Source organism: Megascapheus bottae, chromosome 16 (assembly GCF_031878675.1).
Source record: "Megascapheus bottae isolate mThoBot1 chromosome 16, mThoBot2.hap1, whole genome shotgun sequence".
Lineage (NCBI taxonomy): Eukaryota > Metazoa > Chordata > Mammalia > Rodentia > Geomyidae > Megascapheus > Megascapheus bottae.
In genome coordinates, this window is record NC_143524.1 from 40,218,949 (window position 1) to 40,507,306 (window position 288,358).

General features: G+C 39.3%; 2 protein-coding genes, 1 long non-coding RNA gene and 1 pseudogene across 3 annotated transcripts; all 4 read right to left on the reverse strand.

Annotated features, from left to right (window-relative positions):
* Positions 1 to 2,974: 2,974 nt before the first annotated feature.
* On the reverse strand, positions 2,975 to 166,713 carry Syt9 (synaptotagmin 9). Its single transcript, XM_090348253.1, has 7 exons — positions 166,569 to 166,713; positions 110,562 to 110,910; positions 102,017 to 102,563; positions 46,220 to 46,340; positions 44,194 to 44,365; positions 42,330 to 42,459; positions 2,975 to 3,741 (listed from the first exon to the last, which is right to left on the reverse strand). The coding sequence occupies exons 1-7, from the start codon at positions 166,711 to 166,713 to the stop codon at positions 3,733 to 3,735; spliced, it is 1,473 nt and encodes a 490-aa protein (XP_090204379.1). The 3' UTR covers positions 2,975 to 3,732.
* A 24,168-nt stretch (positions 166,714 to 190,881) lies between these two features.
* LOC150053261 (uncharacterized) lies at positions 190,882 to 281,327 on the reverse strand. Its single transcript, XR_016538083.1, has 4 exons — positions 279,610 to 281,327; positions 229,448 to 229,657; positions 215,616 to 215,762; positions 190,882 to 191,183 (listed from the first exon to the last, which is right to left on the reverse strand). It is a non-coding gene; the product is annotated as an uncharacterized LOC150053261 (long non-coding RNA).
* Positions 260,582 to 261,581, reverse strand: LOC150053262 (pseudouridylate synthase TRUB2, mitochondrial pseudogene; annotated as a pseudogene).
* A 681-nt stretch (positions 281,328 to 282,008) lies between the features above and the next one.
* On the reverse strand, positions 282,009 to 283,629 carry Rbmxl2 (RBMX like 2). Its single transcript, XM_090348254.1, has one exon. It carries the CDS (start codon positions 283,508 to 283,510, stop codon positions 282,302 to 282,304), a length of 1,209 nt encoding a protein of 402 aa, XP_090204380.1. The 5' UTR covers positions 283,511 to 283,629; the 3' UTR covers positions 282,009 to 282,301.
* Between the last annotated feature and the right edge of the window lie 4,729 nt (positions 283,630 to 288,358).

Genomic DNA, 288,358 nt, shown 5'->3' on the forward strand with positions numbered 1-288,358 from the left:
GGCACAACTAGGCCAGGTACATTCAATAGCCCTAGATGGGTATTAGTGAGAATTCTCAAGATCCACATATAGTTATAGACTATAGACATTATTTTTGGTGATATGCACATGAATAGTTGTGTCCTTTTCCCTGTTCATGAAATCACTTTGCATACTTTGTTTTTCACTTTGCATACTTTTGTTGTGGAAGTTCTGGCCCCAAGAAAGGGAAGAGCAGAGATTGGACACTAAATGGGGGGCGGGGGGAGGCGCAGACTGAAGGAGGCTCCGTAGTAGCACGAGTCATGTAGAGGCCTCATGCAAGGGGAAGATAGATGGCAGAGGCAGGGGTTCTAACTAGATATGGTAACATTCCTCTGTCTTAGCTGCAACAATTCTCTGTGAAGTCTTTGTATAGACCAAGAAAGACAAGTTCTAGCTAGTATTTTTTTTTTAAACAGTAAGGATAGGCCTAAGCACGGGGAGGTCCTGGCTTTAAATGAGGGGAAGAAGCATCTAAGTCATGCTTTTGCAATATTATTTGTATGGTAACATTAATTATGCTTTCCTACACAGAGATCAAAGATGTCTATCTTACTGTATTAGTCAAAATGAGTTGCTTTTCTTTATTGTATGCTCTAGCTCTGTATTTCTTTAGCATATGCTCTATCTCTGTATTGACAGCCCTTCCCCCTCTGTACAGTCCCCATTCTCCATACATATTATTACGTATTATCACTTACGTGACAGTTATCTACAATGTCATTCCACTCAGTATCCTCCTCGTCTCTCCTCTCATCCTCAGTATCTCTAAAGGTGGTCCTGATGAGCTACCCTCCCCTTTGATCATTCCCTTCCCTTTGATCGGGATTGGCCCTATGACCTGCTTTGACTGTGTTACTTAGAAGTTCTTCCTAAGATTATGGGCCTTTTGTCTAATGGGACTTCTGGGGAAAGCCAGCTGCTTTGTAATCAGATTATTTCATGATCTCCATGTTGTGAGGAAGCCCAACCTTACCGTGGTGAGAGAGACACAACCATTCTCCAGCTGTTCCAGTCATCCCAGAGCAGAGCCAGACATGACATCCAGTCCTGTCAGTCATTCAGATGGGATCAGCCTCAGCTGCCATCTGACCGCAACTTGAAACTCCCAGAGAGCAACCACCTAAGCCCAATTAACATACATAATCAGGTGAGGCAAATCTCTACGTATAGTACCACAGCTGGACATTCTGTTACACTTATGAGGCAAAGGCAGGAGGATATGAGGTGAAGGCCAAGCTGGGCTACACAGTGATACTCTGTCTCAGACAAAGAAATGAAGAAACAAATACTGGTGCTTTACTTTGCAGCAACAGCTACTTGGAACATGGAAGGACAGAATAACATGACAATAGCAAGCCATTTTCCATTTCTATAGTTTGTCTTTAGTGTGGGAGCATGACTTTCTTCTCTTCATATGAAATTAGGCTCATTGAGAGCCATGAGAACGAAACTATCACATTTGGAATCATGGTTGCTAGAAACATTGAAAATGCCCTCATAGTAGAAAATATTTCTGTACCCCAAGTTCAATGAGACAGAGTCTGAATTTCTCAAAAGGAGCATTTACTAGGAAACTAAAGGGCAACTAAACAGAATGGAAGAGAACAGAGGCAGAGTTACAAATGGACTGAAGGGAGTTCAAATTTATGAGCAGCCTCTAGCCACAGCTGCACTGGCTAGGCAAAGCTTTCCAGACACAAAGCCACCTGCCTGCCACTTGGCCAGTACTCTTTGCTTAATTACTCCTACAAAGTTGTCTTTGTTTCATACCAAGGTGCTACTAGCATATTTGTTCATATCCTCAGGCTGCTAGCTCTGGGCAGGAGGATCCTGAGGTGGTAACAATAGTCACAACTGCCCCAGGGTCTCCAGCTCAGGCTCTCAGAGCCAAGGGCATGTCAAAGCTTAATGAGATGGTTGCCTGCTATCTATTGGAGCCATACTGGTTTCTTTGAGACCATTCTTCTGGGCTCATCTGCTTGTTTCTAGTGACAGCATTCCCGCTCCCTATTCTGCTGGCATTTTCTGCTTTGATTCTAAACACTGATGTGGTAAAGAAAGTTTTCACAGGGAGGGATAGGCAGGGGAGGTCCTGGGGCAAAGAAAGTTGATAGAGAGGCAGAAATGAGACTTCCATGACTGACAGTCAATGAGAGATAGATGTGGGGAATGCATGAAGCTTGAGTGAAATATCAGTGCCTCACACAAGCAAAGGCCCCCACCCTTTCGATGGGTGGGGGGTTTGAACTAGGCAGCAGTGGCAATGAGGCTTTTCTGACAATACATATGATCTCTCTTCCACCCAGGGAGTCCCATGTGGATAATAATGAGCTCCCTTTTTTTTGTTGTTGTTTATCCAGCTCTGAATTCTGCTGCAGAAATGGTAGGAAAGGGAAATGTTAGGAAAGGGAAATAGTGCAGATGTAGGGGAGGGGAGAAGTGCCTTGCACTCCTAATGAGAGACAGAAGAACACCAGGTTACAGCCCTCTGTTCCTCTGGGTGTGCTGAAAGCCTTTGGTTTCATTTCTTTGGAGGCAGAAGCAATGAGGATGAGGCATATAGCTGGCAGTAGACTGGCAAGAAAGAAGGAGTGCTGAAGGCCAGTAGGGGAAGAGCCCTTGACCTTCCCTCTTACAGATATTTCTATTCCCCAAATGCTATGCAAGTGAAATGGGTCTGAAGGGAAAGAGAAACCATTGTCTGTGGCTGCCCAAGTCTAAATTCTGGCTGTTGTATATGGGAATACCCCAGAGGGCATAAAGGCCAAGGAGGCCCCGGAGGCCTTCCACTCTTTGGGGACCACTATGCCATCTCTTGGCAATCTCTTCTCACACAGTGCTACACATCTGTTTCCTAAAGGGTTCCCTGGGTGCAAAAGGGAAAAAATACTCTAGAATGCAAATGTCACTGAGACATATAGTTCTCTAATAAGTTCATTCTAATACCACCTGAAAAGAAGTGGCTGCTGGCTACCCAAAAAATTATATTCTAGAATCTCGGAACTAAGATTCTGATTTTAGTGGAAAGGGGGATTGTGGTGAACTGGGTCTCTGCCATGTGCATGGGAGGGGGCAGTGAATTTGTTGTGAACTAACCCTCCTTGCACTAGATTTTCCCTGGAGGAATGGCCAACCTGTCCTATTATTCTCTAGGTGGGGGTGAGGTGGGGTGGGAAGGCAGTTCTCTGTAAAGCTCAATCACTTCTTGGGGTGAAATTATCCTCTGAAGACAGTCATTAGTGGAGTTTGAACTGAAGTTTGCTGCCTATTTAGCACCTGGATGTATGTTAAAATATTCTGTCCTTCCAGGGCATTCATACAAATAACATCATGTTAGAGTGACCACTGCCAATGCAGATGTGAAGTCCCCATTACCAAGGGCCTTATATTAATCACCGAGAGTCCTGATACTCTGGGGACTCTCCCTATGTTAACTTGCTCCCTTCTATACACCAATCTGGGTTCTGGACAAAGAGAGATGACCTTCTTCTATAGTATATCACCTTGGGCCACCTGAAAGTAGGTAGCTAGACCATTAGGGTTTACCAAACCCGATTTACAAGGAGGGCCAGTAACTGCTGTAGTTACAGCTGAGTATTTGGTCACTGGAGTTGTCCAGGTGTTTCTTAGATGGGTAAAGTTACTTAAGATCTTTGTTAGATGGTTGTTCTACTATGTCCTTGGCACAAGCAGTCCTCTTATCTGTAGTCATCGTTTCTGTAAAGAGAAACAAAAAAAGTTACTTGGTCCTTAATTCTACATTTTAAGATACTTACCTTGCTTTCAAGATGCCCCAGGTGGGAAGGGGAATGGAAGAGGTATGTATAATGTGCTATAGAGCCCTCATGAGAACTAAGTAGGTTCTTCTGGGAGGATTCTGAAGAGTAAGTCTTGAACTGTGCCATTTAGAACAAAGAGAAGTTCATGAGTGGGGAAGGAGGAAAGGCCATTTTGGCAGAGTAGTAATCTCATGGAGTCACAAAGGCAGGTGCTGTGGTACAGTGGAAAATCATTAGGATTGAGGATTAATGAGCTGTGATATCAGAAAGGTATGCTAGAAAGTGGGGTGCAAGCAGTGAAATATTGCAGCATCCATATTTCTCTCCTCAGATGTGAAAAGTGGGCTTGTCTCACAAAGCCTCACACTTGGGTTAGCAGGCTCTCTTGTGTTGCACACTCAACCTAGCCTTCACCTAAAATCCAACTCAGGACATCTTCTAAGGCCTAGTGCTGCATTCACTTTTTTTTTGTCAGTCCTGGGGCTTGAACTCAGGGCCTGAGTATTGTCCTTGGGCTTTCTCACTTGAGCCACAGCACCACTTCTGGCTTTTTTTCTATGTAGGTGGTACCAAGGAATTGAACCCGGTCTTCTGGTATGTGAGGCAAGCCCTCTACCACTAGACCAGACTCCTGGCCCCTGCATTCATTTTTATAGATATGGTGATAACAAGAAAATTACATGTAAATAGGAGCCAGCAACAAACATTTTCCAACTACTTTACAGAGATGAAGAGTTTTCACATGGAGCTATGATGAAAGTGATAAATGCCACAGCATACACTGTTTTGGAAAGAGCCACATCTGACTATGATCCTTGCAGTTAGCACCTGAGTATCTGCACAACTAAGAGTTTTTAAGGAAAGGGTAAATGTATATTTGTGTTAACATTATCAATCAAACTCTATTTCCCAGACAAAATACTAGTCTCTAGAGTGCGCTGTAAAGGCACTAGTTTTCAGCCCAACTCCATGTTAGGCTCTGGCCCATATTTTCCTGCTTGAATAGGAATCTATCTTTAAAGACCCTGTTTGTTAGCACCTGAGTCCTTCCTTATCAGGGAAGGCAAGCTATCGACATGCTCCGCCCACTGATGAATATGGTCTGAGCTGTTAGCCAAACAGGCTGTGTACCACATTCTCTCATGTGTGAGTAACCCACCATGTGCCAGGCACTAGGATATGGACTTTACAAATTCTTTTTTTAACTTAATTTAATTTTATTGTAAAGATTATGCACAGAGGGTTTACAGTTACGTAAGTAAGGTAATGAGCACATTTCTTGTCAAACTTGTTACCCTCTCTCCCCCCTCCCTCCCCCCCCCCGGACTCTCCCCAGGAAGTAAAGTTCATTTCTAACACAGTGTCCTGTGAGAATCTTGGTTGCATTGGTTCACTCTTGGTCCTTTGTCTGACCATTTTGTTATTCCCTTTCCCTTTCCCAAATCAGATAAATGTATACACAAGACACAGGGTACCAAAATCATAAACAATGACAACAGGTAAAAAACCGAAGAGAAAAACTAAATAAATAAATAAATAAATAAATAAATAAATAAATAAAGGCACAGTACATTAAAAACAACAAAAACTTCTTGTTTCCTTATCTTGGAGTTCATTTTGATTGGCATGGTTTTATTCAGTCATTTGTACATAGCTACTGAGCTACTAGACTTTACAAATTATTAAAGAATCCCATGTGCTTCTTTATTTGGAGCATACAGGGCTGCAGAGAGATTAAATTCCACTAAACCACCTTGCTGCTGTCAGGGCTGAGGTGAAACCAAGACTTTTAATTTCAAAATCCCAACTCTGGTAATTACATCCTTCCAAATGCACATTGTAGGCCCACGCTATGCATCTGATATCTTTAAAACTGTTGTATCTGCCTTGGCATTCACAAATTCTAACCCTGGCTAAGTAAGCTGCCTTGACGATACTCTAGACTATGACAGCAGCCTGTGGTTAGTGTTATATCCAACTAATGATTTCCTAGTTTTTTTTACTTAGTTTCTATGGATTATCCTGTGTAGTGGCCTGCATGTGTAATGATTTTAACCTATACCCCAATTGTGTACAATGTCATTGTTTGTTATGACTTTTGTCTCCCTTTGCCATTTGAATGAATCTAACTGCTTTGGGTATGACTCTGTCAAAGTACCCAGCCTTAGGGACCATTTCTGTACCTGGTTTGTTTTAATCTGGGCTGTGACCTGAGCCAAATGTTTTCCAGTCTCTATAGTCAACAATAGCACTAGTGGAGATCATGTTGGCAATGGCTAAGTTATACTGCAGCTCCCATCTGACGTTTATATCTGGACTTGCTAATTTGATGGGTTTCTATGAATGTGCAGTTACCAGAACCAAACAATCAAGCACAGCTGCTGGGCATGCTATAGAGTGGCATGCTGGTTTCTCTCCTTCAAGTGAAGCCCTTTAGCTGGGTGAGTTTTCTAGGCCTACTTCTATGTGAGTACAAGATCCTGTTTTCTTCCTTTGGAAAAGGTCACTGAAGCACCAGAATGTTTAGCCAGGGATGGAAGCCACAAACCTGAGAGCATAAAGGAGTTGCGATGGAACTAAAGGAGTGGCAGCTCAACTCTACAAATGGTCTCCCAAGGGAAGCTTCTGGGAAATAAATGTAGTCCAGGGAAAGTCAGACAAGTGTGAAAATCCTAGTTCAGTTGTCTAGAAGGGCAACGGTGAGCAGGGAATAGTTGGGTTAACTAAATGCCTGTCTTTGAAGATGAAAAAGGCTGAAAAATACAATCAAACAACACAGAGAAAATATACTACAATTTGTATCACCCAATGAGTTGTTTCTCATCCGAGATTTTCCTAGAGCAAGGTGTGAAGAAAGGGTTGTCTGTAGTGCAGATCAGCATTGACCCAGTTTGATGTAGGGAATGAGTCAATCCCACTGACTCCACTGACAAGAGCAATGGTGGTGTGATCACTGGTCTTTATATTGCTGGCCTTACTGGTTCCAGTCCTAGCACAGGCCCATTTCACTACACAGAGCACAACACAGTGTCCCAGTACCACCCCTTATCAGATGCAGTAGCTTCATAGGCAGCCCTGTATCTTTGGAAAGTACCAGGAACTGCAGCAACGTTGACGGGAAGTACTGTTGACTATCCGCTCTGAAACTGAGAGGATTTTAAATGGATTCAATTGTCCGGAGACATACGGATTTGATTTGAACTAAATTGAATTGAAACCAAAGATGAGAAATGTCCCAATAAAACTATAATGTGCAGTGACATTTCACTCAGAAAAATGACAGCTGATGTGAGACAGGTCATTGGAACTCACCCCAAATTAAGAACACGAGAAGATGGAGTGGAACATTAGATAAAAATCTCACTCTGGATTTGAAAATGGGGTTTGATTACAGGAAGTATCTTGGGCCTTTGAAATAAGAAGCTTGTCAATTGAAGTGGTTCTTATTATTACATCAGCCAATCATGTATGTATTTAATATTGTCATGCTGTCTTAAAATATTTGATTTGAAACAGCAAATTCGAAAGATCTTGTTCGCTAGTTATTTGTAGCTTTACAAATATGTATGTGAAGAAATATGACATTGTTCCCACTTAGATTCATTTCTCCCCTTTTCCAAAGTGGATATCCTTAAAAAATTTTTGTTTTGTTTTTTTCAAAGGAGTTTCAGTTTAACATGTTAATTTATGCTTACAGTGCATCTTGATCAGAATCACCCCTTCCCTCATTCTCCCCACTGAATCTATCATTACTCAATCGCCTCAAGTTTTGTGATTCAGTTCTCAGATACATATATATATGAATATTATATATATGGACTATATGGATATTCATAAACACACATTGTTATGGTTGTATTCACCCAGCATTCCTCTGCTCCTCCACTTTTTCATGAGAAGTCCTTGAGACTCTTATCTCCACTTAACCACAGAAAAAGCCAGAATTGATGCAGACACATGAGGACACATGAGAGAATGTCCCATTTATCTGCTCCTCCACTTTTTAATTCCAACCTCTGTTAATCAAGACATGTTTCAGGACATGTGAAAGGGTATCAATGTATGTGAATTAATGCACCTACCATCTGGCAAATATCATGTAACCCTTTTATTAATTACAATAAAAATATTAAAAAAAGACATGTTTCAGCTTTCTGATATTCATGTTATTGAACTGCCTAATAACTGTTCAAAGCATTACACCATGGAATCTTACTCATGTATGTATTCTCCCCTAGTCAGTTTGATCCTATATATATATACGTATATATATATATACACACACACATATATATATGTATATGGCTCATATATGGGTTCAAATACATTCATATTCTAGGTCTAACTTCCACATATGAGAGAAAATATGTGCTCTTTGTCTCTCTGTGCCTGGCTGACTTCATTCAATCTGAGTTCCTTTAGGTCCATCCATTTCCCTATAAATGACATATTTAAGAATCTGTATGTTAAAGAAATAAAGCAGCGCGAATATAATGACACCACCAGCCAGGAGCTTCTGACAACATCATGGAAAATAAGGACTATTTTTGAATACTTACCTCCACCTTCTGTAGTGGACATTACATTTTTTACAGATGAGGTATCTAAGTCTGAAAATGGCCAAATAATGAAAGCAGCAAATGACAGAGCCAGAATCTACACCATGCTTTTATGGATCCAAATGTATGCTTTTAAATAGCAAGCTTGAGATGGCACATTACTGTGCTTTCCATGCCAACTCTAATGTAGTACCTGTCTACAAGTAAGTCTCAGTCTAGAAAAATTCTGAACAGTTGAGGCTTCATGGGGAAGTGTGTTAAGATTTACTGGTAAGTAGGCTTTGAGATATGTGCTTTGTTATATGCTCTTTCCAGAGGAAGGGGCAAGCAAGGGCATCAAGATAAAGTACAAATAACTCTACCTGATGAGCCACGTGGAAGACATTTGGAGTTTGCCACTTCAGATTTATACTTATCACATTTATTCATTTGTCAGACATTCATTTTCAGGCACTAGGTATCTGTGATACACATTGAAAATACAAAGATGATCAATGTATAAAGAGTAAGCTCTTGAAGAAGAGCTCTTGAAGAAGGGCTCACAGTGGTCAGTGGATGATCACGGAATCTAAAAGGATTAGCGAGAAGTAAAACAAATTCTGAGGAGGAAGCTCTTGTGTGTGTGTGTGTGTGTGTGTGTGTGTGCGTGTTTAAAAAAATCTGGGTAAGGATGGAAATTGAATGGTTCTTGGGGCATATGGTGCTCAGGATTGTGAGATTAAATTCCATTTAAGATGGCTGAGGTTTTCTTCCAGTGACAGAAAGCAAGCAGAAGCCAACCTGAAGCGACTTGCTTTGTTAATTCCTAGCTCTGATAAAATTCTCCTGGAAAGCAACTCATGCCTTATTCCATGTATTTTTCCACTGCTGTTGATGATGATTGGAACTAATTCTGTTCCTGTTACTTAGAAATGTCATTTTGCAGCACCAGAATGATAAAAATAAGCAAGATTTATAAATGATAGAGCAATAATGGTTTTGTGCAAATTATATTTATTCAAATGTAATGCACACTGTTTTTCTGATTCTACTTATTTTATGGTTTCATTTTTTGTGGGGGGAGACAGGGTTTGGCTATGTCACCAGTGTGGAGTTGAATTCGTGATTTTTGTCTGTCTCCTGAGTAACTGCAATTATAGACTTTTATGTTTCTTAAGCTAAATGTTTCATCATATGATGTACTAGAATTTATGATGCACTAAATTCATGATTTTAATAGATATATTAGAGGGAACTTAATGAGTGAAATTCAGTTACTATTGAAATGCTTAGAAAATTTTATTATACTATAGTTATAAAATTGATTTTAAGGTTTTGAAATATTCACGATAATTTAACCTAAAGGCAAGCTTTTACTTTTTGACATTATTAGCATTGTTAAGTACTTGAGAATGATTTTAATACCCAGTATGGTTGAACATACTAGGCAACAGGATGATACAGTATGATTGGGTTTGAAGTATTCAATATAATGACATTTCTATATTTGTGATTTTAGTTTGCAATGTTCAAGGAATTTAGCTAATCAATTAATTGCAGTGCCTACATACGTTGGAGAGTTTTATTTGCTGTATTTATGAAGTTTTTCTTTATGTAAAGATGTTTATGAGAAGTTGATTAAGTAAGAAATTGGTGTTTAAAAGTTTAGGAAAATTTAATCTATTAGATTAATGAGTTAATTGAGAAACAAAGAACAAGGTAAAATGAATATTTTGATATAAAAGTAAAATGACTAGGTCTTTAAGCATTATTATAGTTAACATTGCATAACATTTAGTATGCACTAGTCTAGTCTATTGTTCATCACAAGTTTCTGCTATCCTTCTATAGATAAGAGAAACTGAGGCATAGTTCTGTTAAATGATAGTTTTATCCATGGTTATGTAGGCCTGCAATAGCAAATTACCACTGACTAGACAGCTTAGAACAATAGAACCTTATTCTCTTTCTTACTTTATTCTTCTTCTTCTTTCTTTTTTTTGAGGGCCATTCATGGGGCTTGAACTCAGCCTGGATGCTGTCCCTGAGCTCTTCAGCTCAAGGCTACCACCCTACTCTTGGACCTGGGCACTGTACCTGAGCTCTTCAGCTCAAGGCTACCACCCTACCCTTGAGCCCAGCCCTGCTTCCCATTTTCCAGAGGTTAATTGGAGACAAGAGTGTCAGGTCCTTTAGTGCCCAGGCTGGCTTTGAACCTTGATCCTCAGAGCTCAGCCTCCTGAATAGCTAAGATTACAGCCGTGAGCCACCACATCCAGCTTTTCTTACTTTATTCTTAAGGCTCTAAAGAAAAATTCTTCCATGCCCTTTTCTGCTTTCTAAAAGCTGCCAATGATCTTTGGCTTGAGGCAGCAACATCATGGTAAATTCCTTCGTGCAACAGCGTGGGAAATTCTCTTATGTATCCTCATGTGTCTGGCTTTTTCTGTGATTATGTGGAGATAAGAGTCTTATGGACTTTTCTGTCCAGGTTGGCTTTGAACCATGATCCTCAGATCTCAGCCTCCAGAGTAGCTGTGATTATTGGCATGAGCCATTGGAACCCAGCCTTACTTCTTTTCTATTTTTTATGTTTTATCTTTTAGGATTTGTTTTTGAGACATCATCCTATTATATGACTCTAACTTGGCATTCATATCCTAGTCCTTCCCACTTCTACAGTGCTTGGATTATAGGCATGTACCAACATGTCTGGCTATGGTCTCTTCTTAACATGGCAGCAAAGGTATCAGTTACAAACTTAGGTCATGTTACACCTCCCTCCCTCCCTCCCTCCCTCCCTCCCTCCCTCCCTCCCTCCCTCCCTCCCTCCCTCCCTCCCTCTCTCTCTCTCTCTCTCTCTCTCTCTCTCTCTCTCTCTCTCTCTCTACCTATCTTTCCATCTCTTCTTTGCTGGGGGAGGGGGTGGAAGAGGCAATAATAGGGCCTTGTGCTTGTAACAGCTGTTCTATCATGTAGGCTCCAGCTCCTTTTTTGCATGATTATTTCCAAAATAGGACCTCAATTTATAAGGCTAGCTGGGGCCGTAATTCTCTTACTGTGCCAAGCTACTGTCCTCTCCCAACTCCCTAGCACACATATCCGGGATAATGGTATGTGTTATTAGTTGAGATGGAGTCTCATGAACTTCTTCCTGGAAGGGCTTGCCTCTTAAGTAGCTAATTCATAAGTGTAAGCCACTATGCCTAGCTTTACCCCTCTCTTGAAAGTTCTGAACTAGTCTTTTATCTCAAAGAATCAGCCATAGTACTTACAACGACCTACCTCTTTTTTTTTTTTTTTTTTTGGCCAGTTCTGGGCTTGAGCTCAAGGCCTGAGCACTGTCCTTGGGATTTCTCAAGGCTAGCGCTTTACCACTTGAGCCTCAGCTTTTTTCTATGTAGGTGGTACCGAGGAATTGAACCCGGATCTTCGTGCATGCTAGGCAAGCACTCTACCACTAGGCCAAACTCCCGGCCCTACCTCATTCTTTTTTTTTTCTTCTTTTTTCTTTCTTTCTTTTTCTTTTCTTTTTTTTTTTTTTTTTATCGATTGTGGGGCTTGAACTCTGGGGTTGGGTGCTGTCTCTGAGCTCTTTAGCTTAAGGCTAGCACTCTACCACTTGAGCCACAGCGCCACTTCTGGTTTTCTTGTGGTTAATTGGAGACAAAAAGCTGCATGGACTTTGATGCCCGGGCTGGCTTTGAACTGAGATTCTCAGTCTCCTGAGTAGCTAGGATTACAGGTGTGAGCCTTAGCACATTTTTTTACAACCTAAGCTCTGCCTATCCAGTACCTTGCTGATCTCATGTAGCACTTCTCCCTGCCCCACCTCTTGCCCCGTCTCTGAATCTCCCATTGTGTTTCTTGTATGAGATTCCGTAAGGATGAAAGTCCACATGGCCATAGGCTCACTACTGATTTCCTTCTGTGTTTGCTCAATGATTTGACTTCTCTGTACTAAATAAACAAGTCATGCCCCACTGCTGATCCTCTGATTTACTCTGTTTGTTTTCATAGTCATTAGTGTTACATAGTATGCTCATTTACAACGTCTATTTTCTGTTTCTTCCATGACCCAAAGGGATTTTTATCTACTTTTCTTTCACAAATGCATCACTGTAGGTAGGTACTGAATCAATATTTTTTGAACAAATACATACTTACTTGAATCTAGCATTTCCCACTGTAAAGTGATTTTTATTTTTGGCCAGTCCTGGGGCTTGAACTCAGGGCCTGAATACTGTCCTTGTACTTTCTCAAGACCAGAGCTCCATCACTTGAAACACAGTACCACTTGCAGCTTTTTCTAAATATGTGGTACTGAGGAATCAAACCTAGGTCTTTGTGTATGCTAGGCAAGCACTCTACCATTAGGCTAAATTCCCAGCCCCTAAACTGATTGTTTTTAAAGGAAGTCTGATTGATCTTTGCTTGGACAGAATGTTCAATACAGCAAATGATGTAATGCAAAGATGTGTCTTGAAAGATTGCTGAGCTAGGCCCACAGCATGCCAGTGACTCTAAACATGCAGGAATTCTGTCGTCTGAAGTTATTGGGCTTCTCCCAGCCTTTCTCCTAAAATACAACAAATCTTTTGTATTAATAAGAAGTTTCTCTGTCTTTGTGATGCTGCAAATCGCATCTAAGTTCGGTGACCTTGACCTTGACCGCCACTGTCTAAACTGCTGTGGACAGTGCCGAGGGCTTGGAGGAGTGGCGTGAAGAAGGACGGGCTTAGTCCCCATGTGAATGGGATTTCTTTGATTTTCAAAGTTAGTACTTAGTTACTTTTATACTTTCATATAGAGAACCACCCTACACTAGCAGATGTGGAAAATTGACATGCACAGTCTGTCTAGGAAACCAGTAATCACTTTACAAATGATAAGACAGAAGAAATTGGAATTCTATCCAACAAGAATTTATTCAGTGCCGCCTCTGTGCCAGGCATTTTGCCAGGTACTGGTTATACAATGATGAGTATCAGCCTCCACCCTCAAGCAGCAGCTGGATGTTCTGGGGACGACATGAACACGGATAACATCAAGTGGCATCGAGTGCTATGTGAGGAGTGGGTACAGGATGCTAAGAAAAGACAGCACAGACAGGACACATTTAGCCTACATTAGAGGTTTGTCAGAACACTTCCTACAGATGACAACTGATCAGATTTTTAAAAGATGAGCCAGACAACGATGGCATAAAGGACAGCCCAAGACATCAGAACCAGGTGCTGGTGGCTCACGTTTGTAATCCTAGCTACTGAAGGAGGCAGAGTCCTGAGGATGGCAATTGGAAACCAGCCCAAGAAGGCACGTTTGTGAGACTCTTATCTCCAATTAACTAGCAAAAAGCTGGAAGAAGAGCTCTGGTTCAAGCCATATAGTGCTAGCCCTGAACAAAAAAAAAAAAAAAAATCTCAGGGACAGCACCCAGGCTCTGAGTTTAAAACTCCAGTGATCTCACACACACACACACACACACACACACACACACACACACACACACACACACACAAATGTTATAGTAGGAGCAAGGGCATACTGGTAAATAACAAGTAGTGTGTGACTCAAATGCAGTTAGGCAACCCCTTAATCTAAAGTGTTAGGAGGATGTAAAGGAAGATCCTGGCCATGAGGACAGCCTCGTCCTTGATCTTGTTCAGGAAGTTATTGAAGGATTTTCAGTAAGGAAAGAACATGATTGGGTTTGTGTTTTAGGACTACGACCTTGGAAATAATGTAGAGACCGGACTGAAGAGCCCACAGGAGATGAAGAAAATCAGAGCTATTTGAACACAAAGGGAGAGTTGAAGCAGTCATCTTTCTGTGGTGAGTGAAGATGGAAAAAAGGTAGTTGGCTTTTGCACTTTCAGGTTCAACTTTACTGATTCCAAAAAAAGGACCAAACGAGCTTTGAGAACCATAACAGAGACATAAATATGAATATTGAGGCAATCATAACGAAGTCATATATTAGCCTCCCACTTCCCAACTTACCCTAAACTTCAGTGCATAATCAAGTGGACATTAAATCTGGTTACCTGTAAGCCAGGCACCAGTGGCTCACACCTGTAATCCTAGCTACTCAGGAGGCTGAGATCTGAGTTCAAAGTCATACTAAGCACAAAAGTCCATGAGACTCTTATCTTCAGTTAACCACCAGGAAACAGGAAATGGTGTTGTGACTCAAGTAGTAGAGTGTTTTTAAGCTGAAGAGCTCAAGGACAGTGCCCAGGCCCTGAGCTCAAGACTCAAGACCAAAAATAAATAAATAAACAAATAAATCTGGTCACCTGTGAATCTGCCTTCAGAATAACATCATTACCACTTAAGAAAAGTGAGCATTTTTTTTTTTTTGGCTGAAGGACAAGACCTCAAATTCTTCTAGCTGCCGTTTGCCACATGAGGGGACACTGTAGAGAGCCTGATATGTGTGTGGGAGTGTCTTTGTTTCTTTCTCCTGGTGTGTCACCTACTGTGAGGATGTTTGTGAAGACTGGTTTGTTTTAATCCTCCCTTGGGCACTCTCACACCCACCAGCCTCATCCTACTTGTTCCTTACCCTATACTAGAAACATCTCCATCCACCATAAAGCAAAGGAACAATCAACTTCTTTAGTAAAGGCCATGGGAGAGGCTAAATCAAATATACAGGCTAAATCAAGTACATAGATTGGGTACATGTTGTCAGACTATCTCACTTTCACCAAGGTGAGAAAATATTATCCCTGACCCCTAAGGTTCACAGCGAAGAGGAAAGATAGATGCACCTAGTTACGAAACAAAAACCAGAGCTGGTAACTGATCAGTGTGAATGAAAATCAAAGTATTATTAGAGTTCTTTGTTCTAAAAGAGGTGTGGTTCATTAGATACCACCTAGAGAAAGCCGTACTCAAGCAGAATCCTGAGGATTATATAGAATTTTATAGAGTGAGACAGTAAAAGAACGATATTATAGGGTAGGATCAAGAGGACAGGCACATGAAAAGTGAACTGGCTAGGAAAACGAAGCCTCTGATTTCTTATTATAGGTGTGTTGTTTCCAGAAAAGGTTGTGTTTTAAATCTGGAATGCTGTCAGTTAGTTCTTTTTATTTAGGGATTCCTCATTACTCACTTGTAGTTTAAAATTAACATCTGTGTATTTTGTACATTTTCCTTCTGTTTTTTTGTGTGTAAGTAGAACCATTTTGAGCTATCCCTCTTAGAGTTAAAATTTTGACCAGCAGGTTTGTGAAAAGTTATTACTCATGGGTCTATACTTCCTTGCAAGAGCATTTTAGGCACAGCTGGCTGTAGAAAGGACCCCTTGCTTTCCTTACCTCTTTTCTCTTTTCTCTGTTTGTTCACATTCTGGGATTGGATTCTACTGTTTTGCTATCAAAATACCAGCTAGCAACTTCATATTATTTTATCTTCACAGCTCCAAATTCAGTGAACGGATATGGCACTCTTCTGATAGTTCCAACAAAACTCTTGGGCCTAAACTGAGTCACATATTTATCCTGAATGTGTTCACTAGATTGGATAGGAGCCTCTGTGAATAGAGAAACACTGTTGGGGCTGAAAATACGGTTACCTTCACCAAACCGCACACACAGTTAGGAGTGGACAAAGCTCTCAAGTAAAATGGGATCTTACTTTTAACAAAAAGAGGACAGAAAGAATGCTGCAGAATCAAAATGAGATATTTCCACTCCAGGGCTTACTAATATACCTTGGGAAAATTATGTTTTGCTCTAGAGGAATCAAATCTTTGCAACTGCAAAGTTTGAGTTTTATCAGGATAGAGCATTAAAAAATATTTGTGGAAAATTACTCCAGAGCATAACTACAGAGCTTCTAAAATGTTGAGGGCGAGGGAGAGGGGTGGAGAAGAATATTGCATTCGCTTTTAGATTTTTAAAGACAACAGGGTTTTGGTTACTGATTTTACCGCATATTTTTCATGCATTAAGATATGGGGCTTGGAAATTATAGTTATATTGAAGTAGATAGTTAGGCGGGGGTGGGGAAAATGACAGAAGCAAAACAACTGAAAGTAAATTAGCAAAATAACTTACATCATGAATCGTTTGGGAATATGAAGTCATAAGGGATTCATGAATTGGTGCCAGCAGGATAGAAACAAAAGATTTTTTTGAATGTTCTTTGGCACTGTTTGGCTTCATAGCATTCAGGGAGTTGAATAGCACAATAGCACAGAAGGGAGATATCTTTTAGAAACAGCAGAGCTGTGTGGTTCCTAGACTGATTCTGGAGGTTGAGTGCCGATTAATACAGATGTGTCTTCTAAGCTACTAAGCAGCTGAGTTGTAGATCTGTAAGCTTTGCTACAATGCGTAGGAACACTCAAGACCTTTCCAAGGAAAAGGTGGTGGAAAGCACAAGTTGAACCTCTCTCTCCAGTGTGAGATTTCATCTCAGTGATAAAGTAGAGAAGACAGAGAGCCTTTCCTGGATCACACCAGAAGCACTGGGGTAGAGGGCCACTGAATCTAAAAGCCCATCATATTGTCTCTGATCTCTCCTTCTACCTATATGCAGCTCTGTATCTCTGCTCCTTAGAACCAGTGTCTTCTTTAGGTACCAGTCAGCAGTTCCCCCACTATCTGCCCACCCCTTACATCCTAATCCTATACTACAGCTTTCCTTCTACTTCTTCACTGAACCCCATCCTGGCTCCCTCAAGTCACCGCTCTTGCTCTCTTCAAAGCCCCTTTGGAAGGCCATTGAATCCCTCACACTGTTCATCTTGGAGTAGGTTGTGTCATTTTTTTTCTTCAATGTCTTTGCATCTCTACCTTCTTGTAACCCTTCCTGATCAGCCTTCAACTTATCTCCTTGGCTGCTGTGAATAGCCCCTTGGCTACCATATCCATGCCATGGAGCCCAAAGTCTCTGTTACCCCTGGATTTTCTTTCTACCCCAAGTCAAGTCCAACCACTGTATTACACTAGTAAACCATGCTTAGTGGGTGTCTCATCCTGTGAAAAACCCATCATGTATTATAGTTGGTTGTCTGAGAAAGCTGGAGAGACCTGGCCTCTAACTCACTGTGCCTGCTGAAGAATTATGTCTGAGGCCCTATTAAAAAAAAGAAAGGTGACTTATTTTGAGAAATTTCTTTGTGTCCTGGAGCTGAGGAGGTTTTGCTACTTTATCCAACTATTTCAGTGAAGTCAGAATAGAAACATGTGAGACATAATGCTAGAGACACCGTGGTACTGCTGCCATTTTTGGTACAGTTCAAGAGGCATCATCGCAGCATGAAATTGTAAATAAAACCCGGTGCTTTATTGAAGCCTGCACCCCTTTGGCTGACACTTTCTTCTTGGGGGCCGGCAGTGTGTGCTGTTTGTTACCCTGTTCTTCTACCTTGTAGCGGGATGCAGCAGGGATGTGTAGCCCTGAGCAGAGAAGATAAAGTCCACTTGCAGAGTCTATACACATACACACAACTTGCTGAAGCTATCAAAGGCAGCAGTGTTTCTCTGGCAACAAGCCAGGTCCTATCTGTGATTTGGCCCTCTTTTAAGACAAGCTGCCTTCAGAAATGGTCTGCCATAACAGGAGATGGCTCTGAAGCTTTCTGAAGGTCAAGCTTTCTCTCTACTTCTGATCTCCCACCCTCCTGCTTTCTCCATATATTTCACCTACACAAAATCATTAAATTCTAAGTGTGAGGCCCAAGGGTCCTAAATATCCAGTAGTATTTGTCTCCTTGTGTATTATGAGGACTTTTCGTAAAGCCTTTCCAGAGGGGGTGATCTCATCCTGAAAGGCAAAGCATCAGATAGTGAGATTCTTCCATATATCTTTTTGAATGTACAAGTTTAAGCATGCAATCTTCTGAACGCAAGCAGCAATGGCCACTGAAGGGCCCACATCTGCAAGATATAAAAGAGGTTGGCATCTCTCATGCCAAGCACAAGGGAAGTTGGGCTGGTCTACCCTTCATTCCTCAGTCAGCCAACACTGAGCACCCACAGTTGGGATGGAAAGGTCTAAGCACAGAAATGCATCCAATATAACACTGTTTCCAGAGATTGCACAATCTGCTCAAAAACATACATGCGAAATAACATTATAGAAGTCTCTGCAATGGTCTGTATACTCAGAGGTTGTACTTGGGCATTGTACTAGCCTGTTTTCCATTATAATACTTAAGGCAAGCTGATTTTAAAAAGTGGGGATGTTTATCTAGATCACAGGTTTGGAGGTGCAAGAGCACAGGTTTGGTACAGGCTCAGTTCTAATGAGAAGCCACCTTGGCTGCATTATAAATGTCCAGAAAACATGTGTGATGAAGTGGCCACACCTCCAGTTCTGCAGTGCTTTCTGAAGCTGAGTCCCCAATAGCTTAAACACCCTTCGGGGACACATTTAACCTATATTAAAACCACAGCAGGTAGACTCCTAAAAAAAAATAAGTTCACAAAACAGCTCTCAGAAGATATCCTAAGCAAAGGGATAAAAGTAGCCTGGCTGGCGCGAATGCAGGTTAAGAGCAAGTGGTAGGCTGTATCCCTAGCAAGGAAGTGGCCAGGGAGAGCTCTGTGTACATGCTGAGCATTTTGGGTTCTAACCAGTCAAAGGAAAGCAGGGAGAGCCAGGAGAAAAGTGTTGGAGGTGCCAAGGTGAGTCAGGAAGTGGAAGGCAGCATCTTGATATTTCCCCTGGCACAGGAGATCTGTCTGCCTCCTGCTCAGAGGAGCTCTGATCCAGGGTGGGAGAATGTTCATGGATGAGCCACAGTGTTCCAGAATACAGGGGAATCTTGACCAGAGTGACCTAAAGTGCTCAGCAGGTCCCCATACTTTCCATTCTGCTAGACTGTCTCTGATGAAGCAAGTGGGCCTGTACCCTGGGATGGACATGCTAGGTGGGGTAGTGTACACCCAGGTTTCCTTCTAAGCTTCTGTCAAGGGTCGAGTCCTCACTGCTCACTTTCTGGTGCAAGTCTAAGAGACAGACCTATAGCACAGTGGGATGACTTTGATAGACAATTGGAGGTAGCCAAGGCAAAATATTTGAGAGATCTCATCTTAACTAATAAAAAAAAGAGACACAGTGGGTGTTCCTTCATCCCTGCTACTGGGGAAGCATAAATAGGAGGATAGCAGTCTAGGCCTAAAGCAACACCCTACTTGGAAAATAACAATCAGGGTGCCAGTGGCTCATTTGTCACTCGGGTGGCCAAGACACGGAGGATGGTGGTTTGAAGTCAGCTAGGGCAGAAAAGTCAGGGAGACACCCATTTCCAAAACCATAATAAAATGCAGGGTGGGCATACGGCTCAAGTAGCAGAGTGCAAGAAAAAGCAGGAAATCTGGTGGAGAGCAGGAAGCCCTGAGTTCAGCACTGGCACACGCGCGCGTGCACGAGCACACACACACACACACACACACACACACACACACACACACACACATGACAAAATAAAAAAAAAAAGGGCTGGGATGTGGCTCATGTGTTAGTGGACCTGCCTAATCAGTAGAAAATCTTGAGCTCAAACTCTACTACTAAAATATACATAACAAAGATGATCTCTGTGGGGCCAGAAGGTGGAAAGCAGTTAAATCCTTATAGGTCATTAGTCAGCCTTCTGTCCTGAAAAGATGGTCAGTGTAGGACAGACAAAACAAGAAACAAACAAAAAAAATGACTTAGGACAGAAATATGGAGGCATAATTAAGGTTAAGCATCAGTCCAGGGAAGTCCAGAGAGACAACAAAGATCATCAAAGATGAAAGCAGACATGGTAGGCTTGTGTGGGAAGCATCTCCTGGGGAGGCAAGAAGCAGGGGTGAAGGGAGAGCAGGACCAGGGAGAAGGGAGTGCAGGGTGGTAATATAGTCAGCCACTCCTGGGTGGGTCACCTCTAGAGACAGACACTAGAAGCCAGTGACTGTGAATCCAAGGATAGGCCTGAGGCAAGGTTAGCCCAGGGGCAGCACCAGCTCACATTTCCACATTCCTCCCCACAGGTACTCTTAGAAACACATTATTATTGTTATTATTATTATTATTAATTAATTTAGTAGTTGTAGAAAGAGGTTTTAATTCAACATATCAATTAATGAGTATAATGCATCTTGATCAATGTCACCTCCTGGAAACACATTTTTGGATGTCTCAATTCCTCCTTGGCTACTCATTCTTGCACTCCTACTTGTTAAACGACACTGATTAATAAAATTTACCTGACATCCATGAAGTGTCCAGACACTGTGCTAGACTCATTACCTTCATTTTTTCATTTAAGCTCTATGAGGTAGGATCTGATATTGTGTGTTTAGAGTTGAATAAAAAAGCAGAATTATCAGGTTTCAGAAACGAAGACAACTAAGGCAATCAAGGTACCGTGGGCACAATTTTAAGGGTTACCCATCCTTCTAGGTATCAATCAGTCCCTTCCCCCCAAGTAATTGAATGAGGCATGAATACATTTAGAAACAAAGACTCACAACTCTCAGAAGTGGTGGTGACAAAAGGTTAACTGGGTGGGGGGGCAGAGGAGCTGTGGACTCACAATGTGCCAAGATCCCATCGTCTCTTTCAGTCAGTGGCTGGTAGCTCAGGGCCCTAGCCAAATCCCAGCAGAGGAGGGCTTTCCTGGAAACTTCTTTGTTGAACAGACTTCCCATCTGTTCCCAGCTAAATCCTGGTACTTAGTTTCCTACTTTGGGAAATTGTGAACTCCAAGAGTGATCAAAGGCAAAATCCAGCCTTCTACCTTGCCTGTCCAACCCTGCTTGGTTCTTGATGTGGGTACAGGCCACCACAGAGGCAGTAACCACAAAGCAGAAGACATTCCTAGCAATGCCTTCCCAGGGAACGCACATACACGTGGGCCTCCACTGGCCACGGAAATTGGACAATTTTTCATTTAAAACCATTTGAAAACAAACTTCGAAATTATATATTCACAGAGCATCCCTACACTCTGGACTAGGATTAGATGGTAATGATTTAATTGATGGTTAAGTGTGTAGATAAAATGAATGTGCTGAATCCTTTCTGTAATTATCTCTCCGAGGAGTTCTGGCAGCTGTAATTACGGTCTGAGGCCAAAATGACAAACCAGCTGTAGTTTTAAGCAAAATGTGCTACCGCCCCTGCTGGATCTTTCAGGAAAAGTCCATCGCCACCCACAGGAGCCCTTCCCATTTATCAAAGAAGAGACAGGTCTTAAGGATGTTTGTTTTCCAGACCGGAAGTAATAGGTTTTCATGAAGTTGTTCTGCATCTCTGGCTCTCTTGGGCAATGCCATGCTGCTCTGCTCTTTCCCTGGCTGTTAAAATCTCTTCCTCCTGTTTTTTTTTTTTTAATCCCCCCCCCCCCCCTTCCCCGAAGACAATCTCTCTGAGCAGGCAGTCTGTCCTGATCTCTTAACGAGGCTAACAAAAATGTGTGTTTGGATCAATTCAGGCAGGATATGGGAGTCCCTTTGCAGGTCTGAAGGCAAGCTGGTGACATCACTATGATTCCTAGTGTATACTTTGTCCATGTCTCATAGGCTACATTAGACCATACATCTATTTCTGTCTGAAATTAACAACAATACTTACCCCCAATGATTTCAGGCATGATCAAATTCTTTGCAGAAGCTAAGCTCCTTGCCTGGATAGTTATGTAAAATTCATGCATTCATTCACCACCCACTACAGATTTATGGTACTGTACAGTGTTGAATGGAGCTGACTGGGGGTGGGGGGGTGCCTCGTGAATTATCCTTAGTTTGCAACCTCTCAACAATCCTCTGTTAGACATTAGGAGCTGAAGGTGAGTAGGTGGGTGGAAGAGCAGCTTCAGGATGAAGTCATGCTACAGGTGAGGATTGCAGCTGAATTTGCTGAAAATTCTGGCCTGGGTTCTGGGGCCCTCTCAGCCCTGCAGCTTCCCTCAGGCATTTAACAGTACTCATAAGCTGAGCTTCTTTGTGACTCTTTCCCAAATATATGGGGAGCATGCTGTCCTTGAAGTATAGTCTCATCCTCCCCCAGCTATGAATAACACTGCCAGTGAGTGCCACAACTGTTATTCAATGAACTATGCCTCCTGAGCTGTGAAGATGAAACCGGCATTTTCTCCCCTTCTCTTTTTGAACAGGTGCCTGGAAGACTACTTGGTACTTGCTGAGAAACATTTAATAAATAGTGAGGCCAAAAGGAGATATAACTAGTATAATCGCTGACCAGAGGGAGGTCAAAGATCTTCAACTCCAACCTCACAGGGGAAAAAAAAGAGGTACTCAATTTTTATAAGTGAAGATGTTAGGCAATAGGCTGGTGAGAATCTGCAGAATGGTGGGAATTCATTCCACATTTCATTCCCTCTCCTCTTCTCCTGGTTCTTTCCTCTTTCCATTCCTCCTTCTATTTCCTCCTCACCCTTTCTCCTTTGTCTGTCTCCTCTGTTTCTCCTTCCTTTCTCTCCTTCCACTCCCCCTTACCACGCTCCCAGCTGTGTTCTTTTGGAAGTTAGGCACTATGTATTTGTTTCTCAGTGTCTGAACATCATACATGGTTGTTGAATTAATGCATCCTTGAACCCACCAAAGCTCTGAAGGGTGAGCTACAGAGATGTTAATAACCAGGAGAGGGCAGCAAAGGGTAGCAGACAAATGGCAAGAGGGCTCAGAAAAGGGCTGTTCTTTGGGAGATTAACGCTTTGCCATTGGGACAAATGTTCTTCCACTCGTGTCACACTGAGAACACCAACACCAAAATTGTTAACTGAAGTTCAGTGAGGTTCAGCCTTATAAAGAAGAGAGACTAATGGAGTGAAAGCTGGAGAAGCTGGTGGCTAGAGAAATTCTGGGGTGGAGGTGTTTTGAGAGTTGCTGAAACCCAGGATTTCATATGAGGAAGGCTAGAGTCACAAGTCCTGTGCTAAGTAAGTACTTTGGCTCCTACTGTGACAAGTATCCTGAAAGATGAACTTGACATTTCATTCATTCTGGATTAGGCTTAGAAACAGTGAGAGGCAAGGACCAAGACTTGCTCAGAAATGTGTGGTGGAGGAGACGTGGTCAGATTTCCTCTTCAGTTCCTCAGGTGTGGGAACTGGGCCATCTGCAACTTCCGTGCAAGTACAGTGCTGACCGAGTGTGCAATGGTGTGATAGATAGCTGTGGGGTGGAGGCCTGCAGACATCAGCCAGGATCCTCTCTGAATGAGTATCTCTGCCAGGGTCAAATCTTATCTGAAAAGGTTCAAGGAGAGCTGTTGATCAAGTAAATGCTAGGATCCAGACTTGATTTGCTGCTCTGTGGTACCTGTGCTGCCTTGAACCATGAGGAAATGCTTTCACACAAGAAGGGAGGATGTTGGGTAGACAGAGGGACACTTGCTTGGAAAGAGGGGGGTGGGATTTTCATGACGTCTCAGAAGAGGGAATCGATCTCCAGGTTTGGACTGCATCAACTCACATTGTTCCTCAAATAGGCAAACTTCTCACCGTGAAGGTAAGTAACAGATGGTGGCAGAGATGGGGCCAAATCCCTATTGTTGATAGGGATGTAAACATGTTCAACCACTCTGGAAAGCAGTATGGAGGTTCCTCAAAAGACTATACATAGAGCTTCTCTATGACCCAGCAATTCTACTCCTGGGCATACACAATAGACCACAAACAATACTACACTAAATCTACCTGCACAACCATGTTCTTTGTAGCATTGTTTACCATAGCCAAGATATGCAATCAACCCAGATGCCCATCAGATGAATGGAGCAAGAAAGTCTGATACACACACACACACACACACACACACACACACACACACACACACACACACACATACGTAGTACAATTCTGTTTCCATCAGAATGAATAACTTGGAAATGGAAAGACTTGGAAAAAATATGTTATGAGAAGCAAGCCAGACCCAAAGAAATACAGGTTGCATGGTTTTAGAATGTGCCTATAAAAATGTGCAAATAAACAAAACGGATGGTATAAGGCAAAAACTTACACTTGGACATGATAAATTAAATAGGATTAAATGTTTATGCAGACCAAATGAGAATATTCTGAGGAAAGGATCACAAGGGCTAACTAGCTATGTGCATATGATTATATAAAAAAGATGTTTACAAAATTAACTTCAGGAAATAGAAACAGAAGGGTTTTTTGTTATTTTGCTTTTTGTTTTTGTTTGGATTTTTTGGTATGTTTTGTTTTCTCCTTTGTTTCTGTTTTTTATTTCTGTACCTTTTATCTTGTGTGTAAGTTGATCAATTTGGGGGAGGGTAAAGGAGAGCACAGAAATTGTGGGAGAAAGGCTGAACTAATTCAGCAGTGATACTCACTAGACATTACATTGGAAATGAACTATGCAACTTGTAGGGGTGGGAAGCCTGGCAGGGAAAAAAAAAACTAAGATTAAATCAGGGAAGAGGTGACACTGTTCAAAAAGAAATGTACTCATAACCTAACTTATGTAACAGTAATCCCTCTGTACATCACCTTTACAATATAATTAATTAAGTAGTTAATTAATTAATTAAGAAAGACTAGGGCTTAAGTGAGTTTTTCCTTGCTCTTAATTGTGGGTGACAGCACATATATTCCTCTAGAGACTTTGTCTATCTGGACCCAATGCTTAGAACTGCATTCACGTTGTTGCTGATGTGAGAAGATACATCGAAAGGAAGCATGTCCAACAGCCCAAGAAGAACTAGTCTTCTTGTCATCATCATTAAACAGTGAATCACAATCCCTTTACTTTCATGCTACCTTAGACCCTCTGGCCAGATGATACATTTTCCCATTGCTTAATCTAGTTAGTGTCAGAAGAACTGCACTTTATCTTGCGAATGTTCCAGTATCTTCTATCAACACAACTCAAGAATTCATCAGATATTCCATCTAATAAAAGCAGACTTCTAAGAAGTCTTCTCCCTCACAGCTAGATTGATATCTCTGCACCTAGTGTTTGGGGTCCTATTTGTTACATGATTTCAAGTTTCAGCCTCAAATGCACAGCTTCCCAGCAAGGGCCAGCACATTCATCTATGCATCTGTAAGTGGTCTGCTGACATACTTAGGTATCATTGATGTCTACAAGGCTGTAACATTGTCCTGAGTATTATATCTGTTCTCCTTGGGACACCTAAAACCATACACATCTCGTATAGCTGGCTTTCCATCTTACCTTCTTCAACTCACTGAATACCTCAATTCTGACTCTCTTTTATAATTAAAGATTGTATAATTTCTTTCAGTCTCTCCTGAAACTTTGTCCTCCTTGGTCATTTGGTATATTAGGAACATTTTTTTTTAGACTGTTTCATCCTTTGAGTATCTTGGGAGTTGTGAGGGTTTGCTTTCTGAGTGGTGAGAGGTGGCCTCTTGAATCAACATTGGACCCTATAGAACTTCAGAATGAATACTCAAAGACTACCTGCAGCTGCAGGTGCTGGAAGTGAATGGAGAGGTAGGCTGTGAACTGTACCTGGGAGGAGACAACTTAACAGGAAGAAGCTTCTGTATCAAGAGCTAATGTTGAAATTAGAGGTAAAGGCTGAACAGAAATGTGATATCTAAAAGTCAGGGGAGGGACATGGGAGGTGTATAGAATGGGGTGTGTGTGTAATAGCACAGTTTTAGCTGTACAAAGGTTGAACAAGGCCTAGGTAGAGAAGGACGTCCTTCCTATTCTGAGTCAGGAGAGAAAAAGGCAAGGCAGAGCTGCTTCCTGGCACTGAGTATGTAGAGAAAGCCTGGGTACCAAGAGCTCTGTGAGAGAGAAGGCAGGCCACTGGCTGAGACTCAGTTCTTATAGCTGGGAAAATTGGTAGGAGGAGACATTTCTCAAGTGTTGGGTTCCATGCTCTTATTCTGAGAGCTGCACAAGGTACCTTTTAACTTGGAGCATGGTATAACACCCATCCCATGCCACAGAAGCTAGATGTCACTATTTTGGGATCTATTAGGGGACAGGAAGAGCTAGACCTTGTGTCTCTAGGTCAAGCCTATCAAACATTAACTATCCTTTTTCACTGGAACCTTCAACATTTTCTTTCCTAACATTTCTAAGTTCTGAAAATAAAGCAAGAAATCCCTTTCCAGTGAGCACACTTTTCTAACTATTGTTGACTTCTCTTTTCAGCCAAGAAACTCGAAGGCGCTGTCTATACTCACGAACTTGAAGCCTTCACTTTCCAATTCCTCCCATTTTGTCCCTCCAGTCAAAATGCCACCGGATAATCATATCGTTTCACTGAAATGGTGCTCTGTGAGGGGAGGCAGGCAGGCCAAAACACCTCGGGAGGAGTCAGCGCAACCAATCTGTGCACACAGACCAGCAAACAGGGATGGTGCACAGAACTGCACAGATATAAAAAGAAAACAACTCAGCTGAATTCGAAATTTATTTGAAGGAACTTCGCTGCCCCTCTGCCATGCTGTGGTCTGCTTTGTCTACCAAGGTGGCATACCCTGGTTTTTCCTCTCTCCTTGAGCCTCTCTGTAGTTCTTGCTCCCTCTGCATTCTTTGTTAAGGAGGTCAGCCTTATCCTGGAGGTCCTTTGCTGATGCTGTTCTAGAGTGATCTTTTGTTTTCAGTCTTCAGTCTAGGCCTCAGTAGATAGAGGCTGCAAAGATGCAGAATCTCCTAGAGCCACAACCCCACTTTCCCTTTTCTAGTGATTAATTAGAGATAAGAGTCTCATGGACTTTAGTTCCCCGGGCTGGCTTTGAACTTCGATCCTCAGATCTCAGCCTTCTGAGTAGCTAGGATTATAGGCATGAGACACCACGCCCGGCTCAGAAAAAGTTTTCTCAGTATGGTCTTGAGCTCTCTGATGTGCTCTTCCTCAAGGGATCTGAATAGCCTTTTAGCAGCAATTTATGGGAAGAAGCAATCTCATGGAAAAAGTCAGTGAACCAACCTGCCATTGAACAGTGTGTGTGTGTGTGTGTGTGTGTGTGACTAAAGAAAATTCAGTTTTAGAAGGTAATAAATGAATGGTATGTCTTACCAAATTCCATTGCACAGGGAAACTCATGGAAACTCTTTCATCTCTCCTTGTCAGCCTTCCCCTCTTACAACCTTTACTCCAAGCCCCCAGTCTCTCTGCCATTCTGTAGAGCTCAGTAAACAGCAGGACCATCCATCTGGTCAACAGAGGGGACTGGCTACCATCCCAAACACCTCCCTTTTCCTGACCTCTCATTCAATTTTAGTCCATAACCTTCTGTAAGTCCACTCTTCCCCATTCCAGCCCTAACACAGCACATTTGAACCACTGCAGCTGTTTCTGCCTCCAGCTCAGCCCCTCCTGCCCACCTTCTCCCAATGGGCAGTGTGATCCTTTGAAAAAGTCAGTTTGAGCTAGCTATGACACTTCTTAAAAATCATTCCAAAGCAATCCTCATTGTCCCAGTAGAAAGGCAATCTCCCTCCCCACTCCCTTTCTGGCCTCATTTCTACCCACCCAGGTGCTCAGTTTTAATCATTTGAATGCCTTCGTTCTCAGACACCAGCCCTTCCCTTTCTCCGTTGTGCCTTTGAATGCATTGATCTTCCTTTTCTTCTTGGCTCAACAGGGGGTCGGGTTTTCTTTTTCTCAGTTTTTAAAAGCCTGCTTAAGTGAGGTCTTCCATGCTTCCATTGCCACACTCTCCCCCTGTAGGAGGTTGGGCATGCTCTCATTTATATTCCCACACAAATTGTGCAAGCACCTATTACATAATTTATGTACTACACTGGAACAATGTACTGTCACTGTCCCCTCACTGCCCCTTTGAAGGTAGATGCTTGGTCTTCATCCTTGTGTCCCCCGTGTAAAGCCTGGCCCTTAGCAGGACTAAAGGAGTCATATGGAGCCCTTCACTTAGGGGGGGTTCTTCATAGCAGGGACAGTCCCCTGCAATGAGAACTAACTCTTCCCCCTTCTGTGGCTTTATACAGCATGTTCTTCTAAGATAAACACACAATTGGTGTCTGGACACCACTTAGCACCCACAAGGCTAAGCTCCAGAGACCAGGCTAAAATAATTTACTTGCGCTCATGCAGATGTGATCACAAAAACCCAAGCACACAGCATCCTATGGCGAGAAGCTAAAGCTGAGGGATGATTTGATTCGTGATGAATTTATGTAATGAAAAACCTAGAATTCTAGTCTTTCAGAGAAAACACCCGAATAGATGATCTTAAGAATGTGTGTAGGGCGGGGAGTGTGGCCTAGTGGTAGAGTGCTTGCCTAGCATGCACAAAGACTGGGGTTCAATTCCTTGATACCACATACATAGAAAAGTAGTGCTGTGGCTTAAGTGGTAGAGTGCTTGCCTTGAAGAAAGCCCAAGGACAGTGGTTAGGCCTTGAGTTCAGTCCCCAGGACTGGCAAAAAATAATAAAAAAGAATGTGTGCAGTTAACCATGGCTCTCTCTCTCTCTGTGTCTGTCTGTCTGTCTCTCTCTCTCTCTGTGTGTGTGTGTGTCTGTCTGTCTGTCTGTCTGTCTCTCTCTCTCTCTCTCTCTCTCTCTCTGTCTCTCTGTGTGTGTGTGTGTCTCTCTCTCTGCCAGTCCTGGGGCTTGAACTCAGGGTCTGAATTCTCTCCTTGGGCTTTCTCAAGGCTAGAGCTCTACCACTTGAGACACAGCATACTTCTAGCTTCTTTTCTATGTATGTGGTTCCGAGGAATCAAACCCACGTTTTGATGCATGCTAGGTAAGCACTCTATCACTAGGCCAAACTCCTGGCTCCTCTTTTCTCTTTTATTTGCTACTACTAGGATTAGAGCTCATGGCCATGAGCTGAGCTACTCTGCTTGCTTGCTTGTTTGTGGTGGGAATTATAGCACTTCAGCCATATCTCCAGATCAAGGTTTGGGTTGTTACTTTGGGGATGGACTTTGGATGGCTTTTCTGCCCAGGTTAGCTTTGAATCACAGTTTTCTGGAACTCAGCCTCCTGAGTAGCTACAATTTCAGGATAAGTCACCAACATCCAGCTGCATTGCCTTCTAAATAACTACACAGCGTACCAAAATTACCCTGGCTTCTCTGAAAGTATGTAATCCCTTTACTGTTTTTCATATTGATAACTGTGCCTTATTAGAGTTGTATAATTAGTTTCATGGTTTTGACCAATATTTTTTTTCCATTATGTTATGAAACTTGTTTAACTTTTCCACCTGCTCATGTATATTTCTACTGTGAATCCTTGGCAAGAACATTGGAAGTACACTGCTTATTGCACATAGAATTGGGATGTGTTGAGATACATTGCTACAGCTTACATTCTTCACACCAGTCTCTATGAAGCATTGGAAATTTCAGAAGCCAAGAAATGAAAAAACTTGGACTATTCCCAGTAATTTATCCTTATTTGAACATTAAAATTGCGCTGCTGAAAATCAGATGTTGAAAAGCCTGGTAGAGTTATATTTTCCCAAGATTTTAATTGGCTGAAAAAACCCAAATAAATACTTACTGAGCATCTTTCACTGCCAGATTCTTTTTTTTTTTTTTTTTTTGCCAGTCCTGGTCTTGAGCTCAGGGCCTGAGCACTGTCCTCGGACTTTCTCAAGGCTAGAGCTCTACCACTTGAGCCTCAGCACCACTTCTGGCTTTTTTCTATGTATGTGATACTGAGGAATTGAACCCAGGTCTTCATGCATGCTTGGCAAGCACTCTACCACTAGGCCAAACTCCCAGCCCTCACTGCCAGATTCCATGCAGTGATGCTATAGCATCTAATCATTGCAACAGGTACTTAAAATATTCATTTGTGAAGGAGAGAGATCAGGAAAATTGCTCAAGCTCCACATCTCTGAGTGCCAGAGCTGACCTGAGATTTCCCTTCCCGATAAGACACTATTGACACAGTAACAGCTAGAGTAGCCCTCCAGGAACTCAAATAGAGCCAGGAAGTTCCACTGCTTTTCTGATTCAATGAATTTGCTCTCCTCCATTCCTAGCTGTTCTGATCACAGTAGCTCTGACATTTACATATTTCATACATTCAGTTTACAAATTAAATTTGCATTGTGGAACACATTCGTCAAAGAGCAAAAACCTAAAACAGTTAATTAATATTGAGTTTGCCAAGAGCTTAACTTTGAACAAATGCATGCATATAAACAGATTGTGAATAATCTAGACTCATGCAAGAAAATTCTGAACTCTGCAGTCTGGACCTGACTCAGCAAGTTGTCATCCTACAATCAACACACAAATCCACGTCAATCACAATGAAGGCATTGCTTCCAATACCTTTCCCTTCCCTCAATAACAATAAAATCCAATTGTCATCATCACCTGCTGCTCTGATAGTTCTCTTCCAGACATACTTTCTTCAGCTTCTTCAATAACATAGAAGGAATCTTACATAACAACTTCTCATCACACTCCACTTAATAGCTGTTCAGCACTATGTCCTGTCCTCAGAGCAGAGCCTTGGAAACCAGAGACTGCCTATTGTTCTCTGAAAATGGAAGCAGTGGTGCTGGTAGAAGGGGCTCAGCACTTCACTTCTCATCCTTTCTAGGTTGAGAAGGAGTGGAGCCCTAATCTGGTTCTGAGCTATTTCTTTGGGTAGTCTGCTTCTCCATTATTCTATCTCAAGGAGTCCTTTGTTTGCTAGGCTGTGGAGATGAATTTTCTAAGTCTCATCCACAACTGCTCAAGGACTTTCTTTTTAACTTGCTGGGATCATTCCCTTCCACTTCCGTGTGGTGGGGGGGGGGGGGAGGAGAGGAGCTCAACATTGTGTTTCTGGGGTTATTATTGATTTGGTTCCCAGTTTTTCAGCAGCAGGAACTGGGGACAGCAGGATACCAGTGAATCCAAGCACAATCCACAAAGATGGGGAAGATAGTTACATCTGCACTCTGGGGCTTGAGAGAATGATTGGCCTGAAATAGTACGAGGAACATCTTCTACAGTGAGTAGTTTTTGAAGACTCCCATGTGACTCCAAAGTCCTTTGCCTTCTAGCATTTCCTCTGGCAACAGCAAGTAGAAGGAAAAGTGATTTCCCCCCCCCCCCCCCCCGCCCTGCAACAAAGGGCAGCTTTCTCAAGGCCTTTGTTATTAACTCTTTTGTGCCCAATGCAACATGGGTGAAGCAGAGGAGCTGGAGCTAGTGCTCCAGGTGCATTGTGGATGAGGGTATAGATGCCACCCTGACTCAAGCAGTGGTAGCTGCTGGCTGTCCTTGGATTCCCACTGTTGTCATGAGAATATAGTGTTATGTCTGCTGTATTTCTTTCTCTGTAAGTTGCCCTGAAGCCTCATTTGTTGTTTAAGAGTTGTTTCTAGACAACTCCATATTCACATATGTTATTTTCACACTTGAAAAGCAATGGAATTCCTGCAGTCTTTGTAAGGAGTAGCATAAGAGCCATTAGTTCTAATCGTGAAACTAAGCATTCTGGATTAGTTAGGCTAGGAACACAAGATTAAAAAGGCAGCTGAAAGACTAAATTCTGTCACCTACCAATATCGTGTTGGTGTCACCCTGCAGGCCCAAGGTGGAGATGCAGATTTTCTTTCCTGTGGCTATCCTCCATGTTTTGGGGTCCCATGACACAGTTTTCAACAGTCAAGAGCCCTTCGTTATCAACTCATTCCTGAACTTGTGTATCTAAGTGAGCAGAACTTGCACATCATTCACCTCTGCCACAGTTGGTTCCAGCCCACCAGGCCAGAATCCTTCCAAGCGAGGGTGCTTACGTCAGTTCTTAAAGTCTGCAATCAGTTGTCACTCTCTTCTAAACCAGAAGCCTATCTTAATAACTTTCTGGCTTTTGGTTCCTTCCTTGGAGAACATAAATGCCTTTAGAGGTTCTACTCAATATCTCTGCAGAGAAGCTTCCAGAACTAGAATGAGGACATCAGAGGCATAGTCTTGTTATTGTCTTTATAGATTCAGTGAGTGCCTCTGTAGTCAGGATGGAATTTTCTCTAATGATATATTGTTTCTTGGTATAACTCAGCCTTGTTTTATTGGAACTAAGGAGTATACTTTCTTTGTTTTAGATGACTATCACAAAATACCCTTTTTTTTTTGGTGGGTCTTGGGGCTTGAACCCAGTCTGGGCGCTGTCTCTGAGCTCTCCAGCTCAAGGCTACCACCCTACCCCTGGGCCTGGGTGCTGTCCCTGAGATCTTTAGCTCAAGGCTACTGCCCTACCCTTGAGCCAAGCCCCACTTCCCATTTTCCAGAGGTTAATTGGAGATAAGAGTCTCAGGTCCTTTTGTGCCCTGGCTGGCTTTGAACCTTGATCCTTAGATCTCAGCCCCCTTAGTAGCTAGGATTACAGGCATGAGCCACAGCGTCCTGCTTATAACAAAATATCTTGGCCAGAGTGAATCATAAACAACAGCAATGTTTTGCTCACCAGTTGTGGAGATGGGAAGTCTAGGATGAAGGCATCAGTAGATTGGGTGTCTGTAGAGGCTAACTCTGATACTTCATAGCTCATACTGTCCTGCTCATTCTCACATGGCTGGCTTCTTTCAGAAGGTACTAATCACATTCTGGAAGGAATAGCCCTTTCTACCTAATCATTTTCTTCATAGCACCACACTGGTGATAGAGTTTCAACATAGGAAATGTGAAGGGTGGCAGACATTGAGTCCCTAAGTAGAGATAGAATGAAGATAAGGCCCAGTGGAAAGTGCAAACAGATGAGGCTTTCCTGGGATATAAATCTCCTTGTCTGCCTCAGAGACTTCATTAAGCATTAATAACAGGAAGGAAAATCTAGGATGTTTACATTTTAAAATTTGTAGTCACTCTTAATCCCTTTGGTTTGTATTTACTCTCTTGGTGGGTTTTATGACCTTTCTCTAATAAAGTCTGAGTTGGAACACTTACCAATAAATACGTAGTGTCCTTAGTGAAGAAGTGAAAACACCTTCATGTTTTCCTACCTCATTCATAAATGCTTCTTCTTCGGGGTATAACTCACTATAGTATAGTATATACCTGGAATGTGAGCATGCATTAAGCAATTGCTCAGTGGCTTGGAAACTTCCTTCTACTTCTTTATCTCACATCTTTATCTTAAGCACTTTGATTATTCATGTCATCACATTTCATGACCTGAATTTTATTTGAAATGAGAGAAAAATACATATTTCTATCACTACAGACTGCTTTACTTAAAAATAAAAGGAATAAAGGATAAACCTACTAAAACAGTGTTGCTAAATAAGTGCAGATTTTTCTGTCTCTCTTAAACAAATGAAGTACATGATGGGAGATGGTGATGGAAAGGGACGGTGACTTGCGACAATGTACACTGTTCAGGAGCTGTGCCCTTTCAACCCCAGGGGACAATCATAAATGCAGACTACCCACAGGCTCTTCAATTCCATGCATGGTTTGAATATCCCCCTCCCCTGAAAAGTCACATAAATATGAAAGGAAAACAAAGGGTTTTGCTTTTTGTAAACTGTGAACAGTTATTCATGTATGATGTCTTTTAGCCAAGAGTGTTTCAAAATGCAGGTTCATTAACAGAAAAATCAATAAATGACTTCATTAGGAATGTTTGTTGATGGCATACCAGGTGCCACAGGCTTTCTTTAGTACGAGGCACATCACAGCGAACAAGACCTAAAAGATACATGTCATAGCAGCCAAGTAGCTCTTTTTATAATTTTTGCCAGTCCCAGGGCTTAAACTCAGGGTCTGAACACTGTCCTGGGGCTTTCTCAAGGCTAGAGCTCTACCACTTGAGCCACAGCACCACTTCTGGCTTTTTTATGTATGTGGTACCGAGGAATCAAACTTGGGTCTTTGTGCATGCTGGGCAAGCACTCTACCACCAGGCCAAACTCCAGACCCCAAGTACCCCTATTCTTTAATCCCCTTCATTCACCTTCACTCAGACTTGGTGGGGGGGGGGAAGAATCGGTCCACCTCAGGAGGTGTTGCTTTCACCTCCTGAAGCTATTCCTGGAGATGAGAACTGAAGTCCATTGTCGTCCACCTTTCTATTTAATAACTATTCAAGTGTGACCCTTCTGGGCACAGACAGCTGCATCAAGGTCACTTGTGAATGAGAGGAGAGTCAAGATGCAGTTGACTTCCTGCTCCTGCAGAAATGTTGTTTTCAATCACACCACTGTTATCTTTTATACTTCTAGTGTTTAACCTCCATCTTTCCCATGTTTTGTACGTTCTCATTATCTTTACAGGCTTTGGAGAAAGTCACCCATTTCGTATGCTATCTGAAGGTGAGAAAACACAACATCTTTCTTTTTGTATTGATCATTCAATATAGAAAATAAGACTTGCTTGGGAAAGTCTGAATATTCTTGGCTTTGTATGCTGAGCACACTCCACTCAAGACCCCATCAATACCAACTGGGCCTGCTTGTTCACATTGTATCCTGACCATTTATACCAGCTGACACAGACTGACACAGATTCTAACAGGTTTGTTCATGTTTTCAGATCCCCAATGTGCAGTACCTTGTTATGGCCTCTGAAATCAGTTTTGCTTCAGTAGCTTTACAAGTGGGAATGGACATTGGCCTGCTAAATCCCACCATTAAAAACTGGTTAGTTTTTTGGTTTAAAAAAAAAATCTTAGGGGGTATGGGGGGGAGGGAAATAGGTACCAAGACATGTGAAAGGGTATCAATGTACGTGAATTAATGCATCTTCTATCTGGCAAATATCACGTAACCCTTTTACTAATTACAATAAAAAATGCAAAAAAAAATCTTAAACCTCCAGGATATCGAAACAAAAGCCATACAACGAATGATTATTGTCCTTAATGTACTATGTTGTCTCTCATCTCCTTTGCTGTCCCTTGGTTATCTCATATTGTTATAGTACCTCACTTTGTTATCTGATATAGTGAATTTATTTGTATTTGGTTATTTGAAATTTGATAGGGAAGGGGGGAAAACCAAGATGGGTGAGGGGTGTGGGGGGGGAGGGAAATGGGTACCAAGACATGGGAAAGGGTATCAATGTACGTGAATTAATGCACCTTCTATCTGGCAAATATCATGTAACCCTTTTACTAATTACAATAAAAAAAATCTTAAAAGTAAATCCTTCCTATTAATTTTTTTAAATTCTCCTTTTTAAGCCAGGAGTTTGGCCTAGTGGTAAAGTGTTTGCCTAGTATGCAGAAAGACCCAGGTTCGATTCCTTGGTACCACATACATAGAAAAGCCAGAAGTAGTGCTGTGGCTCAAGTGGTAAAGCACTTGAGGAAAGCCCAAGGACATCATTCAGGTCCTGAGTTCAGCCTAAGGACTGGGTAAAAAAAAAAAAAATCCCCTTTTTATTATAAAGGTGATGTACAGAGGCATTATAGTTATATAAGTAAGGTAATGAGTACCATTCTTTTCTTCCCCTTCCCTTTATTTATTTATTTTTTTACCTATCTTTACAGATGGGTGTAGCAAGTCATTACTGCTGTAAGGGTTCCCCAGTGAACAGAAGTCAACTTGGGAGCTAATGGTCCTTGTCACCTCCTGACCCACTCTCACTCAGAGTCAGTCTGCTCTTCACCTCAAGGGGCGCTATACTTCCTCTCACAGGCAAAAGGATGAAAGGAGATACTGGGATGATGTTAGGACCTGGTTACCTATGTCAGCTCAGGGGTGTTGGGCGGGGGTGGCTTTTGTGCTTTCCTAAGAGCCCTCTTGTTTTATTTTTCAATTGTACTCAAAATTCAAGGCCACCTATCATCATGGGAACCAAGAGAGGAAATGACCTCCGCTCATGTTTTCTCCGAAATGGAAATCTCATGGAAGTCTGAGGCTTAATTTGAACAGTCTGCTGTAAATACATTTACTATACCTTTTAGACCTTACCTGGAATTGACTTGGACTACTAAATGGGGATTCCATTGAATGAGGAATTCTGGAGCTTCAGTATCTCTAAAGGAACCTGGTTGTTTCATTATATAACTCATTATTTTTTCATTTATTCATTAAAAACTAATTTAATATTTAAATAATAAGTATTTTCCCCTTCTCTCCTTTCTTTTCCTTCTTCTGTTTTTTTTCTTTTCTCTCTTTTTTCTTTTGAGACATATTATATTGTTATACATTTCAGAGTGCCTAGATCAGTCAACCTGAATTCATGATTCGCCTTCTCAACATCCCTAGTGCTACAATTACAGCCATATAATACGACTGGCAAGCATGTTGTCTTTATTTCCTATAAACCATATTGTCTTATGTGTTTAATCAATGCCATATTGACAAAGTCAACAATCAGCTAATGTTAGCATGAAACAAAAATAGTAAAGTCAGGCCTTGCTGAGAAAAAAGAGCTCCAAACATTTCCTTTACATGTTGAGAGAAAACTTTGCAGTCTTGAAGATGTCATACTTGAGGAGAATCACACAGTGCCAAAAATAAATTTTTCTACCAAACAGGGAGGGGAAATAGTCTTTGGTAGAAGAGATTGGAAGAGTGGAAGAAGAGAAATTCTAGTTTCACGTTAAGCTTAAAATCTTCAACGTAGATGGATTGAGGAAGAAGCCAAAAGCAAATGTGGCTTCTGGAATAATGTCAGCTACAGGAACAAGATAGAGACAACCATGTACATTCACACAAATATGATGGCTCCTGCAGCTTTACCCCAACCCTGCCTGAGTCTGGAGTGTTTAAATATCTCACTCTTCCATTTCAGAATCTTCTAGGAAGCAGTTGTATTCATTCTAGTGATTTATTTTCCTGTCCTGCCTGGACTACTCCCCAAACTCCTACTAGAATGGGTGCCTTTAACAATTCCATGACCCAACCTGGAAAATCAGATGCTCTATACTGGGTGTCAGTGATCCTCAAAGACCCAGAAAAGGCTGTGCAGAGTTCTTGATAGGAAATAGCTACAGACAGTTTAAAGGGGCTGCTAATGTAGTTTCAGGACAAGTTTGGATCACTGACATTTGCTTTAGGACTATAGCTTGAAAGTACACACACCTACTGAGGCTGCTGCAGATGAACAAGTCTGCTTGTTTATGTGTGGGTATCTTAAACCCATGGCTTTGCTGGAATTGTACAGTCCTGAGTAGAGAGCGTAGTTCTAGAGGGCAGGCTGGTATAGATTCGTTCTAGTCTGATGCACCTACACATACAAAGACTGGGCTCAGAGACAGCATGATGACATTTTAGTACCCTAGAGTAAGACTTCAGGGGTTAGAACTCCATATCTCCATCAAATAAAGAATGTTACTGATTCTTTATTTTCCTGGCCCTGAGGATTGAACTTAGGACATTGTGCTTGCTGGAAAAATGCTGGATGCTAGCCTTATCCCTAGCTCAATATAGATTCATATTGGTTTGTTGTTCTTTCTCCCTTTAAACTAAAATTTCATATAACCGAATAGTACCTGTAAGCCAAATTCACTACTCATTAACACAGAAGTTATATAGCTGCTCTCAGAGGAGTGATGCAAACCTGGAACTATTTCCTGTTAGTTTCCCCAAAGATCATAACATAGGTCAGAGTGACATTCAGAAGAATGAAAAAGGTGGGGCCACACATTGCTGGGCCAATACCATCTTAGGTAGGATGTATAGACATTACTGTAATGGTATGAGGGCCCCTAGCTCTCTGCCATCTCTGGTGGTCTTGTGAAGAGGATGCTTCTATCTCAGAGTTCCAGGTGGCATGTTCTGGGGGTGTTTACTCCGCTTTCTAGGCTGTTGACATGGTAGAGAATAAAAGGAGTGGTATTGGCTGACCTTTGAGTGTGCAGTGAAGCTATCCAGAATCCCTGAGAGAGAAACGGATTTTTAAACTCATTGGCTTTGAAGACTCCATCTGCCACCTGCCCTGCCAAGGTCAGAACATGTTGGATGCAGCTCTGAGCAGGCTGCCAGATCTCAGCAGGTTTCAGGGTTCCATTCTAACCTGGTTCGTTGGTTCCTGGGCAAGAGAGGCTTCTGCAGACCAGTCTCCCTTCACACTAAATTCCAGCTTCCCCCTATTTCTTCTGTCCCTTTTCTCATACAGTGATAATGAGTGTGTGTGTGTTTGCATGTGTATATGTGCATGTTTACACACAATGTGGGCATGTGCACACAACACACTCACATCACACACATTTGTCAACAGACATGGGATTTAGCAATGTTTTTGTCTTTAAGTAGAATTTGAAAAGACATAAAAGCAACTTATATATTTACAGCTCAATATGCACAGTATGCATGTGTGCCCAGCTTTGTGCTGAGTGAGCTGCTCCTCTAGTTTGAGTTGATACTGGGGTGCAGGCATGGGGCTTCCCTTTCTTTCTCTTTTTCTCCACAACAAACATTATGGGCGAAATTTCCTTCTGTGACACAATCTCAGGAGGAAACACAGCAAGCTATGAGATACAAGGGCCATACATAACCATCATGGGAGAAAACATTACAGAGCAGTTGTATGCTCTGTCCCAGCTTCACCCCATCAAAGCCATTGAGAGACAGGTACTGCTATGGCCACATTACAGACAAGAAACCAAAAGAGAAGAATCACTGCATGTAGCAGTGCAGCAGTGTGAATCTAAGTCCCCTCAAGTTCATTGTGTCCACATCTCAGTGCCGTCTATGGTCTCTTCTACCCATACAGCATCCAACAAAGCACAGCCATCCTCCCACCTGCTTTCATCTCATCCAGTACCATTGCTCTAATTCTGCCACTTCCATGTTTATTTTTACAGAAAGGGGGAAGGCACCACTGTCCCTCTCAGGATGGATCTGGAGTCCCAAGCATTACTTAAAAGAGGCAGGAAGCAACAAGGAAGGGACACAAGCCTTTCTTAGCTTGCATTTCATACTTGGGGGTGTGGGTGGGGGGAGGAGGAGTGCAAGCATTTCATTTTCTAAGTTCTGCTGCAACCGTTCAGAAATAACCATTGTCTTAGCTGAAGTAATTCTAGCTGCTGTGGCAATGACTCCCAAGTTGCAGTACTTTAACCCTGAAGACATTTATTTCTCACTTACATAACTGTTGAACACAGATTTGCAAAAAGCTTAGTACTCAGAGCTGAAGAAGCATCTCCTAAGTGAGAACATCGGTAAGCACTTTCCCTCTGCAGTGGAAGAAAGTTCCAAGGCCCTTTTTTCCCCCAAGGCTCCTTTCCACCTGCTGCTTTGTGGGACACAACGCTATTCGGAGTTATTGCTCAGAACCAGGTATGCTGCCCCACAATAAGGTACTGTGTTTCAAGTACCCTCAGTCTGAGGAAGAAGTGCCTGTTTAGCAGCCCCTCTGTAATCTCTAGGTGTTACTCTTGTCCCATTTTCTGTCACAGAGCTTTGACACTCCTGACAACAAGTAAGAATTAAAGCTAGTCCTTGGGGTTCAGGAAGTATATTAATAGCTGCTGTTATTATATATATATACGTGTATGTATATATATATTATTGCCACTTCTGGTAGCAACCCTGGACAATTTAATGAGCCCACAGATGGACTCCTCAGAGATTTCAGGAAGTGAAGAAGTGAGATATGGTTCAGTCAGTGTCAGTCCTAAGGCTATTTCTCAAGCAGCTCATAGGTCCTTTGGAGCCTCCCTGAGGGATTAATTTTGAGACCAGGGGAGAGAGTCTTAGCTTCCATGGCCTATGGCACAGATATCTTTAGAGATCTGCAAATGAGAGGACCCTAGATTCTCCTTGAATATAGCCAGGGGCCCTGGCTATCCCTTCTGCATAGATCCTCACATCTGGTTGGGGCCCCTCAGACTCTTCAAAGCTGTTTTCATACTTACTTTAATCAGAGTCATCTGGTTGAAGGATGTGAGCTACGGATGCTCTGACGAGGACAGAGTTGCCACATTGAGAGAGGCTGTCTAGCTTTGAGAATAGACATGAAGGGAACACGACTGTACTGGGAGAACACTGAGAGACATTCTCTAGCTGCAGCCCACATGCCCTTGATAAATAATCTTACTTGGTTTTTGTTGTTCTCATTACCAGGGGCTCCACTCTTTTGACATACTAAGAGCAGGAAAGAGAGACGCTTAATGGACAATCTCTTGAAAGCTCAACAAACACCTCTTTTCTCCATAGCAACTTCAATGGATGGCAATGTAATAGTTGATTCTTTTCTTTTGGGGGGTATCCAAGACTGAAACTCAAACTTGGTACCTGATGCTTTTGCTCATTGACTAGCATTCTATCAACTGCATCACACTTCTAAATCTAAGCTGTACACGTTAAAGATTAACTTATGCTCCATCTTCTGTCTCACCCTTTATTCACAAGTTTTATAAGAGAAAAGATGGTTTCTCAAGCACAGGTGTATTTTTTTATATCTACATGGCATTCTACACTCAGAAATGGTATTTACTAAGGACAAATTACCTTTCTTGTGCATGGGCGCTAGGATACAAACTCTGGGCCTGAATACAGTCCTTTAGCCTTTTCACTTTGGGCTAGTGCTCTACCACATGAACCATAGCTCCCATTATGGCTTTTTGCTGGCTCATTGGAGATGAGAGTCTTATGGACTTTCTTGCTCAAGCTGGCTTCAAACCATGATCCTCAGATCTCAGCCTCCTGAATAGTTAGGATTATAGGCATGCGTCACCAGTGCCTGTGAAGGATTGACCAATCAGGAAAAACCCAAGATATGCATGGAAGTGCTTGGTGCAAACAGGGCAATCTGACCTAAGCCTGGTCATAGCACCATTCCATTGTTGGCCTAACTAAAAGTCCCTACCTCCTTGAGCCCTAATAGCCTTTTCGATTACCTCTGTCTCCTTGCTCAGGCCCCATAAAAGCCTGACTCCAAGCCTACCTCCTTCATCCTGTAGGAGCAGAAAGGTTGCAAATTACTTTTGAGGAAATGAATTAGCAAATATAAGATGAGTGGGAGAACAGCGAATGAGAAGAGAGAGAAAAATAAACAGAGGAAGGTGGGTATAGCAGAATTTTGGGTGATTGACTTCACATACTCATTTCCTTCCCCCTTCTCTTATAAAGAAATGCATATCATGTTGACTTTTCCCCTTTACCATTTACTTTTGACCAACAGACATGAGATGGTTAGGGCATAACAGCCACACTGTGCAATGAGGTAAACACAAGGGAAATTAAAACATGTTAGCTATGTGCATAGGAAACATATAAAATGATGCTTATCAAAATGAACTCCAAGAAATGAAAAAAAAAAGGTTTTCAGATTTTACTTTTGGTGTTTTTCTTCTGTTTTTCCCCTTGTGTGGTTTGTTTTTATGTCTGTACCTCTTGTCTTGTACTTAAGTTTATCTGATCCCGGAAGGGTAAGTGGAAGCACATTATGGGACAATGGGTGAACCAATTCAGTCTTGACTGTCACTAGACAGCTCGTGGGGGAGGGGAGGAGAGGGGCTAAGAGGGGTACAAAACTGAGAAAGCAAGGGAAGAGGTGACACTGTTCAAAAAGAAATGTACTCATTACCTGGCGTATGTATCTGCAACCTCTCTGTATATTACCTTTACAATAATAATTTAAAAAATTAAAATACAACAAGACAGAAAAGCAGAAAGACAGAAGTTAAGGTATCTGTTGATCATGGCATCTGTCACTATGGTTCATCAGTATGAAATCCTAGAATGACTTCCTCTAGATATTATTTCTATAGAAAAAGAAATTTTCATTTCATGTATTTATTATTATTAAATGTAGCTGAACTGAACACTATTCAAATGACTCCAGATCAAGTAAGTGCCAGAGTCAGTCTGAGAATTCAAGATTTCTGTCCCAGGCTGGATTCCTTTAAGAAGTCAGGCTCCAGACAGCATTTAACACAGAACCAAGTCCACATTCACTCAGACTTTATATTAAGTCAGCAGTTCCAGATCTTTGGAAGGGACATTACAAGTGAGAGATGGTCTCTGATACAATGTCCAAAAATCTCAAATCACCTATAAATCCCAGTGGCTCCCTAAAATGCCACTAGGGAAACCCATTTCAGAGCCTCGTGCTCTCACGCTGTCAGGGGCCTTCGCAGTTCCACAAGGCACTTACTGATCTGTGATGTAAAGCATATAGGGGTAATTCGTACCTCTACTAGGGAGTGCCAGTGTGCAATAGGCTTCCGCGGATATGACAGCATCTCACTCCAGTGTTCTCTGCCCAGCCTCTCCGCCTCGTTGCCTACTTGACACACGCCGATGATCTCATTGTGACCTACACTGTGAAAATGGCCCACAATAGTTTTTTCTTAAAATTTTGGTTTAGAAGAACAAAAATCATGTAAGAGAAAACCAAGGAATGGCAAGAGGCAAGCTCTGAGTTGGGCACCCCACAGTGGGGCAGAGTGCAGAAGATGCCTGGGTCTTTTTGCTTTCCCTTTCATTAAAGAATACTGGTATCATGCGAGCTCTGCTCTCCTTACATCTAAGTTTAGCATTGATTCTTTGATTCAATTTGATTGATCAACTATACAAAGATACTTAGCTCCTTGAACCGTAGGGCCAATATTCTGGTGGGTTTCTGACTTTTCTTTAAAAATAATCAATCATTTATTCTTATTGATTTTATTGTGGTTGCTAAGTCCTTTGCAGAACTGGCAAAGTATGGTGTGCTCTTTAACTCTTTGGGATCCAAACTCACAGACTTTCTTTCTCTTTGCTTCAGCGATAAGAAATTTTTGCTCTTCCTGCGTGGAGGTGGTAAAGGCAATCCAAGAGTAGGGAGACAGCATGTAGGATAATCAAGTCTATGCTCATTAAAATCAGATGCACGCAGGAGCCCCTGGATTCTGCCATGGATTTTTTCCAAGCCAGATTCATGAGTTTACTGATAATTGCATTAAGGCAGAGATCACATAATCAGATTTATTGATGCAGGAAACTTGGCAATAGTTTTGAGAATGTTGGCTTAGCTTTCTACAGCGGGTGGGCAGCAATCCTTCCTACCCCCAGCAGGGACTGACATACACTGTAGGATTGCCCAGGAGAGATGGGACCAGGCTACTGCCCTGCAGGGCTATCAGACCCACAGGAAGCCACGCTGGAAAACAGTCATGCTTTGCCCAGGCATCTGCTGGGAAAGTGTGCGGGTCACTGGAGCTGCCTTGCTGACATTTTGGAGGTATGTGCGAAATGTTTCAGCAACCAATAAGATTTGTAAGATTATATTAGAAGTCAGAATTTTTTTTCCTTTATAACTGTGCCCAGACCACGTGGGAGGTTTCTAATTAAAAAGAGACTTTGCATTTCAGTCTAATGACTGGTTTAACATGTATAATTCCCTGTTGGTACTTCCTTTGCATATTAAAATGATTGGTGTTTTTTTTTTCAAATCTGTCCTTTAAATACACAATTGGCTACAATGCAGGCTATAAATATCTCTTCTGTGCTGTATTAATTAAAAAGTCTAGCATCTTATACATTTTAATGTACCCTGTCATCCATACTGATTCTAGCATTTTCAAGAGAACATTTCTGTGTTTGCTTTCAGACTTAAATGGATGGAAATGATCTTTATTAAACACACTGCCAGAAGGGAAAAAAAAAGAAGATTGGAGTTATGCATTTGGAAATGTTGATAGTCTAGTGTTTAGGGTGGAATCTCTCCCTGAAGGTAATCTGGATTGTTTGACAGAACCCAAGATTCCTGGGGCTAGAGTTCATGAGCTATTGGTGTGCAGAGACGGAGAGGGGAAGAAGTAGAATGTAAAGGGGACCCTAAAGAATGGGAAGGAAGAGAAAAGAGGAGAGAAAAATGGAGAAGCTGAGAGGCCCTGTGGCAGTCTGATTTTGCCCCACGGTTTGGACAGTGGTGATTCCTGACCAACCTGCACTCCTCCTTTCTCTCCCTCCCTGTGGCCTGGGACCCCACCGAGCCTTTTATCTGTTCCTGCTCTGTATTCCCTTCCTAGGGTGCAGTGGGCTTCCATAGACAAGGAGCTGCAGGCCTCTCACCGGTCATAGTCCATGACAGCAATGGATAAATGAATTTGATCAATATTCTCAGGAGGGACATCAAAGACTATGGCTTCGTTGTAAACAGGATTCAGCGTGTTCCTCTTGGTGGATGTTTTTCTCTTCTTCAGTCTCCTGCCATCACACATCAGGGAGACTTTCACGTAGGGATCTGAGGAGGTCACGAGAAGCAGGGATACAGTGAGGAAACATAGGAACTATGGGCTTGCATAGAACTCCTTTACCTATGTGTGGGCTGCAGTTTGGGGATGTTAATTAATGTGATATGCAGGCAGAGGCGACTTAGCATAATTAAGTCATTCATTCAAGAAAAAAGATAGGACAGTGTTCTTCAGAATGTGTGAAATCTAAAAATAGTGTGAAAACATCTGTTGCCAAAGGAGAAGATATCTTCAATTTCTCTGTCATTGGAAGGAAAATGCACAAATGTTTCTAAGGAGAAGGAATCAGGCCTCTGGCCTTCAATTCTGAGCTACTGCATGGAATTTTTCTAAAATTAGATTTCTTTTTATAACAGTGCTGTGGATTGAATCCAGGGCCTCCTGCATGCTAAGCTAGCACCCCGTCACTTGAGTCACACCTGTGACCCCAACCCAAGATTAGGTCTTTAGGAAAAGGAATTCCTACTATTTGGGAAGCAGAGATAAGAAGGATCACAGTTCAAGACCAGCCTAGGGGTGGGGGAGTCAGGGAAGTTAGGGAGTTTCTATCTTAACAAAGAAGCTGAACATAGTGGCATCCAACCTTAATCTTAGCTACAAGGAGGCCGAGGAGGATTGTGGTCCAAGGCCAGCTCAGGCAAAATATACAAGACCTTATCTGAAAAATAGCTACATGTGGGCCGAGATTTTGGCCTAGTGGTACAGTGCTTGCCTAGCATGCACCAAGACCTGGATTCCTCAGTGCCACATATATACAAAAAGCTGGAAGTGGTACTGTGGCTCAAGTGGTAGAGCTCTAGACTTGAGAAAGTCCAAGGACAGTGCTCAGGCCCTGAGCTCAAGCCTCAGGACTAGCAAAAACAAAAAAATAGCTACATTGAAAAAGAGCTGGGTGCATAGCAGAAGAGGTATCATCTCTGAGTTCAAACTCCAGTAATGAAAAAAAGGGGGGAGGGTTGGGAATTCCTTGCATCTTAGGGTGTCTGAATTGCTCAAGGATGGGAATATTCTGGGGGTGGATGTCTATAGGCACAGGAAGTCCACAGAACTACCTGTAGCCAATTAACAAAGAGAGAAGCAATTTGTCCATCAGGGAGCAAAAGGACCTAGACTTGCTACTAGAGCCTCTCTGTGAGGGGATGACATGACTAGTGCCTGCTCTGCTTACAACTCTTCTGCTCCTACCAGTGTTTCTTTCTCTCCTTCTTCAGTAGTGAGCTCTCCATCCTGCCTTTACACACACACACACACACACACACACACACACACACACACACACACACACACCCTACCTGATTTCTTATCCCTTCCAGGAGAAGCTTATAAACCAGCAGCCATATCTTTTTTCCCCCCACTGCAGTGGTATAGTGTATACTTCTCCCTGTATCTCATGCTCCTTGATTCAATGTTTGTGACCATGTTTGGAGGGTTCTGCTTAGAAATTTGTATAGCAGAAATTGCACATGGAGATTGGTGATATCTGAGAAGAAGACCTAACTAGATAAGCTCTATCAGTTAGTTCACATGAATGCTAAGAGAGAATAACTAAGGCTATGTAGAATTTAGTATGTACCAGACACTATTTTATTGCTTCATATGTATTAATCCACTTAATGTTGCAACAACATAATAAGCCAGAATCTGTGATCATGCCCATTTAATATGCTGGAAACGGAAGCCCAGAGAGGATAAGGGACTTACTTGCTCAAGGTCATATAGCTCTTAGGTGGCAGAAATGAGATTAAGCTTAGGCCCAGACTCAGTATACTTTATCACTATGTTCAAAACTGCCTAGGTGCTACATTAGATTCTGATAAAGAAGTCTGAATTTAAGGGTGGCCCACCTGATGCCCCTGTTATGTCCATTGCCTTTAAATTCCTTGCTTTTATAATGGTGATGGTCAGCCTGCCAGCCGTGGGAAGGTAACAGAGGGAAAACATCAGCTCTCCAAGATCCACATTGTCCTGTTGAGAAAGCACAAACCTAAGTGTTAGCAGGTCTTCTTTCTCACACTAAGGAACTCCACTGCAGGGCAGTGTGGGGAGGGGTGGCAGAGCTTCTTTAGCTCACCTTCTGATGCCTCTTCTGCTCACATCAGTCACATGGAGAGTACATCCCTGCCTTCCTTGAGTGTGTCTCTGTCCTCCCCCCTCCCCCTCCCAGGAAGAACAAGCTGTATTTAGATGGCAAAGAAGAGGCCATCTAAGGCTTCAGCCACTACCTATGCCTGCAGCCTGCACAGCTTCTAACGGGCCCCCACAACCCAGAAACACAGCTCGATCGCAGCAGCTCCCCAGTCTTACTAATCCTTCATGGACCCTCCCTGGGTGGTTCTGCTTATCTCCCTGCCTTGCATTCCACACAGAGCCCCCACACAAAGTGATGCAGACAGAAGCTCCAGAGGGTGGAGCAGCCCTACTCCAGGCCAGGCTCACCTTGCCCAAGCATCACCGGGAAATCACAGTCTTTCAAACAGGGCTGCACCCCACTCCATCAAACCCCCTACATAGTAACTGCAAATTAGTACACAATCCACCTACAATTCTGTATCTAACCTCCCACCCCAGTCCCTACCTTCAGAACACCACAGAGGACCTCTGCAGGTCAGCATATAACCTTGCCAGACTCTGCAATCTTCTAACTCCTCATAGAGCTCACAAGAAAGGACAGTATATAAGCCTCAGAGAGAATCCATGACACTCAATCACGCACCCATACACCTGCCAACACACCACTTGGGCACACCTGCACACTTGTCTATTCCTGCCATCTCTATGCAGGGAAAGAATAGTAGAGCCCTGACCCCCAGAAGGCTCTGCTGTCTGCCCCTGATACTTATCCCCAGCTCTTCTCTTCCTGGGTGTGTCTCTAAGAAGCCCCTATTTCCTTCCCAAGAGAAACCATCTCCTTAGGCAGATTGCATTCCTTCAAATAGGTCAGAAGGCATGAATCTCCCTCCCTTTTTAGCCCAAGGGGAGTAACAAGGGAGAGAGAGAAAAAAATAGTTCATTTAGTTTCAATTTCTGAAAGCCACCTGAGGTTATGGAGCTGGGTGCCTGTGTCTAATTAATCCAGTCTCGTAGTGACAATGCTCTGGGGAGTCAGGTTCTTGCCCTCAACACCATAGCCTCCCCTCCCCTCTCATCCTGGATTCTCTGAAGATGCTTCTATTTTTAGAAGCACAGATTCAGCTTTGGAAGGTCACCTCACCCAACCTCCCGCTCTCATTGCTTCCACAGGAGGAGGCGGCAAAGGGATCTATTTGGCCACTAAGGCAGATGGATGTCTTGTGTCTCAGTACAGCAGCTCCTGCCTCATGTAAATAAATCATCTCCCTTTAACAGGCAAGGCCTCCCTGGTTCCTGGAGCTCCAGTCTCAAGGGACTCAGGTGGCTGGGCTATGTATGAGGAGAGGTTGGAAGCTGGGACTAAATGTGCAGGTGGGGAACAGCAATCACTGTCTCAAGAGGAGACTTGAACTTGGTGTGCTGTGGAACAAGGAGATCATTGGCACTTGATGACTATTCTGTTCTGTTTTGTTACACTTTTTCTATCTGTTCATGCAGGCCTGGCACATAGAACCTGTAGATCCCGATGTTCATAAACATTCCCGTAAGCCAGTAGTCCTTGTTCAGGAGTGATAGTGCTCATTTATGGCATATCTGACACTATCTGAGATTATTGTTTTGTACCAGGGTTTAGACTCAGGGCCTCACTCTATCACTGAGCCACACCTCCATCCCTCTTTTTTTTTTTTTGCTGGTTATTCTTGAAATGGGGAAGGCGGGGGGGGGGGGTCTGGTCTTACTTATGGTCCAGGTGCATGTCTGGACTGTGGACTGTATTCCATCTATTTTTTTTAGTTTCAAATCTTAGCTTGGATGACAGATGCATGGCATCACACCTTCTGTTGGGAGAGCATCTTATGGACTTTTCTGGCTTGGCATTGCTCTCTTCCCTACCTCAGCCCTCCACAAAACGAGGATGACAGGTGACAGCACTGTATCTAGATATTGTTTGAAGTCTTATAACCTTTCCTGCTTGAGTTGGCCTTGAATATTGGTCTTCTTCAAGTCAGTCTCTCAAGCATGGAGATTTCTTTTGTTCTTTTTTTCACAATTATTTTTGAGAGTTTGTTACTGACATCTGGTAGGCTGAGCCCAGGAAGGCTGTAAAATACCCTATATTGATTGCACAACGAAGCACAGTTATCTAGTCTCAAGTGTGAATGGTGCCAAGGCTGAGAAATTCTATTTTACACAAAAGAGTTTAGATTCTTAGTAAAAATGTTTCAGAAATTCTGGTAAGAATCAAACCTAAAGGAGTCATAGTATCTGGCTTCTTTTTGAACTTGACAGGAATAAGATATACAGAAGTGCCACTGGTGGCTGAGTGTCTGTCCCGGAGGACACAGGAAAATGCTATGTGAAGAAATGTTCCATTTGTTTCTGTATTAGGTGACTATGAATAATAATGCAAGCTAGATATAATGAAAATTTATGTAAGCATGTGTACACTCTCCACCTGCCAAACTTTCTGTTGCCTATAGTAGCCAAAATTTTTGGCTAAATAGTCTGCTTGTGTACTCTTCCATTCTTTTGGTGAATTCCTTCCCAAATCCTTGAAATTCTGGAAGGGATGCTGCAGAATTTCAAGCAGATAAAAATATCATGTCTCTGTACTTTACTGGGACAAAAGATGAGTATATTACCTAAGTAGGACTAGGATTGAACAAATTCAATATTGAGAAAGAGAAATTCTCAGCTGACTGAGAATATACATTGGAAAATGTGAGACTAAAATTGTAAGATCAAAATGGCAAATGTAAGATACAAATGGAAAAAATGGAAAAAAAAGAGACAGTTTTGAACTCCAGGATATGGAAACAAGAGGTTTATCTTTGTGAGTGTTGTTCATAATGTACTATGTGAAATTATTTTTCTCTTTTTTTTCTCTTTATGGTTTTATCTCATGTTGTTACTGAGTTTGTTATCTGGTATATTATATATACATTTATTTGTTTATTTGAAATATGAAAAGGAAGGAGAAAACAAGATGATTGGAAAGATGGGGGCTCAACATGGGGGGGAGGAAAGTGGGAGAAAAACATGAGGAGGGGTATCATTGTTCAAAAAATAATGTATGTATTATCTGATGAATGTAACTGTAACCCCTCTATACATTACTCCAACAATAAAGTACAATTTTCAAAAACAGAAAAAAAGAAAGCAAAATAAAAAAGTGACCCAGAAAAAAAATGGCAAAAACCTTGTGTAGCCAAAGATCTGTACTATACCCAAAAGAAATAATTGAAATAATACAATAGAAAGTTATAACTAATAAGCCTACAAAGCACATAATAAATGGCTGCTTAAGCTATTTAATTAATTCCAGAGAAGGCAGGAAGTAGGGGAAGGGGAAGGATAAGATCAGAAGTGAAAATCTGGTAGAAATAGAAAACCAGGGGCTGGGAATGTAGCCTAATGGTAGAGTCCTTGCCTACCATGCACAAAGCCCTGGCTTCAATTCCTTGGTTCCATATACACAGAAAAAGCCGAAGTGGGGCTGTGGCTCAAGTGGCAAAGTGCTAGCTTTGACCAAAAAGTGTCCATGGACAGTAATCAGGCCCTGAGTTCAAGCCCCAGGACTGGCAATAAACAAAAAAATAGAACCAAACCAAAGAAATAGAAAACCAATTATACAATGGTAAATTTAGACAAAAGTATTCCACAGCTGGGCATGGTGGCTCACACTTGTAATCCTAGCTACTCGGGAGGCTGAGATCTGAGGATCAAGGTTCAAAGCCAGCCAGGGAACAAAAGGACCTGAGACTCTTATCTCCAGTTAACCTCTAGAAAATAGGAAGTGGGGCTTGGCTCAATGGTAGGGCAGTAGCCTTGAGCTGAAGAGCTCAGGGACAGTGCCCAGGTCAAGTTCAAGCCCCATGACCCACCAAAAAAAACCCCCAAGTATTCCACAATTCCAGGCCCAGGTTGCCCATACATATAATCCTAGCTACTCAGGAGTCTGAGATTTAGAAAATTATGGTTTGAAGCAGGCCTTGGCATAAAAGTCTGTAACTTTGTCTCTGAAATAATCATCCAAATGCTGGGCTGGCAGTGTGGTTCAACAGGCAGAGCACCAGCTGAGCCACTGTGGGGCACTGAACTCAAACTCTGGTTCCAAAGAGTACTCCATCATTACATTAAACATGAATGGCCTCAATGTTTGTATTAAAAGCTTTTGAAGTGGGACATCCAAAAGCAATTGATCAAAGAATGGTTCAAGTCTTGAATCTTCAATAATTTCCAGAAACTTAGGTAATTCTGTAATAAGTTGTTTTTTGTTTGTTTGTTTGTTTTTTTGCCAGTCCTGGGCTTAAGCTCAGGGCCTGAGGACTGTCCTTGGATTTTTCTCAAGGTTAGAACTCTACCACTTGAGCTTCAGCACCATTTCTGGCTTTTTCTAAGTATGTGGTACCAAGGAATTGAACCCAGGTCTTCGTGCATGCTAGGCAAGCACTCTACCACTAGGCCAAACTCCCAGCCCATCAGGTTTTTTTTTTCTTTAGTTTTCTGTTTTTATTTCTTCATTTAGAATGCATATCCTTAGCAAAGGACTGATTTTATTTTGCCAGTCCTGGTGCTTGCACTCAGGGTCTGGGCATTGTCCTTGAGCTTTCGCAAGTCTGGAGCTCTACCACTTGAGCCACAGCACCACTTCTGGCTTTTTCTATGCATGTGGCACCAAGGAATTGAATCCAGGTCTTTGTGCATTCTAGGCAAGCACTCTACCACTAGGCCAAACTCCTGGCTCCAAGGACTGATTTTTGAAAAGGGTAAATGAGAAAAATCATTTACACAGTAAATATTATATTCAGATATTGTATATGCTGTTGGATTGATTATATTTTTTTAATTCCATAAAAGCCCAGAAAATGGTACCATAAAGAACACTGGCATGCTGAATACTTATAAGGAAAGACATTGGAAGGGCATTGTCATGTCTTTTCCCCACTACTTCCCTTTCTCATGTAAGGAAGGTGAAATAAACTACAATTTCTCAAGTTGGGGGTCTTGAAATTGACCCTTTCCCTTCCAAAGCCAGACACAAAACCCACAAACCTTGACCTTTACTCATCTTTCTGTCTTGTAGTTGGCCATGAAAAACATTCTTCTAGTGCCTATTCTGAAAGTAGACCATTAGACTCTTATTCCAGAAGAGAGCTTGTTTTCTACATGGTAGCAGGAAGACCAAACACAGAGACCAACAAGACCAAGAACAGCTTGGAGATCCAGCCCCCTCCCTATCTTTCACCATTGTGCCATATCCTTTTGCCCAATCACATTTCTACACACTGTTCGTTCTTTATGAAAGATACTCTTTCCTCAAGTCATTTCTAAAGGCTCTTATTACCCCCATAAAACTTTGATTAAATACATTTATTTTGCTTTGTTTTTATTACTCTGTCTTTGCCAGGTTCTATTTCACATCTAGCCAGGAACCCTAAAGGGATAAAGAAATGTTTCCTGCTCTTGTGCTTGTCTTCATGGGAAAGGCCTACTCAAAGCTTTTAGCAAGGGCTAAGGTAAATAAGCCAATAATCTTTGTATTAATGAAATGAGGCACTAAGAAAGGAGAGATATAAAGGCCCTTGCAGATATATTGCACCCTCAGTAGCTGCTTGGGGTTCCTTTAGATCATATTCCACTGACTCATCAGGCTAAGGGGCATCTGGTCTCACCTCCCTCCCTACCCGAGTCTCACCCACCCCTAGCATCTTATTCCCAGAGTTGTTGACTCCCCAAGAAATCCTGTTCTTACAGAGCCTCTTTCAGAAAGATTTATCAGCAAAAATAACTCATTTAGCAAGTGAAATCCTAGTTACAATATTTCTCTCAAATGTCCTTTATCTTCACCTGTAAATAATCACATGGATAACCCAAATGTATCCTACCTGTAACAAGGAAGCTGTTAAAAATTTGATCATCCTATTTTTTTTGTCAGAAACTCCAATTATATGCACAATATGTCTCCCAGACATGGTAAAACTAGCCAGATAAAGTCCTTTTTTCAGTGACAATCCTACAAATAATTAGCATGCACTGTTAAAGTAACTGTTGATTGCACTTTATTTATAGGTATTAACATGATTAATTGCATTGGAAGTGTGCCTGGAGGATGACACTTTCTAAGCGGTGCTGGGCCACAAGTGAACCTACAGCCCTACAGCCCTCAGAGCAGAGACTAGCTCACAGTTCCTCTCACCCCCCACCTTCAGCTGACCAGCTCCTGAAAATAATTATGGGTCTAATTCTGTAAGACTAGTCCCCTTCACAAAGGAATTTTTTCTTTTAATTGTCAGGGTAGTCAATAGGGGGTTACAGCTGCATTCGTCAGGTAGTAGGTGCATTACTTCTTATACATTGATACTCCTCATGTTTTTGTCCCAATTTCCTCTTCCCACCCCCTCCCAAGAAAGGATTTTCTTTGACCTAGGACATGTTCAGCTAGGAATGGCAAGAGAACAACTTGATCTATTAAAAATTCACAGCATTATCTTATCTAGTTGTAGCCAGTTTCCTGACTTACTATAGTATGTATAGATGGTTGGCTCTAATACTTGTATCTCTAGCCTATCCTGTTCCTTGTGTGACATACAATCTAATGTCCCCTCTTCATCTCAATCTCAATATTTCAAAATGGAACAGATTTCCTTGTCTGCCCGAATCTTCTCTGTTTCAGGATGGTAAAAACTTCCTCTCAGGGACTGAAACTAAAAATCTGCTATCCATTATATCTATCACCCTCCTCCTCTCTCAGCTCCTACGCACACAAGTCATGTCACTTCTTCCATCAAAAATATTGAGAATCTGACTGATTTTCTACCCCATTTCCAGATGCCATCATATCACTCACATGTTCTGTGGAGCCACAGCCAAAGCAAAGGGATGCAAGGAGTAAAGGCCTAGGACAGAACATTTGCACTGACATGCTCACATCATGGACTCTGGCTATGATAGGTTCTCAGCTGCTCAAGACAGAAGGAAGCCTCAGAAGCTAGTCTCCATATCTTGGTGCATGCACTACAATACAACTGAGTCTGGGATTCTCACCCTGGACACATATACTGGTGTGGATTCAGACAGGGTCCAGGAAAGAGGAGGTGAGGAAATGTTATGATTCCTGGTGTCCCCATATAATTAGGGGTTTCCCTTTAAAGGCTTCCAGAGTAAGACCCTGGGGCTGGAAAATTCCTTTCACATCTGCATACACAGGAAGCTGAAAAATCATGGCAGGTGAGATGGGCAATAGCATATAAAGAGAAATATACTGATAACAAGACTACCTGTTCTGTGTGAGTGACCTTGTAGACTTTCCTATTTACAAAGGAAGAGGAAGAGGAGGAGGAGGAAGAAGAAGAGAAAGAGGAGGAGGAGGAGAAGGAGGAAGAAAAGAAACAGGAGGAGGAGAAGTCGGTAGTGGCTGGGCACCAGCGGCTCAGGTCTGTAATCTTTTTTTTCCATATATTCTTATTGTAATTAATAGAAGGATTACATTATATTCACCAGAAAGTGCATTACTTCTCAAACATTAATACCCTTTGTCATCTTGATCCCCCCTTAGGGGGAAAATATATCAGAAAAAATATATCAGATAACAAGGTAAAATATTGGAACAATATGAGATAACCAAAGGAAAGCAAAAGAGATGAGAGATAACACAGTACATTAAGGACAACAATCACTCATTATATGGCTTTTGTTTCTATATCCTGGAGGTCCTTTCATTTAGCGTCATACTACATAGCCTATGTATCTAGCTTGTGTTCTATTGTAAATCTCTGCTAGGAGAGCCCAAGTTTCTACTGATTATGACAAATGAGGGAAACCATTGAGCCTATGTTCCTTTGAGTCTGGCTTACTTCACTTAATATGATTTTTTTCTAAGTCTTTCTATTTCCTTACAAATGGGGAAATATCATTTTTTTCTGACAGCAGCATAGTATTCCATTGTGTACAAATACCACATCTTGTTGATCCACTCATCAACTGAGGGGCATCCGGGTTGGTTCAATATCTTTGCTATGGTAAATAGTGCTGAAATGAACATCATTGTCCTAGTGGATTTAGTATGTCCTTGTTTCTGGACAATTGGGTAAATGCCAAGTAGTGGAATTGCTGGGTCATAGGGGAGCTCTATGTTTAGTCTTTTGAGGAACTGCCATACTGCTTTCCATAGTGGTTGAACGAGTTTTCACTCCCACCAACAGTGCAGTAGTGATCCCTCCTGGCCACATCCCCTCCAGCATCTGTTGTTAGTAGATTTCTTGATCCTGGCCATTCTAACTGGAGTGAGGTGGAATCTTAGAGTTGTTTTGATTTGCGTTTCTTTTATGGCCAGAGATGTCGAGCATTTCTTCATGTGTCTATGGGCCATTTTTATTTCTTCTTCAGAGAAGACTCTCTTTAAGTCTTTGGCCCATCTTTTAATGGGATGGTTGTTTCTTTGGAGATTAGTTTTGGAGTGATTCAGTTTTTGAGCTGTTGATATATTTTAGATATGAGGCCTTTGTAAGTTATATGGCTAGTGAAGATCTTCTCCCAGTCTGTAGGCTTTCTAGTTAATTTGCTATGTCCTTTGCCAAACAGAAGCTCTGCAGTTTAATGCAGCCCAGGTCTATAATCTTAACTACTCAGGAGGCTGAGATCTGAAAAGCATGATTTGAAATCAGCTCAAGTAGGAAAGTCTGTGAAACCTTTTTTTGCCAGTCCCTATGCTTGAACTTGGGGCCTGAGCATTGTCCTTGGGCTTTCTCAAGGCTAGAGCTCTACCATTTGAGCCAACCCTAGCTGTAACCCTAACCCCAACCCTAATGCTAACCCTAACCCAGCATCATTTCCAGCTTTTTTTTTTTCTATGTATGTGGTATCAAGGAATGGAGCCCAGATCACGCGTGCTAGGCAAGCACTCTTTCACTAGGACAACTCCTGGCTCCCTGTGAGATGCTTATCTCCAATTACCTACCAGAAAAACAAGCCAGAAATAAAGCTGTGACTTAAGTGGTAAAGTGCTAGCCTTGAGCAACAAAGACCAGGGACAGTGCCCAGACTGTGAGTTCAAGCCCCAGGACCAGTAAAATGAAAAAAAAAAGTGGCTGGCTATGACTTATTTGGAATCACAAGATGCTGATTTTTCTCTCCTAGGACCTGATTCTTTCACATTTCAATAACACATCTCAAACAAGAAAGATGTGGATCCTCTTTTCTGTGATATACTTAGCAGTATTTCACTGAGACCTTACTATGTGGATAGTTTGTCTCAGCCCTAGAGACAACTGATTGCTGCCCCAGGACCCAATTATCTGACAGTTTTATCACAGGATAGGGGTCTGGGGTCCTACCAGCAGAAGGAAACTATATACCCCAGGGTAAAGAGCTGAGCTATTTCCCAAGCAAAGTAAGCTTGGTGTTCATCCTAAGAATTTTATAAGGACCTATAATGTAAAGGTATGGCTTCAGAATCACTCAAAATTTACTGAAGCCTAATGGGTTAATTAAAAACAGGTGCTGCAAGACTGACATTATTTTCACTGGTGCTATTAAATTCATAGTTTAGGGAGCTTCTGCTGTACTGCTGATGTGACCTCAGGACATCTTGGAAGCTCTCTCCTGATATTCTTCTAGATGACCTCAATACACTAGCCCAGGTGACAGCAAAGGTAAATTCATATTTGGCTTGACAATCATACCTAAAGGATGCCAATCCATGATTCAACACCCTGGGTATACCTAGTTCTGTAATTTATTCAATACTTAAAGAGATGAAACAATATGAGGACATAACATGCATAATAAGAATGCTGGAGTCCAGAATCCAGATCCACAAAAATCTAGATAGATAAGTAAGATACATACAACCTAACAATGTTAGTGTATTAAGACAGTTTATTTTAGGATCAGAAAAGTCAGTATTACAACCTTTGAAGTGAATGCACCCCAGTGTGTGTAAAAATGAAAGAAAGGCTTATGGTTTTATCTTATATTGGGCCAAAATGTGAAATAGCTCCCAGAAACTAATTTTTGCTTTAGGCTGTGTCAATAGAGATATATCTTGAGAACAACAGGTGTGCACCAACCAAAAGACACCTAAAACATTATTAATTCTGTTCTCATGCCTGGATTCTAAATACAGAAAACATTAAGAAAATGGTGAGAAGAACATCATTTGATTATAAGAGAAACTATTACATCTTCAGGAAAACATCCACAAAGCTCAGAATCCTTGTAGGCATTAATTTGCATTGGTATCGCACAGAGGAGAAAATAAACATGCCAGTAATCATACTAGAATCAGTATCAGTACATGGAAGCCAGTGGAAGATATAGAATATTCTCTATCACAGTTAAAAACCACATGTTGCCTGACTTGGAAGGCAGTGAGTTTAGCATCTGTTCAGCAAATTTCCCTACAGTAGAGAAGATCTAGTGCCAAGGAGGTGGCGGAATAAATGTAAATCCTTTCTCTTTTTTCAGTTCTGGTAAGTTATGATTCCCTTACCTCAGACATTAGTTGATTGACAGGGGAGATGAAAGATTTCTGAAACAGGACAGCTACTAAATTGGTAACTAAAGAGATGGGGTTTGGTGGAATATGCAAGCATATTTAAGGGTAAGAATAAGAGACAAGGGGGGAAGATACTTTAAAGATTGGTGGAAACCTCTGAAGAGTTTGTGGGAAAGAGGAGGTAAATTCGATCCTTCGGAAATCTCACTTAGGAGACTGTCATTTGAGCTTACATATTAATAGTTGCTTTACTAGTCAGGTATGATGTTTTCCCTTTAATTCCTGTTTTCCCAGGGATAATGTCTAGTGAAAGAGAGTCCTTGACTAAAACAAAGACAGCCATTTTCAAAAATTAAAAGGCTTCAGTATTTAATTGGGATGTTCAACAATCATTTTTTGGAAAAGATTTTTTTTTTCTTTTTACTGATCTACCAATTCCCAATCGGAACAAAAAAACCAAAGTAATTAAAGATGAAAATTCATTATTTTGTGTGTGAAGGTTGTGGGGATATCAGAGCATCCTTAGAACTGTGCATTGTGTGCTGGCTCTGACGGATGCAGTGTGTTTCCTTGGCTTTTGAAATGCACATTAAGATGACTTGGAAATACTTTAGAATTCAGCCTGCATCCTCAGTATCCTTGTCATCCTGGAAATTTCCATCAAAACTAAGAATTCATGGGGTTTTTGAGAGAAGGGAAGATGAGATTCTCCAGTAAAGATGCCCTCTAAAGATAAGCCCAGTAGCAGTTCTGTGGTTTGAACAATCATACAGAGAAACAGTATTTTCTATTTTACTATTGATAAAGATTTGACCCAAGGATAATCATGGGCATAGAAGTGTTTCCACCTTCCCCCTCCCCACCCCCCCGAGGCCCCTTCCCCCTCCCGATCTCTATCATTGGAAGGCTTGTGCCAGATGCTATTTTACTCAGGAGGCTGAGATCTCAGAGACTGTACTTCAAAACCACCCCAGGAAGAAAACTCTATGAGACTGTCTAAAATAACCATAAAAACTGGGTTGGCTGCAAGCATGGCTCAAGTAGTAGAATGTCAGCCAAACAAACATAAGGCCCTGAGTTTAAATCTTGGTACAACTCCTCCACCCCCGCCCCCCCAAAAATCTTTCATTAGGAATAAGCACTGAGCATCTCCCCTTTCCCTTAGGACTCTGTCAACTTTTCCTCCTTTCCTATTATGCATCCTCCAGAGTCTAGTACTCGAGTTTCCAGGTCATGTTCATTTAACCTATAAAAGGTGTTTTGATTACAATTCCTCCTTTCCAATCTTTTTGCTTCCATCTCTGAAAGACTACTTGAAAGTGACTTCCTACTTTCAATCTATCCTCTGTGTGAAAACAGATCTGATCACTTCATTCTTCCTTTAAATCCTCCAATAAATCCTGGGTGTTCTTAGGATAAAATCAGAACTTTGTGGTATATTCTATAAAGGCCAGCTTCTCAGTGTTGTATTACTTGTAACACACTGAATTCTCCAGTCTGAACTCTTCTTCTACCCCTTTCCATGTCACTTCCTATGTACTGCCCTTCTTCTTACATGACCCTGGCTCTGTATACTGGCTCTAGGAACACAAGTTCCTGCAAGTTATCTCTGTGCAATCTGCAGGGAGGGGGAGGAAAAGGAGAGAGGATGGGAAAGGAGGGGAGGAAAGGACTAGTTTGACAGCTGGGTGGTGAAAACATTTTCTCTTCAGCATAAAAGGGTCTGCCTTTCCTCCAAATGCCGGCATCAGACTACTTCCCTCTGTGTCCAACAGAATTCTCTACCATTCTTGAGACACACAGAAGACTTTATTCAACACAGGGCAGTGTGATGTAAGCAGGGTCATTTGGGTATGCTTCTAATAGAGACAATCATACTCTACACCCCACACCATCCAAGTACATGTAAGGCAGTTAGGAGTTAGCACAATGTGCACTCATTATTGTGTTGCTTTCTATCTTCTAAAGCAAGGCCTGGCACAAAATGGGTGCAAAATTAGTAAGGTTAGCACACCAGTGAATGAATAATAGTAGTTTCTACAGGAAGAGAGAGATTGACTCATTCTTTCCCCACATTCACATTGGCCTGTGAGCTACAGGCATTGTCATCAGACAGGTGAACTGCTTGCCCACGATCATAGTTTACCAACTGTCAATAATGGATCTGGCAAAATACTTTCCATCCCATGTCCCATGGTAATTTTAGAATATATCAATAACCATAGTAACATTTGGAAACAAACCTGCCACAGTGGGTTGGCAGTTTTCTCTACCCAGGACCCCATTAGCGTCAAAGGATGCTTGAGGGAGAGTAAGCCTGCTGCATAAGGTGTACACTTCCTGGTAGCAGCTCAAGGCTGTACCAGGTGTGGGTATGGAACTGAACACCTCAGTTGCCGTGATAACTTGGAGAGTTCTCGAGTTGTTACTCCCAGGGTAACAACTAGTTGATAGTGCACAGGACTTGGTTCTCTCCACAGAAATGTAGATCAAGAATCACCCAGGACAAGAGCCAAAACAATTACATGGAGGCAGAGGGGAATCTAAATGTGCAGGCAAGAAAAAGAGGGATGGTGGAAGGAAGGGAGGAAGGAAGCAAGCAAGGAAGGAAACGAGAGGGAGAAAGGAAGGAAGCAAGCAAGTAAAGGAGGAAGGAAGAGAGGGAGCAAGAGAGGGAGGGAAGAAAGGAAGAGGGAAGGAAGGAAGGAGGAAGGAAAGAAGAAGGAAGGAAGGAAAGAAGGAAGGAAAGAAGGAAGGAAGGAAGGAAGGAAGGAAGGAAAGAAGGAAGGAAAGAAGGAAGGAAGGAAGGAAAGAAGGAAGGAAGGAAGGAAGGAAGGAAGGAAGGAAGGAAGGAAGGAAGGAAGGAAGAAAACTCTTTCTGTCATCACTGCAGCTATCTCCCTCTAGGCACTCCAACAGACAGGAAGCAAAGATTTTCTCAGCTTCCATGCTTCCCTGCACGTGGGAGGAAAGAGTCTAAACATGACACTGATACTACAGTTTCCATTTTTGTAGGTCAATAGGAAAATAACAATCTCATAAAATTCACGTAATTATGTGGCTCAAGGTGAGGACCATACTGCTATCCTAGATGTTTTTATTAAATGTCCTCTATTTTGTTAAATGCTTCATTCATAAGAAATTATTCCAAAATAAAATGAGAACTTGAACAATTTATGGTATCCAAGGGTGCAATGGAGCCTATAATTGGAGAAGGAGGTACAAGGGCAGAGAAAGCTGGGGCCTTGGAAAGCTCAGGAACTCAGCAGTGGCCAGTGACATGGAAGAGATGAGAGGTAGAGAATACCACATAAAAGCAAAACAGACTGTGAACAATGAGGTCAATAGCATGTGTAGCTCATTTATTTAAAACCATTGCTGAACAAGAAACAGTAATGCTTTAGCCCTTCTGATCAATTCCAGTATCAGGCAAAGATGGACCATCCAGAAAGTACCTACACTAAGATAATTTACAAAATAGTAAACAAACAACACAAAGGGCCAAGGCTTACAAGGTTGAAATGGTTGAAAAATCCTATTTATTAACACATAAAGTAGTTATTAATAATACATCTTGACCAAGTAGGGTTTATTCCCAGATGCATCGATGTTTCAAAATTATCAAGTAGGAATGGAATAGTCATATTGAGGGGTTGGAAGGAGAAAACTGTGTAAACATATCAGTAGAGAAGAAATTAGATAAAGCCAAGTGTAGTGGTAATCTTAGCTACTTGTGATATAGAGATTGGTGGAGCCATGATTAGAGGTAAAAAAAAAAATTCACTTCAACCAATAGCTTGGTGCAGTGGTTCACACCTGCCATCCCAGCAACATGGAGAAACAAAATTTGAAGGACTGCAGTCCAGGTTAACCTGGGCACAAGTATGATTCTGTCCCCAAAACAACCAACCTCAAAAAACTTGATCATGAGCCTGGAAATTTGGCCTAGTGGTAGAGTGCTTGCCTAGCATGGGTTTGATTCCTTGGTACCACATACATAGGAAAACCTGGAAATGGTACTGTGGGTCAAGTGGTAGAGCTCTAGCCTTCAGAAAGCCCAAGGACAAAGCTCAGGCCCTGAGTTCAAGTGGCAGGACTGGCAGAAACTAAAAAGACTTGATAATGGCTCAAGAAGTAGAGAACCAGTATACCAAATGCAAGTGCTTGAATTCTAACCTTAGTACCACCAACAGAAAAGGAAATAAAAGGATATGACAAGATTCATTGAATTACAAGATTCATTCTTAATAAAATTGATACAAGCTTAAGATTGTATAACAAAGGACATCATCCTCAGGTTCAAGACTAGACAAGAATTGTAAGCATCATTTCTGTTATTCACCAGTCTGGAAAATTCTAGCCAATGTAAGAAAATAAATAAGGGCCAAAATGATTATAAAATGTAGTATAAAAATAGTTAACATATTATAGTTATTCAAAAACCTACAATTTGGGGAGCTGGAAGTTTGGCCTAGTGATTGAGTGTTTGCCCAGCATGTACAAAGACCTGGATTCAATTCTTCGGTACCACATACATAGAAAAAGCTGGAAGGGGTGCTGTGGCTCAAGTGTTAGCCTTGAGAAAGCCCAAGGACAGTGCTCAGGCTCTGAGTTCAAGTCCCAGGACTGGTAAAAAAAAACTATGATTGTTTTTTCATTTCAAATTCAAGATAACCAAGTGAAAATCTACTGAAACTAATGAGACAGGTGAATAATTACAAGTATACAAAAATAAACAACTCCTACAAGTCACAAATCATAAACAACCCAATGAAAAACGAACAGAAGACTGCACAAAAATTTAATAGGAGAATGTATACAAAAAGATGGCCCAAATCATGAGTCATCTAAAGAAGAAAAAAAAAATCCAGGGAAATACCATTACTCTAATAGTTAAAATACACAAAGATGACAAGAGCAAACATTGGCAAGAATGTAAAGCAATTATTTCTATTAATTCTTACATGCGTGGCTGATGTGGATAACAAAGAATTTTGGAAAACTGCCTGTATTTCTTTTTCCTCTCTTCCTCCTTTCCATTATCTTTCTTTCATGTTCTGGTCTTGGGGCTTGAACTCAGGGCCTGGGCACTGTCCTTGAGCTTTTTTGTTGAAAGATAGTGTTCTACCTCTTAAGCTACAGTTCCACTTCTAGCCTTTTTGATGGCTGATTCTCACACACTGAGGATCAAGCTGTGATCCTCGGATCTCAGCAACTTGAGTAGCTAGGATGACATGTACAAGTCACTGGTACTCAGCTACTTGTATTTCTTTCTACCCTATGATCAATGAATTCTGTTCCTAAGTATTTACTCAAGATAAACTTAGGCCAAAATCCACAAGGAGCAGTGTAGGAATACCCAAAAGGCTGTTTTTATATTAGTCAAAAAACCCAAATGACAAAAAACTGGAAACAGCCCATGGTGTTATATCAAGGTGTCATGCTGACAGCCAGGAGCCAGTGGCTCACTTCTGTAATCCTACTTATTCAGGAGGCTGAGATCTGAGGATCAAGGTTCAAAGCTTGCCTGGGCAGAAAAGTCTGAAAGACTCTTTTCTCCAGTTAACCAGCAAGAAGTCAGAAATGGAGCTGTGGCTCAAGTGGTAGTATACCAGCCTTGAGTGAAAAAGCTAAAAGGAAGCACCCAGGCTCCGAGTTTAACTCCTAGGTACTGACACAAAACAGCAGCAGCAGCAACAACAACAACAACAACAACAACATGTTGAGCAAAAGAATGTTCTCCATTTACACACTTAAGTGTGAAGTTTAGAACAGAAAATCAGAAGTCAGAGAGTTGTTGCTTCTAGAGGGACTGAGTGGAGCAGGTTCATTCCAGCAATGACAGAAATATGCTACACTTTGTTTCTTAGTTTTATGATTTATCCTTGCTTGTTTTCTTGGTTTCTTTTTGTGGTACTGAGGATCACACTCCTTATGTATGTTAGGTGAGTGTTCGACATCCCCACCTTGTTTTGTAATGGCTACATGTGTGAATACAGATGTCAAGCCTCTTCAAACTGAGCACTTCAGGCTGATACTTTTTATTAAATGTTAATCATATCTCAATTTAAAGGCAGCATCTTTTCTCTGTACAAGGAAGGAAAAGATTCGTTTGTTTACCTGTCCTGCAGCTTGAACTTGGGGCCTGGGCATTGTCCCTGAGCTTCTTCTATTTAAGGACAGTGCTCTACCACTTGAGTCACTGTACCTCTTCTGGCCTTTTCTGAGTATTTTATTGGAGGTGAGAGCCTCACGGACTTTCCTGTCTGGGCTGGCTTCACAGGACAGTCCTCAGATCTTAGCCGCCTGAGTAGCAAGGATTACAGGTATGATCCACTGGTGACTGGGAAATATCCAGTGCCTGGTGCCTGTAATCCTACCTACTCAGGAGGCTGAGAGCTGAGGACTGTGGTTCAATGCCTTCCTTGGCAGGAAAGTCCATTAGACTCCAATTAAGCATCAAAAAGCCAGAAGTGAAATTGTGGCTCAAATGGTAGACCAGTAGCCTTGCATATCTGTAGGCATTTATAGACTGAAAAAAACTTGAAGGCCGGGAGTTTGGCCTAGTGGTAGAGTGCTTGCCTAGCATGCATGAAGAGCCAGGTTCGATTCCTCAGTCCCACATACATAGAAAAAAGGCCAGAGGTGGTGCTGAGGCTCAAGTGGTAGAGCTCTGGCCCTGAGAAAGTCCAAGGACAATGCTTGAGCTCAAGCCTAGGACTGGCAAAAAACAAAAAACTTGAAAGTATTGTGGGAATTTCTTTAACTACCCCTTTAGTAAAAATATTGACTACAATAAAACTTAACTTTGTAATGACAGAAAAGCACAAAACTGTAAGGCATTTTTCAATTTTTTATTGAACATCTTTTTAGAACTCAGAGCTCTGTACTATTCTTTTTAAAAAATTTAATATTGAGTTTTAACTGAATATAATTGCAAACAGAAACTAGGGTTTTCAGTCTACTACTTTACCACTTAAACCACACTTCTACATATGGCTTTTTGCCTAATAACTGAAGATAAATGTCTCACAGACTATTCTGTCCCAGATGGCTTTGAACTTTGGTCCTTAGATATCAACCTCCTGAGTACCTAGAATTACATGTATGAATGAGTCAGACACCCTACATAAGTATTTTTAAAAGAATGAACTAGAGAAACAATAGAGATTTCCAAGATTTCCAGGTGGAAATATCAAATATTATAAAGGTATTAATTTAATCAAATTATATATATGTAAATTACAGAGCAATATTATAATTCATTAAAAAAGTCTTTCTTAGCTGGATATTTGTGGCTCATTCCTACAATCTTAGCTACTTGGGAGGCAGAAAGATCAATGGTTTCAGGCCATTTTAGGCAAAGGGGTTCTAGAGATCTTGATTAAGAAAGTGGCATTCAAAAACAGAGCTGGAGGTATGACTCAAGTGAAAGAGCATGATCTTTGGTAAATAACCTAAAGGTTTATTTACCATCTATCTTTTTGTCATTGATAAGAATAAATGAATAAGGTGAAAGATAGAGTACAGCTCATTGGTAGAACACTTGCTTACCACACACAAGGCCCTGTGCCTGATGCCCAATAACACACACACACACACACACACACACACACACACACACACACGCGCACACGTGCACACACGCACACACACACACACACACACACAGTGAGGGCTTGGTCTTATTAGATGGTAAAATGTATTAGAATATCAGCACAAGCATTTTGCTACTAATAAACTAAAAATCAATGGGAAGAAAAATAAAATATAAAAATAGCCCAAAGAATACATGCTGTCAACAGGCTGTGACACATAATTATCACATAAAATCATATCTCATACCAATTCATAAAGGCACATTCAATATTACACAGGAATTTCTATTTTCTAAAAACTAAAAGTACAATTAAAGCACGTTAGCATCACAACTTACAAAAATACGGTCTCAACACTTTCTTTCATTTATAATGGATCCCATGATCAACAGAATTATGGTAAGAGAATGTCTGTTTGAAGATAACAGTAAATAGCTTTCAAACTCTAGTTATTATTTCTACATTTATTCCAATTTTATTACATTTTATTATCTATCATCCATCTGTCTGTCTATCTGTCTATCCATCTAGTGACTGTCCCGGGGCTTGAATGCAGAGACTAGACACTGTTCTTGAGCTTTTTGTTCAAGGGTAGTGCTCTACCACTTGAACCACAGCTCTGCTTCTGGCTATTTTTATGGTTATTTGGATATAAGAGTCCCATGGACATTCCTACGGGCTGGCCTCAAATCACAATCCCTAGCTCTCACCTCCTGAAGAGCTATGATTACAAGTGTGAGCCACTGTCACCCCGCTCCAATTTTATTACAATTTTGACATACTTTGTTCCTGTACCAAAAGTGAAAAATGTGAATATCTATTATACAATACTACGAGTAGTTTAGCAAATATTGGAAAAATTTCCCAAATAATTACATAGGGAAACTTAGTTCAGATCATGCCACAGTAATTCTACATGAATTCATGTTTTAAAGCTGAGACTGTGACTTAGACAATCTTGGTTTCATTGAAGGTCTGTCTTTCACTATATGATCTTGGGTAAGCCACTTAATCACCTAAGTTTCACCTTTAGTATTTGTAAAATGAATTATATTATGAGCCTCATAAGGTTCTGTGATGGATAAAGGAGATGGTATATACAAAGATACTATATACAAACAGTTCATGGTTAACAAAAGCTCCATATCAAGACATGGCAGGTTTGTAAACAAACTGCATGGGAGTCTGTAGGTGGAAGGACTGTGGTCCAAAGCTGGTCTTGGTCAAAAACATGAGATTCTACCTGAAATAAAATAAAAGCAAAAGTGTGTGGTAGTAAAACATATACAATGAAACAGTAATAACTAGGTTTATCACTGAAAAGATAGGTTGGAACGTTTAGTGATTGGTCTAGAAAGAATTCTTATTGAGAATAATAACAGATTCCAAAGAGATATTCATGGGATGACCTTAACTGTGTTGAGAAACGAAGTGTTCATGTTTATGCATAGAAATCGTAGAGTAAAAAATGACTGGATTCTTAGAATAAGAATTATTTACATCCTATCACTGTGTAGGCATGGAGAGATCAGGACTAAAGAATTTGGTGGAGTACTAAAAGAAAGGCTAACAGAGAATAGATATGACATTTTATAGATAATGGCCCAAGGCGTTGGATGTCACAATTCAGAGAAGCTGCTAGCCATACAGGAATGAAGACGATGTAGCAGCATGGCCCCAGGATGGTGCAGAGCAGGGGATCATGGGGGCTAGGCTTAGTAATGTGGTCAGACAGGGAGGGAGCACCTGGAAGATAGTTCACCTACTGACATCTTCCAGTCCTGTGAAGGGTTTGGTTTTCTTTTGTTTCAAGGGTGATTACACAAAATAGGGGTTTGATGGTTAGTGTCATCACCCCAAATTATTAGAGGTACAGGGGCTATTAGTATGTTCTAGTGATAACGTGGCTACTCGCTGTAGGCTACAGCAGGAGGAGAAGGGAATAGAAATGGTAGTTTATGTGATTACTGATGACTTGTAATGCTGCTCACGTATCCCAAAAGTTTAAGTCATTTTGGCCACTAAAGCAACATGAACACAACTATAAAAAGCAAAAATAAAAGAGGTATGAAACATCACAAAAGTATCAGTAGAGGAAAGAGCAAGAAGACCTGGAGGCCAATAAAACCGGTTGATGACAGCATGCTGAAAGTTTAAATAGTTTTATTATATATTCATTAATTATTTTAAAAGTAATCCATGAGATAAATTACTAGGTTTTTAATAAAGAACAGCAAGCAACATTGTTTCTTAGCTCTGACAGGATTTCAATTTAGTTTTCCTGGATGTACAAATGAAAACCAAAGTAGAGTTAGGCATATACTGCATAATGGTTAGATATGGCATACAGTACAATCTTGGAAAAGTTTTAGGTCTGAAAAGGCAGAAAATTAAGAAAATTAAGTTCTTCATTATTTTCATCTGGGAAATTACAATGAAATGCTCTCTATAATTTATAGAGAGAGAATAAGACTTTTTTTAAAAAATGACTGGAGTGTTTTATTTCTTAATGAATCATCTGTTCATTCCCCTCCCAATCTGGAGTTCTAGGTAGTTTCATCCTGTTTGCTTTTCAACACAACTCCGTCATGATTGCTTCTCATCAACTTCTGATAATTGTAGGGCCTCAATGCATTTGGGATTGCTAGTGGGGAGATGTATGGGCTAAGTCTGGGAGGAGGGGAGCCTGCTCTTGAAGATGTCCAAGCAGCATGCTCAATCAGACACTCATGGCCTAAAGAAACCCCCACCCCTAGTCATCCATTAAAACCTGTCTTGGAGGTAGGTCTTCACTTTTCTAAGTGGAAGGTTCAGTTTAGGACAGATTCTTTTTTCTTTCCTTTCCCCGGCTAGAATTTGCTCTCTCATCTGTCTGTCACAGCTGCAGAGCTCCCCAGCCATGAAGGAATCTGACCCCAAATTCTATTTTAGTAACAGTGATGCCTGCCATTATCAGAAACACAGGCAACTACAAAAGACATCTAACTGCCCAGGCAGGTTAGACTTTTCAGCTGGGTCACCTAAGGATCTCAATTACCCATCGGTACAAACTGTAGAGAGTCCGATGAAGGGACAGACAACACAGAATTTTCAACAAGCCAGTGAAAAACTAGAGGAAGTCTTTTCAGTCTTTGTTACATCCTGTTAATTTTCCAAATCAGTGTCAGTTTTAAAGTTAAACAGATGTGGGGTCCAATTCCAGGTCTGTCATATATATGGCATTCATCTCAGCTATATGAGCATGGGCAAATGATTTAACAATTGTTTCCATGTCTGTAGAGTGACAATAAAGCATTTGTTGCTGCATTTTTGTATAGGGAATTATTAGAAGTGATATTTACTTCCCTGACAAACAAAATGTAGCTGTCATTTATTGACTGATAAACCTTCCAATTATTTCTCAAATCTCCAACCTTTGTTCTCTATGTAATTATCAGAAAATGAGGTTGCTTCTTATTACATGGAGAAAAAAGAAATTAAGAAGAAATTCCCATATGGTATGTATATGTATTATATAACATATAACATATATAAAACAACAATTGTATTATATAAGTAATATATGCATATAATACATGATATACATATATAAAATATAGTGATTATAATATAGCATATTTTAGAATATATAGTAGATAGTAGATAAATATGGTATATATAATATAAATATATAGTATATCAATTTACTATATTTAAGTACATAGTGTATATATAGTATGTTGGATTATTACATATGTATACTATATACACTATGTAGTAGTATATATACTATATATAGTATATTACATTTACTATATATAAATACACTGTAAATACTATACATATACTATTTGTACATATATAGTATATGTATAAAACATATACTATATACATGTTATATACTGTTTATATAGACTATATATACTAAAGACTATACAGATTATATATATATAATATATACCACATATAGTATGTACTCATACGCATACTATCTATATACTGTATATACCATACAGTATATGTAGTATACTTTATACTAGTATGTTTTATGTATTATATATTTTACATAGATAGTATATCATATATACTGCAGATATTTATATATACAGTAATATATAAATCATATAAAATTTATATGAAAAATTTATAAAATTATAAAAGATTTTAAGGTGAACATTATCAATAAAGGACATAAAAGAAAAGCCTTTAGAAAAAAACAATATTCAACAAGTTGTGATTCTTTGCCCTTTCCACAACATGTTTTCTTCTTCACAGTACTTATCACCCCCAATACAGAGATATAACACACATGTAATATTATGTTTTTATACATATATATATATAAAATTGTCTGTTTTCTGTCACTAAGAATATAAAAATCTTTCAAGCTAGTACTTCTCCTGCTTTCATTCTTTGCTGCATAATTATTGCTCAATAAATATTTCTGGAAGACTTAATGAGCATTTAAATCAATAAATAAACAAATGCTATCTATTGTTAGGACAAATTCAATATTATAAACATGTCAAAGTTAACCAAATATATATATATTGCATATATATGCAATTTAAATAAATAACTGATAAGAGTATAATTAAAAGATAAGAGTTGTCTGGCTTAAGATCTATACTTATGCTAATTTATAATATATTCATGTTGAAAATAATTTAAAACATATATCCAAGATGAACACCAACCAAAAGTCCATATAATCCTGGCATCATCACTAGGGATACAGCAAGTGTGGCACATACTGCCAGTATTCAGTCTCCCTTCCTCCTAACAGAACATCAGTATAGCTGGGGCACACATGGCCTTAGCTTAGAGCCCTCAACATTATTTTAAAAAAAGGGTAATTAGTGGGCCAGGAGTTTATCCTAGTGGTAGAGTGCTTGCCTAGCATGCACAAGGACCAGGGTTCAATTCCTCAGTACTACATACATAGAAAAAAAAAAAGCCAGAAATGGTGCTTTAGCTCAAGTGGTAGAGTTCTAGCCTTGAGAAAGCCCAAGGACAGTGCCCATGCCCAGAATTCAAGGCCCAGGACTGGCAAAAAAAGGATAAAAGGATAATTTTAAGCCATAAGTATGTAGATGGAAGTCTACTGAGTGATACTTTACGGAAGTCTATTATTTTTCTGAAAGAAATAGTTTGCATATATTTTTCCTACAAACTTCTTCCATCATCTATGTCTTGTCAAGTTGCTGCTAGAGATAGACAAGAATCTTCAGTGACTATGAATTTGTAAGAAATACTAAGAATAGAGGACCAGGAAATGAGAATATTTGTGCTTAAAACTCCCTGGAACAACATGACCACACCTGAACTGTATATTATTAGACTTCTTATTTCCTGAGAAAAATGAAACTCTCCTTCACTAAGCCACTCTAGTTGGTTTTCTGTAACATATAGCTAATGTCATTTTCATCAGATATAGTAATACAAGGAATACTTCTTCAGGAAGATACAATGACCCCAAATGAATGTGTGCATGTGCCGGTGTGTGTGTATGTGCATGTGTGCGTGTATGTGAGTGTACCAGAGAGATAAATATCCAAACTCACGATCAAAGTTTGAAATTATGACATCAATTTTAGCAAAGGGTAACCGAAACAGGAAACAAAGGTCAGACTACAGATTATTTGAACAACAACACAATTAAAAAGCTTGATCTAAGGGACTTATGTGGAACATTCGATTTAACAGTAATAGGTACATTCTTTTAAAGGAACCATGGAACAGTTATGAAACTTAATCACCTCAGAGACTATAAAGCAACTTTCAGTCTTTAAAAATAATGCTGTCTTTCAGTGTTTTGAGACTAAAATGCAATGAATATAAATCAAAATAAAAAGAGCAACTAAAAAAAGTGAAATTAGTCCATAAACTTGGAATCAGATTCAAATATAAAAGACTGCATGAACTCCTGCTTTGTGCAAGAAGAGACCAGACTCATAGTGTCAGATACAATTTCAACAGGAAAAACAACATAACAAACTCCCCCACTCCCTCCCCAAGGAGGTCCATGTATAACTGGAAGAGAAAATCTAGTGTCAGAAATGTAAATGGCACCATTGAGGACTAGTTATGAGAATTCTGGAACTCTTAATTATAGATCTAGGATATACTGGACAAGTATCACTTAACCTTGAGAAGACTCGTTTCCTCTAGGCATTGTCAGATCCAGTGGTCTCTATACTGAAGTCCGTCAATGCTACTGCACTTTTCCCATTCTTTAACTTAGTAATAGCACACAAGTATCCCCAAAGCAATAGCTGAGCAATTGTCTGCCTGTCTAATTAATAGATCAGACAATGACTGTAAAAGGAACACATGAAAGAAGCAAGCTAACTATCTTCCAACAGGAAGAACAAAAGTAGAAAGTGAGATTTGAGTTGGGGCTGGCTTTGTTTCCTGAAGGAAGCATTGGCGGTGTACACTGGGGTAAACCATGTTGGGGGGAAAATGAGGCTGGAGGCAAAGGGAACTCACCCAGCTTCTCAAGCTGAGAAGCTTTGGTAAACTTAGTGGGTTTGTAAGTCATCTGCAGCACACTAGTGTCTTGACAGCTGGCCCTCTGCCAGCTAGGAAGTTCAAATCTAGGAACCTGATGACAAATGACCTTTTTGGATGACAGGTAGGTCATATGTGGAGCTGTGAGAATAATACTGGAAAGAGTAAACCCATAGAAATGTATTTTTATCTTGATGGTGGGCCTGAAAACGATAATAATGTGACTACAGCCTCTCTTCTATTACAGGTGCCAGTCCAAATAGTGATTCATTTGTTTTCTAAAGCTCCATAGGTAGATTCATGTATTAATAACTTTATGAGACAATGAAGGCATGGAAAGAAATGGTAACCACAGTATTAACAAATAAGCAGGCTTGGGGAGTATTCCCAAATGGTAGTACTGTCTCTGTGGGGTGTTGAGGTGACAGCGCTAAGTACCTTGATGGATTTATTTTGACTGGTACTTCCACCTCTAAGAACAAATCACCATGCCTCATGATGGGCCCTGCACTAGAACAGCTGTTGTAGAGCATCTGTTGAGAGAAGAGCAGGTAAGAACAGCACAACTACAAATCACTCAACTAAAGAGCTTTTCAGAACAGTGAAAGGGGTCACATGGCAAATGAAAGCCCAAGCCCAGGACCTGGACTCCTAGATTCTAACAGGAAAAGCTCTGGTATCAGATTCCTCAGAATATGACCTGCATGTTGGACATTTTTGTGAGCTGAGCAAGGGCAAGTGACATGACCAAGGAAAGAGAAACAGACATATCCAAAGAGGATTAAATTAATCTGCTCCAAAGATGTGCCATGGGGTATTCTGGAATAGGGCAAGGATATTAAATGAGCTGTTCTTTATTTGTGATAAAAATGGATGCACAGTACCCTCAGTCCCAATCCCAAATATTCACTGAAATGCAAACATTTGTTGGTTATTATTAACAATTGACCACATTTGGTGTATAGTGCTGTTTGTGATACTTGTTAAAGACTTCATAAAGTCATTATAATAAAGGAGTTGAAATATAATATTCCAAATGGACATTATTTTATCTTTGCTTTGGTAAATTTTGTTTAATAGGCTTATAGAAACTGGTAAAATAGTGCAGGAATATAATGAACAAGTAAAATACAGATGCTTTGGCTGTGCATACCCCAAAATATTTTGCTAGAAGTTCATTGAATTGGTCTGGGTGTACATTCAGGAGAAAGAAATCATCCAATACTTCAGATTGTGAAAGTGCAAAGAATTATTAACTTTAATGGAGAATTGGAGTAATGAAGACTTGGCTAGCAAAATATAAAGTAGAGCTCTGAAGAGCATCAGAATATCCATCACCCCCTGGGCTGACAGAAAATCCAAGCATGAGATATTGAGTGATCCTTCTTTGGCTAAGTTCCAGAACTTGCTAGAGAGGATCTAGCCATCACTCACCAAATAGCAGAGAAGCTTCTGTCCTACTGAAACCATAGAACTTACTGGAAATCTGATCTCTGGGATTTGTAAGAAAGCTTCTCTGTAGGTGCCTAGGAAAAGGTCTTTATAAGAAGGTGTCTCGCCAGAGACATTCATGCAAAACTAACCAACAGGTGCTAGGGAAAAGCTGCAGTCCTCAGTGTGTTGTGGAGTCTGGCTTTCACATAGTTATCTACTCTGCAGGAGCCATGCAGTGGGTGCTGGGGAAATTTGGGGCTCCCAGAAGAAGCCTGAGGTGGGGGCCATCAGAATTAGGAAGAAAGGGGCCAAGAAGGCAGCCTAGTGGTAGAGTGCTTGTCTAGCATGCATGAAGCCCTGGGTTCAATTCCTCAGGACCACATACACAGAAAAAGCTAGAAGTGGTGCTGTGGTAGAGCGCTAGCCTTGAGAAAGTTCAAGGATAATGCTCAGGCCCTGAGTTCAAGGCCCAGGACTGGAAAAAAAAGAATTTGTAAGAAAAAAAAGGACCTACTGTGATAGCTCTCCAATGTCTTCTTCTATTGACCTATTGCTCTAAGTCTTTTTTTTTTGTATATGTCTTCTCTGAGTGCTCTAAGGAAAGTGCTCTTAAAGGAAAAATATTTAAGTTCTCCAACTTATCTTTTCCAGAGTAAGCAATGAAAGGTGATTATTAGACTGGGAAGAAATAAATTTACACTTGTTTCATGTATTTGAAAAATATGTGGAGTGTATATCCCCTCATAGGTATATATTTACCTATCTGCTTACTTAACATAAATATGCATAAAATTCTAACAAATTATGTGTATGTAGTACACATATACAAAAAATGAGATGAGAAAAGAGAAATCATAGTATTTTATCCTTATACCCCAATATATGTCCTTTTCCCACCTCTATTTGGAGGTCTGTCCATTGAATCAGATTCCTGAAGGATAGAATGGGTTTACTCCATAACACACTTCTCCTCTACCTTGCTCACAGGATTCTCTGTATTTCACATATCTGAATGCAAACTGTCTTCTCTCACAACTACACAAATTACTCTATGCTACCAAAGTAGGCAGCAATCACAGTCATCCCAGGTCAGTTGGTTCACTGATAACTGTTAAGTAACAGATTCATTTCTACCTTCTTACTTCATTGCCTTTGTTTCTCAGATCATAGCCAACAAGAGGCACTGGACATTTTCAAAATGGCAAACCATCCATCTCTGGGTCTTATTGTCCTCCAGGGATTCAAGGCAAGTGAGTGCTTAATAAAGTGCATCCAGTGGTGTCAGTATTCAATGTTTGCTGTACAATGCCTGCATGCTGAGATCCCAACGCCAATATTTGGGGCAATGCCACATACCAGATGCCTTGCTATAGAGACAATGATTTTTTCATTTCTGATATCTTTGGGCAGGCAATGTGTAAACTCTCGTTTGTGCTTCTTAAAAGGAAAAAGCACACTTTCTTTGAAATCATGTATGTCAGAAGTCTGCCTGAGGCAGAAACTGTACTATTCTAAATAAAATGTCATGGTCTCCCACAAACATATATATTTCCCATACCCTTCAGAGATGGTTATTTTGTTGAATCAGTTGGTAGTTAGCTAAATAGCCATGCAAATACTCACTGTTGGGATTCTCCTTAGCTTGAAGGTGGACTTAAGATTCTCAAGTGCTTTTATTTTTTTTCCTGATTCTTCTCACCCACCCTGGTTCCCTCAGCTTCTATGTGGTTTCTCAGGAAACACATTCACAAACCAATCAGCACCGGCTCAATTACAAACTCTGGAATAAAGCCCTTATTTTACTTTCTTTCCTTTCTCCGTACTCTCATGCCTGAGGGTGACATTTTTGGTAGGTACTTAGAAATAAACAGAATTCTCTCTGCCTTGGAGATTCAAACACCAGGACATTGTTCAAAATAAGCCCATGGTATGTCTGAGAATACTCTGCTTACTAGAGCAGCAAAATGTTGACAAAACATAGCTACATCTCAAGTTTCTACTTCCAGCATCACAATCGATGGGGATTGTGGAAACTATATCATTAATCTCATTACATCATCTTATTGAAGACCACAGGGTGGTGTTTACAAAGGGAAATGCTTTCTTTCTTCATAAAATCAATGATGACAAGATCAGGCTCTGGGCAGGAATGAGCAGTCTAGAGCTCCAGTCCAACACATAGTTCCCACATGGGCAGCTTGGAACTTGGGAGCTGCTCTCAAAAGTAGGCTAGCATCACAGCTGTATCCTGCCATCAGACAGGCTGCCCAAAGACATGGGGCCACCTTATACTGAGACTGTGGATGCTTACCTATGGTTTGCCACATCCTCGGTTAATTAGCAGACTCTCCAAAATGTAACCAAGGACCTAAGACAAAACTTGGATACTTTGCTTGCATAATGATTTTGAGAACTACTGAGCTTTTAGGTTCTTTTCTCGGCAAAATTCATAGTATCTAATCAATCATTAAGAAATATAATAAGTGTAATGGTGACAGAGGGGTGAGAAAATAAATTTTAAAAGAAATAGCCATTATAACTTTTTGTTTTGTTTTCCCAAAATGATGCAAAATAATCTTAATCTAGTGGTATGAATTTTCGAAATGTCCATTTTTTAATGCCGACGAAATGGTTTAATGATTTACTACACAAAATGGAACATTTATAGCATTAAGTTTTACTTGGAAACTTGTTCAAAATATAGACATCTTAGATCATACCAAAGCCTCTGAACCAGAATCTAATTTTTAGCAAGATTTTCAGGTACTGTACATATACAAAATGTTTGAGAAACACCATTGTATTTTGGTGAATGCAATTATGTGAATAATTGCTGCTTGCCAATAACAATGTGCTATCTTGGGACTAAAGGTCATCTTTATTTTGCAATGGGGGCATCATTTCACAGTGAAAAAAATTCTCATATTGTATTGCTCTGAAAAGATAATGACTGGTAAGTGTATTCGTTTTCCTAGAGGAGCAAAAGCAGCAACAAGGAGAGGATTAGCAACCCATCATCTTCAGTAACAACAAATGCCATCTTGACCTGTATTGCTATTTCTGAAAGATGTCCATTTTTAAGACAAAAGCATTAGAACACAAAAAACACTGGTTTCATTACCAATACGATACTATCCTCATGACTGACCTCACTCTGTGAGTTATCACTGACGTGTGGGATGAAAGTTACTGGCAGAGCTAGGGTCAGGAATCCATTAATCCATTATTGTTTTATACAATAGTCAGAAATGTATCAAAAGCTGTATGTTTGTCTCTTAGTCTTTAGGTCATATCAGAAGGCACCTAGCATTTATTCTCCCCTCTTGGAGCGCTTCATCTCTTCTGTTCTCATGGTGAGCGTCAGCAGAGGCAGCCAAAGCAAGGCCATTCACAAAAGCAGTGGGCAATCAGCAGAAAGAGAATTGAACTCAGCAGACGGCAGCCAGGCCACAGGATTACATACTGGAAGCATGAGGCACAAGAGGAATGAGGCATGAGAAAGAAAGGACGAAGATTGATGGCCTGGTCCAGGTGTATGGTCTAATGGTAGAGTGCTGGCTTATCGTGCACAAAGCCTTGGGGTTCAATTCCTCGGTCCACACACACAGAAAAAGCCGGAAGTGGTGCTGTGGCTCAAATGGTAGTATTATCTTGAGAAAGCTCAAGGACAGTGCCCAACATGAGTTCAAGCCCCAGGACTGGCAAAAAAACAAAAACAAAAACAAAAAATAAGATTGATGGTCTATTGAGGAAAGTGATATGCACGGACAACTCAGGTAGCAGATGACTTCACCTTCCTTCAGACTGGTTATTTAAGTACCTGTTCAATGTTTATTATAAGAGAAGTCAACTGCTCTGCTTGGTAGAGAATGGGTTGTTGGAAACCATGGTACGTTCTCTCCTACAGCTCAACAAAACTAAGCCTGAAGCTCACAGCACTGCTCTTGCCCTTCAGAAAACAAGTTCATGAACATTGCTTATTACCTGAGCTATGTGGAAATGTCACCACTCTCCCTAATTGGCTTATTAAAGTATTAGTTACAACTCTAGGTAATGTTTTCCCAGAAAGAAATACTGATTAATCATTTCCTCTACCTCAGTGTTTTAGTACCCATTATTGATTAGCTCTCTGGAAATTTGTCTGGCTGGCCTGTTTCTTATTTAGGCTCTGATGTATCATTGATCTAGCAAAACTAGATTGGGGACTTGGGACAAAGTGGATCTATCCTACTGGCATGACTGACTGTCAGGATGAACTGAGATGAAAATGGAAAACATACCAGTGGTTTTCAAAACTATGCTAGATTCAAAGAACAATATGATCATTTTTTATCATTCCAGAGTCAGTGAAGGTACTGCTGAAAGTTCCTACCAAGTCATATTTTGAAGAGAAGTATGATGGAGAAAAGCCTGGGTTCAGAACAAAAGCTGTGAATAGACAAATTCAAACTTCATCTCATTCCTTGTTATTCTGTGACCATTGTCAGGTAATGAGCACGCCTATCTACCTCAATTTCTTTTCCTGCAAAATAGACATAAATATTTATTTGATTTTTGGAAAACCTAATTAGAAATAAGATCAGTGAAAGGTGAGCTTCTATTGCTTCCCCTCCTTCCTTCCTGTCAGTACAACTGCTCCTTAACTGTGTCCATCACTTATAGAAAACATTTAAGAATGGTGACAGTGTAAATTATTTGTACAAAGGGATTTCGTTATGATACTCCCATACTTGTATATAATGGACTATGACCAAGTTCACAGCCCTATTGCTCATTCTTATTCCTTTTCCTTCAATTCCTTTTTTATCCTGTGAGTTTTATTATGATTTTCATGCATGCATATATTTTGATCATATTCACTCTTACATCATCCTGCTTCTCTACCATGCTTCTAAGAGTTCCTCTTTTACATCCATTTTTAGTATTAATAACTATTATATTTAGGGAAAGATTCTATGTAGAATCTTTCATGTTTCTATGTAGAAACATGAAATTTCTTTGTGAGAAATTATCAACACAACCATCTCTAATTCATCGCGTTTTTAGCAATTATAAAAGATTCTGAATAACCCAAGAAATCCTGAGCAAAAGAAGCAATGCTAGAGGAATTCTGATACTTGACTTCATACTATACTACACTACCAGCAAAACCAGCATGGTACTGGGACCAAAACAGACATAAGACCACTGGAATAGAATAAGAAGCTAGAAATAAACCCATATAGTTACAGCCATCCAAATTTTGGCCAAAAGGCCAAAAATGTCAGAGAAAACACAACCTGTTCATCAAATGGTAGGCTGGGCTTAAGGAGAGACCTGATATAGAGGAGCAATAATTAAGAGGTGGATCACAAAATGGAAGGATGAGGAAATGGCAGGCTTTAGATTTTCCACCTGAGAGAACTCTGATAGCAACCTGAGGACATTCCAACTGCCTCAGCAGTGAACTTCTCAGTTTACTGAGTGAAAGTTGGAATGGAAGGCAACTGGACATTTGCATATTGCCATGGCCATAAATCATAAAATGTTAAGAAAGAGTAACTGCTACGCTTAGGGTGCTATACACTGATGTGTAAAGAAGTATGCTTCACATCCAAGTGTGCAATTAAGAGTATAGTAGTTCCAGAGGAGAATCGAAATGATGTTATTCCTTAGAAAAATGAATTTACAGTCTTAAAAAATGAATATTAGAAAACTGGTACTTGAAAGGTATTGGGGGGGAGGTTAAAGGGATGGGATAGACAAATGAACAGGGGGGTAGAGTAGTCATAATAATATTCAGTGTATATTCTATGACAAAGGAAGTGGAGGGGAACAGTTGGGTTCGGAAGGATGGGGAGAATGATAAAAGGAGTGACATTCATCAAGATTCATTGCACATATATATGGATTTGTTGAATAATAACCCCTCTGTAACATGATTTAAAGACAATAAAACATACAATTAAAAAAATGGTGCTAGAGAAACTGGATAACCATATGTGGAAAACTTTATTAAATTCCGATATTTGGTGTGCTTTTCCATAAGTATGGTCATAAAGAATTGTGCAGAGGCCTATTTACCAGAGCAAAGATATGGAACCAACCAGATGCCCCTCAGTTCATGAGTGGATCAACAAGATGTGGTATTTATACACAATGGAATTCTATGCTGCTGTCAGAAAGAACGACATCGTCCCATTTGTGAGGAAATGGAAAGACTTCGAAAAAAATCATATTAAGTGAAGTAAGCCAGACTCAAAGGAACATAGGCTCAATGGTTTCCCTAGCAGAGCTTTACAATACAGCAAAACCTAGATACATAAGGCCAGATAGTATGACACTAAATGAAAGGACCTCCAGGATATAGAAACAAAAGCCATATAAGGAGTGATTACTGTCCTTAATGTACTATGTTATCTCTTTTCCTGTCCCTTGGCTATCTCATATTGTTACAGTATTTTAGCTTGTTATCTGATATATTGTATATATTCTTATTTGGTTATTTGAAATAGAATAGGGAAGGGGGGGAAAACAAGATGAGGGGTAGGAGGAGGGAAATGGGGACCAAGACATGAGAAAGGGTATCAATGTTTGTGAAGTAATGCACCTTCTATCTGGTGAATATAATGTAACTCTTCTAATAATTACAATAAAAATATATGAAAAAAAGAAATGTGCGGAGGAATGCTGAGAGCATTAGAGGAAGAGCGTGGAATGGTAGGAAGATTTGTTTGGACAGATGTGTTGGCAGGCTGATTGGGTAGGGTTCCAGAAGGCAGAGGGAGGGCCAGCTGTTATTGCTGGAGTCCCCTCTATGAGGATGTGATACCTTCACTGTGATGCTGACCTTTCCCAGCCCCAGGGAGGGGCATCTCTGTGTACTGGGGTCTGTGATCGCCTCTGCTCATTTCAAGTCTCTTGCTTATGCTGGTAGAGTAGGGGTTTTTTTTTAAATGTTTTGCTTTGTGTATGTTTTTTTCATGTATATTTTGAATTGTGGTAGAATATCCATAACATATAATCTATCTTTTAGCCATTTGTAAAGTAAAGGCCATCCGGTGATAATGAATTAGAAGCCAGTGAGGCTGGTAGAGCTGGGGAGGACAACACAATTTGGTGTTTATTAAGTACCTCCACCATGTGTCATGCATACCATTATCAACACCATCCATAGAACTTGTGCATCAAGTACAAACTCTGCAGTTAATGGATTTTCCCCTCCTCCAACCTCCAGAAGCTCTTTTAAGAGAGTGTTTGTGACAGTGGACCCACGAAAACAACTTCCTGTTCCAAACCCACTTCTGAACATTTCTCACCTCTTGGTAAGTCACTCTCCAGAGGTGCAGGGAGCTTAGAACCACATCAGGATATATGCCCTAACTGCCTGACAGCCTAGTAGTACTTTTTTCCCAACTGTAGCCCGGTCACTTCCTAGGTTTCTGGAAATCAGCTTTTTTCTCCCCTCCCACTATGATCAATCAAGGCAACCTCAGCTACTTCTGTAGCTGCTAGAATTGAGAAATACACAAACCAGAGCCAGGAAGTGCACAACTTAGTATGAAATCTACAAGATAGTAAAAGAAAAAAATGCATATCTGAAAAAAGACAAGCTCAATTCCTAAAACTACCCATCCACATTCTGAAAGCAAAGAAAGATTTTCTCTGTGTGTGTGTGTGTGTGTGTGTGTGTGTTTAAAGGGAAAGAAAATGTCTGATGGCCCCGATATCTGAAGGGATTACATGCTAAAAATAGCTGAAGGTATTGAAAATGCTGAGGGAGTACGCAGTTCATGAGGCTGAGGGCAGTTCAATCTGGCATTAAATGCTAACAAGAGAGGAATGAATTCTGCAGGATCAGTGAGTCAGTGGGATCTTCTACCACTAAATGTAAAGCCATATTTTTTAATAGCAGCAGGATTACGGATCTTACTGTCTGACCTAGTTTGTTAAGAAAGAACTACATGTCCAGAAAGGATCTTAAACTGACCTGAAATGAAAGCAATGGCTATAGAGTTAATTCTCTAATATGTCTCTGTTTTGGGTGAAGCCACATTGACGGCCAGGTGACATTTGCAGGGCCATCTGGTGACATTTCTTTTTGGGAATGGATTAATAAGAGACTGGGGAGGGTGGTGGAGTCGGTTCAGGGGCCAACACAGAAGACTCAGGAGGCTTTCTGAAACTGTAAACATCTTTAGATTTTTTTTAACTGTATTTTTTCTTTTGTCTTTTCTTCTTTGGTATTGGGGCTCAAACCCAGGATGTTGCACTTATTAGGCAAGTACTTTGCCATTGAGCTACATCCCGGCCCTGTGAACATCTTTCCAGGGGGAGGGCCTCCATTCGTTTTCCCCTGTGAGAAGTGGTCAAGCAAAAATTCTTAAACACAAAACGACTTGGTGGAGGATTCTCTTAATAAAGAAAAATTGCTTTTTAATTCTGAAAGTATCAATTAATATAAGATGCAGGTATTACATCTTTCCTTTCTCCCTCCTCCAGATGAAAAGGATAAACACGGTTAGAACTCAGTTGTTTCTTCATGCAACTGCTTCCTACTTAGATGCCATAGACCTGGCCTCCTGCCCTGCTGTGGTTCTTTTCTTCAGTTTCTCTGGGCATCTCAGTACATACCCTTGTCTTTTGAAAGAACAAATGCTTTACAGGGCCTGGGATACTTCTTCAAGTTCTGCTGTCATCGAGTTCTTGATCCCCCTCTGAACATGGCAAGATTCCATAATTCTCTCAATTCTGATTCCCATTTTCTCAACATGCTGATAGGGAGAGAGCAGGAGACTCTTCCCTCCAAGCCCACGTGGCAGTGTTTAATTACAGACTTCACTTTTCAGTGTCCACAATGGCCAGGATTCCAGAAGACCTAAAATCTCTGAAGGTGCTTGTGAAGACCTGCCCAAGGCCTGGCCCTGCAAGCGGCATTGATTGTGTTTGGAGAAGCCTCTTTAACTGCAGCATTGATTAACTGACCAGCTATGAGAATGGTGGAAAAACTTATCTTTGAAATTTTTTCTTTTTTTTTCTTTTTTTTTTTGCTTTGGGGCTACGTGACTGGCAGAGAAAACGTTAAGTGGGTAACCAAGCCTAGTCCAGGCCATTGAGGAAGAGAGGTCCTATCCCATCTTGGAGAAACACAACTTTAAGCAAGCAAAATGGAGTTCTAGCCACATAAAATTACAAATGAAGTAAAATGGTCTAAAATAGTGAGAGATTATAAAGGAAAGTTATGTCAGAATGATAACAATGGTTATTTTTGGATAGAGGAACTGTGGGCAAATTTGTATTCAGAAGGATCTTATCATCTGTTCTTTTATTTTTATTTTGCGATTTAGTGATTATCTGATAAAGTAAAAAATAATATATATATATGTATAAATTTTGCCAGTCCTAGAGCTTGAATTCGATCTGAGCACTGTCCTTGGATACATTTTTGCTCAAGGCTAGTGCTCTGCCACTTGAACCACAGCACCACTTCTGGTTTTTCTATGTATGTGATACTGAGGAATTGAACCTGGCTGGGCATGCTAGGCAAGCACTTTACCACTAGGCCACACTCCCGACCCTCCTCCCTCCAAACATTATATTTTTGAAAAGTAAAAATACAATTTAAATCTTAAAGCAGACCAAAGTGAATGTGATAACTGAATTGAATAAATAATGTTTTGTAGTTACTCATAGAAGAAATCATGAGATCAGGTACAGATCCAGGACTAGAAGCCAGGGACATTTCATATTAACTCTCGGCCCACATCCAACGTTACATACTTCAGAGAGAAAAAGTCTTCAGCTGGCCTTATTGCTTTGGATTTATACAGATATCAGCATGTGTATTAGGCCTCTTCTTTCTGCTTGTGATGGTAGGATGCCTTATCAACAATAGATCAATCGAGCTGTGTTGTGGATCCACCTGTCCTGACTTTCCAACAAGGTCTTAGCCACAAAGCCTCTCTCTGCTGTTCATCCTATATGAAATGACGATGTACAAACCATTGGACATTAGGTGACAAATAAATAGGATATGGGAGAGATAAGAAACATCTCACTACAAAGGTAGTGAAATGGTGGCCCATCTCACTACCTAGAGTTTCCATGACACAGGACGCACAGGAAGGGGGCCAGGAAGAGCATCCATTGAGGAAACAGACTTGAGAATTTAGAGAGACCAATTCAGCTAATTTATAAATGAAGAGTTCCAGGGAAAGAAATGAGCAATGAGATCTATACCATAAAACATTATGGAGAGAAATTTTGTGGTTTTTTTTTTTTTTTTTTTTTTTTTTTTTGCCAGTCCTGGGCTTGAGCTCAGGGCCTGAGCACTGTCCTCGGACTTTCTCAAGGCTAGAGCTCTACCACTTGAGCCTCAGCACCACTTCCGGCTTTTTTCTATGTATGTGGTACCGAGGAATCAAACCCGGGTCTTCATGCATGCTAGGCAAGCACTTTAACCACTAGGCCAAACTCCCGGCCCCTATGGAGAGAAATTTAAAGAGACATATTAACCACGATAAGGAGGACTCAGTATTTGTCTCTTCCTATTAGCATTTGTTAACTGTATGTTACAAGAGAGATTTCATTGTGATATTTCCATACATGTACATAATGTACTACGATCAAATTCACCCTTCCTATAGCTCAATTGATTTGTTTTTAAATTCATTTTACATATAATGCAATCCAGATTAAAGATTATGTACCTATATCAATACATAATCTGCTTATAAAATTCATACAAAAATACAAAGGATCTAGAATAACTAAAACAGTTTGGAGAAAAAAGGGCAAAGTTAGAGAGCAATTTCACTACCTGATCTCAGCACTTAAAAACTACAACAATCAGACCACTGTTATACTGGAATTAGACAAATAGAACATAATATGTCCTTAATATACTATGTTATCTCTCATCTCTTTTGCTGTCCCTTGGTTATCTCATATTGTTACAGTGTCTCACTTTGTTATCTGATATATTGGATATATTTGTATTTGGTTATTTGAAATTGGATAGTGAAGGGGGGAAAACAAGATGAGGGATAGGGGTGGGGGGAGGGAAATGGGGACCAGGACATGAGAAAGGGTATCAAATGTATGTGAATTAATGCACCTTCTATCTGGCGAATATAATGTAACTTTTCTATTAATTACAATAAAAATATATGAAAAAAGATAATATATAATATATAAGGTATATTATATAATATTAAAAAATTCCAGAATAGAGCCATATCTATCATATATATCATATAATATATATGGGTCTGTATACTGTATATATTATAAGTAATATATATTAATATAACACTAAATATTATATAACATGTGGACTCATATACAGGTCTACTCAGGGATATTTATATGTGTATACATATGTTAATTTATGTCAACTGCTTTTCTTCAAAAGCTACAAATATAGTCTTTTTGAGAAATGATACCAGAACAATCAGACAACATATAAAAAAGAAAAGACCATCAGTCTTTAACTTATAATAGAATGAAGTCATAAGTGTAGGATCTAACATTACAGAATTTCGCGAAAACAGGAGAAAATATACTGCTTAAATATGAATTAAACTAAGATTTCTTTGGCATGCCACTAAAAGGCAAAGTCTAACGAAGATAAAATTGACAAGATAGACTTGAGCAAAGTTAAGAATTTCAAGCCCCATGACCCCCACACACACATACAAAATAGACAAAAGATTTGAACAGACCAAAAAAGATGAAAAGATGTCAAATAAGTACCAAAAAATATGCTCAAAACTGAAACTACTATGGAAATACAAAGTCACAATGAAATTGCATTTCACACCTGTTAGAGCATCAAAATTAAAAGCCAACATTACCAAAGGCTGATGGGAATACAGAACAACTAAAACCTTCATGTACTGCTAGTGTGAATGAAAAATGTGAAAACCAGGTAGGAAATAGTCTTAATCAGGTAAGCATATGCCTACAATATCATCCAGCCATTTGATTTCTACAGAAATGTGCCAGAGAAATGATATATATATGTTCCACTGCTCATGACAGTTTTACTTGAAGTATCCTAAGCTGAAGTTAAACCAAATATTCCTCACCAGTCAACCAATAAGCAGAGAGTACATGGATGTAATGGAATAGCATCCATCAATAGAAGAACCAAATTATTAATTCACTATCAACATGAATACATCTAAAATTAGTTATTGTGACTGAAAGAACCAAACAAAATAGAGTACATATAGTATGATTCCTATGTATATAAAGTTGTAGAAAATCCAAACTAATCTAAAGTGACAGAAAACAGAACAACCCTTGCCTGGGGATTGGAAGATGGTGATAAGGAAGGCAGATTACAAAGGGGCACAGGCTAGTTTGGGGTAATGGAGATGTTCATTATTTTGATTATGCTGGATGGCTTCACAAATGTATACATACGTCAGATACTATCAAACTGTATCCTTTGAGCTTGCAGTTTATTATATATCAATTATTCTTTAATAAACCTATTTTTTCTGGAATATTCTTTTATCCATGTCTCTCCTTTTTTTTATTGTTGGGGTAATGTATAGAGGGGTTACAGTTACATTCGCCAGGTACTAGGTGCATTACTTCTCACACCTTGATACCCCTTCTCATGTTTCCATGTCTCTTTTCACTGTCCTGTGTGCCTATTATCTTTCTACAGTTTTGATCACAGGCCTGTTTTGTCCATTTTATATTTTAGCCAGAGTTTTTTTTTAAGATGAATCTATTTATTTCACCACTTCCTGCTCCAAACCCTTTAAAATTACTTATAAAGACACAAAGATGAATTCCTGCATACGAAATCCTACATATTCTTTCTCCTGATTGAGTACTAGTTTCTCTTTCCCTTTGTTTTTGCCTTCTTAATTTCCCCACACTATCTGCTCCTGAACCTGCCAAAGTCACTTCTGTGTCCAGGTCTTTGTTTGTCTAGTTTCTTTAGGATGTTGCTATTCTCCAGGAAAATTCCTAAGCCATTTTTTAATATCATCTTCAATGTTATTCATCCAAGTTTCCCACTTGGATGCAACAAGTCACATTAGAGCATTAACTCATTGCCTTTATAGCAGCAGTCACACATGTGACTTACTGTTTACTATCTGTCCCTTCCCATATCTGCATCTTCCAAGACCATAAGCTATGAGATAGCAGGGATCCTTCCTTATGTTCTAGATGCCTAGACATTTCTTGTTATTCATTGAATAACAAGAATTACTTCTTGACCAAAATTTACTTCTTGACTTCCAGAATAGATTGTCTCAAACCACTGATGACAAACAAATCTATTCTTTTTTTTTTTGCCAGTCTTGGCCATGAGCTCAGGGCCTGAGCACTGTCCCTGGATTTTCTCAAGGATAGGGCTCTACCACTTGAGCCACAGCACCATTTCTGGCTTTTTGCTATATATGTGGTACCGAGAAATTGAACCGGGTCTTCGTGCATGCTAGGCAAGCACTCTACCACTAGGCCAAACTCCCGGCCCCGCAAATCTATTCTTATATAGTTGATAACCAGATGTACTTTCCTGTAATGATTTAGACCTCATCCTGGTAAGCATCAGGAAATGTCACAGAAGACCGGACAAGATAGTGTACGCCTATAATTCCAGCTACTCAAAGAGGCAGAGGTAGGAAGACTGTATTCCAAAGATAGACTGGGCAAAGGCACCTGATTTTACCTAAAAAAAATCCCAGGAAAAAGGAATGGGAGCACGGCTCAATCGTAGAATGCTTGCCAACTAAGCCATATGCCCTTAATTTAATCCCCAGTATTGCAGGGGGAAAAATTATAAAAAGAGACATAAGAACACTGCTCAATGGCAGAATGTATGCTTACAATGCATAAGGCCTTGGATTCAATCCCTAGTAAAAACATAAAAAAGAAAAACAAGAAAAGAAAAATCAAAGGAATATAATAACAGCGCATTTCAGTACTAATTTTTTAAGTACTAGTAAGAGAAATGTTAGCTGTGTTTAACATTCATTGCATTGATTGATCAGCTGAGATTTTTTAAAGTCATTTGCACTTATGATAATGATCCATGTATTCTTCAAGTCTTAATTTAAGACAGCCAGCCAAGTAGGAAACAAGATAGGGATGAGGTTAGAGAGGAGGGCTTTTTAGGAAATGAAGCCTGACTGACCACGGATATAGCACTACAGAGTCTTCAAGCAGAGCAGTGGCCTAGATTTTCCATAGACCTGAGCTTGTAGGGCTGTGGAGATTAACACTGCAAACATGGCCACTTTCCAAAGCAGCTTCCTAAGAAACAGCCCGCTCCCCTTCTTTTCTCTCCCCCACCATGTTTATTTAGACTCCCCTTAATTAGAGCATTCCAGCAAGGAAGCATAATCCAATCTGAAGGAAAATTTCCCTGGAGAGCCATCTGTCAGAATTAGACTACACTTAGCTACTGGAAAGTAAGGCTGTATTGTAAATACCACAGACTGCTTCGATCCTCAAAAGGCTCAGAACTCATTTTCCAAGCAAGCAAATGCCAATCCTTGGGACAAGGCTCTCTGTCAGGAAGCTGGCTTGCTATTATGGACAGTAATGCCTCTTCAGGTAGAAGATCATTGGAAGTAGTCCCAGGAGGGACATACTACCTGACTGGTCTCAACTTTCTTCAACAGATGAAATTGCTGTCCTTGACAATTCTATTAAGTTTTCTTTCCATTGTTGCAGATCCTTAGAAGTTGCTAGATTTTCCCCCATATCCAGTTCTTTCCATGTATTTGGGCATGGAAGAATTTAATTGGAAGGATATCTTAAGTAGAGACTACTTCTATGCACAACCTCTTTCAGGAGTAGCCTGCTTTTGTGTGTCTGTGGTGTGTGTGTGTGTGTGCGCGCGCGTGCATGTGTATCTCTTTGGTACCCACTCAAGGTAGCAAGAACTTTTGTCTAGGAAAGGAATGTGTGGGGTGGAAGTGGGAGAAGAATCCTTCTCTCCTTATTTATCATTTCCCTATGTTTCAGAGGTCATGTGAGTCAGAATCTCCCCAGGGCCCTCATAACCCCTTTCCCCCTGTTCTGATCTGTGGAGATCACCATGACCAGGCTGCTGCACAACTCCTTAGCTGCTCTGTGTTAGCTGCTCACAGCTCAGGACTCGTGGCTGAATCCATCTTTGGACCCTTTTCCTCAGTTGGTGGGTGTCACCTTAAAAATGACTGGGAACCAGCCGGGCACAGTGGCTCATGCCTGTAATCCTAGCTACTCAGGAGGCTGAGATCTGAGCAACACTTTCAAAGCCATCCTGGGCACTAAAGTTTGTGAGACTCTTATCTCTAATTAACCACTAGAAAATCGGAAGTGGGGCTGTCACTCAAGGGGTAGGGTAGTAGCCTTGAGCCGAAGAACTTGGGGACAACACTCAGGCCTACTGTTCAAGCCCCATGACCAACAAAAACCCCAAAAGACTAGCAATCAGGACACTGGTAGCTCACATCTGTAATCCTAGCTACTAAGGAGGCTGAGTCCTGGAGGATCATAGTGTAACATCAGCCTAGCCAGAAAATCTATGAGACTCCATCTTCAGTAAACTAGGAAAAAAAGGCAAGAACAGGACTGGTGCTCAAGTGGTAGATTACCAGCAATGAGCAAGTACACTTGAAAACAAACAGTATTCTTTTGGGAATGAGAGATGCTGAATAATGATAAAAGGCTCATATGGCCATATATATATAAATTCTCTAATAACCTAACTTTCAATCTGTATGAAGCAAAAAGTGATAGAAATACCAAGAAGAAACTAAAAATCCATTGCCAGAATAGGAAAGTTCAAAACATATTTATGAACAAGTGATAATGTTACATTAACAAAAATATGAGACATGCATGGTTTTTTTTCAAGTGCATACAGCAGTTAAAAAATGTGGTGTAAATAATGTGGAACCAACTTTAATATATATAATCTTGAAAAGAAAGTCTGCCCCTCTTATCACATCTTCATTAACTTACAACTTCTCTCTAAAAACTATACAACTGTGTGATAGGAAGCATATTACCTAGCAGCATATTTGGGCATGACAAAAATGTTCTGTACTTTGGTTATGCTCATGTGAAAACAAATGAGCAAATCTGTCAAATATGTAAGATTTTTACATTATTTTTAGGTAGTTGTACCAAGGAGTTGCCATTTAACAAAGCAGTTTATGAGTATAGTATATCTTGACGAATGTAACCCCTTTCAATATTCTCATCCATCCCTCCCCTACCTCCCCCTTCCCTCACTTTTCTTAATTTTGTAGGATAGACATTGGATTTTTGTCTGCATTGTTAGACTTCCTTCTTTAGCTTTCCAAGGTAAATCAACTGAAGCATTTTTAGTTCAATGCACATATGTGAAAATGGAACAGATTGACTTGAGGGGATGAGTGGGTTGGCAGGGATAGGGAGAATACTGAATGGAATGACATTGCTCAAGATGAATTGTATTCACAAAATGACACTTTGAATTGAAGACCCTCTGCAATTACTTAAACAAGAATGAAGTTATAAACAATTTTTTTAAAAAACTAACTATATTATGGGGAAAAATTTAAAAGCCTTTATATAACCTAAACATCATTTCTGATACTAGAAAGCACCTAGATTAGAATAATATCAAAAATACAAAATATCATAATTGTCAAGGTATAAAATGCAAAGAATCTCTATTGAAATTAATACCAAGTACTGGGGAGAACATAATCTGACATGTTCTCAAATCCGGCTTGTGGGATTACAAATTGGTTAGATCATTAGAAGTACATTTTTCTTTCCATTCCATTAGCTACTCCATTCCTAGATGTAGATCATGAAGAAAATCTCAGACCTATTTTCCCAGAGATATACAAGGAAGCTTAATGGCATCTTTTTCTGAAATACAAGAAAACTTAGCTTAAATATCCACTGACAGGTGAGCAGATGGATAACTTATGGCATGCCACACAATTAAGTATTAAAATAGCGCAGCAAAAAAAGTTATGTACCTGAACACAAATAATTACACTACAATAATAACAAATTGAAAAAAAATTACCACTGTAACTCCAATAACATTACGGGGAGAAATGGGTAGGCAAAAATAATGCCACATGAACTAAGAAAATATTAATAAGGGTGGAAAGAAACAAAAACATAATACTACAGAACAGTAATAGAGAAGAGGGGAAAAAGGAGAAAGGAAAAAGTGAATAGAAGAGGGGACTAAGAAAGAATAACAGATAATAATATAGTGAGAAAAAAACAAGCAAACAATTTTAACTAAAAAATCAAGAAGAAAAGGTGGAAAGAGATGAGAGAGCGAGAGCGAGAGCGAGAGCGAGAGCGAGAGCGAGAGAGAGACAGAGAGAGAGAGAGAGAGAGAGAGAGAGAGAGAGAGAGAGAGAGAGAGAGAGAGAGAGAGAGAGAGAGAGAATGGATCTAAATGGAGATGAAAATAATTTTAGTCTTGAGAATGTGGCTTAGTGGTAGAGTTCTTGCCTACCATGCATGAAGCGCTGGGTTCCATTCCTCAGTACCACATATACAGAAAAAGCCAGAAGTGGTGCTGTGGCTCAAGTGGTAGAGTGCTAGCCTTGAGCAAAAGGAGCACAGGGACAGCACCCAGGCCCTGATTGCAAGACCCAGGACTGACAATAGTAGTGGTGGTAGTAGTTGTAATAATAATTTTTTTTTAACTGGGAGAGGGAGAAAGAAGAGGAACAGGAGCCAAAGATGATTAAAAAAGAAAAGAAGAATGGCTCTGGTCCTGCCAACCGGGCTACAGAACTGGTTAATGGAAGTCTAGATATCAAATGGAGAAGAATCACAAGATAAAAAGCAATGAAGAGAAAAAAAATTATACAAAACAAAATTTAAAATGTATGCATAAATATTTAAGCTGGCTGTTTTAATTTAGAGATCTCTGTAACAAACCAAAAAATTAAAAGTTAAAAATAATATTGCATTTTTTTGTAAGTGGCTAAGTTTCTTGTCCTCTAAGGATGTGAACTGCATGAAGAGCAGTCTAAATCTTCATCCATGCCAAGTAGTTTTTCTTTTGTGGCCACTTCAGATAAATGCCACCTGGTGAGAGCAGCATCTGTGTGATATTTGGCTTCCTCTTTATTCCTTTGTGTTGTTGGCCTAGCAACCAGGCAGTGTGGTTTGTGGGCAGAGCTGTCAGTAATTATTCTTGGATGTTCTACTTGTCAGCGATGGACCAGGCATAAGGCAAACCACGAGCTTTGGGTCCTAGCCTCTGCTGCTTCTAGATGTCTGGTTGTGGGACTAAGAAGTCCAATGAAGTGCAGTGATTAGTGCAGTGATGGAAAACTTCTGGAATTCACCCTGCCCATAATCACTTGCCACAGCTTCTGCCTCCACCTTGAGCTTGGGAAGTGAACTTCTCCACTTGAAAGCCCCGAAGGGAAACAACTTCCACTCCCTGATGTGATTCTCACCAGTTTCCAACCATCTGTAGTTTTCCATATCTCTAACTCCTATATAGCTTTCCTTTCTACTTGGCCCTTGTGGTGGACAATGTAGGGAGGGAGCTGTGACTTCCTAAAGACACAAATTCAGACAAAGAACTTTTCAGAAGATGGAGTCCCACCAGGGAGTCATGAGTGAATTCCAGGAAGAAGAGAAAGCATGCTCAGGGCTCATATAGTATGCAGGCTTCAGGTTTCATGCTTGACTTTGGGACCAGCACTCATTGTTTTCTATGTCTTCTGTGTCTTCTCTGTCTCCATCTCTGCTGTGGCACTCCTGTCATGTTCATCCACTAGAACTCTATATCTACTCCACTATCTACATTGTTTTTCAAACCTAAGATTCTTTTTACAAAGGTACCTTGCAGTGCCTATTTTTCCGAGGTCCTCACTCTTCCATGTATGTCCATGTATGCCCTCTTCAGCTGCTCACAGTCCACATTCAACCCAGCAGTCATTTACTCTGTTATACTTTCCATTTTTTTCTATTAAAAAGTACATGCTCTGTCTGCCCACTACTGAACTTTCTGTGCCATCCCACTACCTACCCAACTTGAAGAGCCACTACTCTACACCTGTTCCAGATCTATCCTCAGACATATTAGTGATTAGTGGGTGCCATTGATCCACCTTGGTTCATCTCAGATAATGTGTTTTTTTTCCCCTATTCAGCTAAGTTCTGAATTGATCAATGTTCGTTTTGTTATTATTCTTAAACCATATACTTATTACACATTTCCTTTTATGTGCCACTAATTATATCTAAAAAAAAACCCAACTTTTTCCTTGGAAATAATGCTACAATAACAGCTGTCCAGCTGTTAAAGTTTCATCCAGTACTTTCTTCAAATATTTCATTCAACAGCTTTGCTACTTAAAAAAAAATTAACCATAATGTGGAAGGAACCAGGTGCTTCCTAGGTAAGTACTCTACCACTTGATCCACACATCCAACCCCTTTTTATGTTGGTGGTTTTGAGGTAGGGTGCCACTTTATGTCTGGGCCACCCTAGGCTGCAGTCTTCGCACTTGGGCTCCTGGTGTCACTGGGAATGACAGGCACCTTATCACTACCCAGGGCCATTGTGCTTCCATTGTGGGATAACAGACATGCACTATCACATGCAGCCATTGGTTGAGATGGGAGTCTCCTGAACTTTTCTGCCATGACTGGCTTCAAGCCATGCTTCTCTGATCTCTGCCCCTCAAGTAGCAATATCTAAAGAACATGGGGATGGATGTCTGAGGGGTCATGACTGGGGACAATGACCAGATGAGACTCAGTGGGTTATCAGGAAGATATGGCTTAGTATCCGCAAGTGGTAGCAGATTTCCCACATCCACATTTCAGAAGGAACTTGGTTTCCATGTCAGCAGTGGCAAGTAAGGGCTTTCTGTATTTTTCATGCCAGTAATTCTAGCTATTCATGAGGTGGAGATCTGAGCATCGCAGTTCAAAGCCAGCTTGGATACTTAAAAGTCTGTGGGACTCTCATCTCCAATTAATCACCAGAAAACTAGACGTGGGAATGTGGCTCAATGAGAAGGACGGTAGCCTTGAACTGAAGGCTCAAGGACAACACCGAGGCCCAGAGTTCAAGTCCCAGGACCGAAAAACAAAAACAAAATTGAACTAAAACTTGGCAATGGCTCACAGGATCAATTTTTGTGTCTATTTGTCAGTAAGGGGGCTTGAATTCAGGACTTCATGCTCCCACTTGGCTTTTTTGCTTAAGATTCTACTACTTGAGCTACATCTCCATTTCCAGCTTTTGATGGCTATTTGGAGATGAGAATCTCACAGACTTTTCTGTTTGGGCTACCTTGAATCATGATCCTCAGATCTCATCCTCCTGAGTAGATAGAATCATAAGCGTAAGTCATCAAAACATAGTACCAGATCTTGACTTTAGCATACAGTTTTTAAGTTATTAAGATAATAAACTCTATAGTATACTCTTCCTTTTTCTGAAACTGGAATTAATAGTGGCATAGAGAGGACCTCATTGAAGTGGACTTCCATTGTCACTATATAACAGCATTGGCATTTCTCCAAATCAGTCTGACTGACATGATCTGAAGCCTCAGAAATATCTCTGATTCAGTCTAGGGAGGCCACCAAGAGATTTCTAAAGTGCTTTGGGCCTATTTGCCAAGGAGCCAGTGACACATACCAAGTATATAGGCCTAAGAGCCAGCATGCTTCCAGGCTCTCTGAAATTTTGGCCTTCTCTCATATTCTGTCTAGTCTTTTGTGTACTGACAAACTCTCAACAACAAAGAAAAAGAAATATATTATTACTGATCAGACATTCGTGGCTGAGATGTTTAATTAAACTATCACTTTTATATCAATAATTGCTATTTTGTTCCTCCCCTGGAAATCACAAGGATTAATTTTTATTGAATGCTACCATTTATAAAACTCATATTCTCTTTGGAGGAATTAAGAGAGATTCATTTATGGACTCATCTCTACATAACATTCTTTATCACAATTATCCCTCGAGTCTCCCCAGATGTGTCTTTCATAAAGAGATTCATTTTATTGAGTGTCTTTTAAGATACATGATAGAATTAGTCAGCATCACAATTTCAGACACTCTTCTGGAGGTTGAGCACCAGCAGTGAATAGGGCAAACTTTGTCCCCGCACTTGAGTCATTGTCTACTAGAGAAGAAATATAATTGAGCACATAAAAGAAGATATCATGTGTAATGATAGAAGTACAGAGTTACAGAAACAATGACCAGAAAAAACGTACCCTAATCTAGGGCTAAGGAAAGAGACCAATATAATAATTTTATATCAGCTTTTCACAAACAGATTGAACTGACCAATGAGAGTCTCAACTCCTATTTGGCCACTATTCAATTATAAATCCTGCCCCCCTGCCAGTTCAAACTGGGGTTTGAACTCATGGCTTTGAGCATGTTCAAATTACTAGCTCAGCTGAGCCACACTTCCCGAACTGCTTTTCTCCAGTTATTTTGGAGACAGAGTCTCGTGCATTCTTTTGCCTGGACTGGCCTCTAACCATTGAACCCGCAAGTCTCATCCCTCTGAGTAGGTAGGAATACAGGCATGAGTCACTGGTGCCTGATATCTAGAGTTCTATTTATTGCAAGGCATACATACAATATTGCATAGATTACTGTTCAGTTCATGTTAAGTTAAAACTACTTGTTTTGAACAAGCATTAAGCCATGTAGTATGGTGTTTCCAACAGTGGGACAAATGCTCACAGAATTCCTCCAGCTAAAAACTAATGGGTTATAGAATCCTGCTTAATGTGCAGCAGAGCTGATGAGACAGAAAGTTTTCAGTGGCCCAAACAATAAGGAAAAATGAATCCCCAGAGATAAGTAAGTGGATACTGGAATTCTGGAGGTAAATGTGTTTAACATGTTGTGGAAGAGTCCTGTATAAAACTGGAATCCTAAAACCTGAATGCTTGTCTTTAAAAGACAAACACAACAGAAATCATATGTTGGGTGTATGTCTTTCTTAGCTTTGCTTTAAGAAAAAATGTCTCCCTAAAAGGTTTCTAAGCATTAATAAAGGTCTTCATTCACTTATTTGGAGCCTATATTTACCCTATCTCTTGCTCAAAATCTCTGTCATTCAAGATTTAAATAGCTGGTAGTTCATCTAGGAATATGCTGGGGAAAAATTCAAATCACCTGTAATGAAATACAATGTACACCCATACTTTGAAATATCTCCTGACAAAGTTTCAAGCTAGATTAACTTACAGTCACAAATATAAATACAAGAGGAAACAAGGATTAAAGCATTAAAGTGAATGGAGCTGGCTACCGGTGCCTTATACCTGTAATTCTAGCTACTTAAGAGGTAGATGGCTGAGGACTGTGGTTCAAATGTCAGCCCTAGCACAAAAGTTCACAAATATTATCTCTATTTAGAGAACAAAATTTCCACCCAGAGGTGTAGTTCAACAGATAGAACAGTAACCATGAGAAGGAAAACAAGAGCAAGAGCACAAGGTCCTGAGTTCAAGCTCCATTACTGACATACATGCCTGCACATGGGTACAAACACACTAAAAGTAAATGGAAACACCAAAGAATCAGCTATTGCAGTAATAAGGAACAGACTACAAAACTAAGTGTGCAATGGTGAAATTCAATCATGTATGTGCACATAAATATAAAGAAATAGAAATAAAAAACTGTGTTCAAGGCAAAATTCAATCATGTATGAACACATACATATAAAGAAATAGAAAGTACATCAATGAAAAAGATTAGCACTCTCAAAAATACATATGAAAATATATCAACTAATGGAAAGAAGTAAATGGCTAAGTTCTCAGAACTAATAAAAGAAAACAAATTGAGATTCAGGAATAAAAGCATATCAGGACAAATATATATATATATATATATATATATATAGAGGCTTTAGGCTGTGTGCCAGTGGCTCTCCCTTGAAATCCTAGGCTGAGATCTGAGAAGCAGAAAAGTATGTGAGACTATTATCTCTAATTAACTACCAAAAATCCAGAATTAGAGCTATGGTTCAAATGGTAGAGTTTTAGCCTTAAAAGCTCTGATATGTACCCAGGCCCTGATTTCAAGCCCCAGGACTGGCACAAAACAAAACACAACACAACAAGAAAAAGGAAGAACACCTCTGCTGGAAAAATAGAATCAAGTCTCAATAATGCCTTTTTAATTGTATCCTCTAGTATTATAGATGCAGGACAGTACTGTATCATCCCTCTGGGAATATAAAATACCTTGTACCTGCTTTATGATACACAGTAGTGACTTGCTTATCTCAGAGCTGTTTTTAATGATCTTACTCAAGAATGTTTTCTTTCCAGATGATGATTGAGAAGCTAATAAAAAATGGTGCCAGGTACCACAACAGAAAAAAAAGAAGAAAAAAGAATAACTGAAATTTTATCAGTCCCACAATGAAATAAAAATACAGAACATAGTTGAGGAAAGTGCAATCCAGAGATTATTAAGAAAAAAACTGACATACAATGGAATAAACAATAAATTAAGTATTGAATTCTCAGAAAAGGGAGCCATAGAACAAGAAATGATGGTTTCATAGTGTTTTGTGCTCCTAAACTTTTACTCCCAGAAAAACGATTCTTTACAAAATCATAATATACAGACACATTCAGGAATCATGGCTTTCAGTAGAAGGTATTGCTAACCCACGAATAGGTACCCCAACAATTAAGAAAATAAATATTTCAACTTTACTCTCTTCCTTTCCTTACTGAAGCCAAGCCAAAGTCAAACACCATGGAGCTCTTATAGTGCAATGAAAAAGAAATAAAAATCCAAAGCCTCTAAGGGTACTATGTAGGAACAAACAAGATATTTAAAACAATCCTAAAACTGTTATAAAACAAATATCTCAAATCCAAACCTCGAGAATACCAACAGTAAATTACATGCACCACTACTGCTAATAAATGCGAAATGAAATATTCCCAAACTCATGTCAGCAGTGTATAGAAAAGGTAATATACTAAAGCAAGTCTAGAATGTTATAGGAACACAATTGACTCAACATTAGAAAATCAGTCGATATAACTGATGATGAACCTCATAATAGCGTTTGATTAAACAAAATGTATTTTTTAATCCAGAAACCAATGGCTCATGCCTACAAACCTAGGAGGCCAAAGATCTGTGTATTGAGGATCACAGTCAACCGAAGAGACTTATCTCCAGTTAAACAGTAAAAACACCAGCACTGGAGGTGTGGTTCAAGTGGTAGCAAGCCAGCCTTGAATGTAAAAGCTGAGCTAAAATCTCAGGGCTCCTGAGTTTAAGCTCCAGTGTACACACACATGCACACACACACACACACACACACACACACACACACACACAATTGTCATAATTCATACATGACTGATTATAAAGAAATTCTGAATTTAAAGAATTTCTAAGAGTTTTACATGATTCTAACTATGGGGCTATTTTAGGGGGATAAGGGAAACGGATTCTGAAAAATGAAAATGAATAATTTCAAAATACATTGAAAGCCTATAAGAAGATGGCAGAGGGAATCTCAACAAAATATGGATCAATAAAGGCTGGGGAAGCAGGAAAAGAGAATAAATAATTTTTCAAAAATCTTAGAGCTAGGCTGTTGGTGTTATAAATAAGTGGCAGAGGAAGAGGAGAGGGCTAATTGGAGATGGAGATAGTGATGGTGAAGAATTTGAGTGAAATAGTTTATTTGTATGTATGAAAACAGAACTGTAGAACATGTATGAAAACAGATGTTTTAAAAAATAAGGGACAATTATAGAGGGGATGAATTTCATTAGGATACATTGTATGCATTTATGACAATGTCACAATAAAATACCCCTCATATACCTAATGCATGCTAAGAAAAAAGTTATATAAAAGAATTACTGAGTTTTACAAAATTTCCAAGCAAGATAAGTAATGTCAACTATACTTGGAAAGTTCAACTTTAAAAGCATTACCATTTGAAATAATGGCAATATTACCTAATGGGAATGGCAATAATAAAATTTAGGTTATCTAGGAACAAATCAGAGAAGAGACATGAAAAATATTTATGCAGAAAATTATAAAGCTTAAATGAAAAATAAAGAAGAGCTAAATAAATGGAGAAGATATATGTTGGTTAAGAATACAAAGACTCACGAGATAAACCAAACTCAAAACACCTAATATTGCATGCTGTAGTTCATTTGTAGAGTACAGACCTAAAAGGATGATGGCCAACATGGTAATTGGGTATAAATGTAAAAAAAGGGATTACATAGGAGGGAATACGTGGGGAGAGGAAAAATAGATGGATACTGAGGCTCGAAGGAAATTATATACATATGTGTAATATATACAGTATATTTTATGTTCAATGTATAACATTACATATACAATTTATTATGCATTAAATATCTTGTAATATATATTATATCTTGCATATTTTTAATATTATACATGTAGTATCTACATAATGTAGTCTATATATAGCACATATATATTACATATGTAATATATATGGCAAAATGAAACTCACTAAGTGCTGATTTCATGATCAGAGGGAAGGAAGCCAATGAATGGGAATATGGTGGAGGAAATGAATTTGTTCACTGTGTACATGTGTGGAAATACCACAAAGAAATCCCTCATGGGGGGGGAGGGAAATGGGTACCAAGACATGTGAAAGGGTATCAATGTATGTGAATTAATGCACCTTCTATCTGGCAAATATCATGTAACCCTTTTACTAATTACAATAAAAAAATAAAAAAAAATCCCTCATATTATGAATGTACATTAATTTAAAAAAAATGGAAGATTCAAGGGGCCGGGAGTTTGGCCTAATGGTAGAGTGCTTGCCTAGCATGCATGAAGACCCAGGTTCAATTCCTCAGTACCACACATAGAAAAAAGCCAGAAATGGTGGCCGGGAGTTTGGCCTAGTGGTTAAAGTGCTTGCCTAGCATGCACGAAGACCCGGGTTCGATTCCTTGGTACCACATACATACAAAAAAGCCGGAAGTGGTGCTGAGGCTCAAGTGGTAGAGCTCTAGCCTTGAGACAATCCAGGGACAGTGCTCAGGTCCTGAGCCCAAGCCCAGGACTGGCAAAAAAAAAAAAAAAAAGAAAAAGAAAAAAGAAAAAAGCCAGAAATGGTGCTGAGGCTCAAGTGGTAGAGCTCTAGCCTTGAGAAAGTCCAAGGACAGTGCTCAGGCCCTGAGCTCAAGCGCATGACTGGCAAAAAAAAAAAATGGAAGATTCAATATAAAAAATATTTGAAATTTCTCTAGACTTCAGATGAACACACATACATAGTCCAAGAATTTTTGTTTAACTTGACAATGCAATTCTAAAACTTATAAGGAAAACCAAGTGTCAGCAAGAATGAACCAAAAAAGTAGACTGGGTGATTTGCTCTTCTAGTGTGAAAGCCTATTCTAGAACAATAGTAATTTGCAAACTGTGCTACTTGTAGAAATACTCAAATTGAACAGTGGATAGAAAATAGTATCCAGGCACAGATTTCTCATCTGTGAAAACCTACATTGGATGAAGTATGCACTGCCAGTTACCGGAAAAGATAAGACAGGAAATGGCTAATCTATTTGGAATAATAAATATGGATATGTTAATAAGCTGAGTATTTGTGACCCCTCCAAAATTCATATGTTGAAGCCTAATCTCTTGTGTGATGGTATTTGGAGAGGGAGGCTTTGGGTAGTAATTAGATTTGGTTGAGGTCATGATTTGGGGACCCTGTGATGGAGGAGGAGAGAGCAGAGCATGTGTCCACACCTGAGCTCCCATGAGAGGGAATAGTGGAATACAAGCCAGGAAGAGAGCTCCACCAGGGGCTGAACCTGCAAGCACTGAGATCTTGAACTTTCAGCGTCCAGAACTGTGAGAAATAAATGGGTGGCATTTAAGCCATTTAGTCTAATGCATTTTGATATGACAGCATGAGCTGGCTGGCAAATATGAGATGCCTACACATTATATGATAGAAAAAAACTCCATTCTGAAGATGAAAACTATTTGAGAAAGTGAAAACTTAAAATCTTTCTAGTACAAGGATGGAAGTGTGGCTCAAGGCGGTAGAATGTCTGCCTAGCAAATGCTGGCTGAGTTCAACTGAAGTACCATTGACAACAAACAACACTCTAGAATGAAAATCTTAATAAAAATACTTACAGGACATAAAGTAAGACTCCTTAAATAAGACGTAAATGTGCTAACGTACAATAGAAAAATGCTGATAAATTTTATACATTAAACATGAAAGACTATACCTTCAAAGTTTGTCACAGAGTAATTTTTGGAGTACATATAAGCAACACAGGGAGGATTTGTGCCCAGGTTCTACAGTAAGCACAGAAGAATAGACATGGAAAAGAAAACAATGGGGGAAAGTGCTGGACAGTATTTCACAAGAAAGGAAGCATGAATGACCAATATCCTATGAAAAGAAGCTCAAACTTGGCAACTAAGAAAAGACCACTTATCTGCTATTTTCTGTGCATGTACACACACATGAATATTAGTCAGTGTAACAGGCACCAGAGTTGTGGAGAAACTGGAATATTAGGAACTATCCAATTTTACTAGGAGGAGGATCAGTTTATATAACCTAGAAAAGTTGGACAGGTACATTCCTTTACCTAACCATGGATACACCATAGCACACTGGCTGCACGTGCACACATGCGTGCGCGCGCACATACACACACACACACACACACACACACACACACACACACACACACACACAGTTTTCTGTGATGGTATTCAGAACATTGTACAAGGCAGGAATGTCCAGGCTGAAGGTCTCTGTAGCCTGCCACTCAATTCCTATCTCTTCGGAACCTGTAGAAGAGACATTTTTCACCAAGTGTCAGCCTTATTCAGACTGTTAGCCCCTGTGCATGCAATGCTGCTTTCTCCACAAACCTCTCAAGAATAACTCACAGCAGGATCTAGATGGAGCTTTCTAATAACCTTTCCAGATATTTTATGGCATCCATTTGTCAAAAAAGGATAAGTGGATGGCTCACTGGGTGCTGAGACATCTTATCCTATCCTACTCTATGCTGAGTTCCAAGTCCAAGGCTCATCACGACAGCTGATCATGCCTCTGCTTTTACATACAAGAGGATCTGGTAAATGCCCTAGTAAGAGGGTTAATTCTAGGGCCACTCGTCTCTTACAATAAGAAGCCTGTCTTCCTTGCTTCCTTAAAGTGTCTCAACTTCCTTCATTTGTCAGTTGTGACTTGGGAAACTGTTCTTACTACTTTCAACATCCATTTCCAGTTTACATGTACCTCAACCTTTAAAAATGAAGTCCGTTCCTTCTCTAACATGCTGAACCACCTTTCCTTTTCAGTAGCTATTCTCTTCTCCAGCTTCTTCCTTTCCTTCCCAATATTATGATGGTGGCCAGTAGAACCTCATTCATTACCCATCTGGACAGCAGGACAAGGCTGAACTGGCATCATGTGGCATATGGAAAGGTGTCCCTTAGAGGCACCGGATTGTGGGTGTGCCCCCAGTTCACAGAAATAGCTAAGGATCAGAGAATACTAGTGGGGGAATTTGGCCATTGGGCAGAGGTTGTGTGTTGTCTTCCTAAACAAAATGAGTCTTTCATTACATGGGCCCCAAATTCAATTGCATCACTATGTGAACTGAATAAATGTGATGATCCTTTTGTGGGTATGAATGGAAAACTAGAGAAATGGGGAAAGGCTGGCCACAGGGAAACTTCAATTCATGATGATCTAACAAAGTTGTCTCGGGAAATTTGGCCATGTACAAGAAATATTAGTTAGGAGGCTTAGAAGTATCCATTACCCAAGGAAGTCACTTTCCTTTCTGTTCTAAGGTGTCAATAAATCTCAGCAGGAGAGTGAAGGGAGATAATGAAGTAATCTCATTTCTTCTGTGATCCCGTGTTTAAGTGTAAACCTAGGCCTAGGGAGCACTAGAAGTACCTCTCTGTTCTTTCTGAGTTGGATTTGGCCTCCTAGAAATCAGTTTTGTCACTGTCAACAGTGACAAAAATGAGATACCTCTTTATAACTTCAAATGGTGAGTTTTGCATTTGAAACCATGGTGCCAACTCTTCTCAGTCACTTACACTCCGAGTACCTGATCATGGAACTGGCATGGAGGCAACTTGAGAACAGAGATAAGGACTTAGTATTCTCAGAGTGAGGCAAGGTCTTGAAGTTGTGGAATGCCAGTGCACAGGATTGCCAGAACCCACTGAACACAAACAACCCAAGAATGCTCTGAAGAAAAAGTGGTGAGGTAATCTGATAGGTGTGGCCTGTTAGGGAAGAGCTAGGAGAGAGAAAACAGAAATGAGAGAATGTGATTCCTTTATACAGTTTCCCTGGATAATTCGTGGCAGTTTCAAAATGAATTATTGTTTGAAATCTTGTCTGTGTAAAGGTACAAAGAGGTTCTAAAACAACAGCCCGGAGGATATTGGCCTGTATACTTGATTCCTCAAAAATCGGATTCTGAGTTAACCAAGAAGCACCCACTCCCAAAGGAAGAAATGCTGGACTCACATTGGTGACATACTCGATATCCTTCCAGAGGATGCACTCCCTGGGGAAATCGGCCAAGTCCAGGAAGTGATCCACCACCACTTGGCCGATTAAGTCGTGGCGAGAAAACCTGTCAAAGTCATAGACAGAAAAGTGAAGCTTCCGAGCTTCAAGGTCATTGTAGGGAACTGGAAATAAAAACACTTCATCAAACACTGGGTTCAAGGTCTTTCTGTGAACTTTAGTCTGGTGTTTGGTTTTCCGATCAGGAAGTAAGTAGATCTTGACGTAGGGATCTGAAGTTCCAGAAAAATCCTTGGCGGGCAAGTTGATAGCTTTGTGAATCTTTACTATGAGCTGCTCTAAGTCACAGTCGTATTTTAAGATGAAGTTCAGTTTCCCACAAGCTTTGCTGTTATTCCTTCTCCCATCATCATTTTCCAAGGACCTCTGCTTATATAACTCTGGTTTAATTCTACCAATTCCAGTCAATTGCTCCTGTTTTTGAAGTTGCTGGATATTGAAGTCCGGGTTTGACAGGTTGAGTTGTCTTCGGATTGAATTATGCCTTGAATGAAGAGTAAGACAGAGCAAAGTTATAACCTCATTAGTGATGGGTCTTTCAGAAACTTGTGCCTGGGATGTAGGTAGTAGAATGTTGTATCCTGTTAAGAGCTTAGATCTATAGGCCTTTTTGTTTTTTCCTTTTTGGCCTAAATTCAAAATGCTCATCAGTGTGAGTAAGCTGCTCTCTAAGGCTTGAAGCTCAAAACTGAGGCTTGGTATCAGGAAATGAACTGACTAACATGTGACCTCGGAGCTTTAAAGGTTTAATGCATTTTCCAAACTGCCTAATGTGCCATTAAAGAAGCTTATCTGGTTGGTGGAATGTAAAGATTCGTACAAGCTGCTTTAAAAATAAAATTATTCACCTCTGTAGATAATGTCCTGAAATTGAAATAGTTAGCTAAGTGTTATTTTTTTTTTAAGAAGAGTGCATCTCTCTTCAAATTACATTTCCTGTCATTGGCTTACAGCTTTATAAGGATGTCCATTTTTACAAAGTTCAGATCAAATCATTTCATGACAAGAGCACAGGATTTTCTCACAGGCAGAGGGATGTGACAGGGGTGGGGTTGTCAAGGACGGTGGTGACCGTGACAGGTGTGAGTGACAGCACTAAGATGATGCTAAGTTGTATCATGTGCGTAACTGACAACCAAGAACTTTTTTTTTCCTGAAATAAACATTGGTGACACAAGAAATAAAGAAGAGCTACTATAAATGCATTGACAGTAGATTCAGTTAAAGAAGGTTGGATATTAATATTTGCAAATTAAATATTTGTTCCTAAGGTCTACTCTTTATTCAGTAAGCTTATTGGACTGGGTTAAATGTTTCTTTCTCAGTCACTCTGGAATCTGTCTTATCTGTGGGTTCTCACAAGGTGAAAGAAGTAATCATAATCAAGGTTGCTTTCAAGGTTATTTTTGCTGTTCTTCATTATCCTTACATTGTGCTACGTGCTATCCTCAATAACTAATTAAAATAGTGTCTCCCACGGAAGGCTAAAGAGAGCATCTGGGCTGTCGCTGAGAGACTGGCAAATGGAGAGGGAGAGTAAATATTTGCATTTGTCTTCTTTTCCTGTCTTGGAAGTACCATATGAAATAAAAGATGTAAAAAATGGGATTAACAGACCCTCAGACATGTCTGAGATCCCTCTCCTTTGACATCACAGATGTCAGCGCACTGAACATTCTTCTCCATCCTAAAATACCCACCGAATCAGTAGTCAACTCACGTGGTACAACATGAGCACTGTCAGTGCTGTCATTTCTTCTTGTCACACCCAACACAGACCGTAGCAAACAGATGTAGCCAAGGCACAAACATTCTGTATGGTCTAACGCTTGCTGGCATAGAATGTCCATTTCTCCCAGGAAAAAAAAAGAACCTTATAATCTCAAGGTTTCTGATGACTAGGGGGCAGGGAGACAGAAGATGCTGCCCAGTGATGCCAAGATGCTGCCTTGTCTGGAAGCAGAACAACTGGGATGCTAGAGCAGAGCTTTCATCTGACTCTGTTGGCTTTTGGGCAAGAAGAACTGTTAGGGAACAGCCCAGGCCACAGGTGATGGTACCAGTTGCATCTCCTTCTGTTACAGACTTTTCTTTGAGACTAGATTTTTTTTAAGTCCATCTTTCAAACTGGGCACTGATAGCTTCACCCCTTTAATCCAAGATACCCAGGAAGCTGTGATCTAAGGACTATAATTCAAAGCCAGCCCTGGGAGAAAAAACTGGGAGGTTATTTCCAATTAACCAGCAAAAAATGCCAAAGTAAAGGTGTGGCTCAAGCAGTAGAGTGCCAGCCTTGAATTTAAACACACACACACACACACACAAACACACACACACACACACACAACACACACACACAAAACAACACACACACACACAAAACAACACACACACACACACACACACACACACACAAAACATGGTTCATCTTTCAGTTTTGAGTTAGTTCCTACCATCCTGGTGAGGAACCGTTGTAGGATTAACTAATGGGCTATTATGGATCATTTTGGGTATTGGTTAGTGAGTGATGTTGCTGTCTACATAGTAAAGTTACCCTAAAGGCCATGAATGATGCTCCCTGGAGATGGAGTCACTGTGGTCACTGCTCTGTGGTGGCTGCTGAGCAGACTCTGTGTATAACAAACAACCTTTAACTTTCTTAGGTTGGCTTTGGATTCATTATATCATAGCAACATTCTGCCTTCATCCTTCTATGTACAACTAAATCTACCAAGTAAATTTTAATCTAAATTTATAATATACAGATTCGGCTACTTAGTAATGGGAATACTCTGTTATACTCTATGTACACATTTACTCTGACGTAAAATTTGGAGGAATTGGTACTCCAGGTTCAGTTCTTCCTAACATGATTGACTGCCAATAGGAACAGTATTGGGGGGTATTAGACAGGACCATTGAGGAGAGATTTATACTTTAAATTTCACTCCCTAAAGACTTGGCGATATAGAAAGGTCTACACTGAAAATTCCAATATAGTCAAAAGATTCTTCTCAAAAATCACAAACAGGAACATTTACATCTACCAAGCACTGTTTACACGTGTATTTCATCCCCAGCCGTTTTCTGCCCATTCAGAGTTGAAAACAGTTGAAGCCCACTGTAATATAGTTTCTTAAGGCAGATTCTAACCCAGCATGACAGTTTCTTGTGGCCTGGGGCTCTTTTCAGGAGCCAGTGAGTTTACTAAAGCTGAGGGATGTAGAATAGAAGATTTCAGAGTGGCCAGAGAACCAAAGTAACTCATGTCTTCCCTGCATAATTGCTAGCACTCATGGGGCTGAGAAATAAGTGTGCAGAGAAGGAAGGCTACTCCAGGGACATGATGGAGAAGATGAGATGGCGGAAATGGAAAATCAATATTCCATAGTTCTCATGAGCTACTGGAATGAAGGTAGGATGATAAAAGCATGTCCAAAGCAAGAATTAAAGATAACCATAAACAGATTGGAATGGATTTGTCCCCACCCCAGGTGAGGTGGCTCCTGTAGTATGTATTAGGTTCTCCAGAATATCACTGAGCGACCTTGATTATGACACTGAGTGAATATAGAAAGGAGGAATCATTTTGTGAAGCACTGTGGAACCCATTGTTCTTAAGACTTAATGCATACAATAAATAAAAAGAGCAAAACACAACACCAAAAGTGGTTAGAAATGGGGGAGAAAAGTTAAGAGACAGTCTTCCTTGGAAATAAGCCACCCCCAAACATAGGCTCAGAAACTGGCTCTAAGGTTGGAACTATTCGCTTCTTCTACCTCCCGTTCTCTCTCAGGGCATTGAAAAGACAAGAAAAAGATCTTAAAGATGAATTAGGCTTTCTAGACCTGAGCTGGAATATTAGCAGTTGAGCCTGGAGAAAGCTTTGCATTCAAAGATAATTAAAACCTCCGTAAAGTAGGTTTCCTACAGTAAACTCAAAAACACCTGAAGGAATCTGAATCTTATACTGAGCTGCAGCCTGGGCTTCAATGACAAGGGGGCTTTTACATTGATACATTCTTCCTAGATTCATCTTTTAAGGAACGATTTTAGTCCTTTAAAATGTGCGATTGGTATTCTTCTTTGGGGACTTATTGTGGAGAGATACATTTTCTCCCTAGTTATCAGGGACTCTCACTGCTAGGAAAGCCCCATGGGTATAATATTTTCTGATAATTAAATCCAAGTGGGGAAAATACACATTTGCATATAATTTCAAGGTTTTATGAGAATTAAGATAGGTAGAGGCTTCCATTGTGAAATTGTCAGTCTTTTAAAGAAATCTGAAGAGGTAACAAAAAGAGTGATTCAAATTTTATTTTGTTCCCAACACAAAAATAGAGCTAATAGAACTGTTCTGGTCACAGTAACTCAAATATTGAATATTTATATATTGCATATTGGATTTGTGGGATCCAATGTGAGAATTATCTGATTCTTTGAATCCTATCAATGTATTTTTTGGTGACTCTATAGGTTTCTCCATTCAACAATAAGGTCTAAAGTCTGAAGAGGAAGGAGTCTCCTAATGACAAGACTCAGATGAATGGCTTTCTACCAGCTTAACACCATTGTGGTTTGTACTTTTGTATTTTTACCATTTTTGACAGCATAACATGAGGATGATGGCCTGCTATTGACCAATGCATTCTGTCATTTATTCATGGGGAACAAATGTCTGCTATGTGCCTGCGGCTGTCTTAGGAGTGGGACACAGGGTAAGAAACAAAACAGATATGGTCTCTGAACTCAAAGTCCCAGACATACACAAATAAATAGAAATACACTTATAAATAGAAATCAACGTTGTGAAAGAGGGAAGGCAAAGCAACCTAAGAATCATGAGTAGAAGACGGGACATGTCCTTCAGGTGGGGGGATGTCAGAGAGACAATCAGGAGTAGTCATTTAAGCTATGACAGGAAAGCTATAATGGAGTAAGTACAGGTATAGATAAAGGAAATATATTCCTGATTGAGGAATTAATGTGTGTATAGGTCTCTAGGCAAGACAGGGCTCTGATATTACAGGAACCAGGAGAGAAGGAAGTGTAGCTCGAATACATACTTTCTTTACGTAAAGCCTCCTGCTGAGTCCAAGTGAACATGGACTGGAGGACTACAAAACAACTCGGGTTGTAGCACCCAGTGGCCCTGACAGGAGCTGAGGCTAAGTCAGGATGAGACATTTTATAGTGCAACCACTTAAAATTTCATGGCACCAAAGTGTTACAAAGGAAATTTGAGAGCACTTAAAATAGTCACCATGGGACAAGAATCAGGAAATAAAGGAGATGGGCTTTAAGGTTTCTTCTACTTTGGGGATCCAGGGATTTTCACATATTTGCAGTTAAGACCTTTGTTAGAAAGTTCTAGTATTGAAAATTCTGAGAAAATGAAGATATTCACATTCTCAACATATAAGGTCATTAATACAGGAGGGATTTCATCTAAGCTGAAAAGAATTAACAGGAAATTTGGATGGTTTTAATAGTAATTGGGTTAACTAAACAGAGTCTTAAACATACTTGATCTTGGAAGAAAAAAACAGAAAGTCATCCTGACCAGAAACATTCTTAGAAGACAAAACAAAGCCCATCTTTAGGATTTTCATATAGCACTGGTGTGAGCTGATCATTTCCAATCCGAAGAGCCTGGTGAGGGAAAGATTTCTGATGGAGAGCTATGACAGAAGCTATAACAACCATGATGAAACATCAGGTGCCCTGAAATGGAAGGCTATGTTTTAAGTGAATTCAACCAAGGCAGTGTTCTATGGGAGGGAACGCTGTGACATGTGAGAACTGCTTCAAAATAGACTTTTTTAGAAGCTTCCTAGGCTGAGAGAATGACATGTGCCAAGGTCGGGATATAGGTAGGAAAAGGTACGGGTAGTGAAGGAACCAGGAGAAAGGATGGTAGAATACAGAACATTTCAGCTTCTTCTAGAAAGAGAAAATGGTGACAGTACAAAGTGAAGTACACAACGAAGAAGAAAGCTGAAGATAAAGTAACTAGAAGAGCAAACTTTAGAGACCATCTAAAGGTAAAGTATACCTTCTCCCTTCCTAATTACGTTACTTCAAAATAGAATGTTAAAAATGTTTCAGAGTTTGAAGGAAATTTTCTTCAGTTTTTCATTTTGTCAATACGAACACTTATACGGAAGGGGTGGGTTAGGCAAATAGAAACTCCTTTGTTTGTACAGCCTCTTAAAGATAGTTTTTTGTTGTTGTTTTTGTTTGTTTGTAAGTCTCGGGGCTTAAACTCAGGGCCTGAGCACTGTCCTTGGGCTTTCTCAAGGCTAGTGCTCTACCACTTGAGTCGCAGTACCACTTTCAGGTTTTTCTGGGTATGTGGTACTGAAGAACTGACCCCAGGTCTTCATGCATGCTAGGCAAGCACTCTACCACTAAGCCAAATTCCCAGTCCAACAATTTTAAAAAGAGAATGCTTGTATTTGAGTGAATGTATGCATCTGTGTGAATGGCAAACACCATGGCTAAAGAATTAAAGGACCATGCAGAACTAGACAGGGATGTGTGCTTCCATCAGAACACATAAAACTAGGTCAGTGATAATTTGGGTATGAATGTTTTAAATGTATAATGATGCAAATTGTTAATACTAAGTCAAATACAGATGTAAAGACTTTAGTTTTCTCATGGCAGTTTGGCTATTATCAATTCTAATTTTCACCATCAGTAAAAATACTTTAATTGCATGTCTTCAAAACTAAAATAATCTGAATGTAAAATTTACTTTTTACAGGATAATTCCTTTGCTCTCTTTTTTCTCCCTTTACCCAATTTCCATAAATCAGTGGTGAAGATAACAGTTTTTCTCTTCTAAGCGGTTTATATTTCCTGATACACAGAGTATTTATATACTTTTCTAGAATAAATAATGTGGTAATCACAGTGATAGTACTGATATCAGTTCAGTAGAATTATATGGCAGAAAGCTCAGATCAAATCTAATAGATGCCATTCTATTACCCTGTATTAGAGGAATTCAGACAAGTAAAACCATATACCTAGTAGAACTGGAACACAATTTCAGTGGGGACCCCGTCTTCAGGTCTTTTAACAAAAGAGCTTTGTTATTATGAGTCTGCACCATGCCTGAACTTCATAACAGCACTGAACAGAGCCCTAGCTATTTTTGAGTCTTAAATCTGAAAAACTAGTGATAAAAATCTGAGAATTTCTTCTAAATCAAATGGCAAACAACCATTTCCTGACAGAGGAATATTTTAGGTTTAGCTCTTTGATTCAGAATTGAAAATGATGCTAAAATAGGTTTCTGAAAAAATTAAACTATAAACTGTCATATTTCATCCCACTTAATGTGAATGAGCGGAGCCTCTAGGATAAACCTGATTATCATAAAAAAGGGTAAAACTCTTATTTTGGTTTCTAGAGAATAAAAGATTTAAAAAAAAACCCTCTAAACCATGTTCATATTTTCTGAAAAGAAAACAGCACATTGCTATTCTCTGGCTATCACTCAAGCAAATATCTTCATTTTAACAAAAGTTTGCTTCCTATGTTTCTCCATCTAAAAAACTTTTTTTTAATATCCAGTGATTTTGATCTAGATATTCAGCTTCCGATTCATCATTGTATAATGTCTGCGTCTTGGGAGAGGCCTGTGTAACAATGGTGATGAACACATTAAGATGAAAGCAAAATGGCAGCCTTTAGTAGGTACAGACCTGTACAAGTGGCATTACTTCCTTCATAAAACCACCTAAAAGCTGGTATGTTTATTAGTACTATTTGACTAAAGGAGAAATGGGATACATGCAGAGTATGTAATTTGTTCTCTGTCACACACATATGTAAAGTCACTTTATTAATCCCCAAGGTCCATGGTTTACATTACTGCACTGATATTTCTCCATTGCTTAATAGCAAATGATGGAGAAAGAATGACCTTAGACCATGTACTTTGTAGGCCTTACAAAAGCTCCTTGTGGACAAAGATTTCCTGTTTCCTAATAGAGTCAGAAGACAGCCTATTTGTGATGGCTACACTAGATCAGAGGTAGAGTACATATATTCTATACCATTAGGAGGATATCAGGGAACAGTGTCTAATACCCCAGATTATGGTTTCATATTCTTACCTGAATGATTACTAATATGTGCCTTAGTTTCTTAATCTACTTATGTTTCTTCTATTGTAAAAGGGAAGTAACAATATCCAAATCAAAGCTGTAAGCTCTAGCCAGGTGCGGAAGCTCACGCCTGCAATCCTAGGTACTCAGGTGGTCATTGTTCACAATGCTAGATATTAGTTTTATAAACTCTGTGGAGACCAAGTGGAGCTTAGGAACTAATATCAGCACAGGAAGCAAAGGTTTCTGATTGGACATATAAAGGTTTATAGGTTTCTTGGATAATCAACATCACTGGCAAGAAAGAGGGATGGGTGGGCTTTGCCTTACATTCAGAAAGTAAGGAGCAATTACTGACCGAGCCGACGATGTTGGCTCTGTGACTTGGCGCTGCACCCGGAAGCCATGTGCACAATTCTCCTGGATTCCAGGCTGAGTAGAGAGGGGAAGATCAGGGGAGGTGTGGCTGATCTTCATGGAGGAGTCAGGGCAGGGTGTGGGTGGGTCTAAGAAGTCCTCACTGTTCTCCTGTTCATTGGTCTCTGTGTCTGGGCCGTTCAGAGGTTCCTCGTTGTCTTTGCTACCAGAGAACAAGCCTCGTTCTCGCCACGGAACCCAGCAGAGTTTCCAAGACACGAAGAGAGATACACCGAAGAGGGCGAGACCACAGGCAGTGACTATGAGGGTTAGCAGGCTCACTGAGATATCTGCAAAGAAGCAAAGATAAAGGTCAGTGTGCTGGTGCCCCCCCACCTGCCTGCATCTGCCCATTGCATGGCCATCTCATCCAGTTATTCCCCAAGGAGCTGACTGGAAGGTCAGGTTAGGGATGTTATTGGATCACCTGATTCCATGACAGCAACAGTGAAGATTAAGACACAAACCAGACAATTGGTGAGCAAAAGCACAAAGGGGAAATAATACCACATGCAGGTAGCATGTGAGAAACAGCAAAATAAATGGGTATACTTTGGTAAACTAGAAATCTCTGCAAGTCTAATCAGACCTATTTTATATATAACATGACCATTAATATTTTCTGAGCAGAGAAGTACTGAAAAATTACAGTTAAAGTTATAATTTTAAATCTGTTCTTGTGAAGAGCCTCTGCCCGAGAATAGAGCTAGAGAAGCTGAGGTATCAATCTGAACTCAGTCCTGCTTTTATTAAAGTACAGCCATCCCCCTGCTTACTGTGTTTTCCTGCACTCAGGATCCCCAGGCATGCTCTCCAGATTTTGCCTTTTCTTTCTGCCATTAACATTTTTGATTGCTCCCACCAAAGCTTTGTGAATATCCACTCTGTCAGATACTGTACAAGGCTTTGGAGATGCAAGGACAAGCAAGGCAGAAATCAGAGTTTCTGAGGTTCATACTCTATATCATGCAAACCTAATTCTTTAGTCCTTTCATCTATCCATAGGAATGCTAACATTCTAGGATCTGTGGCAAACTGAATTTCTGTTGGAGCAGATAGGCCATTCCTACAAGTTACCGACTGAGTCAAGTTGACCAACTACCATCCATACACTTTCCAACATAATTCTGAAAATATTTTGATCACTGTTATGAAATAATGACACTGTTCATGAAAAAATTCTCCTGAGCCAAGAACGGTGGTGTATGCCTGTATTCCCAGCTACTTAGGAGGCAGATCATGATGACTTTGAGGCAAAGATAGTGAGAAACTATTTCAACAACAAAATATAAGCAAAAGGGCTGGAGTTGTCATTCGAATGGCAATCTGTCTAATACATACAAGGCACATAAACTAAAAATCGCTCCTGAAAGAAAGCCAACTGCCAGGTTGGTAATGGATCTACTAGATGTGTCTTATGCTTCCTAATCAATCTTTGCCATTGTGGTGAAACTAAATTACATTTCATTTTGAAAACAATGGGGTTTCAATTTCAGTGTAGGTGACTGAGCTTGAATCTCTGTACCTTTTGCTTTTGCAAATCCCACAGAAATGTGATAAGAAATGGAAAACGGACAGGGTATTTCTTACCCAGTAAATTGAAGTAATTTCTGGAATATCGTTAGTTAAAAAACAATCAATGATGAACCCTTTAAAAAAATGAAAGGACACTGAGCAAAAATTAAAATTCCCAAGTGGAAGGATAAGGGATAGAATGTAGGGTACATATAAGAAAAGCAAAATGTTAGAATCCACAACACCTGCGGACCCAACATTGGATGAAGAGAATCTGGTGTTACTCCAGGCTCCACTGGGCTCTGGAAGCTCACATGGTGGAGTAGAAACTTATTGGTTCAGACTTCTAGGACAGATAGAATCTAAACACAAATGAGATTCCATATAATGGCAAAATCTCATAATATTTATATAATCCAAATGGAGGCAAACTCCTTCCTTTCAATCTGTTTGTTAGTTGCAGCCTTGTCCTGACATATATACTGCTTAAAAACCATATGCAGGGGCTGGGAGTGTGGCCCAGTTGTAGAGTGCTCTCTTAGCAAACATGAATCCCTGGGTTCAATTCCTCAGTACCACATACACAGAAAAATCCAGAAGTGGTGCTGTGGCTCAAGTGGCAGAGTGCTAACTTTGAGCAAAAAGTGTCCAAGGACAGTGCTCAGGCTTGGAATTCAAGCCCCAGGACTGAAAAAGACAAAACAAAACAAAACATGCAGCTGGTAATGCCCGTAATCTTAGCTACTAGGAAGCTGGGATCTAAAGATCATGATTGGTAGCCAGCCCAGGAAGACGAATCTGAGTGAATCTTATCTCCAATTAACCACTAAAATAAACAGAAGAGAAGTGAGCTTGGTCTAGTGGTACAGTGCTTGCCTAGCATGTACAAAGACCCAGGTTCAATTCCTCGGTACCAAATACATAGAAAAATGCTGGAAAAGGTGCTGTGGCTCAAGTGGTAGAGTACTAGCCTTGAAAAAGCCCAGGGACCGTGCGCAGGCCCAGAGCTCAAGCTCCAGACTGGTGAAAAAATAAATAAACAGAAGTGGAGCTGTAGCTCAAGCTGTAGAGCACCAGCCTCGAGTGAAAAAGCTAAGGGACAGTTCCTAGGCCCTGAATTCAAGCCCCAATGCTAGATGTGCACACACATGTGCACATGCACATAAATATACACGCACACATGCTCACACACACACAGCATGCAAAGATTGGGGAGGGGTATGAAAGAAGGCAGTGGGTTTAGGAATGTAAAGTGATAACTATATCACCATTCTCCTAACTTGTTCCTTATGGAAGATGGCTGATGCAGCCTATCTCCTCTCAGATTAGAGGAATTTTGAATCCTGACATTGTACATGAGAACAAAGGCACTCTCTACTTGGGCTGGACTTCTAGAGAAACAGACACAGGCTCAAAGTCTAGAATGAGTAATAAACAAACCTGGAGCAAACCTGTAGATGACACACAGATCCAGGAGCAAACCCTAAATATTTGGTGTCTTAAGTCACTAAGATGCTGCAACAACAACAACAAAAAAATCCCACAACAGGATTATGGTATACAATTATATAAATTACTGTCCAAAGCTGGAATGCTTTTCAGAGAGACTAGGGGTTATTAATAACTACATGGGGATAATAGAGTTAACCTGGATTGTCCATAGTAAACTAGGACAGAGGATCAGCCTGGACATAAGAATTACCCCACATGAGCTTTGAAATCATCAACTCAGTACAATGGGACCTCTGAGGAGTCAGTCAGCTAGTCATATAAAAACATGACAAGTACCCTGAAGCCTTGGTTGACATTAGACAGTAGCCATAGGACCCATAAACCAGTTCACCAACTCCAGTTGACAAAATAACATTTAATTTAGACATTCAGAGCAATCTAGTTAGGGGAACTGTGAGAACAGGGATCTTGTCTACCTCAATACTGAAAGCCAAGCATCTGAAAGCAGACCGAGCACGGAGTAGGTCTTCAGCAAATGATGACAAGAGCCTTGTTGCCACTTGATATGACAGTCATGAATTATCACTGGGAAGGCTGTGGCCTGTAAACTCAAGGAAGAGGACTGCTAATCACATGCATAATTTTGTAGATTTTTGTATATGTAGACATCACAAATAATTATGGTAAATGCCAAGAGTATTTATATTTTTCATTTTTGCATGAAGGAACTGTGTGAGATAGCTTAATATCCAGTATCTATAAGGAATTCAAGAAACTAACCCCCCCGCCAAACCAACAAACCAATCACTAAATGGGCAAGGGAATTAAAGAGAGACTTGTCAAAAGAAGAGGCTAAAATGGCAAAAAAATTATGAGAAAATGCTCATCATCCACGATCATAAGGAAAATGCAAATAAAAACCCTAAGATACCATCTTACCCCAATTAGAATGCCCAATATTCTAAAATCAGACAATCACAAATGCTGGTGGGGTTGTAGAGAAAGAGGAACCCTACTGCACTGCTGGTGGGAATGTAAAAAATAGTACAGCCATTCTGGAAGGCAGTTCGGAGGCTTCTTAGAAAACTGAAAATAGGACTGGAGTTTGGCCTAGTGGTCGAGTGCTTGCCTAGCATGCACGAAGACCCGGGTTCAATTCCTTGGTACCACATACATAGAAAAAAAGCCAGAAGTGGTGCTGAGGCTCAAGTGGTAGAGCTCTAGCCTTGAGAAAGTCCAAGGACAGTGCTCAGGCCCTGAGCTCAAGCCCAGGACTGGCAAAAAAAAAAAAAAAACAACTGAAAGTAGACCTTCCCTATGATCTCTCCATACCACTCCTGGGCATCTACACTGAGCATCATAAGCCAGGATTTGATAAGGACACCTGCACAGCCATGTTCATCTCTGCACTATTCACAATATCCAAGCAATGGAAACAACCCAGATGCCCTACTGCAGATGAATGGATACAAAAAATGTGGTACCTATATACAATGGAATTCTACATAGCCAACAGACAAGATAAAATAATGGCATTTGCAGGGAAGTGGATGAAACTAGAGCAAATCATGTTGAGTGAGATAAGTCAAGACCAAAGGAACAAAAGGCACACAGTCTCCTTGATATGTGGATATTAGATCCAAACTGTACAAGAGCAATGACTCAATATTCGGATTCCCAAGGTTCTGGACATGGCCTTAGAGTTATAAACATAACTACATGGACATAAAATCTATGATGGGTTATATTATGTCTATAGACATATGTTATATTTTATAGATTGATATGGAATTATGACATAAAAACCCTCAGCTTAATTATTATTATGTTCTAAAATCTATGTGCCACTGATTGCATATAGAGATTCCCTTCTTAAATACTTGTTTGTTAAACATGACATTTGAAATACGATGTAAAAATCAGTGCTAATGAAATCTTTTTTAAAAAATCACCTGTATCAGACATGTTGTTACAATCTAGTCAGTGACTGGAAGACAAAAATGAATGCTAAAGAATGTAATTAGAAATTAAAATATGTAAATGAAGGGAACAGTCTGATAAAAGAACTGTATATGCATGTGTAAAATATCAATATGAAAGAAATGTAAGTCCTACCTGGGTTTGGGGTATTAGTTGAAGGAAGGAGGGTGAACTGAGAGAGGAAATAAGTGTAAATAGGACTGAAAGACCTTATGCACAAATGTGAAAATAGAACAAGAGAGTTTGTTGAGATTACTTTGAGGGAAGTGGGAAAGGGAGGAGGGAGAATAATAAGAGGGCAAGAGTCTAATCAAGATGCACTGCATGCATATGGACATGTCAAGATACAATCCCCTTACAACTAATTGATGCTAGTAAAATCTGTTCAAAAAAATCAAAGAACAGTTCATGTGGAAGAAAAGTTACATTTTAAATTAGGTGGCAAATACACAGTCATTAATTTTATTATTCATCTTTAAAGGATGTGTATTTATTAGATAGACTCTGGCATTTATGGCATATTTCACAGTAACATTTCAGAAACATGCCAAAAGGAGATTTTTCTAAAGAACAGGAAGTACACAGAGCTCTATGTCCAAAGGGTCAAGGGGGAGTGGCTAAATGGTGATTAGGAGATTAAAGGGGGCAAGTGATACACCAGTTGTAAGCCAAATGATGCTGTGTAGTGAGGGAAGGAGGATAAACATGAAACAGTACCAAGAGCTGTGCAGAATGCCGAAAAGACACAGGAGTGTGATGCCCCACCATCACAAGCCACCCACAGAAGCACCAATGTCTTGCACATCAGACACAATAGTCTGTGACACTTCTGGACTCAGTCACATCCCAGTTACCCATGCACACTTCTAGGGGCTCTCTACAAACCTAATTTGAAATAGCATCTGCCAAGATACAAAGCTTGAACATCTATTTGTTGCATATGGTCTGAGGAACAGCAGTGGTCCCCCAACCTGTGAAGGGCCAGAAAGAACCCATGAATGGGTAATAAAAGCCGTGGGACAAATGGAAAACAATCCGCAGCTCAAAAGAGGCTGAACTATCAGAATAAATGGCCATGACATGAAACAAATTAGTGCAAGAGGCAAATCCATTTGTGTACTGAGGTTTATAAAACAGCAGCTTGGAGGAAGAAGTATGGCTGCAGCAGTAACCTGAAACAGATGCCCTTGAGATCCCAGCTGATCTAGAAATAAAATTTGGCACACTGGCCAAAATAAAAGAGAACTTCAGTAGTGGTGAAATCAAGGAACTTAACTAAATGGAGACTAAAAATTAATAACGGAAGCAACAAGAAACCCAAAGACTCAAGAATTTCAGTAAAAGACAGATGCAATTTGTTACCTGATATATAGGATATATTTGTATTTGGTAATTTGAAATTGTATAGGGAAGGGGGGAAAACAAGATGAACGGTAGGGGTGGGGGGGAGGGAAATGGGGACCAAGACATGTGAAAGGGTATCAATGTATGGGAATTAATGCACTATCTATCTAGGAAATATCATGTAACCCTTCTATTAATTACAATAATAAATATATGAAAAAAAGAAAAGAGATGTAGAATATTTACTCAGAAGGTCTGATATTTAAGATTTAGAAGGTCTGATATTTAAAATTTCCAAAGGATTAGAGAAAAATAAAGGTGAAAATCATCAAAAGAAGAATTTTTTTTTGCCAGTCCTGGGCCTTGAACTCAGGGCCTGAGCACTGTCTGTGGGCTTTCTCAAGGCTAGAGCTCTATCACTTGAGCCATAGCACCAATTCCGGCTTTTATTTTTTTCTGCGTATGTGGTACCAAGGAATTGAACCCGGGTCTTCGTGCATGCTAGGCAAACACACTACCACTAGGCCAAACTCCCAGCCCAAAAGAAGATTTAAAAAAAAAAATCCAGAACTGAAAATTGATAGAGGTCCATTGGACACCTATTATAAAATAATATTACCATTCATAAATTTTTTTAAATTTAAAAGATAGATCACAAATATAAAATTTGGAGAAAAAATGAAAATACAGCAAAATTAGAATATGTCAGACTTCTTATCACAAACAGTAGATAATGAAATCATGTCTGAAAACTTCTGACAATGCTACAACCACCTTGGAATTTTCTACCCAAGAAGTGTGAGGGTCAAGACTATTTTCTGATATTCTAGAATTCAAGAGGGTTATTTCTATACCACTACAGTTATAATCAAAAGATATTTAGAGGACCCCGGACTGTGGCCTAGTGGTAGAGTGTTTGCCTAGCATGCAAGAAGACCAGGGTTCAATTCCTTAGTACCACATACATAGAAAAAAGCCAGAAGTGGTACTGTGGCTCAAGTGGTAGAGTCTAGCCTTTAGAAAGCCCAAATACAGTGCTCAGGCCCTGAGTTAAAGCCCCAGGACTGGCAAAAAAGTCATTTGGAGATTAAAAATAAGACAGAACATATAGGAAAAAATCCACTCAGCTCAGATCAGTGAAAGAAAGGCTATCAGTTCAGGAACTAAATAATAAGCTCAGATAGGAGCCCATCCATCCTAGACCAGTTACATAATAAGCTTCTAAAATGCTACCAAGTTAAGAAACACTGAATGAGATAAGGAAAATTTGAACCAGAAATGTAATGATATTAGGTTATTTTTAATAACTTTTCTGTATAACTCCCTAATGGTTGGTTATGCCTTATAAAACTAGAAATATTCAAGTAGCACGATGTCTGCAATGCTCTTCAAATTACAGATGGAAAAACATTGGCTATGAGTTGACAATTATTGGTACTGAATTCTGGGCATGTGGAGCTTATTATATTATTCTCTATATTTTTGAATATGTTTGGCAATTTTCCAGTGGAAAGTAAAAATAACACTTGCTTTGCTAGAGGAAAAAAATGTTCTCAGACTTCAACCTTATTTAATATGTCTTGAGTAGTGTCCAGAATATCAGTTTTTAGTAAGCATCTCAAATCTAAGATGAATTTGATTCATATGGTCTACAGACACCACTAAGTAAATCTGACCACGCATGGCATATGTGTATATGTATTAAGTATATAACATACTTTCCTGCATGTATGAGTATGTAGGTTCAGAACATAAGATACTTTTCTGACCTTAGGACAATTGTGTCTTACCTAATGTAGATAACACCAGGAAATTTCATTAGCAAATCAGGCCATGGAAAACTTGAGGATATCACATGATGCCTTGCAGTGAAAGTGGTTAATGTAATTAGATAGAGGAAAAAGACAAGACCAGACAATTCTGATAATGATATGTTAAGTGTTTCAGAAAATGGAACTGAGGAAGTATTTTATTAGAATAAACTGTAGGGCTCATCTGGTATATTCCATGTGATAAGTCCCTCATCAGAAGCCCTTTCATTGACTTCCAAACCTTCATTTAATATTTTATTTTATGTATTTTTGCATTTTAGGCAATGCACATTTATTACTTTAAAAAAAATTGGGCCAGGTGCAGTGGCTCGCACCTGTAATCCTAGCTACTTACTCAGGAGGCTGAGATCTGAGGATCAAGATTCAAAACCAGCCTGGGCACTAAAGTCCACGAGACTCTTATCTCCAATTAACTATTAGAAAACTGGATGTGGTGCTGTGGCTCAAGGAGTAGGGCGGTAATCTTGAGGTAAAGAGCTCAGGGACAGCCCCCAGGCTAGAGTTCAAGCCCCACAACCAACAACAAAAAAAAAAATGGGGGGGAGGCAAGAGTGTGGCCTAGAGGTGGAGTCCTTACCTAGAATGCGTGAAGCCCTGGGGTCAATTCCTTGGTACCACATAGGAAAAAGCCAGAAGTGGTGCTATGGTTCAAGTGGTAGAGCACTAGCCTTGAGAAAGCCCAAGGAAAGTGCCCAGGTCCTCAGTTCAAGCCCCAGAACTGGCAAAAAAAATAAGATAGCACTATTGCTATAAATCTAAAAATGCTATATAAAACTAAGGTCTGTTCAGATGAGAGTAAAGAGGAAAAAAGAAGAGAATTGAACATTTCTTTATGTGTCTCTAGGCCATTTTTATTTCTTCTTCAGAGAAGACTCTCTTTAAGTCTTTGGCCCATCTTTTAATGAGATGGTTGTTTCTTTGGAGATTAGTTTTGGAATGATTCAATTTTTTGAGCTGTTGATATATTTTAGATATGAGGCCTTTGTCCATTGTATGGTTAGTGAAGATCTTCTCCCATTCTGTAGGCTTCCTAGTTAATTTACTAGATGAAGGGGGGGAGAGGGAAATGGGGACCAAGACATGAGAAAGGGTATCCATGTATGTGAAGTAATGCATCTTCTATCTGGCAAATATAATGTAACCCTTCTATTAATTACAATAAAATACATGAAAAAAATTTACAAAATGTGAATTTTTTTTGATTTGCATTTCTTTTTTCATATATTTTTATTGTAATTAATAGAAGGGTTACATGATATTTGCCAGATAGATGGTACATTAATTCTCATACATTGATACCCTTTCATATGTCTTCATCCCCTTTTCCCTCCCCCCCACCCCCACCCCTCATCTTGTTTTCCCCCATTCCCTATCCATTTTCAAATAACCAAATACAAATATATCCGACATTTCAGGTAGCAAAGTGAGACTGTAATAGTATGAGATAACCAAGGGACAGCAAAAGAGATGAGAGATAACATAGTACCTTAAGAACAACAATCATTCATTATATGGCTTATGTTTCTATATCCTAGAGATCCTTCCATTTAGAGTCCTACTATATGGCCTTTTGTATCAAGGTTTTGCTCTATTGCAGATCTCTGCTAGTAGATCCCAAGGTTTCTACTGATTATGACAAATGAGGGAAACCATTGAGCCTAAGTTCATTTGAGTCTGGCTTACTTCACTTAATATGATTTTTTCTAAGTCTTTTCATTTCCTAACAAATGGGGCAATGTCATTCTTCCTGACAGCAGCATAGAATTCCATTGTGTACAAATACCACATCTTGTTGATCCACTCATCAACTGAGGGACATCTAGGCTGGTTCTATATCTTTGCTATGGTAAATAGTGCTGCAATGAACATTGTTGTGCTGGTGGATTTAGTATGTCTGTGTTTCTGGATGACTGGGTAAATGCCAAGTAGTAGAATTGCTGGGTCATAGGGGAGCTCTATGTTTAGTCTTTTGAGGAACTGCCATACTGCTTTCCACAGTGGTTGAACGAGTTTGCACTCCGACCAACAGTGTAGTAGTGATCCCTCCTGGCCACATCCCCTTCACCTGGAGGTAAAAGCCGACACACTGAAAACTTTACAAGAAGGAATAGGAGATACACTAGGCCTCCTTGGCACAGGTCGAAACTTTCTTAATAAGGACCAAGAATCACAACAAATCAGAGAAAGGCTGGATAAGTGGGACTGCATTAAACTGCAGAGCTTTTGTATGGCAAAGGACATAACTAGTAAATTAATTAGGAAGCCTACAGAGTGGGAGAAGATCTTCACCAACCATACAACAGACAAAGGCCTCATATCTAAAATATATCAACAGCTCAAAAAATTGAATCAATCCAAAACTAATCTCCAACGTAACAACCATCCCATTAAAAGATGGGCCAAAGACTTAAAGAGAGTCTTCTCCGAAGAAGAAACACATGAAGAAATGCTCAACATCTCTGGTCATAAGAGAAATGCAAATCAAAACAACTCTTAAGATTCCACCTCACTCTAGTTAGGATGGCCAGGATCAAGAAAAATGTGAATGTTTTTTAACCTCAAAAAAAAAAAGAAAATTGAATACAAATACCTCCAGCGTTCTTGAGTCACATAACGACGATCTGCATCTCAGTATTAACTATGTAACATTAGATAAATTTCTCTGGGTCTTGATTTGTCAGTGACCTTAGGATTGCAATAGTGTCTACCATCTTAGGGTTGTCACGAGTTCTTACAATAGTCCCTAATTGTTTTTTTGTGTGTGTTTTTTAGGATCAGCCTGCTCCAAACCCAGAATTATTCTTACTGCCAATAAGCAACACATTAGTTACTAAAGGCCACCGTTAGTTTCTGAAGCCCTCTCTAGCTTTATGAAACGGTCTGACATCAAGCAGAAATCAGGTATTCCATTGGTACTTAATGAATGGAATTGCTGAGGACAAAGACAAGGAGCTCCCATTGCAGAGACTGATGTGTGCTAAGAACTAAACAATGATACAAAATAAATGAACACAGTTTTTCCATTCATGGGACTATGAGTCAAAAATATTCAATATTGCTATTTTCAATTCATGGAGTACTACTAGAGCCCAGAAGTTAGGGATACATAAGTAAATATGGCATGAGAGACTGACAAAAACTGGTATGAAGACATAGGAGCATTGCGATAACATGTATACCACGTTGCAGGCCAACATGTATACCTATAGGTAGAAGCAGCTTTACAACTGGATAACAACAGGTAGAGGCTAGACGGTTGAAATGTATGCTTGAAAAGGTCTACACTTGAATAAACCATATAGAGTGATTCTGATGAAACTCAGAAAGAGAACTGTAGAAAACCTCAAATATTCTTCAAGAATTACCCAGTAATCATGAATAGATTGATGGCATAAATACAAATTGTAAAGACTACTTTAATGTAGTCTCAGAGGACAATGAGGAATAGGTTACTACAATAAAAAAATAGACATCCTTGTTTACAAAATGGCAAAAAAAACAACAAAACAAAATCCTCTTGACTGAATTGTGTTCGTGTTCAATGGTTTTATGAAAGTAGAACTTGTGAACAAAATTGCTTCTCTTGCTGAAATTTCCAAGCAACATAGCTCTTCTTGATTGCTGAGTGAAATTAAAAAACAAAAAAATTCACTTAAGATGCATTTATTAAGCAGACAGGGACTAGAATCTAAAGATTTGGAGAATTTTCCACTTCTGTATACTGTTAAAAAAAAAAAGAAAATGAGAAAGCATGTTGGGAAGAGAACACAAACACATGGGCTAAGAAAATCTTTGATAAGGAGGTCAATATAGTTGTGAACCACAAACTTACCTAGCCATTTTAGCTGTCATTCAAACTGGCAGTTTGAATGAAAGGGAAAGGAAATAGAAAAGAACCAAGGAAGGCTGTCACATTTTAATTTTATAGGACACGACCAGACAACTTTTTGGGGGGTGGGGAGGATATGCCATATTATTTAAAATAGGGGAATAATAAACCTGAAGAAGATGTAAGGTCACCAGAAGTGCTTTCTTGCTTTCAACAGGCCACATGGACTCTAACTCAGAGATGTGATAGTATCCCAGAGGCAGAGGAATTAGGGTGGCCTGGAAGAGCCCAAGGAGAACAATTCATATTTGGCAGAGCTGGAGAAGCAGAGCCATAGTCCTGTGTCTAAAAGAAGGGATCAATGCCACAATGAGACCGCCATCCAGACAGCCTTGGGGGTTTGAGTTTGGGGAGCTCATAAAGTCTGCCTTCTTGTTTGGATATCCTTGCGACTTGTTATCATTTCTTTATTCCTCTTTTTCCTCTTCTGGAATGGAGCTATCTGTTTCTGTGCTTGCTCTACTGATATGATGTGGGCAGGGAGAAAAAAAAAAACAACAACAATGCTACATGAAAGCCAGGGAACAAGTACAGCAGCATATCTGAGTACATCTAGCTGAACATTCTGCTTTACCATTGCCCTGGAGATGCAGTTCACTATGGTTGAAACTAGTTCTTGGTCTGCTGCCACATGTTCCTAACTCAACAAATTCATTCCCAACTCTAGAGGTTGACCGTAGGCCTCATTTACATCTCATTATAGTTGCAATTTCTTGCCTGCACCTCCCTGCTCAAAGAAACCTTGCTGAGGTAAACCATTCCTCATTCCACAATTCTCGACAACGTCCTTCCATTTCTTGGCAAACTTCAACATTATGTACATATCCTCAACATAATTATTAAGCTCTATTCATGAAAGTACCTAAGAAGCAAGAGCTTATTGCATTTAATTGCTTCGGTCAAGCTACCCACTCTGTTTCCTTTGGAGGTGTGTAATTGCTTTACAGTCACTTTGACTTTAATAAAATCTACTTGTGCCTAAAGAACTTTACTCTGTTAAAAAAAAAATCTCTGTGTGTCTGCCCCCAAGTTCTTCAGTGAGACTAAGATGCTGACATTCATCTCCCCTAACACCGCCACTAAATTTTGGAAGTGTGCAACTGGTTTTGATTTCGCAAGTTCACAACTGGAAGAGAAACAAGTCTCGGAATGAATCATATCATGAGTCTCATTCCTATCTGATTTAGATGACATTGAGATCTGATTTTGAACTTCTAGATTTTAGAGTTTTTGCTGGAAGTAGTAAATTTAGAGAGGGTTTTGAATACAATAAATGTATTTTGTAAGTAAAAAGTATACAGGTTTTAGGGGACTAGAAGCACAGGACCATTAACTAAATAGTTTTGTCCGCTCAAAATTCATTTGTTGAAATCCTAACCCCAATGTGATGGTATCAGAATGTGGAGCCTTTGGGGAGTGATGGAATTAGTGTTCTCATAAAAGAGACCTTCCCCAAGAGCTTCCTCTCCCTTTGTGAGACAGCTTTCTATGAACCAGAAAGCAGAGCCTCACCAGATACTGAATCTACTGGCACCTTGGTCCAGGACTTCCTGTCAGCCTCTATGGTTTGGGAAGTGATGTCTACTTTGTACAGCCACCCAGTACATGGTATTCTGCCATGGCAGGCTAGACTAACTAAACACAATAGATCAGGAATGAGTCAAGGAGTAAAAAACCACTTACAAACGACATTTCATATAATACCAAAATCCAAACCTGGATTATTTGGCTATGCAGTCAAAAGACCAGGAAAAAGGCTCAGCCAGGCTTCTATGTTGCATACAGCACTGTCTGCTCACTTTTACATAGTATCCCGAAAAGAGTTTCCATAGTCTAAGAGGAGGGATCAAGGCTTTGTACCATTTATATTTTGTGACCATAAGTCACTGCCCCACTATGGTCCCCATCTGTTGTAAAGGGCTGGGACAGGACTTTCATATTCTGTGGTTCCTAGAAAACTGCCAAATGACTTTGGGTTCACAGCAATGTCTGCACTGGGGGCTAAAGTCATTGTAATAATTCCCATTAGTGACCACAAGTCAGAGTGTTTTCCAACTGGAGTTACAATTTAGGGCCATTCCTGCTTTTTTATGCTTAGGGCAGACATTAAGGTTCTCTTAGCACTGGCTCACAGTGAAAATTGCAAGGATTAAGGGGTATTAACTTGGGCCTGCAGAGGCCATATCATTAAGGCACTGAGACAGGTAAACAAGAAACAGAGTGCATGGTTGCCTTAACTCTAAGAAACCCAGGGGGTTAGCAAAATGAAACAGAACATGTTAAATAGCAAATGGCACTGACTTCATTTCTTTTCCGGGAAGCATGAAACAAGGCACTCCTGGAACAGGACTGTGCCTCTGGCCCCCCATATCCCATGCTCAGAAGGCTGTCCAAATGATTCCTCCTGTGAAACTAAGCAGCCGGCCTAAAATTAGTGTGGAGAAGAACCTTTCTGTTGCATCTGGTATTTGTAAAGTGCTATCCCATGGGTGTGACCAGCTCCTCCAAGCAGAGGCATTGCCACCTCTGCCTTAGCCAGATGGGGCAAGAGCTGCTGAGACTGTAGCCAAAAGCACTCCAAGCTAGAAATGAGCTCTCTGGTCCATGGTACTTCACCCCCAAATCCCCTGCTCTCTACAAAACCAGAAGGTTCAGAAATCATGATCAGGTTTTCTACTGTGCCAGAAATTATTTAGTTTGGAGAAAAAAATAACCTACTTTAAAAGAATATTTACCACTCACTTAAATGAAAGTGCTGGGAAAATGTATGTATATATGTTCTCTCTCTCTCTCTCTCTCTCTCTCTCTCTCTCTCTCTCTCTCTCTCTCTCTCTCTCTCTCTCTGTATATATATATATATATATATATATATCATGAGGTAAGACTTTGTGCAGAGTAAATAAAAATTCTCAGATATGCTACAATTTTGTGAAATAATAGAAAATTGGATATACAGGATGACTTTAGATAATGGGGGACATCTGCTTGAAAAGAACACCCTGAAACATAACTCAAAAACATATGGGGATAAGAATTAACAGGTACCCATAGGAAATGGTAGCCTACCCTTATCCATCCATCAGTGCTGTGCAAGGCTCCAGGGGAATGGGGTTCAGAAACTGGAGACCTGATGACCACTTGCTGCCTGCAGGGAAATTGAGCTGCCTGCAATGTCTTAAGGGCCATTTCTCACCTCTACAATAGGAGCGGGGGACAAAGTCTTCCTTGTCTTGCTACACACCTATCTATTTATAAAAACTAATCATAGTACTTCCATAGGGGTTCTTGACATTCTTTTCAAGCCTACCACTGCTGCACTGGTCCAGTAATTCATACCTCCCACAGGCTCCTTACCAAACGTTTTCAGTCAGAGTCCTTTACTAGGTCAAATCTAGTCTTGCTTTGATCCCATTTATGCTTAAATCTCTCACCTACCATGGGAAATGAGATCAAAAGGCTGCTAACAACCATCTTGTAAGCCAGAACTTAGAAAAAAATCTCATGGAATAATGTCTCATGTGAAGACGTTTTCTCACATTTTTGACTCTCATGTGGAATAACTCCCCTAATTGATCCCAGACACCTCTCATTCCTTCCTTCTCTGTACATAGGGGAGGTAGACCTTTTGCTTAGTAAGCTCAGTCTCAACCCTACCACCCTTTTCTTTTTTATTTTATTTTATTGTCAGGGTAATGTACATTGATCAGGTAGTGGGTACACTACTTCTCAAACATTGATGCTCCTCATGTTTTTTCCCTCTTCCTCTCCCCCAACTCCTCCCAATCATCTTGTTTCCCCCTTCTCTTCCCTATGTCAAATAAACAAATAAACGTATATACAATATTACAGGTCTATTTGATATATGTGTACCTATATCGACATGGCACAATATTAGGATTTTTTTTTGCTTCTGGACCTCAAAGTTAGGTAGCCTTTTCTCCCTATTATATCCTTAGACACAGGTCTTTGACTATAATAATTGCTGAGTTATTTAAGTGTAGAAATTTTTATGTTTATAATTTAAAAGTAAAAATATTGTTTTGGTATCATAGCACTGTAGCAAGTTGACTGGGCACAGTGGCCCATGCCTGTAATCCTAGCTACTCAGAAGGCTGAGATCTGAGGATCATGATTCAAAGACAGCCCAGGCACTAAAGTCTGTGAGACTCTTATCTCCAATGAACCTCAAGAAAACTGGAAGTGGTGCTGTGGCTCAAGGGGTAGGGTGGTATCCTTGAGCTGAAGAGCTCAGGGTCAGTGCCCAGGCCCAGAGTTCAAGTCCCACAACTGACAAAAAAGCAAGTTACAAGGATTTTGCTTTTGCTGGTACCAGGGATTGAACTCAGGACCTCATGCTCACTTGGCTTTCTTGCGCACAGCTAGTACAATTGAGCCATGGCTCCAGATTGGAGTTTTGTTAATTAAACATAGAGTCTCTCAGGTATTTCTACCAAAGCTGGCTTTGAACCAAGATCCTCTAGGTCCCAGCCTCCTGAGTAGCAAGGATTACAGGGATGAGCCATCCTTGCTTTTTGACAGTCCTGGAATTTGAACTCAGGGTCCTGCTCTTGCTAGGCAGATGCTTTATGGCTAATTCATTCCCTGATCCATTCCCCTATGACTGAAGTTACAAATATGAGGATCCTGTAGATAATCATGCATAAAATTCATTGGTCTATTGTGCCCAACAGTTCCCCAGGACTCACCAAGATCACCCCTTTCAAAATCTGTTAGAAGACTCGGGAAATAGTCCCTCATTTGTGTATAAAATAAGTATGCATTCAGTTTTCAGGTCATTTATTCCTATATAGATATATGTATATATATGCATACACACACACACACACACACACACACACACACACACACACACAAACTTCTGTTCTCTGAAAGCAAAATCCCCACCCCCTATATCCTACCTTCATATCAATATAGACATGGGAATTCTCTGCCCACACCAGTGAAGGCACCACCCTCAAAGAGCACACAAGTAATCTGCTGTCAACTAGGCCAGATATCGAAGGATCAAAGGCTCTTAATAGTGAAATGGTCTTAACACTTGCATTTTACAGTTTTCAACAGGGAATAGTGAAAGTTCCATTCATTTCAAATCTACTCTGCACTCTTGCCATTTGGGGGCCACTTGTGATGTACCCATGCGACTTATAACTCAGGGCTCCCTTTGTGCTTCTGCTGAGTTCAGACAACAAGGAGGCCCTTGTAAGCAACTGAAGGGCAGACATAAAGGGCAACTGAGGTACTTATTCTCCCAGTGATCTCGTTAAGTCAGCATGTTGCATGAGGACATTTGCTGAAAACTACAGCTTCTCATCAAGGTTTTTTCCTACCTGTAGGCAGTGCTACAGTATCTTTCTGTGACTGGCTCTGAGGTACTGCACTGCCTGGTGCTGGTTCCCTGGAGTTCTGACAGTATCTTCGCAAAGGGTCAAATGACCAGGTTTGACTACGCCACCTATTTCCACTGGGACTCAAAGACTGTTTTACTGAAGAACAGATTGTTTTCTATTCTGGACCTTACCTCTAGTCAGCAGGATAACCTCAGAGAAACTGTACTCATAGCTGGGCCTAAGATTCTTAATATACAAAATGAGATGCAGTGAGATGGAAGGGCCTTCCAGACCTCATGTTCTCGGATGGAGTGAGAAATTCTATCTGTGAAGTATCTTGTACAACCTAGCATGAAGTCTGGCACACAACAGACACTCCGTTTCTGATAAGCTATGCATCATTTCCATTTTTATATCCATTTCTTCCCCCATTAAAATATTTTCTTTAAGGAAAAATAACTGGTAAGGAAACCTGTGTTTAGGCAGAGAGCTAGCATTAAAATTATTTGTCCAAGCTAAGCATTGAGCCTGTATCTTTGATACTTGAAAGGTATAGATTGAGAGATCAAAGTTCAAGGCTAGCTTGAGCATAGATCCACAAGACGCCACCTCAACTCGTGACCAGGTGTGTGAAAGCATCCATTTCCAAGCTATATGGGAATCACAATGGCTGCCACAGTGGTCATAGTCTGGCATTCCAGGAACAAGGAGAAGAACAAACAGGAGGATCACACTCCAAGTTGGCCTGGAGTGAGACTCTATCCCAACACAAAAAGGGGAAGGAAGAGTGGCCTAAATGGTAGAATGCCCGCCTACCAAAAATTAGGCCCTGAGTTCAAATCCTACCTAGTAATACTCCAAAAAAGGAATAAAAACATGATTTGTTCTTTTTTATTGGAAAGGATCTAATCTTTGCTCCTTTTTGAACATTTAAGACTTAGTGATTCTGGAGAGATACATTGTTTATTAAATTAACTGTAAAACACAGTGCTCTGTTCTACCTCTTATGAAGATGTTACAGATGGTGACCTATGTATGCAGAGTATACCAGAGAAGCACCATCTTCAAGAGAAGCACTTAGGGCCAGTTGATGTCTCCACATAAGCTTGATTCTACAGCCAAAACTAACCCGGGAAGAACATTTCCTGAGAAACAAGTGCCCAGACACAAAGCTGTTTAGAGTCAGAACAGAGACTAGACTCTTTTTTTTAATATTTTTATTGTAATTAATAAAAGGGTTACATGATATTTGCCAGATAGAAGGTGCATTAATTCACATACATTGATACCCTTTCACATGTCTTGGTCCCCTTCCTCCATTTTCCCTCCTTGACTTGGACCCTGGTCCATGGCTAAAGATACCCTGATCAAACTTGTAACTGTTTATCAGTGTGGACTCCTATACTCCAAATCCAAAGGAACAGTCCATGCTAAAACCAGATGGAGATTCGGATCGGTGTGAACTCACTGATAGGATGAGCTCGAGGTCTTTGAATTTACCTATCAACTTTCTACAAATTACATGACTCAAAGTCAATTTCTTTTCAGAACTGTTTCCTACTACTCAAATGGAGGCAGTTTTTTAATTTAATAATTTTCCTCCAATATTCATGATAGAATGTACCATTATTAATTAGAATAATTAATAATAATGGTATCTGACCAAGAAATGTAGTAATTGTTATAAGAAGCATTAATATTAATCAGTAAAGAAAAATATACCTAGGATTCAATACAACCTCTTTTTTGTTGTTCTTGTTGCTGTTGTTTCTATTGAGTCACCGGGATTCGAACTCAGGGCCTTGGGCTCACTGGGTTTACTTGTTCCTGGCTGGCTTTCAACCACTTGAAACATGCCTCCATCCTGGCTTTTTGTTAGTTATTTAGGAGTCTCTGGGCCATAGCCCAGGCCAGTTTCCAATAAGAAGCTCAGCCTCTTGAGTATCTGCTAGAATTACAGGCATGAGCCTCCAGTTCCTGCCTGACCCTGGATGCTAACCAGATATACAAGGATACTAACTCTCAGTGTTCTTCCTAAGTTTGCCTTCCATTAGTTAGTCAAATTCTACATACCAGATGGTAGGTAGAACTACCGCCATAAATAGGCACTAATAGTTTTTCCTAAGACATTTCTGTAATCCTATTCCTTTTAAAAAGCAAGTATTTTTTACATGTGAAAGCAATGTAACCTAACCAGTTTGTATCTCATCAACTTTGCCGTTCTGACCACTGGAAAGTATACCATTCGCTGGCATAAAGTGCATTCACATTGTTGTGCTACCTTCACACCACCTATAGAGCCTTCACCACCCCACACTGAAATCTGTACCCATACAATTAGAACTCCACATCTCTCACACCATACCCTCTCGCCCCTCATCACCCCTGTCTACTTTATGCCTCTATGACAAATCAAGTATTGTGTTTCATTTGAACAAAGGTTAATAACCATAGCTTCACGTTGCAAGTGTATAAAAAAGAACCGGTGTTATACAGCCCAGGGGTGGTTGTTGCAGGTATCATCTATAAAATGAGTCTAGGGGATTATCCCAAATGATACTCTGGAAACTGAGGTGGGGGAAAGGATGTAAAATGTATATAGGTGCTTTACTGACATTTTTCCAGATCCTATGACTCTGAATATAAATGAGGTTTCCTAAGTGTTCACAGATTGTACACCTGTGGGCAACTGAATCCTCTCCTCCCCTCCCCCAGAACAAGCAGCATTGCCAAAAGATACTCTTTATATGAAAATGGGCTTGAAGCTGGATGCCAGTGGTTCATGCTTGTAAATCTTACTCAAGAGGCTGAGATCTGAGGGGTCTGAAGCTTGCCTGGGCAAGAAAGTCCATGGGATTATTATCTCTAATCAGCAAAACGACAAAAGTGGAGTTATGGCTTAAACGGTAGAGAACATTGATTTAAAAAGTCAAAGGACGGGCCGGGAATTTGGCCTAGTGGTAGAGTGCTTGCCTAGCATGCACGAAGATGTGGGTTCGATTCCTTGGTACCATACACATAGAAAAAAATCCAGAAGTGGTGCTGAGGCTGAAATGGTAGAATTCTAAGCCCTGAGAAAGCCCAAGGACAGTGCTCAGACCCTGAGCGCAAGCCCAGTATTGGCCAAAAAAAAAAAAAAAAAGAAGTGATTCCCTACTGTATCTATAATGGGGAGCCCACTGGAAAGCATTATAGGAAGGGATCTTTCCTATTCCTTTCCTTAACAGGTAAAAGCTAATGACCCAGCAAGCCTAGATTAAAAAATAAAATAAAAGAGCTAAAGTTACTTCACTAAAGCACACAAGCAAGACTGGCAGGCAGCTACTTGGATTAGATAAAAATGTAAAGGAAACCATTGGAGTAGTGAAACTATTGGAAATGAAAAATTGGATAGTTAGATGCCTATTTTGCAAATACATATAAATCTGTGTTCTAAAACTAATAATATCCAGGCACATAGTCCCTCTCAGATATTTGTCAGTGTATTCCTTAACAAAATATCATCGCCTCCCAAATCAAGGATCTCAAGCCACTCTCAGGATATTCCAGGCCCCTTCCAGATACCTACTTATTTCCTAGAGCTGTAACTCAAGAGGCATAGTTTGGAAGACTCTGACATTCCTGCAAAATTAATTGTAGGGAAGAACTATTGTTTGTTTCCATTTGCTATGATGTCATCTAGTTATCTACTTTTTTTTTCTATTGTGAATATATATATATGGACTGTTAAATTTTGGTTAGAAAACATCTGGACTTACCGCTGTAGCCTCAGCTATGGGTAAGGTATAAGTAGGAAGATCACAGACTAAATCTGTCCAGGCAAAATACAAGAAACCTTATCCAAAAAAATAACTGAAAGCATAAAAAGTTTGTGATTGTGACTTGAAGGGTGTATCTCTTACCTAGCAAGTACAAGGCCCTGGGTTCAATTCTCTTTGCCACATACATACATACAAAAAATACCCTGAATGGTACAATTTTGATCAAATAACTTCCTAAACACGTAACCAAGAAAGTGAGATGAATGCACAAGATGTCTGATAGTCTTTATAAATTACAGAGTATCTTGAAAATTACAAGATCTTTTCTGCTTTATAATTTATTACAAATTATGGGGACAAAACACATGAGAAGGGATATCAATGTCTAAGAAGTAATACACTAATTACCTGGCAAATGTAACTGTAACCCCTCTATACATTACCCAAACAATTTTAAAAAAGGAGTAAAACATCAAAAAAAATAACTGATTAGAAATTACTGAGAAGAAGGGAGGGGGGAAACAAGATGATTGGGAGGAGGTGGGGGAGGAAAATGGGGACAAAAACATGAGAAAGGGTATCAATGTGTGAGAGAAGTAATGCACCTACTATCTGGCGTATGTAACTGTAACCCTTCTATACAATAAAATTTTTTAACTTTTTTAAAAAAAAGAAATTACTGGGAAGAAAAGAAAGGGAGCAAAAGTATTCAACAAGAAATATACTTATTACCTTACTAATGTAACTGTAATCCCTCTGGACATCATCTTTACAATAAGATAAAATAAAATAAAATGAAATTAGAAGGGAACCTCTATTTCATTGTGTCAAACTGAGGAAACCAAACTTGCCAGCAGAGACATAGTGATACATGCTGTAACCCTAATGCCCTGGAAACAAAGACAAAGGGATTGAAAGCTAAAAGCCAGCTTGAGTGACACAGTGAGATCCCATCTCAAAAAAAAAAAAAGCAGATTATCTCCAGGGAAAGAAACATTGAGTAGGTTATGAACAAGGAGCGTGACCATGAAAGGACATCCTTTCTTCTAAAACAGGAAATGACTTAAGTTCTATATCAACTTTAGGACATTAAAGATAAAGACTACCACTGCAATGAGCTAAGAAACCATGTTCACAAGATTATTACTTAACTATATCTTAAGAAAAAGAAAAAAATTTTCCAAAATGAAAATTCACTTGTAATGATACTGGTTAGAGTTCTGAACCTTTCACTCAAGATTCCTTATGGAATCTCAGCAGCCATGAGTGGAGGCAGGAGGACCATATGTCCAAGAACATCCAGGGCTACACAACTGTACCATGGCTCAGAAAACCAAGGGCCCAGCGCACAAAACAAATCTATTACTATATAAGGGCATTAAAGGAAAGAGAAGCATCTGACTTATACTATTAACTCCTCTGTAATAAGGTCTAAAGATAGCTTGACCCTTGGTGAAGGGTAAGTAGAACCCAACAAGTCTGAAGGAATTCAGAGTGAATGCCCCCCTTCTTGTCCTCAATGTTCACAATTCACAGTTGGGGGAATGGAAGAAGGATGGAGGATAGCCCTGTAAAAGCAAAGACTAAAGCTAAGTGGCAGTAAGAAAGAGAAGACTCACTCATTTATCATTCTGCAGTAAATGTTTTGTCTCCTGGTATTTAAGAATAGAGAGCAAAGAGACAAAAAGCAATGGAGACACTAGAAAACACAGATTGTTCTCAGAGGACCCCTAAAGATAAAACAGAAAATGAAGAGGAAGAAATTATCATAAGAGAAAAATAACATTTCCCAGTGTAAAATAGGAACAAGAAGAAATAAAAAGCATATAGAGCAAGACATTTGTTGGGGCCTGGTCTCCATCTCTGGGGCCTATTTATCATTCCGGCTCAGTGGCCATTAAAGGGCTTTGGCCAGGCATTCCTTGCATACCTCTCTTGAGGTATTTCTGTGTACGTGACAACTGAACCCGCCCTCCCACCCCCCCCAGACCAGGCGTGCTTTCCTGCACCGGTCCCATCCAGTACCTGAAAGTTTGCCCTGACCCTTAGTGATAGCACCTTGGCCCTCTTCCTATTGGTCATTTTTTGCTTCCAGACCTCCTCTTTCCCCCACAGTATAAAACTAAGTGCCTGACACAATAAAGAGAGATCTGCTGCGCTTTCATGGCTGACACAGCTCCTGGCTCAGTGCTGTTTTCTCCCCGGTAATTGGGGGAGGGCTGGGTTATCGATACTTGCCTTCTCGCTCGGCTCCGGGGGACCTTCAGGATGGCCCTGGGTGTCCCTCTCATACCCGTGTTGCTGGAGAGCAACAGACACTGAAGGGAAAACTTCAAAAGTTCAAGACTAAAACACCACCACCATCTAGATAGGGAAACAAGCAATTCTCAGTGCTACACGATCATGAAAAAAATACCTTCAAAATCTTAAGACAAAGCTGTTTTCATTGTGGAATATATACTTGGCAAATCAGTAATCCAAATGGGACAGAACAAAACCATTTTTAGAAAGTCAAAGATGCAATATTTAGAAATCTTATGGTAGGATGTACTGCAGATAAGTTTTCTTAAAAGGAATCCAAGAATGAGAAAGTAGAGAAATTAAGAGCACAGAACTTAAACTTCAACCTTGCATAACAATGACAGAAAACTTGAGGGCCTCTGCTCTGCATAGTTTGGACATCATCTTCACAATATCAGAAAGGGGAAAGTGAGCTCATCAAATACTTCGAATGTACATTTAAAGAACTGGCTGAACCCCAGAAGCTCCCAAACCCCAGGCCCTCGGCTGGGCCCTAACCCTGGGAACAGGGCCGCAAAACTAGCCAGTGGTCTAGGTGAAATCTCACGCGAGAGCTCCCAAACCACAGGCCCTGGGCTGGGCCCTGCCCCTGGGAACAGGGCTGGCAAACTAGCCACCAGGCTAGCCAGGCTAGCTAAGACCCGCAACTCCATCCCTTGGCCAAAGCCCCCAAACTGCAGGCCCACAATAGGGCCACTGGTTGGGCCTAGCTGAGAGCTAGCTGTGTAGTGACACACAGCCTTTGGGAATGGGCTGACACACCTGTAAAAGCTGCAAACTCCGACCCAGTCAGCAATGGAACTAATCTGTCTAAGAACCACACGTATACACAGATTGCCAGAAGCACCAACCCAAAACCAAGTAAAGACCATCACCTACTGACCACAGAGCGAACCTACAACAACAGTCTCAATTCCAGTGTGGCGGAAATCGCAACGACAAATCAAGAAATATATAACTGATCCAAGTCCCACACAAAGCCCAAAAGGAAACAAGAGTGAAGGGGCAAGAGAGATGTCATAAAAGAAATGACACCTGAAGAGACACGAAACATGACTCTGTTCAAGGAGAAGATTGTGAACATGACTAAAGAGATCAAAGCAGAATTCCAAAAACAATTCCAGGAACATAAGCAGGAAATCAAAAAGGAGCTCCTTGATCTCAAAAGAAAAATAGAAAAAATTATACTTCCCTAGAAGAAAAGATTAGTACCCTCAGAGCAGACATGATCAGTTCAGTGTCCACAATGCAAACAAAAATGGAAGCATTAAGTAACAGATTGACTGAGATGGAGAATAGGACATCAGGAACGCAAGATAACACAAGAGCTGGAACAGAGAATCATCAGTCTGGAGAAATCAGTCAAAATTCACCAAAGAGAACTCCAGGACCTGGCAGATGTAGCCAAGAAATCTAATCTTCGTATAATGGGAATCGAAGAAGGGGAGGAGTTTCAAAATAAGGCAAGGTAACCCTTATTCACCAAGATCATAGCAGAGAACTTCCCCAACCTCAAAAGGGAAAATGCTCACATTATTGAAGGCTTCAGAACTCCAAGCAGACAAGATTCTAGAAGGAACTCATCTAGACACATCATAGTAAAAACATTAGACTTGAATAATAAGGAACTGATCTTAAATGCCGCAAAAACAAAGAAAGAGCTATTCTACAATGAAAAAAAATTAGAGTAACTGCAGACCATTCCAAGCAAATTCTAAATGCAAAAAAAACTTAGAAAAATATCATTCATGCCCTGAAGACCAACAACTGCCAACCCAGACTGATATATCCAGTGAAACTAGCATTTACATTTGAGAGAGAAACAAGAATATTTCATTCCAAAGAGAAGTTATATGAATACATGCACATTAAAACAGCATAACAAAAAAATAATCAAGAACAAATTGCAGAACAGCAAGAACTCCCATCAAGAAGCTATCACCTATAAATTACTAAAAACAAAGGGGGAAAAAAGAGAGAGAAACTCGGAAGTAAAAATAAATAATGACAAAGGACACTAACCACTTCTCCATAATTTCCCTAAATGTGAATGGGCTGAACAATCCAATCTAAAGAAGCAGAACAGCAGACTGGGTTAAGAAACAAGATGGATCAATATGTTGCCTCCAAGAGACCCACCTCACTGCCAAAGACAGAAACAAACCCCAAGTAAAAGGATGGAAAAGAATTTTCCACTCCAACGCACTGTGCAAAAAAGCAGTAGTAGCAATCTTAATCTGACAAAATTAACTTCTCAGTAAAATCAGTACAGAAAGATAAAGATGGCCACTACATATTAGTAAAGGGTACAATTCATAACCAGAATATTACAGTTATAAACATTTACTCCCCCAACATGGGAGCACCTAAATTAATCAAGCAAATTCTCTTAGAATTACAGAACAAGATAGACTCAAATAAAGTCATAGTGGGAGACTTCAATATGCCACTCTCACCAAATGACAGGTCAACTCAACAAAAGATATGCAGACACCACCGACTTAAATGACACCATAGCCCGGCTGGGCTTAACAGATATACACAGAGTCTTCCATCCAATGGCGAAACTTTATACATTTTTCTCAGCAGCACATGGAACATACTCCAAAACAGATCATATAATAATTCATACAGAAAACTTAAGCAGATATAAGAGGACTGATATAATCCCATGCATTCTAGCTGATCACAGTGGAATCAACACAGTAAAAATTCAAACCCTTGGAAGCTGAACAACACACTTTTGAATAACTCCTGGGTTACAGAACAAATCAAAGAAGAAATTCAAAAAGCATGTAATGACAAGCAAGATACATCACAAAGGAACTTATGGGACACACCAAAGGCAGTTCTAAGGGGAAAATTTATCGCACTAGGAGTCCATATTAAAAAGACATAAGAAGAGCATGTAAATAACGTAAAGAAGAAATTGAAGCACCTAGAGGAACAACAAAAGTTAATTCTAGAACAACTAGAAGGACAGAAATAACAAAAATAAAATCAGAAATATCAGAGATTGAAGTAAGATCCACTACATATAAAATTAATAAATTAAAATTTGGCTCACTTAAAGAGTCAACAAAATTGACAGGCCCCAGGCAAGATTAATCAAAAAAAGGAGAGAGGAGACTCAAATAAACAAGATTAGAGACACTATGGGAACAATCATGACCAATATCTAAGGAATTCATTCTATTATGAATAAGTACTACCAGGGCCTATATTCAAATCAACAGAAAAATCTAGTTGAAATGGGTGATTGTTTAAATAAATATAAGCTACCCACACTGAACCATGAAGAGGCGAACAAACCGATTTCATACAATGAAATAGCAGAAGCAATCAGGGAAATGCCAGCAAAAAAGAGCCCAGATCCAGACAGTTTCACTGCGGAATTCTACAAGACTTTTAAAGATAAAGTAATACCTATACTCCTCTACCTGAGTGACCCAATAAGCTCCACTCCCAAACTCCTGGAATTAATAAACCAATTTAGCCAAGTGGCAGGATACAAAATTAACCTTCAAAAGTCAGTAGCCTCTTGTACACCAACAATACACAAACAGAAGGCCAAATCAAGAAAATGATCCCATTTGCAATAAAGAATAAAATACTTAGGAATTAACCAAAGATGTAAAGGAATTATTTAATGAAAACTATAAAAGCCTAATGAAAGAAATTAGAGGAATTCAGGAAATGGAAAGACATTCCATGCTCATAAGTAGGGAGAACCAACATAGTGAAAATGGCTATACTGCCAAAATTGATATACAAATTCAATGCAATCCCCATCAAAATCCCAAAGACATTCTTTACTGAAAGAGAAGATATAATCTTAAGGTTCATATGGAACAAGGAAAGGCCTAGAATATCCAAAACAATTCTAGGCAAAAAGAGCAATGCAGGTGGTATTATAATGCCAGACTTCAAACTCTACTATTGAGCCATAACAACAAAAACAGCATGGTATTGGCACAAAAATAGACCAGAAGACTCAAAGGAATATAGGCTCAATGGTTTCCCTCATTTTTCATAATCAGTAGAAACCTTGGGCTCTCATAGCAGATATTTGCAATAGAGCAAAACCTAGATATATAAGGCCATATAGTATGACATTAAAAGAAAGGACCTCTAGGATATAGGAAAAAAGCCATATAATGAGTGATTGTTGTCCTTAATGTATTATGTTATCTCTCATCTCTTTTGCTGTCCCTTGGTTATCTCATATTGTTACATTATCTCACTTTGTTATCTGATATATTGGATATATTTGTATTTGGTTATTTGAAATTGGATAGGGAAGGGGGGAAAACAAGATGAGGGGTGGGAGTGGGGGGAGGGAAATGGGGACCAAGACATGAGAAAGGGTATCAATGTATGTGAATTAATGCACCTTCTATCTGGCAAATATAATGTAACCCTTTTATAATTACAATAAAAATATATAAAAAAAAGAAAATATGAACTTTTACTATCTTCAGAAGTCATTTTACATTTTTTGAAAATCAGACATTTCACTTAAAGGCTTGGAAATCATATAGAAAGCAAATGCAGGATGTTTTAATAAAAAAATGTTTAAAGTAAAAAAAAAATAGACCAGAAGATCAATGAAACAGAATAGAAGATCTGGAAATAAAACCACATACCTATAGTCAGCTTGTATTTGACAAAGGAGCCAAAGATATACAGTGGAACAAACACAGCCTATTCAATTATTGGTGCTGGCAAAACTGGGCAGCCACATGAAGAAAACTAAAAATTGACCCTAGCCTTTCGCCATGAACAAGCATTAACTCAAAATGGATCAAAGACCTCAATGTCAGACCGGAGTTGGAGAGACACTGAAACTCAGAGGCACAGGCAAAAGATTCCTCAACAGAATCCCAGGGTCACAACTGATTGGAGAGAGACTCAATAAATGGGACTACCTAAAAATAAAACGTTTCTGCACAGATAAAAGCATAGCTACTAAAGTAGAAAGACAGCCAACCAACTGGGAAAAGATATTTGCCAATAATACATCAGACAAATGCTTAATATCCAGTATCTACAGGGAAGTCAAGAAACTAATCCCTGCCCCCAAACCAACAAACCAATCACTAAATGGGCAAGGGAAATAAAGAGAGACTTATCAAAAGAAGAGGTTAAAATGGCAGAAAAGCATATGAGAAAATGCTCATCATCCATGGTCATAAAGGAAATGCAAATAAAAACAACCCTAAGATACCACCTTACCCCAATAAAAATGGCCAAGATTTTGAACTCAGACAATGACAGATGCTGGCAGGGTTGTGGAGAAAAAGGAACCCTACTGCACTGCTGATGGGATTACAAGCAAATTTAGCCACTCTGGAAAGCCACTCTGGAGATTTCTTTAAGAACTGAAAATAGACCTTCCCTACGATCCCGCCATACCACTCCTGGGCATCTACCCTGCACATCATAAACCAGGATATGATTTAAAAAAAAAAAAACCTGTTTAGCTATGTTCATCTCTGAACTATTCACAATAGCCAAGCAATGGAAACAACCCAGATGCTCTACTGCAGATGAATGGATACAAAACACATGATATATATATATATATATATATATATATATATATACACAATGCAATTCTACATAGCCAATAGACAAGATAAAATAATGGCATTCGCTATGGATGAAACTAATAACAACAGATGCTAGAGGGGATGTGGCCAGGAGGAATCAATACTACACTGTTGGTGGGAGTGCAAACTCGTTCAACCACTATGGAAAGCAGTATGGCAGTGCCTCAAAAGGATAAATATAGAGCTCCCCTATGACCCAGCAATTCCACTACTTGGCATTTACCCAACCATCCAGAATCTAGGGCATACTAAATCCACTAGCACAACAATGTTCATTGCAGCACTATTTACCATAGCAAAGATATGGAATCAACCTAGATGTCCCTCACTTGATGAGTGGATCAACAAGATGTGGTATTTGTACTCAATGGAATTTTATGCTGCTGTCAGGAAGAATGACATTGCCACATTTGTTAGGAAATGGGAAGACTTAGAAAAAATCATATTAAGTGAAGTAAGCCAGACTCAAAGGAACTTAGGCTCAATGGTTTCCCTCATTTGTCTTAATCAGTAGAAACCTTGGACTCTCATAGCAGATATTTGCAATAGAGCAAAACCTTGATACATAAGGCCATATAGTATGAAGCTAACTGAAAGGACCTCCAGGATATTGAAACAAAAGCCATATAATGAATGATTGTTGTTCTTAAGGTACTATGTTATCTCTCATCTCTTTTGCTGTCCCTTGGTTATACCATATTGTTACAGTATGTCACTTTGTTATCTGATATATTGGATATATTTGTATTTGGTTATTTGAAATTGGATAGGGAAGGGGGGAAAACCAAAATGGGGGAGTGGAGGGAAGGGTAATGGGGACCAAAATATGTGAAAGGGTATCAATGTATGTGAATTAATGCACCTTCTGTCTGGCAAATATCATGTAACCCTTTTATTAATTACAATGAAAAATATTAAAAAAAAGAAAATAGTGTACAACAAAATCCCATGATATTTAGAATATTTACACAGTAGGATTGAAAAGCGTAAGACACCATTAAAAAGGACATTCAGCACTTCATGCATTCAAATAGTCAGCATTTGTACACAACTCATCCTGAAGCTTGTACATAAGATAATCCAAAGCAATGAAAGCATGCTTCTGGTAAGATCTTTTAGGGTTAAACATTAAAAAGGACAGTATTTATTATACGTTTTAAAAGGTGTGCTTTAATCTGGAGTTTTGATAAACAGGAAGATCAGAATCCCAGAATGATCCAATTAAAAAATAGGCAAATAATAGACTCCAGATGATATTATCAAATACAGTTTCAAAGCATTTCCTCTCTCTGAATTTCCTTTTTGTTCTTTTTTCCTGGCTGACAAATGGAAGCCAGAATTTCTGCTTTAAAATTACTGTCTCAATGAAAAGGAGTGAGCCTCTTTCCTAGAGTTTCAGGGAGAAAAAAAAAAGGCCCTACAAAGTCCTTAGTGCCCTCTCCTTAGCATAACTTTCTGACATGAAAATATCTGAATCCATACATCTCATGAACATTGGTGTAATACAGCTGGGTGGATCCTCAACTAGGTTGCCATGCGCAGATGAAGCAAGAAATGAAGAAATAGATCAAGGGCCAACAGATGAGGAAGTGGCTCGGCCTTCTCAAGAGTAGAACGAACATAGGTGCTTCCAAAAGGGAAAGCCAAGCTGTCATTACCAAAACACAGAAACAACTTCAAGAAGAAGAAACACATGTCCAGTTTCTGAAGAGTAATTAATTCTTCTCATAAATGAAACTGATTAAACACAGAGTATGTAACCACTTGTGGAAATTTGGTTCAACAGCAAAAACAAAACAAACGAAAACACATGTGATTTAAGGGAACAAAGGGTATATTGGAAATCCAGTGGTGGGGTGCATGCCTGTAACCACAATGTCTCAGCAGGCCAGAGGCATGAAGGCTCATGAGTTCAAGGCCCTCTGAGGCAAAATTACTAAGATCCTATCTCAATAAAAAAATATATAAATGAAAGACCTGAAGGCATGGCTCAAGTGTTAAAGATAAGCATGAGACCCTGGGCTTAATCCCCTGTGGTACAGTATTCACACACACACACACACACACACACACACACACACAATGAAAGCAAAAAAGGGTTGAGGATATGATTAAAATGGCAGAGCACATGCCTAGTAAGTATAAGGCCCCGAGTTCAGTAGTGACAAAACAAAACAATACAAAATAAAAAAGGACACAATCACATAACATCACTGCATTCAGAAGGGCTTGTGGAAAGGATAAAGGCATCAAAAACAGTTTTGCTGAAATCATTATAACATGTAACAACAAGAGAGATATTTTTCCATGTCAGAATATCTACTGATGCAAAGCATAGAACTAGCAAAAGATTGAGTCATAAATAATCTTCCAGCCATGACAGGAGAAACCTGTTCTGTTGGATTTGAGCTCCTCTGTTTAGTGATTCTTTTCCACTCTGATTCTTAGGGTGTGTTACTGCTATGTTTGGGGTTAGAAGAGCTGCATCTTGATGTGAATGTGAAAATGAATGACATCTGTCCTCCTGCATCAAACAGACACAGAACCCTATCATATATCTGTGTTCAGAACAGTTTCTCTGTTCAGTAATGGGCTAAAGACAGTCCACAGAAGCTCCTAAAAGCCATTAGGCTTTCAGGAATTTGATAAGCTGGGTAAAAATAGCCATTACTAAAAATAAAATTATATAATTAACTTTGGGGGGGGACACGGATAATATGTACATCCCCCTGCAAACTATCCCTTTCTTACTCATTTTACTATTTGTCATGCTTTCAGAGTTTTTTGGACCCATAATACCTGTGGTGGAAATATTAGATAATGATGTGATACCATGTACCGCTTCCAGTTGTGCATTCAACATGATTGTTTTGGTAATTTGAATGGCCATGTGGGAAGCATTACACTAGAACTGCAAACATCACAAATCCAGGATTGCATCATTGTTTCGCCAATATCTGCTGAAAGTGATGCTTACAAAAATAACAGAAAGTTTTAATAACACAGATGGAAAAGCATGTCAGATATGTAGGAATGACCATGGAAAGAGTGCAAAATTTTGAGGATATTTTCTTCCAGGTTTCACAAACTATCATCTCACTGAACGAAGTAACTGCTGGCATGATTGGTGAATAAGTAAAATTCTGTTGTATAGCTGACATCTCAGTTCTGTCCTATTATCAATCCATATGGATGCTGGACTTACAATCTTTTGCTACTTGGCATTCCAACGTTGTTATGGATACAGGAGTCTGATGAAAATCAAGGCAGGTGTTCCCTGTGAATCAACTGTAATGTAATCAATAGAGTGAAATGTGTGTTTTATTATGGATTGTCCTGAACATACTTCATAGTATTTATAATAAACATGTGTGCACACATTTCTGCATCTGCCTTCTATTTTGGAAGTTAGTTGTTTTACATTTCTTGGCATGCCACTGTCTTCTCTCCAGTCACGGTAGGGAAGATTGACCTTTCCACTGGGCTGGAGCTGTACACAGCTAAGTTTCTTTACATATGCCTACTGCTCATTAAATCAGGGTTTTAATGAATAATTCCTATTTTAGTGTTCAAAAGATTTGCCTCTCAGCCTTGCTTTTGCAGCATAAGAGGCATTAGCAGATGGCAACAGGGTTGGGTTTGACCCCAGGCAGCTAGATGTAGAGGAAGATCAGAAATTTCTGAGTCATAATTATATGCAAAAAATGAATCTGCTTAGAAAGCAACTGAAGAATCCTCATGCATCTCTATCAGGGTTATTTTCTTCACAGGAAATAATCTTACCTTTGAAGCCAACTAAGAAACAACATGTGTACTTGGTAATTGTCTTGGAAGCTTGTTAAAAGTGTAGATTCTTAGGCTGTCCCTATAGAGATTCTGATTCTGAGTGAATCTCAGTAAATTTGCATTTTAAATAAGTCTTCAATTGTGTCCAAGAGCAGGAGGAGGCTCCTGGTTCCATTTGAGAATTGTAATAGTAGTGTGGAAATTCCGAATATAAACATAACACATTACTAAGCTCTCTACTGCCTTTTGCGGGGGGGGGGGGCACCCCTCCCCGGTCTTGAACTCAGGGTCTAGGTACTGTCTTTGAGTTTTTGTGCTCAAGGCTGGTATTCAGCCCCTTGAGCCACAGCTACATTTCTGGATTTTTGGTGGTTAGTTGAAGATGAGTGTTTCACTGACTTTCCCCCCTACGCTGGTATCAAACTGAAACCCTCCGATCTCAGCCTTCTCAGTAGCTAGGATTATAGGAATGAGCCCAGCTTCCCACTGCTTTCACAAAGCAAACTCTGGCTCCAAGTAGCCAACCATTGAAAAGGTATCTTTTTGCCCCTTTGGCTTTTCCTTTCAGCTTGCACTTCACCCTAGGGACCAATTACAAAAGAAGTTTTATTAGTCCAATTATAAAAGAGTTAAGAGGATATACTGGCTAACTTATACAGTCCAATACAAATCTTGTTGAGTCAAGAGAGACTACCAATGAAGGAAGCATGGGAAGTTTATTATGATTTGTCTTTAGTAAGCTAGACTTGGAATACGTTTTCTAAATGCTCACAAACCATCTGCTATGTTAGCTTAAGACTGTGCCAAGGACGGACACTGATCTGTCTTGAATATATAGATTTCATGTCTCTTCTACCAGGAGGACCTGGACATGTGCCCAAAATATCTTCTGGCACTGGTGCCTCTTTGGCTGTCCCCAAACTATCACACTCTCTTGTCAGGCAGGGAGATAACTTCTTTGTCAGGTGAACATAAATAAAGTAATATATTTCTGATTATCTTCTATATGTTTCCAAAACATCAATTCATTCTGGCCATCAGCATTCCTGAAAATACCTTTAGAAAACTCCTAATTGTATATTTGCCAAGCCCATTTGTGTGAGTGCTTCTTACTCTTCCAATTTGTTTTCATCAGTACCAGTTTCCAAGAATCACTTGGAAACTCATACCTCTTCCCTGCTAATAGCTGTAAGAATGGGTGAATCTACATCTTTTATGATTTTCAGGCTTTGGGGGATAGTTTTAATCTTACTACATGAAACTGTATCTAGTTTTGTGCCTATATTATTGTATTCCTGTAATAGAGAGCACAGAGCCAAATGAAGTCAAAACAGTGTCAGGTGAAATATGATAAATGACTGCCTTCCACGAACTAGCTATCAGAGTTACTGCACTGGTTCTGCACAGTACTTACTGTGGCCCCAAGACAATCTTCCGGAAGCTCAGAACTCAGTAAAAAAAAAAGAGGTTTTAAATGGTGAACAGATTTAAACAATCACTTCAGTTTGAAGCTTACTTTTATCTGCCAGTTACGTAGCATGTAGCTTTTAGCAAGTCTTTAGCATCATTGGAACCATGCCTTTCTTAGTGTATCTTGACATGCCATGCTGACAGAATCGTTCAACTGAAAATATTCTGAGTGTGATTTCAAACAAGTTGATCATAAAGTTCTGCAGCAAAAACATTGCTTTTTTGCACTGAAAACTCAAATCCAGCAAGTACTCTAGAGGAAGGAACATTATTTCCAACTAAACATGTACTAATCCTTAAGAATTTGTGCGTTCAACAATTTTTCCCAGATGCCTAACACAATACGTATTGTTAAAAAAAAAAAAAACAACTAATTCCTACCATTTGGTTAGGAAAAAGTTCACCACACAGAAGAGAGAGAGAAAAAGGGCATTAACTCTAGAATGAGAGATCATTTTGAGGCCAAAACTATGTAGCAGGTTCCATTGATAGTAGAAAGCAGAGGATGGCACATTCTGTGGCCTGGTCAGTCTCACAGATACTGTAGTTGACTGTAACCATGGAAGAGTTACAAGGAAAAGCAGCAGATTTCTATCTGATTTTCCAGAAAAGACATCTCTGGCTTGCACTAAGGGTAGATTTGGGTGACCACAGACAGGGAAGATGCACCCTAGGTACTACTGTAATACAGGGAAAGATGAGGTAGCATGAAACAGTTGCAATCATAAGAATGGAGATGGGAGACAGAAAGAGAAATAATCAGGAAGTAAAAGTGGCGGGAGTTACTGCTGTTGGATAAGGGCAGTCAGGGATGGCAGTAATGGTAAAAGAAAGTTTCTAGAATTACTCTAATTTTCTCATTTGAGTGACTAAGGCTGAGGATGGTGTTACCCACTGAGATAAAATAAAGATAAATCAGTCTGGAGTTGAGGGCATGACAATGATTTACTTAATATCTGGGGATCAGAACTTAGTCCAGGGTTTTGTATAATAGTGAAGATGAACAGAGCCTGCACACCAGTGGAGAAGAGCAATCAATGAATAATCTCAATTATGATAAATGCACCATGAGGAAAAATAGTCAGGGAGAGAAAAGAGATGAAAGGGATCTTTTTTTAAAAGGTACTCATTGAGCAGAGAGGCTACATGTAGTAAGAAGGTGCTATGTAAGAATTTAAGCAGAACATCATGTGTTGTTAAGAGCCACAGGATGCCTGCAGTCTTAAACATATTGAGCATGAAATTAGTCTTAGTCTTTTTGGGGTGGTCTGTACAGTCCAGGCTGGCATTTGGAATGGACACTGGAGAAAATGCCTTTGGGGGAAAATGACCAAATGCGTCAAACTCAAAGTGAGAAACATTACCATCTATGGGTCAAGTAGAAAGAAGAAATTCAGGGGCAATCAAAAGAAGGGGATTTGGCATCACAGAATTCGAGGGAATAGAGAACAGTGATCATTATGTTAAATGCAACAGCATTCCAACAACTGAAGTATGCCCACTGGAGTTAGCAATTAGCAGGTCACTGATGATTGCAGCTGGAGCAGCCTCTCAGGAGGGGTGGCTTTGGGAATTGGGCTACAGTAGTTTCAAGAAGAGTGGGGAAGAGGGAATTCAGCAAGTAAGTGACTTATGAGCAGTATAAGAGCAGAAAATACTCACACTGGCCCAGAGTTTAGCAAGGCAGGGAGAGTCATCAGAGGCCATGATGGAGACAAAGAATAGAACTGAAGCGGGGGCCAAGCCATCCAGTGAGCTGCATCTGAGACTCTCTGGCTTTTAGGAACTAAGTTTAACCAATCAGCCTTCACTGAGCCAGGATGGCAAATCTAGGTCACCTAGCATTTCTCATTCTAATGGACTTGAAAAAGCTATTCGGAAACCTGTGTGGAGGATTGAGTGTGATGAAAGTCAAAACATAACAAATGATGTTAGATGATGACTGAGCTCGGCCATGGAAAAAGAACTGGGGACCTGCTGCTAAGTTTCCAAAAAAGGTGTACTTATGGACAGCTGTTACATTCAGTAAGGGGAAACTTCGCATGCCTCAATCCATTCCACAGAGTGTTGGCTCCAGAAGTTCAAGATCATGTTCAGTTACCCATATCAAGGAGGATGAGAAGACTGAGAAGTCATGGACATGAGGACCCAGGTGATGGAGGAGAAACTAACCAAGAAAACTAATGCAATAATGGATACTAAGTAATGCCATCCCATCCCCCCCACCATCTTGGCACCTTGCTCTAAGTCCCTACTTGTTCCTCACCTGAGGAACACTTTTGTTAGGTTTAATTCTTCACACCATATACAGTTTTGGTCTATATAAACTTTGTGCTAGCTGCATTCCAGGCTGTGAGTTTTGGAGGGACCTGAGTCTGCTTGCAGATGCTGGCATTTTAATAAAGACTCCAAATTTTGCCTCTTAAAGTATGACTTCTCTGTATTTCGCTGATCAAATTCTCAGGTAACACTAATAGCATATAAAAAATGACCTTAGGAGTTCTGAGCAGAATACACAATCTATAGCTGTGAATTACAGAAACACGAATGTGAACCACAAACTCTAAAATACCGGCGTGAGGGAATTTCACCAGAAGCAAGAGAAGCTAAGCTCTGACAAATAAACAGGTGGTTATATGTAGATGAACAGGTAATGGACTTACAATAGAATTCTTATAAGGGTATACAAGCCAGAAATAAAGGCTTCGGAAATAAAGTTTTAGATCCATCTAAATACTTCTTTCTTCCTTTCTTTTTGCTCTTTTTTTCTCTTACACTTTCACTTCCTTCCTTTCTTTTTCTTCCCTTCATTCTTTCTTTTTCTCTTTGTCTCTTCCTCTCCCTCCCTGTCTCTCACTGAGGTTTGAACTGAAGGCCTAGTGCTCTACTGCTTGAACTATACCTCCAGCCTGTTTTATTATGTTGTATCAGTTATTTTTCAGACAGCAGGTTTTTTTTTAACTAGAGACAGGGTTTTATGCTTTTTGCTTGGTCTAGCCTCAGAGTGATCCTCATATCTCTGTCTCCTGCATAATTGAGATTACAGATGTGTACCATACACCTGGCTTATTTGTTGAGATGGAAGTCTCCTTAAATGTTTTTACCAGGAAGAATTTACATGTGGGACAGAGGCAGATTTTATGTTTAAAATATCTAATATATTTAATACTATATATGAAGCTGTGAATTACCTCTGTGTACTCAGCTTTTACCCCTCTCTCTCCCTCTCCCTCTCCCTCTCTTTCTCTCTCTCTCTCTCTCTCTCTCTCTCTCTCTCTCTCTCTCTCTCTCTCTCTCTCTCTCTCTCTCTCTCTCTCTCTCTCTTTCCCTCCTTCCCTCCATCCCTCCCTCCCTCCCTCCCACTCCCTTTCTCTTTCTCTCTCCCCCCTCTCTCTTGTCCTTCTGAGAACAAGTAGAACTTTTTTTTTTTTAAGTCAGCAGAGCTAAACCCAGAAGCATCCATTCTTTCCTGGCTCCTCTGAGCGTTTGCACACTACAGACCTAGGACATTACTCAGAATACACCTCTGTACCACTAGTAACTAGCTCTTGCTCATTCTTTCCCACAGAACACCCTCCCCACCCCCAACAACTGTGGCACCAGCCAGCACCTCATGCTCCAGGCTTTTCATATTCTAGCAATACTTTCCAAGTGTTAATTCCCAGGAATGCAGGGTTTAGAGCAGGTGTGGCCCTATTAGGCAAGACACTTATCAAGACAAAAAGGAAAATTCTCCCTAAATTTACATTAAAAATGAACTTAGACTGTGTATAAAAACAAATAAAAAAATTTTCTTGATCTCTTCCTGAACTTAAATAGCAAAACCAACAACAACAAAAATCTTTGTGGTGATTTAAGGGAAGAAGGCTACTTAGCTGGATGAACAAAGCTCACACATGGCTATTATAGTCCAGGTTTCTACATTTATGTACATCTTCCCTTAAAGCAGAGCCCTTAAAGACAACACCCTTTGCAACCCTCCATCATCATCTTTTTCTCTTTTTGAATTTACTAAGCCTTGTAGATTTTTATCTATAAAAATTCACCACATATGATGACACTATGTAAACATGTGTATGTGTGTGTGTATATATTTCCTGTGTATCTAAATATCAAAGCAATACCCTCTGAGGAAAGTAGATTTTCACAAGAAATTAATTTTAACTGATTCAATTCATCATGTAAGAGCTGTTACCAAGGATACCAAATAGCCCAAATCACTTGGCTTCAACTTGCTTGTTAAATCAGGATATATTAACAGAAAACTGTGAAGAATTATTGTTGTGTAAGTAATCTGGCCAAAAACAGTACCGCTCCCCTGTGTTCCCAAGTCTTGAACTCAGTTAAAAACATTCCAGTCTATAATAACACTAAAAATATGCAAAGAATTTTCTGGGATTGGAATTGGGTGATTAGTATTTAGAAAAATGACCATTAATAGTTTTGCTTTAATTCACTTCTTGATGAAACACTGCACTGAGAATGGCTACTGATTTGATCTTATCAATCTGAAAGCAGCGATTCTCACCATGGCAGTTAATTGAGCATTCAGGTAATCTCACTGAGTTTGTCCAAAGTCAAACAGCCCATCACTGTGCATTTAATAATCCAGGCTACCATTTAACAGATGAAGCTAGAATGTGCTCTGAAGCGGTGAGAACTAAAGCACTCAGAAAAACAACAAAAAACGGACACCTAAGGCTACAATAATTTTTGCACATTTGTATATTTAAAGAGGAAGCAATGGATTGTTATTCTCTCCAAAGGGCACAATCACATTTCTTACAAATAAATGTATTCCTGTCCCCCACTCGACCCCTGCCCTCCCCACCCATTTGTTAAAATCTGACAATCTTATATTTATCGTTGTTAGCTTTGGAGTCATGATAAGGAAAACTTCACCTACCAAAAACATGACAGAAACTAGTGGTTGCCACTCAGGATCTGTTGGTTTCTTTCTCCCCAATTTTCCAAACTATGAGATAGTTATATTTGAAAGCTTGTCAAGCTGAAAGACTCTGTAGTTCAATCTCCTCATGGTTAAGAGTGGCCATGTGACTACATCCAGAGCAATGGGATGTAAACATAAGGTTGCATGGGATATCCAGACAGGAAGCTCAAAAAGGTGGCTTACATCTGGCATCCTAGCTACTCCAGAGACTGAGATATGACCATCATGGTTCAAATCCCATCTGAGCAGTAAAGTCCTTGAGATTTAACAATCAAAAACAGTTGGAGGTGTTTTCAAATGGTAGCGTGCCAACCTTCCAGTTAAGAGAAAGTGCCCGGGTCCTGTGTTCAAGTCCCAGTACTGAGAATGAAATAAGGAAGGAAGGAAGGAAAGAAGGAAGGAAGGAAGGGAGGGAGGGAGGGAATATTAGTAATATCTTCAAATTGAAACCTCCAAACACTGGTAATTAGATAAGTTAACACTGGTAAATAGATACCCCTGGTAAATAAGATGTAGTACATTCCTATAATGGAATATTAATTCATAATACAAGGGAAAAAATCTAATGATACATACTGTCATATTGCTGGAATTTAAGGCATTGTAAGTGAAAGAATTCAGCCACAAAGAGCTGATAGATTATGATGTCACTTACATGAAATGTCACATGTGAAAAGTAGTAAATTTATATAGACAGAAACTATATTAGCGGTCTCTCGAGGTGAGAAGGATCAAGGAACAATGGATGGACATGACAAATCTTCCTGGTGATGAAAATATTCTACAACTGATTTATAATGACAGTCCCAACAACTTTGGAAATTAAAAACAAACAAAAAAAAGGATCTGGGTCTGATTTATCCATGGTTAGGTCCTTTGATTCAATGTTTGGTTTACTTTCATTATTGCTCTATTTTATTTCCAATGACAAGTTAGAGTTAGGAATATTCACCTAAGTATAGGCTTGGCTGGACTCCACAGCCTGCATTCTACAAATGCTCTTATTGCCATTCTACACTCAGTGCCTATAATTTCAGCTTCCAGTTTTTGTATTTCTTTTTACTGAAGAGCTCTCTAAAAGAATTCAATTTTAGACGGGCCGGGAGTTTGGCCTAGTGGTAGAGTGCTTGCCTAGCATGCACGAAGACCTGGGTTCGATTCCTCGGTACCACATACATAGCAAAACGCCAGAAGTGGTGCTGAGGCTCAAGTGGTAGAGCCCTAGCCTTGAGAAAATCCAGGGACAGTGCTCAGGCCCTGAGCCCAAGCCCAGGACTGGCAAAAAAAAATTCTTAACATAATCTTTTTCTTGGTGAATATAAAATGCCATAAATATCCAAATCAAACATTTAACTATATATTGCTTGTCTCCTTGGCATGTTTGCTTTTCCTATTGGATGTGTGTGTGTGTGTGTGTGTGTGTGTGTGTGTGTGTGTGTGTATGTGTGTGTTATATGGAAGTGAAGTACGGAATTCTTCCGTTTCTGAGGTGTATAACTTGTAAACTGTCAAACCTGACTTTACACATGTAAAAACTGCTTTATCAATTAAACATTTACAGCTGCCATCTTTGTTATTTGTTGTACTGTTTATGAACATAAAAACAAATCTCATGTAATGATATCCTTTTGCACTCCATATGAGTATTACAGGAATATTAATTCAATTAACCACATTAACTCAACGAGGCTTTAGAAAAAGACATGGCAGGGACGACATAAAATCTGTAGGCAAACATTTTGTACTTACTCATTTATTTAATGGAACTATTTTCTGGACATAAAAAGAAACAGGCAACACAGGGCTGACTCTGACAATGCTCTTCTAACAATTCAATTGCCTTCCTTACTACCTACTTCCTTTCCTGGAGCAAATCTGATGCTCATTCCTAGTTCTATGGGACCTGATCACCAACCCTCCAGCACCACTACTTACTATAAAGGCATAGCCTATGACAGAGTTCTAGTTTTGTGAGTCTGCCCAACTTAAATCTCCAAATTTTGCCAACTGGGACAACTGGAAGATGTTTGTGATTGAGTTGCTGAAGCATAAGACAGTACAAAAATTAAGGGACCAAAAAAAAAAAAACCCAATGAAACAAGAAAGAGCTGTGATTTTAATCTTTATCAGTCAGCTCAGAGGATCTGCTCAAACTGGACCTGTGAGGATTGGATTTCTCCCCCAGAGAAGACTCCAGTAATCCACACATAAATGGACTTTAAACTCTAGTGTTAGAATCAATGCATTTTTTTTTTTTGCAACCATACATGGAAGGAGAAAAGCAACGCGGGACTTTCTAGTTCTCTTTGTAGATGCTCTGAAATAAGATCCCACAACATGATGAACTTTAGCTCCCTAAAACTAAAAGCAATACACACAATGGATTTTAAAGTCCAAGAAGAAAGCTGACCTATAATTTCAGGATATTACAGTGATGTTAAATCTAAAGTAGCCGTCACAGTGGAAGAGATTAAGAAAAAGCAGGCAGCCCTGTTTCTCAATCCCTCGAAACAATCCAGGAAACCTTCAACTCTGAGTCAGCTTTATCAGCAATTGACATTATATAATTTGAAAAAAACCTGAAAATACCTTTAATAAAACAAATGAGTATATTTAAAATAAGTGAATTCTCCAAATAAAATGTTGAAAGTGCTTTTAATGTGGCCTTCTCATTTATGCCTAGATTCTTTCTCTATTTTAGAAATTTTTCTGACAAGAAGTTAGTACCTTGCAAGATATATACCTCTAAGAATCCAAGGTCTGGCATTTTTCTGTAACTTCATGACCTAGAGTTTGTATAGAGCCTACCTACCACATGGCTGGTCATATCAAATACAGAGCAACTGATAATCCCATTAGACGCATAGTAGTAATGTGGCTATGGCTTCAGTGAGTGCTAACACAGTGCAACTGCATCCTACAGTGATCTTTTCTGCAGAATTTACTAGTTGTGCTAGTAGTTGCTGTACCCATCAAGAACTTAGGGTTTCTCCAATTGTGGTTTACAAAAGTGTCAATGATACAAAGTAAATATATTTCTTAGATCTGTATTTCTTTACCTAATATATTTTATAAAACTTTAGTGCAAATCGTTTGGACAGTTATTTTGGACGTGGATGTGGGCTGAGGGCTTACATCTGTAATCCCAACTACTGAGGAGGCTGAGACCTGAGGGTCACAGCTCAAAAACATCCTAGGCAGGAAAGTCTATGAGTCTCTTATCTCCACTGATCACAGAAAAGCCAGAAGTGGAATTGTGTCTCAAATGGAGTTTAAGTTTTAGCTGTAAGCACAAAACAAAACAATACAAAAGAAAGAAAATGTGAAGGGATAGCATTCAGGTCCTAAGTTCCGTTCTCAGTACCAGCACAAAAAGGCAATAAATGCCTATCTTTTGGAACCCTGGAAACATAATGTATTCCTATACACAGATATTTTAGGTGTCAGACTCAGATTCAGCCAGTCAGGACAGTAAAGTTGTGCTCCCAAAGTTTCCCAATTGGTTTTGATGAACAGCCAGAACTGAGGACCTCTCTTCTTAAGACCTCTGAGCTCTAAGGAAGTTTAGGCTCAATGGAGTTTTCCCCTGGTCACTGCCAGTAACTTCTTCCCAAGGTCACCCCAATCAACTTTCCTGGATATCTGCACCAGTTGTCAAATACATCTTGGAACTTAACCTGTCGAAAAACCAGTATCATTTCCCCATAAGACATGCCTTATTTCCTGTAGTAAACTAATGAATTATACAATGGCTGTCCCTGATAGATGTTTGGGAATCAGGTTTACCTACTGAATATTATTGCACTATTTTACCTCCTAAATATCTTTGGAAGGTATTCACTGCCTCACAATGCTGCTTTTGCACTTCTACCTAGTCTTACCGCATAAAAACTAATAAGTGTACCATGTGCTTTTGTTAAACTGGTCCGCCTGAACCTCCCATTATTTGATCACTACTGTATCCCATCACTTACCCTGCAGCCAGGAAGCACTCCTCAAATCACGAACTTCCCCCACTCCTGGAAAAGTCCATTTTGCTGCCTTCTTTACTATCCTCTTTAAAACCACTCATCATTCTTGGTTAAGTCAATATCCATGTACTGATAACACTTTTGGTTTTTTTTTTGCCAGTCCTGGGCTTGAGCTCAGGGCCTGAGCACTGTCCTTGGACTTTCTCAAGGCTAGAACTCTACCACTTGAGCCTCAGCACCACTTCTGGCTTTTTCTATATATGTGGTACCAAGGAATTGAACCCGGGTCTTCGTGCATGCTAGGCAAGCACTTTAACCACTAGGCCAAACTCCCGGCCCTGATAACACTTTTAAAAAACACCAGCCCTTCAGTTCTTTGTACTCTCACTAGGTAATTTGTCTTTCACTTCTACCTCAGAGTCTGATCAAGTCCTGGAGCTGAGTCATACAAACTGCAGCTTCTCCACCATCATTATTTTTTTTTTGCTAGTCTTAGGGCTTGAACTCAGCCCACTGTCCTTGGGTTTTCTCAAGGCTAGAGCTCTACTACACTTCAGCCACAGCATCACTTCTGGCTTTTTTCTATGTACTGAGGAATCAAATTCAGGTCTTCATGCATGCTGGGCAAGCACTCTACCATTAGGCCAAACTCCCGGCCCCCATGGTTATTTTTTTAAATGTCACTCTCATCTTCACTGCATCCCAATCATCATTCCACCATCAAGGCCTAGGTCCCATTAATCCTACAATCCTTTTCCATGTCCCATACTTTTTCTCTCTTTAGCTCCACGATCTTCAAGTCATTCTCATCCTCTTATGCTGTACACCCTCATCTATTCTGCCATTCTTCTTCCATTGTTACACAGATGCATAACTCATGTTTAATCACAAATGTGACTTTCTCTTATAGCTTAATACCAACACAAATGAATGTGGTATGAGTAATAAAACACACATGCTAGGGCTGGGAGTTTGGCCTAGTGGTTAAAGTGCTTGCCTAGCATGCACGAAGACCCGGGTTCGATTCCTTGGTACCACATGCATACAAAAAAGCCAGAAGTGGTGCTGAGGCTCAAGTGGTAGAGCTCTAGCCTTGAGAAAGTCCAAGGACAGTGCTCAGGCCCTGAGCTCAAGCACAGGACTGGCAAACACACACACACACACACACACACACACACACACACGCTAGTGAATTTCACTAGAAATGCATGTTCACCTATTTTTAGGGAGCCTTTTGTGTCACCTGGCAAGCATGCTCCACTTCCCTCCACTCTCCAAGTACCTTAGATAACCATCATCATCATCATCATCATCATCATCATCATCATCATCATGCTTGTTTCAAGCCTTGGTTACTTCTGACCTATCTTACAAGCTTCTAACCTTGCCACTTCCTATTCCACAGCTAGTGGAAGAACAATCAGCAGACAAACTTCATGCGATCCTCTTCCCACATATACCTAACTGTGGCTATGTTCTGCCCTGACTCCTTGACAAGGGATGAACTATTTGAAAACTCTTCTGCATGTCTCTCCAGCAAGTCAATCCTCTGTATCATTTCTTCTATTTTCTCTCCAGCATCTCTTTCCTCTAAAAGCCATGCTTTGAATCCTTTCCTCTTTCCCCTCACAGATGTTTCTTCTACTCTTTTCCCTTATGTTTCTCCTCTCATTGTCTTTTGAACAGATTCGAATCAGACTTCTGTCAATATGGCTTTCCTCAAAAATCACTTCAGGGATTCCCATGCATTTCTATGGTGCAGCCAGTGATCAGTTCTGGGTCCTTATCGATCTCATTTGACCTACTGGATGTATTACATTCCCTCCTCTCAATACTTCACATACAGGATACCACATTCTGGATTTTTTTTCCTATTTCATCTGCTGGTCCTCCTCAGCCAGTCCTTGGTATATCTTCCATCCCCACGCTGTAACCACTTAGCAGGACAGCAGCAGCTGATATTGCTGATCGGTCTCTCCTTTTTGATGCACCTTCTTCAGCTTGGCTTCCAAGCTAATTAATATTCTTACTTGAATTTTCACCATCATCTCTGCCTTCCTTTGTGATTTCTCAACTTTTCTCCAACCCATTAGGGAGTTCCAGAACTCAGTCCCTGACATATTCTCACGTCTTTTCATGTTGCCCTCCTACATGCTTTCAGCTAGCCTCATTGTAATATCATTTATATGCAAACAATTCCCACATTTATACCTCTAGTCTAGACCTCTCCAAAATTCCAGACTCAAATAGCCAACTTTCTATATTCTATTTCCCTAAGTTGACTCATTTTATAAGCATTTCCAACTTGACACAGTCAACTCTGAACTTCCTATCATTGTCCTTGAACTTCTTGTCTTAGAACTCTATTTTCTCCTATAGGCTCAAAACAAAATCCTGGAGTTGATCTTGATTCCTATTTTTCACATTCTTCACCCATCCAGCTCTACCTTTAAGTTGTTCAGGTTGGGCCAGCTCTGACCACTTCCACTGGATCTAACTCTGGTCAAAGCCACCATTTCCCACCTGTATCCACACAACAGACTCAAACCTCCTCTCACTAATTCCATCCTTATCCTTCTCTGCCCCTCTCTTCCCATCCCTCCATCCCTCCTTTCTTCCTTCTTTATTACAAGGTCTCACTACATACCCAAGGCTAGCTTTGAACTAGCCATTCTTCTATCTCAGCCTCAGTGCTGGAATTTCAGTTGTGTAGCATGTGCCTTGATAAAATGTTTTTTATATATTGGTCAGAGTGATTGGTTTTCTTTCTAAGTCATGTGTTTAGCTACTTTCGGCTTAAAACTTTTTATTCATTTCCCATCTTACATTGAGTAAAGTCATTTTCTCCACAGTGGCTCATTCAGGCTCTATAATCACTGTGCCATCTCATGCATGTGTATTTTACCCCTTATATCACTAATATAACTTCATCTTCCTCCTTTCAACATGTAAGTTCCATGAGGGCCGGTTTTTTAATTTTCGGTTTGTACAATATTGCTGTACAAACTACTATACACATGTATGTACGGTGCTGCATCTAGCTGTGCAGGCATTGTATGTATAGCTATATATCACATGCATATATCATCTATATTATATCTACCATCTATATATAACATCTATATCTCTATATCTATTGTATAGATGATATATATAATAATATGTACATATATGAATGGTAGCGGTCCCATAAAATTATAAAAGACCTGAATTATTCCTGTTGCTTAGGGATATTTTAGCTGTCTGAACATAAAAAAATACATTCTCCCATATATTTGGTAATAATTAATACACAAAGCTACTTCATTGCCACTTATACAAAAATACAGCACACAAAGTTCTGTTCAGTACACAGCGTTTGATAATAGTGATAAATTGCTATGTTTATGTATTTACCATACACTTTGTAATTTTCCTTTATACTTTTGATACTCCTACTTACATTTTTAAATGCTTATTGTAAAAAGCATGTTATACATCTACTCTCATCTCTCAGTTAAGAGGCCATGCCCCTTGTGCTTGCCTGTCTAACAAGTATGAGGCCTGGACAAGCCTTATCCGTCAAGGCTATCACATCACATCTGGGTTTATAATGTATGCACAACAATGAAATTGCCTAACAATGTGTTTCTCACAACCTATTTCTGTCATTAAGTGACTTGTGAGTAGACCAAAAACAGAGCCCAGCACAGAGTAGATACTCAATAAACATATGATGTCAAAACGAACAGCAGGCCTACTTATAATCTCACCAATCCAGGGTCCAGAATAATCTAGTTAAGAGATAAATCTGCTTACCTCAATATTTAGCTTAAAATACTCCAATGGTTCTGTAATACTATAGCTAATACACACTGAAATGTGTTTGGTAGCATGGTGTGTCCCATAAATGTGACAGGCAAACTAGATATGTAGGAGGGGAATGCATAGGAAAAGTAAACAGTATGTGACATAGCCAAGAGCATTCGATTCAATTATGTTGAAGAATTACTTCTTGTATTAAGATCAAAGAACCATCTTATGGCTTGGTAGGGTATTGGGCAGTCTCTCATACTTACTCTCTCCTTGGCCCTGTAACACTAGAGGAAATAAACTGTGTATGTTCACAGACAAGCCAATTGCAATGCAACTGAACACATTTTTTTTCATTATTGAATAACCAGGCAAGGAAGCAAGATGTCACTTTTGGCATCATCAGAAATTATAGCTAGAACCCAGATGCTTGAACCAGATGTCTACGCTTGCTGAAGGCAGTTTTTACAACTATATGAGGTAATTATACTTGAGTTACAGGGTGACATGATTGGGAATCTAAACTCAGTAATCTTCCATTCAGTGATTCCAATCTGTCAGGACCTCTGCTCGAACAGGCTGAGAGGACATCATCACCACCAGCTGGAACACATTTCTCATGGGGCCCCAGGGCTACTGGAAAAGCTGCCCTCATGAAGATTCTCCCACCCAGATATCTGAGACACTGGGCTGAAAATGGATTCTCTGGGCTTACCATGGAAAACTCTACTTTCCAGCTTTCTGCATCAGAGCATCCCAGCTCAGTTCTCAATGGACTCAAACAGTGGCCAACAAGGATTTCCATGATTTTCCTTATCTCCAAATTCTCAGCCCACACTGCACCTGGCCTATGTTGTATCCTAGAATTCCCATCCCACTCCCAAGTTCCAGTCAAACTGCGCCACCCAACTACAGACTCCACTTTACAAACCCACTAAAGGCAGCTAATTACTTCTCCCCTCTCTTCCTGTACTGTATCCAGTACATCTCTCCCATCCTGCTTGTATCTTAATTGCAATTATTATTTTATCTCAATCCCAGAGGGGCAGGAAGCTTGTCTAATGTTTCTTTGAATTACTGAAGCCTAACCTAGCACATGGCACTTAAGGGGCATTCAATGAATGGTTTTTGAATTCGAGTTAATTTTAATTAGAAGAGATTAATCAGGTCAGCGCAGCCAACATAAAAACTGCCATAGGAGGACAGTAAAATGGGATGGGGTAGAAAAGAAAACATAAGGGAAAGAGGCAAATGAATTAGATAATTTTTCTTATCTCCTTTAACAATGAAGTTTCAACAAACCTCTACTGACACATCCTTGAAAATTTAAAAGACAGTAGGATTGACTGATTATAGCCAGAAATTTGAGTTTGCTATACAGTACTCTTTGACATAGTATTTACATTCTATATTCTATGAGCTGATTTGATAGAATATTTATATTCCAGTTAATGCAAATTGGTGAGAAAAACATCAAGAGTCTCAAAAGAAAATAAAAATAAACTGGCACATGGGAGGGAATGTGCAGAAAAATCACATAAATATAAATATTAGTAACTGAATGCTGGGCATCAGTGGCTCATGCCTATAATTCTAGCTATTCAGGAGGCTGTGATCTGAGAATCGTGGTTCAAAGCCAGCCCAGGCATGAAAGTCCATGAGACTCTTATCTCCAATTAACCACTAGAAAACTGGAAGTGGCACTGTGGCTCAAGGGACAGAGTGGTAGCCTTGAACTGAAGAGCTCAGGGACAATGCCCAGGCCCAGAGTTCAAGTCCCACGACCGAAAAAAAATAAATAACAATAAAAAATAAGTATCTGAAACAATTACTCCCACAACAATAAAGCACAAACAGAAACAACCAGGAAACTATTTAAACTCGGTTGAATTAGCGATCTTTTCTTCCCATTATACAACCTATTGACAGTGAATTTACTCTAATATATGGCAAATGCAACTGACATAGATCTACCTGAAATCAATTTGATCCCACTTTTGATAACATTTAAAAATTCTTCCCAAAGTAAGCAAGACATTACAGAGATATTTATACCAGAAAAATAATCTAGAAGCTAAAAATGCCTCCAAAAATGGTTTAGTTAAAAAAAGATACACCAGTTTCTCGGAAGAGATGTAGCAATCACCACATCAATAATAAAGATAACTGGACAGTAATTATTGGTAACAGGACCCCATCCTGTAAAAATGACTAATGCTTATTGAGTATTAACTATGTGTTAAGCATTACAGTAAGTATTGACATACATTATGTGGGAACTCATAACATAAGATTGCCAGTTTTAGCAAGTAAGTACAGCAGAAGCCAAGATCAATTCTAGTTTCAGGAAAACAACAAACAACTACTTTGTATAGATAGGTCTCATGCAATAGTATACATTGTTATTGTTTAGTTAAAGTTTAGATTGAACTGTCATCCTGTATTTTATCTAGATACCTAGTAACCTACATCCTTGTAATCAATTTTACTGATGAAAAATGAAGAACACATAGGCGTTAAATGACCTGACCAGGGACATCAACTAATACTGAAAAAATCCGATGATTGTAAAAATCAGGTAGAAGAAAAATGTTATCTATAGATGATTAGAGGTAGGTAAAACATGTGTAATTCCCCCATGGACCACAACTGAAAGGAAACATGGGCAGGTGACACAACTGCCAGCAATACACAGTTACAATGCCATGCATGCCTGGAGTGTTGATTCTGGCCACTGTACTGCTTCACATTCATTTCCCATTTCATGGATAAAGAGTGAAATCATTGGTTCAAGATCACTAAAATAGCAAACATAGGATCCAATGCTGACTCCAAGTTCTGGCTCCTGCAGATTCTACTTTGTCACCTTGGTTTCCTGACTAATTCCTTTAAAAAGTTTTCAGGTACAATTCTACTAACGTGGATATGACGTGTTTTCTCTAATAAAATACAGGTACTAGTATGAATGAGTATTTCAAGCACATCTGCAAAGCCCAGTCTTCAGGTTTTCTTTAGTGTAAGTCATTACTAAAACCAACCAAATGAATGTTTCTCAAACATCGTGATGCAGAATTAGAGCTACCAGGAAGATCAATTATCTTCACAAATTCTGTTCACAAGTGACCCTTTTAATAGGAAACTGCCCTTCCATCATGCTTCTCACTTAGCCCTTCCCCTCTTTTCATATACTCTTTTGCTGGGCACTTGTCAGTTCCTTCAAGTCGCTTGATGAAGAAGAGATTTCTAAGCTTTCTCTGTAGAAAAGTCTGCACGCATACACAAACACAGATATACTCAGGTGCTTTTTCCAGGGGAAGCGTCACCTGTGCTTTGTACATGAGAGAGAATGTGAGGATGATTTCTCTTAGCTGTCAGCTTAATTCTTCCCTCAGAGTCTAGCCCACATCAAAAAGTGTGTGCTTTTGATTGTTTATTCTCAAAGAGGCATCTGGCCACAGGGCTGCCTCTGATGCCTTTACCATGGTTTGCTTTTGTTCCCCCCCACACACACCCCTTGATAATTATTACCTCTTGACTAAACCACTAACTGGTCCATGTAGAGGAATCCCACAGAGATAAAAACACACTTGTTTAAATACAATATTTATGAAGAAGACCTAAAATGTCACTAAAGTAAATGCAAATGAGATCTCCACATATTGTGTATCCAATATGCCACTCGTTTCTTAGAAGACTCTATTTCCTGATTGCAATTAACACAATTAATCCCATTATGCATAATCAATCCAATATCTATTCATAAATATCCAGTGCTTTAAGACTGGTACTCTTCTGACCATCTTGGAAAATTTGAATTAAAGCTAGTATTTAATCATGATGATCATTTTGAAGACTTTTCCTTAAAAGCCATATTTGATTATTATTTTACATATATATCTCCTATTGTGTGATTTCTTTACCATTCAATACAAGGTGACATTAGTGAAGGATCCAAGGTTTTTCTGATCTTTAAATGAAATACAATTTGGAAAAGATCTCTCTGTGTCTCTGTCTCTGTCTCTGTCTCTGTCTCTGTCTCTGTCTCTCTCTCTCTCTGATACTAGGGTTTGAACTCGGGGCCAACACTTCTTTTGCTACGGTTAATTTGAGAGAGGGTCTTGCTTCTTAGAATTAGTGAAAACACTTTGACCATGATTCTCCCATATTTTGCTTCCCATTGAATGACAGGAAGGTGCTATCATTCTCAGCTTCATTTGAGATGGAGTCTTGAGGACTTTTCTGCTCAGGTGGACTTGGAAGCATGTTCCTCCTCCACCATTCTGTATCAATGACTGAGCATTCTCAGATTTTGGTATCATGGCGGAGGTGGGGAGCCATATTCTGGAACCAGTGTCCTTTAGATGCAGAGAGGAGTGTAAGTGTGATATGACCATCTAAGAAACTAGTCCCACTTACACTCAACTCTTATTTAGTTTAGTTTACTTCTCATGTCTACCAATCACTTTTGTTACACTTCTTTAACTTTACTCTGCCCAGTGTTCTTAAGGATCCTGTAAATATATAGACATTTTCAGTAGGTCTGAGATGGACTGGCAACCTGTCTAACAAGCCTCAAGATGCTGTTAGACCAAGACAGGAGCACTAACCAGCCAGGTCTTAGAGGGCTGTTAGGACAATGAAGTGAGCTACATACAGTGCTTGTTACAGCCAATCTGTGGTTCACACCTGTAAATTTAGCCAGTGCAGAGGCTCAGATCTGAGGATCATGGTTCAGCATTAACTGGGCAGAAAAGTCTGTGAGACTAATCTTCAATGAAATGTAGAAAAAAATGCCTTGTAAGTGGAGATGCGGCTTAAGTTGCAGAGTACTAGTTTGAGCAAAATTAGCCAATCAAGAGTGTGAGGCCCTGAGTTCAAGACCCAGTTTGAGCACAAAAAGAAATGAATGAATAAACAAATCAAAGAAAGCACTTAGTATAGACATAAGTATTACCATGGAAAAGATTTAGAAGATACATATGTATGTATATATATGTATATGTATATGTGCGTGTATATATATATATATATATATATATATATATATATATATTGCCAGTGCTGGGGCTTGAACTCAGGGCCTGGACATTGCTCTTGGGCTTTCTCAAGGCTAGCACTCTACCACTTGAGCCACACAGCACCACTTCTGGCTTTTTCTGTGTATGTGGTACCGAGGAATCAAACCCAGGGCTTTGTGAGTGCTAGGCAAGCACCCTACCACTAGGCCACACTCCTGACCTCCTTAAAATATATTTTAAAACTAGAAATTGTATACTCCAATTCTCTCTTTTCTAGATGTGGAAACAGTAGATCTAGAGAAGTTGATTGGTACCCCTCACAGCTAACGGTATATAATGGAGAAGAGAGATGAGACTAATTGTTTCCTAATGCAAAAAGTACGCTCAAGATCAATGAATAGGTGTTTAAGATAGAGCTTTTAGTTCCCGACAAAGGAAAACCTTTTAGCATGAAATGTTGCCCTACAACCTCCTGGCAGTGACGCCTCCAGTTACAAAGTAAGAGCACAGGTTCTTGAACATCTTGATGATGTTCAAGAAGATATCCACCTCTCAGAATAATCACCAGCTGCAGGACAGTTTAGCTGCCTAAAGAGGTATCACACACTTGGTATGAACCAAATGCTCACAAAACAGAAACCTCCTCTCCCTCTCTCCTCTCTTTCCAAACCTCTGCTCAGTAAATGGAGTTGCTCATATCAAAAAGCCTCAGAATCCTCTTTTATTTGTTGTTGTTGTTTATTTGGGGGTGTGGTCCAGTCCTGGGACTTGAACTCAGGGCCTGAGCACTGTCCTTGGGCTTTCTCAAGGCTAGAGCTCTACCACTTGGGCCACAGTGCCACTTCTGGCTTTTTTCTATGTATATGGTACCAAGGAATTGAACCCAGGTCCTCATGCATGCTAGGCAAACACTCTGCCACTAGATCAAGTTCCCTGGGCCTCAGAATCCTCTTTAATCCACCTTTTCCCCCCTCTGTGTCCTGCCCCCAAGTTCCTGTACTTTAAATATGGTCTATAATCCAGGGTTCTTCACTATGTCCATTACAATGTTTCTAATCTATCCTTAATGCTCACCTCTTTCTCAGTGTTTCAAGTAGCTTCCTAACACATTTCCTGTCTCATCCTTGCTCATCTACAGCATTCTCTCAGCACAGCATTCAGTGTTGTCACTTCTCTAACAACTTATAGAAGATTTGTATTTCACTCAAAGTACAATTCAAAGTCTTTAAAGGCATTCCCAAGACTCTATATCCTCTGTCCTTTCCAGCCACTGATTATAATTCTCATTGTTTTCTATCTCCAGCTGCCCTTGAAGTTACTCTTTCCTGAATCATAACACTAATACTCCTACCTCCGGACCTTTGCACTGCTCTTTCCCTGCCTCAAGCACACCAGTGTACAAATCAGCCTTACCCCAACTCTGAAAAAAAAAACCACACAAAAACAAAACGGAGCCACCATCCTAGATACAGTATCATTCTGCTGGGAATTAGATCTGCTTTTCAACTTTCAAAGTGAAATCTTATAACTAAAATCTTAATGGATCCTGAGAAAACAGCTACCACTGGATGGCCCTGACTAGAGAAAGTGGGAATGTGGCATGCAAATTGACATAAAATGAAGTCACCCATTGACAGACAGGACTCTTTGGGTACTGGTGTGAGGGCAGCTGTCCATGGGTTGTTCTGTTTTTCACAGAGGAGAGCTGGTGAGTACTATTCACATGGTATTGTGCAATGCAGCTTCTTCAGCCACTCAGCTTTTCAGGCTGGGAGATTAAGGCCACTCTTGGCTTGGGCAAACAGCTTCAGAGGAACAGAGATAAATGCGTCTGATGTAAGAATTAATGTGAGTACTGCAAGGAAGGAGGAAAGTGGAGGGAAGCAGGCCTGAGTACAAGGGCCCTGAAGGAGAAGGTGCACTTTCCATGCTCATCTTTGGCCTCATTTCCTCTCACCTTGCTCTTGCAGCCTCCCTCCCCTGTCTCCAGAGCAGGCTACTCCCTAAACACAAACCAAAGAGCTGGAGGGTCAGGAGCCACCCTAGAACCAAGTGCCCTAGTTTAAGAAAATGGAGCCCAGTGTTCTGGAACTCAAAGAGCAGCAAGGCAGACTCTTATGTACTTCTGCTTCTCAGCCAAGCAACATTTCCTCTTAGGAGGAGGATTCTGGGTGATTCTTCTTCCAAGACTGTTCATGGAAACTCGCTCCTGGATCCCAAGCACAGAGGCAGATCACTGGCCAAAAGGGTTTGAAACGCTAAACACACAGTACAGGCACAGGCACCATTCATCTACCTTCTCTAGAAAAGCCAGAAATGGCTTCCATAGGATAAGAAGGAAAATTGGAGGGCCTGGCTCAGAAGAGGAAGTGAGAGCTTTCTTTGGGTAAAGTAGGTAGACAATGCAGGACACAACTTCTCAGTTTAGGGTCATGGTCTTGGGCCTCCTGGTGTTGAGATAAGCTGGTGCTCATTTTCACACCTGTGATTAATGTCTAGCCATGAGTGATACACAAGGTGGATGCTACACCTCTGAAAACTCACTAGGATTAATATTTCTCGACTTAATTCTCCCCCTTCGAAGCAAAACATCAGTGGCCATTTGATAAACTTTACTAATGAAACCACAAGCAATGGGAAAAAAATACAGGAAATCTGAGAAGTAAACTTTTAACAGCTCTCTTTACACCCCTCCCCCCAACACACACCTCACAAATATCTACCAAGAATATACTACTTAAGTCAGGACCCGTGTGAATGTCTTCAGCAGTTAAATAGTTCTCTTCTTTTATCCTTTGGGCAAATGCATTTTTATATAATGGACTGGCTGAAAATGAGGTGAATTCAAACAGAGTAATTTGCCCAGCAATAGCTGCTTGCCAATATTTATACACAGGAAAATATCAAAGGCCATTTTCTCGTCCCATTTTTAACAATCTGACCACAATATGCCCTTCTTTTGTTGCTACAAAGCACTTAGGTGGAGAGATCATTCGAGAAAATGATTCTGCCAGGTGAGAAGCATCTCTGAGAAATAATATTCGAAAGAAATGTATCTTCCAGGGAACCAGAATGAGAGGACAGGGGAGACCCGGGGTCTTTGGAAAACCCAAATCACATCGGGATAACTCCCTCTTCCAACCTAATTGGTCAGATGCCAAAATAAATGAACTTTTCAAAGTTAGGAGCTTCGGAAACTTTCATCAGGGATAACCATAACCGCAGTTGCAGAGCCAGGACGGGCGAGCCCACCCACCGCGGCGTGCTGAGTTGGTTGGCTGTGGATCCAGCTGGGAGTCCAGGCCCAGGTCACCTCGGTGTCCCGCGACCCACGGGGAACAGATTCGGGCTCCATTACCCAGGACCTCCCCACCCTCAGACCCTGTCCCACCCCTCCGGGAGGAGCGGAAGCAGGGGCTGAGAGCGAGGAGGAGCAGGTCCCGGTGGGATTCAGCGGCCGCCCAGCCATGCTCAACTCCCAACTTCCCTGGAGTTTCCTCCGGGCTCCTCTTCCTTCCCGCCGCCCCGGAGGCCTCCGCGGCCTCCCCTGGCTCTGGGCGCAGCTCCTGCAAAGGGCTGAGGCGGGAGCTCGGGAGGCGCCCCCGCCCCACAGGAGGCCTGGGAGACCCAGGAGCGGGTGGCGGGCGTGGTTCTTTCCTCTCTGCCCCCAGCCCACCCGGACTCGGCCTCGCGCAGCAACCTCCGCGCGGGTCCGCGCCTGGTTCCGGCACCGGGCCACCGTGCGCGGCTCCTCGACCCCCCCTGCCCCTCCCCATGCGGTCACCCCGCGCCCTCCGCCGGTCCACACCGACCTTCTCACCCCAGGCCCGGCTCTGCGCACCCCCCCCCCCCATACCCCGCCTGGGTCCCATCCCAGGGCCCTGGCTCGCGCCTGGTGGCGGCGGCGGCGGCGCAGCGACACTCACCTGGGTCGCGGAGCCGAGGTCTGGCTCGGTCCCGCAGGTGGTAGATGAAATCTTGGCAGCTGTCGTGTTCCAGGGCCCCGCGGGCACAGAGCTCGGCCAGCAGCTGCAGCGCCTGGTGACAGAGCGCGTCCCTGGCCCCGGGCATCGCCCCCCCGCATCCTCGGACCGCGCCGGGCAGGCGGGCGCGAGAGACAACCCTCCGCCTGCCAGCTCCGAGCCGCCGCCTCCGGGCGGCCCGCGATCGCCGCCGGGGACCCGCAGCCACACACGCTAGGAACCCCAGCCCCAGCCCCCGCCGCCACGGCCTCCCACCGGTTGCATGCAGCTCGTCCTCTGCCCGTCGCTCGCTCGCTTCCTCGCTCGCTCGGGCTGGCTCGCGCTCCCGCCCGGCCCCTCCGTCCCTCTCCCGGCACCGAGGGGGAGGTGGCGCCGCACAGCCCCGCGCGCTCTCCCTCCCCGCGCTCCTCCCGCCACTCGCGGCCGCCGGAGGCGGGGCCGGGTCAGAGGGGCGCGCGGCGGGCCGGGCTCGCCGCAGCAGCCGGCGCTCAGGCGCTGCCCGGGAACGGGGGGCGCTCGCAGAGAATGCGGTGTGAGGTGGGTGAGGGGGGGGACTCAGCTCCAGGACCCCGCACTCAGAGCGGCCTCGCCCAAGCTGGCGGAAAAGTGGGAGCCGGTACCTGCTCGGGGAGCCCTCGCCAATCATCCGCCGGGATGCAAATCCACCCTCGGCGTCCAACACCCTCGGCCTCCTAGCGCCCCAGGCGCGCTCCTGGGTGCCTGGCACAAAGGCTGCAATCCGGACCTTGGCCTTGGAGAGTGCCTGTTTCGAACTTGAACTTGAAACTGTGGGCCTGAAGGGGGCCACACGCTTAAAGGTGGGGCTTGGAGCCACGACTTCCAACAAAGAGAGGCCTTGGACCACTGGTAATTTGGAGAGAGTGGACGTTTTTCAGCATACCTGAAAGACAGTGAGGCTCACCCAGAGCTTCATAGTTCCCAACTGGTTTTCTAAGCGACCGATTGGAAATCCAAGCATTGCCAACGTTTCTCCAACACCCAAAGAGAATGTTTCACAATATGGGATATTTGCAAGGACCTCGAGATATCTCTCGTCTCTCCATCTCTTCAGAGTTCCAGGCAATAAGCTCAGAAATAACCACGAAGTATTGCGTCCTTTTACATGGGTCAAGTCCTGCCTCACATGTCTTTTGCATAATTTCATTAGCTTACCCGAAATATTTTTATACTGCCATCTCCATTTCTTTTTTACTATTGTAAATCCAAAGACTAAGAGTCAAATTGCTCAAGTTCATATATGAGGCAAAAAGTAACTTGATTTTTCTCTCATGGCTATTTGTATTTATATACCAATGTCAAGTTCTATTCTAGGATAATAAAGGTAGAATTTAAGTGGCAGCTGCATTCTCAACCATGTTTCCATTTATTTCTAGGATACCTCAAAGGAAATCATATTGCCTTGAAAGGTAATTAAGAGTTCTGTGGAGTGTTCACCCCAGAGGCAGGACTTTAATGGTGAATGGTTCTAGGGCTTTTGGAGCTTATATAGAAATTACAGAAAGTAATTCTAATTACTCAGGAGTCTGAGAGCAGATACATTCACGAAAAGGTAAACTCCTTTCCCTTACAGGACAGGTCAACAATGTATGGAGATGTGTGTTACAACTGCACAAATACAACATCAATGCCACTATACCAAAAGGGAACTTAAAGCAGTTCGTTCAGTTAAGAAATAACTCCAAGATACCTGGTAAGCCTAGACCAGGTTCGAGGCACAGACTGTTAGGAACATCTAACTTTGAAAAGCATTACAAATCAGTGGAGTGGGGAAGGAATGAAAGATAGGAAACATACTTTGATCCTGTGTGATGAGGCCTTGCTGTTACTTATAAATGTTATCCTAGAGCTGAGAGAGGGGAGATTGGCAATCATCAATGAAAAGGTAGAAACTGAGTGTTCATAATAAATGAGCTACTTCAAGAAAAAGAAAGTGGGAGAAATTAAAAAAAATGGTAGTTGAGTGTGGCTCAGCAAAGAGATGATTGAAAAGGAGCAGTCAGAGAAGGAAAATTGGACAAAGGAGAGTCATAGAGGTCAAGGGGGAAGTGTTTGATTTGAGAGTGACTGGCACAGGCTGTCAATTTTCAAGCAGAGCTTAAAGAGGGAGGGAAAAACTCTAAGAAGTGTCTTTTGGATGTTAGTAAGTTAGTAAGAGATTCAAGAATTAGGAAAGTTACTAAGCAACCAGCCTTGCCCAAGCTAAAATGTTTGTGCTTAAGGTTTCTCATGAGATAATATTATGTGCGTTCTTGAATTGTTAATGGGGTTACATAAAGTAATATATTTAAAGTACTTAGAATTGTGTTACCACATATTATGGGCTTAATCAATATACCTTTTTCTTGTTGCTGTTACGTATCTGCTGTACAACGTTAAGTGCTAATCACATTTTCTTAATCTATTACAACATTCCAAATGGTAGATGTTATTATAGTTGTGAGTCAGGGAACAGCTTTAGTCAAGGACAGAGGCATTTATGTCAAGGTCCCTTAAGACCTAAGATTATAATGGAAATGAATAATTTCTATCACAAGAATGATATCTTAGCTGTCCCATGTAGTAACAACACATGTTTGCAGACATGTTGATGTAAACATGCCTACTATATTGCCATGAGAGGTGGGCCTTCTAATGCCACTACAAAGGAACAAATTCAAAAAGATGTCCCAGAATTCTCTTTGCCTGTCATCTGCTGTGTGACATGGGTCAGGAGACCCTTACCAAATACTACCACCTTTACCTTTGAATCTTCCAACCTTAGAACTACGAAAAAAAATAGATGTCTGCTAACTATAAATTATTCCATTTCAGGATTCACTACAGCAGCACAAAACAGACTAAACCTGGAGTTTAATTCCTGCTATGCTTCTCGACCACGAGGGTTGAGAACTTCCAATTTATATGCTGAGAAGAAGAGCCTCTAGAAAAAGACATTTGAAGTTAACTATGCTGTACGAAGAGTAATAATGGTAATAATCACAACTGACAATTGTTGAGCACTTATCTTTTACAGACATTGCTACATTTAATCCTGACCATCCAACAGAGCACAGATGATTTTCCATTTTACATGCACAGGGAGATAGCCATTTCTCTATGATCCCACAGTTTATTACTGACAACTAGGATTCAATCCATTTGTCTGGTTGCCATTCTTCTGCTTGGAGTCAACTTCAGGAGAGAAATACTTCTCTTGTGACATCATCTGGCTCCTCTTATCAACTTGTTCACTGTCTTCTGTGTTCATCAAGTAGTCAAAATCTGTGCTGAAATCTAACACTGGAGCTGAGCCAAGCAGTCCTGATATAGTCCTCCTTCTTCCTCTCTGTGTACCAGGATTCTACATTTCTATTTAGATGGCAGCACCTCAATGTGCAGCGGATATAATTGTGTATCTATGATGCTGTTCTTAGAGCATAGCCTGCTCCCAAGACTCAGATCACATATATGGAACTCCATTGGGATTCCTGGTGCCAGTTTCCTACTAAGCCTCATTTCCATTGATTCAGGTCCTTGCCCTATAGTTGCTTTTAACAAAAGAAAATAAGATTCAAGTAGCAAGGCAGGTCCTCAGTGAATTCATGTTATTTCCAATAATTAGCATACTTGTGAATTGTTCACAAAGCTACTGTTTATTTAAAACATATTTATTCATCCTAATCTTGGCTTCAGAGCCTGAAGTTCTAGTTTACTTTGACTAAGAAATTAGAGATGATTTAGGGCTCATGTCCTATGACAACCACACTCACCCTGTGTGTCAATCATCTTTTTAAACTGTAAGCTTCATCTTTTCCTGTTTGGAATGAATTTTTCTTGAAATGAAATGTAAGTAATTGGGAACTGAGTAGTACCACTTTGTACCACAGATTTGTTATCACTGAACTATTATCCTATGGAGAAAGTTGTTCTGGTATGTTCAAAATCCGTATTCCTCCTTCCTGGGACTAAGTGATTTCCTGGATTTATGACTGAAAACTACAAACAGAACTCTGATTTCTTTTACCCTAAAGTCACTAGACATTTATTAGCTTGAGCACTGAAAAGTTACACTGTTCAAGGAATATAATGAAAGGACAGAAGATGATGTCCTGGATCAAAGGACCTGGCAGTCCTTTGCTATGTCTTCTTACCAGACACCCCTTGTTCCATATTTGTTTATCCAGAGAAGAGGCCAAAGGAGAGAGTGGAGGTCAGATTTCTGTTGAATGAGACTGAGAAAAATGTAGACTTCAGCTCCCTTCATCACCAGATGAATTAGGAAAAAAAACTCTATTCATATCCTTTTAGCTACTTTCCAGGTTGGCTGATGCTCCTCACCTGGCCTGATTGGAGGTCTCATAAAAGGAGAGGATAACGACGTCACAGGTTGGACAGACAGTGCCAAGAGTTATTGTGGAATATCCGATAATTAGCCAAAGAGATTTCAGGTGGAAAAATCCAAATAACATATTTTCTAATCTTCCACAGAAGGCTTCCCTCTTTCCTTGTGCTGAAAATTAACCTATCTGACTTATGCTCAAGTACATGATTATTAAGAGAAAAGGCAATATGTGCAGTTATGTTTTGAACCATGGGTATTAAGCACTTAGAGAACTGTTTCAACAATGTCTTTCTTTGTTTAGTAATGAATGGTTTGGTCAAAAAAAATCCTTCACATAAGGAGATAAAAGTTAGTGTGAGAGGCCAGGAGGGAGAAAGGAAAGAAAAGAAAGGAGGAAGAAAGGAGGGAGAGAAGGAAATGCGAAAATGGAATGTAGGGAAAACTAGGGGAGAGGGAGGGAGGGAAAAAGAAATCAGTCAATTGTGCTGTCTCTTTGGTCTTATTCACAAGACCATATGCTTATCACAGCTTTCATTCTGTCAAAGAAAAATGCTCAGGTTAGCTGCTGAGTTTAATGCTTAATCATACTTAATCAACTAACACATTAATCATATGTCTATTAAGTGACTACTAAATGCAAAGGTTTTTGGTACAACTTCTCTGTTGCCTCTTAAGTTCTTTATATAAGCTCTCTCTTCTTGTGTGTTATATCAGTTAATGAAGTATTTTTAACAGCAAAAGAATAGCTATCTTTTAGCACTAATTTTTTCTTTCTTTTCTCTAAATATTTTTCACAAATAGTAGCCAAAACTTTACCCTCTGTGATTCATTCCCATCAAATGTTTTCTTGCTTTTTCTTGTTTTCTTCTAATTTCTTTCTCAATTTCTTTCCATAACTTCATTCTACAGAGTTTTTGTTTTTAATCAAGAAACGAAATAGAGTCAGGCACAGTGGCTCTACCTGTAATCCTACTCAGGAGGCTGAGATCCAATTGCAGTTCAAAGCCAGCCCGGGCACTAAAATCTGTGCGACTCTTATCTCCAATTAACCACTACAAAAATGGAAGTGGGGCTGTGGTTCCAGGGATAGGGCAGTAGCCTTGAGCTGAAGAGCTTGGGGACAGAACCCAGACTCAGAGTTCAAGCCCCACAATGGACCAAAAAGAAAAAAAAGAAAGAAAGAAAATATAGAATCTTGCCTATAGACACATGAAGAAATGTTCAACATATCTGGTCATAAAAGAAATGCAAATCAAAACAACTTTGAGATTCTACCTCATTCCAGTTAGAATGACCATTATCAAAAAATCTAATAACAGATGTTGGGGGGGAGGGGATGTGACCAGGAGGAATCATTACTACACTGTTGGTGAGAGACTGAGTGTAAACTCATTCAACCACTATGGGAAGCAGTATGGTGATTCCTCAAAAGACTAAACATAGACCTCGTCTGTGACCCAGCAATCCCACTCCTTGGCATTTACCCAAATGTCCAGAAACAGGGACATACTAAAGCCACTAGCACAACAATGTTCACTGCAGCATTATTTACCTTAGCTAAGATACGGAACCAACCCATATTCTCCTCAGTAGATGAATGGATCAAGAAGATGTGGTACTTATACACAATGGAATTCTATGCTGCCATCAGAAAGAATGACATCGTACCATTTGTAAGGAAATGGAAAGACCTGAAAAAAAATCATATTAAGTGAAGTAAGCCATATTCAAAGGATCATAGGCTCAAAGGTTTCCCTCATTTGTAATAATTAGTACACATCTAGGACTCTCCTAGCAGAGGATTACAATAGCGCAAAACCTAGATACATAAGGTCATATAGGATGAGACTTAATGAAAGGATCTTGAGGATATGGAAACAAGAGCTTTATCTTTTATGATTGTTGTTCTTAATGTACTGTTATTTCTCTTTTCTTTTTCCCTTTGGTTAATATCATATTGTTACTGTATCTGACTTTGTTAACTGGTATATTGTATATACATTTATTTATTTGAAATAGGAAAGGGAAGGGGAGAAAACAAGATGATTAGGAGGGGGTTGGGAAAGGGAAATGGGGACAAAAACATGATAAGGGGTATCAATGTGTGAAAAGTAATACACCTACTACCTGACAAATGTAACTGCAACCCCTATATACACTACTTTGGCAAAAAATAAAACAGAATCTGGAATCTTAAGAGTTTTATTTCAACTTATTATAATTATTATACTTATTTTTACCATTGTTTATTTATAGCTCATGCTATGTGCCAGACTCTCTTAAAATGTTCTAAACATCTTAACTCATGTCATCTTCATAACAATCCTACGAGGAAGATGTTATTACACTCAATTTTAACTGAGGAAACCTAAGCACAGAAACAAAGTAGCCTGCCCAAGTTCATATAGCTAGTCGGAAGAAAAGATGGTCTAATGTGACTCTTAATCCTTCACCACCCTCCCCTTTGTACATAGGCCCAAATGAGAGCCCAGAGCTCACTTTCTAAGTAGACCAAGATAGTAAGGGCAGTGTTGGCATTCGGCCTTCCCTAACCCTGATTGATACAATCAGATCTATGACTGATTTTGTTGTCTGCATATGAGGATATACATTTGTGTCTCATGTGGTCTTTCTAGTCTGGCCCAGGCAGCCATTTATAGCCAATACTTATTACTCTGTACCACATACTGTATGCCATGCTTAATGTGTTTTTATTTTAATTGTCACCCAAAGCATTTGAAATTGTTATTGTTATCCTAATGATTTTTAAAGATGGGGACACTTAAACCCTGAGGCCTCAGTCACCTGCTCAAGGTCACACAGCCTGTAAACAATGAAACAGAGATTTAAACCCACATCAGTGAGACTCCAGAGATGAAAACTGAACTGCTACACAACATGCTTCCCTATGAATCTTATATCAGAATTGTCTGGTAGGTTTTTCAAATTTTATATACACTGTACTGGAGATATTTAGGATCCCCTGGACTACTGAAGGAAAATCAAAACCAAATCTATACCCCCAAACTATATATAGCTTGCTACAGAATTGATTGAAGCCCGGTGATTACATTATTATTTTACTAATCCAGTTCTACTTAAGAAATGAAGGATCTTACTGTAAACTGTATACTCTTTCTATCCTGGGTTTCTCATGGGGTTCATCCTTTCCTGTTTCTCTTCAGCACTTCTGCTGCTCATGTCCATAGGCAAGAATTTTCTTCTCTCAACAAAAGACCCTCATTTCTCTAGCAGCAACTCATCAAAATTCAGATTTTACAGGGAGATTTTCCACTAACTGGATATGCATTCCCATTCCATTAAAAAATAAACTGTAAAGTAAGTGCTACTATCTAGCACAAAAATGTTTTATGACTTTGCTCTCCTTTTCATTTAACTCCCCAAAGCATGTGCTCTCACTTGCTTACATGCACTCTCTGTCTCATTGTCTCTCCGGCCTCCCTTCCTTCCACACACCCCCCCCCCATGAAATAATCTCTTCTGTTTACTTTGGGAAATCTCTTCTCTGTTCTTGATCAATTAAAGAAGTAATATGGCTTTCTCTTTTGTAATATGAAAAGAACATTCTTCCATCCAAGTGGATGCTGTAAATAAAGTTGGCTGAGTTAGTTCGTATGTTTTCATTTGAAATATTTTGTTCCCTATGGAATAAGGTTAGTTTCCCAAAGGAGCAGACACCTTCAGATTCATCAAGGCCCTGCAGTGAGCCAGAGTGAGGGTTTATTTTTGCATTTTTAAAGGTTTAGACCTTTTTAAAGCAAAGAATGGTTTGTTGAATGAAAAAGAAACACATAAGGCTCAGAACATGGAATTTTTATTTTAAAAAAGTATTGACTTCAATAAAGTGTAGTTGAATATATGGCTTTGAAGGTTTCATTTTGAAGAATGTGCCCTTTACATTGTAACCTTAACCCCCATTGATTAAAATAAAAACACATGCTTGTTAGATCTAAAATATCAAGATCACTGTGTATCAGTTGTCCTACTTGAAATAGTTCTATTTAAAGTAAAATAATATGTGTGCTCTGCTTTAAGTACATTAGAGATTGTCTTGTTAATTTTTTTGTTTTAAAATGTTTGGAGAATTAAATGATTTACTAGGTGCTTATTTTGTGGGATTTTTATAACCTTTGCTATGACATTTATGAGAAAAATGTCTCACAAACATTATGCAAGAATAAAAAGTAGGTTTTCTAAAGTGTTTCATTTTTTCCTTCAATTATGTTCCTGTTTTTCTTCAGTCTCCAGTGGCTATTAGGTTCCATTGGAAGTGAAACTCCCTGGAAGTAAATCTATTATAGGAAACTTTGGGCACAAATGCAAGTTAACATGCAGAATGTGAAGGCTAACTTAATCTACAGCCCTCTAAGGTGGAGTGGTCTGGGTCAGGGTAGGAAATTGGGATCTGTAGAGATGGGAGAGAAAAAAGTTGGCTATCTATGCTCTCTGAGATTTGCCTTGTTGAGTTTTTCTATTCAAAATGAATCTCTTTTCATTTTGTATCATGGTCCAGAGGATTACTCTCTTGTGCCAGGGAAGTCTACCCGTTGAGTCATGCAGCCGCCTCTCCTCCCTGGAGAGTGAGACGGGGTCTCATTACGTTTCTATGGGGTCTAGCCTCAAAGTCTCCATTCTCCTGCCTCTGCCCCCAGAATAGCTGGAGTGTGCATCATCACTATTGTCTTTTTCATTCTCCTGCAATGCCTTTCCCCCAGCATTCTGACATCTAACTGCTGAAACCTGCCAGAGCTTGGTTCTCAGGCCTCTATTCTTTTATCACTACTGTTTCCAGGAAGGAATTTCTTTCAATATTATAGTTTTAAATTCTTTTTATATGCTGATGATCTCTGGCTTGTGACATCAACTAGAATCCTCCTCTTAGCTCTGTATACACATGCTGAGCTGCCCAGAGGGTAGTCAGAACTAATGCATCATTCACTTTTCCCTTTCCCTTTCCTTCCTCTGAATCCAATTCACCAGCAACTCCTCTTGTTTTCTGTGCATAATGCCTAATGTACTTGCCGGTATTGGTCCCCACTCTATTACCTTCATAGAAATAACTATCACCATCTGTCTGTGATGACATCCTGCAGCAGATAACACTGGTTCCTTACTCAGCATCTATTCATCTCCTTCAATTAAAATACTAATATTATTGCTTCCACCTGGCCAGTTACTTTGTGGAATGCTGGCTCCTTCCACAGATCCTCGAGGTAAAATTATCCTGAGACAGTCACAGTAAGGTATTACCAAAATCTTTCTTACTGGTGACTGGTTAAAGAAGGATCATCTGAGCAAATGATATCAATGAGACACAGAGGAAATGGCTGGAGAAACCCTCAGTAAGGTCCCTCACTCTACAAAAGGGACTCCAGATGTCTGATGCTGATGGCTCACTTCTGTAATCTATGCACTCAGGAGGCTGAGGTTGGAAAATTATAGGTCAAGAACAGCCTGGACAGAAAAGTCTGTGAAATTCTTTCTCCATAATAGTCAGCAATTAGCAAGACTAGATGCCTAGTTCAAGTAGTAGAGCACCAGCTGAGTAAGTAAGCTGAGCAAGTACCAGGCCTTGAGCTCAAAGTCTTAGTACTACCATTAAAAAAAAAAGAGGGGAGGGCTGGGAGTTTGGCTTAGTGGTAGAGTGCTTGCCTAGCATGCATGAAGACCCGGGTTCGATTCCTTGGTACCATATACATAGAAAAAAAAAAGCTGGAAATGGGGCTGTGGCTCTAATGCTAGAGCACTATCCTTGAGAAAGCCCAAAGGCAGTGTTCAGTCTTTAAGTTCAAGCCCCAGGACTGGCAAAAAAAAAAGAGGGGCACAAGGAATATAGAGCAATCTACTTCAGACCGTTGTCATGCCTAATTCAATTCTTGGAACTGCCATAGCCAAAGTGTGACCTACTAGAAGAGGAAACAGACATGCAACAAAGACTATGGTCTCAAGGGTTTTCGTGCAGTGGAGCCAGGCTTGTCACCTCCTCCTGCTCTACTTCTTGTTAGCAGTGAGTGCATTTCCACATCAGTTGGGCCTCATTGAGTTGATGTCGTCCTTCTGAGACTTGCTTTCTTCAAAGACTTATATGCCAATCTGAATTCTTAGTTGTGAAGACCTAGAGCCCTCTACATAGGTTAGGCAAAACATATAGAAGGATATCCTAGAGTAAATTCATTTGGAAGGTCAAGTAATCAGGAACAATATTCACCTATGAGCAGACAGCTGCAAAGGTGACTTCTCCATTGCCTGCACACCAGAGGCAGACACAGCTGTCTTACATGACCCCTAGAGGCTGGCTCAACATTCACCACTAGCAATTTACCTCTGCCTCCTCTCAGAGCTGAATATCCCTCCATCCTAGTCACCAGAATCCGTTCTGCAGCATGCCCATCTTCACGTTATTCTTTCTTCAACTGAACTTTCAGTCACTTGGTTCAGAATGGCAAAGCTTATCTGCTTTTGCCTAAACTGCAAGGGTGGGGGGGTAGTTAATGGTTTCTATGTTGGGATGGTAAGACTCATTATCTATTGTCATGAAGCAAATGATACCACACTGAGCAACTTTGAACAATAAACGGATATAGTTTCACGGTTTCTAGGCATTAGCAATCTGGAAACAGCTTAGGTGAATGGTTCTCATTAAGGATGTCTCATGATACTGCATCCTCCTAAGGCTCAACTGGGGCTTCTTTTGAGACTGCTTTATTGGCTGGCTAGCCTCAGCTCCTCAGCAGGCAATTCCCTCCATAAGGATATCTGAGTATTCTTGAGAAGTGTCTGCTGGCTACCTAGAGTGAGTGATCTAAGACATATGCCACCATCTTTTACAACACCATCTTAGAAGTGGTATACTCTCACTTCTGTTGTGTTCTACTGACCAGTCAAATGAAACCCTGGAGGGACATACACAGGGTATGAATGCTAGCATGCAAGGTTCATTAAAAGGAGAAGAAATAGAATGATATAGCCTGTTCTTGAATGCAAATTCCAAATACTATAAAAATACCTTCAATCTTCTCAATTATGTACAAGTTTGATGTGATTCCAATAAAAATTTTCAAAAGCCCAAATTTTTAACAAGATAGCTCACTTTAAAAAGTATTTAGTTTTGGTAGCTGGTCACCACAGCAGAAAAAATCTTCGAACATAGGAAGTGTGCAAAGCAGTATGACGGTTAAGCATAAAAGTCACTAGATCAGTGCTTTTCAATATTTTTACACCATGAAAGACCTTGAAAAGATATTATATATTTCTGAGACAGGTTAAAGAATGAGTCTTGGAGTAAATGAGCCCTGAAGCTTTGAGAAAACTAGTCCTCTCCTGGTTATGCCAGGTGTTGTAGAGACAATATTATTTGCACTGTAACCTGTCCTGAGCTAAAACATCCTAATGGGTTGCATGTCCTTCTATTCTTACCTTCTGCAATCCTTTCTCCTCAAAACAGCCATGGTGATCTACTGATGCCTGCATTAAATCACATCCATTTATTGTTTACTGCTCAAATGGCTCCCAATTTGAACAAGAAATAAACCCCAATTCTGAATTGATCTGTCCTGTCCAGCATGTACTGTACTGCGACCAACCTCTTCTCTATCTTCCTCATACCATTTATACTACCTTCCCTCTTGCTCATCTTGTTCTATCAGCTTGTTATCTGTTTACTGATTATGTGTTTTGCTCCTTCCTCAACCTGGGGCCTGCTTCCCCAGTCAACCCCTCTTTCTTCCTAGATCAGCCAAAACAATATCTTTCTTCTCAAGGAGACTCCCACACTGGCTTGGTCTTGATGCTCCATTCCACATCAATCTATTTCTTTCACTTCAGTCATCAAACTCAGAAAACTATCACAAATCACAAATACTTACAGAACATCTACCATGTGCCAGACATGGTTCTAGATGTTAAGTAGTTGCTTTCTTGGTTTTGATTTCTTCCCATCACCCATTCTCTCTGCCAATTAGGTATTCACACTATAGAGGGTAGAGACTCTCTCATGTTTATTGCTGATAATTCAACATCCAAGATAGTACAATATATGTGTCATAAAGGGTAATACTCAGATCCATATGGGCGTGGGTGCTCAGAAGGGCATGAGAGCAGGGTCTGGCAATCACATAAGAGACAGTATCATATGCTAAGGAATCATCTGAAATGGAAGATAGAATGCAAATGAATGTTCTGGTTATGGATAAATTCAGGAAAGGAAATAGAACTGTAAAGAAGAAACAGCAGCAAGATAGGAAAAACTTGTCCACAGAGAAATAAAGTTAAGCCTTTCTTCACTATTATATATTTACTGCTGATCTTATCAACATAGAATCATACTAACAATGATAGCTATCATGGGCTCAACCCATGATAGCTCCTCCTCCCTTAAATCATGGCCTGTCACCTGCAACTTCTCAATAGCAACATAGGGTTTATAGATGTAGTGGGTTATGTATGTAGAGAAGAAGTCATTTGAGTTTAGAGTGAGTTACACAGTTGATGACTTGTGCCCCTATAGGTAGAAGAGCAGTAAAGAAGAAAAGATACAAAAATGAAGGCAGAATTAGACAGTATTGTTAACTATAAGCTGAGAAATGCTACGGAATTTCCAAGAGCCACCAGAAGCAGAGAAGCAAGGAAGGGTTGAGAAGGAACATGGCTGTGCTGACATCATGATTTTAGACTTCCACCTTCCAGCAATTTGAGAGAATAAAATTTGTTTAAGCAATCCAGTCTGTGGTAGCTCATTACAGCAGCCCTAGGCGGGGAAATACAATAGCTATTGCTATTTCTCTCTGGATTTTTTTTTTAATTTTCATTTTTGGCCATCAAGTAACTGTTTGATAGTTCAGCTAGGCAGATTTAAGGTCGACGATCTGTTTAATATTTGGAAAAGAGCAGGATATTTTAAAAACACTTTTTCTTGAAATAAATGTCTGATGATTGAGTGATCTGGAATAGTTTTTTAAACCCTTAGAAATATATCCAAACCTTTCAACAATTCTGTCTGAGAATATGAAGACTCAAAAATACCTGAAGAAGCTGACCTTTTCTTGCTGGCTGAAATGAAAATGTATGCCCTTGAGATGCAAAATTATACAAGAAGGGAGGTTAAAATGGAAAAGAAAACGCAAGAACTCAGAAACCGGTACTTTTTCATGCCAGGTTTTTAATACCATGAGTTAGTATCAAAGGTTTAGATTTTCATTACCTGGAGTATTGTCTCTGCTCCTTTCATAAAGTTGGTGAACAGAACACTTCCTGAGTAATCACGACTTCATCAGCCGTTGTGACCTTGTCAGTTGTGGGGTCACAGTTCTGGACACAACTCAAATACAATTAAGACTCTGCTAAAACATTTTTTATCAAGTTTCAGAGCACTAGTAAAAAAAAATGGAGCAAGTAACAGAAAAACTGGCCTATTATTTGCTTGTGGTAACATAAGAAAGTTACTTAAAATTTCTAATATGTGCTACTTACTAGTAAAATGAATGTGTTTGTCTAGACAAAGTTCTGCTAGGAATTAACAGTCTTGTGTAGCTATGGGGTTGATCTATTGCATGTACGGTAAGTCTCATTTCTTCTATTGGACTGTCACAAGGTAAGGTCTCTGTCATCTCTAGCCCAATGTCCAAGACACTGCCTACCCTACAGGAGGCATTGGTTGAATTCATATTGGGCATTGGTTGAAATTAAATCTTTCTTTATTCTAATATCCCAGAATCAGGTAGAATTTAACACTCCACATTAACAGACTTCAAAGAAATTAATTTATAGATAAATATTAGATGCCAGCAGGAAGCTATTCCTAGTTTTGCTCCCTGCCCTCATGAATTTTGTTGACAAGCTTTGAGTTTCAGTTTTAGTTTCATCACAATCAACCCGAAAGCCCTCTTTTCTGAATGAAACCAAGCCCTTCACCGTACCACAATCTTAATTCTTAACACCTTGGACCTGTGAAAAGCACATGTCCTGACCAAGAGGACGTGACCTGGAGATGTGAGTACTGTGAGTGGAAGTGTGTGTACGTGAGTGCACATAAGATGTCTCAGGTGTTCAGTGTGTATGCTGATCAGACCAACAAGAAAGATCTTTATGCCATGCAGAATTTCTAGCACAACCTCTCTAAATTTGCAAATCTTACTCCAAGTTAATCTCAGAGAGCAAGCATGGGTGGCACTCATACTTCGTGCTTGCCAGTCCCAGTCTCCTTTACTTATCCCTAGGAAAAAAACATTATCCTCTCTAAAACTTTAGATAAAAACTAGGTATCCATGCTGGGCATGGCGGCTCATGTCTGTAATCCTAGCTAATGAAGAGGCTGAGATCTGAGGATCAAGGTTCAAAGCCAGCAGGGCACAAAAGGACCTAAGACTTTATTTCCAATTAACCTCTAGAAAATGGGAAGTGGGGCTTGGCTCAAGGGTAGGGAGGTAGCCTTAAGCTAAAGAGCTCAGGGACAGCGCCCAGGCTGAGTTCAAGCCCCATGACCCACCAAAAACAAAACAAAACAAAAAACACTAGGTACCCATAGCTCAGGCATGGGTAATCCTAGCTACTCAGGATGCTGAAATATGAAGATTGATGTTGGAAGCCAGCCTGATCAGGAAGTCTATGAGACTCTTATTTCTAACTAACCACCAAAAAAGCCAGAAGTGGAGCTGTGGCTTAAGCAGGAGAGTATTAGCTCAGAGACAGTGTCCAAGCCCGAAGTTCAAACCCCAGGACTGACACAGGAAAAAACAAACAAACAAAAACTTCAGTTGACCATGGAAAAGTGGCCAGTCTCAGCCTTTATTATTTGGAAAATAAAAACGTTCGGAGGACAGCAAACAATCAAACCTGGCTTTCTGTTCTGAATAAATGATGTTCTATATCTGTTAGAAGGCTGTTGTCTGAAAAGATTTTTGGTTTTTGTTTTGTTTTGTCTTACAGACAGCTATTTTAAGTTTATTACTTGCTTTGCTCCCAGAGGAGCAAGAAAATCAATCATTTATTTTGGAAAACACACACACACACACATACAAAATGAAAAATAATGGTCTAGTAAACTGAGTTTTGCCCAAGTGTAAGTGAATGTGTTTGAGTTAAGGCTTAAGCAGGTCAAAGTGCAGATTTGCAGACACTGTCCCCTGAGTATTATTAGCATTAACCTGGGATTTTCAGGGAACACACAGCAGCCTAATGTCACACCACTGACACTCTTTCTGGGTCAGGATGACTCCTGAGGCAAAAGGAACTTCTCTGCAATGAGGAAGCTTAAGGTTTCTTTTCTTGTCTATCCTCACTGCCACTCTCCTACAGCACTGGCTATTTTATTGCAGAACTAAAAGCTAACACACAGGGAACCCATTTGTGGAGCTGTTGCTGTTCTAAGCACTTTGCAAGCATTAACTCATTGAGTCCTCAAAATAATGTTATAAGGTAGAGGCAATTATTATTTCTATCTCACAAGTAAGGGACACTAATGTCTGGAAAACATTAAATTGATTGCCCAAGGTGACATAGCCAGTAAGCAGAGAAACTGAGGTGCAAGCCCAGGCAGTCTGCCCAGAGACTGCTTTATTAATCAGGATGCCACATTATCTGATTGACTATCTCTGCTGCAAGCAAGCTCTCAATGTGAACTTTTAACGTCAATATTAAGTAAAAATCACAGCTTTTAAAATAGAACAGAACCATGGCAATTATATATTTGGAGGCTGATTCGTTTTAAGGATTATATCAAGGCAAATCCAAGAATGGAAAATATCGTGAATTTGTTGGAACAGTCATGGCTATAATAAAAAAAAATGTACTGATAAGAGCAAGAAGACTTCAATGCTTTGTCTCTCCACTTTCAGACTAGCTACTTGATAAGTCTGGATACAAGCCTCCACCATATGCATACATATGCCTCAACCATGTTTAAGGAATTTAATTCCTTAAAAGCACACAGAAGACCTATTAATGAGTAGACTGTTGTGAGTGACTGGAACAAAAGGGTTATGGATAGTGGTTTCTCTGTATATATGTAAAACTTTCTGTGTTTTTATATTAGTTCATTGGGAAGTGAGAAAACACAAGTCAGAGTTGTCTAGCTAAGTTTAAACTGAGTCATTAGGTTGTCTCTTTTAAGAGTGATTAGCATCTGTGTATTAAGAATCAAGTGGACAGTAGCCATGTTCATCTCTGCACTATTCACAATAGCCAAGCGATGGAAACAACCCAGATGCCCCAGTGCAGATGAATGGATAAAAAAATGTGGTACATACATACAATGGAATTCTACATAGCCAATAAACAAGAGAAAATAATGGCATTTCCTGGGAAGTGGATGAAACTAGAGCAAATCATATTGAGTGAGATAAGTCAAGACCAAAGGAACAAAAAGCACATGGTCTCCTTGATGTGTGGAAATTAGATCCAAACAGTACAATATCTCCATCGTTAAGATATACAGCTGTGGCTGAGCCAGATACACCTAATTTGAAGTTTTTCATGAGATTGTACCAGGTTGTATAAGTCAGGTCTGTAGTCTCATCTCAGGGTTTGACTGGGGGCAGACATTCCTTCTAACACTACCCATGTGATAGTTTGCATGTTTCCATGCTATTGGACTGGGACCTCAGTTTCTTAGTGGTTATTTTCTTCAAAACTTTCCTCTATTTCTTGCCAATGGGTTAGCTCACAATTCCACAGTTGGCTTTTCTCAAAGCAAGTAAATTAGAGAAATAAAAATATCCAAAATGCTTAGGGAGATGGGATTCAAAATATTTTTGTAACTTAACCTTAGAATGATCTTTGCTGAATTATGTTTTCAATAATATCCTATCTTCTCTTTTCCTTTCAGTTCCTTTTTCTTCTTCCTCTCCCCCTCTTCCCTTCTTTTTTTCTTCCTCTCCTCACTTTTTTCTCTTCTTTCCATCCTTTCTTTCTTCTTTGCTTCTTTCCTCCCTTTCTTTTTTCCTCCCATTTTTCTTTATTTCTAGTGAATGAATAAATCCAGCCCATAACCACTGGAATAGGTGTACACACATGAATATTAAAGAATGGGAATTATTGGGTACCAACTATATCCATTTAGAACAGTGTCACTGGAATTTTGGACATCCTTGACATTCAAACATTTGAATGGAATCAAGTACCCTATCCTTAAATGCATACCTCTGCATGATACCTAGATGAGGCAGTTTAAACAGCCATGCCAAATACTAGATAAAGTACACCTACTTCTGCTACTCAGATTTCTAGGGAGGGCTTTTGTTCTCACAAGGACAATCTGAATCCTATCTCATGAATGTAACCTGCTCCTGGAAGAATATGCCTTTTCTCTTCATTCATACCCACACAGTATCACTAACATTCTGTTCATTTAGTTTACATTTCTACAGAACATTAAATGATGTTAGGTTTCCTTCGGTAAAGAAGAAAAATATTTAAAAGAAGATGCCATGTCATGATGTCTAGAATGTATGTCAGGTAAACTAGAATATGTCAACAGCAAATAAACCAAACACTTGTGCTTTTCTGGAGCTTGCACTGTATTTACATGTTGCTGGATGGTTGCATTAAGAGCAAAAACTAAGAAGCATGCCGAGTAAGGTTATCTCATACAGGGAAGGGGGTGGAAAGATTATAATTTTAATGATGTTTTAAAGATAAACATCTTAGAGAGACCAATGACAACAGACTAACAATATACTACAGGATATTATTCCCTGAGTGCTGTGTGGATTTCATTCCTGCACTGTAAAATTTACTTGCTAATAGTAAATTTATTAGTATTGTCCACTGATACTAGATCACAGGAGAAAAACAATGTCTTCACATCCACAGATGCTGTAAAATATTTTTCATAAAATTTAACATTGGTTCCTTAGAAAAGCCTTGCAGAATAAGAAAAGGAGGAAATTCCTTGACATGAACATGGATGTCAAAACTTGTTAGGCAATATTCTGAAGGCTAAATAGCCTTGAAATCGCAGGGGCCAAAGGAAAAAACTTAATGTCTTCAGTATTAATATTTAACATTATTTTGTAGTTTTGTGATACAACAACAGAGCTGAAGCTATGAAAATAAGGAGAAGAATATTTTATAAATCGTTACTTTGTTGGTTCTAGAGGATCTGGATACCTCATCCCTATTCTCCAGATAATTCTTACCAGGCATCTTTCTTAGTTTTTGTTCTTAATACAACCACCTAATATAACATGAAATTATCATGGAGGAACAATAGAATACAGGAAATTTTAATAAAAATCATTCAAACCAAGGAGAGAATTTGGGAAGACATAAACATAAGTATCTATGTAACTTGAAAAAGTATATTTTCATAATAATTATCTAGTTGGAATTATGATAAGTTATTTTAGTCTATATCCTTAAAAATAAGCAAAAATAAGTATATGAAGATATGTCATTGAGAAAAATAACTTAGAGAATCCTGTGCCATCCATTAAGATGTGCTACACACATGCGCAATTACATAAGGGAAAAAATGGAGAATAAATAGAACCGTATAGCCTGTTCTTGAATGCAAATTCCAAATACTATAAAAATACCTTTAATCTTCTCAATTATGTACAAGTTTGATGGGATTCCAATAAAAACTTTCAAAAGCCCAAATTTTTAACAAGGTAGCTCATTTGAAAAGTAGTTTTGAATCATTAAAAAGCATGAAAAAGAATATAAAATATGGTAGGAAAGCACAGAAAGAATTGTGTCTTAGAAGATAATAAAGCCTACAATAAATTTTTGGCTTCAGCTCAGGGTTTTGTGTTCTCACTAGGCTGAAGCCCTAAAACAAGCACTAAAACAAACAGAAAACCAGGTTAGCTGTCTAAAAATGAGACAGAACAGTGAAGTGTTAAGTTAATAATACTGTATTTCAAAAGTAATTATAAATCATATTTTCAAACTATTCTATAATAAAAACATTCACAATGTAAATAAAAAGTAAAATAAAAGATGGCTTTTATAACATGATAAAAATGTATGTACATCTATGCATATACATATCAAATGTCCACATGTGATAAATTAGAAATGACTGGAGGAAATACATAAAAGCTAAGTGTCTTTTATTCACTGTGTCATTTTTAAATACTGAGGTTATATTTTTAACAGTAAAGAACTGTTAAAGAAGAACAAAGGAATATGCAGAATCTAGGAGACATTCGCTAATATACTCATTTGCTAAATGCTTACTGGTGCCAGGAGCTGTAGTAAGCCCTCAGTACAGGAAAGGGGAACCAACAGTATTATAGGAAGGGGAGTTCTCACAGTGATTCCATGATCCTTGTGCCTCTCAAGATTTCAGCCTTTTTTCTCACACTCTCACAGTCAGAATAAATAGGTTACATTTTCTTATATTCCGCAAAAAAAAAAATTAGCTTGCTTTCCCTCAACAAACTCCTAGCAACCAATTTTCTTAACTGCCTATCCTTTTGCTCTTATTCACAGCCCTCCCTTGGAGCTAACTTTGTTCACGAGAAATGATGGTGTCATCAGCAGTAGCCAAATTGCCAAATGACACCTTCCTTTCTCCTTGATGTGTGAGCATCCCAGGATCTCAGTTTAGCAAAAATCTGTTCAGCAGCCCAGAAAATAATGTCTAAAGTGATCTCTGGAAAGAGCCACAGTAAGCTACTGTTCTACCTCCACAGTTTGCTGTTATTTTTGTGTGTGTGTGTGTGTGTGTGTGTGTGTGTGTGTGTGTGTGTAGGAGAGAGATAAAGTGAAAGAGAAATAAGAAATGCATTAGTAGATGGGCGAGGTGGCTCACACCTGTAATCCTAGCTACTCAAGAGGCTGAGATTTGAGGATCTTGGGTCAAAGCCATCCTGGTACTAAAGTCTGAAAGACTCTTATCTTCAATTAACCACCAGAAAACTGAAAGTGGTGCCATAGCTCAAGGAGTAGGGTGGTAGCTTTGAGTTGAAGAGCTCAGGACATCACCCAGGCCCAGAGTTTAAGTCCCATAACCAAAAAAAGAAAAAAGAAACAAAAGAAAAAGAAAAAGAAATGCATTAGTAGCAAGATTGCACATACAATATACACAAACTATATACATGTACTAGATCTCCAAAAATAGTTTACAACTTAAGAAAAGTATGCTTAACAAGTAACTCCAAAATTAACTTGCTCTTACTCTCATTTCTCTTTTACTTACTTATTAGCTGGGCGAGAATTTGAAAGCATTATTTTTCAAAACAGCTTCTATTAACCAGTCACTTAAAACTTAGGATGTCCCTTCCAAGGGACAGTCCAATGCAAGCTTTTGAGGATATGGAGATGGGATTAAGCAGAGATGCAGAAGCAATCCCAAAACTATGAGCTAAGAACTATGTGAGAGAAACCTTGGGAACCAAAAATGAGATCATCTAACAAAATCCTTTAAAGTTGGGTACTTGAGCTAAATTTATAGAAAATAAGTATAACCTTGAATGACTTCCTAAAGACAGGCAAAGAAATGTCTGGGAAAAGTTAGGGAACCGGGAAAGGATATTATAAAATGTGAACCATAACAAATGTACCTACCAATAGTTATCTTATTTTGCTGGTTTCGAAGATTTAGAAAGGCTTGGAACTGGTAGCTAAAATCTGTAATTCCAGCTACTCAGAAGGCTGAGATATGAGGATCACAATTCGAAGCCAGCCCAAGCAAGAAAGTCTTGAGACACTTATCTTCAATTTGTCATTTTTGAAACAAAACAAAACTGAAGTGGTGCTGTGGTTCCAGTGGTAGAGTGCTAGCCTTACGCAAAAGAAGATCAGGAATGCTTAGGTCCTGAATTCAATTCAAGTTCAAGAAATGGAAAAAAAATTACAAAGAAAAATTTGGATTCTTTTGTCCCCCTCATTTCACTTTCCCTTCACCAAACTGGATCAAGTTGCCAGGTACTAGTCTAAATTGTTGGGTTTGTTTTTTTAAACAGATTGATGTCAGAATAGTCTCCTTATGACACTATGACAAACCATTATCATCTCTAGTTTACAGATAAGATAGTGAAGCAGAGAGAAGGTAATTTGCTGGTTTCTAATACAGCAGAACATTCCACCATAGGAAGATGTCGCCAAAATTTTCACAACCACCACCTAAACAAATGATTCATATGCAGCATATATAGAGAACTCCCACACAAAATAAGAGAAAACAGGAAAACAGTCACAAGCTACAATCATAGGAGAAAAGAGATCTGAATGAACAATAAATTATGAAGACTCAACTCCATATGGGCTTTGTGATGTGCCAAATAAAGCAGTAAGGCAATTCTCCTGTCATCAACTAGACAAATATTTCAAAAGTGTGACATTATTGATTGTGGGTATGGATTTCAGGAAAATAAACATTTTATAGAAAAGATAAACTGGTAGCAGTATGCAAAATTATAACTGACAATTTTATAAATAACAGCAATTCAGTTCCAGAAACACAAACCAGAAAAGTTTTCCTACATGTATGCACCTCTTCAGAGCTTAGTAATTCCAGCAAACAGATATCAATTCCAAGGAAGGATTCTGGTGTCATTGTTTATGTCTTGTGTTGACCCCTTGGATAAATTACAGAAGTGGGAAGGAGTGGGTATTGTAATGACACCCTACCAGACAGGATAAAATGGAAATGAATACTTTCCCACGTGGAAGAAATATGGAAAAGGGGTTCTATGGTCAGACCACAAGGAAGAAATGCAACACGGTAAAACAAATTAATACTACACACACACTACTAGATGACCCTAAATTTTAGCTACGTAAAACTTCCTTTCTTTAGCGATTCTTTTGGGGGAGTACTTTAAGGAAAAAATGGCATTTTCTGAACCATTTCCCATAATAGTGGTAACTTTCTGCTACTTTAATCTCTTCTCACTCTCTTCTCTCTAGTTCCTTTTTTTATTCCCTTTTACCTCTCATCCTCACTTCTCTTCCTTTCTGACATACTTCTTTCCATTTTCTCCATATTCCCAAAGTGGTTTTGGTCATAGAACCAACTCCTGATGTTGAGAAAGCTGCTCATCATTTTGCCTATGCCTGAACCTGAGACCAACTCTTCACAGTTATAACTGACTAGCACAACTATGCTCACCACAGCATTATTTACCATAGCTAAGCTATGGAACCAACCTAGATGCCTCTCAGTAGATGAATGGATCAAGAATATATGGTATCTATTCACAATGGAATTATATGCTGCCATTAGAAAGAATGACATCACCCCATTTGTAAGGAAATGGAAAGATATGGAAAAAATCATAGTAAGCCAGACTCAAAGGAACGTAGGTTCCATTGTCTATCTCATTTTTAACAATTAGCATGTGTCTAAGATCCTGCTAGCACAGGATCACAGCAGCTCAAAAACTATATACACATGGCCATGTAGGATGAGGCTAAGCAAAATGAACTCCAGGATAGGGAAACAAGAGATTTATCTTAATGATTGTTCTTAATGTTTTGTCTGAAGGCATTTATTTCCCCTTTTTTCCCTCTTATGGTTTATCTCATGTTGTTACTGTATCTGTCTTTTGTACCTAGTACATTATATATATATATATATGTTTATTTGTTTATTTGAAATAGTGAAGGGAAGGGAAAAAACAAGATGATTAGGAGGAGGTTGGGGAAGGGAGAGTGGGAGAAAAACAATATCTAAGAAGAAACATACCCACTACCTGATGAATGTAACTGTAACCCCTCTATACATCCCCTCAATAATAAAATTTTTTAAGTGAACTAAAAAGTAATAAAAATTATTCAAAGGATATGGTAAGAGCCACTGAAAAGGACAATATATATGTATATCTAATAGACAAGAGCATATTTGTGCAAATTTAAAGATGTCTCATTTAAGAAGAAATTCCTGGGAAATAAGTGACACTTCCCAAAGTACTTCCCAAAGTTCTTTTTTTTTATTATGATCATTGTTTTTGTAAAGGTGATGTACAGGGGGGTTACAGTTACATAGTCAGATAATGCGTACATTTCTTTTTAAACAGAGTCACCTCTTCCCTGGTTTTCTCCCAGTTTTCCCTTCCCCCACCCCCCTCAAGTTGTACAGGTCATTTTCAGCATGGTATCTAGTGAGTATCACTGCTGCATTTGTTCACTCTCCTATTTCTGTACCCTCTTTTCCCCTCCCCCAAACAAATAATTTACATACAAGACAAATGGTACAGAAAACAAAAACAGCTGCAAAGGAGAAAGAAACCCCAAAATAAACCTCTTATTTTCATTTCTTGGCGTTCATTTGGATAGACATCATTTTATATGGTATCATGCACATAGCTACTGAACCTTAGGATCCTCCCCTAAGAATATCCTCCCTTGGTCTCACTATATGAATGTCTAGAGTCTTGTATAATTTATCATGTCCAAGTGTATTGTTCTGTCTTTTACCATCCATCCAGTGTGCTAATAGTGCAGGATCCCAAGACACCAAAATGCTTTCTAAAGACCCAGATGCAAGTATCTTTAGTAGTTAGCTCAGCAATTTCAACAAACAAGAAGAACCTTAAGGCTGAAGCACTGGTATTTAATATTGTGCCTATTTGGCTAATAACCCACTTGGTCAGCAGATCTAACTTTTAATCCACCCATACCCATCCATAGTCACTCCTTACATCCCAGTGTCTATCATGGAAAAAGAGGATGGGCAGATTTCCACTTTCCACCAACTTCACAAGCTCCCCAGTCAAACAGAAGTGTGAGTGCACTTTTATCCTGAGGACTGGGGTGGGGTGGGAGGGGAACATCTGCTCTTCCTGAGTGTGGCCATACTGTGAAAAGAAAGACTGTAAAGGAGGTCTCTCCAGCCTGCTTCCTCTGGAGCAGATCACCAGGCAAAATGTCAGAGCAGCTGGTGCTCATCAATTCACCCTCTGTGATTCCAAACACCAATTAGGACTGTGAACTCCTAATTGCCTCATTTCTAGCCACATTTTAAAGTAATTAATAAGTAATTGAGTAATGCGTTAATAATAGCCTTAATCATTTTTCTAATGATCAGTTCCTACATATAGTCATCTTTCTGACCCGTGGGGAGCATTGCATCTCAAGTCAGATCTTGTTAATAGCCCCCAAGCAATCATTTCTTACCAGAGCAATTTTCTTTCCTCCCTCAAAGCAAGGGTGGAGGTGAGGGAGAAACAGCACTCGGATTGTGGTTCTTCAAGCCTCTGGTTATTTTCAAGGCATGTCCCATGCCTTCTTCTCATCCAATTATTCTCCTCCTGAAACCCAAATGGAGATGCTAGTATCCAGGAGATACTAATTGCACTGAAGACTTATTAACACATGGCCACTCTGGAGTGCACTGATAATATTTACATGAGCTCTCAAGTTTGTTTCACTATAACTAAAGCTTATAATTAGTTGTGTTAACATTGAGGCATGTATTGAACTTTAGATTTTGACTCCAACGGAAGGATGACAATTGCACAACTGCCCAGCCCATTAAGATAGAAGGTAAAAGGCACTTGAGTACAGTGGCACAAACCCTTAATTCAAGTACCTGCGAGATAGAGACAAGAGGATGAATATATATGAACTCACCCTGGGCTACGTAATGATGCCCTGTCTGAAAAACTTTTTAAAGTAAAGAAAAAATGAATCAGCAAGTGGTCTACAGAGTCATAATTATCAGCCATAGGCTGAAACATCCTTTCATTAGAATCTCCTAGAACTGAGAGACCAAGTAACTAAGCCATTTATATAAAATAATGTTTATTGAAATGAACTCCAAGAAATGGAAATAAGAGGTTTTCTGGTTTCGTGCTTTTTAAAAATTCTCCTTCATCACTGTTATTGTTTTCTGTACCTTTTGTCTTATATATAAATTTTTCCTGTTTGAGGAGAACACAGAAATGGAAGGACAAACGGTGAACAAATGCAGCAGTGATCCTCACTAGATATCATGTCGACAATCAACTACACCACCTGTGGGAGGCTGGTCGGGAGGGAAAAATGAGGGAAGAGGTCACACTGTTCTGAAAGAAATGTACTCATTACCCAACTTTACTGACTGTAACCTCGCTGTACATCACCTTCACAAAATCAGTTTTTTAAATGTTGCTTCTTAGGAGGTGACAAATTAATGTATCAGATTTGGGGAAGAAAGGTGTCAAAGACAGGCATGGTTAAGAACAGCCATATTACATACCACTCCTTTTTTAACCCTTGATGCTACTTGAAAATTACTGTCTAATAATAATGGATCATGCTAACTTCTCAGTGTGTAGTTTTGGTCATTCCTCAAAATAGTGAAGTCAAAATGTTGTTCGTATGATTAGATGTAAATCTGGGAGACATGAAGATGATTGTAACACATATGCTCATTCCCTCAGACTGAGTACCCCAGCACAAACTGCAAACCAGCACTGAGTTTGATGTGGGTTTGTTAAAGACTAATTTTGGGGATTGTAGAAGAGAAAGTATAAGCTTCTGGGGAAAAGTTTCATGCAGTATGTAGTTGTATTGAGATTCCTGCCAGTTGTATATAGCTCAAAAGCTAGGAATTCCATGAGAGGATGTCCTGGATTGAGAAACCAAAGTTGAATCTTGATTCTCCTACACTGACTGAATACAGGTTGCCTAAAAGTAATGGGGATAATTTTCCACAAGGTAAACTTCTAGGAAGGAATTCAGCCATGAACAACAAGTGTTCAATCTTCACAGCAGCTAGAAAAATGAGTACTTTACTATTGGAAGGGGTGTGTAGACGATACATCTCCAAATGCAGTGTATTCATCTTGTTTCCCCTGTGTTACCCAGTTCAAGTATCCCGGCCTTTCCTATCCCTTATTTAGAGGTTTGGTAAACTCTGCCACAATCCAGTCTGTGGAGGCAGGATTTGCTCATCCTTTCTCTTATCTCTCTAGGAATTTGACTCAACGTAGCAATCACACATTCTCGTTCCATATTCTTTTTTTTTTTTTTTTTTAAATCTCAAGTACTTCTAAAACCTGTTCAAAAGGTGACCATCCACAGTTGCAGCCTATGCTAAGGAAAGAGATTGGAATTCTAGATTCTTTCAGTTAAAATTTCAGTGACCTCTTAGTTGTCAAAATCAAAGGCTACTTGTAGTTCCAAATTTGCTTGACATTTCTAGAATAAGACTATTGCTTCAAATGTCCCTTCTCTTCCTTCTCCATGTTTTTTTAATCTCAAATGTTTTATTTCTCTCTCTTGTTCTTCTGAGAGTCTAGGCTCTTTTCTTTTGTCTGTCCTTAACATATCAGCTTAGTATTTAGACCTAATAGCCTTAAACTGTATTTATTATTTTTGCATTATATTGCAATATTATTCTTATTCTACATATCAACCATATGATGTCCATTATCTGTAAATCTAGTCCAATATGCCCTTACTAACATATATACATAAATTATATACATATATGTATATAATATACCAGACACACATATTTATATGATATTTATACGTGTGCATGTGTGTGTGTCACCACTGATTTACATTCATAATCCTAGCTACTTGGGAAGTTAAGATTTGAAGATGTTTGTTCAAAGCCAGCCTGGGCAGGCAAGTTCATATGGCTTTTATTTCAAGTTAACACAGACAAAAAAACCCAACCCTGCAGTAAGCTGTTGTTCAAGTGGTACAGCTCAATTATCTTGTTTCTCAAATGTCTTAGATTAGTTTGATGCGCTGTTTTTCCCTGTTCCATTGACCTATCCACTTCCAAGCTCCTATACTCCCTGTATGCACCACTACATACATAGATCACCATGCCTCTATAGATTCTACCTTCTGTTACTTATTCTGCATGGAATCAACTTTGTTTATTTTATTTGCTAAGAAGTTTCCAAGGCTCTCAACAATTTTTCATGCTGCTATAGAGTCTAGAGAAGCCTCATAAGTTCTTATCTACACTCTTTAATTGCTTCCTAATGGGTTTTCTCACTCCATTTTCCCTTTCTGTGATTCATTTCCCACACTATTGCTCAAAATATGTATCTAATCTTACAACTCCTTCCTTAAAAGCCTTCAACTTCTGATTGCCTTCTGGAGGATGTTCAAACTCTTTGTCATGGCATTAAAACACCTCATTATCTGGTCTGTGCCCAATTCTGGAGTTTTATCTCTTACCAGACTCCATTACATATGCAGGCATTTCATAATTTCTAGAATCTTTTATTTTCCTCAGACTACAATGTTTCATTCCTGTTGATCTATTTGAATTATACTTTTCCACATATGGACATTTTCAGAAGTGAATTGTATCTTCCTAGCATTTCTCATGACCAGGAAAGAGAATTGCAGTGTCATCCACATTGTTAACTTTACAAGAGCATTTTTGTGGCACATATGATTGGAGAGATGAGGATGATATGAGACTATGGTCAATTCTTAGAAAGAAAGTAATGTGCTTCTATTACTTCAAATATGAAGTTAGGAAAAATGAAGTATAAAAGGTATTTAGAATTCTAAGACAGACACCAAAGTCAATTTGCTCCTGAGGCAATCCAACAATTCTTGTAGGAAGATCACACAGCTGAATTTTTATCCCAAGGAAACAGAAAGAGACTAAACCCAATGTTCCTGCAACTTTAGGTTCAGATAGATATGTTAATGTCAGGTGCCAGCGGCTCACACCTGTAATCCTAGCTACCCAGAAGGTTGAGATCTAAGGATTGCATTCAAAGACAGTCCAAGCAGGGAAGTTTGTAAGTCTCTGCTCTCTAATTAGCCACAAGAATGCTGGAAATAGAGTTGTGACTTCAGTGGTAGAAAGCTAGACTTGGTTGCAAATCAAAGTGCTACTGAAACAAAAACAGAAAAGAAAGAAAAAAATCATTTTAACAGAGATATAGATGCAATGTACTGCTGTTTGCTATTAGTTGTTAAATGCATCTTTTGGCTGCTAATTCAGATGTGAATTACGTGTACATAATTACTATGCTTCCTGGAACCAGACCAAACTGTGAGAAAAAAACAAACTATATCACTGACTGTCTCTATAGAAGGGCTTAGCATTCACATTTCCAAGCTTTTTTTGTTTTGTTTTGTTTTGTTTTTTACTGACTTCCAAGGTATTAACATGTCCATTGAAAGGAACCCCCACAGACAATTCTATCAATGGAGAGAATTTGGAATAATTTATTTCTTGGAAGAGAACCACCTGGAATAAAGACCTGTGCCTTCTTTCTCATGAATTGGGAGTGTTTTCCTATCTGTCCCCTATACTCTTTAGGAAAAAAATTCCCATTCTGTTTCTCTAGATCTATGAATACCAGAATATACAAACTTGAATCAAGCTTTCTCTGTGGTAATGAGGGCCAGAGCCTACCTCTTCTAGTTGGAGAAAGCTATGGAGAAAATGAAACAAATTGGCATTTCAAAATAGAGTATTAGACTGAGAGGTCAGGGCAAACAGGCTAATATTTAAAATGAAATAATGTTGATAATAGGTGAAGATCTTAAATAATTTTAAATCTTGTTTTCTGCTCATGGGTGGTGGTAAGTCTCAGCAGGTTTTTATAATAAAGGGTAATTTGATAGCAAGAATGTTTTTCAGCTTAAAATTTTATTTGCCAAAAAAAAGTTCAACAGAAGCAATGGAGAGAAAAACATATTACTACTAAAATCTGAATTCAGGAAGTTACTTATTGAAACAATTTTTCCCAGAATACAAAACAGGAAGATAAAGAAACAGAAATTGTGAGAAAACTAATGAAAACATAGGTAGGTCTTCAACACTGGGATTATGAGATTTACAGAAGAGAAAAGAGATGATGGAGCAGATGGGGTGATTAGGACTGAACTGGAAGAAAACTTCTCTGAGTAAGACCACTGAAAACAAATATTTCCAATCATGCCTATCTGGGTGACATTGTGGAAATGAAGTCTAAATGCCTCCATGTGGAAAGGAGAAATCATCTAGAAAGAAGAATCTGATTGGTATCAATGTCTTCACTTAAGATGTTAGAAATACAGTACCAATGGAGCAAATATCGGGGTAGAGATTAAAGCAAAAGTAAATGGCAAATCAACATTAGCATATCCAATTCATTTTGTACATTTATGATAGCAATTAATTCATATTTTAAAATGTATAAACAGTACCATACTCATATTTCCTTTCTGAAAAATAAAATAAATGCATGAAACTCATCAAAGTACTCTAGTCAAATGAAATTGCATTAGTATAGAGATTTCAAGATAGCAAAAATTGAATACAGAAGGATAGCAATCAATAAAACTATGGTAATTCAATTTAAGTAATAGTTATTATTACAGTCTGGATGTGTGGGAATTGTTAAGAAGGAATTTTTGAAACAGGAAGGACATAATGTAAGAAAATGAAGAACAATCTCAGAGTAAATTTCAGAGTGCAGGTGTCCAAGTTTAAGTGCTACTTATATTCCTTCTTAGCTCTTATAATAAAGGGCAAATTATTTAATCTCTATGTCTTAGTTTCCTCCTCAGCTTAAAAGATTGATAACAGCATCAGCCTCATAGGTTGTTTTGGAGAATAAATGGATAGACATAAAATGTTTACAACAGTGTTTATCATAAAGTGCTGAACAAACATCATTTATTATCTTCATTATAATTACCACTATTATATGTTTGTGAGGGCAAAAACATAATTACTATTTAATTCTTAACAAAAACCAGCCAAGGTTCAAAATAATCATTTAAATGAAGTAAACAGTAGGAAATTCTAAATAGGTTATAGAATTTTAAGATCTATTGAAGAAAAGGAGAACAAAGACAACTTGATTAAATCACCTAATTATCTCAGATAGCAAATAAAGCACAACAAACTTGGGAAATGATCAGAAACTCAACTTTGGATATTCTCCATTTGAAGCACTTCTTTTAACAATTTGATATATAAGACACAATTTAAGAGACGTTTCAGCTAAGGACGCATTTTTTTTTTTTAGAAAATGAAATGCACAGACATACTGAAAGCATGAGATAATTTCTAGAAGGACAATTAGGGTACTGTGTGAGGTAAAGATCTGATAAAATAGTGTGCTTTGGCTATGAGGATCTTTATGAGAGCAAGTTTCATCACCAGAGGTTCAGGAGGTGCTTAGTTCACTGGAAGCATGATGAATCAGATGACTAAATTGAATTACCTGGGAACTGCTGTACTCAGGAAATCTGTCCATCTTTGTGCAGAGGTATAAATACTCACACATACAATACCACTCTAAGAATGGGACACAGCCTCAGGGCAAAAGGGTGGTTATTATTTTGTTCATTTATCAGCTATCTACTGAATCACCTCTGTGCCATTCACTATACTAGAATCGGGATATATTATTGAATAGAATTTAGCTTCACTGTCCTAATGAAGTATTATGGTCTATAGCTATGAGGAAATAAAGTCTTTCCCCAGCCCACAAGGAAAAGCTTACAAATATTAAATTAACAAGCTAAGCACTGGGATATAAGAAGACTGTATCTTCTGTCTTCATTTTATCAGAGAATAACATTTTAATCACTATTCTGTATTCCCTGCAATATAAAACTCAACATTATTACTGTTTGTATACCAGAATTCCTGTGCACACCAATACTTACTAGCAAAAAAGACTGCTTACTTATTGCTCATTCTCTTCAGATAGGCTGCTATATCCTCCCTGTGGACTATGGGTCACCTCTATAGAAGAAAGTCTGAGTACTTAAGAAAATTCCATCTTTTCTCTCTACCTTGTACTCGGCAAGGCAACCTCAGAAAAGAGCCTGCATTGAGGAATGTCTTCCCCTTACACTCTTGGCTGTCAGCACTCTGTGTGTTTCTTAACGATCTAGTCTTGCGGCTACACATTCTCATGTGATCTTGGTGGGAGAACACAGTGGTTGTTTTTCACCCATTACATTGTGAGTGCTGGAAGTCTCTCAATTGAGTGTTCCATGCACCAGTCTTGAAGATATTGTACAGCAAAATTTGGGGCTGGAGTGTGAACATCTTTCTTCAAAAGTGCAGAGGCAAGGAACACCAAAATCAAAGACATGCATAAGCCTCAGGTAGAAATATAAATTCTGAAGGTCAGAAGGAACTGATCTAAATGTGTTAAAATCCATTGAGGACAAAATGTATTATTGAATTTGGGATATTACTATGAGACAGAAACCAGGAAAGATGAAAAACAATAGCAACAGGAAAAAGGAAAGTTGGTTGCTTTTATGAAACTGATTACTTAACTGAGATAATGTTTGCAGAGTTTCTGAGATCTAATGAAGTTGTATGTGACCTCTATAAGCAAAACTCATTTTTCTGCCTATTAACTCAATGGAAGTAAATATAGTTCATAGGAAAAATAGAGCATAAATTGTGTTAGTTCTAATACACATCCCTTATAATAAATCTATTCTAGTTCCCTGAAAAGTTACTATTACAAGGAAGCAAGATATTTCACTAAATGAGCACATGATAGCGAATGTGAACATTCCTTTATTACTGAAAATTTATGTCATTTCCATTTTTAAGATTAATATCTTCGACACTCACTCCTGTTTTTATTAAACATTAACATACAACCTTCAGAAAGGAACAGTTGTTGCATTTTAAGAAGACATGTAACCTAATCAAATTTTACATTAGAAATAGTTACAATAAAAAAGAGAAAGAATTAAAATGGGAGACCAAATAGGAACCTATTATCAATAACAGGTAAAAACTGTAACTACAGAACTAAGCAATTAGTAGTTTGAATGATTCTGAAAGAAAAAAACTGAGCAAACAGGTGCCTGAGTAAATGTGATGCAAATTATAGAGCAATTACTTGGTTTCCTCCAAGTTAACCATGAATTTAAAAGACATCATTCTAAGAAACATACTGAGTGCCAGGTTGAGATGTATAGCTCTAGAATACATGAGGTGCTGAAAGTGAACCCACAAATATAGTTTATATATGGGTGATACTTGAAACTGTAATTTTATAGATTTGATTACTGTAGAATGTTGTGAAGACTTCAAGAAAGTCCAGATTCCTGAGAAACATAAAATCATATGGGAGGGAAGAGAAAGAACCTCTATCCCTTTGATAAGAATCAAAATAGAAACCAGGTAGTAGAGCTTTGTAAATGGCATATAATAATCTCTCTCTCTCTCTCTCTCTCTCTCTCTCTCTCTCTCTCTCTCTCTCTCTCTCTCTCTCTCTCTCTCTCTCCCTCCCTCCCTCCCTCCCTCCCTCCCTCTCTCTCTCCCTCTCTCTCTCTATCTCTCATGGGTCTTGAACTCTGGGCCTGGGCTCTGTCCCTAAGCTCTTCAGCTCAAGGCTAGCCCTCTATCATTTGAGCCAAAGCACCACTTTTGGTTTTCTGGTGGTTAATGAGAGATAAGAATCTCACAGACTTTCATACTCCAGGCTGGCTTTGAACCACAATCCATAGATTTCAACCTCCCATGTGGCTAGGACTATAGGTATGAACCACCAGTGCCCAGCTGACATACAATATTTTCTAATGTTAAATACAAGTTCACCAAGTTATAAGATTAGAAATCCAATGGTATCAAATTTTACTCTGCATCGTATACATTTCAGTAGTTTTTTTTCTTTTATTCAGTAGTTCTTATATCCAAATTATATAGAATTATATCCTCACTGAATTACTGGTAGGCAAAATTCATACTTATACATATTTTTCCATGACTAAAATTGACAAAAGCATACCTGTATGCAAAAGAGATTTAGTTCTACTATAATCATCTGACCACTGATTTATTTTATATATTTATACCCCAAAACACACATTTGATTTTTAAATAACTTATTGCTGCATAGATCTGTAAATTCAGCATTCATTCAGGAAGCTGAAGCGGGATAATCTTGAGCTAAATATCAACTAGTCTAGACTATACAGCAAGACCCAGTCTCAAAATCCTTTTTTTTTTTTTAATAAAAAGCCCCCAATCACCCATAAAGCTTAATAGCTGTAGACATTAAATCTTGTTACTAGGTTAAACTTCCTCTTTCAATACTCATGAAAATACCTTGCTTATAATCATTTCTTACTGAATATTTATTGTGTTTATTCTAATGAATATAAAATACAATCTGGAGTGTGTCATAGATACTTAACAAATGTTACCAAATTATTTACTTGGTATATCAGTGAATCAGTGAGTCTAAAGTCTTAGACCAAACACAAAAATTAATCTTCCTTCTTTGAAAGGTGTATTAATGTTATGCCACAAAGCCTGGGAACAGAGATATACCTAGAGACAATGCAATATGATTAAATGGAATAGTAAACATGATCATTAGTCCACTTTACTTGTTCTAGCTACTGGGGCAAGTGTGTTACACAGAGCTTGCCATCTCTCAGAACTGCACCTTTATACTGCTTTCTCTCCTGTAGATGAATACTTCCTGTCTCTAAGGTCAGCCCCTTCATTAGTGAACTCAGTAGTATGCTTAGAAATGTTCTTCTACCAACTATTCTGTGTTAAATAAAACCCAGGTAACAGCATTTGCTGATTTCTATGGTGTAAATAAGCCCACCATGGCCTAATTGATGTCACTGAATGTGGGGTTGAGAAGAGAGATGCTAATAACTTGCTCTTGGCAGCTAATGTGTATAGGACATGGGGTGCCTCTGCTGTGTGGGGTCCCCATCCTGTTGTCACCCAGGTACATTGCTCTAGTGACTTCTACCTCTTGTGTGTTACAGATCAGTTCCTCTATGAGAGCATCTTTATCAAACTGAGAAAATATTACTTCTCCCATTTTAAAAGACCTAATTAACCTACTTCTTTCATGAAGTATTGTGCCATTTTCTGTTCTCTGTATAGTGAAAGTTTTCAAAGAGTTGTGAAATAGTCCTTTCTTCATGATCTTGTCCAAGTTCCCTCTCAGACTTTGTTGCCACCACTTCACAAAACCTACTCATTTCAAGATTAAAAAATGACCTCATAGTTGGTGAATGTAATAATTAACCCAATATTTAATTCCATATTTAAATCGATTTGAATGTGTAATTCTGCATCCTCATACTACCTGAGTTTTGGACATTTGCTTCCAGTACTCCTTCCTTCTCTTAGATCTATTTTTCCATCATCACTAACCACTCCATAGCATCTCATGCTGGGCTTTTCTTCCTCTCTTAATTCTTAATGCTCGAGTACCTTAGGACTTAGTCCATCAACTTATTTTTTCGGTTCACATTCTCTCCCATGTAGATTTACTTTGTGGCTTTAAAATATCACTTATAAATGGACAGCCTAAACGTATGTCTCTAGCTCAGACCTCTCCCCTGAATGACTCATATATCCAATTGCCTTTTCAGCATCTACTGACTGGAATATCAAATAAGATCCGCAAGTTTATTATGATCAAATCTTTGTGTCTGCTCCTTCCAGCGCCACCTGCTGGACCTGTACTAACGACCATCCCAATGGCTGACATCCTTCCCACTCACTGCTCAGGCCCAAAGCACTGCAGTCATCACGGATTCCGTCTCTCACATATCACATCCATCCATTCACAAATCATTTAGCTGTGTTCACGATAGATCTAGAATCTGCTCACTTCTATGTTCACTTTTATGATCTTCTTCCTGGACTCACTTTCTATCCGGTCTCTACTTGCTCCTTATCTTTCTACTGTGCCTTCTCAACATACTAGATAAAGTAAATTTAAACAAATTTTAAGCAAGCATTTCATTTCACTACCAGTAAAAATCGTGATTCTTTTAATGATCAATAACACTCCACATGATATGGCTCCAATTACCCGCTGGTTTCAGTCTTTTGTCTTTCTTCCTAACTGTTCTGCTTTAGCTACATTGGTCTTCTTTTCATCCTCAGACAAGTAGAATAGAAGATCATTTAAACATGAAGATTTTGGTACTGATGGTTCACACTGAGAGCGCTGTTTCTTGGTTGTTGTTTGATTCAGTCCATGCAATTTTCAAAACTGCTCTCGGGTTACTTTCTCAGTGACTGCTCCCCAGCTTTTGCCACAGAAATCAGTCTCTCCTAACCTGCTTTGTGTCTCTGTAACGCATATCCTGTAATGATTACTATTTACTAGACTTGCAAGTTTCTTTTTGAAAATACTTTATTAACATGGGCATTTAAGCAGTTACTGGCATGTAGCCGGTCCTCAATAACTATCTGTGGCAAGAAGGAATGATCTCATTTGACTCTCACAATCCTGTGATGTGGATGTGATCAATGCTTTTGTTACAAATGAAGAAATCAAGGCTCAGCTACGTTAAGAACACAGTGCACATTCAGAGTTAAGTGATAATGTTCTAACTCAAATGTTCTAACTCAAATGTTAGGCTGAGTAGAATGGTGAAGATTGCTAATCTGAGCCTGATTTCATTGAAATATGGATTTTCATTTTAATAGAATTGTTTTCATTATGTGAAGATACATTGGTTGCACATAATACATTGTGAATGATAATTTCTTTCAAAGGGTGAGGTTAGTAAAAACTGGTTGTAATTATTTGGAGTAGGTGTGATGACTCAATTTCCTCTTATTAAAAATTCATGAAAATTACCTTAGTAAATCATGCATGTCTTGCAGGTATATTTTGTGAAGAATTGAGACATGAGTTCTTTCCTTATAATGAAATACCATTTTTTTATCTATATATAGATAGTACAGGCAATGGAAAAGGAGAATGAGTGGGAGCCATGAGGAATCTTCAACTCTTATAAGAACAGAGACTTATGATGTACAAAGAAAAAAGACCAAAAGGATGAGGAAGTTCAGAGTTTTATTCCTCGAAGGGAGAAAACTATAATACATAAACAAGTTGAGAATGAAAGTTGAGAGTGAGATGGAAGGTGAGGACAGTGACACTAAAGTGTTTCTTGGGTAATGAAACCTTGAGGGTTTTAAAGATGCTATAGATATGTAAGAGTGTGTCTGTGTATGTGTGTGTGCACGTACACTTGTGCATAAAATCATTGTAGTTGTAGAGAACCCGGAGAAAAAAGTTAAATTGCAAAACATGTCAGCCCCACAACTGACCTTTACACATTTATATCTTATAAATACACAAATTATATTACCAAGTATGTACGACTTGATACATTATAAGCTGCCACAACATGTATTGACTGTCTTGGCACTTGAAGCCTTTCACACACTGGGTGATCACTGTCTGCATTTGTCAATGTACATGCAGAATTGCTTAGTCTGATTAGTATTCAGAAGCTGTGAAGAAGTATGCAGGCTCAAACCATGTTACATACAGACTATTAGGATGTAGGCAAGCTGACAGCTGCTGAAATTTCCTGTTTCATTTTGATCTGCTAATATGTGTAATATCTACCAGTATAATGGTGCAAAACACTCCTTCCAATAGTGGATATCTACTACTGCCCATGCAAGGCTAATGTCTTAGTAAATACATTGTGATTAGTCAAGGCACATGCAGATGATTGTCATAATGCCGACTGGTTCACAGATCCTGAACCCGCATACAATTTATAATGGTTGTAGTGATACGTATATTCTGGTACACTCTGGGATGTTACGGCAAATACACGTCTGTCATGGTAAATATGAGTGAACTACACTAGTACTCCAGTGTCCAATGGCTCTCATGGAGAAAACAAGCTCACATGATGTCATGCCTACGAACTAATCCCATCACCAACATGTATTTGTATTTCATGCTTTGTGTTATTATGGCATAGATGGGACAATTGTGGTACATGTACACTCTGAGTTGCTTTGCCAACACCTGGTTTGTCCTGGTTGTGAACGCATTAACATACCTTAATAGTTATGGGTTCAAGGATGCAGACACCAAACAAGTTAGCTGAATTAGTTTCCTGATATATGTCCTCATTCCTATATTAAAAGACCATAGAGTACTAACAGAGTCACAAGGTATATACTTGAAAGTATACACAATTCAATGAAGCAACTACATAGTTGAACACTTCCATTTCTTTTTCTTTTTTTTTTTTTTTTTGCCAGTCCTAGGCTTGAGCTTAGGGCCTGGGCACTGTCCTTGGGCTTTCTCAAGGCTAGAGCTCTACCACTTGAGCCTTAGCACCACTTCTGGCTTTTTTCTGTGTATGTGGTACCGAAGAATTGAACCTGGGCCTTCATGCATGCTAGGCAAGCACTCTACCACTAGGCCAAACTCCCGGCCCTAGAACACTTCCATTTCTTTCCCCAAATAGATGGGAAAGATCTTTAGGCTTCATTTCTCCTTCACTTATTTCATTTATACAGGTTTTACTTATCTACACAGATGGCAATAAACATATTGTGTTTTCCCTAACAGATAATTTGGTTTCATACATAGAGTATATTGTGTTTACACCAATACATGGCAATATTTATCTTTCACTTCTGAAGGCTAAATATATTTGCAATATTTAAAGAAATGACTGATAATTTTTTAAGTTTAAATTGTCAAAATGTTTTATGTACATAAACTTGAAGATATAGACTTAGTATTTATGAGAAAATATCTACTATTGCTTGGTTAAATTACAGAAATTTCTGTGCAAATCAAATATAATAGAATGGGACATACAATCATTTCTACTAAAGGTTCTGACAACCTGACTTCACATTCTTGTCAGTATGAACACTGGATGTGCTGTGACGTGCCTATAGCTTTTACACCTCTATTTTGGTTGTTGAAATCTAGCTTCTAAGATTAAGCACACCTGGAACAACTGAATACTGGAATACAGAAGTAGGAAATTAGCCCCATAACCTACTTACCAGTTCTAGGAAATCAATTAAAAATTGAGTCAAAGGTTTAAATGTAAGACCCAACCATGAAACTATTAGAAACAAAACAAGGTCTGGACATTGGTATAGACAAAGGTTTTCTGAATAAGATCCCCAAACACAAACAATACACGCAAAAATACATCAAGGGGGATAACACAGTAGCTTCTGAACAGCAACGAAAATAATCAACAGAGCAAAGAGGCAATCTACAGATTAGGAGAAAATATTTGTAAGCTATCCATGCAACAAAAGATTCCTATCCAGAATGTATTAGAAACTCAGCTCAACTCTGCAAAAGAGCAAAGAGTTCAATATTAAAATGGTCAAAATGATCTGAGTAGAGATATTTCAAAAGAAGAAACACAAATGGCCAAATATATATTCAGATGTGCTCAGTGTCAGGGGACATATGGGAGATGCAAATCAAAACCACAAGAAGACATTTTCTTACTTCAGTTACAATGGCAATTATCAAAAACAAAAAGCATTCTGGCAAGGGTGAAAGGGAACACTTATACCCTCCTGAAGGGAATGTAAATTAGTGCAGACATTATGAAAACAATATAGAGATTTTTTTTTCCAGGAAAAAAGTTGTCCTGCTATATGATCTAGCCATCCCACTATTGGGTATACATCCAAAGGAAAGAAAATCAAAAGAGCTATGGATACTCCTAGGTTTACTGCAGTACTGAGACTGAACCAACTTAGGTATCCACATTGATAAATATAGAAAATGCATGTATATCCACAATGGAATATTGTTCAACCATAAAATGATGCAAAATACTGTCACTGCTGGGGGGAAAATGGATGGACCTGGAGAACAATGTCAACTGTATTAAGTCAGACTTACAAAAACCACTGTTGTACCCACATTCATATGTAGAAACTAAAAAGTGGAGTTCGTACTACAGGGTGTGGTCACTAAGGGCTTAGCAGAGTAGAGTGGAGGGAAGGCTAGAAAAGAGTTGGCTAACAGACACAACAATATAGTTACCTAGGAGGATTAACTTCTATTGTTCCATAGCTAACGGTGATATATATTTCAAAACAACTTAAACATGAATTATGTGTTTGAAAGAGGGTTGCTATTTGGCCTAAGCTAGCCTTGCACACTTTTTGGCTCTCCTCCTGCATGCTAGGATTACAGACATCTGCCACCAGGCTTTAGAAGAAACAATTTTGATGTATTGAGGTTTGAACTTAAGACATTATCTGTCATAGGATTTTAAGGATTTTAGGAGCTGTGTGCCTATAACAGAGGTCACAGGAAAATACTTATTTCATTATTCCAGAACAGAGAAGCCTGTGATCTGGTTCCTATCCAGTCATTCTGAATGGTGTATATAATTTGAGCTCACATTTCCCTGCAGAAAACTTACTACATTGCCACGTGTAACTGAGAAGTGGGTTTGGCAGCATGAAATGAGTGTGCGCTTGGACAAAAGAGGGAGCAGGTTTGTTGAGAATTTTGAAGTCTCAGCACAGTGCCTGATACAATGCTGTAACTCAAGCCTTCTTTCTTTCTTGGTTTCTGGTGGCTCAACCCAGGGCCTCATAGTTAATCGCTCTGCTTTCTCAGCTGGTGCTATATTATTTGAGCTATGCCTCTAGCCTTGCTTTTTGCCAGTGTTTTGGAGACAAAGTCTGGACTACTTCTCTTCCCCGTTTGGCTTCAAATTTCAACCTTTCAAATCAAACCCCTGAGTAGCTAGGTTTACAGACCTGAGCCACTCCAGCTTTATTTTATTTTATTAATAGTACTAGGAATTGAGCTGGGGGGCTCTACTACTTGAGCCATGCTCTTCAGTAATAAACCTTCTGAATTAAGTGTTGAGTATATATATGGGTTTCTGAAGTCCTTGCCCCTCTTCTCCTGACAATGTACATAAGGAGATTACAAACCATGACACAAAGGACCTTGTTGTTCCATTTATACCAGCATACTAAAAAATGGATCCAGGTTGTTACAAAGGAGAATGAATCCCTGATAGTAAATTGGAGATCCTCTTCCACAGACCCTTCAGTGTAATATGAAACTGTTTTCCTAGATGCACACTGTATGTTTGTAAAAGAGGACCCTGAGAATCGGATACTTGTATGCAAAACTGTGAAAAAGCAAAACTTGAAGATTCAAGTATTCTCCATATTCTCAGAGAAATTAGAAGACAATGCTTTCAATTAAAACATAAATAAAAAGATGAGCAGATCAAACTAAACTAAAATAAACCAGTAAACACTTAAAGGGGTCATGATAAATGAGGTTATGTTAGTTTTTTACTTGAAGTCATAAATTCCAACAGTAACTGAAACATGTCATATAGAATATTAACAAAAAGGGCCAGGAGTTTGGCCTAGTAGAGTGCTTACCTAGCATTCACTTAGACCCGGGTTCAATTCCTCAGTACCACACGTACAGAAAAAAAGCCAGAAGTGGTACTGTGGCTCAAGTGGTAGAGCTCTAGCCTTGAGCAAGCCCAAGGACAGTGCTCAGGCCCTGAGGTCAACCACGGAACTGGCAAAAAAAAAAAAAAAAAAAAAAAAAGATTAACAAAAAGAGATTTACCGAGATTGAAAAATCACTACAAAACCTTTAAATAATGTGTTGTCAATACAAAAAATGAGGATATAGGTCAATTGGAACAGGAAAGGGGACTCAGATACAGGAATAGATCCAAGTACAAATCTTATTTTTGTATTAAAATGGTGACATTTAAAGTGTGTGAGTTGAGAAATGATTATTTTAAAAATGGCTTTGGAATGTTTGGCTCCCCGTTTGGGAAAAGATGAAGTAAACCCCTATAGCAAATGAAAAACGTACTTTATAACAACTTAAAGTTCTATAAACACCAGATGAAACTAAAGAGCAATGTTACCATCTCTGAGGATAACACAAGACTAAGAGGTGATGAGAAAGAAGATTAACATCAAAACTAAAGTCTTAGCTGGGGGCTGGTGGCTGGTAGCCAGACCAGGTAGGATAGTCCTTGAGACTCTAATTAACCACGAGAAAACTGAAAGTGGTGCTGTCACTCAACTGGTAGCTGAAGAGCTCAGGGACAGCACCCAGATCCAGAGTTCAAGCCCCACAGCTGACAAAAACAAACAAACAAAACCCCTAAAGTATTCACAACTTCTTAGGAAACCAAGGTAGTAGGACAAATAACAACAGTATTTATTATGCAATGATTCTGTGTATTCTTTTGTGTGTGTGGGGGGGGGTGGTCATGGGGCTTACACTTGGCCTGGATGCTATCCCTGAGCTCTTCAGCTCAAGGCTACCGCCCTATCCTTGAGCCAAGCCCCACTTCCCATTTTCTAGAAGTTAACTGAAGACAAGTGTCTCAGGTCCTTTTGTGTTGGGAGCCAGAGTGTAGAGCCAGGCTGCCCCTTGAATCTGCACATCAGAGTAAGATAACCACACTAAGAAGCAAGCTGGTGCCATGCCTAGGAACTTCTGAGCTACATTGTCTGTACTGTGAACTTTCTGATCTCTTTGATTTATTGATTTATTGCTTTATTGTTTTTTGGCCTTGTCCTGCTTCTCTGATCTGAGATCTAACACTTTGCAAGAAAGTAACCCCCAACAGTTCCCTGATTTACCATATGAATGTAACCCCTGGCAGTTCCCTGGTTTCAAGAAAAGTATATAAGCCTTGATTTGGAAATAAAGGAGGATGCAGTCTTAAGCTCACAGCCTTCCTGGGCTGTACTCCTCCTGAACCCCATCTGTTTGTCTCTCTTCTATTTTTTCCTAGTCCCTGTCCCCTATTTCAGGAATCCAGGTTCACTGCCGGCTGGCCCTGGCACTTTTGTGCCGGGCTGGCTTTGAACCTTGATCCTTGGATCTCAGCCTCCTGAGTAGCTAGGATTACAGGCATGAGCCACCACACCCGGCACAAAACGTAATTCTTATAATTCCTCATAGGCAGGAAAACTGAGGTTTTGAAGGAACTAAGTAATTTTCCCAAGCTTCCCCAGAGAAGAAGTGACAAAGTAGACCCAGCTTTCTCTTATAATCTTGGCTTCTCAGGAAGCCTAAGTGTTGGACAGCTTGTACAAGATAGTGAGACCTCTGGCAGTCTTGTCAAAACAACATTATAACTGAACTTTGAAAATCTATTTGCCTAACCAGTATGGTACATTGCTTGATTAATATACAAAAGAAACCTAGAAGAGTACTGACAGCATAAAACCATCCAATGTAGATTCTATAATGCCTATAGCACTCGTACATGTGATTTAGAAAAAGAGAAACTCAGGAAAAGTGGGCAAAAGAGAAACAAAAAATTAATGACGGTCTGGGAGCGTGGCCCAGTGATAGAGTGCTTCTCTTAGCATGCACGAAATGCTGGGTTTGATTCCTCGGTACCACATACACAGAAAAAGCCAGAAGTGGTGCTGTGGCTCAAGTGGTAGAGCTCTAGCCTTGAGAAAGCCCCAGGACAGTGCTCAGGCCCTGAGTTCAAGCTCTGGGACTGACTAAAAAAAAATTAATGAAAAAACTATATATAACTAGTGTATACATTTTTTAAAATTCTATCCGGCAAGTACTCAAAGAAAAAAGAAGACCAGACAAATGTTGAGTCTATCTTGCTTGCTGAAGGGGAAGATGGAGCTAGGTACTATTACCATCCCTGGAAGAATACACGCCAGTCAGATTTGCACAACACGTGGAAATAGTGGCCACTAGTTTTCATATGTGAGTTTGTGGCCCAAATCTTCATTTCTAGGAAAATTGCCTAGGGAAACATTCCAATTTTAAAGATTTCTGTGCCACGAAGAAACAATTAAATAAAAGATGCCATAACCATATGGATGACAGATAATTCTTAAAGTCAAATGAAGACTGAATGTCTTTATGTGTTTTACATATGCTGTGAAAGCAAGTGGCACCATACTTACCAGACTGTTAAAATGAAAGTCAAGAAATATGGAGGCTGGAGTCGGGAATGTGGCCTAGTGGGATAGTGTTTACCTAGAATGCAGAAAGACCGGGGTTCAATGCTTCGGTGCCATATACATAGAAAAAGATGGTGCTGTGGCTCAAGGGGTAGAGCTTCCAGTCTTGAGAAAGCCCAAAGACAGTGCGCAGGTACTGAGTGCAAGCCAGGACTGGAGGCAGGTATATTGTCTGATGCCTGTAATCATAGCTACTCAGAAGGTAGAGACTGAGAGGATCAGGGTTGCAGGCCAACCCAGGAAAAAATGTTACCAAGACCTATCTCAACAAACAAGCCAGAAATTGTAACATGTGCCTATCATTGTAGCTATTCAGGAGGCAAAAGCAGGAGGATTGTGGTCCAGGTTAGCCAAAAAAAAATTAACACTCTATGTGAAAAATAACCCTGCAAAAATGGGCTGTGGAAATGGCATAAGTGACAGAGCATCTTCCTAGCAAGTGTGAAGCCCGAGTTCAGTGGGGTGGGGGAAAGAGAAAATACCAAGTTTAGAGAGAATGAAAAGTTACTTCAGAAACATTTACTGTCAAGGGTATTATCTTTGAAATGTATACCAAGCTGATCTTACTGTTCTAGGATGTAGTAATTCCATTCATTGTTTAGCAAACAAACATGTAGATAGATGTATGATTCCCAAAAGACATGTCCAAGAAAATTCACAACTACACTATTGACAAGAACTGCAATAGCATTACAGATTACTTCAGCCTTGACAATAGTCCAAAGCCTCTAGAGAAACAATGGAGACATGTTAAGGTGTACTCACATACTAAGAGGCAAACAGCACAAGGAGTGAACAGTATACAACTACCTGCAGCCACGAGAGTGCATTTCAGGTGTATACCACTGAGCAAAAAAAAAAAAGCCAGGTACAAAAGCACATGCACTTCATTGTTATTATAGGTGTTATTACATTTGTTTAAAAGACAAAGCTAGCCAAAGTCATTACTCCACTTAAAAGGTAACATAGCCAGAGTGGTGACTGGAAAGGAGCACTTGCAGGTTGTGTAGGGAGACATACAAGTCAGGGTATACACATTTTATTTCTTATCTATTTTATTTTCTTTTGGGGAGCAGTATTAGGGTTTGAACTCAGGGCTTCTGGTTTGCTAGGGAAGGGCTTCAACACTCAAGCCACATCCTCATCCCAACTTCTATTTTTTTTTGAGACAGGGATCTTGTCTGCAGCCTAGGCTGTCCTAGAACTCCCAATCCTCTGGCCCCTGCCTCCAGAGTGCTGAGATTACAGACATGAACTATTATGCCTAACTTGGTATGTGCACACTTAAAATATATGAGCAATAATACCATAAATATTTTAAAATAGATGATATATTAATGTATAATATCAATAAGTGATATATAATATGCTATATTTAATATATACTATTATGTATTTTATAACTAATAGATACAATGTTAAAATATATGTAATTATATATAATATATTATAATTATATTACATACAATTATATATAATGCATAAGTTATATATATTATATATTATATTGAAATATATATTTACACATAATTCTATATAAGCATAAATGTAATATATATACCACTATATTATACATTATGTAATATAGTGCATATTATATGTGTTATACATAACATACTATTATATGTAATGAAAATTAAATATACATCATATTAATATATCCCAATGTCTACTCATGCTAGTTGATTTCAAATTTATGGTCTCACTTGGCTTTCTTGTTCATGGATTATGCTTCACTGCTTTAACCTAGCTTTTTGCTGGCTAATTGCAGACAGATTTATTCAGACTTTTCTGCCCAATCGGGCTTCGAATAACCAACCTCCAGATCTCAGACTCCCATGGAGATAAGATTACAGGCATGAGCCACTGGTTCCCAGCTGCATTTAAGTTTTAAAAAATAAAAATGCATCATTTTATTACCTTCTTTAGAAGTAAGATGGTAGAGATAGTTTTGAGTATTCAGAAAGAGGCCTAAAGCCTACTGTAATAACGACACCATCTGTATTTTAACAAGAGCTTTCTAGTTAAAGAATATATTGTTTAAGAACTGTATGAAATTTCTACATTATGATTTACTGTACCACTCCTTTATTGATGAACAGTAAGCTTATTTCACATTTTCAATATTGCAAATAGAACAATAATGTGCACATATCTCCTTAGGGTAAAGTCCCAGAAGTGTGTTCCAAAGTGAGGCATTTTACATTTTAATATAAACTGCTATACTGCCTTCCTAGGGTGAGGTATCTGTTTTACATTCTTGACAATATTGTGTAAAGAGACTTGCTGCTGCTGCTCATAATTGCAAGTTGGCGTTTGTCAATAATTTCAATTTTTATCAGTCTGATAGGGGAAAAGACTTCACATTTTATAGCATTTCTTTAATTATTCATGAGACTAAAAATTTTTCATTCTTCACTGACTTACCCTCAGAGTATTTGTCCAGTTTTTCCATTAAAACATTAAACATTTTTCATGTTTGTTTTTAAACTCTCTATCGTGGATATTGATTCTTTAACTTCATTTTGCTGGAAGTAAATTTCCTGTCTTCTACTTCTCAACCTTTTTTATTTATTTTTTCACAAAAGTTTCTCTTCCCTCCCTTCTTCTTCCCTCTTCTCTCTCCTCCTCCTCCTCCTTCTCCCCCTTCTTTCCCTCCCCCCTCTCTCTTTTTTTCCCTCCCTTTCTCTGGTGCTGGTCCTTCTCTCTGGTGCTTAAACTCGGGGCATAAGCACTGCCTGTGGGCTTTTGTTCTCAAAGCTGGTGCTCTCCCACTTGTACCACAATTCCACTTTAGGCTTTAATGCTTAATTGTAGATTAAGAGGCTTCTGGTCTTTTCCTGCCAGGGTGAGTTTGAACCATGATTATCAAGACTTCAGCCTTCTGAACAGCTAAGGTTACAGGCATGAGCCACTGGGTGTCTGGCTAACATTCATTTTTTAAGTAGTAAGCTTTATCAGTTTTCTGAGGCTGAAAACAAACTTAGAAAGTTTATTTTCCAACTTAGACTATAAAAATATTTACTCATGTGCTAGTATTTTATGGTTTGAGCAATAGTTTATTTGATATGAGATAGCAATCCACATCTCTTTTCATTTTGAATGACTTCTTATTTGAATATCTGTTGAGCTGTGACACAGCACCTTCTTTGGAAGGCCCCTTCTTACCTAGTTGCAAGATGAGTAAATCAGACTGAATTTCTTCCATCATAGTGTGGAAAGAGGCTAATTATACTTCAATTCAGGATCTAAATTTGTCTTCTCTTCCCCAAGTATTTTATCACTATCACTTGAGGATTTCAGATTGTTTTATTTATTGCCAAGTTAAATTACACGATATTACCTCCAATTAAGGTACATATTTTGTGGCAAAAGAAACATAGCAATGATCTTTAACCAGAACTCCATAGTCTTATACTGCTTCCCATCATTCAAAGCTATTGGCTTGACAGAAAAACCAGATACCAAGGTGAGGAAAAATGCTCTGAGGTGTGGTACCATTCCATATGTTATAAGCTATCAGTTTACACAGACACACTTCCAGATACTGATTATTGAAAAGCAGGAACTGAAGGTGGACGTCCCTCTCAATATTCTCTTCCTTTGTTTTGGCTGGCAGGAGACAGGGATCACTTGAGCTTCAGGCTGTTGGTACATCCTGGTGTTTCACATGTCATGAAGCTTCCTGGAGTGAGGATCATTGTAGCTTGCCATATGTCCACTTGTGGATGCAGCTGCTACCAGCACCAGCAGTGGAGCTGCCTATCCTGCTCTGCTTTCAAGAATCATTTTGGAAGTTGCTAATTCACTGCTGTACCTTCCTACCAAAAGTTACGCGCGTGCGCATGCATGTGTGTGTGTGTGTGTGTGTGTGTGTGTGTGTGTGTGTGTGTGTGTGTGTGTGCGCGCGCGCATGCTGGTCCTGATACTTGAACCCAGGGCCCTGGTGCTGTCTTTAAGGTTGCTTTTTATTGGGGGGGTGGTTAAAGTAGCACTCTACCACTTGGACCACAGTCCAACTTCTGGCTTTTTGGTGGTTATTTGGAGATAAAAGTCACAAGGACTTTCCTGCATGGCTGGCTTTGAACCAAGATCTTCAGCTAGGATTTATAGGCATGAGCTTCTGGTACCCAGATAACCCCACCAAGGTTTTGAAGTTTCATTTTCAACCAATAACAATAACAGGTTTCTTAAATCTCTGGCTTCTTTTAGGGGCCGAGTGTTTGGCCTAGTGGTAGAGTGCTTGCCTAACATACACAAAGACCACATACACAGTAAAAAGCTGGAAGTGGTGCTGTGGCTCAGGTGGTAGAGCACTAGCCTTGAGAAAGTCCAAGGACAGTGCTCAGGCCCTGAGCTCAAGCACAGGACTGACAAAAAAAAAAATCTTTGGCTTCTTTTAAATTTCAATGTCATCAGAATGTAACACTGAATTTTACCTAAATTAAGTGGAAAATGGAGTTCTTTTGGACATGATACTAACTCATGAGTGATCAGGTAATCTTCACTCTGTATTCAGGATGAAGATGGGAAAGACCTGGTGACTCCAAAACACAGCTTTCCACCTGCATTGCTGTTGTTGTTGCTGTGTGTTTAAATTCTGTTCTGCTTGCAACCTCTGAAGAAAGAGTGGTTTAACCTTATATTCAGCTGAATAGTCTGAATTTCTTCTTTGGGTGGGAATCATATCATACATCAAACCAAGCTATCTGACATGTATATAAATGATGTATCATTGGAAACACTAATTTTTTGGTTTTATGTATGTGTACTAGTGCTGGGCCTTGAAGTCAGGGCCTGGGTGGTGTCCTTTAGCATTCTCACTCACTTGCACAATGGCTCCACTTTCAGACTTCTGACAGTTAACTGGAGATGAGTCCCATGGCTTTCCTGCCCAGCACGGCTTCAAAGCACAATCCTTACATCTCAGCCTTATGAGTAGCTAGGGTTATAGGCATGAGCCACAGATTTCCAGCTCTGCATTTTTTTTGTTTTATTACTGGCATGTCATTAAAAATCCTGTCATTATTGCCACAACACAGATTTTCTACGTATTCATCTCATTTCAGCTCTCAATAGATCTTGATTTGCCTTGTCAGTCACTTACTATGTGACAATACTTTCTCCCAGATTTCTCTAATTTCTTCAACAGAGTAGTGGGTCCAAGATTTCTAAGATGCCAGTCAGTTAACATTTGTATCCCTCTTTTAAAAAGAAAATGATACAATGTTAAAAATCCAAAGAACTACTATCTACTTCAAATGAAAATAATCAATATTACAATTTTTAAAGCTCATACAATAACTACAACTTATCAGGAAAAATGTTTTTTTTTTCAAACACACATCTTTAATTTTTTCCCTATACTTTTTCCACACACTCATTGATTATTCAAATGATATTGAGTTTTCCTATCATTTTTGCAAGGGAGGATTGCTCAGTCTTAAGCATGGTGGTCAAATTTTATTAATTATTGTCTGTAATCTTGACATAATGAAGTTTCTGCCAAATCTTTCTGTTACATTTTTGGCTCCTCTTAATATATTTCCTTTTATTTATAATTGAATTTTTGAATAATAAGTTACTCTTTTGAAAATCACCTCTAACTCACTCTGCAATTAAGACACAAACAAGGTTAATTCAAATGACTTTTCAATTAGTATGGTGTTGAGCTACCCAGTTATGTAATCAGACAACTTCTTTTGTGCTGATAACTGACTTACTGATGTGTGGGAGTTTGGTCTTGGGGACACGTTTCACAAGAACATTTCACATGGTGGCAACTGTGTATGCCATTTCATTGAGATCTACAAGTAGACAAGGTCTATCACATCTACTGAGATCTGTTATACTGGAAAAAAGTTTTCTATATTTGGAGTCATTATTTGTGACATTAGTCCTGGTTGTACCTTAAAGACACAGTAAGTCAGTAAATTTTATTTCAGGCATTTCTGATCAAAACTGAAAAAAAAGTTAGAGAACTGGGGCTAAGTGAAGAACTCACCTGTCAGATGTGGTGTTCTCTGAAGAGGCCTGCAATCAGCTCAGATACCTGTATATCTCAAAGTACTCCCAGCAATTATAACTTCTCAGTTGAGTTCAGAGGTTGGGCCTGTATTTGTTCCCATTTCCCCTTTCTCCTCATTCTTCCCTGAAAGACACAAGAAGCCAGAAGAATAAGGAGAGAGGCAAAAGTTATCAAAGAAACCCTTCCATTCATACATGCTTCCATGTCTGAAACAAAGTTCAGCATGGGAGTATGATAAATGACACAATTAATTTGAGTTATGCAGAGGTATGCATTATAGAAAACTATAATTGTCAATGACTTTTTTAAAAAATGTATTTTACCTCCTTATAGTGACCCAAACTAGACAAATTTACTGAAATTTCAAACAAGGAGTTAGGAGATCAAGTCAACATGAAGGTTTGAATGTGTGCTGGTGTAATAGGGCTGCTTTCTGCTATCACTGTACTGTGCCCAGGTCATTTGATGAAATATGAATTTGGTGCTGCATATTGTGGAGAATTTTAAGTCTTAATACAATGAAATGTATCAGTCATATTTTTCATATTAACTCATGCTAAGAAATCTTTTCCTATGTCAATGTCATAATCTCCTTATTATGTGATCATAAACTCTTTTGATATGGATGCTAATTATCCCAGATTCAGATATTTAATAGAACATCATTTCCCACACTGAGTAGTAACATCAATAAAATAGGTTTCCCTATCTGCTACAGTCTACGTATGGGCCTTTTATTCTGACCTTTTAGCTAATATCAGGGGACTGAAAAAGTAATAATCATTTAGGAAAGTAAAAATATTCAATTTCATTTCAAAATAATTTTCATAAAAGAACAGTATAAAATGAAATAATTCTGAAATATATAGTAAACATACAAAGTTTAAGTCAAGATAGAATAAGATATCACTTCAAAAATGTGGAGAGCATTATTATCAAGACAAGAACTATGTTGGCAGGATGTGGAGAAGAATGAACCCTTGAACACCATTGATTTGCAAAGTTCATTGCTATAGTCATAGTGAAAACAGTAGTTTTTTTACAAAAACATTTTAAATGCAGGAATTGCTCTTCTGGGCATATTCCCAAAGGCAGTGAAATCTGTACCCAGTAGAGACATCTGTACTCCTTCCTTCATTGTAGCACTGTTTAAAATAACTAGTAATGGCAGCAACCTAAATACTGACCAACAAATGAATGAATAAAGAAAAGAGAGGGCTGGGAGTGTGACCCAGTGGTAGAGTGCTTGCCTAACATGCATGAAGCCCTGGGTTCAAATCTTTGGTACCACATAGACAGAAAAAGCCGGAAGTGGCGCTGTGGTTCAAGTGGTAGTGGTAGAGTGTTAGCCTTGAGAAAAGCCCAAGGACAGTGTGCAGGCCCTGAGTTCAAGCCCTAGGACTGGCAAAAAGAAAAAAAAGAAAAGAGAGGATAAAAAAAATATTATCTGTTGTTTGTTTTTTAGGGTTTTTTTGTGGATCATAGAGCTTGAACTTGGCCTGGGCTCTGTCTCTGAGCTCTTCAGCTCAAGACTACCACTCTACCCTTGAGCCAAGCCCCACTTTCTGTTTTCTAGAGGTTAATAAGAGTCTCAGGTCCTTTTGTACCTGGCCTGGCTTTGAACCTTGATCCTCAGATCTTAGCCTCCTGAGTAGCTAGGATTATAGGCGTGAGCCACCAAACCTGGGAAATATTATCCATTAAAAAAAAAATCCTCTGGAGGGACAAAGAGTGAACTAATGCAGCAGTGGTACTCAGGAGACATCTTGTTAAATATATACGACTTGTGCGTGGGGATGGAAGAAAAAACTGGTAAAGGGGTTTGAAAAGACCCCTTTGTCCATCACTTTTATAATAACAGTAAAAACGGGGGAAAAAAGGAATCCTCCCTTAGAAAACACATGGATAAATTTGAAAGTCATTTCAACATGCAAAGTAAGCTGGACACAGAAACTGAAGGCATAGAAGCCTGTAGATGGATGGTTACCAGAGGTGGAGAAGGTAACATGAAAGGGGAAGATGTAGGTCAAAAGTGCAAGGTGGAAATCATGTAGAAAGAGTCTAGATATGGTATCTAGTGTAGACCATAGGGACTATAGTGAAGAATGCTTCATAGAATCCTGACATTTGCCAGGAGAGTAGATTTCAGATATTCTTAGCAAACACACAAAATTTACCATGCAAGAGTCTGCCAAGTTTCTTCTGGTGTGTATCAAAATACCATGTTTAAAACACAAAATATACAATACAAAGAAATAATTTATAAATCCCTGACACAAATACTCTATACTTAGTTTTGCCAACTACTTGTTTAGCTCTATAATCATTATATCATTGATAGATTTGAGAGCACTTAAACAGTTCTGATATATTCAAAGGGTTTCTAATTAAGGATTTAGCAATGTTTAATTAAGTTTGTAAGCAACATTTAAATGTTTTGAGAAATGTGATATGTTTACTGCATGAATTTAAATTTTTACTTTCTGTAGATGCATGTAAATATTCTGCAGAATGTTTTAAATATCTGAATGTATTATGCAGTCCTATGATAAATAAATTAGAAAATAAACCCATTATAATTGTTTATTCTTTGAGTTAAAAGTTTTGAAAATAGCCAGGCATGGTGGCTCACGCCTATAATCCTAGCTATTCAAGAGGCTGAGATCTGCGGATCAAGGTTCAAAGCCAGCCCTGCAAAAAAGAACCTCAGACTCTTATCTCCAATTAACCTCTAGAAAATGGGAAGTGGGCCTTGGCTCTAGGGTAGGTTGGTAGGCTTGAGCTGCAGAGCTCAGGGACAACACCCAGTCCAGGGGTAGGGCAGAAGGCTTGAGCTAAACTCAGGAACTGCAACCAGGCCGAGTTCAAGCCCCAAGACCAACACATACAAAAAAAGTTTTGAATATAAATTAATCTCACATCAATAACAAGCCTTATGTCTTTCTAGTTGTCTTGTAAAAATCATATGAGCAGGCTTTTCTATTTTTGGTCCTTATATCCCCATAAGAATTTGAGAATTGGCTTATTGGATTTGGGAGGGGGGGGTCATGGGGCTTGAACTCTGGGCCTGGGCATTTTCCCTGAGCTCTTCAGCTCAAGGCTACTGCCCTATCCTTGGAGCCACAGCCCCACTTCCAGTTTTCTAGTGGTTACTTGGAGTTCTTTAGTGTCTAGTCGGGCTTTGAACTTTGATCCTCAGATCTCAGCCTCCTGAGTAACTAAAATCATAGGTGTGAGCCACTGCACCCAGCTTGGCTTAGTGGATTCTATGAAAGTATTCTCTAAGTTTGAGTCAATGGATTGATTTGGAAAAAAATTTTCCCCTATGAGAATATATAGTACGTCTCCCAATTCTACAGCAAAAGGAGAGGCTTCCAACATCTTCCAGTTAGGATGTCTTCTTGTATTCAGTAATACTGATTTTTTTCATATATTTTTATTGTAATTAATAGAAGGGTTACATTATATTTGCCAGATAGGAGGTGCATTAATTCACATACATTGATACCCTTTCTCAAGTCTTGGTCCCCATTTCCCTCCCCCTCCCTCCCCACCACCCATCTTGTTTTTCCCCCTTCCCTACCCAATTTCAAATAGCGAAATACAAATATATCCAATATATCAGATAACAAAGTGAGATACTGTAACAATATGAGATTACCAAGGGGCAGCAAAAGAGATGAGAGATAACATAGGACATTAAGGACAACAATCACTCATTATATGGCTTTTGTTTCTATATCCTAGAGGTCCTTTCATTTAGCGTCATACTATATTGGCCTTATGTATCTAGGTTTTGCTCTATTGCAAATCTCTGCTATGAGAGCCCAAGGTTTCTACTGATTATGACAAATGAGGGAAACCATTGAGCCTATGTTCCTTTGAGTCTGGCTTACTTCACTTAATATGAGTTTTTCTAAGTCTATCCATTTCCTAACAAATGGAGCAATGTCATTCTTTCTGACAGCCTCATAGAATTCCATGTGTACAAATACCACATCTTGTTGATCCACTCATCAAATGAGGAGCATCTAGGTTGGTTCCATATCTTTGCTACGGTAAATAGTGCTGCAATGAACATCGTTGTACTAGTGGATTTAGTATGTCCTTGTTTCTGGATGATTGGGTAAATGCCTAGTAGTGGAATTGCTGGGTCATAGGGGAGCTCTATGTTTAGTCTTTTGAGGAACTGCCATACTGTTTTCCATAGTGTTTGAACAAGTTTGCACTCCCACCAACAGTGTAGTAGTGAGCCCTCCTGGCCACATCCCCTCCAGCATCTGTTGTTATTAGTTTTCCTGATCCTGGCCATTCTAACTGGAGTGAGGTGGAATCTTAGAGTTGTTTTGATTTGCATTTCTTTTATGACCGGAGATGTGGAGCATTTCTTCATGTGTCTATAGGCCATTTTCGTTTCTTCTTCAGAGAAGACTCTCTTTAAGTCTTTGGCCCATCTTTTAATGGGGTGGTTGTTATTTTGGAGATTAGTTTTGGAGTGATTCAATTTTTTGAGCTGTTGATATATTTTAGATATGAGGCCTTTGTCCATTGTATGCTTAGTGAAAATCTTCTCCCAATTTGTAGGTTTCCTAATTGATTTACTAGCTATGTCCTTTGCCACACAAAAGCTCTGCAGTTTAATGCAGTCCCACTTATCCAGCCTTTCTCCGATTTATTGTGATCCTTGGTCCTTATTAAGAAAGTTTCGACCTGTGCCAAGGAGACCTAGTGTATCTCCTATTCCTTTTTGTAAAGTTTTCTGTGTGTTAGCTTTTACCTTGAGGTCTTTGATCCATTTGGAGTTAATTCTAGTGCAAAAAAGGATCCAACTTTAGTTTTCTGCAGATGCTTAACCAGTTCTGCCAGCACCACTTGTTGAAGAGGCTGTCTTTCTTCCATTCTATTTTTTGGCTCCCTTATCAAAGATTAGGTGGCCATAGGTCTGTGGTTTAATATCTGCATCCTCAGTTCTATTCCATTGGTCTTCAGGCCTGTTCTTGTGCCAGTGCCAAGCTGTTTTGATAATTATAGCTCTGTAGTACAGTATAAAGTTTGGTATTGAAATTCCTCCTGCACTGTTCTTTCTGCTAAGAAGTGTTTTTGCTATACGGGGTCTTTTATTATTCCATATGAAATTTTGGATTGCCTCTTCTATTTCTTTAAAGAATGACATTGGGATATTGATGGGTATTGTGTTGAATTTGTAGATAAGCCCTTGGCAAGATTGTCATTTTCACAATGTTGATTCTTCCAATCCAGGAGCATGGGAGGTTTTTCCATCTCCTCAGTTCTGCTTTAATTTCCTTTTTCAGAGTTTTCATCAAAAAAGTCCTTTACATTCTTACTTAAGATAATTCCTAGGTACTTTATTTTCTTTGAGGCTATTGCAAAAGGAGTTGTTTTCCTGATTGTTGCCTCATTCCTCTCACTGTTGGCGTAGAGGAAGGCAGTTGATTTTTGAGGGTTAATTTTATACCCTGCTACCCTTCCAAAGTTTTGAATCAGCTGAAGAAGCTTGGGAGTGGAGTCTATAGGATTCTTTAAATACAGAATCATGTCATCTGCAAAGAGGGAAAGTTTTACTTCCTCTTTCCTTATTTGGATCCCCTTTTTGCTTGCTTCACTAATACTGATTTTAAGAATCTTGTGTGTCAGACCTATAGCCATCTAATTGATAAGGAAAATGAAAACACAAGATGCAAGAAAGCCTCTTCCACAAGTGGTGCTGGCAGAATTGGCTATACATGTGTAGAAAAATGAAGTTAGATCCCTATATATCATCCTGTACCAGAATCAATTCCACATGGATCAAAAACTACAAGGTAAAGCCAGATAACATGAAAATGTTACAAAAAGGGACAGGGAAAACACTAGGGCTCTGAAGCTCCAGTCAAAACTTCTTAAGTAAAGGCCCAGAATCACAACAAGTCAAAGGAAATGGGATTGCATCAAACTGAAGAGGTTTCTTCATGGCAAAGGACATAGCTAGCAAGATACATAGAAAGACCACAGAATGGTAGGGTATCTTTCCTAGCTCTGCATCAGACAAGTGCCTTATATCTAAAATATTGTTGGTATTCAAAAATTAACCCTCCAAAAAATAAACCCTCAAAGATATAGCAACCCAATTAATAAATGGGTTGAATATTTAAAGAGAAATCTCCCAATGAAAGAAGTAAGAATGACCAATGGATGCATGAAGAAATGTCAATGTTTCTGGACAAAAAGAAATGCAAATCAAAACAGCATTGAGATTCTACCTCACTCAAGTTATAATGGCCACTATCAAGAAAACTGTCAATAACAGATGCTGGCAGGGATGTGTCCAAAAGGGTACACTACTCCATTGTTAGTGGAAATGCAAATGTTCAACCACTTTGAGAAAGAGTAAGAATAGTCCTCAGAAGAATAAACATAGAGCTATTCTATGACCCAGCAATCCTACTCCTGGGCTTTTATCAAGTAGAATACAAACAAGGCCACACTAAAGCTATCAGCACAACCATGTTCATTGCAGTGTTTTTTTAATCATAGTCGAGATATAGAATCAACTTACATTTCCCTCAGCAGGCGAATAAATCAAAACTACATTTAAAAAAAAAAAAAGAATCGTGTGTGTGTGTGTGTGTGTGTGTGTGTGTGTGTGTGTGTGTATGTGTTCAGTTGCGGGGCTTGATCTTCAGGGCTCAAGAGTGGTGTTCTAACACTTTGAGCTGTTGTGCCAAGATTGTCCCATGTTCTGGGAATGACCTCCCCCCCATCCCCCTTGCTCAGGGCCCATGTACTAACTAGTCTAGACTTGAACCCCAGGTGGCAACAGCTCAATGCTCAGTGGACACCTGAGCTCTGATCAATCTTGAAGTGACCAGTGGTTCGAAGTTACCAAACAGCCAATCAGGTGATTTTAACTAATTCCCTTAAAACTTGTTTGTATAAAAGCTGTGTAAAAACCTTTGTTCCAGATCTCTTAGCATTGCCGACTATGGGTACACAGAGGTCCGAGTTCGAACTTGTTAAACGACCCTTGCTTTTAGCTTTGACTATGGCCTTTAGTGGTTCTTTCGGGGTCCTAGGAATTCGGGTACAACAGAGCCATGGCACCACTTTCAGTTTTCTGGACATTAATTGGAGATTCGAGTCCTGGAGCCTTTCCTGCCAAAGCTGGCTTCAAATGATGATCCTCAGATCTCAGCTTCCCGAGTACCAGGGATTACAAGCATGAGTCACTGGCACACAGCCATAATGTCAAGTTTGTTCTCATTGTTTGCATAGATTCAGATAACCCTGTCAAGATACAACTTGTAAATATCTTCTTCCATTCTATAATTTATCTAGTTTTTCATATTGGCCTTTGAATCACAAACTTTTTCATTCATTCTAGCAAATCCAAATTATTTGTTTTGTCTTCTGTTGTTCGCTTTGGGCATCTCAAGGAAACATCATCTAATCCAAGGTTCACTGCTATTCTTTCTTCTAATTTCAGTTTCTTTACTTACATATGGGTCTGTGATTTAGAGATGACGTTTTTGTAAGTAATTCAATCTTTTGTTGCCCAAATTTCATTTGTTCAGACGACAATTTTCCCCTAAGTGAACAGTCTTGATGAGTCTGAAAATCAGTTGCCAAAAATGCATTGCTTTTTTTTTTTTAAGACTCTCAGTTTTAGTGATTTATTATGTCTATCCTATGCCCACATTATCATTTTAGGATGTTAAATCATTTTCAGGGAACAGATTTATATGTCTTCTTCTCATATATTTCTTATAAAATATTTACTCTGAAGTGTTTTATCTTTTCTGATGTTACCATAAATAAAATTGTTTCCTTAATTTCATGTTCAGGTGGTCATTGCCAATTTATTTTAGTATCAATCTTCCCATGTTTTAAAACTGGTTTATTAGTTCTAATAGTTTTCTATGTGTCTGTATCCCCATAACTATGACATACAAAATCTTTCATTCATGAATGTATGTATATAATGTAAATATATTTTTTCCTTTATTGTAAAGGTGATGTTCAGAAGGGTTACAGTTATGTAAGTAAAGAAATGAGCACAGTTCTTGTTGAACATTACCCTTTCCTTGTTTTCTACCAATTTCCCTCACCCCTCCCCCCACCTCTGGCAAGGTGTAAAGGTCATTTGCAACATAATGCCTTGTGAATGTAATTATGTCACCCTTTGTCCTTTGTCTCATCATTTCTATGATTCCTCCTTCCCTCCCCAAATCAGATAAACTTATGTACAAAACAATGGGTACCGAAATCAAAAATAGTGACAATAGGAGATAAACCAAAGTAAAAAATGAAAGAAAAAAGAACTAATTGTAAACAGCACACTAAAAGCAAGCAAACAAAAAAAAACACTTACTTCCATATCTTGGTGTTCATTTCAATTAGCATCATTTTATATGTTCATATATACACAGCTACTGAGATATTGTGATCCTCTGCTAGGAGAATCCTAGGCATATGCTAATTATTATAAATGAGGGAAACCATGGAGCCTACATTTCTTTGGGTCTGGCTTACTTTACTTACTATGATTTTTTCCAAGACTTTCCATTTCCTTACGAATATGGCAAAGTCATTCTTTCTGACAGAAACATGGAATTCCACTGTGTATATATAAATTTTCTTGATCTATTCATCTATTGAGGGGCATCTGGATTGATTCCATATCTTAGCTACAGTAAATAATACTGCAATGAACATAGTTGTGCTGGTAGCTTGTGCTGGTGGGCTTGTGATCACTTGGGTAAATACCTAGAAGTGGGATTGCTAGGTCATAGGGGAGGCTCTATATTTAGTCTTTTGAGGAACCTCCATTCTGCTTTCCAGAGTAGGTGAACAAGTTTATATTCCCACCAACAGTGTAGTAACATTCATTTTGGCCACATCCCCACCAGCATCTGTTGTTATTACTTTTCTTGATAATGGCTATTCTAACTGAGGTGAGGTGAAATCTCAATGTTGTTTTTTTATCTTTTTTATGGCCAGAAATGTTGACCATTACTTCATATGTCTATTGGCCATTTTTAATTCTTCTTTGGAGAAGTCTCTATTTAAGTTTTTAGCCCACTTATTTATAGGGTGGTTGTTTTGCTTTAAGGATTTCTTTTTGTGGGATGAAGTTTTTTTGATTTCTTAGCATGTGTGTGTATATTTACTGTTTCTTTTTGCCAGTCCCGGCACTTGAATTTAGGGCCTGAGCACTGTCCTTGGGCTTTCTCAAGGCTAGCACTCTACCACGTGAAACACAGCACCATTTCCATCTTTTTCTGTATATATGGCACCAAGGAATCAAACCCAGGACTTCATGCATTCTAGGCAAGCACTCTACAGCTAGGCCATGCTCCTGGCCCCTCTAAGTATATTTTTGATATGAGGCCCATGTTTGTTGTATAGCTTAGTGAAGATCCCACTCTGTGAGCTATTTATCTTGCTAGCTATGTCCTTTGCCATATAGAAGCTCTGCAGTTTAATGCAATCCTATTTAATTACTTTTCTTTGATTTGTTGTGTTTCTGGGTTCATATTAAGAACGTTTTCAACCTTTGCCAAGGAGCCCTAGTGTTTCCCCTATTCCTTCCTGTAATATTTTTTAGTGTATCTGATCTTACATTGAGGTCTTTGATCCATTTGGAATTGATTCTTATATAGGGTGATTAATATAAGGATCCAATCTCAATTTTCTGCACTTGTGTAACCAATTCTGCCAGCACTATTTGTTGAAGTGGCTGTCTTTCTTCCATCTTGCTTTTTGGTTGGTTGGTTTTTGGCTCCCTTATCAAAGATTAGGAGACCATAGATCTGTGGATTCTGGGTCTTCAATTCTATTCCATTGGTCCTTAGGCCTGTTCATGTACCAAGCTGGTTTTTTTTGTTTTTTTTCTTTCAATAACTATGGCTTTATAATAGTTTGATGTTTGGTATTGATATTCCTCCAGCTTTTGCTATTATTCCATATGAATTTTTGGATTGCCTTTTCTATTTCACTGAAGAACGTTGCTGGGAAATTGATGGGTATTGCACTGGATTTGTAGATAGCTTTTTTTTCCTCCTAGTTGCCCAGACTGGATCTCCAGTACAGTTGTTGAATAGAAATATCAAAAGCTAATTATCTTTGTTTTTTCTTTTAATTATGTAAACATGCTTTAAATTTTTTTTCTCTCGTTCTGAACCACTTTCTGGATATCAACAATTACCCAACTTCTTCTCAGTTATATTCATCCTGGAGTTTTTTTTTTTAAGCTAAAGTGTTGAGTTGTACAAAGAAGTGACAATTCTGTAAGTCAGGTTATGAGTACAATGCATCTTGATCAGTATCCACCCCTTACATCATTCTCTTCCATTTTCCCCTCTCCTATCTCTCCCCACAAGTGACATAGCTCTGTCTTTACATCATGTATAGTGAATATAATGACTTCATTTACTGGATATTTTACTAATTTTACTTCTTCAGTCTCCACAGTCTTCACTTCCAAGATGTTTTCATGTCTATGTAAAAATCTTTTATCTGTTTCATCTTCATTTTGTTGCATCAGTTTTTTTATTTGTAAAATAGAATCTTTATCTTCATTTGCATGTTTAGTTTCTTCTTAAGACAGTTTTGTCAGCCTAGACTAATGTGTGACTTGCTATATTATATAGCCTACGTTGTCCTCAAGCATTTTCCTGCACTCGCCTTCCTAGTGCTGGATTTCCTACCTTAGCTTTCCCAGTGTGTACCATCACACCAAGCACTTTCATCTCCTTGAGTACACTCAATAAACTAATACCATAACTGTATTTTTAACACATATAATAATTTCTTGTTGATTTTGTAAGCTGTTCTTAAGTCCTCACATTTTTGAATTTTGATTTACAAGATAAATTTGAATGAGAAATTTTTCTTCTTTTTTCCCTTATCCTCTGTGCTTACTTATATCTTCATATCCAGTGGGTTTGCAAATGCATCTCTTTAATTCCCTGTGCTGGTCTATGGTTCTACACAGTTTGGTTTACATTGTTTCATTATGAAACTGAGGAATATGGACAATGTGGTTATAGAGCCCCTAGCAGCTTTGCTATGTTCCTGGTGTTCTGTCTGTCTTTGCCTACAGCACCTAAGAGTATTGATTCTGACAACATTAAGTAGATTAAAATTATTTCCCCATTTTTCTCTCTAATCTTCTGATTTACTAAAGAAAAGATGGAAAGGTTTTATTTTGCCCTTAGCCTTGATTCAAGCCAGTCTGAGCAGGAAAGACCATGAGATTTATTTTAATTAACTACCAAAATGTGGGATGTAGAATGCTAGCTTAGAGCAAAAGAAGCTCAGGGAAGTTTCCCATGCCCTAAGTTCAAGTCCCATGGCTAGCACACAAAAGAAGAAAAGAATGAAAGAAAGAGAGAAAGAAAGAGAGAGGAAAAGAAAGAAAGGGGAAGGAAGAGAGGGAGGGGAAGGAAGCAGGGAGGGAGGAAAGGAAGGAAGAAAGGAACTTGAGGGAGAGGGTAGGACTAGGAAGGAATGGGACAGAATAATAAAAGGGATGCTACTGATCAAGATGCATTGGATTTACATAGAGATTTGCTTCATGGTAACTTAAAGATAATTGGAAAATATTTTTTAAAAAATGAAAGGGAAGAAATATTTAATGATAGATAAAAAAACACAGGAAAAAGACATCTGGCTTTTTATTAGATTCTTTTCTGTTGGTTTGCCACTTGACCTTTCTGACCACAGAAATATAGTGTGGATGTCAACTATGAATGCATGCAAGAACTGAACAGTTTGTATGAAAACTGAGAATTCCTGGGGAAGAATAGAGTAAAAAAGTAAAATTCAAAAGACAAATTTAAATTGTAAACCTTAATCCTAAAACATAATAAAGACAAATTTTAAAACAACAAATAGGTCTAATGATTAACAGGAAAAAATGACAAAGTTCCTAGGCTTTTGATAATTTCACAAATTTTTGCTATATTCTTTTAAAAATTTTGAGTGCTGACTTCTTGTTACCTTTCTCTAAGGCAAATAAGAGCCTTAAAAGATTATGTGTATTAAATAAATGCTATAAATTTAAATTTGATTTTGAAGCTTTAATCACAGTTAATATAAGTATTTTGTTTTTATACTTACAAGTTTCATTCAAAAAGTGTTCATACAGCCGGGCGCAGTGGCTCGTGCCTGTAATCCTAGCTACTCAGGAGGCTGAGGATCAAGGTTCAAAGCCAGCTGGACACAAAAGGACCTAAGACTCTTATCTCCAATTAACCTCTAGAAAATGGGAAATGTGGTTTGGCTCAAGGGTAGTGTGGTAGCCTTGGCTGAAGAGTGTTCATACATACTGATATGTAATAAAATTTAAATTATCAAAGCCAAAAATGCTAAAACAACAAACTACTACTACTATTATTTTTCTAAAAGGACCTACACTTTGTAAGGAAAAGTTTTGGGTGTCCAGCATAAAAAAAAACATGAACTTAAAATTGAATATATTTACCTTTAAAAACAACTAATATTATTATTTCTTGGTCAAAGAAAAATGCAAACTCTATGAGGTACTGACACTTGATCAATGTCTAGGACAAAGGAATTATATATCAAGTAAATTCTGAGAATATTTTACAATGTATGTGGCTGTACAGGGGTAGCAACCAGGCAAAAATGTTAACTGCACATGTACCATCTACAAATTGCACATCTACGAAATCTGAGGAGAATCATAGCTATAAATCCACCCAGCAAGTAATTATGATGTGAAAAAAACTAAACAAAAACCAATATGTAATTAAGAAATTTACCTAAAACCATCCTCTTGAGGGGATAGAACACACATAGTCTGAACTTTGAGAGATTTAACCTGACGTTCATCATGGGCATGAAAAGAAAACAGAATCACTACTATGTTACTTAATTTCTCAGATTACAATTTCAAAGAATTCGTATTCCCTACAGATGGAACAAGAGGAGACCTAACATTCAAAGGTGGGAAGAAAAGAGTCTAGGAAAATACTTACAAAGCACTTATGGGATGTGTTTTCTTACTACAGATCAATTATCTTGCTTGGTTCCTGTTCTCTTTGAAGGAAGAAGAAAAACATTTCCAAAACCACAATAACAGAAAATTCCCTGCCTCTAGTGAATACTAAAATGACTGATTGAGTTGGTTTACCAAAAAGTAAACATTAAGAAGTAGCCAACATCTTAGCATACATGAACCTGCATGAGACAACAGTGGAGTAGAAACTATAATTCAGTAATTACAGAGCTTCAGAAAAGGAGGAGCCATCAAAGGTTTTAAGATTTCATCAAGAAATTGTAAGAAAGATTAGATATAAATAGATAGAAAACGAAACTCTAGTTCTAACAGCCAATGGCACAAAAAATTTAATATCTACAAATAAGCACCAAGATTGAATGGAAGTAATTGAGCATTAATATAGTCTTGTGAGCTGTATGCTTCCCACTGGAAAGGGCTAAAGAAATATTTCAATTGAGGAATTTATTTAACTGAAGATATATCTATAAATATAATGCAAAACCAGCCCAAAGTTACTAATTATAGCACAATTTAAGAAAAAAACTAGTCTACTGAAATGTGGAACAAAATAAATTCTCATCAGAAGAATGGTTAATTAAACTAAATCAGCACAGTGAAATACTATGCAACTATATAACAATTAGGAAGATTGCTATAAATTTACATGCAGTAATTCCATTATAAATTCCATAGTTAAGTAAGCATAAAAGTATAAAGAGCATACATAGAGAATGCTTCCTTTTTTGTGAAAGAAGAGGAACTAAGAATACAAATATGTACTCACTTTTGCAAAAAGAACGAGCTGTCTAGGTTAAAAATTCCTTTTTTCAATAATGGACATTGTTTTCCTTGGTCCTTATGTGTAGATAATGGTGCATAGACTATTTCAGGCTCTGAAAGTCCTATTTTCTTATTTCCCCAAAGTGAAAGGAAGGCTTTTTGTTGAGGGCAGTTGTTCAATCACAAGCATTTATCCTTTTTCCTTGTTGGAATCCTATTAAAATAACAATGAAAAAATAAAAAAAAATTTAATCTTGATACCTTTTTCTCAAGACTGAATTCTTTTAATACAATTGTTTCCAATATTATTTCTCTTCCTGGCTGCTTTTAGGTCTATTTAACATTTATTTATATATCTATCTTAAAGTTGATAGTAACATCATTTATTTCTTTATCTGTCCTCCAGCTTTCCACAACCTGTTTTTTTTTTTGTTTTTGTTTTTGTTTTTTGCCAGTCCTGGGCTTGAGCTCAGGGCCTGAGCACTGTCCTTGGACTTTCTCAAGGCTAGAGCTCTACCACTTGAGCCTCAGCACCACTTCTGGCTTTTTTCTATGTATGTGGTACCGAGGAATCGAACCCGGGTCTTCATGCATGCTAGGCAAGCACTTTAGCCACTAGGCCAAACTCCCGGCCCTCCACAACCTGTTTTAAAGAGACTTGATTTTTATAGAGTCTTTAACATTTTATTTGTGCCAGTTCTGGGGCTTGAACTTTGAGCCTAGGCACTGTCTCTGAACTTTTGTGCTCAAGGCTCAGCGCCCTACCATCTGAGCCACAGCTTCACATCTAGCCTTTTCTGAGTACGGTATTAGAGATAGGAGTCTCACAAATTTTATTTCCTGGGCTGACTTCAAACCACAGTCTTCAAATTTCAGCCTCCTGAGTAACTAGAATTACAGAGGTGAGTCACTGACACCCGGCTGAGTCTTTAATTTTTTAGTTAGTATGCAAAATATTTATCTACTTACTAGAAAAATGTTCATACAGCTCTTCAAACATATAATTTTGCAGGCAGTACTTATTTATGTTTAGCCAAATTTAATACTGATTCTATTTTTTCCCCTTGTTTACACTTACTACTTGGGTGAGAATATTCTCTTTTCCCAGGCTTTACTTTCAGATAGGAAGAAGAAATGTCAAATGCTATCTTGTTAGCCAGCCGCCTGGGTTCTGGATAAAGAAAAGGAACTATAACTGTGGATAGCTTATTTAGGAACTGTTTGTCTCCTGTTCTAGCCTCTGTGCAAAGGCCCAGTCCATGGGCACTCTGTGTACATGTCCCATTTTCTCATTGTTCCTACCACAATAAGATAAGTGCTCAATGAAACTATGATCTGAGTTACGAGAACTCAACTGTGCATGTAAACTGACTGAAAAACTTTGTTTAGGCCATAAAATCACATTTCAAAAGCTCGTGGAGTTAATGCTTGTTGGTGTACCAGGTTTTGCTTATGGTTTTGATGCTTTCAAGTGTTGGCTATGAATAACAATTACAGACTTCTGTTTCTCCTTGCATCAAATAGATTTGATGTTTATTTTAGCAACTGCTTCTACTGATGGACAAATGGTATGTAAATAAGCTAGGTATAGAGCCCTTGCTCAGGCATTTTTAATCTATCATTCATTCATTCATTCATTCAACCTACATGCATTAAACACCAACCTGGGACTAGGCACTGTTGGAGATGTTAGGAAGGCAATGGTAACTGAGATAGTGCCACTTCCAACTTGTAATTTATGCTCATTGGAGATAGTAAGCACCTATGCTAGTAACTGCAATGCAGTATTGTAAATGCTGTAATGAAGAATAGCTACAAGCCTGTGGAATACAGAAGGTGGTATACTTATACATGGCAAGACCATGTTTATGGGAAGAAGTGATGTCCAGTAATGGGTCTTGAGTGATAATACAAGAGTTTACAACATTAATAAGCTATTCTAGAAAGAGGAAAGTCTGAGATTTAAGATCACTTATAAGATAAGTATATATTAGTAAAAGACCACATTATTGTTTGGCTTGACTATAATTCACAAAATATATTGAGGAAAAGCAGGAAATGAATAATAAACAGAGGTCATGGCAGAAACTTTAATAGCTGTTATATATCATGACAGTAAGTTTGTAATTTTTCTTAGCAGTCAGGAAGATCCAAAAGGGATATTACACATAGAAAAATAAAAGATGGCCCCAGTTGTGGTTAATATTTCTTGATCTCCATGAAAAAGCCTAAGAAACCCTAAAATACATCAGCTAAATTTTGGACTTTTACTCCGGAAAATCATGTTTATTTGCTGGATTAACTGATAATTTTATTAAATGTGAATATGATCTTTGTATTGGTGCATTGGTGTATTGACACAGGAATGAATACTCTGAACCCTTGTCTCAACAAGGCCTGACTTGGACCCAATCCTTGCTGGACCTGAGTAATGTGATTTTATCAAGACTCCTGCTGAGTCAATGTAATCAGCCATTTATCCAATCATCCTCAGTATCTAATTCAATTTCCCACACTTACTTGATCACCTTGGTCCACCTTCAGCCGACTTTCACCCTGTACCCATGATGTCTCCTCAGTACTTTTCCACCCATTGACTCCCTCACTCTGCTCATTGGCTGGAAATTTCCACCTGTTTTTGTTGTGTCTAGAATTTAGTCTGTTTCTACAGTAATGTCTCTTTTCCCTTACTGCAATAGTTCCTGAATGAAATCTACTTTACAGCTTTTTTTTTTTTGAAAGTCAGACCTGATGCTTTTGCTCATTGGTTAGCATTCTACCAACTGAACCAGGACTCTAACCCCTGTCCAGCTTTTATACTGCTTTGTTCTGTTTCATTTAGACATTTGATCACAAAACATTATTTATTAGTGTTAAAAAAGTACTTTTTGCTGAGCAAGACCACTGTCAATGTTAACACCTTTTTGATAGATGTGGTTAGTCCATTTTATAAAATTTGCGTTGTGGGAAGGTAAGTAAATAGATGATTAGGTAAGCATCTCCACAGACTTTGAAGCAAGACTTTCATAATAATCATGCAATTGATGGTTAAGACAGGGAGAATCTAACATCTGCTTTAATAATCTAGGCAATAAAAAATAATAACCTGAAATAAAAATGCTACATGTGTTGGAAACAGAGATGAGGTGGCAAATTTGAGAGTTAATGACAAAAAGAAATGGCAAGGTTTAATATTAAAAGCAGGAAGTAGGAAAATATCCATATTTTAGCTCTATATACCATTCACAGATGACAAACAATGGATATTATGAGTTAGAAATACATGTTGCAAAGCAAACATAGTTTGGGATATGCTGTTCTTGAGATATCTATGAATGGGCAATTAATGTGGGTATGCAAGAATTACTTTCCTTCATTTATAAGACCAAAATTGATATGGTAGAGTCATAAGGTACATCTACTTTTTCATCAATCTTCAGATTGATTTCCATAGGGGTTGCACTAACTTACATTCCCTACCAACAGGTAGGAGGGATTCATTTTCCCTCCATCCTCACCAAGATGTTGTTCGTTTTTTTCATGATAACCATTATGCCTGGAGTAAGATGAAAACCCAAAGCTATCTGGATTTGGTATATAAAATAATGGAGTATTACTCAGCCAAAAAGGAGAATGAAATTATGCTGTTCACAGGCAAATGTATGAAACTGAAGATTATCATAACGTAAAATACCCTAAGCTCAAAAAAACCAAACATCACATGTTTTTGCACTTATGCAGAATTTGTCTAAAATAACTAAAGTGACTATAATAATGGGACTTAAATGCAAAAGTGGAACTGTCAAGAGTTTGTGGCCACTTGGAGGGGGAGATTACTGAAGGAAAAAGACCAAATTATATTACATATACCACATACATACATACACACACATACTTCTCTCTCTCTCTATATATATATCTAGATCTAGATCTAGATCTAGATATATATATCTATATATATAGATATATATATAGATATATAGATATATAGAGAGAGAGAGTAAACCTTAGCAAATACTGTTTGAAGAGAAGGGGAAAAAGGGTGGTAAGAAATGCAATAGACAGTAAACTTGCTGAAAATTTACTAGATACATCTGTGAGATTTTCACATGCCTCCTGCTATTATTAATTTTGCATTTTTAAAGAGAAATTGGGTAAAAAGGTTATCTTTTATAAGCTAATATAAAAATGTCAGGTTAACACATTTATATAAACTAAGAAAGATACCAAAGCTAAAGACACTTTCGAGTTGACAGGTTATTATGTAGTAATTAAGGTTATAAGTGTAATTGAGATGATTAAGGTTAAATGCTTAGGATATAAATAAATCTCCAAACAGAATTTTCATTAATGACAAAACATACAGCTGTATGGAAAAATAAGAGATGGAAAAGAACCAACAGAGGTAAGAGGAGAGTATTTTGAGGAAGTCAATCAAGGAGAGCTGAGCAGAGCAGATGTAGGAAGGACTGTCAGTTGCGAGAATGAAAATGACTTGAAATGGTTTACTGGATATTGAAGGTGGTTTTTGAAGTTACCAATATTCATTTTGATGGAGTAAATACTGTGAATCACACATTAGAGTGATTCATATTGTGAATGGGAGATAAGATAGAAAAAAGTAGACTATTCTTTAAGAAAATTTAGATAGGATAGATTTAGATTTAGGATAGATCACAAACAGATAAACCACCTAAGGGAAATGATGGCTTCAAAATGGAACATAATTAAGCATGCCTAAAATGATGAGAAAAGTTTCAACACATCAATAATTAAGGAAGTGTTGCTATAATGCAGTAAAGACAATTTCTGGAACAAGAAAGCAACAAGGTTTACAGTCTAAACAAGGTTTAGCCTTGAGCTTGTAAGATCTTTCATTTCATTTATTTATTTATTTGCCAGTCCTGGGGCTTAAATGCAGGGCCTTAGCACTGTCCTTGGACACTTTTTGCTCAAGGCTAGCGCTCTACCACTTGAGCCATAGCACCAGTTCCTGCTTTTTCTGTGTATGTGTTACTGAGGAATTGAACTCAGGGCTTCGTGCATGCTAGGCGAGGACTGTATCACCAGGCCACACCACGGCCTGCAAGATACTTTATTAAAATATTTATATTTATTAAAATTGTAAGATAGACTTTATATTCCAGATAAGCATAATATAGCTTTAGGAACTAATGTGGTGAAATTTTTCAGTAGGACCTGCACTTTCTGCCTTTTTCTCTGTGCATCAGACTCTTAGCTTTTCCTATAGACAGCTATTGCTTTAGAAATGTTTTCCTGCCTGAAAAATACATATGATATCCTCCACCAACCCACCCTGCCCCATTACAGCTCTATCCCAGCCTCGGTTCCAAATGGTAGCAACTACTTGGGCAAAGATTTCCATGAAATTTGGGAGATACATGGCTGTATGCCCAATATAAGGGGAGAGACTACAATCTTACATATTACCATGAATATGAATGAACATTTCCTTCGCCTTCAATAATATGCTCATTCTATGAACATGCACAGCAGTAACACTTCTTAGTAAGAAATGGACTTCCCTGGAGATGCATTCTGTAGAATGTTTTTCTACACTGCTTTGTTAACTGACCTGAAAAATTAAAGAAGTCAGCGGGGATTTCTTTGGAATATTTCTTTGAAAATATGGTTCTTTAATAAGAACAAGTAAGAGGCTAGAAAACCCAGGCGGAGATGAAGTAAAAGTTTTTGCTGAATTAAGACTTGGGAGACAAAGTTAAATATTCCAGACAGTGTTTTGCTAGCCCAGAACAAAGCCATAGAAAGACAGGGTTGACACCCAGGTTTCAACAGCACATAAAGCTCTTTTAATCTTGATCAATCTTTCATTCTTTACACTTTCTAACTAATTATTTGATTCACTGTTATTAGTTAAAATCTGTCATCTAATCCAGTTTCCCTAGTTTTTATGTGTAGGCTGGATTCTAGCTACTCGGGACACTAAGTCTGGAGAATTAAGGATGACGTCAGTTGAGTAGAAAGGTCCCTGAGACCCTATCTCCAAAACAATCAGCAAAGCCAGGCTGGAGGCAGAGGTGAATTTGTACAATATCAACCATAATCAAGAAAGCAGAGAAGCTGGGCACGAGGCTCATGTCTGTAATTCTAGCTGAGATCTGAGGATCATGGTTCAAAGCCAGCCCAGGCACTACATACCACGAGCCTCTTATCTCCAATTAACACTAAAAAACTGGAATTGGTGCTGTGGTTCAAGGGGTAGGGTGGTAGCCTTAAGCTGAAGAGCCCAGGCTCAGAGTTCAAGCCCCATCACTAACAAAAATAAATAAAGAAGGAAGGAAGGAAGGAAGGAAGGAAGGAAGGAAGGAAGGAAGGAAGGAAGGAAGGAAGGAAGGAAGGAAGGAAGGAAGGAAGGAGAAAAAAAAGAAGGCAGAGAAACAGTAAAGTCCTGAGCTTACAACCCACTAATAGCAACTTCTACCTCTCCCCTCTATTGAATATCACATTGAATTTTCTTTTGCCAGTCCTGGGGCTTGAACTCCGTGCCTGAGCATTGTCTTTGGGCTTTCTCAAGGCAAGCACTCTACCACTTGAGCCACAGCACCACTTCCAGTTTTTTCTGTGTATGTGGTTCCAAGGAAGCGAACCCAGGACTTAGGCAAGCACTCTACCACTAAGCAACGCTCCCAACCCTCACATTGAATTTAACTGTCAAGACTTTTAGGCTCTAAATTGACAATTCACATTTTTTCCTTTGTTCCTTCCCTTCCCCGCCCCAATCTTTCTTCCTCTCTCTCTTTCTTTCTCTCTTTCATCAGTTGTAGAGCTTGAACTCAGGGCCTGAGTACTGTCCCTGACCTCCTTTGTGTTTAAGGCTAGTGTTTTGCCACTAGGGCCAAAGCGGTACTTCCAGTTTTGGGGTACTTAATTGGATGTAAGTCTCACAGGGATTTTTCTTTCTGGGCCAGATTTGAACAGTGATCCTTAGATGTCAGCCTCCTGAGTAGTCAGGATTACAGGCATGAGCAACTAGTTCCTGGTTGACAGTTCCCTTCTGTTAACTTCACAAAAGTTAGGGCAAAGTGCTGAAAATTAGGGTAAGGTACTAAAGTTCTGAAGGGTACTGGTCAGGGATTTTACAGGCTACCTCAAGTGGGATTTATTCTGGTGATTTTTCTCAGGATTAAACTGGGATTCTGAGCTTCCGAGACAAGGGCCCCAAAGAAAAAGCAGCATTCTTCTATCAGTGATGACTGCTTGAAATAGTGTTTTCAGATTTCTCTGCAGTGAGGTTGTATTTTCCTCATTTCCATACCAAGCTCTCCAGAAACAGTTCTGCAGGTAAAACCACACTCTTGGGTAGGAAGATATGCTCCTTTCCCTTGAAGTCAGAGAATGTATGTGAATCATTCTGAAATACTTCTGCACAGGAGCTTTGACTATCCAACAGTATTTATATAATTTTTTTCAGGAAAGATGTACAAATGGCCAATAAATATAAGCTCAACAATATCAAAGTCATGAAAAGCCACTTGATCACTAGGCTACAATTAAATGTACAGAAAGAAATCAGAAAAAGAAAAAATGTACAGAAAGAAGTGAGAGTTCTTCTCACTAAAGTATAATACAGGCATGAGTGAAACCCTATGTTGAAAATCCTTTGTACAATCAACACACACACACACACACACACGAAGAACAACGTATAGGAATGGATAATACATTCTGTTGGAGGGTAGACACCAGTGGGAGGAGAGAGGACAAATGGAGAGAGTCAGGGGCGGTGAATATTTTTGCAGTAAAAATAGAAAATAGAGTATGATATATATATATATATATATATGCCCTGTTAAAATGGCTTAAAGGGGGGAAAAACAAGAAAAGAGGAAGAATGTCAGAGTTTGTGAATTAGATAAGGAAACACTGTATGCATGTATAAAACTATCACTATGCAACTCCTTTCTATAACCAATATATGCTCATGAAAAAGATACAAGACATTATAGCTCTGTCAATAGGGTACTTTTAAGGTCATATTAGTGATACACTAATTTAATATATTTGAGCTGGAATAAATGTATTAACATTTTTATTTACCATTTTATCATATGTGAAACAACTTGGTTCTAAATTCTTTGTGTTTCAGTTCTTAGTACATGTATACATATGCACTAGAAAAGAGAGAATAAATTAGTATTTCTTTTCTACTGAGAAGATGGGTAAAGTGTATAAAGTTTTTTTGAGGCGTTAATTTTAAATTAGATGTGGAATTCTATATACATGTTTATGGATTCAGTAAGAGCCCATACTTGTGTATTTTACATGTGTGATTTGCATGGCTTGCGAATTACATCACAGTGAAAACCTACTCAAATACATACTGGACAAAAACTCACATAAAAAAATCTTTGGGGGCCTGGAGTTTGGTAGAACTCTAGCCTTGAGAAAGTCCAAAGACAGTGCTCAGGCCCGGAGCTCAAGCCCAGGACTGGCAAAAAAAAAAAATCTTTGCCATCTCAGATACCTTCCAAGAGTCAATGCTTGTTTTTTGTCATTGAGAAAGTCTTGGTTCTGTCTGCCTTTAGAATTCTGCAACTGCTTTTTACTATGGCTTGAATCATCTACTATTTTACGTGCTACTCTCTTGTCCCTTCCATCCTATAAAATGTCCCTCAGGAGTATGGTCCTCTTATTCTGAATCACAACTGAATATCATCTAATAAATGCAGTTGTAATAAAGAATATGAAGAGATAATTGAATTAATAACAAGATTAATGGAAAAACTGTTTTGAGTGAAACAGTGAAACATTTGCAAAATTTTCAAAAAGTATAGTTTAGAGGAGGTAGATAAAACAAAATTTAAATGCTCTAGAGCAGAACAATTCAGAACAGATATGTGTCTGAGAGAGTGAAGATCTTTCCTAATGTGTACCTTCTTTGCATAAAGAGAAAGGTCAAACTTCTCAGACAGTAGAGCCAGAGTTCTATTTCTATCCAATAACCACTGCATGGAGCTGAAGCTTGTCCGTGTTTTGAGTACTGAAAGGAGAGTTTGAAGAAGACACAACGAAAACTCAGGTCTGAAATATCTGAAGAACTGTGGGTGGGGAACAAGAATGGGTGGAGGCCAAGATGAGTAGTACATATTTAAGGAAAAGGTATATGCATAGCCTTTTTAGCCATGCAAGTGGTTTCTGGGAAATGGAAGTATTAGGTAAATAGGCTTCAGAGTTGTGTTAGCAGAATCTCTGTAACTATCATATTTTCTAGGTCCTGTCAAACAACTGTGGACCTGCAGTATTGTTTGCGATAAACTTCAAAATGTCAAAGAATTTCTACCAATTTCTTCTGATATTTACCTTGTGCTGCCTTGAACCATCATAAACTTTGTATTTTAACAACCACCACAAAAATTTTCCTTGGCAATTCTGGGGCATGACATGCACTCTCTGGGAAATCTTTTAATAGCCAGCATAGGTCAAAATAGTTCACAAAACAAGTTAGTAATAATAGCAGAAAGAAACATCACAGGAGCAACAACAACAAAGAAAACCCCCAGATTGCTTGAGTATCCTTCAAACTAAAGGAGCACCAATAACTCAACATCACTCATTAGAGAAGCACAACCATAAAAACTAATATTTAGGCTTTCTGCATTATTACTCCATACTACCCATTGTAAATGCATTGATTTTTTTTTTGCCAGTCCTGGGCTTGAGCTCAGGGCCTGAGCACTGTCCTTGGACTTTCTCAAGGATAGAACTCTACCACTTGAGCCTCAGCACCACTTCCAGCTTTTTCTATATATGTGGTACCAAGGAATGGAACCCGGGTCTTCGTGCATGCTAGGCAAGCACTTTAACCACTAGGCCAAGTTCCTGGCCCCAAATGCATTGATTTTAATTCTTAAAATACTTATTCTATTGAGGTAAGGTTAGTATTATTAGACCATGTTACAAAGAAGGGAAATGACTGAGTGGGTAAATCACGGTAGCAATCTGATTCCTGAAGCCCATTAGCTAACCACCAACCACATGACAGCCTGATATGCTCCTACTCGTCAACTAAACAAGGAAAAGAAACACATTAATCATTATCAGTATGCATGTCTTCATTTATCTATCATCTATATGTATGTATGTTTTATAAATATACATAGAGACATGTTACTTGACATGAAAATCATTAAAATTACAAAAACTGATGGACATTCTGTGGGAAATGCTGAGATATAACTGCATCAAGACAAAAATAGTCTTTGAAATGATAGCAGAAAATCAGTCGTCTACTCAACGGTCCATGAATACTATCATCTTTAACACTTCAAGCTGCCACATCAGTTCTTTTCAATGCTAGCACTGTCCTTTCACCGTTAACTGCCCAAAGAATAATAATTACTGCTCATACTTTATAATACATTGTACAGGCTGGAGGTTAGGCTCAAATGGTAGAGTTGGCAAGTACAAGAATGTAAGTTAAATCCCCAGGACTACCAAAAAAGATAAACACATGCAATAACGAGACTTGTCTAACTCCCCCAGGCAGAATTAATCACATGGTTGGGTAAATTCTCATTATTTTGTTTATACAGTTCTTATGCCATCTGTGAATATTCAGTACAGGAAACAACCTCGCTTCGTAATCACCAAGCGTTTTAATACAGGGAATTAGATTCTGACCAAACTGTTGCAAGGGTTGTAGTTTTGGTCTTCAGAAGTGATTCTTACAATCCTATGTAAGTGACTTTCTTAGTAAAAGAATATACTTCATAATTATGATCCAGGGATCAGAAAGTCACATTTGGAAAGTTGCTGGTACTTCAGGCCTCCTGCTAATAACAAACTTGGTCAACAGACCTTGGGATACTGTGGCAGAAGAACTATAGTCCTAGATGTCTGCTGACAGAGAAACCCTAAGGGAGAGAGTGACCTTAATCATAAGTCAGTGGATCCAATTGTGGAAGCCAATTTACCTTCAAAATCCAAGCTTAAAAAGAATCTAGGAAATTTTGGTGCTAGTGTTTCAGCCTTTGCAGAAAGCAATAGTTACTAGAAGGAAAGGAGCTGAGTAAGCCAATTCACATCACTTATCATGGCACCTTGTGTGCTGTATTCTGAGTTGCATACATGCTTTCATCAGTGGTTGGTAGGAGGTAACAACAAGGTATATTTGGCTTTTCTAGGTAGAAAAGTATTCCACTAGATATATGTGAAATGAATGATAATTCCTTATCATCTTCTTTACACTTTTGCCTCAAAGTTCAAAGGAAACTCTGGGTTACCAATGGGTTTATTATTGACATGGCACATTCTCTGGGCACTGAGACCCAAGTGCAAGAGGCTGGAAAAGCTGGGCGAGAGCTGGAATCTCAGCTGCTTCTCAAATGAGACATGCTCTAGCAAATTACTTTCTATATTTAAATATTATCAAACATCTTATCTATCGACATGAGGATTTTTCTAAATCTGTGTGATGACAAAAATTCAGGAGACAGGAAGACTGGATATCTGTAAACTAGCTTCTGGGCTTCAGGAGAAGACTTTGTTATAGCTTAGTTAACACTACTACTAAATGTCTCATTGAACTTATTTTACTGTACCTTTCTTTCTTTTTGGTGCCAGTCCTGGGGCTTGAACTCAGGGTCTGTCTGGGTGTTGTCCCTAAGCTCTTTTGCTTGAGGAACAGCTCCACTTTTGGCTTTTTAAGGATGGTTAACTAGAGCTCCAGAGTCTCGGACTTTCCTGCCTATGCTGGCTTCAAAATCGCTATTCTTAGACTTTAGCCTCATGACTAGATAGGCTTACGGGTGTGAGACACTCATGCATGGCAAAAATGTTACTTTCTATTTGTTAGAAGTCTTAATGAAAATCTTCAATAACTTCCACTTCTACAAAATAAACATGCATCTCTTTTATCCAAGAATAATCACTATGAATATCTTTCTACTCCTTCTCCACATGAGAAATTGAAACAGAACTATCTGGGATTTCTTCTAAGTAATTTCTGAAATAAGAAGGCACTTTGAGCATGCTATTTACTCTCCTGCCACTGACCTCATCATGTCCAGGGCTTCATATTCCCTGCTCCTCTCTCAGTGCTTTATGTCTCCTCTCCTCCCTATCAAAATGTAAGTTGTACAAAGAATAAATCTCTTCTGTTGATAAGTGCTTCCCTGGGGCCCAGAATAAAATGATGCTAGAGACACATGTACCTGGTAAGCATTTGTTAAATCAATTAATATTAGTCTGAGGTTCCATGAGATATCAGGTAGAGTGTAAGGCCCAGGAAAATCTCACTTTGAAGTAAAAACAGTTATCAACTATTGGTACAAACCAAGGCTAGATGGCTCAATGAGATCGTTTGGAGAGAGTTCTGCATTTAGGGAAAAGATGATTGATTTGTTTGACTGAAAATACATAGGATTCCTAAAAAACAACAGCAACAAAAAAGGTGGTATCATCCACAGATAGTCAGACCAGAGAATAATAAACAAGTTGCCACAAATGTCATTATATGCAGCCATCTCTTCCTGTTTTCCTTCAACAAAGCCAGCAATTTCTTGGAAAGCTTTATGATGTTACAAGGGGTAAAACAGCCAACAACAGCATTTATAATTTATGGAAAAGCACATTAATAATTCACTGCTTCAATTAACATTTACTGTTAATCAACATTTTATGTCTGAAAGCCTCATACCCAAACTCAGCAGGTCAGTTTAGAATGAAGCTCCATCTGCCTGTAATGGGTCCTACAAAGAGACAAAGGTCAGGTCCTTTCACAGCTGGAGGTGGGAGCTACTTCCAAAGCAGGCTTTCTTGGGAGCCTGGAACCCCATGAAGTTAAGGAAAACAAGCTTCTGTCACTGGAAAGGGCATGAATTTCCAAATGGAAAAAAATCAAGCGTATGTTACCTACATGAGGGGGGAAAAAGGATTCCAGATTGGTTTGCTACATGCCTTTTGCATACCCTCTGATAAAAGACTGCCACTCTTTCATTCCTCTCCAAGCTGAAAAACAGTCCTTCTTCCTATGGTCTTCCCATTATGGAGAGAGTCTAGTTCATGTTTGCTCATTTTTAATCTGGCCATTTTCTGGGAACTGTTTTTGCCCAAACCTAACACTTCCCACTGAACAGGTAAGAAGCAAAAAAGGATACCTTTGACTATTTATTGTTACTATTGCTGTTGTACTGGGATGCATAAATCTTAAATGGAAAAATTATACCTGCAATATGCAAACGTTACTGGTTTGAAACACTATTAACCGTTTACTAGATAGTATCCTATGGCCAGGAGTTCTGTTCTTAATCTCTCCAAGATTCTATAAAGTGGAAATAATGTATCTTGGAACTTAAATAGCTGTTTTAAGTATTGAAAGGAAAGCACTGGATACACTGGATGTCTCCTGGGGAAAAAAAATTAGTCCCACATAGTTAAGGTAGGCCTATTAGTCACACACTTAAATAAATAAAGCAGGTTCTTCCAATGTCTTCTTGCCCATAATGAAAAGAATCTTCTCAATGACTCTCTCCATCAGTTGAAATAGAAGACTGCAAGGAAGCCAAATTTTGTACTTCCAAAGCTACTTACTCACATAAGAAAAATTGAGCTTGCATATATATATATATATATATATATATATATATATATATATATATATATACTTTCCCTAATTAAGATAAAGCATGCATATATATTATTCTGGAAATACAAGCAGCAGATAAGCCAAAGCAAATATGAAACAGTGAGAACCCTACAGAAACATAATTTATCTTGGTGGCAGGGCAGGTGGGGTGCATGCCATTTTGAGGTGAGATACACTCACTCATAAATTAACTGGAGCAAACAGCATCAATCCTGCATAGCAAGGAAGGCACCTTCTATAGCTGCTCTGGTTCTATCTGTAAAGCAGGCCAGGCTCAAACTGTCCACACAGTACAATAAGGGTTAGTTTATGTTTCTGTGATGAGTAAAGCCCAGAGTCAAATTAGCACAAATTATTTCTCTCTTATCTACAACAAAAACAATACCTTGATTAGATGTGTTTACATCTCAGATTAAGTAGCTCCACAAAGCTAGTTTTCAGTTTTCTCTTTAGGAGAAACTAGAGAAAAAGTCTCATGCTGACCCCACTCTTCCCAATCTGTTGAGCACACAAAGCAGAAAGATGTGAAACCTTTGGAGCTAGCATTCTGTAAAAGATGATGCCCTTTCTCTTATGTTGTACACCAAGTCAAAGGAACAAAAGGCACATGGTCTCCTTAACATGTGGCTATTAGATCCAAACAGTACAAAAGCTATAACTCAATCAATACTCAAGAACTCCAGGTCATTGACATGAATTTGGAGATATAAATTTATCTATATAGACATATAGGTCTCTGATAGGATATATATACTCTATAGACATATATTGATATATAGATCGATATGTATCTATGACATACAAAAACTCAGCTTAATTTTAATTATGTTCTCAAATTTATGTGCCAGTGACTACATACAGAGAGTCCTTTCTTGAATACTTGTTTGTTGAACATGACATTTGAAATGATGTAAGAACTCAGTGTGAATAAAAACTTAATAAAAAAATAAAATAAAATCCTACATAATACAGGTAACTTCCTGAGTAAAGAGGGAGGATAGAGAAATGATCATGAATAACTTAAGGAAAGAAAATCACAGGAGGAAAGGGGGAAGCTGACACCAGGGGAGAGACAAGAGAGAGAAAGAGACAAAGAGTCAGACAGATGATACCCACAGAGGCACCAGCTTTGCATAGGATGAAGTGTGGTTTTCAAGGCATGAACTACATTGAGTTCTAAGCTTGCTCTTCCCATACTGTGCTCTTATCCTCAGATGACCTTATTCTTTCCTTCTATTATCACATCTTGACTGTGTGTTCTGATGGAGGGTAGTGAGACTGGAAGAGTGGTCGGAAGATGCTTTGCAGTCTCCAGTCACATCACAGGGCTCTGGGTAGAGACATTTTAAAAGGCTCAGAGCCCACATGGATAGTTAAATTGCAATTTGTTATCAGCAATGACTGTCTTGACTTTCCAGAGATCACCTCTACCAAATAGGACAGATTCAATTGCCGCTAACAGATGAGCAGATCTGGGAAAGAAGCCTCTATTTTCAGGAGTGTTATTTCAATATAAATACATCTGGGGATGCTGGGAGGACTCTTGTTCCACACCATGGAAGGATTTTCTACTTAACATTCTATGGTATGCTCTATCATCAGATAATGAGAATGATAGGATATGCTATGCTGGTAAATATGGCCCGTTACCCCCACATTCGTTTTTACCTTTGACACATAAACGAAAAAAACTAGATCTCTGAGCAACGTCTGAGTTTCCAGGATACAAATGATGGGCTACCTAACAGACCTGCTCTACTACCATCTACAAGTTCAGATAGGAGTATAGTTTTGAATTTCTTGATTATAGAGTCAAGACCACTGCTTTAATCCTTTTCCATTATCAAACCTTGGGTGTCGGGCAAGGTTCTTGACACACAAAATGCATGCTGAGTATATTTATCCACAGGGTTCCTAGGTTGCTTTTCCTGAATAGAAACTAACTACTATCAATGTTACAATAAATACCATCCTTATATCATATAATTTCTCCTCATAAAGGAATGGAGGCTTTTCCTCCGTAACTCTAACCTATGTTTTACGTAAGTCCCTGTTTACTAAGGCCAACCTCAGTGCAAATTGTAGGGGGCTTAGCATGAAACTAACAAACATCCAGTCCCTTCTTGTGCTTCAATAAATTAGGACACGTATGAATTGCCCTATTCATCCACTCCTCAGATGACTGGAAATCCTGGGGGGAAATGCTGCCTTGCAGGAACCCTCAGAAAGAGATCAAGAAAGTTGCAAGAGAAAGGTTAACCAATTAAGACCTAAGATCCCTAGGACATCCACGGACTATGGTATAGTCTAATTGGTTCCTTGAGAATACAGAAGTTGGATCAGACATTAGTCCCCTAGTGCCTACAGCACTGTGTTGGTTCACAGAGGCATCAATGATCTGAGCAAAACTTCCTTCAAACGATCCTTGTGGTCAAAGCAAGGTTGATTCACTTTCATTACTTCATCAGGTACAGGCTACATTTATTCTGAGTCTGCTCTTTGAGACCTCTGTGAGCCATCCACATGTGTAAGGCCTCTGGTCTATTATCAGAGTGTAATCTTTTCACTTTTTAAAATAGCTTCTCTCTGGAGCTAGAGAGCTTAAATAGGGCACTGGAGTGCTAATCAGCTCCTGTTCATGTGTGAGAATGGCAGGCATTTGTGTAACAGCCACAACACAGAAGCAGAGCTGGATTCCCTCTGTCTGACCAATGGATGCAATAACACCACCCTCCTTTGCCCCTTTCCTTCAGACTTTGGCCTGGGCTCCAATTTCTGGTAAACTTTGCAATGGTAGCTCAGATGACAATGTGGAGAAAGAAAAATAGAAAAATAGAACAAGCATCAGCAATTAGTTTCTCTTAGAGGCACTAAATGACTTATAGAATAAGGGCTTTCTGAACTAAATTATTCTTACCATAATATGGAGGAAGAGAATTTTCCTGAAATTTTTATTTAATTTTTTCATTTGATATGAAAGACAGGTTTAGTTTCTTGTCATATTCTCATCCTCAGGCAGGATTTATGTTCCTATTTTTGTTTTGTGATTGCCCTAGTCTCTAAGGATTAATTTCTTAACCAAGAAAAATAAAGAAAATGCTACATATTTCAGTGTAATCTCATTTCTTCCTTAGACTTAATATTCATGTTGGAGATGAAAATGCAAGTCATTCCAATTATAACTGACTCTTAACTTCAAGAAATAAAACATCTATCTAAGTCTCTCCCAGGGGCTTAGAACAAACCTAAGAAGGGTACAGCACTGGAAACCTATTTAAAGAGTTAGGTGACAGAGTTTCCAGCAGAGCTGGCTTCCAAAGTGCTTAGAAGTGACTAGTATCAAGGGGTGAGGAAAAACCAGAGAAGCTGGTCTCCAAAGTGGTTAAAAGTGGCTAGGACCAAGAGGTGAGAAGAAACCATGTTTTAGAAGACACAAATGGCTCAAGCCAGATCTAAACTCCACAAACTCCATGTCCAATCTAATAGAAAATTGTTTCAGCTCTATTTTCAAAATAACTTCAGAATAGCATTACCTCTTCCTGACTCTATCATTACTGCCTGTCCCAAGCCACAATTTCTTCTCCATCTATCAGGTATACTAGTAGACTTCCTAACTGCACTTCTTTCTTCTACTTTTATGGCTCTCCACTCCAAGTCTATTCCTTACATGACAATTCACATTATATGGTGAGGCCAAGGAGAGAGGGGAGGGAGAATCCCTCTATACATTACTCCAACAATAAAATACACTTTAAAAAGTATTTTCAAGAAAAAAATTCATGTCAGATGGCAACTTTCAGTTCAACACTCTTCAAAAATTCAGCCTCCAATGAAAGCTGAACTCTTTCCATTAGTTTAGAAGGTTCTGCATCCCATTCTCCCCTTAGCTACCACTATGCCCTCTTCCCAGGCATCCCTACTTGCTCTCTCCCAGCTGACCCATGAGAATATTTTTCTACTGAGGTGTTCTTCACACCAGACCCAAGAAGACTTGTTTAAGTGGTGTCCTATATGAAACTTTCCTAGCCACATGCATACAACAGTAACCCCCAGTACCCCTGCTAACCCCATCCTGACTTATTCACCCTCACAGCACCACTGAATACACACACGTGGTGTGTGAGTATGTATGAATATTTATGGAGATATACATGTATATACATATATGTATACATATACATATATGTGTGTATATATGTATGTATATATATATATATCATGACTAGAACCAGAAGTTAAGTTACATCATGAGACTTTCACTTTCTGGTGTGTCCTCAGCATCTATAATAGATTATGGTACACAGCATACATGAATATTTGTTAAATAAACTGATGAGGGAAAGTCATATTAACATTTAATTAAAAAATAAGGATCAAATTATAACCAAGAGATAAAGCTAACGACTGAAAACTAAGAGGATATTACAGGGAACCAGGCACTAGTGCAGAATCAAATACAAGCCCAGGGTGCAAATGCCTAGATTTCATAGTTAATTGCTTAACAGATGTTTCATGTGGGGTATATCAACCTGGCTTGTGACCTGGTGCCTGAGTTGGAGAAATTCATTTCATTTCCTTTGGTGAAATGCAATCATTTCTTGATCTCTAACTCCTGCCTCATTCTCTGGAATTCTTCAAGCTCTCAAGGAGATTCTCCCTTATTTCTCTCTGTGTTTCCAGTGCTTGAATGCTGCCAACAACATGATATGTCCTTGGTCAATGATTGTTGGAGTAAACGAACTAATATATATCATATTTTAAAATGGTGGCAACTTTTAGGATTAGCAAGCTCGTAAAGGAGTAGAATGTAAGTCCTAGGTCTGAGATGAGCTGGGGTTCACTGAAGGCCCACCTTCATCTGTACTTTCCGATATTGGAATAGAAGAGAGAATCAAATCAGGACAAAGATGTTTGTGTCTCCTGAAGTATTAGAACATGCTCTTAAAGCAGGCCCTGTTCTTTCTTAATTTCTCCTATTGCTAAAAATAAAGCACCCTGCTCTTTGCCACTTAGCTTTTTTATTCTGCTATTGTAGCATATTTGAATGTAAATTAACAGACACACTTCTTAGATTTCTAACTGTAATGTTATTCACACAAATGCTTTTAAGTAACTCCTCAGTGAATGCCGAGGAAGTCTTAGACTGTGCATTCTTTGTTCATAATTAAATTTTTCTTTAATATCAGCTGATCAGAGAGCTCCCTCTACAGTTTCATTGGCATCTTCAAATATGTATTCTATTATTATTTTGTATTACTTGAATACACATTTTTCTCATCTTTTGACTCACTTCCATCAAATACTTACCTTTTACAAGTTAAAATAGCCCACTCAATTTTTCTCAATTTTTATATCAACAATAAGTTCTTCCTTATTGGGAAAAAATAGGTCTTAATTACTCCATGTAATTATGAGAAACAGAATCAGTATATTGAGAGATATGTGTGTATCTTGATATGGAGATATATTTGTACATACATGCAACATAAACATATACAAACATATCACACATTCATACTGAGAGAGACAGAGACAGACTATAAGAGAACAAGAGGGAGGCAGACACTATAAGAAATTGGCTTACTTCACTAAGCACCTAGAAAGTCACAAGATCTACAACTGGCAAGCTGGACACAGGAGAGCCAACTGTATGAGCTCCAATTTGAAAGCAAGCAGCTTATCAAGATCGAGGAAGAAGTGGATGCAGTTTGAGACGCAGTTTGAAGGCAAGGAAGGCCTCATATCCTAGCTGAAGCACACAGGCAAGAGGAGCTCTCATGAGTTCCACAGCCTTCGATTCAATTGTAGTCTTCAAACAGATAGGATGAAATCTTCCACATTAGGAACTGCAATCTGGTTTATTCAAGTTACCAATTCAAATATTAATTTTATCCAAAAATACACTAAGAATAATGTTTAACCAAGCATTTGTATACAACACTGTTTCCCTTTCAAGTTAACACTTACAATTAACTATTAGAGGTACTTAGTAGCTAGTCTCCCAATAACATTTCAAAGAATGAAGGACTTGTGTGTTTGTGTTTGTGTGCTTGTCCTTGGACTTGAACTTAGGGTCTGGGCATGTTCCTGAGCTTCTTTTGCTCAAAGTTAGCATTCTATCATTTAAGCCATAGTTCTATTTTTAGGATTTTTTTAGTAGTTTATTGGTGGTAAGTGTACCATAGGTAAGTGTCTCACAGACTTTCCTATCCAAGAAACTGGATAGGAAACTGTGATCCTCAAATCTCAGCTTCCTGAGTAGCTAGGATTACAGGTATGGGATACCAGGAACATGACCAGACTTCACTTTTTAACCAGTATTTATGTCCAGATATCTACTTCATTTTTATTCTCCTTAATGAAGATATCTTATCTTGGCTAGGTATATAGTTTGCATCAGATATGCATCATTCAATCATCTATTCCACAAGGAAATGTCACACATTGCTTGTTATATACAAGGCATTATGCCAACAATCACTACTCCTTTTGTCTTATCCGGAGGTTTGTAAACACTCCCAGTTATTCCATGTCTGTTCCTTTCTCTTGTTGGCTTTGTGCACATACTCTGAGGAAAGGATCAACTCTCAGTTTCTGGGGATTCTTGTAGGCATTTGTCTTCTTTGTTACAAGTAGCATTTTACTCACTGTTTATCAGAAATGAACATGTAAATATTATTTTATACATATCATATAACCACAATTCTCTTCCTGCTCCCATAAATTACCAATGTCTTGGACTTCGTTATAGATTTTTATCATGTAGATAATATGGCACTAACCAACAGGCTTTTCACTTTTTGTAAGGTTTGAATTCATGTACATCTGATCATGCCATTTATACTCTTCCATCATTTGTATGCTTTTCTCAGCATTATGTCCATGGGGTTTATCCATGTTAATGTGAATAACTATAGGCATTTCATTTGTGTAATTCATGTCATAAATTAGGTTTCTGATCACCACAAGATAAATATAGGTAGGAAAAGACACCACAGCCTGGCAATAGATTTGCTCACCTTGACAGGACAGAGAGAACTGAGAGATTCTCTTGGTTAGAAGTACCTAAGAAACCATTTCTGAAGTAACAATCTCTAAGAGTATTAAACTTTAGGCAGAAAGGTAGCATAAATTGCTGGACCAAGAGCAGTGATGGAGAATCTGCAGCAAGAGAATTCTGAAGGACTTGGCAAGAAGCTGCTGCCAACCAATACATTTGTGTTTAATAAGTTGCACTGAAGTCGTGAGCAAGATTACAATTTCTAGAAAGGGAGATGTCAAGAATGAAGTTTGATCTCGGTGGTGAGCAGTACAGACTTGGAAGCCAAACTATCTGGTTTTAGATCTACTTTAAAATCAACATATCAGGCTGGGAGTTTGGCCTAGTGGTAGAGTGCTTGCCTAGCACGCATGAAGACCCGGGTTCGATTCCTCGGTACCACATACATAGAGAAAAGCCAGAAATGGTGCTGAGACTCAAGTGGTAGAGCTCTAACCTTGAGAAAAAGACCAAGGACAGTGCTCAGGCCCTGAGTCCCAAGCCCAGGACTGGCAAAAAAAAAATCAACATATCTTGGGAAAGATATGGTTATCTATCCTTATTATGGCTTATTCATCTGAAAAACAGAAAGAATAACACTGATCACTTCAGAACTGTTATAAAGTTTAAGTTGATACATATAAGTTGTAATATATAAAGCCTAGCAATAAGGAAGCATTCTAACTTAGTTGTTACTTTGTAGGTCATCTGAGTAGGAACTATTGCAAAAGACTAATTACAGGAAGTAAAGGATGTGCAAATGGAGATTTTTTAAAAGGTATGCAAGTTTAATGAGAAACTTTCTTATCAAGAAAAGAGACTAAATGCCTTTAACATGTCCATAAACCGGAAGGTTTACCCTAGTTTACTCAATCGAGGTCTAGATTAAGGAGAGCCCTAATTAAAGGTAAGCCTGCCATTAAAAGTATGTGTCTCAGGATCACAGATGAGGATGTAACTGCCTGGGACTTTAAAGCATAGTTTCAACACCATGTTTAATCTGTTTTTAACAAAATTATTTGGTCATTTTTTATTGTGAAGTATACAATAACAAAAGAATATATGCATATGTACAGAGAATAAATAATCAAAATTAAACATACAAGTTTATACCCACCAAACAGTGTAAGACAGAACATTATAAGAACCTATGAAGCCTCTTCACTCCTCCTTACACACAACTCTATTCCTTCCCCCATAAGTTACCAACATTATAAACTTGGTCATATATTTTCACCAGCTAAATAATAAATTTTCTACTATATAAAGATCTCAAATTGGTCCAAGAGCATGGTTTAGTGATAGAGTGCCTGCCTAGCATGCACAAAATCCTGGGTTTGATTCCTCAGTTCCATATACACAGACAAAGCCATAAGTGGTACTGTGGCTCAAGTGATACAGAGCTAGTTTTGAGAAAGCCCAAGGACAGTGCACAGGCCCTGAGTTTTAGCCTCAGGACAGACCCCACCAAAAAAAATGTCAAATTTTATGTTCATAGACTTGTATTACATATATTCTTCTGTAATGTGTGGGTTTTTTTTTTTTTTGCCAGTCCTGGTGTTTGAACTCAGGCACTGTCCTTAGACACATTTTGTTCAAGGCTAGCACTCTGCCACTTCCAGGTTTTTCTGAGTATGTGGTACTGAGGAACTGAACCCACAGTTTCGTGCATGCTAGGCAAGCACTCTATCAACCCATGTGCATATTTTTCTCAGTATTTTTGCAAGTTATTATTACTTTGTTATTTATTTTGTACCTATAGATACTTAATGTTAATTACAATTTGGTGCTATAATTAATAACTTCCAATTTTCTAGGGGAATTATGAAACTTGAAATTGTGGGCACTTAATAACATAACCTTAAAATATATAAAGAAATTGATTGGAATTAAAGAGGAAATTAACAAGTCTACCATCATAAGAACTACACCTTCTAAGTTTACAACTAACCCACACATACCAAAATATCATCAGTTGAGGAACTTGGAGAGCTAACATGAATTTTTTTTAATCCAGAATTTCTTTTTTACATAGGTTAGTGAAGAAGAGGGGTTCTTTTTTCTTTCTGGTTGGATGTGAGGCTTGAATTCAGGGCCAGGGCACTGTTCCTGAGCATTTTCGTTGAAGGCTGGTACACTTACCACTTATAGCTACAGCTCCATTTCTGGATTTTGGGTGGTTAATTGGAGGTAAGACTTATGGACTTTCCTGCCCAGGCTGGCTTTGAACTGCAATCCTCAGATCTCAGCATCCTGAGAAGCTAGGATTATAGGCATGAGCCACCAGTACCCTGATGAGAGTTTCTTTTATTCTAAAATCTGTAACTTTCTATTTTGTATCAAGACGTCTTCTTATGTACTGATTTATGGGAAGAAATATCTAGTGACCCACAAAACGGAGGATAATTTTGGCAGGGAACGATAAATGGAGAGTCTATCTCTCCTCTTGTTTCTATTTCTCGGAGTTCATTTGAATAAATATCATTTTAGGGGCTGGGAGTTTGGCCCAGTGGTAGAGTGCTTGCCTAGCATGCATGAGGGCCCAGGTTTGATTCCTCTGTACTACCTACATAGAAAAGCCAGAAGTGGTGCTGAGGCTCAAGTGGTAAAGCTCTAGCCTTGAGAAAGTCCAAGGACAGTGCCTCAGTCCCTGAGCTCAAGCACAGGACTGGCAAAAATATATCTATACACAGAAATATTGAGCTTTCGTGATCAATTCCTAAGAATATCCTCCTTCTACACGCTTGGTGGGAATGTAAATTTATTCATCCATTGTGGAAAGCAGTATGGAGGTTCTTCAAAAACTAAACATAGAACTTCTCTATGACCCAGAAATTCCACTCCTGGGCATTTATCCAATATAACACAAAGAATGCCACACTGAAGCTACCAGCACAACCATACTCAATGAAGCATTGTTTACCACAGCCAAGACATGGAATCAACCCAAGTGCCCCTTAGTTAATCAATGGATCAAGAAAATGTAGTATATATACACAATGGAATTATACTCTTCCAATAGAAAGAATGATATTGTACTATCTATAAGGAAATGGAAAGACTTGGAAAAATTATATTAAGTGAAGCAAGTTAGACATAAGTTACATGGTTTTCTTCATTTGTCATAACTAGAATGTGTCTATAAATCTACAAGTAAACATACTGGATAGTAAAAGACAAAAAACACACTTGGACATGATCAATTATATAGGAATCTAGATATTCACATAGTAGACCAAATTGATTTTATTTTTATTAGAATAACCAAGAACTCAGCAATTTGAGATTGAATAACAAGATAAGAAACTGAATTTCTACCTTAAGCATGAGAACATTGGAGCTGATTTTCTATGTTGTCATTAAGTACATTCAACACCCAGAGGGATCAATTACTATATCACATACTAAAGGGAAATAGAAGTTCTTTAACATGAAATGCCTACATAGCCCAAGTTTGCCCTTCCAATCATTCTGTTCCTAAACTTCCTAGAGAAGGATGATGGCTCAAGTGGCAGAGATCTTCCTCCTCACAAGCTCAAGACCCTGAGCTTAAACCCCAGTAACAACAAAATAAAAGTCTCTAAATACAAGATGCAGACACTGAATCAAGTTTGTTCTCACCTACCTTCTAAAAGCTCGAATTTATTTTTCTTTACATTGATGCTGCAAAAAGACATGTTCTTTCAGCATTCATTCACTTAGGAGGAAGAAGCTTTTAGAGGAAGAAGAAAAGAGCCAACAACCCTTGCTTCGTTTTTGTTTTCAAATAACACTTGTAATTTTAGCAAGTTGTTCACAGGAAAAGCAAAAAATGATTCTCTTCTTAAAACTGGGAAGAAAATTACACATTGAGATTTAAACTATTTCTAGTGATATGAGTAAAATCACAAAAGAAGGGATAACACAAAAAGAAGAGATAACACAAAAGAAGAGATAAAAGAAGGGTGTCTACCTGTGGTGGACACACACTTAGCAATTTTTAGGTTCTCTGACACCTGACATTAAAACCTCTAACTCTTATTCCTAGCTGCAGTCTCACCAAACATACAGGCTCTTAGTTATTACTAAAGAAAGTGTCTTATTTTCATTGACCTACTACAACTTACACATTTACTTTAAGCGTATTAGATAGCTAACATTATTATTTCTAAATAACTCAAAAACTGGCATGCTAGGATTGGTCATTGACCTCCATAAGCTTAGTGTGAGTTCACTATAATTGGATTTTGCTGTAATCACGCTATTGATAGACTAAGCTTCATTTTCAGCCCTGCTATGAATTTAACAACCAAAAAAAATCCCTATCCTAAAGAATCTATTGGGATGATCAAGCAAAATCCTAAGGGAAAAAGAGCATAACTAAAGGTTTATAATCATGTTATCATGTCACTGGAAGGGAGGAGAAATAGAGACTAAAGAAATGCTCGAAAGACTTAAAGGGAATGGAGAGTAGTATCCAACTGGACCATATGTGGTCATTAGTTGTGTGATTTAATATATTAGTGAAATAAATCTGTTTAAGAAAATTATATATATATATATAATTTGCAGGTATTCAATGAAGTATTTTCAAGTTGTGATAATTAATGCTTGCTACGTTATTAAGCCCATGTTCTTTGTGTATGTGGTAATATGCAGCAAATTTAATCCCTATGTATTTCATTAAGAGCATTAAAAAATAATATGCAAAAAAGGCTTAAAGGATGGAATTTCCCCAAAACTGGACATTAACCTACAGATTCAAGAAGCTGAATAAATTGCAAAGTGAAAACTCGAAGAAATCTACTGAAAAGTGCTATTAAAATTAACTGAAATTCTGAAAATTAAAGATAAGTGAAAGCTGTAGAAAATATCCAGAGGAAAATGTTGTAATCTTTACAGGCAAACCTCAATTTAAATGACAGTAGACTTGTTATCAGAAGCCACTGAGGTCAGAAAAAGTACCATAATATTTTTCAAGTGCAAAAATAATTGTCAACCCAGAATTCTATTCCCTGTGATAATATCCTTGAGGAAGGAAGGAGAAATCAAGACTCGCTCAATATGGAGAAAAATGAAGATTTTTTTGCAGCAAATTCATCTAAACAATGATTTAAAAAATGTAACAGTAACAGGATTCTTAGACCATTAAAAAGAAGAGTAGAATAAGTGAAAATAAATCCTACAGGCCTTCTTTCTCCTCCTGAGTTTTATTTATTGACTATGACAGTACAAGCAAAAGAAAAAATCATACCACTGACCCCTATTGTTCTACAGAGGTTAGAACCTGTTTATGACAGCACTAATATAGTTAAAGGATGGCAAAGGGATGAAATAGAAGGTAAATTTTCTACAATTCATTCAAACTAGTCAAATCAATAGAGTAAGATAAGTTATATTACATGGACACAAATATAAATAGAAAATTTTAAAATTCAGAAGCAGGGCAAGATGGCAGATTAGAAGTATTTACTGTTTTGGCTCTGTCAATCTGGCAAGAGAATCTGGCAACAGAGAAACTATTTTTCTAAAGAGCTGAAAGAGAGGAAGTGAGTCAGAAATCAAAAAGGAAGAAGGCAGAAAATGACAGAAAAACCAAGAAGAATGGAAGAAAGACAGTAAGCAATTCCAAGCCCATTCCTGGCTCCGTGGGTAGGGAGAAGGAAAGATGAAGGCTACATTACAAAGTAAAATATTTATCCCTGGTGATAGACTGCCAATTCTAGCCACAGGATAAGCCCTTATACTTCACAAGTCTAATGTCAGTATAGGATAGCATAAATTAGCTATTAGAAATTAAGCCAATTCAAATTACTAATTTATTCATAAAAATGGAATTATGTTGGGTGCCGGTGGCTCACATCTATAATCTTAGCTGCTCACGCAGCTGAGATCTGAGGATTGTGGTTCAAAGCCAGCCCAGGCATGAAAGTCCATGAGACTCTTATCTCCAATTAACCACTAGAAAATCAGAAGTGGCGCTGTGGTTCAAAATGGTAGGCTATCCTTGAACTGAAGAACTTAGGGATGGCACCCTAGCCCAGAGTTTTTGCCCCATGACAAAAATAAAGTAGAATGTCATTAGTACCAAAAGTGTGGAAGGAGAGCAACAAAAAAGAAATTCACAGACTCATCCCACAGAAACAAAATATTAAGCTGTGCAGGGTGGCACTGAGATATAGAGGATCCTTATTGTTGAAAGCTAATCTAGGCAGATAAGTCCTTCAGACTTTATCCACAATTAGAAAAAATGCAGAGGGCTGGAGGTGTGGTGCAAGTGATAAGAACATCAGCTATGCAAAGCCATCTAGGACAATATAAAAACTGGAGATTCAAGTCTCATAGACTTTCCTGCCAGGGCTGGCTTTGAACCCTGATCCTCAGATATCAGCCTCTTAAGATTACAAGTGTGTATCTGCAAATTCTGGTAAAAACGATTTCTTTAAAATTGAACATTGTTAATGTTTTATCTAAAAGGTAAAGCTTACACTTGATTGAAGTTTTAGATTTTGTTCTCATTATCACTACAGATGAGCCAAGTTTTCTGGTGTTGACTTGTATTTCTTCTGCAACTATCATTCTGCAACAGTCCAATATTAGACATACTTATTGACAATTTCTCTCCTGTTTCTCCATAAATTGTTTTCTACCTGTACTTGCTGATTACATTATCCCTTTAAGTTGAGCATATTATGTGTGGTTTCCATGTTACTAAAGACATTCTTCAACATAGGTGGTGAACTTTCACCAAGAATCCTGTTTTCTAATTATAAAATGAATTCTCTGAGTAGAATTTCTGAATGTTGAACTATATTTGCATTTCTGAAATATGGCATATTGTTGTTCTAATAGTCTGCTAGACTATGTTAAATATTTCTACATAAAATATGTCTAAGGATAAAATACATTTTAAGAACAAAATATTTTCTAGAAATTATGCTGAAAAATCTGTATTGCTTTATACTTTCTAAAAGAAAACAGTATTAGTTTAAGCATTCATGATGAGCATTAATATGACATCATCTGAAGTTCACAGTAAGACAAACAGCATCACCCTTGTTTTCTATTTGCTGTAAATAAGGCTGAGAGGCTTGTCCAAGATTAGATGGCTAAATAACAAGTGAAAAAGTTGAGGTTCACATAAAAACATTCTTAGCTCTAAAACTAGTGCTCTTGACTATCTTAATATCCTTCAAAGACAATCTATGTTTGGGGATCACTTGGACATTACTTTGGGCTGAACTAGGAATCTAGGATTTAATCATGTTTTTTCCACATCCATTTGTTTCCTATATTCCTTTCCTGCACTGCTCTTCTATGTTGCAGTGTTAATATATTTCTTGTATTCCAAAAGCATACCAGGAAAGTTGATATTTTTCTGCTTCATTGCCTGACTTGATGAAATCCAATATTTGTTAAAAATAAGTTTCTAAATAGTTCATGGGAATATTATAAGACATTGCCTGCAATATTCAGGCTCTGTTCTGTTCTAAATCTTCCTGTCTGAGAGCTGCCTATCCCTTCCTTCCAAACTCTCCATTTGGCTAATGATTCTGGGCAGTGATGACAGTGGTTTTTAAGGCAGTTTAGTACCTACTCATTACTGTACTTAATGAAAATTCTCCCATAAGGGTGATTCCTTAGCCTGCCATACCAGACTTCTTACCTTTTCACGGCTAGATGATATACAATTCAGTTTAGTGTGGACATGGGAACACTTGGAGCTCTACAGAAATTCCAGTAAATAAAATGCCATAAAAATTGAGCTTGTCTTCTGTGGTAATCTTTCTCAAAAAGTCCTTTGGAAATCAGCAGGAAGAAAGAAAAACTAATGGAGTGAGGAAGGGTGGATGAATGCAGTCATATTCAATGTACAAATGTGAAAACAGAATCAGGTAATACTGGGAAATGGGTGAAGTTGGGAGAAATGGAGAATGATGACTGGTTGAATTGAAATGCTTTTGTCTAACTACTTAGAGATAATTAGCAAACAAAAACGGAAAAAAGTTCTCTGCAAAGTTTTAATATATATGTATTTATCAAATACTGAGCAGCGTGCTGGATGCTATACATGTGCTAAATAAGTTAGCCTTTAAAAAAAAAATCACTGGCACCGGGAGTTTGGCCTAGTGGTTAAAGTGCTTGCCTAGCATGCATGAAGACCCGGGTTCGATTCCTCGGTACCACATACATAGAAAAAAAAAAGCTGGAAGTGGTGCTGAGGCTCAAGTGGCAGAGCTCTAGGCTTGAGAAAATCCAAGGACAGTACTCAGGCCCTGAGCTAAAGCCCGGACTGGCAAAAAAATTTTTTTAAAAATTTTAAAAAATAAATAAATAAATAAATCACACCGTAAGGGAGAAAACACACAAAGGTACAGATAAGCCATAAAACCATACAGTTTTGACTCAAGCACCCCAAAGCTTAATCATCATGTTTTACTACTTCATTCAATACATATTTACAAATATGTAAACATAGAGAAATAGTGACAAAATATCTATTAAATAATTTCAAAGTTATAGAAAAGTTAGAACAGTAAAAAGAACTCCAATATGCCTTCAGCCAGGTTCCTCAATTGACACTTTATTATTGCGCACGCTCTCTCTCTCTCTCTCTCTCTCTCTCTCTCTCTCTCTCTCTCTCTCTCTCTCTCTCTCACACACACACACACACACACACACACACACACACACACACGGTATACTGGGTGCTAAGTGCTTTACATGAGCTAAATGACTTAATCTTGATGTTTTTCAAAGCCAGTAGAGAACGAAGTTGCAGGCATGAAGACCTTCCTTTTGTGTGTGTGTGTGTGTGTCATATATTTATTGAGAAGTCACATTCCCTACATTTCTGGCTGTGACACAGAAAACATGGACAGCTGTATGTGGTGATTGTCTCCAACCAAGCTAGAAGAAGACAGTCCCAAAAGGACACTGCTGACTTAAAAGTCGCAAGGCAGAAGTATTAAATTCTGGTTTTTTAACTTTCCCCCCCCAATACCAGTACTTGAACTTGGTGCTTTTAGAGTATTTGCCTGGATTTGCTCACAGCTAGTGCTCTATCACTTGAACCTTGCTCCAGTTCAACATTTTTTCAACAATCTAGTGAACTATTCTCTCCAGCTTTAAACTTAGATCCTCCAGATCTCAGCCTACTAAGTAGCTAGTATGAGCCACCAGCAACAGGCAGGAGTATTAAATTCTAATCCATACTACCAAGATACATCTTCACATTCCTCAACACTACAGAGTACCCAATTCCGTCCTCATCGCCAATACTTGTGTCAGCCTCCTGAGTAGTTAGGATTATAGGCAGGAGTCACTGGAACTCAGCCTGGATATTAACTTTGGGTATGTGTTAGTGGTAGGGCTTAAACTCAGGGTCTGGTGCTGTCCCTGAGCTTCTTTTTGCTCAAAGCTAATGCTTGAGCACTTGATACACAGTGCTACTTCTGGATTTTCTGAGCAGCTAGTTAGAGGTAGTCTTGTGGATTTTTCTTCCCAAGCTTTGAACCAAGATCTTCAGATCTTTAGCTTTCTGAATAACTAGAGGTATAGATTTGAGCCACCAGCGCTTGGCCTGGATATTAACTTTTTTTTTTTTTTTTGGTGGGTCTTGTGGCTTGAACCCAAGGGCTGGGTGCTGTCCCTGAGCTCTTCAGCTTAAGGCTACCACCCTACCCCTGGGCCCGGGCGGTGTCCCCTGAGCTCTCCAGCTCAAGGCTACCACCCAACCATAGAGCCAAACCCCACCTCCCATTTTCTAGAGGTTAATTGGAGATAAGAGTCTCAGGTCCTTTTGCTTTGAACCTTGATCCTCAGATCTCTGCTTCCTGAGTAGCTAGGATTACAGGTGTGAGCCACCACTGGCTTGGATATTAACTTTTAATTAATTATTCCATTCCAGAAAGACCTCTGCCTTTTCATGTATTTGTCTATTTGGTTTTTCAGGTACTAGAGTTTGATTTTGTGCTTGAGCTTGCTAGACAATCATTCCTACTATGTGAGCCACTCACCCAGTCGTTTGATTTATTTTGTTGGCCAGTAATAAGGTTTATACTCAGGGCCTTATGGTCTCACTTTTTTTTTTTTTGCTCATTGCAGGCTCTCTACCACTTGAACCATACCTCTAGTCCAACCTTTTTGCTGAAATGCTGAGGCTGGCTTTGAACCATAATCCTCTAAATCTCAGCATCCCAAATAGCTGGATTATAGGCCTATACAACCATGGCTGGCTCAGCCTCAGTTTTGTGCCTTACAAAGAAGAGCTTCTCTTACTGGTACTTTGTATACAGTCATCAGTTATGGCTTAGGAGCACTGAGCCTCTCTCTTCATAAGCTTACTGTTCTACCAATTACTTGGCTTTTCATACATTCATTTATTCATTCTTTCTTTTTTGTGCCAGTACTGGGCTTGAACTCAGGGCCTCATGCTCTCACCTGGTTTTCTCACATTTGGAGCTCTACCACTTGAGCCACATGCCTTGTTTTCAGTGACATGAATAGCTCTCTAGCCCCAGGGTGGAGCCTGGGCTCTTAAGCCCAGCTCTCAGGCTGGTCAGGAGTGGGGAGTTGCTGGGTACCTAATGTTGGCCTTAAGTTCTTCTCTAACTGTTCTGCCACGAGAGGAGCTGCAGCTCTGATGGCATCTTTGGTGTTCTGTAAGTTCCACTGGGTCCTCAGGAGAGCATCATCCAGGGTGAAGAAGCCATCACAAGTGCGCCGCACTTGTGTGCAGACAGCTGTGGTCTTTAGCTCCAGGCCAATTTCATGCACTATCTTTCCCAACTGCTGCTGTGTCTCATGCATACACTGCATGTCTAAGAGGAACTCTGAAGGCGCAAACTTCAGCCACCGGATGCCAGTGATCAGCATGGGAGACTTGCTCATGGGCCGGGTCACGCCTCTCACAGCCATCTCATAAGCTTCCTGGGACTGCAGGTCTAAGTTAGCATACATCACCAGGGACTTCTGATGGGAGCCTTGGATCACAAGACAGGATCCGGTCCAGCTTCTCTCTAGTCACGTGGTCGTATGTTGTCTTCTCCACCAGACGCCCATCCTCACAGAAATCATCTGTGGCTTTTCCCAGAAGGCCTGGCACTGTAAAATCCTTGGTAAGGTGAGCATCATACATGTCTGTGAGGAGTTTGCATCCATATCCCACGCCGCGCACAAACACTCCAGAAGACTGGGTATCCGGCCGGGGTCCCACGCCAACCTTCAGTTGGAGGAATTCTGGTCCACCTACCAGCCTGTGGTTGGTGAGAGAGGGCACACTGGTGGCTGCGAGAGTCAGTTGTTTCTCTTCACTGTCTTCCACAGTGCCCAGCAAAAAGCGAACACGCTGTTCAGGAGCAGGAAGTTTCCCAGCATTGAGACCCTTAAGAAGCTGCAGTTCTATAGTATTTCTCAGGAGCAGCCATTTAGTCCCGGAGGCTTATATATCACGAAAAGCCCATGGAGTCGCGCCAGGCTGGCGGACCCCATATCCGAAGCCGCAGTCCCGGAGTGCAGGAAAAGGGTCTCACCACGGAAGTGCCAAGCCCTTATTTTTTAAAGAAAAGGATACTTGGGCCAGGAGCATGGCCTAGTGGTAGATGGCTTGCCTACCACTAACAAAGCCCTGAATTTGATTCCTCAGTACCACATATACAGAAAAAGGCAGAAATGGTGCTATGGCTCAAGTGGTAAAGCACTAGCCTCGAAAAAGCCCAAGGACAATGCCCAGGGCATGAATTCAAGCCCCAAGAAAAAATTAACACTGAGATTGTGTAATTCCCACAAACCCTGTTCAAATTTCACAAAACGCCCATGATTGAACTCAGTTTAAATTTACTTGTGGTTCCTTAATATTAAATTCAAGTTCTACATATTGGCATCATGCACAATGCCAAACATGTATGCTGTTTGCTCAGAGGATATCAAAAACACAATGTCAAAATATGCCATTTCTTGTGAGATTGATTTTCATTAGTCAGTTGAGGAGAGTGCCAAGTTTCTATGAATTTATCTAGTCTTCATTTTGTAATAAGAGAACCTACATGATTATATGAATATAATATTCCATGTCAAACCTTTACCTCATTTTATACTCTATTGATTCTCACCTAACTACTATATTTCTTCATAATGACTAATTTTATAAAGTTTCTTCTATGTTTATTAGTTGGCATTATATTGTAAGAAAGAACTTCTCCCACATTTATTTCTTTATCCATTTATTTTATTATGTATTCACTGATCCTTGTTTTAGCCAAGTTATAATCCAATGTCATTTTCTGATGCTCAGATTATTCAATTGCCCATTTTCCAAATACTGGTATCTGTTGACCAGTATCCTTTTTTTCTTTTAACCACTTTTTTGCTTTATGACAAAATCAAGAAAATCTAAACTCATCTTCTACTTTTCTTTTTTTAATCTTCTACTTTTCTTTCACTAGTTCTGAAATAAGACTTTTTTTCTAAGTCCTAAAGTCTTATTGAAGAAAGAGTACTTCAGGGAAAAAAAAAGATTTGGACATTAAGTATGCTCTTTGCTACCAAGTCCACTGCTTTTAGGCTCCCTAGGAGACAAAACTAAAAATAGAAGAAAATATGTAGGTGCACACATCCCTCCATTCATCCATCCATATATGCACATACAGGGCTATATCTATACACACCTTAAATTCAACTGAAATATGGTATCTCCAACTCCAGTCTAAAAACACTTTGTATTTTTAACTTTCACTTTCAATATTCAACATCCTTTTCTGATAGTGAAAAATGAAGGTGCACAGGTGATGAGATGAGAAAAATGTGTAGTTGGCAAGTGGGAAGGGGTGGAATAGTGGATGAAATGGAGCTGCAGATCCAAAAAAATTGGCCAATCATGGAACAGTTTGGTGATCATGGCAGTTTATACATAGATGAATTGACTGTGAGTTATATATGAATCCCTATTCAGGCTTACAGAGCTTCCGTTGTGCAAGACATAGCCTGGAAGTTCTAGAGAATAAAGTTGTAGGAGAGTCCCACATGACCCTGACATTATTAAGCATCATTTATTTTGAGTTGCAACTTGTGGCTCATGCCTGTAATCCTAGCTCTCAGGAGGTTGAGATCTGAGGATCAAGATTCAAAGCCAGCACAAAAGAACCTGAGACTCGGATCCCCAATTCACTTCTAGAAAAACGGGAAGGGGGGCTTGGCTCCAGGGTAGGATGGTAGCCTTGAGCTGAAGAGATCAGGGACAGCATCCAGGCCTAGTTCAAGCCCCATGACCTACCAAAAAAAAAAAGTAAAAGAAAAAATGTGCATTTTTCTTCCTGTTCTGCATATTTGGTCATTTTAGTTGGGGAAGATGAATTTAATCAGTAGAAATGAAGTATTAAGAAACGTGTTAGGGGCTGGGAGTTTGGCCTAGTAGTAGAGTGCTTGCCTAGCATGCACGAAGACCCGGGTTCGATTCCTCGGTAACACATACATAGAGAAAAGCCAGAAGTGGTGCTGAGGTTCAAGTGGTAGAGCTCTAGCCTTGAGAAAGTGCAAGGACAATGCTCAGGCCCTAAGTTCAAGCCCAGGACTGGCAAAGGAAAAAAAAAGAAACAGTTTAAATCCAAAAGTTACTCCTATTAGTCTGGTTTCTGACCTTCTTGCTTGTCAGCCTCATTCTCTTTCTATATATGCATATTATACATTGTATAGTGTGTTTCATTTTAACATTTTCATACATGTGTGCAATGTAGTTTGATCGTATTCTTATGTCCCCATTACCCTTTCTTGTCCAGATCCCCACTCTCCTTGGCCATTTTGAATACTCATTTCTCAAAGCTTAGTGTACATTCAGATCATGTGTTAATTTTGTTAAAATGCAGATTCAAATAATGGGTAGAGTCTGAGATGCTGCATTTCTAACAAGCTTGAAGTGATACATTGTTATAGACTGAAGAGCTTTACTGAGTTGCAAAGGTTCCAAGTTTTGTAATAAGTACCTTACTCTTACCCTGACTTGCAAATAACACAGCTACCTATAGACTTTTCCCTCAATCTCTGCCTCTTTATTTCTGTTTGTCCTACTTTCAACCATACTATGTTCTTTCCTTTCTTTGAATCAACTACACATCTATCATTTTTATTCTGGAGTGCAAAACTGTCATTGGCTTTCCTACTTTATTCTCATCTAGCACTTCGACAAAACTCCTTTTGCTCTTTTGGTTAGGCTTAACTTTGGATTAAGAGAGTAAATGTAAATCTGATTTGATAGCAACATTTAGACGTTAGTTTTCTGAGAGCCTACTTTTAGTCTATGGGTTTCTACCTGCTGTAGCTCTCAAGGAACAGATTCATACTAAGTGTCACAAGGGAAGGCTTGTGGGCTGAAGTGAGGACAGAAAAAAACAATATAGTCTTTGAACATTTCAGAACTTTCTCTAAAATAAGGAGTTGCTTTTTTCTCCCTTAAAATTTCCATCCTCTAATCTCTTTATGTGGCTTGAGTCTTTAAAAAAACCCTCTGTTTAAAGGATGCCCACTCTATCCACTCTTTAACATAGTGTTATAATTCCTAGCCAAAGCAATAAGGAAAGAAGCAAGCATAAAGGGGATCCAAATAGGGAAAGAGGAAGTGAAACTTTCCCTCTTTGCTAATGACATGATTCTGTATTTAAAGAACCCTATAAACTCCACTCCCAAGCTCCTTGAGCTGATTCAAAACTTTGGCAAGGCAGCAGGCTATAAAATTAACCCTCAAAAATCAACTGCCTTCCTATACGCCAACAATGAGAGGAACGAGGCAACAATCAGGAAAGCAACTCCTTTTGCAATAGCCTCAAAGAAAATAAAGTACCTAGGAATTAATTTAACTAAGAACATAAAGGACATTTTTATGAAAACTTTAAAACCCTGAAAAGGAAATCAAAGCAGAACTGAGGAAATGGAAAAACCGCCCTGCTCCTGGATTGAAAGAATTAACATCGTGAAAATGGCAATCTTGCCAAGGACTATCTACAAATTCAACGCAATACCCATCAATATCCCAATGGCATTCTTTAAAGAAATAGGAGGGGCAATCCAGAATTTCATATGGAATAATAAAAGACCCCGTATAGCAAAAACACTTCTTAGCAGAAAGAATAGCGCAGGAGGAATTCAATACCAAACTTTAGACTATTACAGAACTATAGTGACCAAAATACCTTGGTACTGGCACAAGAACAGGCCTGAAGACCAATAGAATAGAACTGAGGATGCAGATATTAAACCACAGACCTATGGCCACCTAATCTTTGATAAGGGAGCCAAAAAATAGAATGGAAGAAAGACAGCCTTCTTCAACAAGTGGTGCTGGCAGAACTGGTTAAGCACCTGCAGAAAACTAAAGTTGGTTCCTTGTCACCCTGTACTAGGATTAACTCCAAATGGATCAAAGACCTTGAGGTAAAAGCAGATACACTGAAACCTTTACAAGAAGGAATAGGAGATACACTAGGTCTCCTTGGCATAGGTTGAAACTTTCTTAATAAGGACCACGTAACACAACAGCTTTTCCATTAAAAGTTCATATTTTAGCCAGGGGCTGGTGGCTCATGCCTGTAATCCTAGCTATGCAGGAGGCTGAGATCTGAGGATCTTGGTTCAAAGACAGCCCAGGCAGGAAACCCCATGAGACTATTATGTCCCTTTAACCATCAACAAGCTAGAAGTGAAGCCATGGTGGTAGAGTACTAGGTTTGAAGGGGAAAAAAAAGCTCAGGAACAACACCCAGGTCCTGAGTTCAAGCTCAGACCCAGCAAATACACACAAGAAGTTCATATTTTTATAAATCTTAAACTTAGTAAGACTGGATTTCAAATTACAAATTAAAGAAGTCCATCACTCATTTTAATTATTTCTTAAAAGCATATAGACTATTATGACAAATATTTTCTCATGGCCTTATTCTGTCTTATTACTCCAGGAAAAAAAATGGAAGAGGATATATACAAATTGACACTTTTTTACATAGTTCTGAAAATATCCTAGAATAACATAATGCAAAAGCAATGAAGAAAGTGTCCTGTCATTAAACCCTATCTTGGGCCTGTAGAGCCTTATGTATTCCCAAAAGAATAATATCTTACACCAACACTGGTGTTTCTCATAGAATTAAATGTGTCATCTTCCTGTCATTTCCTTGAACACTCTGTGGGTGATGACATTTATTCTGAAGTGGCCAATCCATGAGTACAATAGGATTTTGCAGTGTGAATTATACTATAGATATTAATAGAATAATTCCTCATTTCCTCTAAGCCCACTGGGCCAATAAAGACTTGACCTAAAACTCACTGTGGGGACTCAAAATTAGTTTTTAGACCTGGATTCAAAAGAGACCACTATGTGTGATATAGTTTAACTTGTCTTCTTTTTCCAGAATTATCTGTTTCCCAAGAAATGGGATTTCCAGTATGGAAACATTAGTTATGCTGTAGATATCTCTAAATGCCTGATGATTTGTAACTACTTATTCATATTTAAGAATAAAGGACTAACTAAATGCCCTGAGTATGGGCATGAAATTAACAATTGGAAGTCTTAACATCTATGCAACTATACTAAATAATAACTGGTTCATAAGCTTAATCATATACTTGTCAAAACTTTATAAATTAGATTGTAAAGGCCTAAAATCAAGGATTTCATTATTGCTTATTTTCATGTAATTTACTTTTATTAGCTTACATTAGTCATACAGAAGGGATTTCGTTGTCATATATTCACACATTCCAATATATTTCAATCAATCTCACCTCTTCCCTTCCCCTCTTCCCTGGCTTCTTTTGATTAAAAGAAATACAGAGACAATCTGGCCATGATATTCCTGCATTCACAAATGCCTACTAGCCAAGAGTCAGTAGCTTGATTTCTTATAGTCCATTGTACATGTGTGCATGTATGTGCATATGTGTGTTTGTGTGTGTGTGTGTGTGTGTAATACACATCTAGTGTATCTCTGAGCTTTCTGTGAGAGAATCCCTACATACCAGAATGAAAAGAACTTTACTCTGAAGTGTCATGCCAGATTAACTGCCCTAACACTCTTCAGACAGATCACTTGGTCTGTTTCCTTTTTTTTTTTTGCCAGTCTTGGGGCTTGAATTCAGGGTCTATGCACTGTCCTTAAGCTTTCTCAAGGCTAATACTCTACCAGTTGAGCCACAGCACCACTTCTGGTTTTTTCTGTGTATGTGGTACCAAGGAATCAAACCCTGGGGGTCATGCATGCCAGGTAAGCACTCTACCAATAGACCAAACTCCTGGTCCTGCTTTCTAAAAAATTTTAACAATCAGGTACCAAGGACTCGTCAGGTCTGTAATCCTAACTACTTAGGAGGCTGAGATCTGAGGACTGTAATACAAAGCCAGTCCTAGCAGAAAAGTGTATGAAACTCTTATCTCTAATTAATCACCAAAAATGTCTAAAATGGAGCTGTGACTTGTGTGGTAGAGCACTAGCCTTGAGCCAGAAAGCTTAGAGACAGTGTCCAGACCCTGATTTCAAGCCCCAGAACTGACTGGCACACTGGCGTGCACACGCACACGCACACACACACACACACACACACACACACACACACACACAATCAAACAACAAAAATCAAATCCCTCTCTCATAAAACTAATGAAATAAATAGGCCAGGTAAGATGTCAGAGCAAGGGAGAGGCAATTAGACTCAACACTCCATGTGCTTTACAACTCCACTAAGGGAGCTACGATTAGAGTCAATCTCACAATGCTGTCTGCATTAAGTCTATGGTCATGTATGATAAGTAGATCCTTAGTATTAGCAGCAAACAGCATGCCACTAATCTATTCACCTGTTCAGAATCAACAAATGTTGATTATATACAAATGTTGCTATACAGAGAACAGCATGAATAATGAAGACAAGTTGACTGAAAAAAAAATAAAGAAGAATCTAAGCAGGCTTTAAAAAGAAAATAAGGATATCAAAGAAACAAGTTTGCAAGAAAAAAAGTGGCCTTACATATATTTCTTATTTCTCAAAGGTTAAATTTATCTACCTGGCTGCCCATAAAAATTTAAAAATTCAAACTTAATAAAAGATGTCTGGAGCCAGGCACAGTGGCTCACGCATGTAATCCTAGCTACTCAGGAGGCTGAGATATGAGGATCAACGTTCAAAGCCAGCCAGGGCACAAAAGGATCTGAGACTCATATCCTCCTATCTCCAATTAACCGCTAGAGAACAGGAAGTGGGGCTGTGGCTCAAGAGTGGCCCAGGCCAAGTTCAAGCCCCATGACCCACCAAAAAAAAAAAAAGATGACTGGTACCAGTGAGTGGCTCATGTCTATCCAGGTACTCAGGAGCCCAAGACTTAGAGGATCATTATTTGAAACAAGCCCGGAAACAAGTTAAAAATGGCCTTGAGAATCCATCTCCAAAATAACTAGTCAAAAGCCAGGCTAGAAGCATGGTTCAAGTAACACAGCATCAGCCAAGTAAGCAGGAGGCCCTGAGTTCAAGCCCAAGTACTGAATGAGGGAAAAAGGGAAGAATGGCATAAAGTACTGAAAACAAACAAAACCACCTGAGACAACTAAAGAATGCATTCATAAAATTGAATACAATTGTCCCTAGTTATTTTTGATGGAGAAGTTAAATAATACAAAAAAAGTGAAAATCCCAAACATTTCAGCACTCAAAACATCAAAGGAAGGAAGGAGGAAATTAGAGAGTAGAACAGACTCATTTTCCCTTTTTGAAAAAAACAGGAGGTGTAAAAAAATACTTCATTCTTGACTTTGAATATATATGTCCTTTTAAAAAACAAATTAATTGGTAAATAATCAGGTTGTCAGTAGCTACTAGTATTTTTATCTCCATTTTTAATTCTTAACTAACCTTTCATTTGCTAACATTTTAGACCGATATTAGGTACCTGACATTTCTTACTTCAATCATATTGCTTTCATTTTATTAACAACAATGCTGTGAACAGATACGCTGAGACAAACACATTTTGTTTTCTTATAGTCTGGGTTAAGAATTTCTGTTGAAATGGATGGTGAATTGTTAGTAATAATTCAGTGACGCCTAGGGTGATGCTCATGTAAGCTTTTTCTTTTTTAGTTTAACTGATATAAAAGAGTGTAGTCTAGATAGTCTAGATGTTATAAAACAATGTATTTGTTCATGGAATAATTTTATATACTGCATTTTATGAATAACATTAATAAGTTTGTTTAATTAATGCTATTAAAATAACAGCTGGTTCAATTTATTATTGAGAATACACTTTTACCTATATACATGTACGGAAAACATTTATAAGTGTTATTTTTCTTTGTCAAGTTTCAGCAGTAATTTTATACAGGCTTGAAAAAAACTTAGAAACTGTCTTCTAAAATAATTTTTGGTTATTTATGTTGTACATGAATTATTTAAAAATCCAAACAAGTGTTTTATTGGAAAGTAATTTTTGTTGATTTAAAATGTTTCTATGATGACAACTTACCTTACTTATTCTTGATCCATTTTCTAGAAAATAACATTTTTCTATGGAAACATCTAGTTTACTGAAATCAGAGAGAAGGAACCAGGATAGTTCCTGACCGGTATCCTTAATTAAGGACAGAGACAAGATGCTAGAGAAGAGGAAGGCTACTCTTAGAATCATGCCTTAGTCCTGGACAGAACATGAACATTTACAGCAGATTCCCCTGGAGTTCCCATAACCAGGGAAAACAATGTGAGGCTGGGGAAGGAGCAGTCCAACACAATTAGGAGGGAACAGCACCAGGCTGTCATATGGTACCCAGAGTACTGCCTGCTTGCTATAGTACTGCATGACCCTCAGCTTGGACAATACTTTACTGCTTTTTAAACATTACAGTTATTATTCTGGGTAGCCAGCAATTATTCCCTTATGCAACGGAGGCTTGGTTATATCCACCTCTCTTGGGTCCTCTCTGTGGTCTTAAGAGCATGGCTGCTTATAAAACATACTAGTATAAAAATAAGATAAGCATTTCAGCGAAGCACACTCCTCCCCAAGGCTCATAAATCTAACTTTGTTGCTAATCCTTTCCTAAACAAATGAAGCACAGATATTTAATCCAAATATATTAGTGACATGTGGATTGTTTACTCCAGTGGAAATAATAAAGATAAATAGACCAATGTTATTACTCAGGCCATAAAATCCATTTGGTGAAAACTAATCTTCTTAGTTTGCAATTTTAGTATATCAACTCACTATTAAAGATATATTTTTGGAGACTATGTCAAGACGATTTCATTGCATATAAAAGAGGAAACAATAATTTTATCAAAATCTTCCCTTCTGCCTTCCTTTTATATGTTTTTTTCTAGTTTTCTTTTATTAAAAAGTAAAAGCTTGGTTTTGCTGCCAGTGTGAAGTGTTGATACTCTTCTGTATGAGTTGAATTGCAATTGCTAAGTCTTAGGAGTTTGTTTTGTTTGTTTTTCTTTTATTTGTTGGGATCCATAAGACACCCAGATTAATGTCTCCTATTTCTATTTCCACCTTCTGGACCATACTCCGGTAGTAGTAAGTGTTAAACTAACATTTACCAAATAAGTAAACAGAAGGCTGAAGATAATCCTAGCCACATGAAAATGAACAAATGAAAAAAATTATTCATAAATAGGGCCCGGAGTTTGGCCTAGTGGTAGAGTGTTTGCTTAGCAAACCTGGGTTTGATTCCTTGGTACCACATACATAGAAAAAAGCCAGAAGTGGTGCTGAGGCTCAAGTGGTAGAGCTCTAGCCTTAAGAAAGCCCAAGGACAGTGCTTAGGCCCTGAGCTCATGGCAAAAAGAAAAACCAGAGAGAGAGAAAAGAAAATGGAAAGTAGGGCTTAGCTCAAGGGTAGGGTGGTAGTCTTGAGTTGAAGAGCTCATGGACAGCCCAGGCCAAGTTCAAGCCCTACGACCCACAAAAAAAAAAAAGCATTCATAAATACCATGGACTCTGAGGTTGAACAATCAATGTATTAATATATATCTTTTGATACTCCTTATCCTGTTGGGTTTAGAAAAATTTCCCCAAGTTCAACTACATTAAACACATCTATCTTCTACACTTTATGTTGTTTGTACAGTTGACAAAATGTAATTTAGAATGTAAAAGGTGAACTGTGGAAGAAAAACAATGTAAATGTGTTTAATGCCACAGAACTTGCCTCAATAAACAATGGTTAAGGTGCTGGGCACAGTGGCTCACGCCTGTAATCCTAGCTACTCAGGAGGCTGAGATCTGAGGATCTAGGTTCAAAGCCAGCCAGGGCACAAAAGGACCTGAGATTCTTATCTCCAATTAACCTCTAGAAAATGGGGAGTGGTGCTGAGGCTCAAAGGTAGGGTGGTAGCCTTGAGTTGAAGGGCTCAGGGACAGCGCCCAGGGTGACTTCAAACCCCAAGACCACCCCCCCAAAATGGTTACAGTATGGGGCTGGGAATTTTGCCTAGTGGTAGAGTGCTTACCTAGCATACCCAAAGATCCGGGTTCAATTCCTCGGTACCACATAAACAAAAAAACTCAGAAGTGGTGCTGTGGCTCAAGTGGTAGAGCTCTAGCCTTGAGAAAGAAAGCACAAGGACAGTGCTCAGGTCTGAGTACAAGCCCCGGGATAGGCAAAAAAAAAAAAATGGTTAAGGTAGTAAATTTGGTCATGTGTATTTCCCCACATTTTTTTAAATAAAGTGCTTCTTAAATAAACTTAATTTATCTGCAACTCACTTTGGTATATATATGTATATACATATATATGCACATATGTATGTATTTGTCTGTATATATAAATTAATACTTTTTTGGTTGTAGGGGTGGAATTCAGGGCCTCACACTCTACCAATTGGGCCATGATCTTGAGCTTTTTTGCTTTTGGTTGGTTATCTTGAGAACAGGTCATTTTTTTTTGCCTGGACCAGTATGGGCTATGATCTTCGTGTTTACATCTCCCAAGCAGCTGAGATGACAGATAGAAAACACCATACCCAGGCTTTATTTCTGCTGAGATTGAGTCTCTTAAACAGCTTGTGAAGAATGGCCTCAAAATTCAGTCTTCCTAAGATCAATTTCCCAAGTAGCTGGATTCCAGGCATGGGCCACCATGCCCAGCTCAAAGCCAGTGCAGGACAAATCATCTTGTACTTCTGAATTTATAACTTTACCCAATGTTTTTAGTATCTCATTAAATAGAAATTTCCACATATCTACATGTTGTTATCCTCTACCTAGAAGGAAGACCTAAGCACCACTCCTTCTATAAATTATCAGGCCCTGGAGCCCAAGTCCTAGAGGGCAGGGGCATGGAAGGGCACAGGAAGCTCTTATCTTTAAGCGTTTGGTGACATCTAGTGGCAATTTGGTACTCCACTGTGAGCTATGTCAGGAGGCACATCTGGTCTCACCTCACTAGAGTTTGGGGGGTGGGGGAGCGGGGGTCATGGGGCTTGAACTCAACCTGAGCACTGTCTCTGAGCTATTTAGCTCAAGGCTACTGCCCTACCCCTGGGCCTGGGCACTGTCCCTGAGATCTTCAGCTCAAGGCTACGGCCCTACCCTTGAGCCAAGTCCCATACCCCATTTTCTGGAGGTTAACTGGGGATAAGAGTCTCAGGTCCTTTAGTGCCCAGACTGGTTTTGAACCTTGATCCTCATATCTCAGACTCCTGAGTAGCTAGGATTACAGGTGTGAGCCACCACTCCTGGCATCACTGGAGCTTTAAAACACCAACACAATTTTTCCATTAAATAAAATATACAAATCTTGATTATATATAGGATAGATCTTTTTCTCCTTCCATTCTCTTTGGTCCATCTTTCAAGTTCTAGAAATATAATGATCAAGTACAGCTCAATCACCAACCCTGTCTTAAGTTCTAATTGCTTCCAACTAGCAATGAAATAAAGTCCATGTAAGATAGAAAATATGGCAAATAAAATCAATGAAGAGGAGGAATGTCTCAAATTGACTACAACTAGAAACAAGTAAATTTATAATTATTTAAAATGGTTAAAATGCACCAAAGAGTAATTTCCAGGTTTAGGGGGGGAATATGAAAATGCATATCCTCTGGGAAAACCTCCCCTGACTAAAATCAACTCATTTACTTCAACACAATGCCCTTGTCTGTTTCATTTCAAACCCTACCTCCTCTCTCCCTCTCTCCCCCTGCTCCCTCCCTCTCCCTTTTCCTCTCCCTTCCCTTCCCCCTTCTCTCATTCAGGCACTCTGGTACACCTGGTTCAAACAGTCTGTCCCTGACACCTTTAGAGCTCTGAGAGTTTATACTCACAATTCATTCCAGGTCATGAATCTGACAATCCTTGACTACTTTCCAGCTTCTCTGCATGTTGCCTGTTCCCTTTTTCATATTAGTTTCACTTGGAACTGATTTCATGTTTGCTCGTGTGAGTGTGCACACTTTTTTATTCAAAGCTGGCACCTAACCTCTTCAGCCACAGTTCCACTTTCAACTTTTGCTAGTTAACTGGAGACAGGATTCACATGAACCTCAGATCTCAACTTCATGAGTTCCAATACTTTGGAATTCTAGTTTCAGCTTTCCAAGTAATCAATACCAAGCTATTTAAATTAGTATATGTTAGTGACATCGATACACTCCTTCACCCTCACCTATATAAGCTCTCAGCAAAAACTATCTGAGGTCAAAACAGAATAGCAAAACAAGACCAATCTTCATTCAATTACATTAAGTAAATAGGACTACAGGCATGTACTACAGATGCTCAACTAATCTCTACATTAAAAAATATATATACATATATTCTCGTTTAGTTTAATAAAAAATTGAGCATCTATGACAGTTCATCCAAAGACTAAACATAGAACTCACCTAAGACCCAGCAATTCCACTCCTTGGCATTTACCCAATCATCCAGAAAGAAGGACATACTAAATCTACTAGCACAACGATGTTCACTAATAACCATAGCAAAGATATGGAACCAGCCCAGATGCCCCTCAGTAGATGATGGGATCAACAAGATGTGGTACTAATTCACAATGGAATTATATGCTGCCATCAGAAAGAATGACATCACCCCATTTGTAAGGAAATGGAAAGCCTTGGGAAAAAAATCATATTAAGTGAAGTAAGCCAGACCCAAAGGAACATAATTAGTACAAACCTAGGACTTTCCTAGCAAAGGAATACAATAGCTCAAAACTTAGATACATAAGGCAATAAAGGATGAGGCCAAGTGGAAGGATATCCAGGATATGGAAACAAGAGCTTTATACTATGTGATTGTTGTTCTTAATGTTCTATGTTATTTCTCTTCTCTTTTGTTGCCTTTTGGTTAATCTCATATTGTTACAGTATTTGACTTTGTTACCTGGTATATTGTATATTCCTTTATGTGTTTATTTGAAATAGGAAATAGAAGGAGGGAAAAAAGATGACTGGGAGGGGTGGAGGGAAATGGGGACAAAAACATGAGAAGGGGTATCAATGCTTGAGAAGTAAAGTACCCTCTACCTGGTAAATATAACTGTAACCCCTCTATACATTACAATAAAAAAATTTAAAAAATTGAGCATCTATATCTTTTTTGTGCCAGTCCTGGGGTTTGAACTCAAGGCCTGGGCACTGTCCTTGAGCTTTTTCAAGGCTAGCACTCTACCACTTGAGGAGCCACAGCACCACTTCCAGTTTTTTCTATGTATGTGGTAACCAAGGAATCAAACCCAGGGTTTTCTGCATGCTACGCAAGCATTCTACCTCTAGGCTAAACTCCTTGGCCCCTGAGCATTTGTATCTTATTTCAACTATCACTTAAATTGCATTCTCTCAAGTCCTGTAATATACAAGGGCCTTTATTGTTACAAATTATAGCACTAATGTAACTCATTCATAATTAACTAGACCAACAGTTACAATTTTACATTTTTCATATAATTTAACCTAACTCTAAATAATCCATTTGATGATGAATAAGGTTTAAAACTAGTATTTAAGCTGGGCGCTGGTGGCTCATGCCTCTCAGGAGGCTGAGATCCGAGGATCACAGTTCAAAGACAGCCTGGGCAAGAAAGTCTCCATGAGACTCTTATCTCCATAACTCAAAAGCCAGAAGTTGCACTGTGGCTCAAGTGGAAGAGCACTAGCCTTGATCATGAAAAGGCTCAGGGACAGCACCCAATCCCTGAGTTTAAGCCCTACAACTGACAAAAACAACAACAATAATAATATAACAATAATATAATATAATAACAATAATACTTTAAATGTCTCTATCTTCTATTTATTAGATAATGTACAGGATTAATTTATGCAAAATTATCCCCAGAAAGTTCTTCCCAGAAAAGGATTGACTTGCTTATGTGTGTGTCTGTGTGTGTGCCAGTCCTGGGGCTTGAACTTAGGGCCTGAATATTTGCTCACGGCTGGCACTCTAGTACTTGAGCTACAGCTCTATTTCTAGCATTTTCTGTGATTAACTGGAAATAAGAGTCCTATGGGCGTTCCTTCCAGGGACTGCATTCAAACTGTGGTCCTTAGGTCTCAGCCTATTGGGTAGCTAGGATTACAGGCATGAACCACTAGTGCCCAGCTGGCTTTCTTAAAATTTGTTGGACACAATTTTTTTTTTCTAGTCTTGAGGCTTGAGCTCAGGGCTTGAGCATTGTCTTTGGGCTTTCTCAAGGCTAGAGCTCTACCACCTGAGCCACAGCACCACTTCCAGCTTTTTTATCTGTATGTAGTTACAAAGGAATGAAACTTGGGGTTTCATGTATGCTAGGCAAGCACTATACCATTAGGCCATGCTCCTGGCTCTTGGACACAATTCTTTTATGACCGTCTATCATAGTCAGCTGCACTGGCTGACCATATCATCACAGTTGTCCCCACAGCTCTGTGTGGCCCCAATCACAAAGGCTGGTATACTACATCTTGTCACAAGTTTCATATGCCATACAACTTCAATTGCAACTTTTGACCACACTCAGCTAATATGGCCTTGATAACAGCATCTTTTTACTTCAATTCAGACTACATAAGGAATAGGGTACTGCGTCTGCTGATGACTTTTTAAACAATCTCACCAGTGAAGATGGAGGTTCAGAGCCCCTGTATGGAGATAAAATCTGCAAGACTCTTATCTCTTATTAAGGCAAAAGCATGGAACTAAAGATATGGCTCAAAGGTTAACACCACATGAGGAAGAGCATGTGGCTCTGAGGTCAAGCCTCAGTACAAAAACAGAAAACAAAACAAAAAACATGCAGTTAGAAATGAAGGGCTGACCTCCACCCTATTATCAGACACCAGGCAAAACCCTAGGAATGGAAGTTGGTACTTGACTTGCAGGCAGGGCAATCCGCCCAAAGTAAACACAGCATTGTGGGCCCAACCAAAAAGCCCCAACCACTCTAGAACTAATGACTTTTTCATTAATCTCTGCCTCCTTGCTCAGACCCCATAAACACCTGACCCCAAATCCACCCTTTGCACAATCTCTGATCCCATGGGAAGGTTGCTGCCCCTTGCAGCTATATTGCAATAAACAGCCCCAACCTGTTGAAGATCTATTCTGGCCTGTTCCCTTCCTTTCTCAATTTTTTTTAACAGAAAAAGTAGGATATGCAGTGACAGAGAGGGGTTTAAAAAAGACTGACACCTGATTTCAAGATGAGTACAGATTTAAAAAATAAAACTCAAAAAGTGTGGCTATTGTTATTTACAACTAACCCAGAGCTTGTTATAACTGGGGAAGACAGTTATCTGACTTTATTACTTGGTATATTGTATATACATTTATTTATATGAAATAGGAAAGGGGAAGGGAGAAAACAAGATAATTGGGAGTGGGTAGGGGAAAGGAATGGGGACAAAAACAGAAGGGGTATCAATGTGTGAGAGGTAATGCATCAACTATCTGGTGAATGTAACTATAACTCCTCTATACACTACCCCGACAATAAAAAATATATTTAAAAATAGAGAAATATTAGGGTTCTGAGGACCAATGGAATAGAACTGAAGACCCAGAAATCAACCCACAGATCTATGGCCACCTAATCTTTGGTAAGGGAGCCAAAAAAAAAATATAAGATCTCCTCTTCAACAAATGGTGCTGGCACAATTGGTTAAGCACCTGTAGAAAACTAAAGTTGGATCCTTATCTGTCATCCTGCACCAAAATTAATTCTAAATGGATCAAAGACCCTGAGGAAAAAGCAGATACCCTGGAATAGGAGATATACTAAGACTCCTTGGCACAGGCTGAAACTTTCTTAATAAAGACCCAGAAAGGGGTGGGGGAAGGGAAATAGGGACAAAGACATGAGCAGGGGTATCAATGTGTGAGAAGTAATGCACCTTCTGTCTGGTGAATATAACTGTAACTCCTCTATGCATTAAAACAAAAAATAAAGACCCAGAGACACAACAAATTAAAGAATGTTTGAACAAATGGGACTGCATTAAATTGCAGAGCTTCTGTATGGCAAAGGACATAGCTAGCAAGTTAAATAGTTCACAGAGTGGGAGAAGAACTTCACTAACCATACAACAGACAAAGGCCTTATATCTAAAAATATTTCTACAGCTAAAAAAAATTGAATCTCTCCAAAACAAATCTTCAAAGAAACAACCATCCCATTAAAAGGTGGACTAACTAATTACAGAGAGACTTTTCTGAAAAGGAAATAAGAATAGCCTATAGACACATGAAGAAATGCTCGACATCTCTGGCCATAAAAGAAATACAAATCCAAACAACTTTAAGATTCCACCTCACTCCAGTTAGAATGGCAATTATCAAGAAATCTAGTAACAACAGACGCTGTCCCAGGGATATGACCAGGAGGGATCACTACTACACTGTTGGTGGGAGTGTAAACTCATTCATCCACTATGGAAAGCAGTATGGTGATTCCTCAAAACCTTAAACATAGAGCTCTCTTATGACCCAGCAATCCCACTTCTTGGCATCTACCCAAATGCCCAGAAACTAGGGAATACTAAACTTACTAGCACAACTATGTTCACTGCAGCATTATTTACCACAGCTAAGATATGGAACCAACCTAGATGCCCCTCAGAAGATGAATGGACATGAAGATGTGGTATATTTACAGCATGGCATTCTATGCTGCTATCAGAAAGAATGACATCACCCTATTTGTAAGGAAATGGAAAGACTTGGAAAAAGTCATATTAAGTGAAGTAAGCTAGACCCAAAGAAACATAGGCCCCATGGTTTTCCTGGTTTGTAACAATTAACACATGCTTAGGATTCTCCTAACAGAGGATCACAACAGCTTAACAGCTACATACATATGACCATATAGGATAAGGCTAAGCAAAATGAACTCTAGAATATGGAAACAAGTGATTTACCTTTGTGATTGTTGTTCTTAATGTACTATGTTATTTCTTTTCTCCTTTTTTCCCCCTTTGGTTAATCTCATGTGGTCACTATCTCTGACTTTGTTACCTTGTATACTCTATATATGTTTATTTGAAATAGGGAAGGGGTATCAAAGTATTAAAAGTAATGCACCCACTGCTGATTAATGTAACTGTAATCCCTCTATACATTATCCCAACTATAAAATTAGGGCTAATCTGTGTGTGTGTGTGTGTGTGTGTGTGTGTGTGTGTGTGTGTGTGTGTGTGTGTGTGTATATGTAGTCCACGTTCCTAAACTATATAACCTCTTGAACTCATCTAAACTCCAGATTGTCTTTATAAACAAACATTAATAACTCGGTGGTCAAATTAAATTTGCCATGTGCTGGTGGCTCATACTTGTACTAATCTTATCTACTCAGGAGGCTGAAATGGTCTGAGGGTCCCAACACTCTCAGATCAAGAAGGGAGGGAGGGAAGGGGGGAGGGAGGGAGGGAGGAAGGGGGAGAGGGAAAGAAAAAGGAAGGAAGAAGGAAGGAAGGAAGGAAGGAAGGAAGGAAGGAAGGAAGGAAGGAAGGAAGGAAGGAAGGAAGGAAGGAAGGCAGGCAGGCAGGCAGGCAGGCAGGCAGGCAGGCAGGCTGGCAGGCAGACAAAAGATTTGATTCTGAGATATGAGACATGGAAATTATACCCTTGTGGTTATTACATTAGTTATAAACACACTCTAGAATAGGAAGGTTCTAGAAACTAAATCAACTAGATTAAGGTACCACCTGTTAGAGAGAACAAAGCAAAGAAAGAATCACTGTCAAGTTTTGCATCTCAGTTTCAGAATAAGTTATTATTTGGGGATGTCAGATGCTGTGCAGGGCCATATTTTTCATACTAAAATTTCTATTATGCAATGCTTTGTACTTTCAGGAGATGCCACTGTACAGAAACTTAAGTTATTCTAAAGATCTAACGCTTTGAAAGAAACATTAGATTTGTCTAAAAGCCCATTCTTTATCTCATCTCCTTCCTTCATCCTCACATTATTCTGATTTTGTGTATCACTCCAATTGCATTTGTTCTTCTTACCGTTTGCAATGTACCTTTTTGACCAAATAGTTGACTTACCCATGTTGGTTTACCCATGTTGGTAACTCAGATATCGTCGATTCACATTGGTTTCTACATCGAACTTCATTCCTCAATGGATCCACTCCAGTAGGCTTTTATATTTTTTAAACATTCAGAATGTTGTAAAATGAATTTTGTGCTTATCCTTATATACATGTGCAAGTTTCTATAGGTCCTTTCATTGCAATGCAAGTTCTGGGTCATAGGTAGGAACCCTCCAATTTAACTATGTATTGCCAAAATTACTTTCAAGGTGTCAATTTACCCTACTAGAAGATATGCAGGTTTTTGCCCATTCTTTTCTTGGTATTTCTTAGTGATTTCTAAGCACTCTTTTGTAAATTATCTCAATGCAAATGTATTCTTCCAATTTGACATTTCAGTCTTTTTAAAAAATTGTATCTTAATGTGAAATTTTTAATCAACATTCTCCTTGTAAGTTTGTGCATTTTATGTCTTAAAAAAGAATTTTCTACCCCAGAGTGGCAAATCTATTTCTTCTTAATTTTCTTCTAAGTGTTTCAAATATCTCTTCAATTTTTCAAATCTAGAACATGCGTTTATGTGTGCTTTTATCTGTCTCATTTTATCTTTTTGTAGAGCCAGCCATTTAAAAAAAGTCCATTCTTTTACCATTGACTTTTAAAGCTATCTCCCCCATAGAACATGCATTCATCTACAAGTGGGCCTGTTTCTAGGCTCATAAACTTGGTCTATCCTTCTATCCTTGTCTGTTGATATTATACAGATAAGATTACCAAAATTTGTAATGAGTCTTTAATACAGTCTTGAAATGTTTGACTCTTCCCTAATTGTTTCTCAGAATTGCTCTGGCTCTTCTTTTCATTCCACCATGTAAATTTAAGATTGGCTATATCTTCCATTAGGGTCTCTAAAAAAATGAAATAACGTGTTTCTTTGTAATTTTGGTGACATGAGACTATTAATTTTTGTTTTATAGGTTACCAAATCTTTTCTTTAATATTCCATCACTGATCAATAATAAATGATATAAGTAGGAGAGAGGGGAGGGGAGCTTTAAGAAGAAAAATATATGTTGTGACTTCATTTGAAGTTGATTTTTCCAAGTGAATTTGGTGAGGCTGAGAATGGTTAGTCTCCCACCATAAAAACATATGATCTCCATTTAGTTCTTCTTTTATGTCCTTTAATAAAGAATAATTTTTTTCCATAAAGATCTCATGCACCTTTACTAGATTAACTCCTGGGTTTAGAAAATCTATTTCTTGCATTTGATCTTCTGGGCCACTAATGTAGCCTTATTCTTTAATTCATCTACATTATTTTGCAAAAAAATTAAAAATCTTTTTAGAATTGTGTATGTAAATGTACTGCATTCAGATTTCTGTATTTTTGTTGTTGTTCAGGTGTTCATCTGTTTCATCCAACAGTTTTTACACTGACCATTGTTTCTATACCTTTATAAGCAAGAAAGTTCCACAGATGCTGAATGGAGAAGTTGTTTCTTGCTCTAAGCTTGGGGCAGAAAGAAAAGACTAAGTTATCTTCCTTCAGGAGTGTGTTTGAGGAAGTCTTTCTTATGTTCCTCTGTTCAAACTCTGCTCCCAACCTTAAGAGTAGGGAACATGTAACCCAAACTGCTTTTTGAGAAGGAAGTCCCTGCCCTTTCATACCAGTTTGAAGTCCTCAGATGTATGGGAAAGCCAGCCTCCTTCAGGGATGCTGACCTTTGCTCCTGGAAGTTGCTCAGGTCTGATTCCTCCACCCCTAGGGGAAGGAGCCCAATTCTCTCCACCAGAACCAGTACACTGTAGTTAGTAATGGAAGGCGTTATAAACCCTAAATCCATCACTGATACATTTTCTACTTTTTTCTTAATTCACTAGTGGTGAAAATAAATGTTATCAATTGGTGGTTTGGGTTTGTTTCGTTTTCCAGCTTTGTGGCTGGCTGGCCAAACTTTTAACATTCCATCGTTGCTCAAATCCTATAAATCTTATTTGGGGAAGTAAGAGGGCAGAGATACAAAGATACCACAGATAAAAGAAAAATAGCCAGTATTATCCATTTTTTTGTTTTGTTTTACAGTTACTGAATGAATAGAACTTCCTTTGCATAGCATTTAAGTGATTTTTGTTGTTGATGGCTTGTTTTTAATACTGAGAACACTGAGATTCAGTCTGAATGAGACCCTGAAACGGTGCAGCATACACCAGTCCCCCCACTCTTCTCCCCAAAAAAGTTTTTCTAGTTTCTTTTTTTGAATAGGCAGAATGAGCCATTTTCCATTTTAGGTGGGTGGACGCTTGTAAAGGATCTTACAACTATTTCCCTCATTTATCAGGCCAACTTAGAAGGGAAGGCTTTAGGATTTCTACTGTGGAACAGAAGACTAGAACGCAGGTGCAAGGTCATACTTTTAACATGAGCTTGTTGAAAGAAAACTTTTTAAAACAATTCCAACATGAAATTAAACGAGTTTTTTTTTTTCCCCAAACTTTTCGGTTTCCTCTCAAAAGCATTAAAAAATGGGAGAGGAAAGTTAACAATGAATTCGTAAACGGTTAAAGCCAATTCTTCTTTGTACTAGTCCTTGGGTAGTTACCATCAAAACCAATTTCTTCTTTGGCGAAAAAAGAATTTAGGTCCCAAGTCTGTTCAGTAGGCATTCTCTCTCTTTTTAAAAAATAATTTTTTTTTCCTTGCTTTAGTATCTGCTCCGGCCTCCCCCTCTCTCAGAGCGGCTACCCAGGCGGCCTCCGCCCCTGGGGGGCTCCCTGCGGCCTGAACGGCTGTAGGAATCGCGCAAGGGAGGACACCCCCTTTCTAGGGACCGGTCTCGGCCCCCGGAGTAGCGATCGCCACGCCCGCCTCCATAACCATCGCGGCCGCCACCTCCATAGACATCTGGGGAGCAGCCCCGGTAGTCGTCGTAGCGGCCCCCGCCATAGGACGGCGGCGGGCCCCGCGTCGGGGCGGTGCTGCGCGGATCCTCGTAACTCTCGAAGGGGTCTCGGTAGGAGCCTCCTCCGCTCGGGTGGTCCACGTAGTCGCGGTCGCGGCCCCCGTAGCCGTCGCGGTCGCAGTAGCCTCGGGATGGACAGTCGTCCCGCGCGCTGGAGTGGCCATAGTCGCGGTAGGCGTAGTCGCGGGGCGACGGGGCGAAGTCGCGGGGGTCGCGGGCGCTCAGGTAGTCGCGGCTGGAGTAGCCGCCGTCCCGGGGCGAGTAGCCCTCCTCCCGCGGCCCCAGGTAAGGGTCGCGGCGCAGCGGCGGCGGCTCCCGACGAGGCGGGCCCGCGTAGCGATCGCGGCCCCGCGCGGCCACCGCCCGCCCCCGCATCCCCGCGCCGCCGCCGCCGCCTCCGCCGCCGCCGCCGCCACCTCCGCTGCCGCCGCCGCCGCTGCGCACCAGGCCCGACGGCGCGGCCCGCTTCGGGGGCGGCCCCGCGCGGCGAGGGGGCGGCCCGCGCTTCAGGGGCATCGGGGCCCGGGAAGGCCGCAGGTCGAAGTCCCCCGCGTAACCGCCGTCGTCGGCGGACCCGCCCCGGGACGGGGGGCGCCGCGGGCCGCCGCCGCCGCCTCGGGCCCCGCGAAGGCCCCTCGGGCGGCCGCGGCTGCGGGGCGGCGGCGGGCCGCGCCGGTTGCTCTCGAACGCCGGCTTGGTGGCCTGGGCCACCTTGATGGCCTTACCATCCAGGGACTTGCCGTTCATGTCGCGGGCGGCCGCCTTGGCGTCGGCGGGGCTCTCGAAGGTGACGAAGGCGAAGCCCCGGGACTTGGCGGTCTCCCGGTCCTTCATCAGGAGCACCTCGGAGATGCGGCCATACTTCCCAAACGCCGTCTCCAGGGCTTTCTCGTCGGTCTCGGGGTTGAGGCCCCCGATGAAGAGCTTTCCCGGGCGGTCGGCCTCGACCATGTTGGCGGCTTCGCGGTCAGCGGTGGCGGCGGGAAGCCGAGCGAGGGCGCGCGCGCGCGTCGGAGGGACGTGCCTGAGGCGTGCGCGGCGGCGTGCCGAGGGCGCCTCCTACCGGTCGGGCGGCGTGGCCGGAACTGCGGCGGCGCCTCCTCCCCGCCCCCCCCCCCCCACCTGAGCCTCTAACCTGAAGGGGCCTCCCCGGGACGGTGGGAGGCCCCTGTCTGTGATTGGTCGACGGCCCTGCACCCTGGACCGGCCTGGTCCCGCCCCCTGACTTCCACTCTCAGCCAGCCAAGCTCACTGGTAGTGCGCTGCCCCTGAGAACAGCTGCAAGGTTGGGAAAATAGATTCCCCCACCCCACATTAATCTGAATGGGAAAAATTACAATGATTTTAGATAGGTCCGCAAATCTTCAATTTTTTTTAAAGAAAGACTAAAAATAATCGGTAAGTGAAGTAGTAGTTGTGTGTGTGAATTCACTTATCTAAGGGTGAAGAGGGACCTGATGGATGAGGAAAATGTTGACTGGTGGTTGTCTGTCTTAGCATGCATCATACGTTTTGTTTGTTTGTTTGTTTGTTCTTTAACTTCTGTCCCGTCTTGTTATTTATCCCTAGGTATGTGCAAACTGCCTTTTAAAGGCAGAGCACAGACACTCTGAGGGTAAAATAAAAACAGTATATTCAAAAACTTTGGAAGTTCGTGTACGCCAATATAACATATGAAGACGCACGTGTGATAACTATATTAAGCTGAAAGTTAGTGGAAACAGGAAGTTAAATGATGCTTCCAGTTTTAATGGGGATGCTTGGTTTCTTTTTCAGCATGCATGAATTTAATGTTAAATGCATCCTATCAGTTCCTGTGGTAAATTGAACAGATTTTTTTATTGTAAACATTATTATGCTACAAGTAAACCCCACCTTTGGGGATGTATTCATTTTCTAAAAATTGATGATTTAGTTTGGCCACATTCTTTAGAAGTCTAAGCATGATGAGTGTTTGCCTGTTCGTTCTTTTTCCCATCCTGAGCTAGAAAACTTGGGGGAATAAGAATCATCTGGACTGGTATTCCGGGTATATTTTAGCAGCTAGCATATCAGTTTATTCATTTTTCGTTTATCCAGACTTCAAAATCTTTCGTCTTGGTTTTTCTATTCCCTCAACCCCAATATTTGGTTTTTGTAAAATATCTTTACCAAGATACACATTTTTGTTTAAAATTCACATTTTTTTTTTTTTTTGCCAGTCCCAGGGCTTAAACTCAGAGCCTGAGTACTGTCCTTGGGCTTTCTCGAGCTCTACCACTTGAGCTCCACTTGAGCACCACTACAGCTTTTTCTGTGTATGTGGTACTGAGAAACCAAACCCAGGTCTTCGTGCATGTTAGGAAAGCACTACCACTAAGCCACAATCCTGGTTCGTATCACATTTTGTCAATAGTTGTTCTCTCAGCCCTTAGCTCATTCATCTCCTCCCCATCTCCATGCCCTCTTTTTGTGACCAGTCTTTCCTAATGTTATTTTTCTAGTCTTTTGAAAAAGATCAACTTTGAACTTTGGTAATGCTGTTTCACTATTTTAATTGTAAGCAATTTTCCTTTTCTCTATATTTCACATTTAAAATTTGTATTTTGTTTTTATTTAGATAGGACACTTATCACATTTAAGAGTTTTACAAGTATTTCTTAAAGATATTTCTTAGAATTGTTATATCTAAGATGAACACTTATTTGTATATGCTGATTAACAGCTAAGCAGAGATGAATGGGGTTTTCGTTATTTCATTCCTAACATTTTCTCATTTCTTCCTGAATCCACGTTTATACATAGTATGCTTTTAAGTTTTCCAGCATAAAGACATTTTGGTTATTTTTTAATGCATGTGTATGATAGCTATATATTTTGTTGACATCTGCTTTGTGACTTAATGTGTGTGTACATGTGTATATGTGCATGTTTATTATCCCATATATACTTAGAAGAAAGTGCATTCTCTAAATGTTATTTAAAATTGTGAAGTTCAACTTTTTGCTTTTATCATTTGCAATTTGAATGAAACTTTTAGATTCCCCATTTTTTCTGTGACCTACTCATCCTTCAGTGATGTGTTAAACTCCGCAATTTTGAGCAATTTCTGTGGTTTCTTTTGCTTTTAAGCCTGGATTTTCCAGGCTGGTGGACACCTGGATTTCTTAGGAGTTTGGTGAGCCCAGAGAGAGCATGGAAACTCTCCCTGCCTTTCTAATGTACCCTTTCACCTATTTATCTGTATCTTTTATAACAAACTGTAACTGCATAAGCTTACCTGCATTCTATGACTGGTTCTAGTGATGTTTTTGAACTTGAGAGGAGAGAGGGAATCCCCAAATTGGTAGTTGGCTTGGAGGCCACTGCAGGATTCAAAGAGTGATAATATATTGTTTTCCAGTAACAGGTCTCAATTTTTTTAGCACTGGCCATATATACTACAATTTAGTTCTGCCACTAAATATCAGGAGTTGGACCAGAACACAAGACCTCTCTTAGTTTGTATTCCAGCTACACACAGGGTCTCTGGTGACTTTGTGCATTGTTGGCAGGTCGGCTGCAGTGAAGTGGTTCTAACTTGTGGTTTCCATAAATTATAAGTCTGAACTAATTTCAAAACTGCAATAATTTAGCACTTGAAGTTGTAAAAGACAGATGAATACTGTCCCTCGTCAAATCATGACATGGGGCGATTTCTTCCTTTTACATTTACTGACTGCCAAGTGGAGTAATCTAGATAGAGAATGAAGCTGTGAATACTGCACAAGGACAAGCACACCAAAGGAGCACAATAGATAATGGGACTGACCTCCCCAAGGACTCATATCAGTGGCTACATTGACCCAAGAATGCTCCAGAAGAGTGAGAACGGAATTGTACATAGGAATTTAGGGGCAGAGAAGCTGCAAGATGAAAAGAAATTTATCTACCATTTAGAAACAGATACCACAGTTCAATAAAAAGAATTCCTATATTCCTTTGGATGGAAAAAAAAATCTTTGCAGAGAGCTGGGTTAATGAGTTAAGGAGCACAAGGAATAATCTTGCATGTCTCTCTTTACTCAAGACAGAAATCCCACAGACAATATGGAATTTCCATCTTCCCTAGTGTGAATGTCAGGAAAACTTCCCAGGAAGAAGCACCCACTGCTTGTTCTCTGGGACTCTGATTTTTCAAGGTAGATTCTGAGGCCAACCTAGAGACATGGAGCTTTTTTTTTTTTTGCCAGTCCTGGGCTTGAGCTCAGGGCCTGAGCACTGTCCTTGGACTTTCTCAAGGCTAGAGCTCTACCACTTGAGCTTCAGCACCACTTCCAGCTTTTTTTTGTATGTATGTGGTACCAAGGAATCGAACCCGGGTCTTTGCGCTGCTAGGCAAGCACTTTAACCACTAGGCCAAACTCCTGGCCCAGACATGGAGCTTTTTAAGTGCTGCCACGAGTTCCTTGACAATGGCTAGAGCTTCCCAGGCAGTCTGCAGCTTGAGAATCTTCTGGGTTCCTTAAAATTTCAAATATAAATTTGTGGTAAAATACACATAAAATTTGTCATCTTAAGCATTTGAAAGCATCTGAATTGTTAGGCAACCCATTCTCAGAACTCCTTGCCTTACAAAACTGAAACTGTCAAAGAACTTTCTGGACCAGGAGTGTATTCCAGTGGTAGAGTGCTTGCCTAGCATGCACAAAACCCTGGATTTGATTCCTTGGTGCCATATACACAGAAAAAGCCAGAAGTGGAGCTGTGGCTTAAGTGACAGAGCACTAGCCTTGAGCAAAAACTGTCCAAGAACAATGCACAGGCCCTGAGTTCAAGCCCCACGATTGGCAAAAAAAACCCCAAAAAACAGCTTTCCATCCCCTCAACTTCTGCATTTGGTCACTACCATTCTACTTCTGTCTCTACAAATGTAGACTGACCACCTCCTCATTTATTCAGATTGGGTGAACTAGAAGACTAATCCTCTCAATGTTTCCCTTAATTCACACACCAGACACACATTCTATGTTATCTCAATGAATGGTAACAATGATTCCACTGTAAGGGACATCCATCCCTGCTCTTTAGAAGTGGCTTCAGAGACTGACTTCCGTTTTCAGTTGATGACCCATCCAGCAAATAACTCAAAGAGTGGATGCTGCATTGAGCGCTGTCCAAGGTTCTGATTTTGCTTCGCTGCCAAGCCAGGGACAGGGACATCTTTTCCCTCTTTGAGGCACTGGGCTGTTGGAGTAACTGAAAAGCTCAGCCAGGACCTCCATTGCTTCAGACAAGGACTTGAGCCCTACACCTCCTACCCCACGGGCTTGGTGGGTGCAGATTGGGGAAGCCAAGCCTATGAGCTGCTGGTCCAGATCCCAAGCTTATTTTCAATCTCAAAGCCCGGCAGAGATGTGGCATACACTGACTGATAAGTGATATGCAGCTTCAAGTTTCTAAAGATAGGAGTTGTGGGAGTTTAAGCTACAGGAGTAGTCAGGTTTCCCTACAAAAGATCTCACACATGGAGGGGTGGCCAGGAAGCTGTAAAGTAATACACATGGCCCCACAGGCAGCAGATACTTTGGGATCCATTCATTCCCTTATTCATTCTTGAATGAGGGTTCTATGCAGCACTGCATCGGACTGGGAATAAAATGGGAAAAAAGAACTGTGATCCTCACTGAAGCATACAATGAGGGAGACAGATAACAGAATTAAACTAAATCTCAGGGCAAGCGGAGGAAATTTGAAAAAAAAAAACTTAGCAAGATGATGGTATTGAAGACAGTGCTCAATTGTTCGTAGGGTGTGATTTTTGAGGTGCAATTTGAGAAA

Bases quoted from the DNA above. Each gene is read 5' to 3' on its own strand.
- Syt9 (XM_090348253.1), bottom strand. From the start codon at position 166,713: ATGCCCGGGGCCAGGGACGCGCTCTGTCACCAGGCGCTGCAGCTGCTG. The intron at 102,564-110,561 runs GTCAGTAATTGC...TCTTCATTCAAG, and splicing joins GAGCCAACATCGTCGGCTCG to GCATAATTCAATCCGAAGAC. The intron at 46,341-102,016 runs GTGAGTCCAGCA...CTTTCTCAACAG, and splicing joins ATATCGAGTATGTCACCAAT to GACAATGTGGATCTTGGAGA.
- Rbmxl2 (XM_090348254.1), bottom strand. From the start codon at position 283,510: ATGGTCGAGGCCGACCGCCCGGGAAAGCTCTTCATCGGGGGCCTCAAC.